The sequence below is a fragment of the Salmo salar genome, chromosome ssa10 (genome assembly GCF_905237065.1).
Source record: "Salmo salar chromosome ssa10, Ssal_v3.1, whole genome shotgun sequence".
Classification (NCBI taxonomy): Eukaryota; Metazoa; Chordata; class Actinopteri; order Salmoniformes; family Salmonidae; genus Salmo; species Salmo salar.
The window spans coordinates 113,626,133-113,839,521 of NC_059451.1; the positions used below are offsets into that span (position 1 = coordinate 113,626,133).

Genomic DNA, 213,389 nt, shown 5'->3' on the forward strand with positions numbered 1-213,389 from the left:
GGGTTTGAGTTGGTCAATTGAGAACATTAATTGAAATATAATTTATAAATATTTCAATCCATGAGCTTCCTGAATCGACAAAGTTCAAATTTAAGTCAGACCGGCAAGTCGAGTTGTGGCAGAGGGGGATAGAGGCTAAATGCACTGAGTATGAGTTAAACCCTGGACCACAAACTGAGACAGGAAGCAAGGAGTATATCAATAGAGATAGAATGTTGAAATGAAAAACACACGTTTGAGAAATAATCACACACACAAGCACAATCTAACTCGTTCTCTAGTTCATTTGTAGTCCAGTTACACACAGTGCTCACCCACTCATTCCAAACCTCTCTTTCTCTATCTCTCTCTCTCTTTCTCTGTCTCTAGCTGTCTCTCTCTACCTAGCTCTCTCTCTCTCTCCATAGCTCTCTCTTTCTCCCTAGCTCTCTCCCTAGCTCTCTCCATATCTCTCTCCCTACCTCTCTCTCTCCCTAGCTCTCTCTCTCTCCCCAGCTCTCTCTCTCTCCCTAGCTCTCTCTCTCCCTAGCTCTCTCTCCCTAGCTCTCTCCATATCTCTCTCCCTACCTCTCTCTCTCCCTAGCTCTCTCTCTCTCCCCAGCTCTCTCTCTCTCCCTAGCTCTCTCTCTCCCTAGCTCTCTCTCTCCCTAGCTCTCTCCATATCTCTCTCCCTACCTCTCTCTCTCCCTAGCTCTCTCTCTCTCCCCAGCTCTCTCTCTCTCCCTAGCTCTCTCTCTCTCCCCAGCTCTCTCTCTCTCCCTAGCTCTCTCTCTCCCTAGCTCTCTCTCTCCCTAGCTCTCTCCATATCTCTCTCCCTACCTCTCTCTCTCCCTAGCTCTCTCTCCCCAGCTCTCTCTCTCTCCCTAGCTCTCTCTCTCCCTAGCTCTCTCTCTCTCTCTCCCTAACTCTCCCTCTCTCTAGCTCTCACTCCCTAGCTCTCTCTCCCTAGCTCTCTATCTCTCTCCCTAGCTCTCTCTCCCTAGCTCTCTCTCTCTCCCTAGCTTTCTCTCTCTCCCTAGCTCTCTCTCTGCCTAGCTCTCTCTCTTTCTCTCCCTAGCTCTCTCTCTCCCTAGCTCTCTCCCTAGCTCTATCTCTCTACCCTTCTCACTCTCTCTACCCTTCTCTCTCTCTACCGCTCTACCCTTCTCACTCTCTCTCTTTCTCACACACATATAGACAACACACACACACACACACACACACACACACACACACACACACACACACACACACACACACACACACACAGCGCCCTGTCTGTTTCAGAGGGCAGATGATTGAGAGAGAGAGAGAGAGAGAGAGAGAGAGAGAGAGAGAGAGCTATTGTATGTCCTTGAGACACCTGACAGTGCATGGTCATCAGAGCAGGTGCTGAGGCTACATGGGGACAGGGAGTGAGGCAGGTAGGTAGGGAGGGAGGGAGGGAGGGAGGGAGGTAGGTAGGGAGGGAGGGAGGGAGGTAGATAGGGAGGGAGGGAGGGAGGGAGGGAGGTGGGTAGGGAGGGAGGGAGGGAGGTAGGGCAGCCTTGGGTCTTCCTACCAGGCTCCAACAGACTGATTTGTCTAGGTCTACCTCTCAATGATCGGGAGAGGTCACAGTGACTCAGCTTTCTTTAAAAGGTTAGATAGGGGATTAGAGGGTTCAGAACATGAACTATTTATCTATTTATTTTTTCTATTTGTCATTACCAAATGTGTTACGGGGAAGGTATACATTTCCCAAATTGACCTTCTCCTGTAACATACAGTATATATATGGAACACATGTAAGCCCTGTAACTGGAAGGGCAATAGTAAAGGGCTTACAGGTGTTCCATATATATACTTACTGTATGTTACAGGAGAAGGTCAATTTGGGAAATGTATACCTTCCCCGTAACACATTTGGTAATGACAAATAGAAAAAATAAATAGATAAATAGTTTCCCTGACAAAATGTTTCAATGGTCAAGATTAATCTATGGGATCACCTAATTGCTTATTTTGTTTTCCTTATTTGACGTTTTGCAGATGTGAATCCAACCAGAGGAGCAAGTTGTAAACTTAAAGATGAAATATTTCAACGTAATGACATTTGTTTGGTAAAAACAGTAGGATAAATACACATGTAGGTAGAGTCCATTCTCGTTTTTTAAGAGCTTTGTCCCAATGGACCAGTCAGTCACTGCCCCCTCAGAGGTTACGGAGTACGCAGTGTTACTTAAAAAGAACATTCTAATAGAAAATGGTAGCTTTTAAACAAAAAGTGCAACCTATAATTCAGTGGAAAGATCAAATTAGTGTCAGACAGCAATGCTACAATAGGCCTACAGTAGGCTATATCTGTATCACAAACGTAAATACAAATGTTAACGAGCTATAGCATATAGCCTATAATGCCTAGGCTACCTACTATCATGACTGTCATAGGCCTACAAAGCAATAATGGCATCATTGAAACAGCTTGCCCAAGTCAAATAGCCTTCCATAATTAACTATGTGTGGAACTTATTTAGGCAAACCATATAGACCAACACTCGGTGGCCAGTTTATTAGGTACATAGCCCCGTTCACTAAAATGGTTTGTTCCTACAGACCCAATGAGTCATGTGGCCGTGGCTTGCTATATAAAGCAAGAAGACTGGCATCGAGCCATTCAGTTACTGTTTGATTGAACATTAGAATGGGCAAAACGAGTGACCTAAGCAAATTTGAGCTTAGTATGATCGTCGGTGCTAGGCGTGCTGGTTCCAGTTTCTCAGAAATGGCCAGCCTCCTGGGCTTTTCACACAAGACAGTGTCTAGGGTTTACCAAGAATGGTACGACAAACAAGAAACATCCAGTCAGCTGCAGCCCTGTGAGAGTGAAAACAGCTTGTTGATGAGAGAGGTTGAAGGAGAATGGCAAGAATTGTGCAAGATAACAGGTGGGCCAAAAATAGGCAAATAATGGTGGAGTACAACAGTGGTGTGAAGGAACGGCATCTCAGAACGCACAACTCATCAGTCCATGTCACAGATGGGCTACTGCAGCAGACGACCACACCAGGTTCCACACCGATCAGCTAAAAACAAGAAGAAGTGGCTCCAGTGGGCACGCGATCACCAACACTGGACAATTGTGGAGTGGAAAAACATTGGCTGGTTCGACGTTGGGTCATGCTGATGGCAGAGTCAGGATTTGGCGTAAGCAGCATAAGTCCATGGCCCCATCCTACCTGGTGTCAACGGTACAGGCTGGTGGTGGTGTAATCGTGCGGGAATGTTTTCCTGCCACACGTTAGGTCCCTTGACACCAATTGAGCAACGTTTGAATGCCACAGCGTATCTGAACATTGACGTTGAGCAGGTGAATCCCATGGCTACTATTATTATTTGACCCTGCTGGTCATCTATGAACATTTGAACATCTCGGCCATGTACTGTTATAATCTCAACCTGGCACAGCCAGAAAAGAACTGGCCACCCCTCAGAGCCTGGTTCCTCTCTAGGTTTCTTCCTAGGTTCCTGCCTTTCTAGGGAGTTTTTCCTAGCCACCGTGCTTCTACATCTGCATTGCTTGCTGTTTGGGGTTTTAGGCTGGGTTTCTGTATAGCACTTTGTGACATCGGCTGATGTAAAAAGGGTTTTATAAATACATTTGATTGATTGATACAGGGGGATCCGACCCGTACTAGATGGGTGTACCTAATAAACTGGCCACTAAGTGTATTGTCGGCTATAACGGATGGAAATGATGTAACTAGTTACATGGTTGTATCTTCTGCAAGGCAAGCAGCACACGAGTTCAGATTGAATTTAGTGGTGGTGACTCGCAATGCCCTTCACCGTGTGTAGGCTACAATTATTGAATTAAAACAGCATGTAGGTCTTTGCCTATTCCACATACCTAATTACAAGTTGTAGGTACAATAGGACAATCACAAGTCAGTCCTAATAGATAGGCTACAATACAGACACATTCTACCCACACATACCCCCCTTCTAGTGAAGGAGCTAATAAGGGGTTAGTCGTAGTAGAACATACCAAGTGCAAATAGGGGGGGATCAGGAAAATGTTAAAACAATTATTTAGTTTATCCTGCGCATTCACGATAGTAATGAATATAATCATATCATCATACATAATCCGTAATACACAAAGAGATAAATTGAGCAAAAAGGAATGGGAATTTGGATCAAACAGTTATAAACAAAGCAACCACCCCTATTACCGCGCTGGATGTATTTCTAAATCCTAGAAGAGGCGAAGCACTTGTGTCCGTTTCATACAACACCACAGCAGCGATAAAGCATCATATACGCGTTAGCCTACAAGTGATGATGTCTGCCCCGTGCATGTGCTTCTGTCACAATTTCATTCCTTGATACGCATCATTCCGAAAAGGACCAACATCCCCATCTTACTGAAGACGACTAAAGGTACATTTAATTTAAAAGGAATCGATGTGTTGGTCTGAATAGGGTGGCAGTGCGCAGGATGATGCCAGGGAGTGTATGATGAAATACCCCACATGGATGGCACAGAGAGGAGAGATGGGTTGGGCGGGGAGTGAAGAATTCATTGATGTTCATTCCTAGAACAAATTGTCTCTTGAATACACAATAGATCACATGGCGCCAGGTATTGTCCATTGCTTTTTCGGCATTTATGCATTTAATCATGCTTTTTTTCTCTCACACACACACATATATAGCATATTTAATAGCTTAATTTAGCCTTTATAGTGGAAATGTGCCATACGGTGGCGTATTCAATATGAACATGGAACAATTTCTTATTCATAATACATGGAAATGCACATTCACATTAATACAGTAGTCAAATGTTATTATAAAGACAACATGAATACCGGTAGGTTATATCTTTCTGTGTGCTATAGCTACAGACTATTCCAGCTGCACCCTAAAAGGAATTTAACATTTTCAGAGTATTAGGCCTATCATTTACGTTTATTTGCTGATGAAATTACGCCCATGCTTTTAAAACGAGGCTAATCTGGAAGTGGCCAAAGGAAATCTATTAATCACTTAAACCGCTGGTCGGTGAAAGGCAATAGGCTGCTACAATCTGCACCATGGTAACATTGTATCATTGTGGTCTTATTTTACTCACAATGTGGATTTTAAAAACTATGGGCCGAATTGTAATCACATTACACCTATCATACTAATACATTTAGGGCTATATTCTGGGTCGTTTTCAATTTTTTTTCGTTTGTATGTTTTTTCTGCTCTCACGTTGAGCTGCGAGTACAACGAGTGTTTGGGTTCGTATGCAAATGACCTCGTGCTCTGCGCCAATGATTTCGGCGCGCGGATCCCTAATCTCAGCAGACAGCAGAACAGCTTCACATGTTCTGGTCATGCGTCAAACTAACCAATACACACTGGCATCCATAGATTTTGGTCACATTTGTCATATGATTTCCTTGTGACAAAAATATGATTTGAAAAAAAATATTTTAACAGAAATACAAAGAATACTATTAAATCATTATATCGTTTATCCTTAACAACTGCCCATGGCAAGTTTTCTAACAAGCGTACACACGAGGTTGGACACCATCCAGACTATACCATTTCTGACTGATGAAAGAGATTAGGGGTGATTATATTCAATTGAAGTGTGATCATAGAGCATACGGTATAAAAACGTGGCCTTTTTGTGGTTTCATTGAAATAGAGAACGGAAACTTTTTTTTTACACACAGACAGACACCCCCCTTACTTCCTCCCTCCCTTTCTCTTCTCTTCTCTTCTCTTCTCTTCTCTTCTCTTCTCTTCTCTTCTCTTCTCTTTCTACTCAGTAAATACAGAAACCATAATTCTTTCTATGTGCATCAGAGTGGTGATATCACCAATACTGACTCTCATTCTGCCTTTACTGGGATTATGGATATTATACCCTAGGATTTTGTTTGCTTTCCTTATGGCATTCGCTGATAACGAAGAAAAGTTCAATATTGTAGCCTAATTTTCATAAAATGGGTCCTGTGTTAACATCTAATAGTTATGACAACCCCACTCTGTTTGTCCTGAAATAATGAATATTGAATTTTGAATATGAATACAATACCCTAAATCATTTATTTTTCTTTCCTGCCCCAAGCTTTTGGTGATAATGAAGAAATAAACAACTCCTTCATCACACACCTCCAAGACAGACTCTTTATCTGACAGTCCATCTTTAAGCCCTCAGAACTACCAGAACTGAACTGCCTCCCGCTAGCAGCCCAAAAGACATTCTGCCCCACGCCCTGGTCTGCTTTATCAAATGCCCAAAAACAGCAAGGCCGTCAAGAGAGAACTTGACGACGATGTCACGGAGTCTGTCAGGGACCTGCTATCCAATGAGGACACGTGTGATGATTCCTTCAAGAAGAGCTCGCTGATCGTGGGTGGCGGCGGAGGTGATGGGGAAGGAAAGGACCTTAATGGAGACATGGATGTGGAGGATGGGGGCTCGGACGCAGAGGATGATGCAGCGAGACCAGCCTGGAACAGCAAGCTGCAATACATCCTAGCCCAGGTGGGCTTCTCTGTAGGCCTGGGCAATGTCTGGAGATTCCCCTACCTGTGTCAAAAGAACGGAGGGGGTGAGTGGCTGTTGTGCTTATTGGTTAAGGTATAGAAGTCGCATGCCATTATGGTTAGGATTTGGGAAGGTTAGCCTGCCCCATTGTGTGTGTGTGTGTGTGTGTGTGCGTGTGCGTGCGTATGTATGGATGTTAAGTGTGTGAACCTCCTGTTGTGTTGTGGTGCACGTCTGTCAAAACCAGACTGTGACCTTGGTGATCAGAGCTCTCAAGATCAACATCACAGTGGTCACGTGACTGTCTGAGTCTGTTTCCGTCTCTCCTCTTTCAATAACCTAGTAACAATCACCAAATAACACAATGATAACCATGCTGCAACACGCAACAATAACAGCACTCAATACCAGCAAACCCCCCTAAATAAGCCTTATTTTAACCACACAGCAACAACCAATGACAAATCAAATCTGAAGTTTATTGGTTGTGTATACAGATTTGCAGATGTTACACCAGGTGCAGCGAGATGCTTGTGTTTCTAGCTCCAACAGGGCAGTAATACCTAGCAATAAATACATAAATACACACATAACCCAGAAAAATTAAATAAAGAATCTAAAAATATCAGAACGAGCAAAAAAAGGTATTTTATTTGTCACATGCACCGAACACAACTGGTGAAGACTTTATCGCGAACCACTGGCTTACGAGCCCTTTCCAACGAGGCACAGTTTAAAATAGTAACACAAGGAGAGGAATAAAATAAAATACACAAGAATGGAGCTATATACAGGAAGTACCAGTACCAGATCACTGTGGACCTATATACAGGGAGTACCAGTACCAGATCAATGTGGAGCTATATACAGGGAGTACCAGTACCAGATCAATGTGGAGCTATGTACAGGGAGTACCAGTACCAGATCAATGTGCAGCTATATATCAAATCACATTTATTTATATAGCCCTTCTTACATCAGCTGATATATCAAAGTGCTGTACAGAAACCCAGCCTAAAACCCCAAACAGCAAGCAATGCAGGTGTAGAAGCACAGTGGCAAGGAAAAACTCCCTAGAAAGGCCAAAACCTAGGAAGAAACCTAGAGAGGAACCAGGCTATGAGGGGTGGCCAGTCCTCTTCTGGCTGTGCCGGGTAGAGATTATAACAGAACATGGCCAAGATGTTGAAATGTTTATAAATGACCAGCATGGTCAAATAAAAATAATCATAGTTGTCGAGGGTGCAACAAGTCAGCACCTCAGGAGTAAATGTCAGTTGGCTTTTCATAGCCGATCATTGAGAGTATCTCTACCGCTCCTGCTGTCTCTAGAGAGTTGAAAACAGCAGGTCTGGGACAGGTAGCACGTCCGGTGAACAGGTCAGAGTTCCATAGCCGCAGGCAGAACAGTTGAAACTGGAGCAGCAGCACGGCCAGGTGGACTGGGGACAGCAAGGAGTCATCATGCCAGGTAGTCCTGAGGCATGGTCCTAGGACTCAGGTCCTCCGAGAGAGAGAAAGAAAGAGAGAATTAGAGAGAGCATACTTAAGTTCACACAGGACACTGGATAAGACAGGAGAAATACTCCAGATATAACAGACTGACCCTAGCCCCCCAACACAAACTACTGCAGCATAAATACTGGAGGCTGAGACAGGAGGGGTCAGGAGACACTGTGGCCCCATCCGATGATACCCCCGGACAGGGCCAAACAGGCAGGATATAATCCCACCCACTTTTCCAAAGCACAGCCCCCACACCACTAGAGGGATATCTTCAACCACCAATTTACAATCCTGAGACAAGGCCGAGTATAGCCCACAAAGATCTCCGCCACGGCACAACTCAAGGGGGAGCGCCAACCCAGACAGGAAGACCATGTCAGCGACTCAACCCACTCAAGTGACGCACCCCTCCTAGGGACGGCATGGAAGGGCACCAGTAAGCCAGTGACTCAGCCCCTGTAATAGGGTTAGAGGCAGAGAATCCCAGTGGAGAGAGGGGAACCGGCCAGGCAGAGACAGCAAGAGCGGTTCGTTGCTCCAGAGCCTTTCCGTTCACCTTCACACTCCTGGGCCAAACTACACTCAATCATATGACCTACTGAAGAGATGAGTCTTCAGTAAAGACTTAAAGGTTGAGACAGAGTCTGCGTCTCTCACATGGGTAGGCAGACCATTCCATAAAAATGGAGCTCTATAGGAGAAAGCCCTGCCTCCAGCTGTTTGCTTAGAAATTCTAGGGACAATTAGGAGGCCTGTGTCTTGTGACCGTAGCGTACGTGTAGGTATGTACAGCAGGACCAAATCGGAAAGATAGGTAGGAGCAAGCCCATGTAATGCTTTGTAGGTTAGCAGTAAAACCTTGAAATCAGCCCTTGCCTTAACAGGAAGCCAGTGTAGGGAGGCTTGCACTGGAGAAATATGATCAAATATTTTGGTTCTAGTCAGGATTCTAGCAGCTGTATTTAGCACTAACTGAAGTTTATTTAGTGCTTTATCCGGGTAGCCGGAAAGTAGAGCATTCCAGTAGTCCTAGAACCTAGAAGTAACAAAAGCATGGATACATTTTTGTGCATCATTTTTGGACAGAAAGTTTCAGATTTTTGCAATGTTATGTAGATGGAAAAAAGCTGTCCTTGAAACAGTCTTTATATGTTCGTCAAAAGAGAGATCATGGTCCAGAGTAACGCCGAGGTCCTTCACAGTTTTATTTGAGACGACTGTACAACCATCAAGATTAATTGTCAGATTCAACAGAAGATCTCTTTGTTTCTTGGGACCTAGAACAAGCATCTCTGTTTTGTCCGAGTTTAAAAGTAGAAAGTTTGCAGCCATCCACTTCCTTATGTCTGAAACACAGGCTTCTAGCGAGGGCAATTTTGGGGCTTCACCAAGTTTCATTGAAATGTACAGCTGTGTGTCATCCGCATAGCAGTGAAAGTTAACATTATGTTTTCGAATGACATCCCCAAGAGGTAAAATATATAGTGAAAACAATAGTGGTCCTAAAACGTAACCTTGAGGAACACGGAAATTTACAGTTGATTTGTCAGAGGACAAACCATTCACAGAGACAAATTGATATCTTTCCGACAGATAAGATCTAAACCAGGCCAGAACTTGTCCGTGTATACCAATTTGGGTTTCCAATCTCTCCAAAAGAATGTGGTGATCAATGGTATCAAAAGCAGCACTAAGGTCTAGGAGCACGAGGACAGATGCAGAGCCTCGGTCTGACGCCATTAAAATGTAATTTACCACCTTCACAAGTGCAGTCTCAGTGCTATGATGGGGTCTAAAACCAGACTGAAGCATTTCGTATACATTGTTTGTCTTTAGGAAGGCAGTGAGTTGCTGCGCAACAGCTTTTTCAAAATTTTTACAGAGGAATGGAGGATTCGATATAGGCCGATTAGTTTTTAAATTTTCTTGGTCAAGGTTTGGCTTTTTCAAGAGAGGCTTTATTACTGCCACTTTTAGTGAGTTTGGTACACATCCGGTGGATAGAGAGCCGTTTATTATGTTCAACATAGGAGGGCCAAGTACAGGAAGCAGCTCTTTCAGTAGTTTAGCTGGAATAGGGTCCAGTATGCAGCTTGTAGGTTTAGAAGCCATGATTATTTTCATCATTGTGTCAAGAGATATAGTACTAAAACACTTGAGTGTCTCCCTTGATCCTAGGTCCTGACAAAGTTGTGCAGACTCAGGACAACTGAGCTTTGGAGGAATACGCAGATTTAAAGAGGAGTTCGTAATTTTCTTTCTAATGATCATGATCTTTTCCTCAAAGAAGTTTATGAATTTATTACTGCTGAAGTGAATGCCATCCTCTCTTGGGGAATGCTGCTTTTTAGTTAGCTTTGCGACAGTATCAAAAATAAATTTCGGATTGTTCTTATTTTCCCAAATTAAGTTGGAAAAATTCGATGATCGAGCAGCAGTGAGGGCTCTTCGATACTGCACGGTACTGTCTTTCCAAGCTAGTCGGAAGACTTCCAGTTTGGTGTGGCGCCATTTCCGTTCCAATTTTCTGGAAGCTTGCTTCAGAGCTCGGGTATTTTCTGTATACCTGGGAGCTAGTTTCTTACGACAAATGTTTTTAGTTTTTAGGGGTGCAACTGCATCTAGGGTATTGCGCAAGGTTAAATTGAGTTCCTCAGTTAGGTGGTTAACTGATTTTTGTCCTCTGACGTCCTTGCGTAGGCAGAGGGAGTCTGGAAGGGCATCAAGGAATCTTTGGGTTGTCTGAGATTTTATAGCATGACTTTTGATGCTCCTTGGTTGGGGTCTGAGGAGATTATTTGTTGCGATTGCAAACGTAATAAAATGGTGGTCCGATAGTCCATGGTTATGAGGAAAAACATTAAGATCCACAACATTTATTCCATGGGACAAAACTAGGTCCAGAGTATGACTGTGGCAGTGAGTAGGTCCAGAGACATGTTGGACAAAACCCACTGAGTCGATGATGGCTCCGAAAGGCTTTTGGAGTGGGTCTGTGGACTTTTCCATGTGAATATTAAAGTCATCAAAAATTAGAATATTATCTGCTATGACTACAAGATCCGATAGGAATTCAGGGAACTCAGTGAGGAACACTGCATATGGCCCAGGAGGCCTGTAAACAGTAGCTATAAAAAGTGATTGAGTAGGCTGCATAGATTTCATGACTAGAAGCTCAAAAGACGAAAACGTCATTTTCTTTTTGTAAATTGAAATTTGCTATCATAAATGTTAGCAACACCTCCGCCTTTGCGGGATGCACGGGGGATATGGTCACTAGTGTAACCAGGAGGTGAGGCCTCATTTAACACAGTAAATTCATCAGGCTTAAGCCATGTTTCAGTCAGGCCAATCACATCAAGATTATGATCAGTGATTAGTTCATTGACTATAACTGCCTTGGAAGTGAGGGATCTAACATTAAGTAGCCCTATTTTGAGATGTGAAATATCACAATCTCTTTCAGTAATGGCAGGAATGGAGGAGGTCTTTATTCCAGTTAGATTGCTAAGGCGAACACCGCCATGTTTAGTTTTGCCCAACCTAGGTCGAGGCACAGACATGGTCTCAATGGGGATAGCTGAGCTGACTACGCTGACTGTGCTAGTGGCAGACTCCACTAAGCTGGCAGGCTGTCTAACAGCCTGCTGCCTGGCCTGCACCCTATTTCATTGTGGAGCTAGGGGAGTTAGAGCCCTGTCTATGTTCGTAGATAAGATGAGAGCACCCCTCCAGCTAGGATGGAGTCCGTCACTCCTCAACAGGCCAGGCTTGGTCCTGTTTGTGGGTGAGTCCCAGAAAGAGGGCCAATTATCTACAAATTATATATTTTGGGAGGGGCAGAACACAGTTTTCAACCAGCGATTGAGTTGTGAGACTCTGCTGTAGAGCTCATCACTCCCCCTAACTGGGAGGGGGCCAGAGACAATTAATCGATGCCGACACATCTTTCTAGCTGATTTACAGGCTGAAGCTATGTTGCGCTTGGTGACCTCTGACTGTTTCATCCTAACATAGTTGGTGCCGACGTGGATAACAATATCTCTATACTCTCTACATTCACCAGTTTTAGCTTTAGCCAGCACCATTCTCAGGTTAGCCTTAACGTCGGTAGCCCTGCCCCCTGGTAAACAGTGTATGATCGCTGGATGATTCGTTTTAAGTCTAATACTGCGGGTAATGGAGTCACCAATGACTAGGGTTTTAAATTTGTCAGAGCTAATGGTGGGAGCCTTCAGCGTCTCAGACCCCACAACGGGAGGAGTAGAGACCAGAGAAAGCTTGGCCTCTGACTCTGACTCGCTGCTTAATGGGGAGAACCGGTTGAAAGTTTCTGTCGGCTGAATGAGTGACACCGGTTGAGCATTCCTACAGCGTTTCCCTCCAGAAGCCATGAGAAAGATGTCCGGCTGCGGGGACCGTGCGAGGGGATTTATACTAACGTTACTATCTGTACTTACTGGTGGCACAGACGCTGTTTCATCCTTTCCTACACTGAAATTACCCTTGCCTAACGATTGTGTCTGAAGCTGGGCTTGCAGCACAGCTACCCTTGCTGTAAGGCGATCGTTCTCCTGTATATTATAAGTACAACGACTGCAATGAGAAGGCATCATGTTAATGTTACTACTTAGCTTCGGCTGTTGGAACTCCTGATGAACCATGTCCAGATAAAACGTCCGGAGTAAAAAAGTTGAATGAAAAAAAAGTTGAGTGAGGGAAAAACTAAAAATATAAACAGTAATTAAAAAGTAAAAAATGTAAAGTTGTCAGGTAGCAAAATAAGGTTGGCAACAAAACGCACAGCAGCATGTAAACAAGTCTGCAAGTTGTGGGAGTACCAGTACCAGATCAATGTGGAGCTATATACAGGGAGTAACAGTACCAGATCAATGTGGAGCTATATACAGGGAGTACCAGATCAATGTGGAGCTATATACAGGGAGTACCAGTACCATATCAATGTGGAGCTATATACAGGGAGTAACAGTACCAGATCAATGTGGAGCTATATACAGGGAGTACCAGTACCAGATCAATGTGGAGCTATATACAGGGAGTACCAGTACCAGATCAATGTGGAGCTATATACAGGGAGTACCAGTACCAGATCAATGTGGAGCAATATACAGGGAGGACCAGTACCAGATCAATGTGGAGCTATATACAGGGAGTACAGTACCAGATCAATGTGGAGCTATATACAGGGAGTACCAGTACCAGATCAATGTGGAGCTATATACAGGGAGTAACAGTACCAGATCAATGTGGAGCTATATACAGGGAGGACCAGTACCAGATCAATGTGGAGCTATATACAGGGAGTACCAGTACCAGATCAATGTGGAGCTATATACAGGGAGTACCAGTACCAGATCAATGTGGAGCTATATACAGGGAGTACCAGATCAATGTGGAGCTATATACAGGGAGTACCAGTACCAGATCAATGTGGAGCTATATACAGGGAGTACCAGTACCAGATCAATGTGGAGCAATATACAGGGAGGACCAGTACCAGATCAATGTGGAGCTATATACAGGGAGTACCAGTACCAGATCAATGTGGAGCTATATACAGGGAGTACCAGTACCAGATCAATGTGGAGCTATATACAGGGAGTAACAGTACCAGATCAATGTGGAGCTATATACAGGGAGTAACAGTACCAGATCAATGTGGAGCTATATACAGGGAGTACCAGTACCAGATCAATGTGGAGCCATATACAGGGAGTACCAGTACCAGATCAATGTGGAGCTATATACAGGAGTACCAGTACCAGATCAATGTGGAGCTATATACAGGGAGTACCAGTACCAGATCAATGTGAATCTATATACAGGGAGTACCAGTACCAGATCAATGTGGAGCTATATACAGGGTCAGTACCAGATCAATGTGGAGCTATATACAGGGAGAGTACCAGATCAATGTGGAGCTATATACAGGGGTACAGTACCAGATCAATGTGAAGCTATATACAGGGAGAAGTACCAGATCAATGTGGAGCTATATACAGGGAGTACCAGTACCAGATCAATGTGGAGCTATATACAGGGTACAGTACCAGATCAATGTGGAGCTATATACAGGGAGTACCAGATCAATGTGGAGCTATATACAGGGAGTACCAGATCAATGTGGAGCTATATACAGGGAGTACCAGATCAATGTGGAGCTATATACAGGGCCAGTACCAGATCAATGTGGAGCTATATACAGGGAGTACCAGACACATCAATGTGGAGCTATATACAGGGAGTACCAGTACCAGATCAATGTGGAGCTATATACAGGGAGTACCAGTACCAGATCAATGTGGAGCTATATACAGGGAGTACCAGTACCAGATCAATGTGGAGCTATATACAGGGAGTACCAGTACCAGATCAATGTGGAGCTATATACAGGGAGTACCAGTACCAGATCAATGTGGAGCTATATACAGGGAGTACCAGTACCAGATCAATGTGGAGCTATATACAGGGAGTACCAGTACCAGATCAATGTGGAGCTATATACAGGGAGTACCAGTACCAGATCAATGTGGAGCTATATACAGGGCAGTACCAGATCAATGTGGAGCTATATACAGGGAGCCAGTACCAGATCAATGTGGAGCTATATACAGGGAGTAACAGTACCAGATCAATGTGGAGCTATATACAGGGAGTAACAGTACCACATCAATGTGGAGCTATATACAGGGAGTACCAGTACCAGATCAATGTGAAGCTATATACAGGGAGTACCAGTACCAGATCAATGTGAATCTATATACAGGGAGTACCAGTACCAGATCAATGTGGAGCTATATACAGGGAGTACCAGTACCAGATCAATGTGGAGCTATATACAGGGAGTACCAGTACCAGATCAATGTGAAGCTATATACAGGGAGTAACAGTACCAGATCAATGTGGAGCTATATACAGGGAGTACCAGTACCAGATCAATGTGGAGCTAAATACAGGGAGTACCAGTACCAGATCAATGTGGAGGATGTTCTGATTCCCTGAGAGTATCGTAACAGACACAGACAGATCCTATTTTACAGACCTGTGCTATTATGGGCTGTGTCTTAGTCATTCTCCCTGAAAGTGTCTGTTAAGGGTATACAGTTGAAGTCGGAAGTTTACATACACCTTAGCCAAATACAATTAAACTCAGTTTTTCACAATTCCTGACATTTAATCCTAGTAAAAATTCCCTGTTTTAGGTCTGTTAGGATCACCACTTTATTTTAAGAATGTGAAATGTCAGTGGGTCAGAAGTTTACATACACTCAATTAGTATTTGGTAGCATTGCCTTTAAATTGTTTAACTTGGGTCAAATGTTTCAGGTAGCCTTCCACAAGCTTCCCACAATAAGTTGGGTGAATTTTGGCCCATTCCTCCTGACAGAGCTGGTGTAACTGAGTCAGGTTTGTAGGCCTCCTTGCTCGCATATGCTTTTTCAGTTCTGCCCACAGATTTTCTACAGGATTGAGGTCAGGGCTTTGTGATGGCCACTCCAATACCTTGACTTTGTTGTCCTTAAGCCATTTTGCCACAACTTTGGAAGTGCACCAGTCCCTCCTGCAGCAAAGCACCCCCACAACATGATGCTGCCACCCCCATGTTTCACAGTTGGAATGGTGTTCTTCTGCTTGCAAGCCTCCCCCTTTTTCCTCCAAACATAACGATGGTCATTATGGCCAAACAGTTCTATTTTTGTTTCATCAGACCAGAGGACATTTCTCCAAAATGTATGATCTTTGTCCCCATTTGCAGTTGCAAACCGTAGTCTGGCTTTTTTATGGTTTTGGAGCAGTGGCTTCATCCTTGCTGAGCAGCCTTTCAGGTTATGTCGATATAGGACTCGTTTTACTGTGGATATAGATACTTTTGTACCTGTTTCCTCCAGCATCTTCACAAGGTCCTTTGCTGTTTTTCTGGGATTGATTTGCATTTTTCGCACCAAAGTACGTTCATCTCTAGGAGACAGAACACGTCTCCTTCCTGAGCGGTATGACGGCTGCGTGGTCCCATGGTGTTTATACTTGCGTACTATTGTTTGTACAGATGAACGTGGTACCTTCAGACATTTGGAAATTGCTCCCATGGATGAACCAGACTTGTGGAGGTCTACACATTTCTTTCTGAGGTCTTGGCTGATTTCTTTTGATTTTCCCACGATGTCAAACAAAGAGGCACTGAGTTTGAAAGTAGGCCTTGAAATACATCCACAGCTATACCTCCAATTGACTCAAATGATGTCAATTAGCCTATCAGAAGCTTCTAAAGCCGTGACATCATTTTCTGGAATTTTCCAAGCTGTTTAAAAGCACAGTCAACTTCATGTATGTAACCTTCCGACCCACTGGAATTGTGATGATGTGAAATAATCTGTCTGTAAACAATTGTTGGAAAAATTACTTGTGCAATGCACAAAGTAGATGTCCTAACCGACTTGCCAAAACTATAGTTTGTTTTAACAATACATTTGTGGAGTGGCTGAAAAACGAGTTTTAATGACTCCAACCTAAGTGTATGTAAACTTCCGATTTCAACTGTAAAGAATGTCATCATTATGATTCCAGTAGCCACAGATCAGTTTGGGTCATCTAAAACCTGAGTATCTTTCCAGATAAATTTGGGTCATCTAAGACCTGAGTATCTTTCCAGATCAGTTTGGGTAATCTGAGACCTGAGTATTTTTCCAGATCAATTTGGGTAATCTGAGACCTGAGTATCTTTCTAGATCAGTTTGGGTAATCTGAGACCTGAGTGTCTTTCCAAATCAGTTTGGGTAATCTGAGACCTGAGTATTTTTCCAGATTAGTTTGGGTAATCTGAGACCTGAGTATCTTTCCAGATCAGTTTGGGTAATCTGACACCTGATTATCTTTCCAGATCAAAATACTTATGTGGCACAACACACTATGATGAGGGAAGTGACTTGATGCCAGGACACACAGAGGCAAAACTGGTGTGGTGGGAAGTCACTACATGGTGTGTGTGTTTGTTTGTGTGTGTAGCTGCGTGTGTGTGTGCATGTTTGTTTGTGTGTGTGTGGCTGCGTGCACACGGAGTGTGTGTTCGCAACATGCTCGTGTGTGTATGTTTGTGTGTGACATAGTTCTGACCCTGTGTGTGTTGGTTCTTCTCCACAGGGGCGTACCTGGTTCCCTACCTCATTCTGCTGATTGTGATTGGCATCCCCCTGTTCTTCCTGGAGCTGTCAGTGGGGCAGCGGATCCGCAGGGGCAGCATCGGGGTGTGGAACTACATCAGCCCTCGTCTGGGGGGCATCGGTTTCGCCAGCTGTGTGGTGAGTGAAGTTAGGTTCACCGCTACTAAGACTGTGGGTGTAGCACATGGGCATGTGTGAAAATTACTCCTCAGCCTGTCCCCACTTGCACCAGGGAATAGCTAGTTTTTCACGTGGTGCCGACTGGTAAGGCGCTTTGGGAGGTTGTGTGCTAGCAAAGCAGAGGTCCTGGGTTCGAGTCGACTCAGGAGGAAGCGGTACTCGCTAAGCAAGCAGCGTGACGTCCTTTACATGGGCACCATGCACATTTCCTTAGAATAAAGGGGAAAGCACACACGTAAACAGGACTGTTTCTTTCTGCTTCACAAGCGAACACACACACTTTTTCCCTTACCCTTAGCATCCTTCTATGGTAATGAATTGAAAAATGACAAGACAAGTTTCCTTTTAAAGAATAACTGTCTTCTCCATGTCATCTCAGCCAGTATAAACTACTTCCATGAGTCATTGTGTTCCGGTCTCTGTTCCTTAATGGCCGCAACGCAGTGGAGATAATTTGATTAGCCAGGTTAGAGCAGAAGGAATTCTGGGTACTGAATAGGTCACGTGTCACCAACACCTTTCTGTGAACTAACTGGCAGCATGTGTCAACCATCATAACACTGCCAACCATGATAGCATTGCTAACCATGATAACACTGCCAACCATGATAACACCGTCAACCATGATAACACTGCCAACCATGATAACACCATCAACCATGATAACACCATCAACCATGATAACACCATCAACCATGATAACACCATCAACCATGATAACACCATCAACCATGATAACACCATCAACCATGATAACACCATCAACCATGATAACACCATCAACCATCATAACACTGCCAACCATGATAACACCATCAACCATGATAACACCATCAACCATGATAACACCATCAACCATGATAACACCATCAACCATGATAACACCGCCAACCATGATAACACCATCAACCATGATAACACTGCCAACCATGATAACACCATCAACCATGATAACACCATCAACCATGATAACACCATCAACCATGATAACACCATCAACCATGATAACACCATCAACCATGATAACACCATCAACCATGATAACACCATCAACCATGATAACACCATCAACCATGATAACACCATCAACCATGATAACACCATCAACCATGATAACACTGCCAACCATGATAGCATTGCCAACCATGATAACACTGCCAACCATGATAACACTGCCAACCATGATAACACTGCCAACCATGATAACACCATCAACCATCATAACACCATCAACCATGATAACACCATCAACCATGATAACACTGCCAACCATGATAACACTGCCAACCATGATAACACTGCCAACCATGATAACACTGCCAACCATGATAACACCATCAACCATGATAACACTGCCAACCATGATAACACTGCCAACCATGATAACATTGCTAACCATGATAACATTGCTAACCATGATAACACTGCCAACCATGATAACATTGCCAACCATGATAACACTGCCAACCATGATAACATTGCTAACCATGATAACATTGCTAACCATGATAACACTGCCAACCATGATAACATTGCTAACCATGATAACATTGCCAACCATGATAACATTGCTAACCATGATAACACTGCCAACCATGATAACACTGCCAACCATGATAACACTGCCAACCATGATAACACTGCCAACCATGATAACACTGCCAACCATGATAACATTGCTAACCATGATAACATTGCCAACCATGATAACACTGCCAACCATGATAACACTGCCAACCATGATAGCACGTGCTGTTTGAGGATGGTTTAAATGTAGTCGTTTGACAGGTGGTACCATGTTAAATTGATTTTGTTGAACTAGTGTGTCGCCTTCGCTTGTTAGGGTTGCTGGAAAACCCATTAAGTCAAATGCATTTATAATAAGCACCATATCGATAAGGTTTGATTGATTGATTTGAGTCAGTGATGTGCGTTCATAAGGTAGTGATGATTTAGATTGTGTGTTTTAAACACTAACCTGTTTCTGTCCTGCAGGTGTGTTTCTTTGTGGCCCTCTACTACAACGTGATTATAGGGTGGAGTCTCTTCTACTTCTCCCAGTCCTTCCAGCAGCCTCTGCCATGGCACGAGTGTCCCCTGGTCAAGAACAAAACCACTACGTGTAAAACACACACACCCTCATCACCCACCACATGCTCACACCATCACGATCCACGAGGCAATAACTACCCTAATGAGTGTCTCTTAATAACTAGCATACAAGTTCACATAAAGTGTGTAATAAAGCCATGGTGCTTATACCACCCAGTGACAGTGATACAGTAAGCCATTAGCCATACTGTACATTCACAGTAATCCATTATAAAGTGTGTTCTAATGAGTGAAGTGACCACAGAAACTCAACTCCAGGTGTTCTGCACCTGTTTCATCAGTAACATGTTGTCCCTCCTCCCTCCAGACATAGTGCCTGAGTGTGAGAAGAGCTCGGCCACCACCTACTACTGGTACCGCGAGGCTCTGAACATCTCGGACTCCATCTCTGAGAGCGGAGGGCTCAACTGGAGGATGACCATCTGTCTGCTGGCCGCCTGGTCCATGGTCTGCCTCGCCATGATCAAGGGAATCCAGTCCTCTGGGAAGGTGAGTGAGTGAGTGAGTGAGTGAAGATGGGAAATTGAGAGCAAGTGAAAGAAAAATAGCTTGCTAGATAGTTACTGTATACCAAGCAGTGGCGGCCGACCGATTAGCTTAATACCCAGGGAGGCAGGGGGTTGGGGAGATATGTAAAGTTATCTGTGCATTTGAACAACATCATAAATATACCTATTTCACTTTTGCATGTAAAAACAGAATCACCTCTGCTGCCAATCTTTTGATTACCAAAAATGATATTCTTTAGAACAAGCATCACGCAGAACAAGCATCACTCCTGAGTGCATTGATGACACAAGCACAGGAAAACACAACAAGCACAGGAAAACACAACAAGCACAGGAAAACACAACAAGCACAGGAAAACACAACAAGCACAGGAAAACACAACAAGCACAGGAAACAAGCACAGGAAAACACAACAAGTATAGGAAAAACAACAAGCACAGGAAAACACAACAAGCACAGGAAAACACAACAAGCACAGGAAAACACAACAAGCACAGGAAAACACAACAAGCACAGGAAAACACAACAAGCACAGGAAAACACAACAAGCACAGGAAAACACAACAAGCACAGGAAAACACAACAAGCACAGGAAACAAGCACAGGAAAACACAACAAGTATAGGAAAACACAACAAGCACAGGAAACAAGCACAGGAAAACACAACAAGTATAGGAAAACACAACAAGCACAGGAAAACACAACAAGCACAGGAAAACACAACAAGCACAGGAAAACACAACAAGCACAGGAAAACACAACAAGCACAGGAAACAAGCACAGGAAAACACAACAAGTATAGGAAAACACAACAAGCACAGGAAAACACAACAAGCACAGGAAAACACAACAAGCACAGGAAAACACAACAAGCACAGGAAAACACAACAAGCACAGGAAAACACAACAAGCACAGGAAAACACAACAAGCACAGGAAAACACAACAAGCACAGGAAAACACAACAAGCACAGGAAACAAGCACAGGAAAACACAACAAGTATAGGAAAACACAACAAGCACAGGAAAACACAACAAGCACAGGAAAACACAACAAGCACAGGAAAACACAACAAGCACAGGAAAACACAACAAGCACAGGAAAACACAACAAGCACAGGAAAACACAACAAGCACAGGAAAACACAACAAGCACAGGAAACAAGCACAGGAAAACACAACAAGTATAGGAAAACACAACAAGCACAGGAAACAAGCACAGGAAAACACAACAAGTATAGGAAAACACAACAAGCACAGGAAAACACAACAAGCACAGGAAAACACAACAAGCACAGGAAAACACAACAAGCACAGGAAACAAGCACAGGAAAACACAACAAGTATAGGAAAACACAACAAGCACAGGAAACAAGCACAGGAAAACACAACAAGCACAGGAAACAAGCACAGGAAAACACAACAAGCACAGGAAACAAGCACAGGAAAACACAACAAGCACAGGAAAACACAACAAGCACAGATGCAGCAAGTGAAAACAAATGATCTAGCTGGGATAGCTAACTAGCATAACGTCACAAGCGTCATGAGCTCGCCAGTAACTTTAGTTAGACTTGATTGGCATGCGAGCTAGCAAGCTAACTACCGGTATTGGGCACAGAGACATGTTTTTTTTTCACCTACCATGACCACGAGAAGGTTCTAACTAGTGTATCCCTCTGTCCTTCGAACTGATGATGGATGTGGATGTCTGGTTCAGGTCCCAGGCTCCCAATGACTGTCATGATTCTTTTTATTTACAAGTTAATTGCAATTTGCTCTTTAGCGCCCCGCTGTTCAGTACCAGATAGAGCAGACCCAGAAGACCTGGACCTTCATTTCAACACCTCAGGGAGGTCCATTTACTTTGTGCTGTGAAAATCATGTGCTGAAATCCTGCAATCTCATTGCTGCAGTCTCCCCTAATAGCAAGCAATGTAATAGCTGGCAAAGCAACCCAAGCGCTGGGCGGCAGGCTGAGCGCCCGGAGCTGTTGATGATCAGAGCAGTAGGTAACTGAACAGAAGTGCTGAGTGATAAACCAAAATGTCCATTATTTTGGGGTTTTTAAACAACTAATTGACCGACATCGGTTCAATTACTTGAATTCCATTTATTTATTTATTTTCTTCAGTGAGCTCCATGTGCAGTTTCTCTAGAGATACATCAGATCAACTCTGAACTGTGCAATGTAGTAGGGAGTTGTAGTTTCTCTAGAGATACATCAGATCAACCCTGAACTGTGCAATGTAGTAGGGAGTTGTAGTTTCTCTAGAGATACATCAGATCAACCCTGAACTGTGCAATGTAGTAGGGAGTTGTAGTTTCTCTAGAGATACATCAGATCAACCCTGAACTGTGCAATGTAGTAGGGAGTTGTAGTTTCTCTAGAGATACATCAGATCAACCCTGAACTGTGCAATGTAGTAGGGAGTTGTAGTTTCCAACAGCCCAATATTCTACATAGTTTTGCGTAGAAAGTGTGGCAATGACCATAATCCATTGCGCACCCACTTAAAGTTATCCGGTCTATGCAGAGCAGACACGGAGACTGAGAGAAGAGGGATGGCGCTATTGAGAGGGATAGAAAGCAGTTGCTTCGCGGGCCTGAAAATAAATGATGTAAGTGATTGATAGTTGGTATTCAGCAGTCATAAAAGTATACCTTATTTACTTTGAAGAACTACTAAAATAGTGATTTTATCAGACAGAATAGGCAGCAGCTTTATAGAGATGAGATGATGACTTGGAATGAAATAATAAAGTTATCAATAAAACATTTTATTAAAGTAAAATAATGTGAATAAATGATGGTTAATAAGTGATAAGCATCAATGGGCAGTCACTACCATCATTGGACCTTTATTCATTGTTTTATTCAGTGTCGTTACAGCATTCAACCCACATAATGCATAGTGCATTTAATGTCTAAAAATGTTTATCCAAACCAAAATCGGAAACCGTGATTCTTCTTTAATAATCAAACTTAAACCAAACCCTCAAAAAGCACTAATCACTCAGCACTACTGAACAGCTAGTATTGAACAAAACATTTTTGAAACAGTAAAATTTACACAAACCTAACCACACTTTTATGGACATTTTAAACATAATCCTTGAATTATATATATATAATATATATATATTATTTTTATCAAAGATAACTTGTTAGATAGTTACTGTATACCTGATAGAGACCTGGCCTAGTCATTTAGCCATTGAACTGTGAGCCATACTTCTTGCTGAAAGACACAGCCGTTTGGCCTCAGTAATGTCAGTTGTCATAATTACATGGTTAAGAAAATGGCTGTTTAGCAATTATCAACAACCATCTTGACAGAGCTTGAATAATTTTTTTAATAATCATGTCCAAATATTATACAATCCAGGTGTGCAAAGTAGAGGTCTGTGAGGGACTGATTTATTCATCCCACTCCCACCGGCAGCTTTTCATACACTCCCGCCCACACCCGCTGGCTTTCTGTCCGACTGCCACCCGCTGCCGCAAGAACTGGTCCCGAACCCAACCGCAGTCCTGAGAATGTTATTTTAGGCGAATGTGACGCAGCTCACTTGCCAGCCATACTCGCCGCAATTTTGCGCCCTATAGGCAATATCAAAATCCTCCAAAATAGGTTAAATTAACAGAGATTGTCATATAGCTTATTATATTAGGCTATCTGTATTACTGGGCTATATCATCCAATAGGCTAGACGTAGTTTGAAGAGAGATGAGTTGGAGAGACTTGTACTTTCTCTTGAGCTACGTTTTATAGTCTATCTTTTCGGAGTGGGACGATTTTCATGCGGAGACAAATATGGGGGATCAATATTTATTTGTAGGCAGTGTAGTAAGATATAGCCTCATCATATTTAGGAAGTACATTTCCTTGAAAAGATAACTGCCCGTGCTTCTTCGTCCATGCATAGGATATAGCCTACTCTATTTAATTGAGCCCACACACGCACCTGATCTCGCACATATTGCAACCGAACTTGAAGCAGCGAATGATGAGAGCGGACACTTGCACTTTCTCTTGAGCTACGTTTTGCATATAGGATATACACTACTGGTCAAAAGTTTTAGAACACCTACTCATTCAAGGGTTTTTCTTTATTTTTAATATGTTCTACATTGTAGAATAATAGTGAAGACATCAACACTATGAAATAACACATACGGAATCATGTAGTAACCAAAAAAAGTGTTAAACAAATCTAAATATATTTTATATTTGAGATTCAAATAGCCACCCTTTGCCTTGATGACAGCTTTGCACACTCTTGGCATTCTCTCAACCAGCTTCATGAGGTAGTCACCTGGAAGGCATTTCAATTAACAGGTGTCTTGTTAAAAGTTAATTTGTGGAAATTCTTTCCTTCTTAATGCGTTTGAGCCAATCAGTTGTGTTGTGACAAGGTAGGGGTGGTATACAGAAGATAGCCCTATTTGGTAAAAGACCAAGTCCATATTAAGGCAATAACAGGTCAAATAAGCAAAGAGAAACGACTGTCCATCAATACTTTAAGACATGAAGGTCAGTCAATCCGGAACATTTCAAGAACTTTGAAAGTTTCTTCAAGTGCAGTCGCAAAAACCATCAAGTGCTAAGATGAAACTGGCTCTCATGAGGACCGCCATTGGAAAGGAAGACCCAGAGTTACCTCTGCTGTAGAGGATAAGTTCATTAGAGTTACCAGCCTCAGAAATTGCACCGCACCCCACCGCAATGATCTCTGTTAGGTTCCAAAGGATTATTTAAATTATGTTTTATTATGTTACGGGTGCGTCAATAGACTCTTAAGGATTAGAGACTTACCCAGAAAGACTCACAGCTGTAATCGCTGCCAAAGGTGATTCTAACATGTACATTCAACCCCCTGTACTATTAGTGTTTTACTTTTCATTTATTTTTTACAAATGTTAGAATTTTTCTTCCACTTTAACAGAGTATTATGTGTAGATTGTTGACAAAAAAAGACAATTAAATCCATTTCAATCCCACTTTGTAATACAACAAAATATGGAAAAAGTCAAGTGGTGTGAATACTTCCTGAGGGCACTGTATCTTGAACATTGTCATTCCCTTTGGATTGCTACACAGTTTGGGGTGACTGCTGTTACCATACAAATATTGTTGGCTGATTTGACTATGATCTGTAGTCTTTTGGGTGAATGTAGTGTAGACCTATTTCATATCGCTCCAAGGAATGTTTACCGGCAGCAACCTACTAATGTACATATACTGTAAAATACCAATTTTACATCTGTTCTGAATGTATAAGATTACATATAAAATGGCTACCGTGCAGTGGTTGCTCCAGAACATTTGTATCCTTTGAAATCCAATCAAATTTTATTAGTCACATGCGCCGAATACAATAGGTGTAGACCTTACAGTGAAATGCTTACTTACGAGCCCTTAAAACCAACGATGCAGTTTAAAAAGATAAGAATAAGAAATAAAAGTAACAAGTAATTAAAGAGCAGCAGTAAAATAACAATAGCGAAACTAGATACAGGGGGGTACCGGTACAGAGTTAATGTGCAGGGGCACCGGTTAGTTGAGGTAATATGTACGTGTAGGTAGAGTTATTAAAGTGACTATTCATAGATGATAACAACAGAGAGTATCAGCAATGCAAATAGTCTGGGTAGCCATTTGATTAGATGTTCAGGAGTCTTATGGCTTGGGGGTAGAAGCTGTTTAAAAGCCTCTTGGACTTAGACTTGATGCTCCGGTACCGCTTGCCGTGCGGTAGCAGAGAGAACAGTCTATGACTAGGGTGGCTGGAGTCCTGACAGTTTTTAGGGCCTTCCTCTGACACCGCCTGGTATAGAGGTCCTGGATGGCAGGAAGCTTGGCCCCAGTGACGTACTGGGCCGTTTGCACTACCCTCTATAGTGCCTTGTGGTCGGAGGCAGTGATGCAACCAGTCAGGATGCTCTCGATGGTGCAGCTGTAGAACCTTTTGAGGATCTGAGTACCCATGCCAAATCTTTTCAGTCTCCTGAGGGCGAATAAGTTTTGTGCCCTCTTCAGCCAGTAGTTTTGAAAGCGGTGCTCACCAGCCAAAACAGGTCCTTGTTTTTTGTGTACTACGTCATCCAATTGTGTACTACCTCATCTATTTCGTATAATATGTTACATCCTGCAATTTATATATATTTTTACAATTCGTACAATATGTTATGAATTTGGTGTGCTTAAAGGAGAAGTAACTTTTTTTTTTAACTAAATCTAACATTTTAATGAAAATGTCATGTTATAGAATGGTCCGTACACCTTTTCTGTATATGAGTCGCGCAAAAGGGAATGTAACATTGCGGATAAAGTTTGGAATGACACAATTTAACGTGTAGAACATCTAAAGACCTGCATCACTATGCTGAGATATTTTCCGTTTCTAAAACAATGTATTTGGGTGTTTTTGGAGCCTTTGTTCATGTTTTTATGGGGCACTGATACTATACAACGAGGATGAGGAAGTGATTTGCTGTTTGGGGTAAGTTTCTTAAAAAAATGTGAAATCACAAAAAAGGTGTCTGGAGCCTTCTTTAACATGCCATTGACGTCAAAAATAGAGATTTGTTTGTAAAAAAGAAAATTGTCCTTTAAGATCCCATACTGCCTCTAACAATGAACAAGTGTGAGGCCCTCTTTGGACCCCACAACAGTCTCGATGGCCTTTTAAGTTGGAGAGAGAGTGGAAATGGCTATGAGCTTTCCTTTCCACTCCTAGTGAAGGGACCAGAGCAGGAGAACCTTTGAAGCTTTGCCACACAAAAGAATATTAATGTCCCTCTCGCCCCTCGTTTACAAAAGCCTATTCCTAGGAATATCCCCACTGGGATCTACATTTTCTTTTTACTTTCTGTGTGTGGGTATGAGGGTGCAAGAAAGACCGAGGGAGAGAGGGGAGCAGACCGGTTGCCATGGTTTTATGCGCTCTTTCGCATGATTGTTAGGAGTGTACTCACAAAAAAAGAAACTGAGGGAGAAAATACATTTCATTTTGCTGATTGTGTGGTGAAGAGGGAGTGTACTAAATGGCTGGGTATTAAATGGCTAAATCTATTTTTTGCTCGCATTGTTGACAAAATGATGTGGAGCTACAAAAGAACGCGTCAAAGTTAAATCACCGTTATGACAAGTTTGAGTTGCCGTAATGATAGATAGTGATGGGGGAAAAAATATCCGTTCAGTTGCATATCGCAAATATTAATTTGGATGATATTATATTGATACTTTCACTCCCAAGTATCGATTTGTAAAAACATGATTTATTTTTGCCAGGTAGCGTTAGCTAGCACGACTCGGCTGTACCTGCGCCAAAACTCCTGTATTTTTCATCCTATAGCTTGTTCTCCAGCTAGTTTTCACCACTTTAATTTCCATGACTGTTCAAAAAAGAAAAATGTAACCTTTATTTTGACAGGGAGTCAATGCTGAGAACAATGTCTCTTTTCCAGATGAGCCCTGTTGAGCAAAACAATACACATCTAAATAAAATACACACATTAACTACACATCCACATTAAAATACACATTATTAAACACAACAATACACAAAAAGCCAAACACAATCATGACAAACAAACACATTCTTCAGTAAAAAGGTCCCCTAACAACCGTCTGAAGTTCCCTACAGGCACCAATTCCTCCCATTTTACAGTGCATTGGAGATCAATCCACATGTAAGGTGCAAAAAAACTTAAGTCAGATCTAAGGGCTCAGAGGGCCCTCCAGAGTTAGCCATGCCTGAGATCAGGTCTGGTCTGGTCTGCAGGTTAGAAAATAAAGTAAGGTATGGTGGAAGTGTATGCAGTAGGGCTTTATAAACAAAAACAACTGCAATGCATCGATCTAGTAGACTTCAAAGAGGGTCAGCCTACTTTCTGATACAGAATGCAGTGATGTGTGCTGAACCTATCCCATGGCCCGAAGGGAAATGGAGCTTAAACCGTTACAGCATCAGGTGGTGTCATTTTAACACCTAGTCTAAGTTTAGGCATTCAGGTGGTGTGATTTTAACATCTAGTCTAAGCTTAGGTATTCAGGTGGTGTAATTTTAACATCTAGTCTAAGCTTAGGCATTCAGGTGGTGTGATTTTAACACCTAGTCTAAGTTTAGGCATTCGCAACTGTTTGACCAGCGCAGGATTAAGCTCTATCTGTCGCCCCAGTTGACCTGGTTTCCCCTTTAGAGGCCACCAGGCAGGCAGAGGCCCACCCCTGAACCCATCCCTGCTCATGACTGAACTCCAAACCATCTTAAATCTTAAACCACGCCTCAGAGCCTGTGGGGTGACTCAACCTACCCACCCCGCTCTTCAATTCACAATCCCCTAGTATCCTCCCAGATAATACAGTATATCACAAAGCAAGAAGGCCCCTCCCTCTGTCAGCTTAGTGGGACAGTGGTACAAAAGCTCTTGTGTGGGCCCCGGCCCAGAGGCCGGTCAGAATCCTTGGCCCTGAAAGCACCCACAGCAGTTCAGTAGAGTAGACCTCCCCTGGGATAGGACCTCCTATTGCATCACTCACTTCAATCACTTGCTTCTTCTTCTGTATTCTTTAACTAACTGTATAGTGGTTCGCAGGGCTGTATATTTCTCTGTAGGTTACTGCCACCCCCACAGGTCAGGAGGAGACAACAGAGGCAGCCTCAGAGATTTCTATTTATTATGGATCCCCATTAGCTGTTGCCAAGGCAGCAGCTACTCTTCCTGGGGTCCAGACACATTAAGACACATCACAGAATAAACTAAATAAAACATCATCACACCACTACATATCCACATCACAAAATGTACAATACCACCATACAACAATATTAAAATGTACAATACCACCATACACCAATATTGAAATGTACAGTACCACCATACAACAATATTAAAATGTACAATACCACCATACAACAATATTAAAATGTACAATAACTCCATAAAACAATATTAAAATGTACAATAACACCATACAACAATATTAAAATGTACAATAACACCATACAACAATATTAAAATGTACAATAACACCATACAACAATATTAAAATGTACAATAACACCATACAACAATATTAAAATGTACAATAACTCCATACAACAATATTAAAATGTACAATACCACCATACAACAACATTAAAATGTACAATAACACCATACAATATTAAAATGTACAATACCACCATACAACAATATTAAAATGTACAATACCACCATACAACAATATTAAAATGTACAATACCACCATACAACAATATTAAAATGTACAATAACACCATACAACAATATTAAAATGTACAATAACACCATACAACAATATTAAAATGTACAATAACACCATACAACAATATTAAAATGTACAATAACTCCATACAACAATATTAAAATGTACAATAACTCCATACAACAATATTAAAATGTACAGTACCACTATACAACAATATTAAAATGTACGTGTGTGTAGAGTGTGTGTGAGTATGCGTGTGTGTGTGTCTCTTCACAGTCCGCGTTGTTCCATAAGGTGTAGTTCTATAGTTAAAAATAATATATCTAATTTTACTGCTTGTATGAGTTACTTATTGTGGAATAGAGTTCCATGTAGTCATGGCTCTATGTAGTACTGTGCACCTCCCATAGTCTGTTCTGGACTTGGGGATTGTGAAGAGACCTCTGGTGGCATGTCTTGTGGGGTAAGCATGGTTGTCTGATCTGTGCACTAGTCACTTGAACAGACAGCTCAGTACATCCAACATGTAAATCCCTCTCACAAAGACAAGTAGTGATGCAGTAAAGCTCTCCTCTACTTTGAGCCAGGAGAGTTTGACATCCATGTCATTGATGTTAGCTCTCTGTGTACATTTAAGGGCCAGCCATGCCCAGAAGAGGCAGCCTCTGAGATCCCTTTAGATAAAGCCCAGAAGAGGCAGCCTCTGAGATCCCTTTAGATAAAGCCCAGAAGAGGCAGCCTCTGAGATCCCTTTAGATAAAGCCCAGAAGAGGCAGCCTCTGAGATCCCTTTAGATAAAGCCCAGAAGAGGCAGCCTCTGAGATCCCTTTAGATAAAGCCCAGAAGAGGCAGCCTCTGAGATCCCTTTAGATAAAGCCCAGAAGTCATCAGATCACAGTGACGCTCTCATTATCTTTATGTTTATATAGTTATTAACCCCAGAGAGACAGGGTCTGAGACAGATTTGTCAATAAGTAATGTCTCAAGTCAGCCATTCACGTTGTAATGTACGAGTTGCAAGAAGGTTATTCTTCTGTTGTGGTTCTCTTACAGGTGATGTACTTCAGCTCGTTGTTCCCTTACGTGGTGCTGATCTGTTTCCTGGTTCGGGCTCTGCTCCTGAAAGGCTCTGTGGACGGCATCCGACACATGTTTACCCCCAAGGTACAGTACCATAACCCCTAAGGTACAATAATGCTGCTTTATAGTTTCACCCAATGTAATGGTGCCTTGTTCACACCCAGGCACAGTCAATGCTACTGCATACAGCCAACATGCTGCACTACACCGCAGGCAAAGTCAGGACCCAGACTTCTTCAGAGAGTTAGCCAATGCACTTGTTTGATCCAATGCACTTTTACATTTCTTTTTTTAGCTCACCTTTATTTAACCAGGTAGGCCAGTTGAGAACAAGTTCTTATTTACAACTGCGACCTGGCCAAGATAAAGCAAAGCAGTGCGACAAAAACAACAGAGTTACACATGGAATAAACAAACATACAGTCAACAACACAATAGAAAAATCTATGTACACTTGTTTGATCCAATGCACTCGTTTGATCCAGTTGTGGATCAATGTTACATTGTTAACTTTACTGAAACAGGAAGGAAAATATATTGACTGAAAATGTGCCATAAATGTAAAAATAGATTTTTACCGGAGCTCAGCTGTTCAACAGCAGTGGCCCTGAACATTGTTCATTTTACTAAAGAGGAAGGCCATGTTAAATGAAAATGTGTCAGACATAGAATACGTATGTTATAGGTTGGCTACTCAGCCGCCGTGGACCAATGGCAACTCAGGCAAAAGGAATAATTTAATTTGGGCTATGCTGTGGTGGCAGACTTCTCACCATGGTAACAGGAGTCGCTCGGCGCTCCCTGCTTTATGTAACATCCACGACGGCGTGTTCCGTTCATTTCACAACAGTCTCATAAGTCTGCTGCTTCTCACACAGCTGACATCTTCCTACTTCAAAGGCCTTTGCTGCGTATCCTGTGTGCAAGGAAGGAGACATCAAAAGCAGGGTTCATTGTGTGCTGTATAGTGTGCGCCTTGTAACTGTGTTAAGCCTATTACCACACAAAAATGCTGTAGGATATTTGAGGGCAGTGGCATGATGGATATGCTCTCAGTATGTTGAGTCCTTGTTTAATCTTCCACAGTTTTGATAAATTTGACTCTCAACCATGATTCACATGTCCACTGCTCTGCTCCACTGGTCCAAACAATGGTTTGTCCATTACTAGGAGAGCACAGATTCCTACAATAAATAACGTAGTGTTGTCCTAAAGAGCCAAATGATGGTCAAATGAATCCACAGCAAGGAGAGATGAGTTGATCTTCCTTTTGTCAGCACCTCACCTAAAATGTCCATTCTTTATTTCCTTCCAGCTGGAGATCATGCTGGAGGCCAAGGTGTGGCGTGAGGCGGCCACACAGGTCTTCTTCGCCCTGGGCCTGGGCTTCGGAGGCGTCATAGCCTTCTCCAGCTACAACAAGCGGGACAACAACTGCCACTTTGACGCAGTGCTGGTCTCCTTCATCAACTTCTTCACCTCTGTGCTGGCCACCCTGGTGGTGTTCGCCGTGCTCGGCTTCAAGGCCAACATCATGAACGGCAAGTGTGTCGCGCTGTAAGTATGGATACGCAATTAAGCTGTCGTCAATTAATCAATTCAAATGTATTTATTATACTGAATATGTGAACACACTTTACAGAAAAGGGGGGAAGGGAAAACATTGTGCCTCAAAGGTAATCGGCCTTTTTGATGCTGACATGAAGTTTGGGAGGCTGGCTCCCCTCCCCCGGCGGCTCCCCCCTCGGCCGCTCCTCCCCGGCCGCTCCTCCTCGGCCGCTCCCTCCCCGGCCGCTCCCCTCCGCCAGCCCCTCCCGGCGGCTCCCCTCCACCGGGCGGCTCCCCTCCCCGGCGGCTCCCCTCCTCGGCCGCTCCCCTCCCCCGGCCGCTCCCCTCCGCCAGCCCCTCCCCGGCGGCTCCCCTCCCCGGCGCTCCCTCCGCCAGCCCCTCCCCGGCGGCTCCCCTCCCCGGCCGCTCCCCTCCCCGGCCGCTCCCCTCCGCCAGCCCCTCCCGGCGGCTCCCCTCCGCCGGCGGCTCCCCTCCCCGGCGGCTCCCCTCCCCGGCGGCCCCCTCCCCGGCGGCTCCCCTCCGCCAGCCCCTCCCGGCGGCTCCCCTCCCCGGCGGCTCCCCTCCGCCAGCCCCTCCCCGGCGGCTCCCCTCCCCGGCGGCTCCCCTCCCCGGCGGCTCCCCTCCGCCAGCCCCTCCCGGCGGCTCCCCTCCGCCAGCCCCTCCCCGGCGGCTCCCCTCCCCGGCGGCTCCCCTCCGCCAGCCCCTCCCGGCGGCTCCCCTCCCCGGCGGCTCCCCTCCGCCAGCCCCTCCCCGGCGGCTCCCCTCCCCCGGCGGCTCCCCTTTGGGTATGCAGACCCGCGAGCCACTGCGGCCTTATGATAATTTCTAATTTATTGTAACCCCCACCCCAATCAAAGTTACCCATTCCTGGTCTTTAAGATATTAGCAATAAGGCCTAGAATACATTAGCATAGTCTATGATAGAGTATCCATTTTGATCTGGTATTATTTCATTTTCTATCTCTCAGGAACACTCAGAAGATAGTGAGTTTGCTGGGGAAAGAGATCAGCCGTGATCTGATCCCCCACCACATCAACTTCAGCGCCACTGTGAGCGCTGAGGACTACCGACAGATGACTGAGTTCATCAGACGGGAGAAGGAAAAGGATTACCAGGATCTGGGCCTGGGCTCCTGCAGCATCGAGGAAGAGCTCAACAAGGTGAGGGGTCATTGTCTTTCGACAGCTACAGCACATCATTCTAATGTGTTGGTCAGTGCAGACGGCCGTCGCAACATCCGACGTAGGACATTGGGTACAACATCCGACGTAGGACATTGGGTACAACATCCGACGTAGGACATTGGGTACAACATCCGACGTAGGACATTGGGTACAACATCCGACGTAGGACATTGGGTACAACATCCGACGTAGGACATTGGGTACAACATCCGACGTAGGACATTGGGTACAACATCCAACGTAGGACATTGGGTACAACATCCGACGTAGGACATTGGGTACAACATCCGACGTAGGACATTGGGTACAACATCCGACGTAGGACATTGGGTACAACATCCGACGTAGGACATTGGGTACAACATCCAACGTAGGACATTGGGTACAACATCCGACGTAGGACATTGGGTACAACATCCAACGTAGGACATTGGGTACAACATCCGACGTAGGACATTGGGTAACGGGGCTCATAGAATGTATAACAGTGATATCATATCATTTTGTATCTTTTATGATCATAATCACTTAGGTAGCATTCTACTTGAAGAAAACACAAACAGTCATGAAAACTGGTGTCACACAGGTGTCATCACGACAACTGACTTTACACTGTCATGTCTCAAACCAGGAATAGCTACGCCTATTCAATGAACATTCTTTGTGTCATAACAGTGCTGTAAAGTGTTACTGAATGCAGTTTCCCACAGACTGTGTTAGACCTATCTCTAGATCTTGTCTACACACTTTGAGATTTCAAGGAAACCGCTTGGTTTAAGTTGCTTCCCCTTCCATTCAACACCGTTTGGTAGACTGCTACTTTAGTGTATTTCTGTTCCCTTGCTGTTACGTGTGTTCCAACTCAGTGTGAATAATTGATAAGGTATTGACTTAACAGGAAAGCACAGCGTCAGACAAAGAGGCCCTGTAGATCTACAACATGGCTCAAGTTAACAATCATGTGACTCCTTGGGGACAAAAGTCTTACTAGAAGTGGATGTTACTGACGTAAACCTCATCTTCATCTTCCTCCTCCTGCTCCCCATCCTCCTGCTCCTCGTCCTCCTCAGGCAGTGCAGGGTACAGGCCTGGCCTTCATTGCCTTTACAGAGGCCATGACCCACTTCCCTGCATCTCCCTTCTGGTCCGTCATGTTCTTCCTGATGCTGGTTAACCTGGGCCTGGGCAGCATGTTCGGAACCATCGAAGGCATCATCACACCCCTGGTGGACACCTTCAAAGTCCGCAAGGAGTTCCTCACAGGTCAGTCAGAGAGAGGGGATGAAGGAATAGATGGGTAATTATTTCTCATTTCAACTTTCTGTGATTCCTCTTATCTACTCGTCTCCTTCTCAATCTTATTTGAGAAGGTCCAAGGTCCCTCTCTGACCGTTTTCTTCAGAGGAGAAAAGATTCAAGGAATTTAGGAAAAACAAAACGGAAAGAGCCTATGTGTCAGTTTGTGGAGGTAGACCTTTCCCAAAATGTATCCTCAGCTGAACTCTTGATGTGTGTTTGCCATAGTAATGGGTCAATAGTATTACCCAGGTGTATGTGTTATGTCTCTTTGCTCTAATGCTTCTGGCTTAATAATGATGTCATAAAACTACCTCGAATGCAGAGCAGATGTCTGGTACCAAAGAGAATGTTTTAGAATTGATACACTTAGTGCAGCAACATGTTGACAAATATTGTGCATGAATTCTGTTAACGAGGATGGCATTTCTCCCCCTTGCACCGTTTCAATAACGTCCATGTTGTCCCCCTCCTGTAACAGTGGGTGTCTGTCTGCTGGCCTTCTTCATTGGCCTGCTGTTCGTCCAACGCTCTGGGAACTACTGGGTGGCCATGTTCGATGACTACTCTGCCACACTGCCTCTGCTCATAGTGGTCATCCTGGAGAATGTGGCTGTTGCTTGGGTCTATGGGACTGACAAGTATGTACAGTACATATCAAATCATATACAGAATGGCAGCAATCTGTGGTTTTCTCCACTTTAATTCAAAATCCAAAGCTGTCCATCCAAATACAATGGAAAAAACAGTATTTGACTCAGTATTCAGAATGAGTTGAACATGAAAAGTTATTGTGAAATAATACACCTAAACTGTACTTTTATCTCCTATCACCTGTTGAACATAATTGCCAAAGTCAACAAAGTCTAAACTGAGTAGCATTATGCTTTTTCACCTCCTGTGGTGGTATCCCGTCTCCGTCTCTCCTCCCCAGGTTCTTTGAGGATCTGAAGGACATGCTGGGCTTCACTCCGTTCCGGTTCTACTACTACATGTGGAAGTACGTGACCCCCCTGCTGCTCATCCTGCTGCTGGGCTCCAGTGTGATCCAGCTGGGAATGACCCCGCCCAGCTACAGCGCCTGGCTAGAGGACCTGGTGAGTTGCCTCTCCACTGTGGTCTCTCTTTGGTGCAACTGGATAAGGCAAAACACAGTAGTTCAGTTTAATGGACTATTGTTTCAGTCGATGGGATGTGCACGATTTCTTTCCATACATCTTCTTCTTGTCTCCTTTATCCACACTGATTTGTAATATACCTGGAGCAGTCACTCGATATGCGCTTTGCCATGTTATCTCCACCAATAGGAACACTCGATATGCGCTTTGCCATGTTATCTCCACCAATAGGAACACTCGATATGCGCTTTGCCATGTTATCTCCACCAATAGGAACACTCGCTATGCGCTTTGCCATGTTATCTCCACCAATAGGAACACTCGATATGCGCTTTGCCATGTTAGCGTCATAAATACTCCACTGTTGGATTATCAAGATCAGCACAGATGGAGGAGAGGACTACGGGCTGAAGCGCGACAGAAATGTAAAGGCAATTTCCGATTGAGCTGACATATGCAGGAGTTTACCATGAATGCAGTCTCCGCTAACGGAAACAGTGCCTTTACATTTCAATCACGCTGTAGGCTGAACTTAACACGATACGGATTGAATAGAGCCCTTAGACTTACTGTAAGACAAGAGGACTTCACACTATTATCACCAGCTCGACTTGCTGTCCGTGGTTTTAGTGTCAGTATCAGTGTCAATGTGTTTACCTGTCTGGTATCCTTGGTGACCGGTTGTAACATTCCGGTCGTAGTTGTACTCCGTCTAGTCAGAACCTTGATAAACCTTCCTCCCCTCCAGGCCAGTGAGAGGTCTATGAGCTACAATAGTAAACAGTAGTAGTAGTAGTAGTTGTAGTAGTAGTATACAGAACTAGTAACCTCTAACCTCCCTCTGTCTCCCCCTCCAGGCCAGTGAGAAATCCCTGAGCTACCCTCCGTGGGGCCTGGCGGTCTGCATCTCCCTGGTGGTAATGGCCATCGTGCCCGTGCCCGTGGTGTTCTTCCTCCGCTACTTCAACGTCATCGATGAGAACGCCGGCGTCGTCTCCACCATCTCATACAAGAAGGGCTGCATCATCCAGGAGATAGCCAGGCCCGAGGAGGAGGACGACGCCAGCCTCATCCATGCCAAGTCGCCCTCGCCCATGCCCGGCAACAGCATCTACCGCAAGCAGAACGGAGGGGTTTCCGATTCCGCCCCCAACGGCCGCTATGGTATTGGCTACTTGATGGCCGACATGCCGGACATGCCCGAGTCAGACTTATAGCGTGTTGTTTCTGGTACTCCGCCCTACTGGCTGGCCAACCAATCCCTCTTTTGCGTGCGTTTAGTCGTGGGAATCGTCATCTGCATATTTTTACTCTTATATTTTTACTGTATATTCTTTGTAGATATCGTAGCTGCTCCCCTTCATGTTGTCCTTTTCCCGTTTTGCTGTAAAAACGATTAAAAAGGTGTGCACAATGTATACTGTACATACTATCTCCTTTTGTCTTCCCCACCCAGTCCTTCCTTGGCTCAGTCCCAAATGGAACCGCTCAGCCCCGTCCTGAAGCTCTTAGTTGACAAGACAGTACAGTATTGGTGTAAGCAATAAGGTGGACACTCCACCAAGCCTGGTATAGTTGTTCAACAAGGGACTTAGGCTAGGGACAAGTGAAGATCACGTTTGGGGTTAATTCCATTTCAATTCAGTCAATTCAGGAAGTAAACTGTGAAATTAAAAATGTGCTCATAGAGGAAGCGCCGCAAATTTTTCAGTTTACTTCCTGAATCACCAAATTGAAATAGAATTGACCCCAACCCTGTGAGGGATAGGTTTGGGACTGGGCCTTTTGTCTGTCTCTGGAAGATGCTGTAGAATGGTTGTGTACATTGTGACCTCACCTCTGGCCCAGAGTTCTGAGATTAATAGCAGCGCAGCCTCTTTGGATGATATACGTGTTGGCAATGACGCAATACTGACCACATTTCTTTAGTTTAAGTACAATATAGTGCAAACAGCAAAAGGATGGCATGGAAACTGAACCCCCCCCAACCAAACCCCCCCAAAAAATGTGCCTAAATAACTTATGATATTTGTTTATAGAATACATGGTGGACGTTGTATATTTAAGGTATTCTGTAAATATAAATATTATAAATATTATAAATATATTTAGCCTATCTGAATAGTTTGGATATCAGAACACCTTGTTTTTTGGTAAGAAGTGCTTAAAATCCTTAAAAGCTGGTTCCCTTTTTTGTTTACTGATGTGCTGTCAATCTATGTAGAGGTTTGACCCCTCTTGATAAACTTGTAAATATTTTTTCCTCCATGAAATGGCTTCATAACGTGATGTATTTTCTTTCCCCTGTTGAGATTAAAGAGAAAACCTGGTCCGTACTGGGCACTAATGTCTGTTCTCACTGTTAGTCTGTCAGGGAAATGAAAACAAACAAACAAAAGACAGACTCATGGTGAAGGATACATCAATATGTGACCTATTTAACGGTGTTGCACTGCCCTCTAGCGTACACGACAAACATCTTTTCAGATGACAATCTAAGGACAGGGAGGCAGGCAATATATCAAATATTTACAAAATACAAACATTGTTTAAAAGTCAAACAGAATTTACTGAGATGCAACATCATACATTACAAGTACAACAGTCATGACATGACTTACAATCTCGCATCTTGACAAAAGACAAGGAATGGGGTCATTTGGTAAACAAACGCATGTATTGAATACATAATCAAATATGGCCCTTGAGAAGTAAGAATTTATTTCCTTTGGCTTTTTTTCCAGTTGTCTTCAGTTTCATTTTATAATGGTGATAACAGGTAAACAACACACATTTATAATGAAAACAACACAAATGAAGCATCCCTTTTAGAGTTTTTGCAGTCATACAAACAATTTCTAATAACATTTGGCAGGAGTGTTTCAATTCAAAATACTAAACTATGTCTAAGATTAAAATATTCTTTATTCAAAGGCATTTTATTTACTTTTAGGTATTGTAGTATACAGTCAACCCCTGGTAAGTGCTTGCAATAGTTTGGGATGATTATGAAAGTGTGCACTTAATTAGAGCATGCAGATCTCCAGACAGCATTTGAGTTTGGACTAGAGAAGTGAAACGTTAAAGTGCACTTAAACAATGTAACCTTGTCATGAATCAAGTGCACTCGTGTGGTCTCTTCATGGTCTTTGACACGGTCCGAAGTGGCCTGAGAAGTATGGCTGTCAGACAATGTCAGTTATTGAGATAGTTTTATCTCTGTGATTTCAGTGAGGTAACGTCTCCCCCTGTACTGGTACTGTATGTGTGTACTGGTACTGTATGTGTGCAGAAGACACACTACTCCACTGAATCTTCAGAGAAATCCCTTTTCCATGTGTATTCTGTGAACAATGAAAAGTAAATATAGCAGTAATTGGTAACTACTGAAATGTCTTTTTGCCATGGTTTTACTATTGACTTGATTATTGGTCTGGGTAATATACATGGGCAGTGTAGTACAGGTGTATGGTTTTACTATTGACTTGATTATTGGTCTGGGTAATATACATGGGCAGTGTAGTACAGGTGTATGGTTTTACTATTGACTTGATTATTGGTATGGGTAATATACATGGGCAGTGTAGTACAGGTGTATGGTTTTACTATTGACTTGATTATTGGTATGGGTAATATACATGGGCAGTGTAGTACAGGTGTATGGTTTTACTATTGACTTGATTATTGGTATGGGTAATATACATGGGCAGTGGAGTACAGGTGTATGGTTTTACTATTGACTTGATTATTGGTATGGGTAATATACATGGGCAGTGTAGTACAGGTGTATGGTTTTACTATTGACTTGATTATTGGTATGGGTAATATACATGGGCAGTGTAGTACAGGTGTATGGTTTTACTATTGACTTGATTATTGGTATGGGTAATATACATGGGCAGTGAAGTACAGGTGTATGGTTTTACTATTGACTTGATTATTGGGCAGTGTAGTACAGGTGTATGGTTTTACTATTGACTTGATTATTGGTATGGGTAATATACATGGGCAGTGAAGTACAGGTGTATGGTTTTACTATTGACTTGATTATTGGGCAGTGTAGTACAGGTGTATGGTTTTACTATTGACTTGATTATTGGTATGGGTAATATACATGGGCAGTGTAGTACAGGTACGTACCAAGCTGTGGGCTCAGTCAGTAACTCAGTCGTTTTGCTGCTCTCTCATCTTGGCTGTGATCTCCTCTCTCATCTCACAGTGTTTGTTGAGGTCCTTGACCTCCAGAGGCAGAGAACTGTTCCACACCATCAGTACAGACTCCTCGTCTGGGAACACACACACACACACACACACACACACACACACACACACACACACACACACACACACACACACACACACACACACACACACACATTGTACTCTCAATATCTCATTTAGGTTTTCTTTGTAGATTCTCTGTAGTTGTTAGGTCTTTGTCATTGTTTCTTACCATATTGATTCTTATCTTGGGACAGTCTTCTTCCCAAAACCAGGACCACATTCTTACGGTTTAGTGTTTCTATGATATGAAAATAATACACGAGTTTGTGAAACTTTCAACACTGTGCAAACAGGAAGCAGATTTATGTTCAAATACTATTTCAAATATCTCAATTACTTTCACATACATTCGAAGTAATTTTTATTTGAAACAAAGAGTAGTTGAACATTTTAATGTATTTAGAAATATACTCCCATGCACTTTACCCATGTATTTGAAATTCCTCTAAAATACAACTGCGTTGAATATTAGCTTTACAAATAACCATTAAAATACTCAAATAACAATACTTGTTTTGGGCTGTGTATTTGAACAGTGGCAGACTTACCATTAGGCAGAAAAGGCAATTGCCTCATGCCTCACATCATCAAGGGGCCTCATGAGCTTGGCATATAAAAAGAAATTATACTAGTAAACAAAAAATATATACTAGTAAAAAAAATAGTAAAAAAAAGATCTACCTACCTACCTACCTACCTACCTACCTACCTACCTACCTACCTACCTACCTACCTACCTACCTACCTACCTACCTACCTACCTACCTACCTACCTACCTACCTACCTACCTACCTACCTACCTACCTATATCCGCTTGAGGCCCCACCATGCTCTGCTCGAGGCCACCCAATGAGAAACATAAACAGCCATACAGATACAGTCGTTACCTATAAAAACAGAGGCCATGCTGCGTATGGACTGGCAGTGGGGGCTGATGACCTGCAGCAGCTGGAGGTTGGCCAGCTCTACCAGGAGGAGGTGGCCTCCCCGGGTGCCGATCCACAGGGTGGTGGTGGTTTGCTGCACCAGGAGGGACTTGATGTTCGCCCAGGTTGGAGTATCCGCTCCAAATTCAAACTCTGAATTAGCCTTTCTGGGTCGCCGGCTGGAGTTGTGTCTATGGGCCAAGAACATAGAGTGGGTTCAGGCAGTGGTTTCCAAACTGTGGGGCGTGTGAGGGGTGGGGGGGTGAAAACATTTGGGAACCACTGGTTTAAGGAAAAGTCTTTCTTTCTTTTTTTTACAGCAATTTACATAGGATTGTCCTCACGTGTGTGTGGTGTCAGAGCAGAGCTTTACCTGAGTAGTTGGGCACAGTCAATGCTGTCAATCATCCGTCCACTCTTCTTATTCCACACCTCCACACTCTGCCCTCCAGCCTTGCTGAGGTACACATGCTTCTCCACTACCATACGAGACACACACGGCTCACTGCTCACCGCATGATGCTGCCTGAGGAGAACACACACACAGAGCAACTCACTTCACACTTAGAAAACAAATCAACAGCCCTGCAGGCCGCCAAAATATAGGGTTACATCTCTGAAGGTGACACTCACTGGAAGAGGCTGTTGGGTTTAGTGTCAATGGTCTTACAGACGCCATAGTCGGCGGTGAAGGAAAGGATTCTGGTCCCACAGCCGGCCCACACCGTGGTCCTGTCCAGGGAGTGACCCGATTGGCCCAGACACATCACTGGGGTGTTGACGTTCCCGATGTGCAACGTCTTGACTGGCTGGCCATTCTCCACCTGGAGCGCAGAGTCCTCATAAACCGTCAGAATTCCATTTGCTGTCCCAACTAACAAGTAATTCTTTCTTTGACTGAAATTAAATCAACAACAAAGAAATCAGTGTCAGTACTTTACTTGGTAACATACTGTTAACATCACTGTAAATACACATTAAATATTGTATATTCTACCTTTACCAGCTTTTTGGAACTAGCATAGCATAGCAGTAGCATAGCCATAGCATAGCATAGGGTTCGATACCGTGACCAAAACAGACTCATTTGCGACCTTTTGACTTGGCAGTGCGATACACAAGGTTGGTCGCAAGGTTGCCAGTGAAAATGTTTTACCTGGTCATGCTTTTAAAAAAAATATTATATTTTATTATGATTTATTCAACAGTAATGTGCAATTGACCAAAATTAAAACAACTTTCAGAAGAGGCAACAACTGCACGGGAATTCCCCTGTCTGTGTGTGTCAGGGCTCGATATACAACTCCGGGCCAGTCAATTATCCCGTCAGTCGCCCTCTTGGGCCAGTGAAAAAAACATAGTAATAATGCTATCTTTAGTGTAGGCCACGTAACCGATCAAAAAAACATAGCATTATTACTATCTTTAGTGTAGGCCACGTAACCGATCAAAAAAACATAGTAATAATGCTATCTTTAGTGTAGGCCACGTAACCGATCAAAAAAACATAGTAATAATGCTATCTTTAGTGTAGGCCACGTAACCGATCAAAAAAATATAGTAATAATGCTATCTTTAGTGTAGGCCACGTAACCGATCAAAAAACATAGTAATAATGCTATCTTTAGTGTAGGCCACGTAACCGATCAAAAAAACATAGTAATAATGCTATCTTTAGTGTAGGCCACGTAACCGATCAAAAAAACATAGTAATAATGCTATCTTTAGTGTAGGCCACGTAACCGATCAAAAAAACATAGTAATAATGCTATCTTTAGTGTAGGCCACGTAGCCGATCAAAAAAACATAGTAATAATGCTATCTTTAGTGTAGGCCACGTAACCGATCAAAAAAACATAGTAATAATGCTATCTTTAGTGTAGGCCACGTAACCGATCAAAAAAACATAGTAATAATGCTATCTTTAGTGTAGGCCACGTAGCCGATCAAAAAAACATAGTAATAATGCTATCTTTAGTGTAGGCCACGTAGCCGATCAAAAAAACATAGTAATAATGCTATCTTTAGTGTAGGCCACGTAGCCGATCAAAAAAACATAGTAATAATGCTATCTTTAGTGTAGGCCACGTAGCCGATCAAAAAAACATAGTAATAATGCTATCTTTAGTGTAGGCCACGTAGCCGATCAAAAAACAGAAGGATTCCCGAAGCGGTTTGTTCGTTATGGCGATTATTTATCACACGTGCACTGTACACATACAGTATAGCCTATAATCTGTCGGGCAGAGAGCGCGTGCAGCTCTCAAACAACTGTTGTTGTGTGGAGTGAAGACCCACAGCGGTAAACAGGATGTTCCAAGTTATGGCATCTACCAGTAAATGCTAAGTCAAGAATGGGCAAATCAGGCAGCGGAGGCTGCTAAGGGGAGGACGTCTCATAATAATGGCTGGAAATGTATCAAACATATGGTTTCAATGTGGTTGATACCATTCCACCGACTACATTCCAGCCATTACTATGAGCCGTCCTCCCCTCAGCAGCCTCCACTGAAACCAGGTATTTAAAAAGGTCAAAGTCTTGACTGAATATTTGCGATGCACAATTCAGTCAACATGGAATAGCCTACCTTGAAAATCTGACATTTCCTTGTTGATCCTTGAAAAGTCACTGAAGTTATGGATGCCAATTTATAAATTCCACTGCTCCAATATAATAATTCTGTGATTTCAATTCTGATCAGTTTTTATGAGAGATGTAGGCTCTTTCGTTTGTTTCCCTCCGTTTCAATTGAAGGGTGTTGCGCTAGTCTGTTGCGATTGTTGCTCTTATTATGAGCAAGACTCCATACAAAATGTTCCATTACAAAGGGAACCTGGTTAATGGGTGCCTTCTCGTTTTAAAACAGGATACAGTAACCCCTCAATAACTCAACAGGATACAGTAACCCCACAATAACTCAACAGGATACAGTAACCCCTCAATAACTCAACAGGATACAGTAACCCCTCAATAACTCAACAGGATACAGTAACCCCTCAATAACTCAACAGGATACAGTAACCCCTCAATAACTCAACAGGATACAGTAACCCCTCAATAACTCAACATCTCAAATGGCGAGACTGACTAGCTATGGACAGACTTCATTAGCGTGTTTGTGTCGGGAGCAAAGCCCACATTATTTGGACATATTTATAACGTAAAAATAATGTGAATGTCAATGCCATTGGGTAGGCAGGCCTATTAAAATATGCACTATTGTTAGTGGTAATGCATACTTTTTTGCATAGATTTTGTGGGGAGTTTTTTTTCTATAGGCTATTACAACAATTAAATATAAAATGTAAGTCCTTGAAAATTATAATTGTTTGTCACTGGCAAACTTACCTGAATGCCGAGCCCTGCTCTGTGCGGTGTGCATAGGGTCTATATGTCTACCACTTTGTGTAGCTGTTAGCGATGCTAATGTTAGCCTAACTGTTTTCGGGTGGATGGAAAGGCATTTAAAAGGTAACTACAAAGTAGCCTATGCCTACCTGGCAGAATCATGATTATTTGCATCAATCCAGTGGCCATTTGTTTTCAAAACGCCATCACATGTGCATAGCAGCGGGAAGTAGGGGTGCTGAGAGTGCTGTGGCACCCCTGAAAAATCTCTAAATAAATAAATAATTCACAAAAGCAGTGCACTGGGCCTTTACTATTGGTGTTTTAACGGACCAATACAGCCATCTGTAGAAACATCTCTACAACTGGCTGACTTGGTGCACACCTGAAAGGGTAAAAAAGAATTTAAATCTACATTTCTCCGATTTTTCCCAGACCTTAAAATTGGTCGTCCCCGATGTGGTTTAAGCATTGTTATGGACTTAGAACATCCAATTTAGTTGTTTTTCTATAAAAAAAATGTGTGATCTTGAGAGCGAAAACCTGAAGAAATGTAAGGAAATCAGTCCATCTCCCCACTACCCTTTTTGTTTGTTGCCTTGGCATAATTGTAAAACAATCTGCCCTCTAGAGGATTTCTCAGAAAATAACACATAGCACTTTAAAATCTGCAATAAAAACATTTTGCACTCTATTTGAACAGTCTCTTTCCTTTGCTGTTACAGTAAATATATCCAAATCAATGTAAGAACACAAGGGCATGCTAATGTTAAAGATGGCTAGCCATTATTAGCCTGGTTCTGTATGGAATGCAGGCACATTATGGGACACAGGTCAGGTCATTATCAATTATATATATATATATATATATTGGTGTGACCAAATCATGTTAGTGCAAAACCCTGATATAGCCATAGCTTAGCATCTAGTCTGACACTCTCTTACCTGCGCTGAGGGTGTGTGTGGAAGAACAGTGATGTCACAGCGTCGGTGACACTCTGCAGGTTGTACCAGTTGGACAGGTTCTGAGTGCTGATGACGACCAGTGCCCCTGATTGTGTACCAGCCACCAGCCAATCACAGGCTTCGTCTGGGACTTGGACAGTCACCAGGCATAAGACAGGACTCGTGTCAATCACCTGCAGGGAGAAGAAAGACATTAGCATTGAGGAATATGGGAATTTTAAACACAGATTAGTCTGTGTTTGTGTATTGTGAGGACTATGTCAAAGAGACCTGTATTATGAGGACTAACAGTACCAGTCAAAAGTTTGGACACACCTACTCATTCAAGGGTTTTTCTTACATTTTAACTATTTTCTACATTGTAGAATAATAGTGAAGACATCAAAACTATGAAATAATACAAAAAAGTGTTAAATTAAATAAAATATATATATATATATTTTAGATTCTTCAAAGTAGCCACCCTTTGCCTTGATGTTTTGCACACCCTTAGCATTCTTTCAACCAGCTTCACCTGGAATGCTTTTCCAAGAGTCTTGAAGGAGTTCCCACATTTGCTGAGCACTTGTTGGCTGCTTTTTCTTCATTCTGTGGTCCAACTCATCCCAAACCATCTCAATCTCACTCCACCACTCTCCTTCTTGGTCAAATAGCCCTTACACAGCCTGGAGGTGTGTTGGGTCATTGTCTTGTTGAAAAACAAATGATAGTCCCACTAAGCGCAAACCAGATGGGACGGCGTATCGCTGTAGAATGCTGTTGCAGCCATGCTGGTTAAGTGTGCCATGAATTCTAAATAAATCACTGACAGTGTCACCAACAAAGCACCCCCACACATCACACCTCCTTCTCCATGCTTCACAGTGGGAACCACATATGCAGAAATCATCCGTTCACCTACTCTGCGTCTCACAAAAACACAGCGGTTGGAAGCAAAAATCTCAAATTTGGATTTATCAGACCAAAGGACAGATTTACACCGGTCTAATGTCCATTGCTTGCGTTTCTTGGCCCAAGAAAGTATTTCCTTCTTATTGGTGTCCTTTAGTAGTGGTTTCATTGTAGTAATTCTACCATGAAGGCCTGATTCACACAGTCTCCTCAGAACAGTTGATGTTGAGATGTGTCTGTTCCTTGAACTCTGTGAAGCATTTATTTGGGTTGCAATTTCTGAGGCTGTTCATTCTAATGAGTTTAGGGTCTTCCTTTACTGTGGCGGGGTCTTCCTTTACTGTGGCGGCCCTCATTAGAGCCAGTTTCATCATAGAGCTTGATGGTTTTTGCGACTGCACATGAAGGAACTTTCAATGTTCTTGAAATTTTCCATATTGACTGACCTTCATGTCTTAAATTATTGATGGACTGTCGTTCCTCTTTGCTTATTTGAGATGTTCTTGCCATAATATGGACTTGGTATTTTACCAAATAGGGCTATCTTCTGTATACCACCCCTACCTTGTCACAACACAACTCATTGGCTCAAATGCATTCTGAAGGAAAGAAATTCCACAAATGAAGTTAACAAGGCACACCTGTTAATTGAAATGCATTCCAGGTAACTACCTCATGAAACTGGTTGAGAGAATGCCAAGAGTGTCCAAAGCTGTCATCAAGGCAAAGGTTGGCTACTTTGAAGAATCTTAAATATGGTTACCTCATGATTCCATATTAAATTTCATTGTTTTGATGTCTTCACTATTATTCTACAATGTAGAAAATAGTAAAACATTTTGAAAAACCCTTGAATGAGTAATGTCAAAGAGACCTGTATTGTGAGGACCTATGCTATTGTTTTAATACCTGAGCTCTAATTATCTAGCTGCAGTAATACATTTATTGTTAGAGCTGGTATTGTGTTGTAAACAAGTACTTTGCAAATCCCTACAATGCGAGTGCCTGCGTTGAGAGATCCTCTATGAATACCTGTGTTGTGACCTTCTCAGTCTCCAGGTCGACAGACGCAACACAGCCCAGTCTCTGTGTGCTGCTGCCCCCTCCCACCCAGGCCCTTGGGTTAGAACTGGGGCCGTTGCTGGCGCTGCTGCAGCCCACCGTGAAACACTCAGCATTGGCAGCTCTGCTGACCACCAGCTCCCTCATCAGACACAGCATCTCCCCAGAGTTCAGCCTCTCAAACACCTACAGTACACACACAGGCAAATATAGTCACAGTTAGTCAAACACCTACAGTACACACACAGGCAAATATAGTCACAGTTAGTCAAACACCTACAGTACACACACAGGCAAATATAGTCACAGTTAGTCAAACACCTACAGTACACACACAGGCAAATATAGTCACAGTTAGTCAAACACCTACAGTACACACACAGGCAAATATAGTCACAGTTAGTCAAACACCTACAGTACACACACAGGCAAATATAGTCACAGTTAGTCAAACACCTACAGTACACACACAGGCAAATATAGTCACAGTTAGTCAAACACCTACAGTACACACACAGGCAAATATAGTCACAGTCAGTCAAACACCTACAGTACACACACAGGCAAATATAGTCACAGTTAGTCAAACACCTACAGTACACACACAGGCAAATATAGTCAGTTAGTCAAACACCTACAGTACACACACAGGCAAATATAGTCAGTTAGTCAAACACCTACAGTACACACACAGGCAAATATAGTCACAGTTAGTCAAACACCTACAGTACACACACAGGCAAATATAGTCAGTCAGTCAAACACCTACAGTACACACACAGGCAAATATAGTCACAGTTAGTCAAACACCTACAGTACACACACAGGCAAATATAGTCACAGTTAGTCAAACACCTACAGTACACACACAGGCAAATATAGTCACAGTTAGTCAAACACCTACAGTACACACACAGGCAAATATAGTCACAGTTAGTCAAACACCTACAGTACACACACAGGCAAATATAGTCACAGTTAGTCAAACACCTACAGTACACACACAGGCAAATATAGTCACAGTTAGTCAAACACCTACAGTACACACACAGGCAAATATAGTCACAGTTAGTCAAACACCTACAGTACACACACAGGCAAATATAGTCACAGTTAGTCAAACAACTACAGTACACACACAGGCAAATATAGTCACAGTTAGTCAAACACCTACAGTACACACACAGGCAAATATAGTCACAGTTAGTCAAACACCTACAGTACACACACAGGCAAATATAGTCAGTCAGTCAAACACCTACAGTACACACACAGGCAAATATAGTCACAGTTAGTCAAACACCTACAGTACACACACAGGCAAATATAGTCAGTCAGTCAAACACCTACAGTACACACACAGGCAAATATAGTCACAGTTAGTCAAACACCTACAGTACACACACAGGCAAATATAGTCACAGTTAGTCAAACACCTACAGTACACACACAGGCAAATATAGTCACAGTTAGTCAAACACCTACAGTACACACACAGGCAAATATAGTCACAGTTAGTCAAACACCTACACAAATGCAAGTAGTCAGTTTAGTCACACCTTCACATAGTCAGTTCAAAACGTACAGACAGTCAGTGAAACATCTACACTTCACACACACCCAGGTGGAGACAGGTAGTAGTAACAGTAGAACGGTTACCTGTGTGGAGGTGGGTCTGTCCTGGGGATTCTCCCTCATACAGTCCTTCATCAGGCCTTGGAAGCCTGGCCAGGGGGAGCAGCCGTGGTGCTTCACTGGGTCTGGCAGCTTGCGCTGCACAGCGATCTCGTCAAACTCGCTGGGGAACTTCATGCCATCTGAGATGCGCTCACCACAGGTCAGCAGGTCGTATAGCAGCAGGCCGAACGAGAACACATCCGCCTGCTGGTTGTAGATCACATTGCCCCGGGCGACCTCTGGCGCCCGGAAACCTGGGTGGGTGGAGAGAGAAATGGTGAGGGGAGAGGGAGGGAGAAAGAGAGAACAGAGACAGATAGTAAAATAGAGGAGGAGTCAGGGGGCTAGAGGAGAAGAGAGACAGATAGTAAAATAGAGGAGGAGTCAGGGGGCTAGAGGAGGACAGAGACAGATAGTAAAATAGAGGAGGAGTCAGGGGGCTAGAGGAGGACAGAGACAGATAGTAAAATAGAGGAGGAGTCAGGGGGCTAGAGGAGGACAGAGACAGATAGTAAAATAGAGGAGGAGGAGTCAGGGGGGCTAGAGGAGGACAGAGACAGATAGTAAAATAGAGGAGGAGTCAGGGGGGCTAGAGGAGGACAGAGACAGATAGTAAAATAGAGGAGGAGTCAGGGGGCTAGAGGAGGACAGAGACAGATAGTAAAATAGAGGAGGAGTCAGGGGGCTAGAGGAGGACAGAGACAGATAGTAAAATAGAGGAGGAGTCAGGGGGCTAGAGGAGGACAGAGACAGATAGTAAAATAGGAGGAGGAGTCAGGGGGCTAGAGGAGGACAGAGACAGATAGTAAAATAGAGGAGGAGTCAGGGGGCTAGAGGAGGACAGAGACAGATAGTAAAATAGAGGAGGAGTCAGGGGGCTAGAGGAGGACAGAGACAGATAGTAAAATAGAGGAGGAGTCAGGGGGCTAGAGGAGGACAGAGACAGATAGTAAAATAGAGGAGGAGTCAGGGGGCTAGAGGAGGACAGAGACAGATAGTAAAATAGAGGAGGAGTCAGGGGGCTAGAGGAGGACAGAGACAGATAGTAAAATAGAGGAGGAGTCAGGGGGGCTAGAGGAGGACAGAGACAGATAGTAAAATAGAGGAGGAGTCAGGGGGCTAGAGGAGGACAGAGACAGATAGTAAAATAGAGGAGGAGGAGTCAGGGGGCTAGAGGAGGACAGAGACAGATAGTAAAATAGAGGAGGAGTCAGGGGGCTAGAGGAGGACAGAGACAGATAGTAAAATAGAGGAGGAGTCAGGGGGGCTAGAGGAGGACAGAGACAGATAGTAAAATAGAGGAGGAGTCAGGGGGCTAGAGGAGGACAGAGACAGATAGTAAAATAGGAGGAGGAGTCAGGGGGCTAGAGGAGGACAGAGACAGATAGTAAAATAGAGGAGGAGTCAGGGGGCTAGAGGAGGACAGAGACAGATAGTAAAATAGAGGAGGAGTCAGGGGGCTAGAGGAGGACAGAGACAGATAGTAAAATAGAGGAGGAGTCAGGGGGGCTAGAGGAGGACAGAGACAGATAGTAAAATAGAGGAGGAGTCAGGGGGCTAGAGGAGGACAGAGACAGATAGTAAAATAGAGGAGGAGTCAGGGGGCTAGAGGAGGACAGAGACAGATAGTAAAATAGAGGAGGAGTCAGGGGGCTAGAGGAGGACAGAGACAGATAGTAAAATAGAGGAGGAGGAGTCAGGGGGGCTAGAGGAGGACAGAGACAGATAGTAAAATAGAGGAGGAGTCAGGGGGGCTAGAGGAGGACAGAGACAGATAGTAAAATAGAGGAGGAGTCAGGGGGCTAGAGGAGGACAGAGACAGATAGTAAAATAGAGGAGGAGTCAGGGGGCTAGAGGAGGACAGAGACAGATAGTAAAATAGAGGAGGAGTCAGGGGGCTAGAGGAGGACAGAGACAGATAGTAAAATAGAGGAGGAGTCAGGGGGCTAGAGGAGGACAGAGACAGATAGTAAAATAGAGGAGGAGTCAGGGGGCTAGAGGAGGACAGAGACAGATAGTAAAATAGAGGAGGAGTCAGGGGGGCTAGAGGAGGACAGAGACAGATAGTAAAATAGAGGAGGAGTCAGGGGGCTAGAGGAGGACAGAGACAGATAGTAAAATAGAGGAGGAGTCAGGGGGCTAGAGGAGGACAGAGACAGATAGTAAAATAGAGGAGGAGTCAGGGGGCTAGAGGAGGACAGAGACAGATAGTAAAATAGAGGAGGAGTCAGGGGGCTAGAGGAGGACAGAGACAGATAGTAAAATAGAGGAGGAGTCAGGGGGCTAGAGGAGGACAGAGACAGATAGTAAAATAGAGGAGGAGGAGTCAGGGGGCTAGAGGAGGACAGAGACAGATAGTAAAATAGAGGAGGAGTCAGGGGGCTAGAGGAGGACAGAGACAGATAGTAAAATAGAGGAGGAGTCAGGGGGCTAGAGGAGGACAGAGACAGATAGTAAAATAGAGGAGGAGTCAGGGGGCTAGAGGAGGACAGAGACAGATAGTAAAATAGAGGAGGAGTCAGGGGGCTAGAGGAGGACAGAGACAGATAGTAAAATAGAGGAGGAGTCAGGGGGCTAGAGGAGGACAGAGACAGATAGTAAAATAGAGGAGGAGGAGTCAGGGGGCTAGAGGAGGACAGAGACAGATAGTAAAATAGAGGAGGAGGAGTCAGGGGGGCTAGAGGAGGACAGAGACAGATAGTAAAATAGAGGAGGAGTCAGGGGGCTAGAGGAGGACAGAGACAGATAGTAAAATAGAGGAGGAGTCAGGGGGCTAGAGGAGGACAGAGACAGATAGTAAAATAGAGGAGGAGGAGTCAGGGGGGCTAGAGGAGGACAGAGACAGATAGTAAAATAGAGGAGGAGTCAGGGGGCTAGAGGAGGACAGAGACAGATAGTAAAATAGAGGAGGAGTCAGGGGGCTAGAGGAGGACAGAGACAGATAGTAAAATAGAGGAGGAGTCAGGGGGCTAGAGGAGGACAGAGACAGATAGTAAAATAGAGGAGGAGTCAGGGGGCTAGAGGAGGACAGAGACAGATAGTAAAATAGAGGAGGAGTCAGGGGGCTAGAGGAGGACAGAGACAGATAGTAAAATAGAGGAGGAGTCAGGGGGGCTAGAGGAGGACAGAGACAGATAGTAAAATAGAGGAGGAGTCAGGGGGCTAGAGGGGGAAAGAGACAGATAGTAAAATAGAGGAGGAGTCAGGGGGCTAGAGGAGGACAGAGACAGATAGTAAAATAGAGGAGGAGTCAGGGGGCTAGAGGGGGAAAGAGACAGATAGAAAGGGATGAAGGAAAGGAATTTGAAACATGCTGAGATTTTCCCTAAATGTCTACACTGAAGGGTTAGTTCCTACCTGGGGTGCCCTCAGAGCTCCTGACCCCCATGCTGCAGCAGCACTGAGCGATGCCGTAGTCTGTGATCTTAGCGATGGTCTCTGAGTCAGTTTTCAGGTTGAACAGCAGCACGTTGTGAGGCTTCAGGTCCCGGTAGATGATCATGGACGAGTGGAGATACCTGGCAATATGGAAGGGAGGTAAAGTGAGGAAACAGTGATGTACAATGTGTCTAAATTGAGAGTTCCTAATATAGATCATGAATTCAAATTGGTTTGTTTGGGTTTACTATAGACATACTTGTAAATAATTGAATATCATTGAACACTGTGTGTGCACGTTCTTGTGGGCATACACCTGTATGTAATGTGTGTATATACATGTATGCATGTGTCTACTGAGCGATTAACCTACCTGAGCCCGTCGGCCACCTGCAGAGCAATCCTGTGCTGGAGCTTGCGGTTGAGGCTGCTGTTCTCGTGTTCGAACAGAGAGTCCAGGGACCCTCTGGGGGCTAACTCCATCACCAGGAGATGAGGGGCCGCCCCGGCAGCCAGCAGCCCCACCAGGCTGGGGTGGTGGAGACGACCCAACACCACCAACTCCTGGAAAGAGACCAACTTACAGTACTGCTTGTCTACCCTGAAGACAGTTGCACGCACGCACACACACACACACACACACACACACACACACACACACACACACACACACCTGGCCTGACATCTCACATGAAATGGTTCCTCTGCTCTGTCGTTCGTTACATACTTCAGTCTGAGACCATCATTGAAGTGGTTTGTGGTGACGTCAAAATGAAGGTTGTTGTACTAAAAGTCATCAGTGATAGGATCATCTCTAACTGGAGCAAAGAGTCTGGATAGCCAGCAACTGCTTATCGGGTCCATTTCCAAGCAGTCAATTCAGGAAGTAACCTGAAATTCCTATTTCCCAAATTGACCCCAACCTCATAGCTGATGTACATTCTCCAAGACCATATTCGGAAAGTATTCAGACTCCTTGACTTTTTCCACATTTTGTTACGTTACAGCCTTATTCTAAAACATCTTAAATATTTTTTCCCCCTTATCTACACACAATACTCAGTATTCAGACCCTTGTTGAAGCATCTTTGGCAGCGATTACAGCCTCGAGTATTCTTGGGTATGACGCTACAAGCTTGGCACACCTGTATTTGGGGACTTTCTCCCATTCTTCTCTGCAGATCCTCTCAAGCTCTGTCAGGTTGGATGGGGGGCGTCGCCGAACAACTATTTTCAGATCTCTCCATAGATGTTCGATCGGGTTCAAGTCCAGGCTCTGGCTGGCCATCTCAAGGACATTCAGAGACTTGTCCCAAAGCCACTCCTTCGTTGTCTTGGCTGTGTGCTTAGGGTTGTTGTCCTGTTGGAAGGTGAACCTTCCCTACCCCAGTCTGAGGTCCTGAGTGCTCTGGAGCGTCCCCACAGCATGATGCTGCCACCATCATGTTTCACCATAGGGATGGTGCCAGGTTCCCTCCAGATATGACGCTTGGTATTCAGGCCAAAGAGTTCTATCTTGCTTTCATCAGACCAGAGAATCTTGTTTCTCATGGTCTGAGAGTCCTTTAGATGCCTTAAGGCAAACTCCAAGTGGGCTGTCATGTGCCTTTTACTGAGTAGTGGCTTCCATCTGGCCACTCTACCATAAAGGCCTGATTGGTGGAGTGCTGCAGAGGCGGTTGTCCTTCTGGAAGGTTCTCCCATCTCCACAAAGGAACTCTAAAGCTTTGTCAAAGTGACCATCGGGTTCCTGGTCACCTCCCTGAACAAGGCCGTTTTCCCCCAATTTCTCAGTTTGGCCGGGTGGCCAGCTCTAGGAAGATTCTTGGTGGTTCCAAACATCTTCCATTTAAGAATGATGGAGGCCACTGTGTTCTTCTTCAATGCTGCAGACATTTTTTGGTACCCTTCCCCCCCAGATCTGTGCCTTGACACAATCCTGTTTTGGAGGTATACGTAAGGACAATTCCTTCAACCTCATGGCTTGGTTTTTGCTATGAAATGCACTGTCAACTGTGGAACTTCTTATAGACAGGTGTGTGCCTTTCCAAACAAATCATGTCCAATCAATTGAATTTACCACGGGTGGACTGCGATCAAGTTGTAGAAACATCTCAAGGATGATCAATGGAAACAGGATGCAGCTGAGCTCAATTTCGAGTCTCATAGGAAAGGGTCATAGCCCCTGTTTTCGCTTTGTCATAATGGGGTATTGTGTTTAGATTGCTGAGGAATATGTTTTATTTAATTCATTTTAGAATAAGGCTGTAATGGAAAAAATGTGGAAAAAGTCAAGGGGTCTGAATACTTTCCAAAGCCTGTTTTTTTCCTCTATATCTCTCCGGGACCAGAAATGATCACTAAAACTTCCTGGGCCTGGAGCTATTCTCCAGCTATTCCTGCCCGACACTAAAACACCTGACGCAGATTATTAGATTACCTGTCGGAGTAGTCGGTGTATATAGAGATCAGAGGCATGCTTGTTGAAAATCTTCACTGCCACCTCTTCATTTTTGTAGATGCCTCGATAGACAGACCCAAAACCACCATCCCCTACAATCAGAAAATAAACAAATTTGTGTCATTGACACTGCAGCTGTTGAAAGAGACTACAGTCCAACTGATCTTTTTGAGCTTTTCAAGAGCTTTGTGATTTGCCTGTAAATGAAAAACACGATACAAATAAAATTATTATTGTAACTGACCCAGCAGGTTCTCCTTGGTAAGGTCCATCTCAAGCTCCTCGCTGTCAAGGATGATTCCAGCAGGCTGGTCACTGAGGATCAGGTCTGGAGCAATCTGAGAGATGGGCACTGTGCAGCGAGGGTCCTCCGGGTTTACCAAAAGGCAGTCTACAGGAGGGAGGGAGAATGGAAAGGAGAGAGATCAGGCATAAGTTAAAGGTCCAGTGGGATCAAAAACGTGATTTTCATGTGTTTTATATATATTACCTCACTATGACGTTGGTATAATACTGTGAAATTTAGAACATTTGAATAATGCCCTTTTAGGGCTCCCGAGTGGCGCAGCAGTCTAAGGCACTGCATCTCAGTGCTAGAGGTGTCACTACAGACCCTGGTTTGATTCCAGGCTGTATCACAATCGGCCGTGATTGGGAGTCCCATAGGGCGGCGCACAATTGGCCCAGCGTCTTCCAGGTTAGGGTTTGGCCGGGATAGGCCATCATTGTAAATAAGAATTTGTTCTTAATTAACTTGCCTAGTTAAATAAAGGTTAAATAAAAAAAATTGTGTAAGAACTGTTTGAAAAGACCGCCTGAAATTTCAGCCTGTTTTGGTGGGATGGAGTTTTGGCCTGCCTGGTGACATCACCCGACAGTAAATTAGTTAATAGACCAATAAGAAAGAGAGTTCCAAACCTCTCTGCCAATAACAGATAGTTTTCTGTTTTTCATCCCCACTCAGACCACTCTCAGACAGTCCTAGCAAAATTATTGCTTGTGAAATCGCTCTTTGCTAAGAAGCTATGTTTGTTAATTTTTTACCATTTTAATTGCAAAAAATCACAGTAAGGTAATTTGATATTGAGATAAAAACGGCTACATTAGACTTTTAAAAGGTATTGTTACATTAAAGTAGCTCTTTTCGTGTATCTCTCCCATGAATTTAAGAACATCCACAATTGCTTGTAGTGTTAGCAAATTGTTGTGATTTCTTTCAATTATGATATTCCAGAAACATGACTAACACAGGTATCGATTGTGTCAAATCCAAGCGTTAAAAGACATACCTTTATCTATGTGAGTGAAAAGGTCCTCCAGCAGTATCTTGCTCCACTCCTGTCCATCCTTGAAGCTGTACAGAGCCCATTTCTTCAGCAGGGTCTCTCCGTTGCCATGGATATCAGTGGTGAGGAGACCAGGGAACCACTCCTCCAAGAGAGAGTCAACATGGTCCACTACCTGACCCAGTAACACACGACCTGAGGAGTAACACAACCATCATCATCACCACCACCACCACGTCACCACGTCACCCAGTAACACACAGCCTCTGTACTGAGCTAAAGAGCTGCCGCTTTCAAGGAACAGGACGCCAATCCGGATGCTTATAAGAAATCCTGCTACGACCTCCGACAAGCCATCAAACAGGCAAAGCGTCAATGCAGCAGTAAGATTGAATCCTACTACACCGGCTCTGATGCTTGAAGGACGTGGCAGGGCTTACAAACTATCCCTCATTACAATGGGAAACCCAGCCGCGAGCTGCCCAGTGACGTGAGCCTACCAGATGAACTAAAAGGCCTTCTATGCTCGCTTCGATGCAAGCAACACTGAACCATGCATGAGAGCACCCGCTGTTCCAGACGACTGTGTGAGCTCACTCTCCATAGCCGACGTAAGACCTTTAAACAGGTTAACATTCACAAGGCTGGGGGACGGAATACCAGGACGTGTACTCAGAGCATGTGCTGACCAGGTGGCAGGTGTCTTCACTGACATTTTCAACCTATCCCTGAACCGATCTATAATACAAACTTGTTTCAAGCAGACCACCATAGTCTCTGTGCCCAAGAACGCCAAGGCAAGCTGCCTAAATGGCTATCGCCCCGTAGCACTCACATCTATAGCCATGGAATGCTTTGAAAGGCTGGTCATGGCTCACAACACCATCATCCCAGACACCCTGGACCCACTCCAATTCGCATACTACCCTAACAGATCCATAGATGACACAATCTCTATTGCACTCTACACTGTCCTCACCCACCTCGACAAAAGGAATATCTATGTAAGAATGCTGTTCATTTACTACAGCTCAGCACTCAACACCATAGTCCCCTCCAAGCTCTTCACCAAGCTCCCAGACCCTGGGACTGAACACCTCCCGCTGCAACTGAATCCTGGAATTCCTGACGGAACTCGTCCAGGGGGTGAGGGAAGGCAACAACACATCCGCCATGTTGACCATCAACACAGGGGTCCCTCAAAGGTGTGTGCTTAGTCCCCTCCTGTATTCCCTGTTCAACCACGACTGCGTGGCCGCTCACGACTTAAACACCATCATCAAGTTTGCTGAGGACACAACGACGATGAAGCAGCCTATAGGGAGAAGGTCAGAGACCTGGCAGTGTGTTGCCAGGACAACAACCTCTCCCTCAACATCAGCAAGACAAAAGAGCTGATCGTGGACTACATGAAACGGAGCGGTGGGACTGTAGTGTAGCGCGTCGAGAGCTTCAAGTTCCTCTGTGGCCACATCACTATGGAATTAACATGGTCCACACACACCCACAGTTGTCAAGAGGGCACGACAGCGCCTTTTCCCCCTCAGGAGGCTGAAAGGATTTGGAATGGGCCCTCAGATCCTCAAAAAGTTATACACTTGCTCAATTAATAGCATCTGGTCTGGCTGCATCACCACTTGATACAGCAACTGCAAGGCAACCGACCGCAAGGCACTACAGAGGGTAGTGACCTCTTTACCAGGCAGTGTCAGCGGAAGGCCCCCCAAAAATTCTAAGACTCCAGCCACCCAAGCCATACACTGTTCTCTCTGCTACCGCATGGCAAGCGGTACCAGTGCATCTTGAACCAACAGGACCCTGAACAGCTTCTACACCCAAGCCATCAGACTGCTAAACAAAACTGCTAAATAGCTAATCAAATGGGTACTCAGACTACCTGCATTGACCCTTGCACGGACTATGCACACACACTGGACTCTAACCACTAGAGGTCGACGGATTATGATTTTCCAACGCCGATACCGATTATTGGAGGACCAAAAAAAGCCGATGCCGATTATTCGGCCGATTTTTTTTACATTTATTTGTAATAATGACAATTACAACAATACTGAATGAACACTTATTTTAACTTAATATAATACATAAATACTATCAATTTAGCCTCAAATAAATACTGAAACATGTTCAATTTGGTTTAAATAATGCAAAAGCAAAGTGTTGGAGAAGAAAGTAAAAATGCAATATGTGCCATGTAAAAAAGCTAACGTTTATGTTCCTTGCTCAGAACATGAGAACATATGAAAGCTGGTGGTTCCTTTTAACATGAGTCTTCAATATTACCAGGTAAGAAGTTTTAGGTTGTGGTTATTATAGGAATTATAGGACTATTTCTCTCTATACGATTTGTATTTCATATACCTTTGACTATTGGATGTACTTATAGGCACTTTAGTATTGCCAGTGTAACAGTATAGCTTCCGTCCCTCTCCTCGCTCCTACCTGGGCTAAAACCAGGAACACATCGACAACAGCCACCCTCGAAGCAGCGTTACCCATGCAAAGCAAGGGGAACAACTACTCCAAGTCTCAGAGCGAGTGACGTTTGAAACGCTATTAGCGCGCACCCGGCTAACTAGCTAGCCATTTCACATTTGTTACACCAGCCTAATCTTGGGAGTTGATAGGCTTGAAGTCATAAACAGCGCAATGCTTGAAGAATTGCGATGGGCTGCTGGCAAAACGCACGAAAGTGCTGTTTGAATGAATGCTTACGAGCCTGCTGGTGCCTACCACCACTCAGTCAGACTGCTCTATCAAATATCAAATCATAGACTTAATTATAATATAATAAACACACAGAAATACGAGCCTTAGGTCATTAATATGGTCGAATCCGGAAACTAACATCTCGAAAACAAAACGTTTATTTTTTTCAGTGAAATACGGAACCGTTCCGTATTTTATCTAACGGGTGGCAGCCCTAAGTCTAAATATTCCTGTTACATTGCACAACCTTCAATGTCATAATTACGTACAATTCTGGCAAATTAGTTCGCAACGAGCCAGGCGGCCCAAACTGTTGCATAAACCCTGACTCTACGTGCAATGAACGTAAGAGAACTGATACAATTTCACCTGGTTAACCTGTTATGGCTAGGGGGCAGTATTTTCACGGCTGGATAAAAAACTTACCCGATTTAATCTGGTTACTACTCCTGCCCAGTAACTAGAATATGCATATAATTATTGGCTTTGGATAGAAAACACTCCAAAGTTTCTAAAACTGTTTGAATGGTGTCTGTGAGTATAACAGAACTCAAATGGCAGGTCAAAACCTGAGAGATTCCTTTACAGGAAGTGGCCTGTCTGACCATTTCTTGAACTTCTTTGCCATCTCTATCTTTTACAAAGGATCTCTGCTCTAACGTGACACTTCCTACGTCTTCCATGGGCGCTCAGAGCCCGGGAAAAACCTGAATGTCGTCATCCCAGCCCCAGGCTGAAACACATTATCGCCTTTCTCAAGTGGCCGATCAAGGGACTGTGGGCTTAGGTGCGTGCCCTGGCCGCCCCCGTCTTTGTGATTTTTCCTCTGTTTGCCAAAAAGGAGATTCCCGGTCGGAATATTATCGCTTTTTTACGAGATAAATTGCATAAAAATTGATTTTAAACAGCGGTTGACATGCTTCGAAGTACGGTAATGGAATATTTAGAAATTTTTTGTCACGAATTGCGCCATGCGCGCGACCCTGATTTACCATTTCGGATAGTGTCTGGGACGCACGAACAAAACGCCGCTATTCGGATATAACGATGGATTATTTTGGACCAAACCAACATTTGTTATTGAAGTAGCAGTCCTGGGAGTGCATTCTGACGAAGACAACAAAAGGTAATCAAACTTTTATAATAGTAAATCTGATTTTGGTGAAGGCTAAACTTGCCGGGTGTCTAAATAGCTAGCCCGTGATGGCTGGGCTATGTACTTAGAATATTGCAAAATGTGCTTTCACCAAAAGCTATTTTAAAATCGGACATATCGAGTGCATAGAGGAGTTCTGTATCTATAATTCTTAAAATAATTGTTATGCTTTTTGTGAACGTTTATCGTGAGTAATTTAGTAAATTGTTAGCAAATTCCCCGGAAGTTTGCGGGGGTATGCTAGTTCTGAACGTCACATGCTAATGTAAAAAGCTGTTTTTTATATAAATATGAACTTGATTGAACAAAACATGCATGTATTGTATAACATAATGTCCTAGGTGTGTCATCTGATGAAGATCATCAAAGGTTAGTGCTGCATTTAGCTGTCTTCTGGGTTTTTGTGACATTATATGCTAGCTTGAAAAATGGGTGTCTGATTATTTCTGGCTTGGTACTCTGCTGACATAATCTAATGTTTTGCTTTCGCTGTAAAGCCTTTTTGAAATCGGACAGTCTGGTTAGATAAAGGAGAGTCTTGTCTTTAAAATGCTGTGAAATAGTCATATGTTTGAAAAATTGAAGTTTTTGTATTTTTGAGGAATTTGTAATTCGCGCCACGCCTATCATTGGATATTGGAGCAGGTGTTCCGCTAGCGGAACGTCTAGATGTAAGAGGTTAATATTCCCTGCTAATCTGGATTTCTTTTAGCTAAATATGCAGGTTTAAAAATATATACTTCTGTGTATTGATTTTAAGAAAGGCATTGATGTTTATGGTTAGGTACAGTCGTGCAACGATTGTGATTTTTTCGCAAATGCGCTTTTGTTAAATCACCCCCCGTTTGGCGAAGTTGGCTGTCTTTGTTAGGAAGAAATAGTATTCACACAGTTCGCAACGAGCCAGGCGGCCCAAACTGCTGCATATACCCTGAATCTGTTGCAGAGGTGACACATTTTCCCTAGTTAAAAGAAATTCATGTTAGCAGGCAATATTAACTAAATATGCAGGTTTAAAAATATATACTTGTGTATTGATTTTAAGAAAGACATTGATGTTTATGGTTAGGTACACGTTGGAGCAACGACAGTCCTTTTTCGCGAATGCGCACCGCATCGATTATGTGGAACGCAGGACAGGCTAGATAAACTAGTAATATCATCAACCATGTGTAGTTAACTAGTGATTATGACTGATTGATTGTTTTTTATAAGATAAGTTTAATGCTAGCTAGCAACTTACCTTGGCTTCTTACTGTATTCGCGTAACAGGCAGGCTCCTCGTGGAGTGCAATGTAAAGCAGGTGGTTAGAGCGTTGGACTAGTTAACCGTAAGGTTGCAAGATTGAATCCCCAAGCTGACAAGGTAAAAATCTGTCGTTCTGCCCCTGAACAAGGCAGTTAACCCACCGTTCCTAGGCCGTCATTGAAAATAAGAATGTGTTCTTAACTGACTTGCCTTGTTAAAAAATATTATATATATAAAAAAGAAAAATCATAAAAACATTTTTTTTATTTACATTTTTATATTTTATATATACGGTTCTATATTTTTTTTAAATCGGCAAATCGGTGGCCAAAAATACCGATTACCAATTGTTATGAAAACTTGAAATCGGCCCTAATTAAATCGGCCATTCCGATTAATCGGTCGACCTCTACTAACCACACCCCAACACGCACGCACACCCACATAAACACACACCACATACGCTACTGCTACTTTCTATTATCTATCCAGTTGCCTAGTGACATCACTCCTACCTATATGTACATAGCTACATCAATTACCTCATACCCCTGCACATTGACTCAGTACTGGTACTCCCTGTATACAGCCATGCTATTTTTTACTCGTTATTGTTATTCACTGTGTACTTATTCCTGTGTCACTATTTCAATCTATTTTAACTCTGCATTGTTGGAAAAGGATCCATAAGTAAGCATTTCACTGTTAGTCTACACCTGTTGTTTACGGAGCATGAGACAAACACAATTTGATTTGATAAATGCAACTTCGTAAGATAAAATGTTCCATTCTTATCATATCGTAATCATATTATTTGATTTGACAACCATCATCATCATCATCACCACCTCCAACTGATGATCTATTTCACTCTTTATTGCAATATATTATATTATACACACTTTATCAAACCGGGGGTTCTTAATTGTTTTTCAGCTCACAACCCAAATGATTAAATAAATGTATTTTTATTTTCCTTAAACTATTGTTGACAGCTTTTACATTTCAGTATGGATACCTTATTCACTAGGCTGTGGGGTAGTTCCAGTACCTTTGCGTGAGCAGGGCACAGTGATCTTGACGAAGCTGGCAGGGTTGTCCTCTACGTTGGCAGCCTCAACCAGACAGTAGGCCTCAGGAGACCAGCTCAGGTAGATGCCTCTCCTCCAGTAGATACGGTTCGGACGCAGCTCTCTCTCTGGACCAACATAACAACAATGGGGCTACTCAGAGCCATATTCATATTAATGTCACCTGTTAAATCCACTTCAATCAGTGTAGATGAAGGGGAGGAGACATGGATTGTGTATGTGTGCCCTTCAGAGGGTGAATGGGAAAGACACAAGATGTAAGTGTTTGTCACACCCAACAGTTTCCTGTGTGTATCAAGAATGGTCCACCACCCGAAGGACATGCAGCAAACTTGACATAACTGTGGGAAGCATTGGAGTTAACATGGGCCAGCATCCCTGTGGAACGCTTTTGACAACTTGTAGAGTCCAAGCCCAGACGAATTGAGGCAAAAGGGGGTGCAACTCAATATTAGGAATGTGTACACTCAGTTGATACAGTACTGATAGAATCAGTTTCCAGTAGCTTAGCTACATGTTCTAAAAAATACTATCCAGGAGATTCTGGACGTGGCTAAATTTCCAGCTAATGAAGTTTGGATGAAATGACAACAACCTAAGTAATTATCCCTTTAACGTCAGCATTAGTACCTCTGCCACAGAGCATGTAGGAGGAGACCTCAAGTAGGCGGTTGATCTGTCTCGACCAGTAGCCCATGGGGAAGTAGGGCATCTCATAGAGACGAACAATGACCTCAGAATTTTCACAGTGGGGCATCTCAATTACTGGCCGGTGTTTGGAGAGACTGTGAGGGAAGGACAAGACAATCAGCATGGTTTAGACTTGGCAAAGAGGTTTTGAGCCAATATGGCCGACAGTTTCCATTCAGTAGATACAGAATTCAGGAAACTGGTAGGCCATTTTAGCTCAAACAATACTAAAATCAACCAAATGGTGTGCCTCTTACCTGCTCGGCACTAGGAGCTGGTCCTCTCCGAAGGGCAGGGCGATCTGGAACTTCTCCAGCAGTTTAAAGTACTGGGTCAGGTGGTGCTTGGGGAAACACTTACTCTCAAATAGGAACCGCTCCACCATAGAGCGCTGGACTACGCCTTTGGGATTCTCCCAGAACCCAGAGCTTTTCAGAGACAGTTTCTACACAGAGAAAGAGAGAGAGGAGGAAGTGATTGAATGAGGTCATTGTGTGTGTGTGTGTCACAGGCGACTGGTGGCACCTTAATTGGGGAGGACCTGCTCATTGTAATGGCTGGAACAGCATAAATGGAATCACACACATCAAACGTGGTTTCCATGTGGATGATACCGTTCCATTCACTTCATTCCAGCCATTATTGTGTTCCACCCTCCCCTCATCAGCCTCGTGCAGTGTGTGTGTGTGTGTGTGTGTGTGTGTGTGTGTGTGTGTGTGTGTGTGTGTGTGTGTGTGTGTGTGTGTGTGTGTGTCTACCTACCTGTGAGATGATGTTGCAAAGCCACTGTGGGTCAATAAAGTAGAGTTCTCTGAGTTGGAGGGCCGGGTCGTCAAAGTGCAGAAGGACTCCTATAAACAGACATTGCCATTTAAGTACATCAAACAAATAATACCTGGCTGTGCTATGAACAGAAGACATACATATTGTGGCAGATGGTGAGGGGAGTGGTTATTGAAGGGAGATATCCACCCTGCACAGCCAGAAGAGGACTGGCCACCCCTCATAGCCTGGTTCCTCTCTAGGTTTCTTCCTAGGTTTTTGGCCTTTCTAGGGAGTTTTTCCTAGGGAGTTTTTCCTAGCCACCGTGCTTCTTTCACATGCTTTGCTTGCTGTTTGGGGTTTTAGGCTGGGTTTCTGTACAGCACTTTGAGAATATCAGCTGATGTACGAAGGGCTATATAAAAATAAATTTGATTTGATTTGAAATTTGATATCTTGCAGTCCGCTGGCTCCATCCCCGACGAGATATTGACCGACCAGGGCACCCCATTCCTGTCACAAATCATGAAGGATCTACGCAAACTAACCCAGTTGTGTACCTCAATGTATCACCCACAGACTGCTAAAGAAGGTGATGGAGGTGGACAGAAAGAATTGGGACCAGCTGCTACCCTACATGATGTTCTCGATCCGAGAAGTGCCCCAAGCTTCAACAGGATTCTCTCCCTTGAACTCCTGTACAGGAGATGACCCCGAGGACTGCTGGACGTAGCTAAAGAAGCCTAGGAACAACAACCGTCGCAACACCGAACCATGGTGGAGCACGTGGAAGACATGAGAGACCAGATGGCAACCCTGTGGCCCCTGGTACGGGAACACATGCTGGAGGCCTAAGCGTGGGTGTACAACAGAGGGGTACAACGAAGGGACTTCAGGCCAGGAGACAAAGTGTTGGTGTTGGTCTCCACCTCAGAATGTACGTTTTTGGCCCAATGGAATGGGCCATACGAAGTCCTTGAGAAGGTGGGTGAAGTTATCTATAGGGTCAGACAGCCGGGGACATAGATTACCATGTGAATTTGCTAAAGAAATGGAATGCACGTGATGTACTCTACTCTATTTCCCCGAAGAAGGCTACCACAGAGACCAAGCCGGCAGAGGTCCCACTGGGGGAGCAGCTGAGCCAAGCACAGCAGCAGGAGCTGAGGGAGTTGGTCGGCCGGAACCAGGATGTGTTCTCCAGTGAACCAGGACACACCGAACTGGTACAGCACAGCATCATCACCGAACCTGGGAAAAAGGTGAAGTTGAGACCCTACTGCATACCGGATGCAAGAAGAGAGGCTGTCAGGACCGAGGTAAAAACGATGTTGAAAGATGATATAATCGAAGAGTCGAATAGTGAGTGGTGCAGCCACATAGTGTTGGTGCCGTCTGGTTTCGGTACCAACACCATGGGGCTGCACCACTCACTATTTACTTCTGTAATGATTTTAGAAAGGTAAATTAAATCTCAAAGTTTGACGCCTACCCCATGCCCCGAATTAATCGAACGGCTAGGGACCGCCCGATTTATCAGCACGCTCGACCTGACGAAAGGTTATTGGCAGGTGCTCTTAGCTCCCAAGGCATGGGAGAAAACTGCTTTCGCCACCCCTGACGGGCTGTTCCATTACAAGAAGCTGCCCTTTGGGCTACATAAGGCCCCTGCCACCTTCCAGAGGTTGATGGACCGGATTCCCCTGTCCCCATCATGAGTACGCGGTGGCCTACATCGATGATATTGTGATCCATGGGAGCAAGTGGGAGACACATCTAAACCAGGTGAGCGCGGTACTGCAGGCCTTACTACAGGCGGGGCTAACAGCGAAACCAAAGAAATGTCGGCTGGGCCTGCGGGAGGCTGAGTACCTGGGGTACACGATCGGGAGGGGATGTGTCAAACCCCAGGTGAAGAAAGTAGAGGTGATTCGGGACTGGCCCCGCCCCCTCACCAAGTAGCAGGTAAGCACGTTTGTGGGGTTGACTAGTTAATACTGGAGATTTATTCCCCACTTTGCCTCCCTAGCCAGCCCCCTAACAGATCTGACCAGGAGCCGTCTGCCAACCCAGGTGAAGTGGACCGAGGAGACGGAGAAAGCCTTCCAGGACCTAAAGGAAGTACTGTGTTCTGGACCCGTGCTGGTGACCCTGGACTTCTCCAAACCACTGGTTTGATAGACCGATGCGTCTGTCCTATCACAGCTACAAGAAGGTGAGGAACATCCAGTCATGTACATTAGCCGGAAGCTGTTGCCGCGGGAACAAAGAAGAGTTATGAAAGTTATGAAGAGTATGAGAAGAGAGAGAAATATCTGTGATTACCTATTGTGACCTGGACTGTCTGATTAACCCCACTGTGTCCTGAACCGGTTTGGCTGAGGGCCTGAGTTTTAGGATTACCCATGGAGATCGGAACGGACAACAAGAACGGATTGTGGACTGTGAAAAGGTTGGTGAATTCCCCCCTTTTCCCCAGTGTGCAAAACCCCCTAATACCATTTGCATTCTAGTTGCGCTCCTTGTGCGTGTTTGGTTATTGAACTTGGTGATGTGGAAACCCCACACCCTTGAACCTGCTTCAATATAAACTCAGCAAAAAAAGAAATGTCCTCTCACTGTTAACTGCGTTTATTTTCAGCAAACTTAACGTTGTAAATATTTGGATTTACATAAGATTCAACAACTGAGACATGAACTGAACAAGTTCCACAGACATGTGAATAACAGAAATTGAATAATGGGTCCCTGAACAAAGGGGGGGTCAAAATCAAAAGTAACAGTCAGTATCTGGTGTGGCCACCGCAGCATTAAGTACTGCAGTGCATTTCCTCCTCATGGACTGCACCAGATTTGCCAGTTCTTGCTGTGAGATGTTACCCCACTCTTCCACCAAGGCACCTGCAAGTTCCCGGACATTTCTGGGGGGAATGGCCCTAGCCCTCACCTTCTGATCCAACGGGTCCCAGACGTGCTCAATGAGATTGAGATCCGGGCTCTTCGCTGGCCATGGCAGAACACTGACATTCCTGTCTTGCAGGAAATCATGCACAGAACGAGTATTATGGCTGGTGGCATTGTCATGCTGGAGGGTCATGTCAGGATGAGTCTGCAGGAAGGGTACCACATGAGGGAGGAGGATGTCTTCCCTGTAACGCACAGCATTGATTGCCTGCACTGACAACAAGCTCAGTCCGATGATGCTGTGACACACCGGCTCACACCACGACGGACCCTCCACCTCCAAATCGATCCCGCTCCAGAGTACAGGCCTCGGTGTAACGCTCATTCCTTCGACGATAAATGCGAATCCGACCATCACCCCTGGTGAGACACAACCGCGCCTGGTCAGTGAAGAGCACTTTTTCCAGTCATGTCTGGTCCAGCGACAGTGGGTTTGTGCCCATAGGCGACGTTGTTTCCGGTGGTGTCTGGTGAGGACCTGCCTTACAACAGGCCTACAAGCCCTCAGTCCAGCCTCTCTCAGCCTATTGCGGACAGTCTGAGCACTGATGGAGGGATTGTGCGTTACTGGTGTAACTCGGGCAGTTGTTGTTGCCATCCTGTACCTGTCCAGCAGGTGTGATGTTCGGCTGTACTGATTCTGTGCAGGTGTTGTTACACGTGGTCTGCCATTGCGAGGACGATCAGCTGTCCGTCCTGTCTCCCTGTAGCGCTGTCTCAGGTGTCTCACAGTACAGACATTGCAATTTATTGCCGTGGCCACATCTGCAGTCCTCATGCCACCTTGCAGCATGCCTAAGGCACGTTCACGCAGATGAGCAGGGACCCTGGGTATCTTTCTTTTGGTGTTTTTCAGAGTCAGTAGAAAAGCATGGGAAACAGTGTTAAAACCCTTTACAAAGAAGATCTGTGAAGTTATTTGGATTTTTACAAATTATTTGAAAGACAGGGTCCTGAAAAAGGGATGTTTCTTTTTTTGCTGAGTTTATTTTCTACGTTCTCCTACGTTCTCCCACGTTGTGAGGACCATAGCACCAGCACAATGACGACCAGGGATTCCAACACATTAATGAAGAAACCAATTACACACACACACACACACACACACACACACACACACACACACACACACACACACACACACACACACACACACACACACACACCCCACTGACCGGCCTCGCTAAGGAAGTGAACAGCGTGGGGTAGTTCAGCCTCCTCCAGCTGTATCTGGCTCTCCTGGATGAGCTGTAGCAGGTATTGGTGTCTGAGCACGGGGAACTCCCCCGGCACCCTGGCCCTCTCCAGCAGCACCCTTCTCTCCAGCTCCAAATAGCTTTCTGGGACCAGCTGCCCCATCACCAGCTGCCCTTGGATCTGTGGAGAGCGGGAGTGAAAGGGGTGTGGAGGGTCACTAAAAGGTATAGTGGCTTTGCACACACAGTGCTGTGTATGGAACTTACTTTGACCAGTGAAATAAGTCAAAGGTACTAACAAAGCTGTCAAGGATTGGCCTTTTAGGCAAGCTAGAGCTTGGGATGATGGTATATGTGGAACATCAGTGGAAATTTTGGCTAGTCTAAATGACGTAAACATTAGGGCTAACAACACTAGCTACCTTGAAGCTGGCGACCTCCCTGGCGATGGCCTTGCGGAGTCTGCCGATGGCGTCCGAGTCCTCACACACCGCCACCATGTGGTAGTCCCGGATGGCAGGGAAGCCCTGGTGGTTGAGGAGCTCCTGGCGGATCTTATCCAGGCAAGCCTGCAGCTGGAAGTCCTCGCTCACGTCTGTGTGTGTCCCCACCAGGATGACTGGTGACAGGGGGGCCACCGCCTACACAGACAGATGGACAAACATGGTAAGATATAGCATTGTGGTGGAATAGTAAATGAAAGCATTCAAGATTACATTTTTGATTTATTAGGATCCCCATTTGCTGACGCCAATGGCGACAGCTAGTCTTACTGGGGTCCGACATATAACGAAAAAATACGTTACAGACAAAGTACTTAAATACAAGACAAAATATGTAAATACAATTTACATACGTTTAAAAACATTAACATATAGTGTGTGTGTGTGTGTGCATCTATCAGTTACACATACATGTCAGTACATACACACAAGATTCAAAAGGCACTCGCACATCTGAGCAATCTTGTTACAGGTGCATGGCAACAGTTGAAACAGGATGAATGAAAAAAGGAAACCGCACACTGTTCTTGATAGTATCACTGATATTTAATAAGCTTACGTATCGGCCTAACGGCCGTTAGGCCGATACGTAAGCTTATTAAATATCAGTGATACTATCAAGAACAGTGTGCGGTTTCCTTTTTTCAGTACATACACACAACAAATAGGTCACATGGGAGAGAGGTGTTGTGCAATGAGGTGTTGCATTGTGTCTTTTGAAACCAGGTTTGCTCTTCACTTGCGCTATATAAGATGGGTGTTCCATGCACCCATGGCGCTGTATAATACTGTACGTTTCCTTGAATTTGTTTTGGACCTGGGGACTGTGAAAAGACCCCTGGTGGCATGTCTGATGGGATAAGTCTGTGTGTCAGTGCGGTGTGTAACTTGACTATGCAAATTATTTGGAATTTCTAACACAATGTTTCTTATAAAAACATGAAGTGACGCAGTCAGTCTTTTCTGAACTCTTAGCCCGAGAGACTGGTATGCGTAGTATTAATACTATCCCTGTGATTACAAGACTTGCCGCTCTGTTCTGGGCCAGCTGTAGCTTAACTATGTCTTTCTTTGCACTACTTGACCATATGACTGGACAATAATCAAGATAACATAAAACTAAAGCCTGCAGGACGTGCTTTGTGGAGTGTGGTGTCAAGAAAGCAGAGCATCTCTTTATTTACGGACAGACCTCTCCCTATCTTCACAACCATTGAATCTATATGTTTTGACCATGACTGTTCAGAATCTAAAGGTAACACCCAAGTAATTTAGTCTCCTCAACGTGTTCAACAGCCACACCATTCATTAGGAGATTCAGCTGAGGTCTAGAACTTAGGGAATGATTTGTACCAAATACAATGCTCTTAGTTTTAGAGATGTTCAGGACCAGTTTATTACTGGCCACCCATTCCAAAACAGACTGCAACTTTTTGTTAAGGGTTTCAGTGACTTCATTAGCTGTGGTTGCTGATGCGTAAATTTTACATTTAAGTCATTTAGCAGACGCTCTTATCCAGAGCGACTTACAAATTGGTGCATTCACCTTATAATATCCAGTGGAACAACCACTTTACAATAGTGCATCTAAATCTTTTAAGGGGGGGTTAGAAGGATTACTTTATCCTATCCCAGGTATTCCTTAAAGAGGTGGGGTTTCAGGTGTCTCCGGAAGGTGGTGATTGACTCCGCTGTCCTGGCGTTGAATCATCAGCAAACATGGACACACATGCTTTGTTAAATGCCAGTGGCAGGTCATTGGTAAAAATAGAAAAGAGAGGAGGGCCTAGAGAGGTGTCTTGCGGTACACCACACTTGACATGTTTGACAGAGAAGCTCCCATTAAAGAAAACCCTCTGAGTGCTATTAGATAGAGAGCTCTGAATCCACAATATGGCAGAGGTTGAAAAGACATACGTTTTCTCAACAACAGGTTATGTATGTTTAATGGTATCAAAGGCTGCACTGAAATCTAACAGTACAGCTCCCAATATCTATTTATTATCAATTTCTTTCAACCAATCATCAGTAATTTGTGTCAGTGCATTACGTGAGTGCTTATCTCTATAAGCATTCTGAAAGTCTTGTTAATTTGTTTACAGAGTAGTAGCATTGTATTTGGTCAAACACCATTTTTTACAACAGTTTGCTAAGAGCTGGCAGCAAGCTGATAGGTCTGCTGTTAGAAACATTAAATGCTGCTTTACCACTCTTGAGTAGCAGAATGACTGACTTTCCTCTAGGCTCAGATTAACCTGTCTGGGCTAGGGGGCAGTATTTTCACGGCCGGATGAAAAACGTACCCAATTAAAACAGGTTACTACTCTGGCCCAGAAACGAGAATATGCATATTATAAGTAGATTTGGATAGAAACACTCTGAAGTTTCTAAAACTGTTTGAATGGTGTCTGTGAGTATAACAGAACTCATATGGCAGGCAAAAACCGGAGAAAAATTCAAGCAGGAAGTGAAAAGTCTGAGAATTGTAGTTCTTTTGATTCTCTATCGAAGCTCCAGTGTCTGTGGGGTGACGTTGCACTTCCTAAGGCTTCCATTGGCTGTCTAAAGCCTTCAGAAAGTGTTTTGAGCATTTTCCTGTCACTGGGCAGAGTATAGGAGCTCAGTTACTGAGTGGTCTGCCTGGCAACAAAGGGATTGGATATGCTCGGTCCCGCAAGCGCGCCCCTCCTTCTTTTTCTTCTTGAATGAATATGCTATTGTCCGGTTGGAATATTATCGCAATTTTACGTTAAAAATACCATAAAGATTGATTTTAAACAGCGTTTGACATGCTTCTAAGTACGGTAATGAAACATTTTGACTTTTCGTCTCTCGTTATGCCTTTGGATAAGTGATCTGTACGCATGAACAAAACTGAGGTATTTGGACATAAATATGGATTAGTTGGAACAAAAACAAAATTTCTTGTGGAAGTAGTAGTCCTGGGAGTGCATTCTGACGAAGATCACCGAAGGTAATACAATATTTCTAATACTAATTCTGAGTTTAGGTTGCCCCGAATTTGGCGGGTGTCTGAATAGCTCGCCGTGATGGCTGAGCTATGTACTCAGAATATTGAAAAATGTGCTTTCTCCGTAAAGCTATTTTAAAATCTGACACAGCGGTTGCATAAAGGAGTAGTCTATCTATAATTCTTAAAATAATTGTTATGTATTTTGTCAACGTTTATGATGAGTATTTTTGTAAATTGATGTGCACATTCACCAGACGTTTTGGTGGGAATACATTTTCTGAATATCATGCGCCAATGTAAAATGATGTTTTTGGATATAAATATGAACTTTATCGAACAAAACATACATGTATTGTGTAACATAATGTCCTAGGAGTGTCATCTGATGAAGATCGTCAAAGGTTAGTGCTTCATTTTGCTGTGTTTTGGGTTTTATTGACACATGTCCTTGCTTGGAAAATGGCTGTGTGATTATTTTTGTCAATGTACTCTCCTAACATAATCTAATGTTTTGCTTTCGCTGAAAAGCCTTTTGGAAATCGGACAATGTGGTTAGATTAACCTGTTATGGCTAGGGGGCAGTATTTTCACGGCCGGATAAAAAACGTACCCAATTTAATCAGATTATTACTCCTGCCCAGAAACTAGAATATGCATATAATTATTAGCTTTGGCTAGAAAACACTCCAAAGTTTCTAAAACTGTTTGAATGGTGTCTGTGAGTATAACAGAACTAATTTGGCAGGCCAAAACCTGAGAAGATTCTGTACAGGAAGTACCCTGTCTGACCATTTCTTGGCCTTCTTGATTATCTCTATCCAATACAGCGGATCTCTGCTGTTACGTGACACTTCCTACGGCTCCCATGGGCTCTCAGAAGGTGGCAAAAAGCTGAATGATATCGAGGCAGCCCCTGGCTGAAAAACATTAGCGCGTTTGGATAGTGGCCAGTCACAGTACTATGAGACTCAGGCTCGTGCACGAGGGGATCCCATGCTTTTATTTTCTCTCTCTTTTGTACGTAAACACGCTTTCCCGGTCGGAATATTATCGCTTTTTTACGAGAAAAATGGCATAAAAATTGATTTTAAACAGCGGTTGACATGCTTCGAAGTACGGTAATGGAATATTTAGAATTTTTTGGTCACGAAATGCGTCGTGCGCGTGACCCTTATTTACACTTCGGATAGTGTCTTGAACGCACGAACAAAACGCCGCTATTTGGATATAACTATGGATTATTTTGAACCAAACCAACATTTGTTATTGAAGTAGCAGTCCTGGGAGTGCATTCTGACGAAGAACACCAAAAGGTAATCAAACTTTTCTAATAGTAAATCGGAGTTTGGTCAGGGCTAAACTTGGTGGGTGTCTAAATAGCTAGCCATGATGGCTGGGCTATCTACTCAGAATATTGCAAAATGTGCTTTCACCGAAAAGCTATTTTAAAATTGGACACCTCGATTGCACAAAGGAGTTCTGTATCTATAATTCTTAAAATAATTGTTATGTTTTTTGTGAACGTTTATCGTGAGTAATTTAGTAAATTCACCGGAGGTTTGCGGGGGGTATGCTAGTTCTGAACGTCACATGCTAATGTAAAAAGCTGGTTTTTGATATAAATATGAACTTAATTGAACAAAACATGCATGTATTGTATAACATAATGTCCTAGGTGTGTCATAATGTCCTAGGTGTGTCATCTGATGAAGATCATCAAAGGTTAGTGCTGCATTTAGCTGTGGTTTTGTTTTTTGTGACATTATATGCTAGCTTGAATAATGGGTGTCTGATTATTTCTGGCTGGGTACTCTGCTGACATAATCTAATGTTTTGCTTTCGCTGTAAAGCCTTTTTGAAATCGGACTGTGTGGTTAGATAAAGGAGAGTCTTGTCTTTAAAATGCTGTAAAATAGTCAGATGTTTGAAAAATTGAAGTTTTTGTATTTTTGAGGAATTTGTAATTCGCGCCACGCCTATCATTGGATATTGGAGCAGGTGTTCCGCTAGCGGAACGTCTAGATGTAAGAGGTTAACGAGAAGTGTATCTTTAAAATGGTGTAAAATAGTCGTATGTTTGAGAAAGTTGAATTATGACATTTTGTTGTTTTAGAATTTTCCGCCCTGATATTTCACTGGCTGTGTCCCGCAGGTGGGACGCTGGCATTCCCACCTAGCCCATAGAAGTTAATGCAACCGCTGTGTCAGATTTTAAAATAGCTTTACGGCGAAAGCACATTTTTCAATATTCTGAGTACAGAGCTCAGCCATCAAAGCAAGCTATACAGTTACCCGCCAAGTTCTGGAGTCAACTAAACTCAAAATTAGTATTATAAATCTTCACTTACCTTTGCTGATCTTCGTCGGAATGCACTCCCAGGACTCCCACTTCCACAAGAAATGTTCTTTTTGTTCGAAAAACTCCATATTTATGTCCAAATACCTCCGTTTTGTTCGCTCGTTCAGATCACTAATCCAAAGGCATAACGCGCGAGCGCAAAACCAGAGACGAAAAGTCAAATAGTTCCATTACCGTTCGTAGAAACATGTCAAACGATGTTTACAATCAACCCTTAGGGTCTTTTTAACATACATCTTCGATAATATTCCAACCGGACAATAGCGTATTCATTACAGAGGAAAAAGAAGGAGCGGCGCGCCTGCGTGAGTGCGCAGTAAACAACTCGTTGGTCCCAGGCTTGAGTCAGCTCCTATTCTCTGCCCAGTAACAGTAGAAGCATAAAACAAGGTTCTAAAGACTGTTGACATCTAGTGGAAGCCTTAGGAAGTGCAAAATGACCCCACAGACACTGTAGTTTGAATAGGGATTAGATAGAAAAACTACAAGTCACATCCTGGTTGGATTTTTTCTCAGGTTTTTGCCTGCCATATGAGTTCTGTTATACTCACAGACATCATTCAAACAGTTGTAGAAACTTCAGAGTGTTTTCTGTCCAAATCTACTAATAATATGCATATCCTACCTTCTGGGCCCGAGTAGCAGGCAGTTTAATTTGGGCACGTTATTCATCTGAATTTCTGAATTCTGCCCCCTGCCACCAAGAAGTTAAGGAGAAGTGTATCTATAATTCTTTCAATAACTGTTGTAAATTTTATCAACGTTTATGATGAGTATTTTCGTAAATTGATGTGCTCATTCACCGGAGGTTTTGGAGGGAATACATTTTCTGAACATCACGCGCCAATGTAAAATGGGGTTTATGGATATAAATATGAACTTTATGGAACAAAACATACATGTATTTTGTAACATTGAGTCCTGGGAGTGTCATCTGATGAAGATCATCAAAGGTTAGTGATTAATTTTAGCTGTATTTCTGGTTTTTGTGACGCCTCTCCTTGCTTGGAAAATGGCTGTGTGGTTTCTCTTGTTTGGGCGCTGTCCTAACATAATCTAATGTTATGCTTTCGCCGTAAAGCCTTTTTGAAATTGGACACTGTGGTTGGATTAAGGAGAATCTTATCTTTAAAATGGTGTATAATACTTGTATGTTTGAGAAATTTGCATCCCACATGTTCCAGAGAGGTTTTAACAGGTGCATGTTTATCAATAATTGGAAGAAGAATTCATAAATTAATAAATGTGCAGCGTCAGCATGCTCCTTATTAATCACATCAGACCAACAAATATTTTTTAACATCATCCACATAAGAGAGTCGCAGAAAAATATTTTAAATGATCTCTTATACACTATTTTAGGACCAGCTTTTGGAACGTTGGCTTCCTGGATATAGCCACTATACTGTGATCACTGCATGGGTACGGATACAGCTTTAGAACACAGTTCTACAGTACTAGTAAAAATGTGATCAATACATGTGGATGATCTTGTTCCAGTGGTGTTTGTAAACACCCTGGTAGGTTGATTAATAACCTGAACCAGATTACAGGCACTGGTTACAGTGAGAAGCTTCCTCTTGAGCAGACAGCTTGATGAAAACCATTCAATATTTAGGTCCCCCAAAAAGTAGACCTCTCTGTTTACATCACATACACTATCAAGCATTTCACACATTATTTAGATACTGACAGTTAGCACTTGGTGGCCTATAGCAAGAAAAGGCTTTAGATGTGCCAGGTGAACCTGCAACCACAACACTTCAATAACACTTGACTTAAGATCTTCTCTAAGCATTACAGCGATATGGCTCTGAATATATACAGCAACCCCTCCACCATAAGCATTCCTGTCTCTTCTATAGATGTTACATCCTTGTACTGTATCTCAGAAAACGCTAATATATGAATACGATCTGATAGCAAGTTACTGATTTCAACCTTATTTCTAAGGCTACATATATTAATATGGGCTATTTTCAGCCCTTTCCTGGGTAGCTTATCTGAGATAGACATAATATGAAAAAGAGCAAACAACGCAAAAGATTTTAAAAATATACATTCAACAGTCCATTAATCAATTGGTGTGTTTGTGTGTGCCGCAGGGTTGAAGCTATGAACCCAAAGGCTTGGCTCTCTCATCCCTTCCAGGCTTTTGTGAGGGAGGGAGGGTGGACAATGAGCCTGTCATAGCGGATGTAAGCAGTGTCCCCATGTGCTCTTACAGCTTTCATGGCTGGGATAATTAATTTCCTCTTCTGGCACACAGCTTCAGGATAGTCCTCGTTGAGGAAGATATACATTCCTCTCAAGTTGTTGGCTCTTTGCAGAACAGCTATCAGGTCCTTGAACCTCAGGAACTTGACCACTATCGGTCTGGACCTGTCACCTGGGATGGTGGTGGGTGTTCTAGTCCTGTTGGCGCACTCCACCTCATTCTTCCAATGGTCCATCTTCAGTTTCTCTGAGATCATTTCCCTCACTTTGTCCTCAGACTCTGTCCAGGTCTCGTGGAGATTCTGCAATTCCGTCCACAACCATGTAGTTCCGCCTTGACTGTCCCTCTATATAGTCAGCTTTTTTTCATTATTATTATGCATTCACATACAGAACTGATGTCCTCTCTCAATGACTTACAGATTGCTGTCATCTTGCCGTTCTCCTGTCTAAACTCATCGAGCTGACCGTGGGAGAAATGCAAACTGTTCTTTAGGTCCTGGACCTCTTGTCAATTCTTTCATTAGTTTATTAGTCCACAGCGGTACCAGAGCGCCAAGTCTAGGTCCAAGAGGCTTCTAAACTGCTTATACCCCCAAGACATAAGACTCCTGAACATCTAATCAAATGGCTACCCAGACTATTTGCATTGCATCCCCCCAACAGACCAGCATTTCACTGTTGGTCTACACCTGTTGTATTCAGCACATCTGACAATTTGGTTTGATTTTGTATTTGCACAAAACACTTCAAGCTATTTTGTTGTTGTTGTAACAACTGCTTGTAGAACATTTTTTGTTCATTTAAAAGAGCCTTCATCTGTGATAGAGACACCACAGTCCTCAACAGTACTCCTACCGGCTTTGGTCTAGGTCACGCTGTTACTCCTAGTTCCAGACAGGGCAGGTCACAGAGAAGATTGAAAACAACAACATCAACAACAAGCAGCAGGGGTCTAGACAGCCACAAGCCCGGGACAATCCGCAGTCCCAGCCACAATTGCTAACCGCGTCGTGGGCTGCGTTCAAGCCCTCAAGAAAACCCTGCTAGCATGATAGGCCAAAACAGCTCCTCAGACGCGGTCAGCAGGATCACTGGACAGATAGTAGCGGTCCCAGAAACTGATGCCAACCACGTTGCAGGATCCAAACGTAAAAGGTAGCTAGCTAGTCACCAAACTTTTAAAATAGACTTTCAAAACTTTCAAAAACAACAAACTTTCCAAAACAACAAACCCAGCTATCACTCGTTCAACAGGAAGTGATGACATGAGACATTCATTATGAAATTGTATTCTTTAAAATACAGTGAACATTTGATTGAGCCTATCTGGAGTGACAGATGGGTGGGTTTGCTTTGCACTTTAGGGTTTATTCCACTGGTTTGATTGCTACAGGCAAGTTCAATCGAGAACACAGTATTTGCAAGGTAAAAAAAAAAGACTTCCAGTTGTGTGTATGAAAATGTATGCACTCGCAACAGTGACAAAAACCAACAAAATATTTACAAAGGTATGGGTGTGACTCACCTTGATGTTGAAGAGCCAGGGTTTGAGCGCGTCCACCTGGGCAGCCCCCTTACTGAGGTCGTACACCACCAGGTAGAGGGCCCGGGGGGTAAGGAAGTGGGGATGAGAACCACTGAACTCCTCCCCACCTGAACAAAGAGCAGAGAGAGGGTCAAGACCACCAGAACAAAACCTTCAAGACTCAATGACTTGAAGTCCAAGATCCAGACCTTTAAACCCAAACTTACAGTGCATTCAGAAAGTATTCAGACCCCTTGACTTTTTACACATTGCTACGTTACAACCTTATTCTAAAATAAAAATCTACACACAATACCCAATAATGACAAAGCAAAAATAGGTTTTTAGAATTGTTGAACTAAATAAAAAAACTGAAATCAACATTAACTTACAGTGAGGGAAAAAAGTATTTGATCCACTGCTGATTTTGTACGTTTGCCCACTGACAAAGAAATGATCAGTCTATAATTTTAATGGTAGGTTTATTTGAACAGTGAGAGTGTCATGACTTCTGTCGAAGTCGATGCCCCTCCTTGTTCGAGTGGTGCTCAGCGGTCGACGTCACCGGTCTTCTAGCCATCAGTGATCCATTTTTCATTATCCATTGGTTTTGTCTTGTTTTCACACACACCTGGTTCCATGAATTACCTGTTATGTATTTAACCCTCTGTTTCCCCTCATGTCCTTGTCCGAGATTGTTTGTATGTTATATTGTGTCGTGTATTTTGTAGTAGGGAGCTACGGGTATTGTTGCCCATGCTATTTATTTTATGTACATTTTGGTTTTGGAGTTTGTTGTTTGTTTATTATTTTATTAAAACAACTCCAGTAATACCAAGTTGGTTTCTCCTGCGCCTGACTTCCCTGCCACCTACACACACGAACGACGATGACAGAGAGGCAGAATAACAACAACAAAATCCTGAAAAACGCATGTCAAAAATGTTATCAATTGATTTGCATTTTAATGAGGGAAATAAGTATTTGACCCCTCTGCAAAACATGACTTAGTACTTGGTGGCAAAACCCTTGTTGGCAATCACAGAGGTCAGACGTTTCTTGTAGTTGGCCACCAGGTTTGCACACATCTCAGGAGGGATTTTGTCCCACTCCTCTTTGCAGATCTTCTCCAAGTCATTAAGGTTTCGAGGCTGACGTTTGGCAACTCGAACCTTCAGCTCCCTCCACAGATTTTCTATGGGTTTAAGGTCTGGAGACTGGCTAGGCCACTCCAAGACCTTAATGTGCTTCTTCTTGAGCCACTCCTTTGTTGCCTTGGCCGTGTGTTTTGGGTCATTGTCATGCTGGAATACCCATCCACGACCCATTTTCAATGCCCTGGCTGAGGGAAGGAGGTTCTCACCCAAGATTTGACGGTACGTGGCCCGTCCATTGTCCCTTTGATGCGGTGAAGATGTCCTGTCCCCTTAGCAGAAAAACACCGCCAAAGCATAATGCTTCCACCTCCATGTTTGACGGTGGGGATGGTGTTCTTGGGGTCATAGGCAGCATTCCTCCTCCTCCAAACACGGCGAGTTGAGTTGATGCCAAAGAGCTCCATTTTGGTCTCATCTGACCACAACACTTTCACCCAGTTGTCCTCTGAATCATTCAGATGTTCATTGGCAAACTTCAGACGGGCATGTATATGTGCTTTCTTGAGCAGGGGGCACTTGCGGGCGCTGCAGGATTTCAGTCCTTCACGGCGTAGTGTGTTACCAATTGTTTTCTTGGTGACTATGGTCCCAGCTGCCTTGAGATCATTGACAAGATCCTCCCGTGTAGTTCTGGGCTGATTCCTCACCGTTCTCATGATCATTGCAACTCCACGAGGTGAGATCTTGCATGGAGCCCCAGGCCGAGGGAGATTGACAGTTCTTTTGTGTTTCTTCCATTTGCGAATAATCGCACCAACTGTTGTCACCTTCTCACCAAGCTGCTTGGCGATGGTCTTGTAGCCCATTCCAGCCTTGTGTAGGTCTACAATCTTGTCCCTGACATCCTTGGAGAGCTCTTTGGTCTCGGCCATGGTGGAGAGTTTGGAATCTGATTGATTGATTGCTTCTGTGGACAGGTGTCTTTTATACAGGTAACAAACTGAGATTAGGAGCACTCCCTTTAACCTGTTGGGGGTAGGGGGCAGTATTGACACGGCCGGATAAAAAACGTACCCGATTTAATCTGGTTACTACTCCTGCCCAGTAACTAGAATATGCATATAATTATTGGCTTTGGATAGAAAACACCCTAAAGTTTCTAAAACTGTTTGAATGGTGTCTGTGAGTATAACAGAACTCATATGGCAGGCAAAAACCTGAGAAGATTCTGTACAGGAAGTGGCCTGTCTGACAAGTTGTTGTTCATCTTGGCTCTTTTTATTGAAGACTGAGGATCTTTGCTGTAACGTGACACTTCCTATGGCTCTCAGAGCCCGGGAAAAAGCTGAATGATATCGAGGCAGCCCCAGGCTGAAACACATTTACGCTTTTGGCAAGTGGCCGATCAGAGGACAATGGGCTTAGGCGCGTGCTCGAGTCGACCACGTGCTTTATTTTCTTTCGTCTGTTTACCTAAATGCAGATTCCCGGTCGGAATATTATCGCTTTTTTACGAGAAAAATGGCATAAAAATTGATTTTAAACAGCGGTTGACATGCTTCGAAGTACGGTAATGGAATATTTAGCATTTTTTTGTCACGAAATGCGCCATGCTCGTCACCCTTCTTTACCCTTTCGGATAGTGTCTTGAACGCACAAACAAAACGCCACTGTTTGGATATAACTATGGATTATTTGGGACCAAACCAACATTTGTTATTGAAGTAGAAGTCCTGGGAGTGCATTCTGATGAAGAACACCAAAGGTAATAACATTTTTCTTATAGTAAATCTGACTTTGGTGAGTGCTAAACTTGCTGGGTGTCTAAATAGCTAGCCCTGTGATGCCGGGCTATCTACTGAGAATATTGCAAAATGTGCTTTCACCGAAAAGCTATTTTAAAATCGGACATATCGAGTGCATAGAGGAGTTCTGTATCTATAATTTTTTTAATAATTGTTATGCTTTTTGTGAACGTTTATCGTGAGTAATTTTTGTAAATTTTTTGTAAATTCACCGGATGTTTGCGGGGGGTATGCTAGTTCTGAACGTCACATGCTAATGTAAAATGCTGGTTTTTGATATAAATATGAACTTGATTGAACAAAACATGCATGTATTGTATAACATAATGTCCTAGGTGTGTCATCTGATGAAGATCATCAAAGGTTAGTGCTGCATTTAGCTGTCTTCTGGGTTTTTGTGACATTATATGCTAGCTTGAAAAATGGGTGTCTGATTATTTCTGGCTGGGTACTCTGCTGACATAATCTAATGTTTTGCTTTCGTTGTAAAGCCTTCTTGAAATCGGACAGTGTGGTTAGATTAACAAGAGTCTTGTCTTTAAAATGGTGTAAAATAGTCATATGTTTGAGAAATTGAAGTAATAGCATTTCTAAGGTATTTGAATAACGCGCCACAGGATTCCACTGGCTGTTACGTAGGTGGGACGATTTCGTCCCGCCGGCCCTAGAGAAGTTAAGAGTGTGCTCCTAATCTCAGCTCGTTACATGTATAAAAGACACCTGGGAGCCAGGAATCTTTCTGATTGAGAGGGGGTCAAATACTTATTTCCCTCATTAAAATGCAAATCAATTTATAACATTTTTGACATGTGTTTTTCAGGATTATTTTGTTGTTATTCTGTCTCTCACTGTTCAAATAAACCTACCATTCAAATTATAGACTGATCATTTCTTTGTCAGTGGGCAAACGTACAAAATCAGCAGGGGATCAAATACTTTTTTCCCTCACTGTAAGTATTCAGATCCATTACTCAGTACTTTGTTGAAGCACCTTAGGCAGCGATTACAGCCTTTGAGTCTTTTTGTTTTACATTTGACATTTTAGTCATTTTTAGCAGACGCTCTTATCCAGAGTGACTTACAGTAGTGAACACATACATTTCATACATTTTGTTTTTGTACTGGCCCCCCGTAGGAATCGAACCCACAGCCCTGGCGTTGCACACACCATGCTCTACCAACTGAGCCACAGGGAAGACTGGGTACAAGCTTGGCACACCTGTATTTTGGGATTTTAACTCATTCTTCTCTGCAGATCCTCGCAAGCTCTGTCAGGTTGGATTGGGCGCGTCGCTGCACAGCTATTTTCAGGTCTCTCCAGAGATGTTCGATCAGGTTCAAGTCCGGGCTCTGGCTGGCCCACTCAAGGACATTCAAAGACTTGTAATGAAGCTACTCCTGCGTTGTCCTGGCTGTGTGCTTAGGGTCATTGTCCTGTTGGAAGGTGAACCTTTGCACCAGTCCGAGGCCCTGAGCGCTCTGGAGCAGGTTTTCATCAAGGATCTCTCTGTACTTTGTTCCGTTCATTTTTTTCCCTCAATCCTGACTAGTCTCCTAGTCCCTGCCGCTGAAAATCATCCCCACATCGTGATGCTGCCACCACAATGATTCACCATAGGGATGGTGCCAGGTTTCCTCCAGATGTGACGCTTGGCATTCAGGCCAAAGTGTTCAATCTTGGTTTCATCAGACCAGATAATCTTGTTTCTCATGGTCTGAGAGTCCTTTAAGTGTCTTTTGGCAAACTCTAAGCTGGATGTAATGTGCCTTTAACTGAAGAGTTTCTTTTGTCTGGCAACTCTACCATAAAGGCCTGATTGGTGGAGTAGTGCAGAGATGGTTGTTCTTCTGGAAGGCTCTCCCATCTCCACAGAGGAACTCCGGAGCTCTGATAGTGATCATCGGGTTCTCGGTCACATACCTAAGGCCCTTATCCCTCAAATGCACAGTTTGGCAGGGCAGCCAGCTCTAGGAAGAGTCTCGGTGGTTCCAAACATCTTCCATTTAACAATAATGGAGGCCACTGTGTTCTTGGGGAACTTCATGCTGCAGACATTTTTTGGTACCCTTCCCCAGATCTGTGCCTTGACACAATCCTGTCTCAGAGCTCTATGGACAATTCCTTCGACCTCACGGCTTGGTAAATTCAATTGATTGGACATGATTTGGAAAGGCACACACCTGTCTATATAAGGTCCCACAGTTGACAGTGCATGTCAGAGCAAAAACCAAGCCATGAGGTTGAAAGAATTGTCCGTAGAGCTCCGAGACAGGATTGTGGGAGACTAGTCCGGATCGAGGCAAAGACGAACAGAGCAAAGTACAGAGAGATCCTTGATGAAAACCTGCTCCAGAGCGCTCAGGACCTCAGACTGGGGCGAAGGTTCACCTTCCAACAGGACAATGACCCTAAGCACACAGTCAAGATAACACAGGAGTGGCTTCGCGATAAGTCTCTGAATGTCCTTAAGTGGCTCAGCCAGAGCCCTGACTTGAACCCGATCGAACATCTCTAGAGAGACCTAAAAATAGCTGTGCATCGACGCTGCCCATCCAACCTGACAGAGCTTGAGAGGATCTGCAGAAAAGAATGGGAGAAACTTCCCAAATACAAGCTTGTAGCATCATACCCAAGACGACTTGAGGCTGTAATCGCTGCTAAAGGTGCTTCAAAGTACTGAGTAAAGGGTCTGAATACTTATGTAAATGTGATATTTCAGTATTTCATTTGTAATAAATTAGCAAACATTTCTAAAAACCTGTTTTTGCTTTGTCTTTATGGGTATTGTGTTTATTGATGAGAAGGAAATAAAAAACATTTAATCCATTTCAGAATAAGGCTGTAACCCAACAAAATTTGGAAAAAGTAAAGTAATCTGAATACTTTACGAAGGCACTGCCTTCATAAAGTATTCATACCATTTCACATTTTTTCCACATTTTATTGTGTTACAGCCTGAATTTAAAAAATATTAAATTGAGATTGTGTCACTGGCCTACACCACCAATACCCCAAAGTGGAATAACATTTTTTGAATTTTTTACAAATTAATTAAAAATGAAAAGCTAAAATATCTTGAGTCAAGTATTCAACCCCTTTTATGGCAAGCCTAAATAAGTTCAGTAGTAAAAATGTGCTTAACACATAAGATGTTGCATGAACACACACTGTGTTCAATAATAGTGTTTAACATGGTTTTTGAATGACTACCTCATCTCTGTACCCCACACATACAATTATCTGTAAGGACCCTCAGTTGATAAGTAATTTTCAAACACAGATTCAACCAAAGACGACACCTATTGGTAGATGGGTGAAAAAGCAAACATTGAATATCCCTTTGAGCATTGTGAAGTTATTAATTACACTTTGGATGATATATCAATACACCCAGTCACTACAAAGATGCAGGTGCCCTTCCTAACTCAGTTGCTGAAGAGGAAGGAAAAGCGCTCAGGGATTGTATGAGGCCAATGGTGACGTTAGAACAGTTAGAGTTTAATCGTTGTGATAGAACTGAGTATGGATCTGAGTATAGATCAACAACATTGTAGTTACTCCACAATACTAACCTAAATGTCAAGTGAAAAGGACAGAATAAAAAATATTCCAAAACAGTGTATTGTTGCAAACAAGTATAAAGTATAAAGTAATACTGCAAGAAATGTGGCAAAGAAATGTACTTTATGTCCTGAAGTCAGAGCATTATATTTGGGGCAAATCCAAAACATCACTGACTACAACTCTTCATATTTTGAAGCATGGTGGAGGCTGCATCATGTTATGGGTATGCTTGTCATTTTTAGGATGCAAAGAAATGTAATACAGCTAAGCACAGGCAAAATCCTAGAGGAAAACCTTGTTCAGTCTGCTTTCCAAAAGACACTGGGAGAAAAATTCACCTTTCAGCAGGACAATAACCTAAAACACAAGGCCAAATATACACTGGAGTTGCTTAACAAGACGACATTGAATGTTCCTGAGTGGCCAAGTTACAGTTTTGACTTAAATCTGCTTGTGAATCTATGGCAAGACTTAAATGGTTGTCTAGCAATGATCAACAACCAACTTGACAGAGCTTGAAGAATTTAAAAAATAATAATGTGTAAATATTATACAATCCAGTTGTTCACAGCTCTTAGAGACTTACCCAGAAAGACTCACAGCTGTAACTCCTGACAAAGGTGATTCTAACATGTATTGGCTCAGGGGTGTGAATACTTAAGTAAATGAGATATTTCTGTATTTAATTTTCAATAAAATGTGCAAAAAAGTAAAAAAAACTTTTCACTGTCATTATGGTGTATTGTGTGTAGATAGGTGAGAAATAATTGATTTAATCTATTTTGATTTTAGGTTGTAACAACAAAATTTGGAATAAGTCAAGGGGTATGAATACTTTGAAGGCATTGTATTGTGATTCGTTATTGCGATTTAATGTTCCAAACAGTATGTCTGCTGCAGAGAGACCAGAGAGTATGAGAAAATGAGTTTCAGTCATGTAAAATTCACGGAGGCGCTCCGCACTGCTAAAGCTAACTCTCTCTCATCTGCTCTCATCCTTCTAGACCTATCGGCTGCCTTTGATATTGTGAACCATCAGATCCTCCTCTCCACCCTCTCCGAGTTGGGCATCTCCGGTGCGGCCCACGCTTGGATTGCGTCCTACCTGACAGGTCGCTCCTACCAGGTGGCGTGGCGAGAATCTGTCTCCGCACCACGTGCTCTCACCACTGGTGTCCCCCAGGGCTCTGTTCTAGGCCCTCTCCTATTCTCGCTATACACCAAGTCACTTGGCTCTGTCATATCCTCACATGGTCTCTCCTATCATTGCTATGCAGACGACACACAATTAATCTTCTCCTTTCCCCCTTCTGATAACCAGGTGGCGAATCGCATCTCTGCATGTCTGGCAGACATATCAGTGTGGATGACGGATCACCACCTCAAGCTGAACCTCGGCAAGACGGAGCTGCTCTTCCTCCCGGGGAAGGACTGCCCGTTCCATGATCTCGCCATCACGGTTGACAACTCCATTGTGTCCTCCTCCCAGAGTGCTAAGAACCTTGGCGTGACCCTGGACAACAGCCTGTCGTTCTCCACTAACATCAAGGTGGTGACCCGATCCTGTAGGTTCATGCTCTACAACATTCGCAGAGTATGACCCTGCCTCACACAGGAAGCGGCGCAGGTCCTAATCCAGGCACTTGTCATCTCCCGTCTGGATTACTGCAACTCGCTGTTGGCTGGGCTCCCTGCCTGTGCCATTAAACCCCTACAACTCATCCAGAACGCCGCAGCCCGTCTGGTGTTCAACCTTCCCAAGTTCTCTCACGTCACCCCGCTCCTCTGCTCTCTCCACTGGCTTCCAGTTGAAGCTCGCATCCGCTACAAGACCATGGTGCTTGCCTACGGAGCTGTGAGGGGAACGGCACCTCTGTACCTTCAGGCTTTGAGCAGTCCTTACACCCAAAGAAGGGCACTGCATTCATCCACCTCTGGCCTGCTCGCCTCCCTACCTCTGCGGAAGCACAGTTCCCGCTCAGCCCAGTCAAAACTGTTCGCTGCTCTGGCACCCCAATGGTGGAACAAGCTCCCTCACGACGCCAGTACAGCGGAGTCAATCACCACCTTCCGGAGACACCTGAAACCCCACCTCTTTAAGGAATACCTGGGATAGGATAAAGTAATCCTTCTAACCCCCCCCCCCCCTTAAAAGATTTAGATGCACTATTGTAAAGTGGTTGCTCCACTGGATATCATAAGGTGAATGCACCAATTTGTAAGTCGCTCTGGATAAGAGCGTCTGCTAAATTATGTAAATGTAATGTATGTAAATGTAAATAAAAGTGCTGAAAACATGGCTCACTATTTAAAAAGAAGACGGAAAACAAGATATAGGATGAAAAATACCAGAGATTGCGCCGTTTTAGTCGACTAGGGCTAGCTAATGCTACCAGACAAAAGCGATACTTAGAGTCAAGTTTCACGTCTGTAGCCATGAAATGCTTTGAAAGGCTGGTCATAGCTCCCATCAACAGCATTATCCCAGAAACCCTAGACCCACTCCAATTTGCATATCGCACCAACAGATTCACAGATGATGCAATCTCTATCGCACTCCTCACTGCCCTTTCCCACCTGGACAAAAGGAACACCTATGTGAGAATGCTATTAATTGACTACAGCTCAGCGTTCAACACCATAGTACCCTCAAAGCTCATCACTAAGCTAAGGACCCTGGGACTAAACACCTCCCTCTGCAACTGGATCCTGGACTTCCTGATGGGCCGCACCCAGGTGGTAAGGGTAGGCAACAACACATCCGCCACACTGATCCTCAACATGGGGGCCCCTCAGGGGTGCGTGCTCAGTCCCCTCCTGTACTCCCTGTTCACTCATGACTGCATGGCCAGGCACAACTCCAACACCATCATTAAGTTTGCTGATGACAACGATGAGACAGCCTATAGGGAGGTCAGAGACCTGACCATGTGGTGCAAGGACAACAACATCTCCCTCAACGTGATCAAGACAAAGGAGATGATTGTGGACTACAGGAAAAAGAGGACCGAGCACGCCTCCATTGTCATCGACGGAGCTGTAGTGGAGCAGGTTGAGAGCTTCATGTTCCTTGGCATCCACATCAACAACAAACTAACATGGTCCAAGCACACCAAGACAGTCGTGAAGAGGGCACGACAAAACCTATTCCCCTCAGGAGACTGAAAAGATTTGGCATGGGTCCTCAGATCCTCAAAATATTTTACAGCTGCACCATCGAGAGCATCCTGATGGGTTGCATCACTGCCTGGTACGGCAACTGCTCGGCCTCCGACCGCAAGGCACTACAGAGGGTAGTGCGTACGGCCCAGTACATCACCAGGGCCAAGCTCCCTGCCATCCAGGACCTCTATACCAGGCAGTGTCAGAGGAAGGCCCTAAAAATCGTCAAAGACTCCAGCCCAGCCACCCTAGTTATAGACTGTTCTCTCTGCCACTTTAAACAACCCTACCTGCATGTGCATAATTATCTCAAGTACCTCGACACCGGTGCCCCCGTACATTGACACAGTACCGGTACCCCCTGTATATCGCCCCGCTATTGTTATTCACTGCTGCTCTTTAATTATTAGTTTTTCTTATCTCTTACTTAATTGTAATTTTTTCAGTATTTTCTTAAAACTGCTTCGTTGGTTAAGGGCTTTTAAGTAAGCATTTCACTGTAAGGTGAAATGTTGTATTCAGCGCATGTGACAAATACAATTTGATTTGATGTATCAATATAATATCGTCCAAAATAATATTGTGATATGCAACTCAAAAAAAAAATCCCACATCACTAGTAAGTATCCAGACCAGATGTCACAGTTGACAGTTGACGGTTGACCCACCTGAGAAGTCCCAGACGTTTAGCACCATGTTCTTCTTATCCCGGTCGCGGATGGTCCAATCTCTGACGTCAATCCCAACGGTGGGCCGCTCCATCTGCCACTGAGAACGCTTGAGCTTCATCAGCTGTCGGATCAGAGCAGTCTTACCACTGTCGGCGTTCCCAACCACAATCAGCTTCATCCGGTAGTACGGAACGGCTTTCTTCAGACGCTGCTGGAGGAACCTGAGTTACAGGATACAGGAGAGAGTGATTTATTTGGGAGAGTTTTGTGAATGGGATTAGGCTTTTGTTAGAAAGGGGAAACCTGGAGCAAATTCAAACTTATCACAAGCCACCACCTGTTCATTCAGAATTCTCTCTGACAGATAGCAATGCTTTTTGGGTTAATTGTCAATACATGTTTTTTTTTTTTTAATATCACCAACATGTATCCTGCCCAAAGAGGATCCAGCATGCTTGACCATGTATACACAAACATCTGTGATGCGTGCAAAGCCATCGCCCCCCAATACTGTAGGATTGTTTTAAGAATGTTGATTGGAATATGTTGAAAGATTCATCCAAACAGGACTCAACATCAACATTGAGGAATGCAGTGCATTCAGAAAGTATTCAGACCCCTTGACTTTTTGTTACATTATAGCCTTATTCTAAAATTGATTACATTGTTTTTTCCCTCACCAATCTACATACAATACCATATACTGCTCAAAAAAATAAAGGGAACACTTAAACAACACATCCTAGATCTGAATGAAATAAATCATCTTATTAAATACTTTTTTCTTTACATAGTTGAATGTGCTGACAACAAAATCACACAAAAATAATCAATGGAAATCCAATTTATCAACCCATGGAGGTCTGGATTTGGAGTCACACTCAAAATTAAAGTAGAAAACCACACTACAGGCTGATCCAACTTTGATGTAATGTCCTTAAAACAAGTCAAAATGAGGCTCAGTAGTGTGTGTGGCCTCCACGTGCCTGTATGACCTCCCTACAATGCCTGGGCATGCTCCTGATGAGGTGGCGGATGGTCTCCTGAGGGATCTCCTCCCAGACCTGGACTAAAGCATCCGCCAACTCCTAGACAGTCTGTGGTGCAACGTGGCGTTGCTGGATGGAGTGAGACATGATGTCCCAGATGTGCTCAATTGGATTCAGGTCTGGGGAACGGGCGGGCCAGTCCATAGCATCAATGCCTTCCTCTTGCAGGAACTGCTGACACACTCCAGCCACATGAGGTCTAGCATTGCCTTGCATTAGGAGGAACCCAGGGCCAACCGCACCAGCATATGGTCTCACAAGGGGTCTGAGGATCTCATCTCGGTACCTAATGGCAGTCAGGCTACCTCTGGCGAGCACATGGAGGGCTGTGCGGCCCCCCAAAGAAATGCCACCCCACACCATGACTGACCCACCGCCAAACTAGTCATGCTGGAGGATGTTGCATGCAGCAGAACGTTCTCCACGGCGTCTCCAGACTCTGTCACGTCTGTCACATGTGCTCAGTGTGAACCTGCTTTCATCTGTGAAGAGCACAGGGCACCAGTGGCGAATTTGCCAATCTTGGTGTTCTCTGGTAAATGCCAAACGTCCTGCACGGTGTTGGGCTGTAAGCACAACCCCCACCTGTGGACGTCGGGCCCTCATACCATCCTCATGGAGTCTGTTTCTGACCGTTTGAGCAGACACATGCACATTTGTGGCCTGCTGGAGGTCATTTTGCAGGGCTCTGGCAGTGCTTCTCCTGCTCCTCCTTGCACAAAGGCGGAGGTAGCGGTCCTGCTGCTGGGTTATTGCACTCCTACGGCCTCCTCCACGTCTCCTGATGTACTGGCCTGTCTCCTGGTAGCGCCTCCATGCTCTGGACACTACGCTGACAGACACAGCAAACCTTCTTGCCACAGCTCGCATTGATGTGCCATCCTGGATGAGCTGCACTACCTAAGCCACTTGTGTGGGTTGTAGACTCCGTCTCATGCTACCACTAGAGTGAAAGCACCGCCAGCAATCAAAAGTGACCAAAACATCAGCCAGGAAGCATAGGAACTGAGAAGTTGTCTGTGGTCCCCACCTGCAGAACCACTCCTTTAATGGGGGTGTCTAGCTAATTACCTATAATTTCCACTTGTTGTCTATTCCATTTGCACAACAGCATGTGACATTTATTGTCAATCAGTGTTGCTTCCTAAGTGGACACTTTGATTTCACAGAAGTGTGATTGACTTGGAGTTACATTGTGTTGTTTAAGTGTTCCCTTTATTTTTTTGAGCAGTGTATAATGACAAAGCAAAAACTGCCTTCTACAAAAAATGCATAATAGAAAACTGAAATATCACATTTACATAAGTATTCAGACCCTTTACTCAGTAATTTGTTGAAGCACCTTTGGCATCGACTACAGCCTTGTCTTCTTGGGTATGACGCTACAGTTGAAGTCGGAAGTTTACATACACTTAGGTTGGAGTCATTAAAACTCATTTTTCAACCACTCATACTTTTGGCAAGTTGGTAAAGACAGCTACTTTGCGCATGACACAAGTAATTTCTCCAACAATTGTTTACAGACAGAAAATTTCATTTGTCACTGTATCACAATTCCAGCGGGTCAGAAGTGTACATACACTAAGTTGACTGTGCCTTTAAACAGCTTGAAAAATGCCAGAAAATGATGTCATGGCTTTAGAAGCTTCTGACAGGGTAATTGACATCATTTGAGTCAATTGGAGGTGTACCTGTGGATGTATTTCAAGGCCTACCTTCAAACTCAGTGCCTCTTTGCTTGACATAATGGGAAAATCAAAAGAAATCAGCCAAGACTTCAGAAAAGAATTCTAGACCTCCACAAATCTGGTTCATCCTTGGGAGCAATTTCCAAACTCCTGAAGGTACCACGTTCATCTGTACAAACAATAGTACGCAAGTATAAACACCAAGGGACCACGCAGCCGTCATACCGCTCAGAAAGGAGACGCATTCTGTCTCCTAGAGATGAACGTACTTTGGTGCGAAAAGTGCAAATCAATCACAGAACAACAGCAAAGGACCTTGTGAAGATGCTGGAGGAAACAGGTACAAAAGTATCTATATCCACAGTAAAACGAGTCCTATATCGACATAACCTGAAAGGCCGCTCAGCAAGGAAGAAGCCACTGCTCCAAAACCGCCATAAAAAAGCCAGACTACGGTTTGCAATTGCACAGGGGGACAAAGATCGTACTTTTTGGAGAAATGTCCTCTGGTCTGATGAAACAAAAATAGAACTGTTTGGCCATAATGACCATCGTTATGTTTGGAGGAAAAAGGAGGAGGCTTCCAAGCCGAAGAACACCATGCCAACCGTGAAGCACGGGGGTGGCAGCATCATGTTGTGGGGGTGCTTTGCTGCAGGAGGGCCTGGTGTACTTCACAAAATAGATGGTATCATGAGGCAGGAAAAATATGTGGATATATTGAAGCAACATCTCAAGACATCAGTCAGGAAGTTAAAGTATGGTCGCAAATGGGTTTTCCAAATGGACAATGACCCCAAGCATACTTCCAGAGTTGTGGCAAAAAGGCTTAAGGACAACAAAGTCAAGGTATTGGAGTGGCCATCACAAAGCCCTGACCTCAATCCCATAGAAAATGTGTGGGCAGGACTGAAAATGCATGTGCGAGCAAGGAGGTCTACAAACCTGACTCAGTTACACCAGCTCTGTCAGGAGGAATGGGCCAAAATTCACCAAACTTATTGTGGGAAGCTTGTGAAAGGCTACCTGAAATGTTTGACCCAAGTTAAACAATTGAAAGGCAATGCTACCAAATACTAACTTCTGACCCACTGGGAACGTGATGAAAGAAATAAAAGCTGAAATAAATCACTCTCTCTACTATTATTCTGACATTTCACATTCTTAAAATAAAGTGGTGATCCTAACTGACCTAAAACAAGGAATATTTACTAGGATTAAATGTCAAGAATTGTGAAAAACTGAGTTTAAATGTATTTGGCTAAGGTGTATGTAAACTTCCGACTTCAACTGTACAAGTTGGCACACCAGTATTCGGAGAGTTTCTCCCATTCTTCTCTGCAGATCCTCTCACGCTCTGTCAGGTTAGATTGGGAGCGTCGCTGCACATCTATTTTCAGATCTCTCCAGAAATGTTTGCTCGGTTTCAAGTCCAGTCTCTGGTTGGGCCACTCAAGGACATTCAGAGACTTGTCCCCAAGCCACTCCTGTGTTGTCTTGGTTGTGTGCTTAGGATTGTTGTATTGTTGGAAGGTGAACCTTTGCCCCAGTCTGAGGTCCTGAGGGCTCTGGAGCAAGTTTTCATGAAGGATCTCTATGTACTTTGCTTTGTACATTTTTCCCTCGATCCGGACTAGTCTCCCAGTCCCTGCAGCTGAAAAACAATCCGGACATACCCCAACCAAAACCCTGGATGAACGAAGATATCCATACAATGCTGAGAGCTGGTACTGTAGCATTCAATGTCATCAGGTACAAGCTCCGCGAATCCATTGGGGACGCAAAAAGACAATACAGACTCAAACATGTATTGATGTTTGACAACTCAGACTCGCCTCGCATGTTGCAAAGACTATAGACGATCACAGACTACAAAGGCAAATCCAGCTGTGCGGTACCCACCGAAGCCTCTCTCCCAGATGAGGTTAACACATTCTATGCTCGCTTTGAGGCAGACAATACGGAGCCATCCAGGAAGACTCTCACTGCTCCAGACGACCAGGTGCTTTCGCTCTCCGACGCTGACGTGCAGAAAACTCTCAAAAGAGTGAATACTCACAAAGCCGCCAGCCCAGGTGGCATCCCTGGCCGTGTCCTCAGAGTGTGTGGTGACCAGCTGGCGGGCTTGTTCGCTGTCACTTCAACCTTTCCCTGTCTCAGGCTGTAGTCCACACCTGCTTTAAGGAGACCACCATCGTCCCAATGCCCAAAAACAAGGTGACATGCCCAAATGACTACCGGCCCATTGCGCTCACCTCGGGCCAACATGAAGTGCTTTGAGAGGCTGGTCATGGCTCACATCAAGGCCAGCATGCTGGACCCACTCCAATTTGCCTACCCAACAGATTTACAGAAGATGCCATTTCCATCGCTATTCACACAGCCGTAACACATCTGGACAAGAAGAACACCTATGTGAGAATGGTTGCTGGATCGAATCCCCGAGCACACAAGGTAAAAAAAAGAATGTTGTTCTGCCCCTGAACAATGCAGTTAACCCACTGTTCCCTGGTAGGCTGTCATTGTAAATAACAATTTGTTCTTAACTGACTTGCCTAGTGAAATAAAAAAAATAAAAAAATGGACTACAGTTTCGCATTCAACACTATTGTTCCCACCAAGCTCCCACCAAGCTTGACACTGCAACTGGATCCTGGACTTCCTGACAAGTAGACCACAGGCTGTGAGGATTGGCAACAACACTGACTCTTAACACAGTGTCCCCCAGGGGTCTGTCCTCAGTCCTCTATTGTTCTCCGTCTTCACCCACGATTGCATGGCTTTGCACGACACCATGATTGTAGGCCTGATAACCAACAATGATGAGTCAGCCTATAGGGAGGAGGTAAGTGAACTGGCATTGTGGTATAATGACAACAACCTCTTCCTCAACGTCTTGTTGATTTCTTGAAGCAGTGGAGGGAACATGCCCCGATCCACATCAACGGGATTGCAGTATAGAGTAAGCAGTTTTAAGTTCCTCGGCGTCCACATCACCTAGGATGTGTCATGGACCAACACCACCACTATTGTCAAGAGGACGCAACAACACCTCTACCAGCTGAGGCTGCGGAAGAGAGAACGGCTCATAATAATGGCCGGAACGGAGCAAATAGAATGGCATCAAACACCTGGAAACCATGTGCACCATCGAGAGCATCCTGCCGGTTTACCACGGCCTGCTATGGGAATTGCTCCATCCACGACCACAAGGCCCTCCAGGGGGTGGTGAAGACGGCCCAGTACATCACTGGGACCGTGCTCCCACCCATTCAGGTCATCTACCTAGAACAGTGCCTGAGGAAGGCACACAGCATCATCAAGGACCCCACACAGCCCAGTCACAAGCTGTTCTGTCCCTTACCGTCGTTCAGACGGTATCGGAGCATGAGGTCTGATACTAACAGGCTATCTACAAGACATCAGACTGCTGAACACATGAACTGTCCTGACCACCTGCTCTGATTCTCCATAACTTAGCACACACACATCACAACTGCTGCTACCATTATACTGCTCAGTTTATACACTGCCTCCCATCCCCCCTTCCCCAAAACACAAGTAAATATTGGACTATAAATGGTTCTTTCCTGAATTATACTTATGCTAAAATATTTATTCTTTTGAGCCATTTACTTCATGTTCGTATTCTGATATTTTCTTATTTCTTATTGTTGTTTCATTGTCGAGAAGGAACCTGAAGTAAGCATTTCTTTGCAGACATTCACCTGACTATGTCTTTGGTCTTGTTGCCAATGTGCTTGAGATCCAGGCTGAGGCGCAAGCCATCCAGTGGCAAGTCCCACAGCCTGCTCAGCTTGCCCATCTCGTCAGGGAAGGAGCGCAGGCCGCCATTACGGCTCAAGTCGAGAGAGGTCAGCTCCTCCAGCAGGCCGATCTGAGGAGGGACCTGAAACAGACAGGGGTGAAAAGGTCAATAATACTACTGATAGGAAATGTACTTTTATATTTTAAAATATATTTTATGTAACCTTTTTATTCTCCTTGAGATAACATATATTTTACAAGAGAGACCTGTTCTAGAGAGAACATCCAGTTTATCATGGAGGTGTGAGAAGCATTGAGTACTGTATTGTCCCTGTTCACCATATACGACCGTTTCAATGGTAGTTAGTTAGAGTGCCTGGTGCTAACAAATGCCACATACTTATTGTGACACGTGTGATCACTGTCAGTCACTTTGGCGTCTGCTAAATGACCATGTTAATGACATATTAATAAGATGAATAAATAAATGCTGACCTCTGTGAGCTTATTGTCACTCAGGTGTAGTTTCTCCAGTCTGGCCCACTTGTAAACTTCAGGTCCACTCAGGTCCAGCACTCCGATGCGGTTCTGACCGAACATGAGCTCCCGCAGGTTGACCGATGCCCAGGCGCACGGCCCCGGTAAAACTGTGATGTCATTGGTCCTCATATCCACGGACCGTAAACTGAAAGCAAAGAAAAAGCAAGGATGAGTCATTTTGAATCTCAAGCCAGATACATTTTTGCACACTAATAAGCAGTTTTACTCAATTAATAGTTAACTAATAAACGCCTTCTACAACAATGTAGTTGCCTTCACTAAAACATCAAACTTACTTTGGAAGATCCAGAACGGCTTGAGGAATGGTAGTGAAACTGTTCTGTGATAACTTCAGAGTTGTTATCTTTGAGGGAAGATGTGACAGCGAACCTATGACAGCAGAAACACAAAACACAATGTCATACAATGAATATGTTCTTATGTCGCTACATACACAAATTAACTGTTTATCTAGAATTAACAACATTTATTAATTTGTCTGGCAATACTTTTTCTAGAAATCGGTTTGACTTGAATGACTTTCACAGATATGCCTAATAATAGTGCCAAATAATAATCCATTGTAAGACAGCATTGGAGAACTAGTACAGGCCCCATATTCTGTCAGCATTAAAAAGTATTAAGTAAGTAACTGTGTTAGCATGTACTTACTGAGTTGGTTGGTACAAGCACTGAAGTTCTCTAGTTTGGGGCAGCCAGACAGGAAGTCACGTGAGATGCTCTCCACACTGTTCTTACTGATGTCTAGGAGCTTCATCTCCGGAAGACACAGAGGAGACCACAGCTCACTCATTCTGTTCCTACAGGAGAGGAAAACGTGTAGAGACAAAGTTATATTTATGATATTTTATGTCACATACTTGGGTTCAAATCAGAGTAGTTTTCTTTCAAATATTTTTACGGATTTAATTGAACCTGTCTAGTGCCAGATGGGTAAAATGTACGTTTGACAAAAATTAAACACCAATTCCTGCTTTGTAATTATTTATAATATAATTTTGTGCCTATTACACAGCTAAAGTAAAACATTCAGCAGTGATCCAAAGAACTCCATTTCCCATCATACCCCTCGAGGGACAGCTCCTCCAGTCGCTCCATGGCCCGGCCCAGCTGGTGGGGGAAGGTGGTGATGTGGTTGTAGGACAGGTTGAGTTGCCGTAGCGACGGGCAGGTGACGGCGGGGTCAAGGGTCAGAAGTGGGCCGACACAGTTACGTGACACGTTGAGCATGCTCAGTGAGGGCAGGGCCAGAAGCTCTGCCGGCAACGACTGCAACTGGTTGCCTTGGAGATCCAGACGTGTCAGACTCTTCAAGCTCTAAGAAGTATAATTATTATTTTGAAGTATTAAATAAATCATGGCAACTATAAATTATATAAAATTATGAATATTTTTTTTAGATACTGACAAGATTCTGTAGATTAAACGAACATTGAATTCACCACCATTTTTACATTTTGCATCATTTATTCAACATTGAAGCATTCTGAACAGACCCCACACCTCACACAGCCCAGAGGGGAACTCCGATAGGCTGTTCTGGCTCAAGTCTAGTCGATACAGGTGCTCCAGCTGCTGTCGGATAGAACCCTCGTCCAACAAACATGACACAGAGTCCAGCTCATTTCCTGATAGGTCCAGCAGGCGGATCCACTCTCTGTCCCCACCCAGAGGGGAGGAGTTATACCCAGAGCTCAAGACTGGGGAGTGAATACCTGCAGTAGAAACAATAGAAATAATGGATTACCATTGATATGATACCACTGATATTTTGAACAAGGGCAAGTAAAACTAATGTACTGTAAGTACCTTTCTGGTTAGGCGTTGTCCTGCCATACCTCCTCTGAAGTGGCTCGTTGAGCTCAACCTCACCCTGGACTCCCTGTGGATGGATACAGGACTGTTTGATTGGTTAGTAAATGAATTGGTTATTTTGGTAAATTGATTGGCACATATCTTAATTTAATTCATTCAATCATTTATTGAAAGAGAGCGAGAGAGCAAGAAAGATAGAGGGGGACAGTTGAGTTTTTTCTCTGAAATAGAGTAAGTTAAAAAATAAACAATATTTATATTGGTCGTAAAGAAGATAGCCCACCTCGGAGCTAAAGTGCCTGCGACGGCCGTTCTTCCTCTTCTGTGACCCTGCCTTCCACTCCTCTGACAAATCATTGGTGGACATGGGGGACAGTGCCAACGAAAGCGAATCACTTCCTATGAAAATATGGAGACATCCAGTAAGCAAGACATTCCCAAAATAAGGCAACTGTGGCCAATAATTAACAGTCACCAAATTAGCTATTATAAACTCAGCAAAAAAAGAAATGTCCCTTTTTCAGGACCCTGTCTTTCAAAGATAATTCGTAAAAATCCAAATAACTTCACAGATCTTCGTTGTAAAGGGTTTAAACACTGTCCCATTCAACAGTTAATGAACATGCACCTGTGGAACGGTCGTTAAGACACTAACAGCTTACAGACAGCAGGCAATTAAGGTCACAGTTATGAAAACTTAGGACACTAAAGAGGCCTTTCTACTGATTCTGAAAAACACACAAAAAAAGATGCCCAGGGTCCCTGCTCATCTGCGTGAACGTGCCTTAGGCATGCTGGAAGGAGGCATGAGGACTGCAGATGTGGCCAGGGTAATAAATTGCAATGTGAGACACCTAACACAGCGCTACAGGGAGACAGGACGGACAGCTGATCGTCCTCGCAATGGCAGACCACGTGTAACAACACCTGCACAGGATCGGTACATCCAAACATCACACCTGCGGGACAGGTACAGGATGGCAACAACAACTGCCCGAGTTACACCAGGAACGCACAATCCCTCCATCAGTGCTCAGACTGTCCGCAATAGGCTGAGAGAGGCTGGACTGAGGGCTTGTAGGCCTGTTGTAAGGCAGGTCCTCACCAGACAACGTCGCCTATGGGCACAAACCCACCGTCGCTGGACCAGACAGGACTGGCAAAAAGTGCTCTTCACTGACAAGTCGCGGTTTTGTTTCACCAGGGGTGATGGCCGGATTTGCGTTTATCGTCAAAGGAATGAGCGTTACACCGAAGCCTGTACTCTTGAGCGGGATCGATTTGGAGGTGGAGGGTCCGTCATGGTCTGGGGCGGTGTGTCACATCATCATTGGATTGAGCTTGTTGTCACTGCAGACAATCTCAACGCTGTGCGTTACAGGGAAGACATCCTCCTCCCTCATGTGGTACCCTTCCTGCAGGCTCATCCTGACATGACCCTCCAGCATGACAATGCCACAAGCTATACTGCTCATTCTGTGCGTGATTTCCTGCAAGACAGGAATGTCAGTGTTCTGCCATGGCCAGCGAAGAGCCCGGATTTCAATTCCATTGAGCACGTCTGGGACTTGTTGGATCAGAAGGTGAGGGCTAGGGCCATTCCACCAAGAAATGTCCAGGAACTTGCAGGTGCCTTGGTGGAAGAGTGGGTTAACATCTCACAGCAAGAACTGGCAAATCTGGTGCAAATGAGAAGGAGATGCACTGCAGTACTTAATGCAGCTGGTGGCCACACCAGATACTGACTGTTACTTTTGATTTTGACCCCCCCTTTGTTCAGGGACACATTATTCCATTTCTGTTAGTCACATGTTTGTGGAACTTGTTCAGTTTATGTCTCAGTTGTTGAATCTTGTTATGTTCATACACATATTTACACATGTTAAGTTTGCTGAAAATAAATGCACTTGACAGTGAGAGGAAGTTTCTTTTTTGCTGAGTTTATTAGATACCAAATAACCTTGTTTAACTTGTGGCTATTTCTTACCAAGTGATTCCATTGTGATTATCAAGACTGAGTAAACAGTTTGAAATAAACATGATTTGAAAGTTGACAAGGAGCGCTGTTCTGTGTGTCTCATGGTCCTCACCGTCACTCTCCATATCGTCGTTGAAGACCAGACTGTCCTCTAAAGACAGGAAGCTGGAGTCATCACTCTCGTCTGACATGTACCCAGAGGTAAGGCAGGGGTCAGCTCGAGAGCTGGGGGTCGAGGGGGTAGGGATCGTCTTACCCCTCTGGAAGGATAAAACGTACCGAGCTAAACATGCACCCTTACCTGAAAATATAACACAGAGAACACACATCCTTTATCCCAGGTTTTTGACCCAAATACATATGAACCCGTACTGTACATAACAACAACAAAAAAATTATATTCATTCTAGATTGGAAATGTGTAAGCAATATGATAGTTACAGCTTTCCTTCAAATAAGATATAGAGATCTACAGGAGAATCTAAGAAGGAGGGTCTATAACTGGAAATCAGCATCAGTGACTAGACTCACTTGTGCTGGAGCGTAGACTGTTGGCGCGACCTCGTTCAGACAGCAGGGGGATGAGCCAGGCAGCATCCACCCGACCCAGCCTGAACCCCCCCAGACAGAGGGCATTGTTGTTCAGGTCCAGCCCCAGACGCCCCAGTAGCTGGATGACCGCAGGGCCGTCCCCACGACGCACGCTGGCCCCCAGGGCACCACGCAGGTGCTGCTCATGGACCCCACGGCTGAGAAGCAGCACCACAAGCTCCAGAGGCCCGCCCTGCTCACACACCTGGGAGGGGATGCAGTGGGGAAGTGGTTGAGCGGGGAGGAGGGGGGTCGAAGGGCAACGCCTAGGAACTGAGTTCCCAAAGTGAAACTAATTGTGAAAATGTTTTGGGCCTGAAAGACCCAGAGGATAAGTTCATGATTTCATGTGTTATTTCATAGTTTTGATGTCTTCACTATTATTCTACAATGTAGAAAATAGTAAAAATAAAGAAAAACCTTTGAATGAGTAGGTGTGTCCAAACTCTTGACTGGTACTGTACATACAGTTGAAGTTGGAGGTTTACATACACTTAGGTTGGAGTCATTAAAACTCATTTTTTAACCACTCCGCAAATTTCTTATTAACAAACTATAGTTTTGGCAAGTCAGCTAGGACATCTACTTTGTGCATGACACAAGTAATTTTTCCAACAATGTTTCCAACAATCTGGGTTGGCGCCCCCCCTTGAGTTGTGCCGTGGCGGAGATCTTTGTGGGCTATACTCGGCCTTGTCTCAGGATGGTAAGTTGGTGGTTGAAGATATCCCTCTAGTGGTGTGGGGGCTGTGCTTTGGAAAAGTGGGTGTAGTTATATCCTGCCTATTTGGCCCTGTCCGGGGGTATCATCGGACGGGGCCACAGTGTCTCCCGACCCCTCCTGTCTCAGCCTCCAGTATTTATGCTGCAGTAGTTTATGTGTCGGGGGGCTAGGGTCAGTCTGTTATATCTGGAGTATTTCTCTTGTCTTATCCTGTGTCCTGTGTGAATTTAAGTATGCTTTCTAATTCTCTTTCTCCCTTTTTCTTTCTCAGAGGACCTGAGCCCGAGGACCATGCCTCAGGACTACCTGGCCTGATGACTCCTTGCTGTCCCCAGTCCACCTGGCCGGGCTGCTGCTCCAGTTTCAACTGTTCTGCCTGCGGCTATGGAACCCTGACCTGTTTACCGGACGTGCTACCTGTCCCAGACCTGCTGTTTTCAACTCTCTAGAGACAGCAGGAGCGGTAGAGATACTCTGAATGATCGGCTATGAAAAGCCAACTGACATTTACTCCTGAGGTGCTGACCTGTTGCACCCTCGACAACCACTGTGATTATTATTATTTGACCCTGCTGGTCATCTATGAACATTTGAACATCTTGGCCATGTTCTGTTATAATCTCCACCCGGCACAGCCAGAAGAGGACTGGCCACCCCTCATAGCCTGGTTCCTCTCTAGGTTTCTTCCTAGGTTCTGGCCTTTCTAGGGAGTTTTTCCTAGCCACTGTGCTTCTACACCTGCATTGCTTGCTGTTTGGGGTTTTAGGCTGGGTTTCTGTACAGCACTTTGTGACATCAGCTGATGTAAGAAGGGCTTTATAAATACATTTGATTGATTGGAATTGTTTATAGACAGATTATTTCACTTATGATTCACTGTATCACAATTCCAGTGGGTCAGAAGGTTACATACACTAAGTTGACTGTGCCTTTAAACAGCTTGGAACATTTTTGTGGAAGGCTACCCAAAATGTTTGACCCAAGTTAAACAATTTAAAGGCAATGCTACCAAATACTAATTGAGTGTATGTAAACTTCTGACCCACTGGGAATGTGAGCTGAAATAAATCATTCTCTCTACTATTTTTCTGACATTTCACATTCTTAAAATAAAGTGGTGATCCTAACTGACCTAAGACAGGGAATGTTTACTAGGATTAAATGTCAGGAATTGTGAAAAACTGAGTTGAAATGTATTTGGCTAAGGTGCATGTAAACTTCCAACTTCAACTGTACATACACACATACAGCTGTACATACACACATACAACTGTACATACACAGATCATATTTCATCAGATCCCCATAGAGATCATTGCTGACCTGGTATATGAGCGACTCGGTCTTGGTCTTCTTGTTGATGTCGGCTCCGAGCTGGATGAGACACTCAGCCATGAGCACATCCCCGTCCTTACAGGCCTTCTCCAGCATACTGTACCTCAGCTCTGCATCGCCACACATCTTGGACAGGGCCAGGCATGCAGCCTTACGCAGCTGGGAGAGCTAGAGGAAGAGAGAGAGACAAAGATGAGAGAGAGACAGAGAGAGGTGGGGAGATAATGGGGGGAGAAGGGGAAGTTATGAGATGGGTAAGGAAGGAAGAAGACCAAGGATTACAGAGTATGAAAACAGACACACAGAAACACACACGCTTACCGGGTAGCTGCACCGGTCGGGTGGTTCTTCTTTGAGCTGGAGGAAGATCTGTCTGTCAAAGCCTTCCCTCTGCAGCTCCCCTGCTGCCCCTGAGCAGGCGTCCAGCATTCGAAGGGCCACCTGGAACCCCTATTTAGTAAAAACAAATGTTTGTCATTAATTGAAATAACTGGTAATCTTCTAGACTAATATGGCTTTGAGGACCATAGAGGATTACTCACCTTTAACAGCATCTCTGTGTCCTCTCTGTACTGCAGAAGACTGGTAACGAGAACAGACGCCAGGACGGGAACTATCATTCTGGACAGCTTCTTCTTAGACACAAGGCAGTAGAGGAGGTTTAGGCCCCAGTAGTGTATTTCTATTGAAGACGCAGGAAGGGAGTCAGTGTATTTCTATTGAAGAGGCAGGAAGGGAGTCAGTGTATTTCTATTGAAGAGGCAGGAAGGGAGTCAGTGTATTTCTATTGAAGAGGCAGGAAGGGAGTCAGTGTATTTCTATTGAAGAGGCGGGAAGGGAGTCAGTGTATTTCTATTGAAGAGGCAGGAAGGGAGTCAGTGTATTTCTATTGAAGAGGCAGGAAGGGAGTCAGTGTAGTTCTATTGAAGAGGTGGGAAGGGAGTCAGTGTAGTTCTATTGAAGAGGCAGGAAGGGAGTCAGTGTATTTCTATTGAAGAGGCAGGAAGGGAGTCAGTGTATTTCTATTGAAGAGGCAGGAAGGGAGTCAGTGTATTTCTATTGAAGAGACAGGAAGGAAGTCAGTGTATTTCTATTGAAGAGGCGGGAAGGGAGTCAGTGTATTTCTATTGAAGAGGCGGGAAGGGAGTCAGTGTATTTCTATTGAAGAGGCGGGAAGGGAGTCAGTGTATTTCTATTGAAGAGACAGGAAGGGAGTCAGTGTATTTCTATTGAAGAGGCAGGAAGGGAGTCAGTGTATTTCTATTGAAGAGGCAGGAAGGGAGTCAGTGTATTTCTATTGAAGAGGCGGGAAGGGAGTCAGTGTAGTTCTATTGAAGAGGCGGGAAGGGAGTCAGTGTATTTCTATTGAAGAGGCAGGAATGGAGTCAGTGTAATTCTATTGAAGAGGCAGGAAGGGAGTCAGTGTATTTCTATTGAAGAGACAGGAAGGGAGTCAGTGTATTTCTATTGAAGAGACAGGAAGGAAGTCAGTGTATTTCTATTGAAGAGACAGGAAGGAAGTCAGTGTATTTCTATTGAAGAGGCGGGAAGGGAGTCAGTGTATTTCTATTGAAGAGGCGGGAAGGGAGTCAGTGTATTTCTATTGAAGAGGCAGGAAGGGAGTCAGTGTATTTCTATTGAAGAGGCAGGAAGGGAGTCAGTGTATTTCTATTGAAGAGGCAGGAAGGGAGTCAGTGTAGTTATATTGAAGAGGCGGGAAGGGAGTCAGTGTAGTTATATTGAAGAGGCGGGAAGGGAGTCAGTGTATTTCTATTGAAGAGGCAGGAAGGGAGTCAGTGTATTTCTATTGAAGAGGCAGGAAGGGAGTCAGTGTAGTTATATTGAAGAGGCGGGAAGGGAGTCAGGGACAGAGCCTTTATGTCTCTGCTTTACTTGTCTTTATTCACATTACTTGACAGGGACAATCCACATTGATCGCCATTTCTGTAAACGTGCCAGATTTAGCAAGCAGTACTCTCTCACCTCGTTCCCTAGGGAACATCTGTAGTGTGTGCAGCACAGTGTCTATCGCCCCCTGTTGACAGAGCAGGTCTACAGCACCAGAGCAGTCAGCCAGGGCAGACAGAACACGCAGGCCACACTCCTGGATGGCTGCACTGCTAATAAACTACCTCACAAACAACAAAAAGGTATATATTTTAAGGTGAGTCTATTACTAACAAGGATAACTGTGAATTCTAGGGACCAGGGATTGTATTCCTAAATTGTCTCAGATTAGGAGTGCTGATCTAGTAACAGTTTTAGGATGTGCCTTTTAGATCACAACAGATAAGATTACAGGGACAGGGTGGACCTGATCCTTGATCAATACTCCTACGGAGATGCTTTGTGACCACGGGCCCTGATTTGATGGGGTGATATGATGGGGTGATTTGATGGGTTGATATGATTACCCTGTTGAGCGTCTCTAGGTAGACTGTGTGGGCCCCCTCCACCACACTCTGGTTCTTCTGCACCCTCAGAGACACGTCCACTGTGTCTGGATCAGCCACAGACACACCGTGATCAGACACCCGCAAACTTCTATCTGCTCAAACACACAAAAGATGACCGAAAATACATTCAGATTTCATTAGCTAAATACAGCTGACTAAGACAAAAGGACTCTCTAGCAGTCTTGCTTTGGGCACTATGGCTGGAGCTTGATACACGTATGTACACGTATGCACACTCGAAAATGCTTCAACCCTTGTGAACACGTACACATACCTAAATACTTTTAAAAACACATGTAAATACTTGAACACTTGTACACCATAAGTGTTGACTGTCTATGTGCGTCTCCTACCAGGACAGAGGAAGGCCAGGCTGGCCCTCAGAGCTTCCAGCTGGACCTCAGGTATGAAGTTATGGGCCTTCATGGCCCTAAGAATCTGACCCATGGCCATGTTCAGTTCATCCAGACTGGCCGTCCTACAGAGAGAGGCAAGGGACATCAGTGGTACCCTAGACCAGTGGTTCCCAAACTGTGGGGACCACTGGTCCCCCCCCAATAAAAACAATAATACTTTTTAAGGAAGTCAGTCAGGCTTACTCTTGAAAGTTGTAATAGTAGAAAGCACAAGGTGCAATTTCGAAATTGGGCAGTGCATCATCAGTTCCTCTTTTTTATGTTAGTCATTACATACCTTCAAACTAGAGCAGTGATTGTCAGCCCGGAGTACTGATAACGCAAACTAACAAGTTTGGAACATTCTGTTAACCTGTATTTATATTGAATATTTTCATTGCGATAAAATCTGTTTTGTAAGACAGCCCTGTTCCACAAGAGAAACCTGATCTGCAAGTAGGAACCTCTTCAGAAGTTGACTGATGTAATTAGACTAAGCCCGCAACTGGAATGCATAAATGTCAGTTGAAATCATGTCAGTTGAAATGATTCCAACCTTCCCTTGAAGAGCAGGTGGAGCAGTTTACATCCACCCGCGGAGACCTCTGGAGAGGACAGATGTCTCTTCATCATCTCCACCACGTTCACATGGAGGCCGTTGGACAACAACAGAGACTGCATTTTACCTGCAAATACACACACACACACACACACACACACACACACACACACACACACACACACACACACACACACACACACACACACACACACACACACACACACACAGACACACACAAGCTGTTAAATCTTCTGCAGTAATAAGCAGAGGCTGAAGCCTGACCTGACTGGACGTCACCTCAGACAGTTGATGGGTAGTAACAGGAGCTAGGAGTCTGACTCACTATTGTAGGTGATGAGCGTTCCCATGGCGCTGGCAGCAGCCTGGAACACCCCAGGGGAGGAGGAGTGGAGCAGCATGGCAGCCATGATCTGTCTGTGGACTGTTGTCCTGGGGAGCACACCATCACTGTCAATCACAATACCAGCAAGATTGTAAACGCTAAAGTGAATGGTCAATGACAATACCATGAGGAAAGCTCATGCTAACGGACTACCTTCCGTCTTGCTCTTCTGTGGAATGGTGCCATGACTCGCTGCCATACAATAGCAGGCTGTGTATGGCCCAACATGCAGCTTCCTAGGGGGAGATGGTTAGAAACAGAAAGAGAGAGATGAGGACAAACAGAAAGAGGGAAGAGTAGTAGGACAGTGACTAAAATGTCAATATAAGACTAGCTAATAGATGTGTGATATAAAGTGCTGAGGACTTACCTGCACTGTGGAATCGGCAGCATGGACCTCCAGAGCTCTGCAGCAGGCCTGCATCCAGCACAACCCCACATCATCCACCACCTCCTCCTTCCCTCTGTTCTCCTCCGCCTCTCCCTCCTCCATCCCTTCATTCACCACAGCTTTGCTCTGCACTATGGTTTGAGCTGAGTGGATGAGAAACAGGAAACAACAGTGGTGAGCCAGGTGTAAAGAAAGATATGTGTGTGTGTTTCAAGTTTCATTAGCCGTATCTACGCGTGGTATACACCGTCCAACGAAATGCTTACAACAGTAAGAGGTAATAAAATATAAGAATATGGTCTCCCGAGTGGAGCAGCGGTCTAAGACACTGCAGTGCTTGAGCCATCACTACAGCTCCGGGTTCGATCCCGGGCTGAGGCCCAGCGTTGTCCGCGTTAGGGGAGGGTTTGGCCGGCCGGGATGTCCTTTTCCCATGGCGCTGTAGCGACTCCTGTGGCGGGCCGGGCGCAATGCACCCTGACACGGTCGCCAGTTGGAAGGTGTTTCCTCTGATACATTGGTGCGGCTGGCTTCCAGGTTAAGCGAGCAGTGTGTCAAGAAGCAGCTTGGCAGGGTTGTGTTTCTGGGGTCGCCCGGTTCTCGACCTTCGCCTCTCCCGAGTCCGTACGGGAGTTGCAGAGATGGGACAAGACTGTAACTACCAATTGGATACCACGAAATTGGGGAGAAAAAGTAAAATAAAAAAATAAGAAGAATATGAACGTAAATGGTTCAGTAGAATATATCCAATATTTTAAGTATAATACAAGGCACAATTTATAGTCCAATATTTACTTGTGCTTTGAGGAAGGGGGGGGGGGCTAGTGTAGAAACTGAGCAGTATAGTAAGAGTCTGGTAGCAACAGTTGTGATGTGTGTGTAGCATGAATGTTTGTGTGTGTGTGTGTGTGTGTGTGTGTGTGTGTGTGTGTGTGTGTGTGTGTGTGTGTGTGTGTGCTAAGTTATGGAGAATCAGAGCAGGTGGTCAGGCCAGTTCATGTGTTCAGCAGTCTGATGTCTTGTAGATAGCCTGTTAGTATCAGACCTCATGCTCCGATACCGTCTGAACGACGGTAAGGGACAGAACAGCTTGTGACTGGGCTGTGTGGGGTCCTTGATGATGCTGTGTGCCTTCCTCAGGCACCGTTCTAGGTAGATGACCTGAATGGGTGGGAGCACGGTCCCAGTGATGTACTGGGCCGTCTTCACCACCCCCTGGAGGGCCTTGTGGTCGTGGATGGAGCAATTCCCATACCAGGCCGTGGTAAACCGGCAGGATGCTCTCGATGGTGCAGCGGTAGTATTTGGAGAGGATCCGGGACGGCATGCTGAATTTCTTCCGGTGCTTTAGGAAATAGATGTTGCTACTTCTTGACAACTTAGAACTTGTGACTCTTTTTACTGCTGTCCCGTTGATGTGGATAGGGGCATATTCGCCCATATGCTTCCTGAAGTCAACAATCAACTCCTTTGTTTTGCTGACATTGAGGGACAGTTTGTTGTCATGACACCACAATGCCAGTTCACTTACCTCCTCCCTTTAGGCTGACTTGTTGTCACTGTAGGCCTAAAACCGTGGTGTAGTCAACAAACTGTGTGTGTGTGTGTGTGTGTGTGTGTGTGTGTGTGTGTGTGTGTGTGTGTGTGTGTGTGTGTGTGTGTGTGTGTGTGTGTGTGTGAACTCACTGAGGGCAGCCAGACAGGAGAGCGCAGCAGCTTGTAGAGTGGCGTTCTCAGGGTAAGTCAAACAGGCTCTTACAGTGACCCTATGCACCCCATTCAGCACCAGAATACTACAATATCTTTCTGAAAGAGAAAAATTTAACTATTAGTGAGGGGTGTGTTTGTGGTGTCCGGGGGGTTTCCCCAGCCTCATCGCTCAACTTTACAGCATGTTGCAGGGCTGTCGTGTGGCTGAAAAACAAATAAAGTATTTTGGCTTTAAATCCTACTGCTCATGACCTCTGACCCTGGAACTGACCTGATGTAAACTTCCTGAACAGACAGCAGCCGACCTCCTGCAGTGCCTCGACCTCTGGGAACGACTCCATGGCTCCAGCCACCACACTGTAACACCTCTCTCCCCCTGACATCAGGATCTCCACATTACTGGCTACGATTGATTGAATGATAGATAGGGTATCAATGAAGTATTAATCTAAGGGAAACTCAATGTCAGCAGCAAATGAAACAGACAAGTAGGGTTGCCGAATTCTGGTAACTTTCTCAAAAGTCCCAGATTTTCCAGAAATCCAGGTTGGAGCCTGGAGGATTCCCGGATTGCTTACTTATTACCTCCTGATTCCATCTTCCAACTAGGATTTCTGGCAAACCTGGGAATTTTGAGAAAGTTGCCAGAATTGTGCAACCCTACAGAAAAGAAAACACAAAAAAGAATACAATCTGAAAAAGAAGTGGCATGATACACGAGGTACACAGACGTCAGAGAACACCAACAACAACGTGGTGATTTCTCATACCACACAGAAAACAGCCTTGACATTGGATCAACTCAAATGAAGATAATCATTGTGAGGAGTGAGACAAGCCCATAACTATATATGTACTGAGAAAATCTACCAATCTCTGAGAAAAGGCTCAAATCTAACTAATTGTTTTCAGTGGGCCTAGCAGCCAGAATAGAAATGACAAATAATTGATTTGGCCCCTCAACATACTGTCCTAGAAAGGAATGTGAGAAAAATATGAGAGGAAAGAGAAAAAGCAGCAGAGAGGGGTGGGGGGGGGTAAACAGACAAGTTTTGTATTCTTCTTCATTGGGGACTTACCAGGACCTGCTAGAGGAAGGAGCACCTTCATGGCCTGCAGAAACAGGTCTTCACTGTCGTGAAAACGCTGGAGAGCACCTAGAACCACACTGTGGTCCTGGTTCTCCAGAAACTCTACCAGGTCGTCATCAGACACTGCCAACACAGAGATGCACACAACATCAGTCAGAGTATGAAGGAATATGCCTGAAAAATCCCAGGACACATTAAAAAATCCCCAAAGTACTTCTTTGCAGATTTTGATAGCAAGGCAAAATCCCCAATTTGCAGTGCAGCCTAGGTATCTCCACTGGCGACGAGGTATCTCCACTGGCGACGAGGTATCTCCACTGGCGACGAGGTATCTCCACTGGCGACTAGGTATCTACACTGGTGACTAGGTATCTACACTGAGTGAACAATACATTAAGAACACCTGCTCTTTCCATGACATAGACTGACCAGGTGAATCCAGGTGAAAACTATGATCTTGATGTCACTTGTTAAATCCACTTTAATTAATGTAGATGAAGAGGAGAAGACAGGTTAAACAAGGATTTTTAAGCCTCAAAACAATTGAGACATGGATTGTGTGTGTGTGCACTTCAGAGGGTGAATGGGCAAGACAAAATATTGAAGTAACTTTGAATGGGGTATGGTAGTAGGTACCAGGCACACCGGTTTGTGTCAAGAACTACAACGCTTCTGGGTTTTCACAATCAACAGTTTCCTGTGTCTATCAAGAATGGTCCACCACCCAAAGGACATCCAGCCAACTTGACACAAATGCGGGAAGCATTGCAGTCAACATGGTCCAGCATCCCTGTGGAACGCTTTCGACACCTTGTAGAGTCCATGCCCTGACGAATTGAGGCTGTTCTGGGGCAAAAGAGGGGGTGCAACTAAATTTTGGGAAGGTGTTCCTAATGTTTTGTAGACTCAGTGTATAGCTCACCTCTGTCCAGCAGCAGCTGGAGACCACGGCAGCCCTGAATCTGAACCTCCTCACTGGAGGGGAAAGTCTTCATCCCCTCAACGATCAAACTAAACACATCCTCTTCCTCATCCCGAATCAACAACACGATGACATCTAGACACAGAGAAAAAAACTTCTGGTGACACTTGAATTGAATCTGACCCCGCAGTGCTAATGTTTTATCACTTGTTATAAGCGATGTATGAGCCTTATTAATGTCTCGTCAAAAGGCTTCTATAATGTTGTGTATCAAAATATAGACTTATTTACACAGGATCGTAGTCTTTTCGATGCTGGTTAAGGACACTTTGACCTTTCGCCCATAGAGGAACTGAAAGTACCTAGGTTTACTTCCTACCTTCTACAGTGGGGAAAAAAGTATTTGATCCCCTGCTGATTTTGTACATTTGTCCACTTACAAAGAAATGATCAGGCTATAATTTCAATGGTTGGTTTACTTGAACAGTGAGAGACAGAATAACAAACAAAAAAATCCAGAAAAAACGCATGTCAAAAATGTTATTATTTTAATGAGGGAAATAAGTATTTGACCCCTCTGCAAAACATGACTTGGTGGCAAAACCCTTGTTGGCAATCACAGAGGTCAGACGTTTCTTGTAGTTGGCCACCAGGTTTGCACACATCTCAGGAGGGATTTTGTCCCACTCCTCTTTGCAGATCTTCTCCAAGTCATTAAGGTTTCGAGGCTGACGTTTGGCAACTCGAACCTTCAGCTCCCTCCACAGATTTTCTATGGGATTAAGGTCTGGAGACTGGCTAGGCCACTCCAGGACCTTAATGTGCTTCTTCTTGAGCCACTCCTTTGTTGCCTTGGCCGTGTGTTTTGGGTCATTGTCATGCTGGAATACCCATCCACGACCCATTTTCAATGCCCTGGCTGAGGGAAGGATGTTCTCACCCAAGATTTGACGGTACATGGCCCCGTCCATCGTCCCTTTGATGCGGTGAAGTTGTCCTGTCTCCTTAGCAGAAAAACACCCCCAAAGCATAATATTTCCACCTCCATGTTTGACGGTGGAGATGGTGTTCTTGGGGTCATAGGCAGCATTCCTCCTCCTCCAAACACGGCGAGTTGAGTTGATGCCAAAGAGCTCCATTTTGGTCTCATCTGACCACAACACTTTCACCCAGATGTCCTCTGAATCATTCAGATGTTCATTGGCAAACTTCAGACGGGCATGTGTATGTGCTTTCTTGAGCAGGAGGACCTTGCGGGCGCTGCAGGATTTCAGTCCTTCACGGCGTAGTGTGTTACCAATTGTTTTCTTGGTGACTATGGTCCCAGCTGCCTTGAGATCATTGACAAGATCCTCCTGTGTAGTTCTGGGCTGATTCCTCACTGTTCTCATGATCATTGCAACCCCACGAGGTGAAATCTTGCATGGAGCCCCAGGCCGAGGGATATTGACAGTTCTTTTGTGTTTCTTCCATTTGCGAATAATCGCACCAAATGTTGTCACCTTCTCACCAAGCTGCTTGGCGATGGTCTTGTAGCCCATTCCAGCCTTGTGTAGGTCTACAATCTTGTCCCTGACATCCTTGGAGAGCTCCTTGGTCTTGGCCATGGTGGAGAGTTTGGAATCTGATTGATTGATTGCTTCTGTGGACAGGTGTCTTTTATACAGGTAACAAGCTGCGGTTAGGAGCACTCCCTTTAAGAGTGTGCTCCTAATCTCAGCTCGTTACCTGTATAAAAGACACCTGGGAGCCAGAAATCTTTCTGATTGAGTGGGGGTCAGATACTTATTTCCCTCATTAAAATGCAAATCAATTTATAACATTTTTGGCATGCGTTTTTCTGGATATTTTTGTTGTTATTCTGTCTCTCACTGTTCAAATAAACCTACCATTAAAATTTTAGACTGATCCTTTCATTATCAGTGGGAAAACATACAAAATCAGCAGGGGATCAAATACTTTTTTCCCCCACTGTAAATACCTCCCCCCCAAGGACAGTCCTGGAAACCATGTGCTGTGTGTGCACATTTCTGTCTTGCTTAACCTTCACTTAATACTGATACTGTACTGTGCCTTTGACTAAAGAGAGGGTTGGAGTGGTGGGGAGGGGAGGGGGGACCACGTGACCTAATTAAATTTGCTGCATTCTAAGGGCTCCTTGGCAACCATGAGTATGATGTCATATCTATTACATGATCTGTCAATAACTGAAAGGAATTGACTGAGAGCGGAAATCGACAGACAGAGCGACTTTGAGATGAGATACGCCGAGTTAGACAATATGATGAATTGTGTATCTTGATGACAGATAAATAGAGAGGACACTATTGGCCTGAGGGCTGGTAGTGGAGTACAGGTACAAGACATGGACAATTTAAACATTGTCTGATAGTATAATATACCACTTGTTTTTGCAGTTTGTGCCTGTAATGGGGGGGCTGCCATTCCTATCTCTTGATCACGATCGGAACGTCCCCTCCTTACAGACACAAAGTGCAAAAACAAGTGATACACTGTCATGTTTGTCTGTTTACTGTACTCCACTACAAGCAACAAGTGATATGACTTGGTATGATATGGCGGTCATGTGTATATGCCATGTTTACAGGCCTTGAATTCCTTAACAATAACGCCTTAAAGAGATTCTCCGGTACTTTTGTATACTTTTCAGCCAGCAGTTCTGAAAGTAGTCTCTGAAAATGTAGTACTGTCACATATTGTCTATGCAGATATTGTATGATGGTACGCTCTTGTCGCAGTGTCTGTAGTTTTGCTGTAGGGCTGCGTTTACACAGATACACTACATGGTCAAAAGTAGGTGGACAACCCCTTCAAATTAGTAGATTTGGCTAATTCAGCCACACCCGTTGCTGACAGATGTATAAAATCGAGCACACAGCCATGCAATCTCCATAGTCAAACATTGGCAATTGAATGCCTCGTACTTTAACTTAGTATACTGCAAAGAGCTCCTGTATGTACATGCCGACGGCTCATTCTGAGGTTAACCTGGCACTGCATGCTGGTATCTTAATGTCTTTTTTGTTAGGAATCATTTGTGTGTACTAGACTGATCTAGTGACTTTTTAACAACTACCATAACATATTTCTAGTTGAGTGACTCTGCTCCCAGAAGTCTATGGCCCATTGTTATCTTGAGTCATGGGAGGTGGGTGAAACTGTTGTAGAATGACCTCCAGATAGGAGAAAGATATATTACATATTTATATAATAGCATATAAAAAGAGCTGACTAAGACCCAGTGGTCAAATAAATAATTGCTGCATTAAACCTGCAAGAGGTAGTTCTTCTCCTGTCCTTTTCAAAATATGCTTTATTGTACCTGATCTGAGGAGCAGAGCCAGTGCCCTGAGCCCAACCATCATCACTCTGCAGTCTCCACTGTGCTGGGACAACACCTTAAGGATCTGCCTGGAAATCATACACAGGGTAAAACATAGTGGGGTGAGCACATATAAAATCACACACGTGCACACAAACACACAAATAGTATGCACGTGCACACACAATTTTCTATTCAGTTTTTGCACCAACAGCAGCGAACAGTGTCTTAACAATAGGTTTCTTTTGCATTGGTGCCCTTTCGATTCCCTGTGTGGCTTTGGACTTCCTTCCTTGTGGTTCCTGTACAGACAGAATGGAACAACAAAACAAGGACAACTCCTCCTACCCACAAATACCCTCAATATCCTGAGTTAGCTGGATGAACACATACTGCAAGGACATACAGAGCATTCGGAAAGTATTCCGACCCCTTGACTTTTTCCACATTTTGTTACATTACAGCCTTATTCTAAAATTGATTAAATAATTGTTTTCCCCTCATCAATCTACACACAATACCCCATAGCGACAATGCAAAAACTAAACAATTTTTTTTTTTACATTTTTGCAAATGTATTAAAGACAAAAACGGAAATATCACATTTACATAAGTATTCAGACCCTTTACTCAGTACTTTGTTGAAGCACCCTTGGCAGCGATTACAGCCTTGAGTTTTCTTGGGTATGAAGCTACAAACTTGGCACACCTGTATTTGAGAAGCTCCTCCCATTCTTCTCTGCAGATCCACTCAAGCTCTATCAGGTTGGAATGGGTGAGCGTTGCTGCACAGCTATTTTCAGTTCTCTCCAGAGATGTTCAATCAGATTCAAGTCCGGACTCTAGCTGGGCCGCTCAAGGACATTCAAAGACTTTTCCCAAAGCCACTCCTGTGTTGTCTTGGCTGAGTGCTTAGGGTCATTGTCCTGTTGGAAGGTGAACATTTCCCCCAGTCTGAGGTCCTGAGCGCTCTGGAGCAGGATCTCTCTGTACTTTGCACCGTTCATCTTTCCCTCGATTCTGACTAGTCTCCCCGTCCCTGCCGCTGAAAAACATCCCCACAGCATGATGCTGCCACCACTATGCTTCACAGTAGCGATGATGCCAGGTTTCCTCCAGACGTGACGCTTGGCATTCAGGCCAGTTCAATCTTGGTTTCATCAAACCAGAGAATCTTGTTTCTCATGGTCTGAGAGTCTTTAGGTGCCTTTTGGCAAACTCCAAGCAGGTTGTCATGTGCCTTTTACTGAGTAGTGGCTTCCATCTGGCCACTCTACCATAAAGGCCTGATTGGTGGAATGCTGCAGAGATGGTTGTCCTTCTGGAAGGTTCTCCCATCTCCACAGAGGAACTCTGTCAGAGTGACCATCGGGTTCTTGGTCACCTTCCTGACCAACGCCCTTCTCCCCCGATCGTTCAGTTTGGCCGGGCGGCCAGCACTAGGAAGAGTCTTGGTGGTTCAAAACTTCTTCCATTTAAGAATGATGGAGACATTTTTTGGTACCCTTCCCCAGATCTTTGCCTCAACACAATCCTGTCTCAGAGCTGTACAGACAATTCCTTCGACCTCAGGGCTTGGTCTTTGCTCTGATATTCACTGTCAACTGTGGGAGCTTATATAGACAGGTGTGTGCCTTTCTAAATTATGTCATTGAATTTACCACAGGTGGACTCCAATCAAGTTGTAGACACATCTCAAGGATGATCAATGGAAACAGGATGCACCTGAGCTCAATTTTGAATCTCATAAGGTATGTCTGTTTTTAATTTTTAATACATTTGCTAAAATTTCTAAAAAACAGTTTTTATCTTTGTCATTATGGGGTATTGTGTGTAGATTGACGGGGAAAATGTTTTATTTAATCAATTTTAGGATAAGGCTGTAACGTAACAAAATTTGTAAAAAGTCAATGGGTCTGAATACTTTCCGAAAGCACTGTAAGGGGGTCTTCCACTACTTACTGATGCACTCCAAGTACCTCCCAGTCTTTCCCTGCTCCCAGGGGACTGACCAGTGAGTCCAAGGTGGAAGGACATATCTCCATCAGCCGACACAGCAACGACCATCCCACCTGCAGGAAAAATAGATATTTTACAAATAAACTGTATACTGTAGAAATAAAATGACTGGTTACACTTTACAAGACAGTTTACATATTCCTGTAAGTCTAGTCAAGTACAGTTTAAGTACAGCATAACAACAAGTCGTTAGAATATCACACACTAGAGCTCGAATGTAAAGTCTGACCCTGATAGATGCGGTCATGTGACCCAAGCAGGTGTTTAGTCACACTCCTATCCAGGCCTTCTGTTTGATTAGTACTACAGTACAACTGTATTATATGTGTAAAGACAATAGCGCACAGCTGGCTGATGATCAGTGAGTTGTGATAATGGGTTACCTGTTGCACCCCTCTGCTGTTGCTGTAAGTCGACAACACCACCATAAGAGGCCCATGGACATCTTTATCCTCAAATAGCTCTGCTGCTGACAGGAAAGATTAGAGAGGAGAGGAGAGACAGGGGAGAGAGCAGACAGAGGAGAGACAGAGGAGAGGGGGGACAGAGGAGAGGAGAGACGGGGAGAGGAGAGAAAAGAGAGATAGGGGAGAGATAAGACAGACAGGGGAGAGATAAGACAGACAGGGGAGAGATAAGACAGACAGGGGAGAGATAAGACAGACAGGGGAGAGGAGAGAGAGTGGAGGAGAGACAGAGGAGAGGAGGAAAGGGACAGGAGAGACAGAAGAGAGGGACAGGAGAGACAGAGGAGAGGGACAGGAGAGACAGAGAGGAGAGACAGAGGAGAGGGAGAGGGGAGGGCGAGGAGAGAGCAGAAGAGGTAATGACATGTTCTTTCAGTTCAATAATGAGCTAAAACTGACATGCTCATTTATATTTTTAACTGGGTGTAACTTCAACAATTGCCTGGCTTAGATAGATGAGAATAACAGAAGTCTGAATTTGACACTTTGAACATATAAACATCTGTTCTACAGTAAGTACACTGCACAGAGAGATTAAACACAAATGCACAATCAGTAGGAAACTATAAATTGGTATACATGATGGAAAATAGTATTAAATATTCTAGTAAATAACTATAATGTATGGTTTATTACCACAGTCATCTGTGTGCGCCAGGAAAAGAAGGTCTTGGATGATCTGAACCAGGGTACTCAACTGCTTCCCCTCCTGTAGGTTTTTCAATCTCACTAATAGTTTTTTCAATCTTTCTTCCAGTTCCTCCTTATTAACCATGGTATTTGATATGTTGTTCGATAAATGAAGACTTTAAATGCATGTATCTATTGTTACAATCCTCCAAAAGCAACAACGTTGCACTGATACTGTCACTTGCAGCCATTGAAGACACACTAACAATGTAACTGAACGCATAGCATAATACGGCAGCTGACCCACATTTAGAAGTTGTCGTACTAGTACTTCTCAAATTCCATTCGACAAGATCCTCTTTTTTAATGTAGGCTGTGGAGGTTGTTTCGATTTAGGAATTCAATGACGTCCCCCATGTAGGATACAGCCAGGTATGACTCCTTCCCTCTCTCGCCAATCGTCAGATGAATCATGTGACTTCAGTAAAAGTACCCGTTTGGTAGCATAGCCTAGAGCAGACAGCAGCGGAGTCAGCTGTTTGGCCACAGTCCAGAAAACTTGCTCCAAAGATTATCATCCGTAAAGGTAATATTTTCTAATAAACTGGTCGTTGTGTTATTCTGAAAGCGCAGCTGTAGTCTACTTTCTTCTGGGAAAAACTCCAAAAGGCGTGTGATGAGTTTCAAACTTTCAACTGAGCATTTACAGTTCTTTGCATATTCACTGATAGATAAGCGACTAGGATAGGACTGGAAGCGGAGCTAGGCCAGTCTGTGCGGTCGTCACTAGTTACCACAGTCACAAAGTCGGCTATTTCTACAGTTTATCGTCTTACAATTTGATATTAAACCTAACCACACTACTAACGTTATGCCTAACATTAAATGAAGACCAAAAAGCAACGACAACAATTCCAGCATTTTTACGTTATAGACAATTTTGTCTTTGTGGCTGTGGTAACTGGTGGAAATCACTGTCTGGGCGTTCCAATTGTTCTATGAATCAATGCGTAATGTGCCGTTCAACGAATCACTTTACGGCACACGACCAGACACAAGGGTCGTAACTAGTTCCTCGTTCTCGTTACTAGTTACCACAGCCATAAAGTCATAAACACCGCCTATTTCTACAATGTATATTCGTAAAAGACCAAAAATCGAATGTTTTGTTGTCATGGATTTTAACGATTTAGCCCATTTTGACTTTGTGAGAATTTGCTCTAATAAAGATTCTGTTCTCGCGCTTTGTCAAAGGGCTTATCTGTCCAGAGGTGCGCACACATAGATATCCCTGCACACTATTATTGATCAGTGAGACGTCATTGGGGTAGATGGATTGTCATGTATATAAAAAGCAGTCTGCTTTAAGTTCTGTAACAGAGGTGCTGCTGTGGGTCTATTGGACATCATGCTGCTGGCTGTGCCGCTTAGGCATATGTTTAGCTGTTTAACTAGGCCTATCTTGAAAAGTTGATTCAGCTAATACTTGTTTGTGAGTTAATATCCATTTGGGGATTTGTACATATAGTTTTATTTTGTATATTCGTCATCCGATCAGTATAATAGACATCCTGCACTATGTCTCCCATCCGTTCACCTCCCTTACCCGTAAGGGTCCGCAATTCTATATTTCATGTTTTGGGGAAATAAGAAAACAGTAGTCTACAGACCTATTTCTTATTTCCCTATATAAGATTTTGTGGTTGGGGAAAATGCTCAAGTTGTTACGCCTACATAGCAATACATTCCGGGTTAGAAATGGGGAATAAGGATTGGAATATTATAACGCTGTTATAAACATGTTTGACTTTTCATATGCGTAATCAGAGCTGATTTTATTCCAGCGTCATACATACCATTCACTCAGTGACCAACCAAAACGGACTGCTGTAGGCTATCCCCTCCCCTACATTTCACGCGTAAATGACGTGAGTGAATGGTAATCGAAACGGAGTTACCTGTATAGCCTACTCAGGTATCTATTTTTCTCTGCCCTGGTTGAACGTTTGTGAAGTTGTTTCTCTTTATGTCCCTCAACAGAAACGACAATGAATACAAGCTGCGTAGTATGAGCAACCCTATAGGCGTCATGAGGAAGAAAGTGACGGACGACAGAGAGCGGCGGAGTCTCATCAGAGCGCCGTCTGAATCGAGCACCAACAACCCTGGCGTCACCGTCACCTCTGCCGCCGGTGAACCGGAGCTGGCAACCGACCAGGATGTCACACCGGTATTCGTGTACGTCTTGGCGTTTTTTTCTGCCCTGGGTGGCTTCCTTTTTGGCTATGACACCGGGGTGGTCTCTGGGGCTATGCTTCTCCTGAAAAAAGAAATGCATTTGACCGCTCTATGGCAGGAGTTGTTGGTCTCCAGTACCGTGGGTGCAGCGGCGCTCTCTGCCCTGGCTGGCGGGACTCTGAATGGGCTCTTCGGGCGCAGGATCTGCATACTAATGGCCAGCTTCATTTTTACTGCTGGAGGAGTTGTGTTAGGTGCTGCTCCAAACAAGGAGGTTCTTCTTGTCGGAAGGATTACAATTGGTTTGGGAATAGGTAAGGTTTGTTTATTTAGTTCAAACATTTACTGGACAAGTAGCCTAACAATAACCAAATTGAGAGCCATGACTGACTGACCAGTTTTACATGTATGTGGTTATTTTCCCAAGCCAGGCATATAGGATTTGTTTGGAAGACTTTACAAACACCAGGTAGTGCAGATACATTTTAGGTAAACTCATCCAAAAAGTGAGATGAATTGTGAATAATTTCCTAGAACCTTGCCACAAACACAGACTAAAAACACATATAAAGACCCCCCCCCCATTTAGGGATTGCCTCCATGACGGTTCCTGTTTACCTTGCGGAGGTCTCCCCACCACACCTGAGGGGTCAGCTGGTCACCATTTACACCCTCTTCATCACAGCCGGACAGTTTATTGCCAGTGTTGTGGACGGGGCCTTTACTTACCTGCACCACAATGGCTGGAGGTAAGTCTTATCAGAGATAGGCCCTATTCTATTCTACATTGCCATGGATACTCAGTAGCTGGTAATACTAGAATGGGACACTTCAGTTACAATAGCCTACAGTTCTCGGTTCAGTTATATTTTTGGTTTAGTTAGCTGTGGAAGCTGCTTTGAGGTGTCTCTGCTACATGCCTGAAGAAAAAAACACTGCATAATCATTTGTTTTGCATCCAAATTATATAGCAACCACAATATGGACATAAAAATCCACTACCATCTATCTACAGTGGATGGAATAGAAACAGGCCATAATGTAATTTCTTAAGCACGGCAACTACCCCGCTTTCAGCCCAAGGAGCGATGAGTATTTTAACACCCCAGTCACTCCTGGGACTTCAGCTTCCGTTTCGACACTTCTCCTTCCATGTCTGGAAGAACGGAAGATGGTTCTAATATCAAAATTCTAATTTTATTCGTCACATGCACATATTTAGCAGATGTTATTGCGGGTGTAGCGAAATGCTTGTGTTCATAGCTCCAACAGTGCAGTAATATCTAAAACAATTCACAACAATACACATAAGTCTAAAAGTAAAATAATGGAATTAAGAAATATATAAATATTAGGACGAGCAATGTTGGAGTGGCATAAACTAAAATACAGTAGGTTAGAATACAGTATATACATATTAAATGAGTATGTAAAACATTATTAAAGTGACTAGTGTTCCATTGTTAAAGTGGCCAGTGAGTCCATGTCTATGTATATAGGGTAGCAGCCTCTAAGGTGCAGGGTTGAGTAACCTGGTGGTAGCCGGCTAGTGATGGCTATTTAACAGTCTGATGGCCTTGAGATAGAAGCTGTTTTTCAGTCTCTCGCTCCCAGCTTTGATGCACCTGTACTGACCTCGCCTTCTGGATGATAGTGGGGTGAACAGGTCGTGGCTTGGGTGATTGATGTCCTTGATGATCTTTTTGGCCTTCCTGTGATATCGGGTGCTGTAGGTGTCTTGGAGGGCAGGCAATGTGCCCCAGTGATGCATTGGGCAGACCGTACCACCCTCTGGAGAGCCCTGCGGTTGCGGGTGGTGCAGTTGCCGTACCAGGCGGTGATACAGCCCGACAGGATGCTCTCAATTGTGCATCTGTAAAAGTTTCTGAGGGTCTTAGGGGCCAAGCTGAATTTCTTCAGCCTCCTGAGGTTGAAGAGGTGCTGCTGCGCCTTCTTCACCACACTGTCTGTGTGGGTGGACCATTTCAGATTGTCAGTGATGTGTACGCCGAGGAACTTGAAGCTTTTCACCTTCTCCACTGCGATCCCGTCGATGTGGATAGGGGCGTGCTCCCTCTGCTGTTTCCTGAAGTCCACGATCAGCTCCTTTGTTCTGTTGACATTGAGGGAGAGGTTATTTTCCTGGCACCACTCCACCAGGGCCCACACCTTCTCCCTGTAGGCTGTCTAGTCATTGTTGGTAATCAGGCCTACTACTATTGTGTCATCTGCAAACTTGATGATTGAGTTGGAGGCATGCGTGGCCACAGAAGGGGGCTGAGTACGCACCCTTGTGTAGCCCCTATGTTGAGGATCAGTGAAGCGGAGGTGTTGTTTCCTACCTTCACCACCTGGGGGCGGCCCGTCAGAAAGTCCAGGACCCAGTTGCACAGGGCGGGGTTCAGACCCAGAGCCCCAAGCTTAATGATGAGCTTGGAGGGTACTATGCTGTTGAAGGCTAAGCTATAGTCAATGAACAGCATTCTTACGTAGGTATTCTTATCCCATCTGGTATGTCCAGATGGGATATGGCAGTGTGCAGTGCGATGGCATTGTCTGTGGATCTATTGGGGCGGTAAGAAAATTGAAGAGGGTCTAGGGTGTCAGGTAAGATAGAGCTGATATGATCCTTAACTAGCCTCTCAAAGCACTTCATGATGACAGAAGTGAGTGCTACGGGGCAATAGTCATTTAGTTCAGTTACCTTTGCTATCTTGGGTACAGGAACAATGGTGGACATGTTGAAGCAAGTGGGGACAGTAGACTGGGATAGGGAGAGGTTGATTATGTCCGTAAAGACTCCAACCAGCTGGTCTGCGCATGCTCTGAGGACGTGGCTAGCAATGCTGTCTGATATCACCAGATTGGTGTATGAACATGATGCAACTTTCATGGTGTTTTCTCACCTTTACGGGAGACTCTGTAATGGATACATCAGCTCTTAGTATTTTGAGTGTGATGATGGAAATATACATTGTTGAAAAAAAACAAACAAAAGTCCAGCCAAAATAAACACCAAGATGTTCAAACAAAACCAGCAGGTAAAAAATACCTGCAGTCAACTTGTGCAATACGTTAGGAGATAAAGCAGTTTGCGTTCTTCATTTCACCTGTCACATTATTTTTCATTATGAAGCTTATTGGTAGTCCCCAGTCACATGTTGTTTGTTTACAAGCACACAACGATGAGAGACAGGAACCTGAAATAAAATGTTATTCCTCATATTCTTCGTAAGCAACAGGTATAGACTAACAGTGAAATGCTTACATACAGGCCCTTCTCAACAATGCAGAGAGAAAGTAATAATAGATACATAAGTAATAATAGATACATAATGAGTAACAATAACTTGGCTATGTGCAAGTTTAGGCTGTTTCATCATGGTTTTGGTTGAACATCATGGTGTGTATTTTGGCTGGGTTTTCTTTTTTCCATTTCTCAAATGTGCCATATTTAGAAACTGGAGGAAACATTTGGCAGTGGGTAGAGAGAAGAGGCAGTGGGTAGAGAGAAGAGGCAGTGGGTAGAGAGAAGAGGCAGTGGGTAGAGAGAAGAGGCAGTGGGTAGAGAGAAGAGGCAGTGGGTAGAGAGAAGAGGCAGTGGGTAGAGAGAAGAGGCAGTGGGTAGAGAGAAGAGGCAGTGGGTAGAGAGAAGAGGCAGTGGGTAGAGAGAAGAGGCAGTGGGTAGAGAGAAGAGGCAGTGGGTAGAGAGAAGAGGCAGTGGGTAGAGAGAAGAAGAAAATTGGTGTGGATTTTAAATGTGTGAGAAACAACTTGCCCTCATCCAGAATTCCTGTTATGTGTTTGACTGTCCTTGTCAACTAAACTATTTTTGAATGTGAATCAGTCTGGGATAAAATACTGGTGTAAGTTTAGGTGTTAGGCTATGATTGGAGCCTGTTCTTGTGTGAAATGAAAATGTTCATTTCCAAAAGCAAACCATCAGGAACTTAAAACAGCTCTGTGGAACTGAATTTGATAATCACCCCACCCCCCCTCCGTGTGTGTGTCTCTCTCACTCCCTATCTGTCACTCTGTTTGTCTCTCTGTAGGTACATGTTGGGTCTGTCCATTGTCCCTGCGGTGCTCCAGTTCTTTGGGTTCCTATTCCTTCCAGAGAGTCCCCGCTGGCTCCTTCAGAAGGGCCTTACCCAGCAGGCCAGGCAGGTGCTCAGCAGGATCCGCGGCGGTCAGAACATTGAAAAGGAGTACAACAGAATGAGGTCCAACATCGAGGATGAGGAGAAGGATGCAGGAGGTGACACATAGAAGTGCACACATACGTTTACGCATGAATTTCGGACACAGACACACACACACATTTGCCATGGCACTTCCAGATGATCTGAAACTGAGACCATGACCACCCACCAGTCAAATGTTTGGACACATCTACTCATTCAAGGGTTTTTCTTTATTTTTACTATTTTCTACATTGTAGAATAATAGTGAAGACATCCAAACTATGAAATAACACATATGAAATCATGTAGTAACCACAAAAGTGTTAAACAAATCAAAATATATTTTCTTTTTGAGATTCTTCCAAGTAATCAACCACTACCTTGATGACAGCTTTGCACACTCTTGGCATTCTCTCAACCAGCTTCATCTGGAATGCTTTTCCAACAGTCTTGAAGGAGTTCCCACATATGCTGAGCACTTGTTGGCTGCTTTTCCTTCACTCTTCGGTCCAACTCATCCCAAACCATCTCAATTGGGTTGAGGTCGGGTGATTGTGGAGGCCAGGTCATCTGATGCAGCACTCCATCACTCTCCTTCTTGGTCAGTTGCCCCTGACATAGCCTGGAGGTGTGTTTTAGGTCATTTTCCTGTTGAAAAACAAATGATAGTCCCACTAAGAGCAAACCAGATGGGTTGGCACATCGCTTCAGAGTGCTGTGGTAGCCATGCTGGTTAAGTGTGCCTTGAATTCAAAATAAATCACAGACAGTTTCACAAGCAAAGCACCATCACACCTCCTCCTCCATGCTTCACGGTGGGAACCAAACAATCGGAGATCCTCCAGTCACCTACTCTGTGTCTCAAAAAGACACGGCGGTTGGAACCAAATTTAGACATATCAGACCAAAGGACAGATTTCCACTGTTCTAATGTCCATTGCTCGTGTTTCTTGGCCCAAGTAAGTCTATTCTTCTTATTGGTGTCCTTTAGTAATGTTTTTTTGTTGCAGCAAATCGACCATGAAGGCCTGATTCATGCAGTCTCCTTTGAACATTTGATGTTGAGATGTGTCTGTTACTTGAACTCCGAAGCATTTATTTGGGCTGCAATCTGATGTGCAGTTAATTGCCATTTTCTGAGTCTGGTAACTCTAATGAACTTATCCTCTGCAGCAGAGGTAACTCTCGGTCTTCCTTTCCTGTGGCGGTCCTCATGAGATCGAGTTTCATCATAGTGCTTGATGGTTTTTGCGACTGGACTTGAAGAAACTTTCAAAGTACTTGAAATTTTCCGTATTGACTGACCTTTGTGTTTTAAAGTAATGATGGACTGTCATTTTTCTTTACTTATTTGAGCTGTTCTCGCCATAATATGGACTTGGTCTTTTACCAAATAGGGCTATCTTCTGTATACCACCCCTACCTTGTCACAACACAACTGATTGGCTCAAACGAAGAAAATAAATTCCACAAATTAACTTTTAGCAAGGCACGCCTGTTAATTGAAATGGGTTCCAGGTGACTACCTCATGAATCTGGTTGAGAGAATGCCAAGAGTGCAAAGCTGTCATCAAGGCAAAGGGTGGCTACTTTAAAGAGTCTCAAATATAAAATATATTTAGATTTATTTAACACTTCTTTAGTTAATACTCCATAAGTGTTATTTAATAGTTTGATGTCTTCACTATTATTCTACAAGGTAGAAAATAGTAAAAAATAAAGAAAAACCTTATAATGAGTAGGTGTGTCCAAACTTTTGACTGGTACTGTGTATATATATATTTTGTTCATTTGATTCTTGAAGCATTTCATATCAGTTTTCTGCACATAACTTAGGCTGTATTTACACAGGCAGCCCAATTCTGGTTATTTTTCCACTAATTGGTCTTTTGACCAATCACATCAGGTCAAAAGACCAATTAGTGGATAAAGATCAGAATTTAGCTGCCTGTGTAAATGCAGCCATAGAACACACAGATTTGTCAAATAGGTCTCACCAATTGGGCCTTTCTCCAATTTAGCAGGTTCATTAATAATATAATGCATTCTGTTGGAAACAAAAACATTTGGTGCTATAGACCCTAAAATGTATAATGCATGCAACTGTTTTTAAATGTTCATAAAAGTGTTACCAAATTTCCCTCTGTCCACCAGGTGGCCTAGTACTGTGGCGTATGCTGACTCGCCCTCCCACCCGCAGAGCCCTGACCATAGGCTGCGGCCTGCAGATGTTCCAACAGCTCTCTGGGATCAACACTGTCATGTAGGTGTTTTCCTTCATCAGAAATCATTGTGTTTATCTATGGCCGCATCTCATTAGTCTAAAGTGGTCTCATCGTCCAGTCTACCCGCCAGTCAATCTCTTCCCTACTGTCTGCTTCACAGGAGGTTGGTGACACCTTAATTGGGGAGGATGGGCTAGTGGTAATGGCTGAAGTAGAATGGTATCAAACACATGGTCTCCAGGTGTTTGATGCCATTCCATTTGCTCCGTTCCGGCCATTATTATGAGCCGTCCTCCCCTCAGCAGCCTCCTGTGGTCTGCTTATCCTCCGTGTTCATGCCTTCTCCTTCTGTTGTCCCTAACAGGTACTACAGCGCCACCATCCTACAGATGGCGGGAGTGAGGGACGACAAGCAAGCCATCTGGTTGGCTTCCGCCACCGCCGCCACCAACTTCCTGTTCACCCTGGTGGGGGTGTGGCTTGTGGAAAGAGTCGGACGCAGGAAGCTTACGCTGGGGAGCTTAATAGGTGTGTGTATGTGTGTGTGGATATTCACATTTTATCCCAAGAGGCAGTTAGATATGGTTCTTAATAAGCTTGGGCTCCCGAGTGGCGCAGTGATCTAAGGCACTGCATCTCAGTGCTAGAGGCATCACTACAGACCCTGGTTCAATTCTAGGCTGTATCACAACTGGCTGTGATTGGGAGTCCCATAGGGCGGTGCACAATTGGCCCAGCGTCGTCCGGGTTAGGGTTTGGCCGGCGTAGGCTGTCATTGTAAATAAGAATTTGTTCTTATCTGACTTGCCGAGTTAAATAAATACAAATTTAAATATCCAGATTGTCATACCTTGATTTTGCAAGAAGCTAACCACTTAGCTAGCTAGATAACTAGCTATTAAGTTAGCAAACCAAACGCACAACTGCAGAGCATTTTGCATATTTTAAACAGTTAACTTAACAGGTATAAGATATCTAGCTGGCAAACATTTAGTTGTGAACTCCATACTGTAACTACATCACCTGGCTCATGCTGCAGTGACTGACTTACAAAAATTCCTAGTTATATGTATATATCTACGTCAATTACCTCATAACCTGCGCATCGAGTTATCATTACTCATTGTGTATCTATTATTATTTTTATTACGTGTTTTACTTTTCTATTATTTCTTTCTCTCTGCATTGTTGGGAAGGGCCTGTAAGTAAGCATTTCACTGTTAGTCCACACCTGTTGTTCACGAAACGTGACAAATAAAATTGAATCGTTGTGTGTTTGTAAATGTGAGTGGGGACTACCGGTGAGCTTCATAATGACAGGTGTAATGAAGAATGCAGTCTGCTTTATCTCCTAACGTATTGCACAAGTTGACTGCAGGTATTTACTTAAAAAGTAGCTACAAATATTCAAATGTATTTAAAAAAAATTAAAAGAAATAGTTTCAACTGTATTGACGGTATTGAAAACCATCCAATGGCAATTTCCAAATAACCCGGCGTACGGTATACCACCTAGTTTTTAACTTAAAGTGTAGAGATGTGCTTTGCATTAAGTCAGAAGACTTATTAATTTCTCTGTCTTCTAGGTACTGCTTTGAGTCTGACGGTCTTGGCTATAGGGTTCTTGTTATCAGCCCAGCACTCCCCTGCAGTCACTCTCCACCCCACTGACACCTCTCTCAACTCCACCTCCTGCACACTATATGGGTGAGACTGGGTATGACTTGTATTACCTAATACTGTATAAGGATTGAGATTTTTTTTCCTGTCCCCACCACAATAGAGTGAAGGGTGTCACACTGTTAACTGTCCCCAGGTCCTGTGAGCCCTGCATGTTGGATCCTGACTGTGGGTTCTGTTACCGTGAGAACGGTTCCACTGTATACGACTCTTCCTGCATACCTGTCAAGCAAACATCGGCCGATGAAGCTGCCTGGGGCAGGTTAGGGATTTGTGTGTGTGTGTGACTCTGTTACTTCTTGCCTGTCTGTCAGTCAGTCTGTCTCTGAAGCCGGAAATGGCTTTATTTCTGCTGTATCTAAGTTCTGTTTAGCCACATTATCTGATGTGTTTTGGCTATGTACAGGTGTTCCAATCTGAGCCAGGTCAGTGATGGGTCTCTCTGGGCCTATAACTACTGCCCCACTTCCTACTCCTGGATAGTGCTGCTTGGGCTCATCCTCTACCTGGCTTTCTTTGCTCCAGGTGAGAACAACACCCTTTCTCCCTCCCTCCCTCCCTGACACACACACACACAAACACAAACAAAGGTCAAAAAGTTGTATATTTTCCCGCCTGGAGAGTTTCATTCCAGTTTGAAGTGTTCTTCATAATACAGTATATATTGCTTACAGTTTTTAAAATATATATCTCATGGTCTATAACTCTTTTCTGTCTGTGTCCTCATCTCTATCCGTGCCTGTCTGTGTGTCTGGGCTGTAGGTATGGGGCCCATGCCGTGGACAGTGAACAGTGAGATCTACCCTCTGTGGGCCAGGAGCACTGGGAACGCATGTTCAGCCGGAGTCAACTGGATCTGTAACGTCCTGGTGTCACTCACCTTCCTCCACGTCGCTGAGTACCTCACCTACTATGGTGCTGCTCATCTACATAGATACTGTCTAATTGTGATGGGTGTTGAAAAGCCATAACTGAGAACCTACTGCCTGCCTGACTGATAAACTGACTGATGATTTGAATGATTGCCTGACTGAACTGGATTATGGGTTGTAAATGCAGTTCACTACATAAAATGTTTCAACCTCTTCTCTTCTCCTTCAAGCTAACTGGTGTCTCCATCTCCCTCTTCCTCCCTCCAGGTGCGTTCTTCCTCTACTCAGGCCTGACTGTGCTGGGGCTGCTGTTTGTGCTGGGCTGTCTGCCAGAGACCCAGGGCCGCAGGCTGGAAGAGATGGAGGCCCTGTTCTCCGGAAACCTCTGCTCCTGCAGTGCGTCTGACTGGGATGGGGACGGATCCAGAAACATCCTGTACAACAGGGTAAAAGGGAGCGACATCCTCTCAGACAATGATGCCTCGGACATGGAGTAGACGTGGCGCGTCAAGGAATCTCTCTCTCTCACACCTTCATGTCCTTTGGTTGGTGGACTTACAGGCAGCGGTGTTAAACTCACTTGTTGACTGGGCCTTTAGCATATAGCAGCTCTCCTAACTGGCTGGTGGACGAGACTTCAACTCTCCTGACTGGCTGGTGGACGAGACTTCAACTCTCCTAACTGGCTGGTGGACGAGACTTCAACTCTCCTAACTGGCTGGTGGACGAGACTTCAACTCTCCTGACTGGCTGATGGACGAAACTTCAACTCTCCTAACTGGCTGATGGACAAAACTTCAACATAGCATTTGATTTACTGTAGCTGTGGATGTCTATGGTGGAGTTGAAATACTTCATTTCGTGTATTAGTAACTAAAATTGATGTTTTGTAATTTTCTAGCCCCATAGAGAGTTCAGCCAAGTGCACTATGGAGTTAAAGCGTAGCATATATATATCAGTGAGTATATCAAAGCAGTAAACACCACTGGAATATAATATTACTATTATAATAGTATAGTAGTGTATTCATTTCCAATGCTTATAAAGTCCCACAAATGTGTAGTAATATTGCATTTGTTTCTGTCCTTGGATTTTGTTATTTCTTTAGCTCCAGTAGTAGTAAAGTGGTACTATCTGGAGATGTGTGGCTTCTCAGTCAGGACCAATGTTTTAAAAAAATGTATTGGCACACTAGCCTTAATTTGTTTGAATATTTTGATGACATTACTATATTTGTTAATCCTTTGCTACAGATTGCACATTGATAAACCTAATGAAATTAACCTTTCCTTTCAGAAGTTTCGGTATTCTTTTTTTGCCTTGCATTCAAATCAATCAAAAGCGCACATGATCAAATGCAGTCCTGTGGTGTTCCACGTGCTTGTCTTGGTGGATTATTATGTCTGCTTGTCTTGGTGGATTATTATGTCTGCTTGTCTTGGTGGATTATTATTTCTTGGTGGATTATTTTGTCTTGGTGGATTATTATGTCTGCTTGTCTTGGTGGATTATTATGTCTGCTTGTCTTGGTGGATTATTATGTTTTGGTGGATTATTTTGTTTTGGTGGATTATTATGTCTGCTTGTCTTGGTGGATTATTATGTATTGGTGGATTATTATGTCTACTTGTCTTGGTGGATTATTATGTCTGCTTGTCTTGGTGGATTATTATGTCTGCTTGGCTTGGTGGATTATTATGTCTGCTTGTCTTGGTGGATTATTTTGTTTTGGTGGATTATTATGTCTGCTTGTTTTGGTGGATTATTATGTCTGCTTGTCTTGGTGGAGTATTATGTCTGCTTGTTTTGGTGGATTATTATGTCTGCTTGTCTTGGTGGATTATTTTGTTTTGGTGGATTATTATGTCTGCTTGTCTTGGTGGATTATTATGTATTGGTGGATTATTATGTCTACTTGTCTTGGTGGATTATTATGTCTGCTTGTCTTGGTGGATTATTATGTCTGCTTGGCTTGGTGGATTATTATGTCTGCTTGTCTTGGTGGATTATTTTGTTTTGGTGGATTATTATGTCTGCTTGTTTTGGTGGATTATTATGTCTGCTTGTCTTGGTGGAGTATTATGTCTGCTTGTTTTGGTGGATTATTATGTCTGCTTGTCTTGGTGGATTATTTTGTTTTGGTGGAATATTATGTCTGCTTGTCTTGGTGGATTATTATGTATTGGTGGATTATTATGTCTACTTGTCTTGGTGGATTATTATGTCTGCTTGTCTTGGTGGAGTATTATGTCTGCTTGTCTTGGTGGATTATTATGTCTGCTTGTCTTGGTGGATTATTATGTCTGCTTGTCTTGGTGGATTATTATGTCTGCTTGTCTTGGTGGAGTATTATGTCTGCTTGTCTTGGTGGATTATTATGTCTGCTTGTCTTGGTGGATTATTATGTCTGCTTGTCTTGGTGGAGTATTATGTCTGCTTGTCTTGGTGGATTATTATGTCTGCTTGTCTTGGTGGATTATTATGTCTGCTTGTCTTGGTGGATTATTATGTCTGCTTGTTTTGGTGGTTTCATACCTACTGTACTTATACAAATTAAAGCCTACATGCATTTTTTGTAGGTTGGCATGGCAAGTGTTTCCCAGTCAAATTGAATAGTTACTGTTGACTATTTTATAAGTACGCTACTGACTCAGCGGGACCATGTTTTTGAGAAAGTGAAATATTCTGTAGTTAATGCACTTTCATTTAAAGGGAGATACTTGTTTTAACTAGGCAAATCAGTTAAGAACAAATTCTTATTTAAAATGACAGCTTAGGAACAGTGGGTTAACTGCCTTGTTCAGGGGCAGAACGACAGATTTTTACCTTGTCAGCTCAGGAATGTGATCTAGCAACCTTTAGGTTACTGGTCCAACGCTCTAACCACTAGGCTACCTGCTTTGTGAATAAAGCAAATTAGAAGCATTGCTGTATATAATTCATTTACGTTGTGAAATTGTTGATCGATACTGTTTGTCGGTAAAAACAAAAACGGTGTCACTATAGAGGTGTCACTATAATATCTGGTTCGAATCCAGGCTGTATCACATCCGGCTGTGATTGGAGTCCCATAGGGCGTGCGCAATTGGCCGGAGTAGGCCGTCATTGTAAATAAGAATTAGTTCTTAACTGACTTGCCTAGTTAAATAAAAGGTTCATTTAAAAAATAATATATATATATACTGCTCAAAAAAATAAAGGGAACACTTAAACAACACAATGTAACTCCAAGTCAATCACACTTCTGTGAAATCAAACTGTCCACTTAGGAAGCAACACTGATTGACAATACATTTCACATGCTGTTGTGCAAATGGAATAGACAACAGGTGGAAATTATAGGCAATTAGCAAGACACCCCCAATAAAGGAGTGGTTCTGCAGGTGGGGACCACAGACCACTTCTCAGTTCCTATGCTTCCTGGCTGATGTTTTGGTCACTTTTGAATGCTGGCGGTGCTTTCACTCTAGTGGTAGCATGAGACGGAGTCTACAACCCACACAAGTGGCTCAGGTAGTGCAGCTCATCCAGGATGGCACATCAATGCGAGCTGTGGCAAGAAGGTTTGCTGTGTCTGTCAGCGTAGTGTCCAGAGCATGGAGGCGCTACCAGGAGACAGGCCAGTACATCAGGAGACGTGGAGGAGGCCGTAGGAAGGCAACAACCCAGCAGCAGGACCGCTACCTCCACCTTTGTGCAAGGAGGAGCAGGAGGAGCACTGCCAGAGCCCTGCAAAATGACCTCCAGCAGGCCGCAAATGTGCATGTGTCTGCTCAAACGGTCAGAAACAGACTCCATGAGGGTGGTATGAGGGCCCGGCGTCCACAGGTGGGGGTTGTGCTTACAGCCCAACACCGTGCAGGACGTTTGGCATTTGCCAGAGAACACCAAGATTGGCAAATTCGCCACTGGCGCCCTGTGCTCTTCACAGATGAAAGCAGGTTCACGCTGAGCACGTGACAGAGTCTGGAGACGCCGTGGAGAACGTTCTGCTGCCTGCAACATCCTCCAGCATGACCGGTTTGGCGGTGGGTCAGTCGTGGGGTGGCATTTCTTTGGGGGGCCGCACAGCCCTCCATGTGCTCGCCAGAGGTAGCCTGACTGCCATTAGGTACCGAGATGAGATCCTCAGACCCCTTGTGAGACCATATGCTGGTGCGGTTGGCCCTGGGTTCCTCCTAATGCATGACAATGCTAGACCTCATGTGGCTGGAGTATGTCAGCAGTTCCTGCAAGAGGAAGGCATTGATGCTATGGACTGGCCCGCCCGTTCCCCAGACCTGAATCCAATTGAGCACATCTGGGACATCATGTCTCGCTCCATCCAGCAACGCCACGTTGCACCACAGACTGTCCAGGAGTTGGCGGATGCTTTAGTCCAGGTCTGGGAGGAGATCCCTCAGGAGACCATCCGCCACCTCATCAGGAGCATGACCAGGCGTTGTAGGGAGGTCACACAGGCACGTGGAGGCCACACACACACTACTGAGCCTCATTTTGACTTGTTTTAAGGACATTACATCAAAGTTGGATCAGCCTGTAGTGTGGTTTTCCACTTTAATTTTGAGTGTGACTCCAAATCCAGACCTCCATGGGTTGATAAATTGGATTTCCATTGATTATTTTTGTGTGACTTTGTTGTCAGCACATTCAACTATGTAAAGAAAAAAGTATTTAATAAGATTATTTCATTCAGATCTAGGATGTGTTATTTTAGTGTTACCTTTATTTTTTGGAGCAGTATATATATATATATATATTGTTGTGAGAGGACTGTAACCAGACACTACTGCTTCTGGCCTGGGGTCTGGAGGAAAGGGGGTGAGGTTCATAGGGTGTGGAGATTAACATTTACATTTACGTCATTTAGCAGACGCTCTTATCCAGAGCGACTTACAAATTGGTGCATTCACCGTATGATATCCAGTGGAACAACCACTTTACAATAGTACATCTATATCTTTTTTTTGGGGGGGGGGGGAGGAGGGGGTTAGAAGGATTACTATATCCTATCCTAGGTATTCCTTAAAGAGGTGGGGTTTCAGGTGTCTCCGGAAGGTGGTGATTGACTCCGCTGTCCTGGCGTCATGAGGGAGCTTGTTCCACCATTGGGGTGCCAGGGCAGCGAACAGTTTTGACTGGGCTGAGCGGGAACTGTGCTTCCGCAGAGGTAGGGGGGCCAGCAGGCCAGAGGTGGATGAACGCAGTGCCCTTGTTTGGATGTAGGGCCTAATCAGAGCCTGAAGGTACGGAGGTGCCGTTCCCCTCACAGCTCCGTAGGCAAGCACCATGGTCTTGTAGCAGATGCGAGCTTCAACTGGAAGCCAGTGGAGTGTGCGGAGGAGCGGGGTGACGTGAGAGAACTTGGGAAGGTTGAACACCAGACGGGCTGCGGCGTTCTGGATGAGTTGTAGGGGTTTAATGGCACAGGCAGGGAGCCCCACCAACAGGGAGTTGCAGTAATCCAGACGGGAGATGACAAGTGCCTGGATTAGGACCTGCGCCGCTTCCTGTGTAAGGCAGGGTCGTACTCTGCGAATGTTGTATAGCATGAACCTACAGGATCGGGTCACCGCCTTGATGTTAGCGGAGAACGACAGGGTGTTGTCCAGGGTCACGCCGAGGCTCAGCTCAGTCTTGCCAAGGTTCAGCTTGAGGTGGTGATCCGTCATCCACACTGATATGTCTGCCAGACATGCAGAGATGCGATTCGCCACCTGGTTATCAGAAGGGGGAAAAGAGAAGATTAATTGTGTGTCGTCTGCGTAGCAATGATAGGAGAAACCATGTGAGGATATGACAGAGCCAAGTGACTTGGTGTATAGCGAGAATAGGAGAGGGCCTAGAACTGAGCCCTGGGGGACACCAGTGGTGAGAGCACGTGGTGCGGAGACGGATTCTCGCCACGCCACCTGGTAGGAGCGACCTGTTAGGTAGGACGCAATCCAAGAGTGAGCCGCGCCGGAGATACCCAACTCGGAGAGGGTGGAGAGGAGGATCTGATGGTTCACAGTATCAAAGGCAGCAGATAGGTCTAGAAGGATGAGAGCAGAGGAAAGAGAGTTAGCTTTAGCAGTGCGGAGAGCCTCCGTGACACAGAGAAGAGCAGTCTCAGTTGAATGACCAGCCTTGAAACCTGACTGATTTGGATCGAGAAGGTCATTCTGAGAGAGATAGCAGGAGAGCTGGCCAAGGACGGCACGTTCAAGAGTTTTGGAGAGAAAAGAAAGAAGGGATACTGGTCTGTAGTTGTTGACATCGGAGGGATCGAGTATAGGTTTTTTGAGAAGGGGTGCAACTCTCGGTCTCTTGAAGACGGAAGGGACGTAGCCAGCGGTCAAGGATGAGTTGATGAGCGAGGTGAGGTAAGGGAGAAGGTCTCCGGAAATGGTCTGGAGAAGAGAGGAGGGGATAGGGTCAAGCGGGCAGGTTGTTGGGCGGCCAGCCGTCACAAGACGCAAGATTTCATCTGGAGAGAGAGGGGAGAAAGAGGTCAAAGCATAGGGTAGGGCAATGTGAGCAGGACCAGCGGTGTCGTTTGACTTAACAAACGAGGATCGGATGTCGTCGACCTTCTTTTCAAAATGGTTGACGAAGTCATACGCAGAGAGGGAGGGGGGGGGAGGATTCAGGAGGGAGGAGAAGGTGGCAAAGAGCTTCCTAGGGTTAGAGGCAGATGCTTGAAAGTTAGAGTGGTAGAAAGTGGCTTTAGCAGCAGAAACAGAGGAGGAAAATGTAGAGAGGAGGGAGTGAAAAGATGCCAGGTCCGCAGGGAGGCTAGTTTTCCTCCATTTCCGCTCGGCTGCCCGGAGCACTGTTCTGTGAGCTCGCAATGAGTTGTCAAGCCACGGAGCAGGAGGGGAGGACCGAGCCGGTCGGGAGGATAGGGGACATAGAGAGTCAAAGGATGCAGAAAGGGAGGAGAGGAGGGTTGAGGAGGCAGAATCAGGAGATTGGTTGGAGAAGGATTGAGCAGAGGGAAGAGATGATAGGATGGAAGAGGAGAGAGTAGCAGGAGAGAGAGAGCAAAGGTTGCGATGGCGCAATACCATCCGAGTAGGGGCAGAGTGAGAAGTGTTGGAGGAGAGCGCGAGAGAAAAGGATACAAGGTAGTGATCGGAGACTTGGAGGGGAGTTGCAGTGAGATTAGTAGAAGAACAGCATCTAGTGAAGATGAGGTCAAGCGTATTGCCTGCCTTGTGAGTAGGGGGGGACGGTGAGAGGGTGAGGTCAAAAGAGGAGAGGAGTGGAAAGAAGGAGGCAGAGAGAAATGAGTCAAAGGTAGACATAGGGAGGTTAAAGTCACCCAGAACTGTGAGGGGTGAGCCATCCTTAGGAAAGGAACTTATCAAGGCGTCAAGCTCATTGATGAACTCTCCAAGAGAACCTGGTGTCACTACAGACCCTGGTTCGATCCTGGGCTGTATCACAACTGGCCGTGATTGGGAGTCCCATATGGCGGCGCACAATTGGCCCAGAGTCGTCTGGGTTTGGCCTGGGTAGGCCGTCATTGTAAATAAGAATTTGTTCTTAACTGACTTGCCTAATTAAATCAAGGTTAAATAAATTAAAAAAATGAGCATTAGATGATTCACAAGTCATATAGCAAAAGTAGCCTACTAAAAAAGGTTATTAAACGGGTATTTACATCTGGTAGTAATACAAGATGATTGCATGGGGGCGCTGTTTAACCTGAGTGACATTGTTACAGCAAAAGGTGATATATCATAGTAGTAATTCAGAGTGTATGACACTGAAAAGTCATGGTCACATTGAATCCTCAGCTACAACAAGAAAGCCACAAGCATCTCATAGGCTAAAGGAAAATGAAAGGGCACTGATTTGATGACAACAAAGAGTTCCGTATAGATGGAGCCTACCAACTGCTGTGTGTCTAAACTGCTGTGTGTCTAAACTGCTGTGTCTAAACTGTGTGTCTAAACTGCTGTGTGTCTAAACTGCTGTGTGTCTAAACTGCGTGTGTCTAAACTGCTGTGTGTCTAAACTGCTGTGTGTCTAAACTGCGTGTGTCTAAACTGCTGTGTCTAAACTGTGTGTCTAAACTGCTGTGTGTCTAAACTGCGTGTGTCTAAACTGCTGTGTGTCTAAACTGCTGTGTGTCTAAACTGCTGTGTGTGTAAGTGTGTTGGGGAAAAAACGATTTATTTTCAAACCAAATGGTTTACTCTATGATGTAGTAAGTAGTAGGCTAGTAGTCTTATTCGTTGTTCATGATCTTTCAGTTAGATTTTGATGATCTGACTGATAACAAGCAGTATCATGGTCCTCATTGAAAGCATACTATTATTTGGTCAGGATGGTTTTCAAAGGGAACACATGGCATGACGTCACTCACCAGATTTCTTCTAAAAGTCTACATTGGAACTGACCTCCATGCGCATTGTGATGTCAACACTCAACCTGACAGACAGCGCGGACAACAAGGCGTGGTTTGGTGACGCATTGCGGCTCGGTGGATCGGTGTGTCCCTCTCCCAACCAAAGAGCAAGGAGCGAAAGCGACTGGACCACGCAACAGCCTCGCCGCTCCAAACAGAATGTCGTCAAGGAATGTATTCTAGCTGGAAATGCAAAGGAGCACCGACCAGTCGCAGTATCTTATTTAAAATCTCTAGACCCATAATAATCTGAAATATGGCTGAAGTGAAGTCGAGGTGAGTTGCGCTGTTGCTCAGACAACTTGCTGTTGGGTGGTGCGCACTCTCCGCCTCTCGCCAGCCAGCCTCTCTCCAGCCAGCCTGTCGGATGAAAAGAAAACGGATAGAGCCCGTTCTTTTTGTTCTTCTATCAATCGATAGTCATTGGACTGTGGAATCATGTCGATGGGACAGGACGAAAACTCAGTCCGGGTGGCTTTGAGGTAAGTCTTCAAGCCGTACATTTAATTGCTTTACTTTGCATAACTGTCGGCACAATTACATATTTGGGAGGAAGCCTACCTGTCACCACCAGCCCAGCAGAATGCATGACCCCATAGAGGAGATGTAGGAGATTCATTTAGGCCTTGCATCATCTGTTGACACAGTTTCCACTCTAGGCGCTTTAGGATTTCATAGTAGGCTAACATCAAAAACTGGATCAGAAACTCTGTGGAAACCTTGGGATACATTTGTAGCCAACAGTTACATATTTTTCTGTAAAATGTGTTGCCGTATGATGGTCTTTGAGGACGCACAATATGAATTTAGGAATTTGCAGTTGATAGTTTACATAAACCACCATATAGGGCTAGGCTATTGTGTCGCTTGTCACAGAAGTGCTAAATAAATGTGTTAGCCTACATTGTCTCCATGCATGACGCAGCATTATCACACGCCCAAAGAAAAACACTGAAATGTGCACATATGGCAGGTGTCTTCGCATGCCATTTGTCTCTCCCACCGGCCTAGGAATGGAGGGTACAGTATCATGCTTGTTTTGTAACGATTGAACGGTTGGAAAGACAGATCTGGCCTTTATAGCTCCTTGGCGGTGTGCCGGAGTCTGGGGCATCCTTTCAAAGAAGTCAGTTGAGCCACAGTTGATCGATGAAAGGAGCGCTTTACTGACAGGCTTCAAGGAAGACAGCCAACCGTTTGATGCGCAAAAAGCACTAACCGTTTCTGGTTAATTGATTCTTTGTTTACAGTTAAGAATACATTTCAATGGCCTTCTTTAGCTCAGAAGCCTACAGAAGGAGTGAACAGTAGCCAAATAACACATTATTTTGTTCATACTTAAGGCTATAAAATGTGTTAATCATAGGACACTAAAATATTTAGTTAATTCCTTAGACAGGTTTATGTATTTTCCACATGAAGACAGTTGAATGAATGTCATCCACACTCTGTTATTTGCAGAATAAGGAACAGACATGCTGAGGTCAGGTGGCACACTGACAGATGTCTCTAATGGCACAATGGGACAGTTGGCAGTTGGCACACATGCAGCACTAGCCTGCCTTTCACTTTGTGTGTAGGTCTGTCTCTCTCTGTCTCCATCTCTCCCTCTCCGTCAGTCTCTCACACACAGACACACAGACACCCAGTAGACCGTCTAACTAATTCAGTGTGAATATTGTGATGTTCTCTGTTAGATTAGTGTTGTATTATAATGTATTACACAAGCTGCTGCCTGGTTTTTCAGCTCTATGGTACTTCACGTCCACGGTCCCCATAGTAACAATCCTTCTGGAATAACTGAGACTCTTGACCCAGTCTCCAATCTCTGAGTTCTCATTGTATGCGTGCGTGCTTGTGAGAGAGAGAGTGACCATATTCCTGGCCCAGTCTCCTATTATTGTTTATATCTGTATTTTCAGATATTTTTTTTGATTGAACAGATAATGGAAGAGGGATTGAATGGAAAGATAGGAGGGAAGGTTGTCAAAGGGCAGAGGGACGGAGTTGGACCCATTCCAATACGGCCATGCAATGATGTGTGCTTCGGAGTGGTGGCACTAAACGCTAGGCCACGTAAGCTACATCAGTCTCCTATTTTGCAAGACTTTGCCCTCCCATGGTGCCGGCCAGAGGGTCCATAGCTAATACTGAAAAGTAGTCTTCTCATTAGCAAATGGCCCATACTGAGGGGGTCGTGTTGGCCTAAAAACATGTGCTCTCATTGTCTCCAGTCCAAACTAGTCTAACTTTCTAGTTGGCTTCCCCAAGGCTGCTGACATGCAGCTAACATACTCCCCTTGACCTGAGGTCAACACCTGTGTTCCCAATCCAGTGGCAAGCCTATACATTGTATAACCCAACCTTTACTTACTGTGTGTGTGTGTGTGTGCATAGAGGGGAGAGTGATACAGGACACATTTCTGACTGTATTCTCAGTGGTTTGTACAGTGAAGGCTGTATTAGTACAATACTGTACAGAACAGCACTCCCTGACAGGTATTAATGGTTGTGATGAGAGGAGGAGTTGAGGTAAAGAGATGCTTGTTGAACCAGCCAGATAAGGTTATTATTTCAATGCAAACTACTTAAACTACACATAATGGGAGAGGCCCTTCAGTCAAGTCAAGGTGGTAAGAGATGTTTGTCTACAGTACTGACTTTGTGTGTGTGTGTGTGTGTGTGTGTGTGTGTGTGTGTGTGTGTGTGTGTGTGTGTGTGTGTGTGTGTGTGTGTGTGTGTGTGTGTGTGTGTGTGTGTGTGTGTGTGTGTGTGTGTGTGTGCGCGTGCGCTTGTTTCACTCACAGGGTTTGCTTGAGGTGCTTAAAGTACTTGAATTTGGCACTCTGAAATTGAAGTACTGGAGTACCTTGAAAATCAGACATTTTCTCAAGTTGGTACTTGAAAAGTACTTGAATTCAAATGAGAGGAGAACAGACAATTCTCAAATATGTTAATATGAAAAATATTAGGAAAATTTACTGTTCTTGCAAATTAATTTCCAGGCAGACTACCAAGTTGTATTTCTTCATGTGTTTGGCGCTGTGGTTGCCAGGCGAGCTCACTCATTCCACCCACACTGCCTCTGAGCCAGGCAGGTACAGAACTGACTGATTAGGCACCGCCAAACGTCACATTGATAGCTAAAATGCCGGGCAAATGTAGATACAATCCTGCCTGGCAGGATATTGATGTTTGTGAATGTGTTTTGCCAGACCCAAACAGGGATGTAGTGGAGGGTAAACGCTGTTTACGCACCTTTTTAATTTAGTTAATTATCATTTGCACACTTATTATTGCATTCCCAACGTTGATCAATGCTCAGAAGTCTTCTTGATCTGAGTTCTAATAGCGTCTACCTCTGCCAATGAGTGGAATCATGAATGATTCATGTATGCTCCTTATGTTCGCCTGCTCCCTCATATTTACCTTATTAGCAGCAATTTAATTCACCACCACGACATAGGCCGAAAGGTGAAACAAACGACCTCAGCCCAGACCTATAGTGGCAATGTCAGAGAGACTAAGGCTGACAGTGCAATTTTCTTTTTTTTTTTTTTTATCCCTCGACTCCTGCCATTTCAACAGACATCATCCAAACAAAAACCCCTGACTCTCGGAGAAGGAGTGTACAACTGGTAAATAGTTGCTGATATTTCAGTTAGATGTCTAGCTAGCTAGATAGGTAGCTCGAGCTCTGGCTGTTAACCAGGTAGCCAGCCATAACTAGCTAGCTGGCTAGAAGGAGGAAGTTAGAAGCTAATGTTGAACGGAGCCTGATCTCAGCAAGAGCAGTTGACTGAAATTAAGCTAGCTATAATCAAAAGACCATGGTGCTTGCCTACGGAGCTGTGAGGGGAACGGCACCCCCGTACCTTCAGGCTCTGATCAGGCCCTACACCCAAACAAGGGCACTCCGTTCATCCACCTCTGGCCTGCTCGCCTCCCTACCTCTGAGGAAGCACAGTTCCCGCTCAGCCCAGTCAAAACTGTTCGCTGCTCTGGCACCCCAATGGTGGAACAAGCTCCCTCACGACGCCAGGACAGCGAAGTCAATCACCACCTTCCGGAGACACCTGAAACCCCACCTCTTCAAGGAATACCTGGGATAGGATAAAGTAATCCTTCTAACCCCCCCCCTTAAAAGATTTAGATGCACTTTTGTAAAGTGGTTGTTCCACTGGATATTATAAGGTGAATGCACCAATTTGTAAGTCGCTCTGGATAAGAGCGTCTGCTAAATGACTTAAATGTAAAAGATGGGCTACTAGAAGTTCTCATAACAAAATAGCTTTTCTTTACAGAGAATAGTGAGACCGACAGGCAGAGAGATTAGTAGGACAGTGGTTCCCAAACTTGGGCATGGGGACCCATATGGGGTCCCCTGCAATTTAAATGGGGTCCCTGTTACGAACCGGCTCTGAGTTCGCAACAAAAGGGAGACAACGTGGAGACAAGGAGTATCAAAATATATATTTATTAAATAAAGTAAACTAAGTAATTAACAATGGTGTGTGTAATCAGTAGTGTAAGTGAGTGTTTGCATGCATAAATGTAATAATGCAGAGTGTTGAAGGGTGCCAAAGCAAACAACCAAAATACCACAACCAAAAACAAGGTGTCTGCGTGGAGAGAGTCTCCCCAATGACTGTGGAAGAGGTGCCTTTATCCTGGGACACACCCGGGCCCAGGTGTTTCCCATGTAGCTGACGACCCTCCCAACTCCGCCCACCGGCATCCTAATAAGGAACAAGAGCAAAGAGAGAAAATACGGCAGACAGAGTGGGAGGGTCGTCACAGCTGACAACAAAATCACACACAAATAATCAATGGAAATCCAATTTATCAACCCATGGAGGTCTGGATTTGGAGTCACACTCAAAATTTAAAGTGGAAAACCACATTACAGGCTGATCCAACTTTGATGTAATGTCCTTAAAACAAGTCAAAATGAGGCTCAGTAGTGTGTGTGTGGCCTCCACGTGCCTGTATGACCTCCCTACAACGCCTGGGCATGCTCCTGATGAGGTGGCGGATGGTCTCCTGAGGGATCTCCTCCCAGACCTGGACTAAAGCATCCGCCAACTCCTGGACAGTCTGTGGTGCAACGTGGCGTTGCTGGATGGAGCGAGACATGATGTCCCAGATGTGCTCAATTGGATTCAGGTCTGGGGAACGGGCGGGCCAGTCCATAGCATCAATGCCTTCCTCTTGCAGGAACTGCTGACACACTCCAGCCACATGAGGTCTAGCATTGTCTTGCAGGAGGAACCCAGGGCCAACAGCACCAGCATATGGTCTCACAAGGGGTCTGAGGATCTCATCTCGGTACCTAATGGCAGTCAGGCTACCTCTAGCAAGCACATGGAGGGCTGTGCGGCCCCCCCAAAGAAATGCCACCCCACACCATGACTGACCCACCGCCAAACCGGTCATGCTGGAGGATGTTGCAGGCAGCAGAACGTTCTCCACGGCGTCTCCAGACTCTGTCACGTCCGTCACGTGCTCAGTGTGAACCTGCTTTCATCTGTGAAGAGCACAGGGCGCCAGTGGCAAATTTGCCAAACGTCCTGCACGGTGTTGGGCTGTAAGCACAACCCCCACCTGTGGACGTCGGGCCCTCATACCACCCTCATGGAGTCTGTTTCTGTCCGTTTGAGCAGACACATGCACATTTGTGGCCTGCTGGAGGTCATTTTGCAGGGCTCTGGCAGTGCTCCTCCTGCTCCTCCTTGCACAAAGGCAGTAGTAGCGGTCCTGCTGCTGGGTTGTTGCCCTCCTATGGCCTCCTCCACGTCTCCTGATGTACTGACAGACACAGCAAACCTTCTTGCCACAGCTCGCATTGATGTGCCATCCTGGATGAGCTGCACTACCTGAGCCACTTGTGTGGGTTGTAGACTCCATCTCATGCTACCACTAGAGTGAAAGCACTGCCAGCATTCAAAAGTGACCAAAACATCAGCCAGGAAGCATAGGAACTGAGAAGTGGTCTGTGGTCCCCACCTGCAGAACCACTCCTTTATTGGGGGTGTCTTGCTAATTGCCTATAATTTCCACCTGTTGTCTATTCCATTTGCACAACAGCATGTGACATTTATTGTCAATCAGTGTTGCTTCCTAAGTGGACAGTTTGATTTCACAGAAGTGTGATTGACTTGGAGTTACATTGTGTTGTTTAAGTGTTCCCTTTATTTTTTTGAGCAGTGTATATACGCAACATGCAACAATTTCTAAGATCTTGTGGCGAAAAGGAGCTATTACAAATTGATGGTCCTTAAAAATGAGTTTTAGTGCTGGAAAAAGTACTTGAAAGTCCTTGAATTTGACTTGCCACTGTCTGTACGAACCCTGCACTCATCTGTAGGACTGGTTTTGACTACCAGAATAACTGGCTTTCTATTGTTAGTCCTTATAATCATGTAATTACAACTATAGGTGGAGGAACATGACTTGTGCTAATATCCACATCAAGACAGTAATGTTCTGTGAGATCTGGTACACAAACTCTCTTAAGGGACAATGTTTAGCCTTACCAAGACCAGCAGAACAGTAATATGTTACCATTTTGGCTATACAGGCCAGAAGGTAAGGACAACTCACTTCTCTCCAGCATGTGTATTTGCCCCGAGCAGGCCGTGGTGGGGGAAGAAGAGTAGGAGGAGAGATTGAGGAACATTCAGATCTGTGTTTGTCACCCATGGCAGCGTTGGCCAAACACAAAGGGCCCTAAGCCTCCCAGACTCTCTGCTTTGTCCTGGTCCACTGAGCCAAGCTACGGTGTCACACTCAGCCCGCCACTGGCCCGGCCCACAGACTGGCCGTGTGTGTGCATGCGTGTTAATATGTGAGGGGGTATATCATGAAACCCCCGCCTTTAAGAAAACCTCTAGGATGTATTCTGCTTCATTCCTCTGGTACTGAGACATCCTTGTGTTAGCAGCATGCAACATAGCAGTGTGCTTTGATTGTGGTGCCTATAATATTGGCTAGTTAAGTCCTGTCATTTCAATATGTAATGAATCCTAATTATAGTCCCCGCAGTAGTTCAAATTTCCTTTTCAAAGTGAATCTCTGTAAAGGCTTGCCTCTTTAGCATAGCCTATGTGGGTAACCTTCTTTCAGAACTGTAGGCGATTCCTTTCCGAGGCAGGCAGCACTAAGCATAGCCTACACTTAAACTGAACTTGCCCAGAAATAGACCACTGCATTGCTGGAAGACCTCGGTTATCTATAACATGACGTCTGAGGGGTCAGAGCATTCTGCCAGTCCCAGACACATTCACATAATGGGAAACCACTGCGACTGCTTTTTGGCACAGAATGGAGACCCCTCCAACTCTTGTTGATTTTTGCACTTAGAAAACAAGCAAAACAAATTTAAGGTAGTTATACAGTACATTGGTTGGCATGGGTACACCACACCCATGCAAATGTTGCTCACTTTCTCCCTATTTTTCCTTCATCTTTCTTTGTCTTTTTCACGTCCTCTCTCTTGTATCATGATCTTTTTCTCTCTCGTCCCTCACTCCCCTTTCAAGTAAAGTGACCATAAGTAGCTCCGCGTATGTAGCACAAATAATATATTACTCGCTATTAGCCTCTCTACTTGTAGCAAGGTAGCAACATATGTTGTCAGACTGGCAGCCTAACCGGTGATAAACATAAATAGGTTTCTGTCTGTAAATAGCGCTCTATGCTTGTTTTAGCAAGCTGTCTGTCACACTGTCACCTCTTTAGTTACAGTATGCATATCTCTTTTTCCTTAGTCATCAACAATAGCCTAGTTCAGGGATGAGCGACTTTGATGGGGATAAGGGCTACAAGAACTCAGAACTCATCATGAGGGGCCGCAGTGGCTACCTACACATGTAGTCCTAGCCAGTCCTACCCATATCCATACCCACACATGTTGTCATAGCCAGTCCTACCCATATCCATACCCACACATGTAGTCATAGCCAGTCCTACCCATATCCATACCCACACATGTAGTCCTAGCCAGTCCTACCCATATCCATACCTACACATGTAGTCCTAGCCAGTCCTACCCATATCCATACCCACACATGTTGTCATAGCCAGTCCTACCCATATCCATACCCACACATGTAGTCCTAGCCAGTCCTACCCATATCCATACCCACACATGTAGTCCTAGCCAGTCCTACCCATATCCATACCCACACATGTTGTCATAGCCAGTCCTACCCATATCCATACCCACACATGTAGTCCTAGCCAGTCCTACCCATATCCACACATGTTGTCCTAGCCAGTCCTACCCATATCCATACCCACACATGTAGTCCTAGCCAGTCCTACCCATATCCATACCCACACATGTAGTCCTAGCCAGTCCTACCCATATCCATACCCACACATGTAGTCCTAGCCAATCCTACCCATATCCATACCCACACATGTAGTCCTAGCCAGTCCTATCCATACCCACACATGTAGTCCTAGCCAGTCCTACCCATATCCATACCCACACATGTAGTCCTAGCCAGTCCTACCCATACATGTAGTCCTAGCCAGTCCTACCCATATCCATACCCACACATGTTGTCATAGCCAGTCCTACCCATATCCATACCCACACATGTTGTCCTAGCCAGTCCTACCCATATCCATACCCACACATGTAGTCCTAGCCAGTCCTATCCATACCCACACATGTAGTCCTAGCCAGTCCTACCCATATCCATACCCACACATGTAGTCATAGCCAGTCCTACCCATATCCATACCCACACATGTAGTCCTAGCCAGTCCTACCCATATCCATACCCACACATGTAGTCCTAGCCAGTCCTACCCATATCCATACCCACACATGTAGTCCTAGCCAGTCCTACCCATATCCATACCCACACATGTAGTCCTAGCCAGTCCTACCCATATCCATACCCACACATGTAGTCCTAGCCAGTCCTACCCATATCCATACCCACACATGTAGTCCTAGCCAGTCCTACCCATATCCATACCCACACATGTAGTCCTAGCCAGTCCTACCCATATCCATACCCACACATGTAGTCCTAGCCAGACCTACCCATATCCATACCCACACATGTAGTCCTAGCCAGTCCTACCCATATCCATACCCACACATGTAGTCCTAGCCAGTCCTACCCATATCCATACCCACACATGTAGTCCTAGCCAGTCCTACCCATATCCATACCCACACATGTAGTCCTAGCCAGTCCTACCCATATCCATACCCACACATGTAGTCCTAGCCAGTCCTACCCATATCCATACCCACACATGTAGTCCTAGCCAGTCCTACCCATATCCATACCCACACATGTAGTCCTAGCCAGTCCTACCCATATCCAACTTAAAGGTTTTAGAGTTCATTTCTAAACATTTTGCCATGGGCCGTAGAGAAAAAAAGAACAATTTTACAGCTTATGTCTTGCAACTCTACACATTTTGCCAAAGGGTGGAGAGAGATTTTGCTGCGTTTTGATGTCCTGGAGGGCCTTGGGGTAGAGGGAGGCAGGGGCGTTTTGATGTCCTGGAGGGCCTTGGGGTGGAGGGGAGGCAGGGGCGTTTTGATGTCCTGGAGGGCCTTGGGGTAGAGGGAGGCAGGGGCGTTTTGATGTCCTGGAGGGCCTTGGGGTGGAGGGAGGCAGGGGCGTTTTGATGTCCTGGAGGGCCTTGGGGTGGGGAGGGAGGGAGGCAGGGGCGTTTTGATGTCCTGGAGGGCCTTGGGGTGGAGGGAGGGATGGAGGCAGGGGCGTTTTGATGTCCTGGAGGGCCTTGGGGTGGAGGGAGGGATGGAGGCAGGGGCGTTTTGATGTCCTGGAGGGCCTTGGGGTGGAGGGAGGGGCGTTTTGATGTCCTGGAGGGCCTTGGGGTGGAGGGAGGGGTGTTTTGATGTCCTGGAGGGCCTTGGGGTGGAGGGAGGGGCGTTTTGATGTCCTGGAGGGCCTTGGGGTGGAGGCAGGGGCGTTTTGATGTCCTGGAGGGCCTTGGGGTGGAGGGAGGGAGGGAGGCAGGGGCGTTTTGATGTCCTGGAGGGCCTTGGGGTGGAGGGAGGGGCGTTTTGATGTCCTGGAGGGCCTTGGGGTGGAGGGAGGGAGGCAGGGGCGTTTTTCGAAGGAAAAGCAGCGCTATTCCCTGAAAGCATTGGGCTTTGTTGTTCCTTCGTCTCGCCATGTAATGTTAATCATTGTGTGAGTTGCAGCTGATTGACATCCCTGAGTTTGTTTTCTATTATTAAACTGTTATTATGTTGTTGCACAATGTCTGTTTTTTTTTATATCTTTGTTATTGATAATGACAACCTGGTGATCATGTCTTGTTGTCATGTCATGAGAAACTTTGCTTGTTGTTCCAGGATCCACCACTGTCATGTGCTGTAAGTTGCTTATGCTGCCATAACTCTGTGATTAGTTAAGGCTAGTGACAACTTCTGCAGGTTTTACCACCAGTGTTAGGGGGAGGGGGATCTTTCTCCCTCTGGTTTCCCCTCGTGTGTGTTTGTGTGTGTGTGTGTGTGTGTGTGCTTGTATTTTCCAGTTGTTGACAGCTAGAAAACAACTCCTCTACTGTGACTGCTCCCTCTCCAGCCAGAGTGCAGCACCAGGCCAGACAGGCATCTCTCTGAGGCACGCTGAACACTGCTTCCTGTAGGTCAGAGGTCACACAACAGTCCACCCTGGCCTGTGATTATTAGGGGTGTCCATCGGCGGGGAGGGTTAGGGGGAGTTAATCTCATCTGTTGTCAACAAGGGGAAAAGAGAGGGAGAAATACCGTTGAAGTTGTCCATAGTCACCAAGGATATCTTATCCTCCCTGAATCCTGATCTTTAAGTGAGAGCTCACTTGAAGCCACAATGCTGAGTTTGTTTTTCAGTCTAACTTTATTGTAACGTTGTAGTCCAGGACTCACACTGTCTGGTTCCGATGTGGCTTAATTGGTAGAGCAGGGCACTTGCAATGCCAGGGTTGTGGGTTCGATTTCCACTGGAGGACCAGTATGAACAAATATGAAAATGTATGCACTCACTACTGTAAGTCGCTCTAGATAAGAGCGTCTGCAAAATAACTCAAATGTAAAAATGTTGTAGTCCAGGACTCACACTGTCTGGAATTAATGGGGGGAGATGGTACCGTTTCATTTCATAACTTGGAGGGAAACCAGTTAACTGACCTGAGGTCATTATCCAACCCTGCCTTGCGTACTAATCCACAGACAGACTGGAAGTGCCCATCAGCGCTGGTCTGGGTTCAGTTAGTTTGCTCTGCTCTGTAATTAAGGGGTGAATCCTAACTTCCACTTAAGTCAAATTTTTGCTTTTTAAGTGGAAGTTAGGATTCACCCCTAAGCAAGCCTAAAGGGTGAGGATTGGCCATCTGATCCTGAACCTGTAGTTAAAGGGAGGTTCCATCTGGGATGCGTGCTTCACTGCACTAAAGCTCCATGCGTGGGTTCCGTATTTCCTTGGCAACCTTTTTTTCCATGGCAACAGGATAAACACCATCCTCTCAGGGAGCTCTGGAGTGATATATTCTGGAGAAAGTTGTGGTTTGGAGACATTTTAATATCAGAGAACATATCTCTTGCCATTTCTGATAAATGTTCTTCACTGCTAGTGTAAATTGCAATGTCAGTTATTGTTTGTCTCTCTGATTTGACTAGTGGCACGTTCTGTATCGAAACAACAGGGAGCTTTCTGTCCTCCTCTCTGCGTTCTTCCTCTCCTTTCCTCTCCTTGTTATGTCATGGGGGGATACGGCCTATACGTTGTGTCATAGTGGGTAGAGGTCGACCGATTAATCGGAATGGCCGATTAATTAGGGCCGATTTCAAGTTTTCATAACAATCGGAAATCGGTATTTTTGGATGCCGAATTATTTATTTATTAATTTTTAAATTTTTTTAACCTTTATTTAACTAGGAAAGTTAGTTAAGAACACATTCTTATTTTCAATGATGGCCTAGGAATGGTGGGTTAACTGCCTTGTTCAGGGGCAGAACGACAGATTTTTACCTTGTCAGCTCGGGGATTCAATCTTGCAACCTTACGGTTAACTAGTCCAACGCTCTAACCACCTGCTTTACATTGCACTCCACGAGGAGCCTGCCTGTTACGCGAATGCAGTAAGAAGCCAAGGTAAGTTGCTAGCTAGCATTAAACTTATCTTATAAAAAACAATCAATCATAATCACTAGTTAACTACACATGGTTGATGATATTACTAGTTTATCTAGCCTGTCCTGCATTGCATATAATCGCTTAGGTACACGTTGCTCCAACCATAAACATCAATGCCTTTCTTAAAATCAATACACAAGTATATATTTTTAAACCTGCATATTTAGTTAATATTGCCTGCTAACATGAATTTCTTTTAACTAGGGGAAATGTGTCACCTCTTGCAACATTCAGGGTATATGCAGCAGTTTGGGCCGCCTGGCTCGTTGCGAACTGTGTGAATACTATTTCTTCCTAACAAAGACAGCCAACTTCACCAAACGGGGTGTGATTTAACAAAAGCGCATTTGCGAAAAAATCACAATCGTTGCACGACTGTACCTAACCATAAACATCAATGCCTTTCTTAAAATCAATACACAGAAGTATATATTTTTAAACCTGCATATTTAGCTAAAAGAAATCCAGGTTAGCAGGCAATATTAACCAGGTGAAATTGTGTCACTTCTCTTCCGTTCATTGCACGCAGAGTCAGGCTATATGCAACAGTTTGGGCCGCTTGGCTCGTTGCGAACTAATTTGCCAGAATTGTATGTAATTATGACATAACATTGAAGGTTGTGCAATGTAACAGGAATATTTAGACTTAGGGATGCCACCCGTTAGATAAAATACGGAACAGTTCCGTATTTCACTGAAAAAATAAACATTTTGTTTTCGAGATGATAGTTTCCAGATTCGACCATATTAATGACCTAAGGCTCGTATTTCTGTGTGTTAATATTATAATTAAGTCTATGATTTGATAGAGCAGTCTGACTGAGCGGTGGTAGGCAGCAGCAGGCTCGTAAGCGTTAATTCAAACAGCACTTTTGTGCGTTTGCCAGCAGCCCTTCGCAATGCATTGCGCTGTTTATGACTTCAAGCCTATCAACTCCCAGGATTAGGCTGGTGTAACCGATGTGAAATGGCTAGCTAGTTAGCCGGGTGCGCGCTAATAGCGTTTGAAACGTCACTCGTTTGAGACTTGGAGTAGTTTTCCCCCTTGCTCTACATGGGTAACGCTGCTTCGAGGGTGGCTGTTGTCGATGTGTTCCTGGTTTTAGCCCAGGTAGGAGCGAGGAGAGGGACGGAACCTTTACTGTTACACTGGCAATACTAAAGTGCCTATAAGAACATCCAATAGTCAAAGGTATATGAAATACAAATCGTATAGAGAGAAATGGTCCTATAATTCCTATAATAACTACAACCTAAAACTTTTTACCTGGGAATATTGAAGACTCATGTTAAAAGGAACCACCAGCTTTCATTTGTTCTCATGTTCTGAGCAAGGAACTTAAACCTTAGCTTTCTTACATGGCACATATTGCACTTTTACTTTCTTCTCAAACACTTTGTTTTTGCATTATTTAAACCTAATTGAACGTTTCATTATTTATTTGAGGCTAAATAGATTTTATTGATGTATTATATTAAGTTAAAATAAGTGTTCATTAAGTATTGTTGTAATTGTCATTATTACAAATAAATAAATAAATAAATCGGCCGATTAATCGGTATCGGCTTTTTTTTGGTCCTCCAATAATCCGTATCGGCGTTGAAAAATCATAATCGGTCGACCTCTAATAGGGGGGATACGGCCTATACATTGTTGGTACGTCATCGGGGGGCTACGGCCTGTACGTTGTTGTGTCATAGCGGGGATAAGGCCTGTGGGTTGTTGTGTCATAGGGGCGATACGGCTTGTACATTGTTGTTGTGTCATAGCGGGGATAAGGCCTGTGGGTTGTTCTGTCATAGCGGGGATAAGGCCTGTGGGTTGTTGTGTCATAGGGGGGATACGGCCTGTACGTTGTTGTTATGCCATAGCGGGGATAAGGCCTGTGGGTTGTTGTTATGTCATAGCGGGGATAAGGCCTGTAGGTTGTTGTTATGTCATAGCGGGGATAAGGCCTGTGGGTTGTTGTTATGTCATAGCGGGGATAAGGCCTGTGGGTTGTTGTGTCATAGGGGGGATAAGGCCTGTGGGTTGTTGTGTCATAGGGGGGATAAGGCCTGTGCGTTGTTTGTCATAGCGGGGATAAGGCCTGTGGGTTGTTGTCATAGCGGGGATAAGGCCTGTGGGTTGTTGTGTCATAGCGGGGATAAGGCCTGTACGTTGTTGTTGTGTCATAGGGGGGATAAGGCCTGTGGGTTGTTGTGTCATAGCGGGGATAAGGCCTGTGGGTTGTTGTGTCATAGCGGGGATAAGGCCTGTGGGTTGTTGTGTCATAGCGGGGATAAGGCCTGTGGGTTGTTGTGTTATAGGGGGGGATACGGCCTGTGGGGGGTTGTTGTGTCATAGGGGGGATACGGCCTACACATTGTTGTTATGTCATAGGGGGGGATAAGGCCTGTGGGTTGTTGTGTCATAGGGGGGATATGGCCTGTGGGTTATTGTTATGCCATAGCGGGGATAAGGCCTGTGGGTTGTTGTGTCATAGGGGGGATAAGGCCTGTGGGTATTGTTGTGCGCCATAGCGGGGATAAGGCCTGTGGGTTGTTGTGTCATAGCGGGGATAAGGCCTGTGGGTTGTTGTGTCATAGCGGGGATAAGGCCTGTGGGTTGTTGTGTTGCCATAGGGGGGATACGGCCTGTGGGTTGTTGTTATGTCTTAGGGGGGATAAGGCCTGTGGGTGGTTGTTATGTCATAGCGGGGATAAGGCCTGTGGGTGGTTGTTATGTTATAGCGGGGATAAGGCCTGTGGGTTGTTGTGTCATAGGGGGATACGGCCTGTGGGTTATTGTTATGTCATAGCGGGGATAAGGCCTGTGGGTTATTGTTATGTCATAGCGGGGATAAGGCCTGTGGGTTGTTGTGTCGTAGCGGGGATAAGGCCTGTGGGTTGTTGTTGTGTCGTAGCGGGGATAAGGCCTGTGGGTTGTTGTTGTGTCGTAGCGGGGATAAGGCCTGTGGGTTGTTGTTGTGTCGTAGCGGGGATAAGGCCTGTGGGTTGTTGTTGTGTCATAGCGGGGATAAGGCCTGTGGGTTGTTGTGTCGTAGCGGGGATAAGGCCTGTGGGTTGTTGTGTCATAGCGGGGATAAGGCCTGTGGGTTGTTGTGTCATAGCGGGGATAAGGCCTGTGGGTTGTTGTGTCATAGCGGGGATAAGGCCTGTGGGTTGTTGTTATGACATAGCGGGGATAGGGCCTGTGGGTTATTGTTATGTCATAGCGGGGATAAGGCCTGTACGTTGTTGTGTCATAGCGGGGATAAGGCCTGTGGGTTGTTGTTGTGTCATAGCGGGGATAAGGCCTGTGGGTTGTTGTTGTGCCATAGCGGGGATAAGGCCTGTGCGTTGTTGTGTCATAGCGGGGATAAGGCCTGTGGGTTGTTGTGTCATAGGGGGATAAGGCCTGTGGGTTGTTGTGTCATAGGGGGGATAAGGCCTGTGGGTTGTTGTGTCATAGGGGGATAAGGCCTGTGGGTTGTTGTTATGTCATAGCGGGGATAAGGCCTGTGGGTTGTTGTGTCATAGGGGGGATAAGGCCTGTGGGTTGTTGTGTCATAGCGGGGATAAGGCCTGTGGGTTGTTGTTATGTCATAGCGGGGATAAGGCCTGTGGGTTGTTGTTATGTCATAGCGGGGATAAGGCCTGTGGGTTGTTGTGTCATAGGGGGATAAGGCCTGTGGGTTGTTGTGTCATAGCGGGGATAAGGCCTGTGGGTTGTTGTGTCATAGCGGGGATAAGGCCTGTGGGTTGTTGTGTCATAGCGGGGATAAGGCCTGTGGGTTGTTGTGATAGCGGGGATATGGTCTATATTATAATTCTTCCCTTTTGTATGTATATCATAGGCAGGCCATTAGGACCTTTCACAACTGAAATCTACCACAAACAAAGCAAACAGACAGACTTGGATCTGCACCACTATTTTGTCCCCTTGTTGTTGTTTCCAGATTTTCCTCATCAAGACATACTAACTCAAGTATACTCATAATGAAGTAGATTAGAGACATGCTAAAGATGCCTCTAAAGGCTAAGTGACGCCAAACAATGGACCTTCGTCAATGTAGTGCACTATATAGGGAATAGGGTGTCATTTGAGTCCCGTCACTTAGACTGGTTTAGTGGCATCATGATATCCTGCTGGGATGGGATTATTCTATTAATGTCCACTCCCATTACCAGTCACCATGGCAACCACTTCCCTTCTTTGAAGTCGCCCACCGCAACACAAAGAACAGTACAGTAGGCCTACACTGCAGACTGTGAGACAGCAGACACTGTCCTTCACAAACACAAATGAAGTATGTGTGGTGGTGGTGGGAGGGGGGTGGTGGGGGGTGGTGGTGGGAGGGGTGGTGGTGGTGGTAGTGCTGGGAGGGGTGGTGGTGGGGGGCAGACAGCAGGTTGGGGCGTGTTCAGTACTTCAACCAGACTTGTAAACGTTTTGGGTTGAGAAAATGACCTCACATTGGCTGCAAAGCTAAATGTTAAATAGCTGGTTTCTGAGCAGGTTTAAATAGCTGATGAGCTTAATCGCTCTGATTTAAAAAAACACTTGCCTTGAGGGGGTCCGGGGAGAATTTCCCCACTGTTTTTTAAAGAAAGAATGTAACTAAAAAGCTATCGTGAATATAATCTCTCACTGAGGGGTAGTGATGGGGAGGAAAAAAACTAATTACTAATCGCAATATTATTTTGGACGATATTTTATATATACTTTGACTCCAGGTATTTTTGCTAGGTACCGTTAGCTGACCATAGTCGGCTGTACCTACGCCAATACTCAGGTATTTTTCATCCTATAGCTTTGTTCTCATCTTCTTTTTAAATAGTGAGCCAACATGTTTTCAGCACTTATTTCCATGACTGATCAAACTCATTTTATAATGCTCTCTCTCATGTATCTGCAGCAGACATATAGTGAGCAATATGTTTGGAACATCAAATCGCAAAGGAATTGCAATACACAGAATTTTGAGAATCACAATACATATTGTGATACAATTTTCTGGACCCGTTTTGGCTCGTTAGCGTTACTTTCGAAACTACTGGCTGAAATTAGACAAAACCTTTTAATAGAGGCTCAATCACTTTAATTCACTGGTTTTAAAATACAATTTTTATGCCTTTTTTTAATAAATGTTTTATTTTATTTGACTAGGCACGTCAGTTAAGAACAAATTCTTATTTAAAATAAAGGCCCAAACCCGGACGACACTGGGGCAATTGTGCACCGCCCTATGGGACTCCCAATCACGGCCGGATGTGATATAGCCTGGACTTGAACCAGGGACTGTAGTGATGCCTCTTGTGCTGAGAAGCAGTGCATTATACCGCTGCGCCACTCGGGAGCATGTACAGTATTAAAGTATATCCATTTTTAATTCTGTGTTAAAACCTTGAAGAATTCATAAAAAATACGAAAAGACATTGGCATAGGTGTTCAAAAATCTACTTTTCTCTATCTTGCCCCCCAACCCAAACTGAGAAGGCTCACTATACATGGGAGGGGATAGGGGGATCACTACATATTTGGGAGAGACCATGTGCCCTGGGGAGAGAGGGGTGGAGAACAAAGTTTTGAAACAGTACGATTACATAGCAAATTAGTATGTTACACTGCCTGAAACAAAGACATCCCTTGTGGTAATGGAATAGGATTAGCTCTCTAGAATGTGCAGGAAATCTTCAATTGGTAGAAAGGGGTTGTCTGAGACTGGCATGTCAGCAAATGGATTTCATTCTGGGCTTGACACCTGTGTGCTTAATACATTATGACAGCCTTAAATGACAAGGGAACGAATTTGAAGATAGAAAGTTTGATAACGTGTTGGCTGCTTTTTCTCTCTTCTACAACCAAAACAAAAGAGGATTAAACCTAAAAGCTTCTTATTTTAAATTGTTTCAATTTGTGTATTTGTGTATTACATCATGTCACGCAAACAGATTTTGAGTGAATTTAAAGCCAGGCCTATGTGACGCTTGGTATTGTTTTATACAGTTACACTATCATAATATTATTTTTGAACGATATATAGATATTTGTCTCCAAGAATCGATTTGTAAATAAAATAAGTATTTTCTACTGTTGGTAGCGTTAGCTAGCTCTAGTCGGCTGTACTGTACCTGTGCTAAAACTCCAGTATTGTTTCATCTAATAGCTTGTTCTTCATCATTTTAAAGTGAGCCAACATGTTTTCAGCACTTTTATTTCCATGACTGATCAGAACTCGTGCGCTCTCGTCTCTCTGCAGCAGACATACACTGAGTGTACAAAACATTAAGAACACCTGCTCTTTCCATGACAGACTGACCAGGTGAATCCAGGTGAAAACTATGATCCCTTATTGATGTCACTTGATAAATCCACTTCAATCAGTGTAGATGAAGGGGAGAAGACAGGTTAAAGAAGGAGTTTTAAGCCTTGAGACAACTGAGACATGGATTATGTATGTGTGCCATTCAGAGGGTGAATGGACAAGACAAAAGATTGAAGTGCCTTAGAACGGGGCATGGGCAGTAGATGCTAGGCACACCGGTTTGTGTCAAGCTGCTGGGTTTTTCACGGTCAACAGTTTCCCGTGTGTGTCAAGAATGGTGGTGGGGGGCACATAAGTATTGTGATATCTTATTGTGAGGACCCTGAGAATTCTCAGCCCTAACTGTTGCCCCGCTCACTGTCTTCTCTGCCATGTTGTCAAATATGGATGATTCTACAGAATGCTAATACTTCTTTAAAATAGAGCTTGCTCTCTTCATGTTTTATTTCACAGTAGAACCAGCTCCTAGAATCATAACCATTTCATTTATCTGGCCTACTGGTTGATGTTCTGCTGACCTTGTTTACCCCACAGTCTATTTCATACAGGCTTATAAAACAGGAGTGTTTGGCATTGGTCTCCCACCCCTGCCTTGTACCATGTCATAACCCTGTGGTACTGTTATCTAGCGGACATCCCATGACCTTCAGGCAGGGCTTATCTCTTCTCCCATCCCTACGTCTCTCCATCCCTCCCTCTGTCCAGCAGGCTGTGTAATCCTGTAGCAGGTTTGGTCGTTGGTGGTAATGGTGGGATCCAGTGTCACACAGACACAGTGAGTGCACTGTGCACCGACCACAACATTGTTCTCTGTGCCCGCAAGGGACAATACAGTCCTTATATTCACGCAGGAAGGCAGGCCCACTGCCAGGTGCCTTTCTTAGCCGTTAGTTTGACCGTAACAGTGGAGTCCTTTTACCAGAGGAGTTGTGTACACTAAGAATACACGTCTCCCATTTGTGTAAAATGGATGGCAGAAGATACAATATATTGTAAACACTGTTTTAGACCTGGTTGGGAATGCAGTGGTATAGTACAGGCAGCACATGTAAACACAGAGCTGTATGTATTTACCTTCTATATCGTTAGCTCTCTTTTTCTGCCAATCAGCACAGTCTGTCTTTTTCTCTGGATTCCACATCAGGTTTAATAATCCTGGGCCAGTTGGCCAGCTATCAGGAGGGCATTATAGGCATTCAGCATTGGGGCTTAGTGCATCTCTAGCTCACACTCACACACACTCAGTCTCACACACGGACATACACACACACAAATGCATACAGTGCCATCAGTAAGTATTCATACATATTTGACTTATTCCACATTTTGTTGTTACAGCCTGAATTCAAAATTGATAAAATTGATTTACACAAAATACCTCATAATGACTAAGTGAAAACATGTTTTTAGACATTTTTGCCAATGTATTGAAAAGCATCTAATTTACATAAGTATTCACACCCCTTTGCTATGTCACTCCAAATTAAGCTCCGGAGCATCCAATTCCCCTAATCATCCTTGAGATGTCACTACAACTTGATTGGAGTCCACCTGTGGCAAAGTTGATTGTTTGAACATGATTTAGAAAGAAACACACCTGCCTAAATAAGGTCCATTTGTTGACAGTGCATGTCAGAGCAGAAACTATACCATGAAGTCCAAGGAACTGTCCTTAGATCTCAGAGATATAATTGTGATGAGGCATATATCTGGGGAAGGGTATAAAACCATTTCTAGGGTGTTGAAAGTTTCCAAGAGCACATTGGGAAATTGAAAAAATATGGAACTACCCGTGCCGTCCGACCAAACTGAGCAACCGGGCAAGAAGGACCTTTGGTCAGGGGAGGTGACCAATGATCACTTTGACAGAACTACAGAGTTCCTTGGCTGAGATGGGAGAACCTACCAGAAGGACACCAGTCTCTACAGCACTTCACCAATCTGAGCTTTATGGGAGAGTGCCCAGATGGAAGCCACGCCTGAGAAAAAGGCACATGACAGCAAGACTGGAGTTTGCAAAAAGGCACGCGAAAGACTGAGAGCATAAGGCAAACGATTCTGTTGTCAGATGAGGCAAAAATGTTACTCTTTGGCCTGAATGCAAAGCGCTATGTCTGGAGAAAACGAGGCACAGCTCATCACCTGTTTAACACGGGGCGGCAGGTAGCCTAGTGGTTAGAGCATTGGACTAGTAACCGAAAGGTTGCAGGATTGAATCCCCGAGCTGACAAGGTAAGTCTGTCATTCTGCCCCTGAACAAGGCAGTTAACCCACTGTTTCTAGGCTGTCATTGAAAATAAGAATTGGTTCTTCACTGACTTACCTGGTTAAACAAAGATTAAAAAAACACCATCCCTACTGTGAAGCATGGTGGTGGCAGCATCATGCTATGGGGGATGTTTTTCAGCAGCAGAGACTGGTAAGGATAGAGGAAACAATGAATGGAGCCAAATAAAGGCACATTTTTGATGAGAACCTGCTTCAGAGTGCAAACGACCTTAGACTGGGGCAAAGATTTACGTTCCAGCAGGACAAGGACCCCAAGCATACAGCCAAAGCAACATTGAAATGGCTTCAGAACAAGAATGTGAATGTCCTTGAGTAGCCCAGACTTGAATCCCATTGATAATCTACGCACTCCATCTAACTTAACAGAGCATGAGAATATCTGCAAGGAAGAACGGGAGAAAATCTCCAAATCCAGATATGTAAAGCTGATACAGACGTACCCAAGACGACTCAAAGCTGATACAGACATACCCAAGACGACTCAAAGCTGATACAGACATACCCAAGACGACTCAAAGCTGAAATCATCGCCAAAGGCGCTTCTACAAAGTATTGAGTCCGGGGTGTGAATACTTATGTAAATGAGATTTTTGTATTTCATTTTCAATAAATGTGCAAAATGTTCTAAAAACAACATGTTTTCACTTTGTCATTGCGTGTAGATGTGTGAGGATTTGTTTTATTTAATCCATTTTGAATTCAGGCTGTAACAACGAACTCTGGAATAAGTCAAGGGATATGAAAACTTTCTGAAGGAACTGTATTAAGCCAGCAGGCTTGTTTTATGAGTCAGAGTATTGGGTCATAGATTCAGGGTAGCGTTACGATGTGACGTATGAGCTAATGCTTTAGGTCAGGGATGGTTAAACTGCCGGCCCACGGACCAATTTTTTTTTTTGTGGGGGGGAACTCAGTCGGGGTCTAAATTTAGAATACACAAGGTGCAATTTCCAAATTTTTGGTTGTGCATCAGCAGTCACTCAATTAGCCCATGTCAGCTAAACATTTTTATATTGGTAAGTTAGTCTAGCGGACAGCTATCTAAACTTGTAGTAAGCATGGTCGAATTACCAAACGGGGTGGGGCCCATTGATCATCAGTTATCATATTTAAAACTGCAAACATTTGCCACCATCCTATGAAAAATGTGTAGAAATGCAGCAAACTTGCTTTAAAAAAAGGCAACATTTTCTCTACACCCCATGGCAAAATGTTGAGAATTGCAGGAAATGAACTAAAGAACGTAATTTTTCAAAATCTTTGCTGTCCCGATGAGGGCCCCTAAAATGTTTTGCTCGCAAGGTGGGGGAGGGGGGGGATGTGGGTACAGAGACCCACTGTAGCCCCTCAGGATGCGTTACGATGTTTATGGCCCCCACCCCAATCAAAGCTGCCCAAACCCTGCTTTAGGCCTACCGGTTACTGTATACTTCCTGTTGCTAGACTTTTCATAGCCTTGTAAGTGAAGGTAATATGACATTGTTAACTCCTTGTTTGAAGTGTACATTTTAATAGTACAACAAGTTAAATCAAGAGTGGTGCATGTTGCTGTACGTATTGAACACTTACTAAAAACAGCATTACTTTTACATACAGTGCATTCGGAAAGTATTCAGACCCCTTGACTTTTTCCACATTTTGTTATGTTACAGCCTTATTCTAAATTGTTTGTTTCACTCAACAATGTACACAATACCACATAATAATAAAAAACAGGAATATCACATTTACATAAGAATGCCAAGAATGTGCAAAGCTGTCAAGGCAAATGGTGGCTAGATTGGAGAATCTCAAATATATTTTGATCTGTTTAACACTTTTTTGGTTACTACATGATTCCATACGTGTTATTTCATAGTTTTGATGTCTTCACTATTATTCTACAATGTAGAAAATAGTAAAAATAAAAACCCTTGAATGAGTAAGTGAGTCCAAACTTTTGACGGGTATTGTATATAAATTAGCAAACATTTCTAAAAACCTGTTTTTGCTTTGTCATTATAGGGTGTTGTGTGTAGATTGATGAGAAAAAAAATTATTGAATCCAGATTAGAATAAGGCTGTAATGTAACAATGTGGAAAAAGTTAAGGGGTCTGAATACTTTCCAAATGTACTGTAGGTTTTAGGCCAATTACAGTATGTTTGTCTCTTGTTGACTGAATGACATTGTTTCTCTCCATCTACCCCTTCCCCTCTATCTCCACCAGGATTCGTCCTCAACTGGCCCGGGAGAAGATCGAGGGATGTCACATCTGTACGTTTGTGACCCCAGGGGAGCCCCAGGTGATGCTGGGTAAAGACAAGGCCTTTACTTACGACTATGTGTTCGACATGGACTCCTGTCAGGACAGCGTCTACGCTAGCTGCACTGAGAAGCTGATCGAGGGCTGCTTCGAAGGATACAACGCCACCATTTTTGCCTATGGCCAGGCAAGTCTCTACACAGCCCTGTCTCGACTGACACCTGGGGCTCCGGGGTCACAAAGTGTTGATATTTGGGTTGAAGGACACAACTCTTGTGTATAGCCCAGGGTTTTTCTTGGTCAGGTCAAATAACCTGGGAAAACTCTGGGCCCTGTCTGCAGTAGGCTAAAGCAGTTGTACCATATTCCACTAGTTTGCACTGTGCCTGACATTGTAAGGCTGGTATTTTTGTAATATAAAACTTCTGTTTGATCACGAGTCAAAGACTGAACTGGTATGATAATCCTGTGTGAGGTCCTGAAAACTCATTGACCCCCTCCAATATTTATATATATATATAATATATAAAATTGTTGAATGCTTTTTAGCTCTTGGAGGTGCTTATATAGTTTTTATAAAAGGTTTCTGAGAGTATTGGAGGTGCTTATATAGTTTTTATAAAAGGTTTCTGAGAGTATTGGAGGTGCTTATATAGTTTTTATAAAAGGTTTCTGAGAGTATTGGAGGTGCTTATATAGTTTTTATAAAAGGTTTCTGAGAGTATTGGAGGTGCTTATATAGTTTTTATAAAAGGTTTCTGAGAGTATTGGAGGTGCTTATATAGTTTTTATAAAAGGTTTCTGAGAGTATTGGAGGTGCTTATATAGTTTTTATAAAAGGTTTCTGAGAGTATTGGAGGTGCTTATATAGTTTTTATAAAAGGTTTCTGAGAGTATTGGAGGTGCTTATATAGTTTTTATAAAAGGTTTCTGAGAGTATTGGAGGTGCTTATATCGTTTTTATAAAAGGTTTCTGAGAGTATTGGAGGTGCTTATGTCATTGCAAGCCCTCACAAAGCTCTCTGAATCTATAGTAGCACCACTAAAGCATGCACTCTACCCCTCTTTTCCTATTCAACAGTTCTTACTCCTCAAGCAGTTTGGTGGCTGAGCCTCTCTCTTGCTCTCTCTCATAGGGGCTTCCTAGAACTAAAGTCTGTTTGATGGGAGGGGATTTCAAAAGTGGTGGGTCTTAAGTGATGCAGTTAAGTAGGCCTACACAACTCTTAAGATATTCACTCCTCTTCCCCCCATCTGTTCCACACCGCTGCTGCAGTGACTGGTGACCTACTTCTTGTCTGTCTCTCTACCATACTGTACAGTAGCTACAGTGGTTGGCCCTGGCTCTCGGTAGCCTGGTTCGGCCCGGCTCAGCTCAGTTTTACCCTGTGTTTTTACTCAGACTAGAGGACATTTGGTAGGATATGTGTCTGTCTAGTCTGTGCTGGACTAATTCATCTTTAACATGGTTCCAACAGTTTGACCCAGTCAGCAGAATCCTGGGGTTCTTCCCACTTGGTTACAAGCACAGCAGATTTAAATGAAACTTCAATTAATTAAAGTTGAATAAATTAATCTTGTTATCTCTCTCCTTGCTCATCCCCTCCCCCTCTCCCCATCCTCCTCTTTCCATTCCTGCTCCACTCTCATCCTCCCCTCTTTCTCTCCCCCTCTCTCTTGTCTTCCCCCCATCTTATCATCCTCCCCTCTTTCTTTCCCCCCTCTCTCGTCTGCCACCCCATCTTATCCTCCTTTTTTCTTCTCCTTTTCCGTCCATCTTCCTCTTCCTCCTCCTATAGACTGGGTCAGGTAAGACCTACACCATGGGTACAGGGTTTGATGTTAACATCGGGGAAGAGGAGCTGGGCATCATACCCCGGGCGGTCAGCCACCTCTTCAGGGGCATTGAGGAGCGCCAGCAGGCCGCTAAAGAGCAGGGACGACCCGTGCCTGAGTTCAAGATCAACGCCCAGTTCCTGGAGGTATGGACTATGGAGACACAGAGGCAGGGAATATAGGTAACATTCTGCTTGTAAATATGTTATAGAGTGAGAAAGGGACATAATCACACTCAGACACAGAGGATTACTTCAAATAATAGATAAACCGTAGGCTGGCGCTACGTAAGCCTGACATGGCTGTTTGTGTATAATTTTAGGTAATCCTCTGTGTCTGAGAGTGTAGTTATGTCCCTATCTCTTAAAACCTCACTCTATAACATATTTACAAGTAGAATGGGGTTCTTGGATTACGTAGCGCCAGCGCCAGTCTGTGTTGACACGTCACAATCTAACTAGCTCCCATCTCTAGTCTCCTACATAAGTTTCTCAGACTGCTGACCGTGGACAGCTGTCAGCGGGTGGGAGCAGGTTTGTTAGGGTCACGGTTTGGGGTGGCAAGGGTTAACACGGGATGACTGCACAGTTGTGTTTGCTTGTCATACTGACAGAAGCCTCATGGGGACAGACTGAGTCTACTCCTTTTTATGGCAGAGTAGTATACTGTATCTGAAATAGACAGAGTTAGTAGAAAGGATATGGCTGGAAAATCAACAGGATTTTGCAGAATCTACCCAATATTGTAAGCAATGATCACTCCAGCCGCCTCAGAACAGTGAATGGGAATGTCCATTCTACCAATACTAATTCTATGTCTGAGTTGCCACAGAGAAAACAAACGGATGGATTATCAGCACAAACAAATAGCTTTCACTGTTTAAATGCACACATTAAAGGGACACTTCGTAATTTTCACCCTTTATCTACTTCCCCAGAGTCAGATGAACTTTGGATAACATTTTTATCTCTCTGCGTGCAGTTTGAAGGAAGTTGCTATTTAGCGCTAGCACAATTGCTAACTAGGGTTAGCGCAATGACTGGAAGTCTATGGATATCTGCTAGCATGCTATTGGCGGCCATTTAAAATGTCTACATATTTTGGCATAACAGTATTAGCATTTAGCGGCTTTAAAAGTTATACTCTACCGTAATCTATGGAAAACCAGATGGGGGACGTATTGTTTGCATCTTAGGTTTATCCCACATAGCCTCTTATAACCACCAGAGATGGGAATGACTATAGAAATGGGTAACACTTCATTTGGGTACTCTATCAGTAGCATGTGGACTGGCAACAGGAAGTTCAACAAATCAACCAAAATAAATGTTACTTGTTCACCCCCTTCCATAAAACTAGACCCTGGCAGAGCCAATCAGGTAATTCTTGCTGCCTCCCGAGTGGCGCAGCGGTCTAAGGCACTGCATCACATTGCTTGAGGTGTCACTACAGACCCGGGTTAGATCCCAGGCTGTGTCACAGCTGGCCGTGATCGGGAGACCCATTTGTCCCAGCGTCGTCCGGCTGTCTGTCTCTCTCTATAACATAATCAGATGTGATCTTGCATAGTTGTGATATCAGAACTCTGGCATAGGATACAAACATACTGTTAGAAGGTGTGATATTTCACAGTGCTGAATTCAGCACGATAACAAATAAGACTGTAATATTGTGTTTCTGTATGTCCTGGTTAAGCTTTACAATGAGGAGGTGCTGGATCTGTTTGACTCAACACGGGACCTGGAAGCTCGGACGCAGAAATCCCACATAAAAATCCACGAGGACGCTAATGGAGGAATCTACACAGTAGGGGTGACCACACGGACGGTAGCCTCCGAGGCAGAGGTGTGTGCGTTGGGATGTATAGTCTGGGGGTCCAGAAGAAATGTGTATGGCTGTGTACATACAATGTAGGACTGTAAAAACAGGAATAACACTGTAAATGATCTTTTATGCGGTGACATGTCCAATCTCCCCTCTGTCTCCTCACCCAGATGATGCAGTGTCTGAAGCTGGGTGCTCTGTGTCGAACCACCGCCAGCACCCAGATGAACGTCCAGAGCTCCCGCTCTCATGCCATCTTCACCATTCACCTGTGCCAAGTCAGAGTCTGTGCATCCGACAATGTACGTACAAGAGCAGCTTATTCATTAGCCTGAGGGCCCGTCCCTTTGGTGCTATCTTTCCAACTCCTATCTTATTCCGTATCTACTCTTTTGTTGCTAAGAGGCGACTCTTGTCACGTGTTACGACACTGTTACGACATGCTAAGACAGTGACTGGAGTTACTCCTAACCTTGACATTTTACAGAAATCATATAGCCACTCAGCCACTCCTAGAAAGTAGAGGTCGGCTGATTTCAAGTTTTCATAACAATCGGTAATCAGCCTTTTTGGACGCCGATTACATTGTAATCCATGAGGAAACTGCGTGGCAGGCTGACCACCTGTTACGTGAGTGCAATGTCAAAAGGACCTTGTGGCTGCAATGAGCCAAGGTAAGTTGCAAGCTAGCATTAAACTTATAAAAAACAATCAATCTTCACATATCACTAGTTAACTACACATGGTTGATGATATTACTAGGTTAACTAGCTTGTCCTGCGTTGCATATAATCAATGCGGTGCCTGTTAATTTATCATCGAATCACAGCCAACTTTGCCAAACTGGTGATGATTTAACAAAAGCGCATTTGCAAAAAAGCACATTTGTTGCACAAATTGACCTAACATAAACATTGACATAAACATCAATGCCTTTCTTAAAATCAATACACAGAAGTATATATTTTTAAACCTGCATATTTAGTTAAAAGAAATGCATGTTAGCAGGCAATATTAACTAGGGAAATTGTGTCACTTCTCTTGTGTTCAGTGCAAGCAGAGTCAGGTTATATGCAACAGTTTGGGCCGCCTGGCTCGTTGCGAACTGTGTTCCTTCCTAACAAAGACCGTAATTAATTTGCCAGAATTGAACATAATTAAGACATAACATTTGAAGGTTGTGCAATGTAACAGCAATATTTAGACTTAGGGTTGCCACCCGTTTGACAAAATATGTTATGGTTCCGTATTTCACTGAAAGTATAAACGTTTTGTTTTCAAAATGATAGTTTCTGGATTTGACCATATTAATGACCAAAGGCTCGTATTTCTGTGTGTTTATTATAATTAAGTCTATGATTTGATAGCGCAGTCTGACTAAGCGGTGGTAGGCAGCAGCAGGCTCGTAAACATTCATTTAAACAACACTTTACTGCGTTTGACAGCAGCTCTTAGCAATGCTTGATGTTTGACTTCAAGCCTATCAACTCCCGAGATTAGGCTGGCAGTACTAAAGTGCCTATAAGAACATCCAATAGTCAGAGGTATATGAACTACAAATGGTATAGAGAGAAATAGTCGACGCGTCATAATTCCTATAATAACTACAACCTAAAACTTCTTAACTGGGAATATTGAAGAACTGGGAATATTGAACCACCAGCTTTCATAAGTTCTCATGTTCTGAGTAAGGAACTTAAACGTTTTTTTTTTTTTACATGGCACATATTGCACTTTTACTTTCTTCTCCAACTCTGTGTTTTTGCATTATTTAAACCAAATTGAACATGTTTCATTATTTATTTATGTATTATATTAAGTTAAAATAAAAGGGTTAATTGTTCATTTAGTATTGTTGTAATTGTCATCATTACAAATATATACATTATTTTATTTTTTTAATAAAAAAATAAATAAAAATAAATAAATAAATAAATCGGCCGATTTAATCGGTATCGGCTTTTTTCGTCCTCCAATAATCGGTATTGCCGTTGAAAAATCATAATCGGTCGACCTCTAACAGAAAGTGCTCTTATTACTAACATTCTATGTTTATGGTACTGACATACCGTAAATTCCCGACTATAAGCCGCAACTTTTTTCCCAGGCTTTGAACCTCGCGGCTTAAACAATGACGCGGCTAATATATGGATTTTTCCCACTTTCATTTTTTTTTTCTCCAAAAGAACACATTCTGTGACGTGCTCAGTTTTGGCGGCATGAAGCTTTCATTAGACCAATGAAATTGCCGAACGGGTTAAGGTCAAACAACTTTTTTGTTTACTGTTTAGATTAAATCGAGCGCTCTCAAACTTCCCATCATTCTGATTACGGTAGTCATTTTGTCACCCTCATCATGGCAAAGACACGGAGAAATGCATATGATGCAGCTTTCAAGTTGAAGGCGATTTGATCTGGCTGTTGGAAAAGGAAATAGAGCTGCTGCACGGGAGCTTGGTCTTAATGAGCCGATAAGACGTTGGAAACAGCAGCGTGAGGAATTGACTCTGCAAAAAGACAACTAAAGCTTACTGCTAATTTTTTATTTTTTGTTACAAGCCGTGTTTCGTTAAAGCCTGTGTAAAGTTCATTTGTTTCAATGTACCGGTAGGCACCTGCGGCTTAGACATGTGCGGCTTATTTATGTTCAAAATTAAAATTAATTCAGTGGGTGTGCTTAATAGTCTGGAAATTACGGTACTGTTTATGGTACTGGCATTCTAAGTTATATTACACTAATGACATGGACAGTGCTTTTGACTTGTGGTACTGAAACAAAGGCATCCATCTTGGTGCTAATTTAGCCAACGCTCTTATCCAGAGCGACTTGCATAACTGTAATTGCTTAAGTGCCTTGCTCAAGGGCACATTGACCGATTCTTCACCTAGTCGTCTCTGCGATTCGAACCAGCAAACTTTCAGTTACTGGCCCAATGCACTTAACCTCTAGGCTACCTGCCGCCTGTTATTTCTACCTCACAGAAAGACAACGAGACAGACCACAACGAGACGGACAACAGGATTGCTAACGGCAACTCCGAGATGGAAGAGTACGAGACACTGACGGCCAAGTTTCACTTTGTGGACCTGGCCGGTTCTGAAAGGCTGAAGAGAACCGGTGCTACAGGAGACCGAGCTAAGGAGGGAATCTCCATCAACTGTGGACTGGTGAGAGTTTGGCTGTGTCTCAAATGGACCTTATTCCCTATAGTAGTATACAGCTTTTGACCCACCCTTTTCCCTAACACACTATGGGGATCTGGTCAAAATACAATATGTCAAGTCCTCCTCTTGTTCACCATCCAAAGGACACAGGGACAACTCAATTTTCCGACTTAATCTTTTTTATTTTTAGTTTGCCTTCAGTTGATTGGTCTGTCCAGTAAATTAGGTTGTAAACCTTTAAAGACAGAACAAAAAGTTACCATCTTAATTAAACATTTTAATGAACTTAAATTAGTTTAAACATTTAAATAACATTCTAAATAACAAAGATGAATTAACCATTTAAGCCTTTTACCATTGGCGTCTTTGGACTGAACCTGTGAGTGAACTTGGAGTTTTCCCTCTGAAGTTTGTTCTTCTGAATGACTGACGCCCTCCATGCCTTCACAGGTGCTCCAAATAAGTGAAAATGATTGATCAGGTGACAAGCAGCCGGTTTGCTGCTGCTGGTGCACTCTGGGAAGTGTAGTTCTTTGACTCACTCCTGATATTCAGCTCAACACCTCCCACTTGAGCTCCTGGTTTTTTCCAAATCCAGAGAGGTCACAAGCCCTTCACACCTCTGTTTGTTCTTCAATGGGTAGTAGAATGACAAGGCGTCTGACATCTCTATGAACAATTGTGCCTGGGATTTTGGTTTGAAGCGTCTTCGTTCTTTCACCGTTTGCTCTTGTGGGCCCTTTTGCTGTTTGACTTTGATGTGAACAGGATAGCTGGGAAAAGTCTTAACAAGCACATCTCTAACAATGCCTTTGCTGTCAGCATTGACACCGACCACTCTAGCCAGCTTGTACTGTCCTCTTAGCGCGTTTTGGTCAGCCAACCAGACCACATCTCCAACAGAAACATTTCGCTTTTTGGTGTGCCATTTGTTCCTTATGAACAGATTAGGTCCAGCCAATTGGCTCCACTTCTTCCAGAAATGGCTTACCTCTGCTTGAATATGTTTAAGTCTTTTGTAAGGGTAGCCAACAAACTGGAAATCTCCAGGGTCTCCCTTTGGATTGTTACGTCCTAAAAGCAGAGAATTCGGGGTGATGTACTCTACAGTCTTCTCTGCTTTGAGTTCTTGCATCGATGGGTCTCTCATTAGCAAGGTTGGCTGCCATGAAGAGAAAAGTTTGGAATTCTCCCCAGGTAAAACCACCATCTCCACCAAGGTTGCTCAACGCCCGCTTCACTACTTTGACAGCTGCCTCTGCGGCACCATTCCTATGGGGAGAGTCTGCAGGGTGGATCTTCCATGACCATTCTGTACCATGCTTGGCAGTTTGTCTTCAAGTTCAGACTTAATTTGTTGGTTAAAGAATTTTTGAAGTGCGGATTTGGCTCCCACAAAGTTTGTGCCAGGTCTGACCAGAGTTTCCTGGGGTGTCCTCTCAGTGAAGTGAACCTTTGATAGGCTAGCAGGAATCCTTCAGATGACATGTCACTCACCACTTCAGTGTGTATGGCTCGGGAAGCCATGCAGCAGAAGACTATTCCCCATACTTTGAGTCTAGTTCTCTTCTTGACCTCATCTTTCACTTCATAAGGGCCGAACAGGTCCATGGCGGTGAATTCAAAAGGTGCAGCTGGGCCTGTTCGCTCTAGAGGCATGTCAGCCATGATTTGTTGACACTGTTTTGCCTTGTTTTTCCTGCAGACCACACAGCTGTCAACCATTTTCTTGGCAAGTCTACGGCCTTTTATTACACAGGCTTTCTTCCTCATCCGGAGAAGGGTTCCCGCCAATCCCTCGTGGTTTGCTTTGTGGGATTCTTGTGCCAGCAGTGTAGACACCCATGCTTCAAAGGGTAAAACTGGCACTGCTGTCTTATCTTCGTTGAATGTCTGAATTCTGCCTCCACAAACTAGCAGCCCAGACTTCACATCTTTGTACACTGTCAGTCTGCTTAGAGTTGTGTCTGAAAAATCTGTACCTTCTTGAGCTGCGAGAAAAAGGTATTTGAGTGCATCTTCATATTCTTTGACAGTCTGCACAGCTTGCTTGGGTGATCTTACCTCCCTCTTTGCCTGTTTAGGGGCCCGGCCCTTCCTCTTCAGCCACTGCTTGGCTGCTAAACAAACCCAGGCAACGACTCTCACCAGTTTGGACAGGCTACTGAATCTTCTTACTTCCACAATATCTTTAACCCAACCAGTGGGCTTCCTTCTAAGAAGAGTTGGGTTCACCACAGGTATTCCCTCTTGAGTTTCACTCTTTGGACTTTCCTGAGTGCCTTGTAGGTCTTCTTTCTGCTGACTACTTCTCGCTTCAGCTCTTGTCAATGCACCTGAGAATGCCTTCCTCTGGAGCTTGTTTACACTCTCCCTGGCATGAGCTGCAACCTCTCCAGCTGATTTTATAAGCCACTCCTCCACTGGCCACTTTAGGAACTCTGGTCCCTCTTGCCATGTGGAATTCTCCTTCAAATCTTCAGGAGCACCCCCTCTTGTTATGATGTCAGCTATGTTTAGATCCCCACGGATCCACCACCAGTCTTGCACTTGTCCAGCCTTCTGGATATCACCCACTCTGTTTGCAAAGAAGGTTTTGTACCCATAACTGACTCTTTGAATGGCTCCCAAGACCGTTTGACTGTCAAGTAGATGGAACCATCTCTCGATCTTCATTCGAGCATGCTTTTCCACATACTTCCTGATCCTGGCTGCGAAGACAGCGCCACAGATCTCAGCTTTTACAGCGTCTCCCTTCTGATCCAGGGGTGTCAGCTTGGCTTTTGATTCAACAAATCGAACTTTAGTGCCTTGACTTGTCTACCATCTTAAGTACATCACAGCTCCATAGGTTTTATCACTTCCATCAGAGAATGTGATGCCCCACGGTTTCCCTTCCCAGCCAGCTGGTGTGAGGCTCCTGTGGAATTTCACCTCTCCAAGCTGCACATATTCTTCAAAAAGCTGGATGGCTTCTTCCCTGAGGCTTTCTGAGAGAGGTTTGTACCATGTTTCTTGGGTTAGTCCCGTCCCGTCCCCCCCCTCTTGGAATGCTTTTCGAACAAGAATTGCTCCCTTCTGTTTGGCAGGTGTAACTAAGCCAATTGGGTCGTACAGTCCAGCCACTTGGCTTAAGAGGGCCCTCCTAGTCAGTGGGTTAGGTGTCTCAGTTCTCACCTCCTCCTTGAGAAGATTCTTCCCAACTCTCATCTTCTTTTTCCTTTTTGAAAAGTTAACTAAGGTTAACATGTAGAGCTTGTCTTCATCCATTCGGTAGCCGATACCCAAGGCTTTGTTGTTTTCGTCCCTCATTTGATTTGGAAGAATTAAGGTTTTACTTTGTGCCTTTGATAGACCCTCCACCTCCATTCCTTACCTCCCACTTTGCCCTGACCGGACCCATGGTTTGAGGAAGAACCCTCCAGCTTTCAAGATCTCTTCTACATTTGCTGTGATTTTGTCAAGTTTATCCAGGTCATTTTGGGAGGTTAAGAGGTCATCCACATAACTGTCCTCTTCAATGACTCTGCGCTCATCCTCCAAGTGAAGAAAGTTGGGCAGGTGTGCTGTTTCCCTCATAGCCAACTGAGCAATGCAACCAGCAGGTCTGTCCCCAATGTTGACTCTGATTATTGCATATTCACTTATCTCTTCAACTGGGCTGTCCCTCCAGATGAACCTGTGAAGATGCATCTCACGCTCCTCCAGCCATACAGAGTTGTACATATTTTTGATGTCTCCTAGAGATGTATACGTCCCCTCTCTGAACCTCAGCAAGACAGCTCTTATAGGGTTGAGAACGTCTGGTCCCTTCAGAAGAAGCTCATTCATACTCACGCCTTTGTATTTCTGGCAACTATTCCATACAATACGAACCGGTGTTGTTACCGAATGAGGGTTTGGTGCCACCAGGTGGCTTACGTACCACACTGGTCCATTCCACTCGTCCATGATTTTGTTGGTGAGTTTTATGGCTGCGCCTCGCTCGACCATTTCATGGATTTGGGTAGTATATGCGACTTTCCAGTCTGGCTCTCTGCTTAGTTGTTTTTCCATCCTTAAGAAACAAGCCTGGACTGCACTTTTGTTATTCGGGAGAGAGGCTGGATCTACCGTCCAAGGATACTTTGCATCCCAATGTGGAGCCGGTGTGTGAGCATCCCCCTTCTCGTAGGTGAGGCCTCCTTTAATGATCTCCAGTTCCCTCTCCTCTGCCAGGGTCATTTCTTTTCCTCCCGGTGGACAGTTTCCACATCGGCATCCTCCACATCTTGGCTCACATGCAGCTCCGATGCTGTCCCAGTGCCACCACTCAAGGAACTCACGGTTACTGGCAGCTGTAAATTTGGTCAGAGTCGCATCCTCCTGCTGTAGCTGGGCTGTGTCAGTTGTTGGACTTGTGATTTCTGTCCTCATGGAGCGAGCAAAGTGTGTTTTGGACTCATAGTGCAACCTCCACTTCTTCAAATAAGTCGGGATGTGCTCCACCCACTGTTTTCCCCAATGGACCCTCCCACAAGACGAGGTCTCCCATGATTTTTATCCTCTGGGGAGCGAGTCTTCCCTCTCGGTGGCTAATGAGAAGTTCGACCTCTTCTGGCCTTTCCAATTCTGTAAGTTTGACTGCTGGGAAGAATTTTTTTCAACTTCTCAGGTTCAATTACTTGATGCACTCTGGCGATTTCATCCAAGCCGTAGCAGACCATTTCATGAGCTCTCTCTGTCCCTTTAGGTGTCTTGACTCTGACTTAGAGGAGATACCTTAGTTTGTTCACTTTCATGGTCATACCACCAACCCCATGAACAACTAAAGTTATCTTCTCATGTCTTAACCTCAGTCTTTCAGCAGCCTTATGGGTAATGTAGTTTGTCTGAAGCAAGGTCAATTAAAGTCCCAATCTTCTGCCCTGCGTTCGCCTTGACTTGCATCAACATCATGATGACAGGAAGTTCAGTGAGCCCATTTCTCTGCAGTAGCTCAGACTGGCCTGAAGCATCGAGTGTCACTGCGGTTTTGTTGGTGTTGGTGAAAGCCTTTCTGCTTCGATCTGCCATTTCCTGGGAAAGTTCAGACAAGATCTTCTCTTGTTCCTCCGTTAGCTTGCTTTCACCTTTGCCATCTCTTCCTCTTTTGACTTCTCCTTTTGGGCAGAGGAAAAAATGGTGGTCTGGGGCACCACCTTCCCTTTTACAGTCTTTGTTTCTGCATAGGAAAGTGTCTCTGCAGTATCCATCTTCATCATGGCATCCGAGACATTTTCTGCATGCTCCCAGCTTTCTTAATACAGTTTTCTTTTCAGGTAGCTTAAGTCTTTTGAACTTTCTACAGAAGAAGATCTTGTTGTTGTGCCCACTATCACCACATACACCACATACCTCATCAAGCTCTTCTTTCCTTGTGGTTTTTGTTGAGGCAATCTTTGTCATACTTCTTGTCCAAACGATCCGATTTTTCCACCTTCTCAGTTCTGAGCTGTTCGAGTCTCTCCAGTATTCCTTCTTGACTTTTCAGGAACTTCAAGAGCATGACAAAGTGGTTGTCTGATGTGACATCGTTTCTGGGTTTAACCATGAACATAACCCAGTCTCTTTTAATGAAATCAGGCAACTTGCTTTCAATGGATCTAATTACCAGTGGGTTATTTATGGCTCCAGAGTTTCCTAACTCTGTGAGATCTGCTAGAGCCTTCTCCACTGACTGTATGAGATCAATGACCTTTCTTGGTTGGTTCCTTTTCACATGTGGCATCTTCTCCAGCTCTTCCAGGATTTCCACTATGATGGTTGACTTGTTGCCATACCTGTTCTCCAGGACTCTGAACATGTCATCGGCAGTGGTGTAGGTTGAAAGTCTGAGGTCTTTTGAGATTTTGTCATCCACACTCTCCAGGAGTTGAATTTTCTTAACTTCAGTTGATCCGGATGGCTCTCCCTGCTTTTGCAGGCTTTCCCAGTCTTTCCTCCATCTGTGATATTCTCTCCTGCTTCCATTGAAGATAGGTAGAGAGATTGCCTTGATTCTCACTATTAGTGTGGATGTTGCCGGTTGGGGTAGTAGTTTCACTCCTGTGCCGCGCTCATTGGTCGTCCGTGCAGTGGCAAATTCAGGTCTCCTTAACTCAAGCCTGTAGTAGAATGCTCTTACGTCCTTGACTCTTCTATCTAATTCGTCCTTTAATTCTACAGGGATCCATCGCTCCCATGATGACATTGCTGAGATGGCCTCTTTTATCCTCTTGTCCAAGAGAGCGAGGTGCACTTCATAGCCCTCTAAATTGGCACTTTCCACTGGTACATAAGCCGCTTTATCATTGGCTTTTTCTGCTTCCAGGATTGCCACAAGAAGTTCACTCCTTCCATACCTCGACCACAGGTTTGTTTGAACAATGTCTCTTATTTCCGCCAACTTTGTTTCACATTCATTTACAGATCTATCAATGTCAGCCTCTTGCTGTTCATTAAGACCTGGTTCCTCATCCTCAGTCATGTCAGCCTCCAGTCCAATCCTGTAGTCATCGTTGGCATCGAGCATCTTTCTGAAACAATCTGAAAGCTTAGCGAATTCCTCCTTTAACTCCACTTGAAGCATGCTGCTTGCTCCTCTTGAAATGAAGTTGGCTTGTCTGGTGAAGCTGCTTTTTGCAGTGGTCCTCTCCTTTTTGAGCTGCTGGACCGACTTCCCCAGGACATCTTCAGCCATCTTGACTTCCTCTGCGTCAACAGTTTATTTCTGGATCTGAAGCCGTTTATCCTCAGGGCCAGGCCGCTCCGCGTGGTTTACAACTGTCAAGTCCTCCTCTTGTTCACCATCCAAAGGACACAGGGACAACTCAATTTTCCGACTTAATCTTTTTTCTTTTTAGTTTGCCTTCAGTTGATTGGTCTGTCCAGTAAATTAGGTTGTAAACCTTTAAAGACAGAACAAAAAGTTACCATCTTAATTAAACATTTTAATGAACTTAAATTAGTTTAAACATTTAAATAACATTCTAAATAACAAAGATGAATTAACCATTTAAGCCTTTTACCATTGGCGTCTTTGGACTGAACCTGTGAGTGAACTTGGAGTTTTCCCTCTGAAGTTTGTTCTTCTGAATGACTGACGCCCTCCATGCCTTCACAGGTGCTCCAAATCAGTGAAAATGATTGATCAGGTGACAAGCAGCTGGTTTGCTGCTGCTGGTGCACTCTGGGAAGGGTAGTTCTTTGACTCACTCCTGATATTCAGCTCAACAATATAGGAATATTATATCAAGTCAGATGAGTCCTTTTAAAAATAGGCATCATTTTATTTCTACCTTGCAAATACTGTGTGAAGTCGTGACAGCCCAGTATGAACACAAGTAGACTCCTCGAATGAGAATCTTTCTGAAAATACCTTTCAATGTCTGTTTTTCTGAGTAGTGTTTTTTGGTCATCTCCTCCAAACTGCAGCTTGCTCTGGGGAATGTAATTAGTGCTTTGGGAGACAGGAGCAAGCGATCCACGCACGTGCCCTACAGAGACTCCAAACTCACCCGGCTCCTACAGGACTCTCTAGGTGGAAACAGGTCTGTTTGCCATTGGTCTGGCCTTTCTCCCTCTCTCTATAAGGATTGTTGTCATAGTAATCTGGTATGATGTGCATGTCAAACTAAATGCATTTTGTCAATCGATACAAATTGTACATATTAAGAGTCAGCTTTGAGGTGTCAGTCTGTTTTCTTGTTCAGCCCACTTGTCGTTGGCTTGCCAAGGCAAAGCTGTTATGTTGTTGAATGCATAAAGTGAGGAACCCATGTTAATTTGAATTCTCCCATTACCTTCAGCCAAACGATGATGATAGCCTGCATCAGTCCATCTGACCGGGACTTCATGGAGACCCTGAACGCGTTGAAGTACGCTAACAGAGCCAGGAACATTAAGAACAAAGTGATGGTGAACCAGGACAAGGCCTCCCAGCAGATCTCTGCTCTCAGGACAGAAATCGCCAGGCTACAGATGGAACTGATTGAGTACAGGACCGTAAGAGAGAGGGAGGGAGGGATGGAGAGGGAGGGATGGAGAGGGAGGGAGGGATGGAGAGGGAGGGATGGAGAGGGAGGGAGGGATGGAGAGGGAGGGAGGGAGAGCGAGATGGGGAGGGAGGGAGAGCGAGATGGGGGGGGGGGGGCGAGATGGGGGGGAGCGAGATGGGGAGGGAGAGATGGAGGGAGGGAGAGCGAGATCGGGGGGAGGGAGGGAGAGCGAGATCGGGGGAGGGAGGGAGAGCGAGATCGGGGGGAGGGAGGGAGAGCGAGATCGGGGAGGGAGGGAGAGCGAGATGGGGAGGGGGAGGGAGAGATGGGGAGAGATCGAGATGGGGAGGGGGAGAGAGAGAGCGGGAGGGGAGAGAGATGGGGGGGAGGGAGGGAGAGAGAGATGGGGGAGGGAGGGAGGGAGGGAGAGAGAGAGAGAGATGGGGGGAGGGAGGGAGGGAGAGAGAGATGGGGGGAGGGAGAGAGAGAGAGAGATGGGGAGGGGAGAGAGAGAGAGAGAGATGGGGGGAGAGAGAGAGAGAGATGGGGGAGGGAGAGAGAGAGAGAGATGGGGAGGGAGGGAGAGGGGAGAGAGAGAGATGGGGGGGAGGGAGAGAGATGGGGAGGGAGAGAGAGAGAGGGGAGGGAGGGAGAGAGAGAGAGGGGAGGGAGGGAGAGAGAGAGATGGGGAGGGAGGGAGAGAGAGAGAGAGGGAGGGAGAGAGAGAGAGAGAGAGAGGAGAGAGAGAGAGAGAGAGAGAGAGAGGGAGAGAGAGAGAGAGAGAGAGGGAGAGAGAGAGAGAGAGAGAGAGAGAGAGAGAGAGAGAGAGAGGAGAGAGAGAGAGAGAGGAGGGAGAGAGAGAGAGAGAGAGAGAGAGAGAGAGAGAGAGAGAGAGAGAGAGAGAGAGAGAGAGAGAGAGAGAGAGAGAGAGAGAGAGAGAGAGAGAGAGAGAGAGAGAGAGAGAGAGAGAGAGAGAGAGAGAGAGAGGGATACTACATGACCAAAAGTACGTGTTGGGTTGGGCATAGTTAAGAGTTGAAGAAAGGGTCATATATTGTGACAAGGAGGGAGAGGGGGGGGGGTATGGATAGAGAGGAGTGAGAAAGTAAATTAGATGAGAAAAACTGGATAAAAAAGAAAACGGGAAGTATATGAAAAAGAGGTATGACCGTCCGAAAATAATTTCCCCTTAGTGAATTATATCTAAACCCATTTTCCTCTGGTAGGGTAAGCGTATGGTGGGAGAGGATGGTATGGAGAGCATCAATGACATGGTCCATGAAAACACCATGCTGCAGACTGAGAACAGTAACCTGAGGATCAGGGTCAAGGCCATGCAGGAGACCATTGACGCCCAGAGGGCCAGACTCACACAGTACCTCAGTGACCAGGCCAACCAGGTCCTCGCCAGGGCAGGTGAGTGGGGTGTGTTCATGTCTCCTGTGAGATATGAGGGAATGTGAGGTGTGGGTTTTCGTATGTGTCAATATGTCTGTGCCAATCCCCTCATGTCTTAAACAGTTCATAAGTGTGTGTGTGTAAGTGTGTTTTCGTGTTTTGTTTATTCAGGTGAGGGCAGTGAAGAGATTGGGAACATGATCCAGAGCTATATCAAAGAGATAGAGGACCTCAGGTAAGTAAATGTCTCCCCTATATTAAGATTAATACCTATCATTTGTCATTTCAATTTGTTCAGTTTGTCAATAAGCTTTACTGTTATCCCCCCCCTCCTCTCCCCCTCCTCCCCCTAGGGCCAAACTCCTGGAAAGTGAGTCTATGAATGAGAACTTGCGTAAGAACCTGTCCCGTGCCTCCTCACGCCAGTCCTTCTACCCCGGAACCTTCTCCCCTGCCCTCCTGGCCCCCGAGAAGGAGGCCTCCGACATCATCGAGATGGCCAAGAAAGATCTGGAGAAACTCAAGAAGAAGGAAAGGAAGAAGAAGAAGAGGTAAAAAGAGATGGTGGTTATGGAACCAAATTATTGTTTTCTTGTTTTGAAAAAAACAAACTCCACTACACTGGCAATTATTGTACAGTATATCCTCAATGTGTTGCCATGGTGAGTAACAGTTTGTGATCCCCATGTTTCTCCCTATGACTTCTCTTCCTTCCAATTCTCTGTACTCCCTGATTTCTTTCCTTCCTTCCTTTGTTCCTTCCTTGTCACCTGTCCCCTGTGACCTTCGACCCTTACCTTTCCCTGAAGGCTCCAGCAGCTGCTGGAAGAGAGAGAGAGGGAGGAGCTGGTAGAGGAGGAGGATGGCAGGTTTGTCACAGGTTCCTCCTTCCCTTTACCACTCCCATTTGCCACTCCCATCCCTCGCTTCTTCTAAACCGCCATTTTGTTTTGTTTAGCAGGCAGTTGACACACCAGAAGGAAAACTTCAGTTCTTTCTGTGCTCACTTGTTTGTTCACCCCGACTTGCTGATATGATGTTGGTTCTGTTTTCATGCACCACCAATGGCCTTATCTCTAGCTTTTTTAACACCCTTTATTTTGAAAAATACTAAAAAAACAGATTCCTTTACAGATAATTACTGTACATACTTTTTTTGTGCTGCTGCATATTCTTTCATGCTATTATGCTTTCGGTTGTCTTTTTTCCCCTCTAGAAAATAAATACTATTGAACCTTTGGTCTGCTCAGTTCAATGTTGTCTCACCCTGTCTCTTTGTTCTCCCGACTAGTGTCGTCAAGGAAGAAGTCCCCGACAATGACCAAGGAATGGAAAAAGAGCTGACTGAGCGGTCCAATGACGAGCCTGAGATGGTATATTTCACAACCTATTAGTCCAATGATATCTCAGGATTAAGAGAAGTGCTTTTGCCCACCCCATTTTGCTGACACTGGATCATTTTCTATTCTATTTTTGTTTGTGACCTCAGGAGGGGAGTGACCATGAGGAAGGGGAGGAGGAAGAGGAGGAGGAGGAAGAGGAGGAGATGGATGTGGAGGAGAGCTCTGATGATTCAGACTCTGAGTCAGATGAGAAAGGTAAAATAGCCGAATTGTAGAAATAGCATGTATAGAAGGGGCATGGCTCTCCATGTTTGAGTCAGTGAGTAGGGTTACATGCACACAGTAATGCGATTATTGTGGACAGTCAGATTAATATATTAGTTTGTTTAAAACGTGTACATGCTTTGCAAGAACAATTTCCCTAATAGACCTGTTTCCGTGAACACATCTGAAATCACCAATCAAAATAAACGTTCTACCACGGACATATAACATTGGTATGTAAACTGTTTCTAAGATGTATACTTTAAGTTTTTCGGAACTCACTTTACTTGAGCGTAAGAGGGAGGCTGGTGCTACCCGGGGCTATCACATACACAGATCAAATACTCTGCTGGAACGCCGATTTTAGCTTTTTACATGTATTAATAGTTTGAAATGTTGCTCAGAAAACCAGGTGTTTTAATCGGTGTATACTTTGATTATGACCTTACACTGACTTAAGATAAACAGAGTAAGGTGTTTACATGACTAATGCCATACTCAGCCTACTGCCATAATCAGTTTAATATCAATTTATTAGTGTGCATGTAAAAAAATTGGAGTGCTATCTATTTTAGAGACTCCCTGTAGCATCAAGTAACTAACATTCTTGCAAAATGAGACATTGTTTTTTGATAGAGAAATTTGTTTCATTAACTTACCTGTAGCTCAGTTGGTAGAGCATGGTGTGTGCAACGCCAGGGTTGTGGGTTCGATTCCCACGGGGGGCCAGCACAAAAAAAAAGAAATGTATGCATTCACTACTGTAAGTCGCTCTGGATAAGAGCGTCTGCTAAATGACTAAAATGTAAATGTAATGGTTGGATAAAGGCAATATGTTTTATTTTAAAGGGTGTGTAACAGCTACTGTAAAGTATATGCCACCATGTTTACTATATTTCAGCCAGAGAACTTCCAGGCGAACCTGGCCAACATCACTGTGTTGAGATCTACTAAATATGTCTGTGTCTGTGAAACCCATGTGATTGTACTTCACCCACCAGAGAACTTCCAGGCGGACCTGGCCAACATTACGTGTGAGATCGCCATCAAGCAGAAGCTGATAGACGAACTGGAGAACAGCCAGCGCCGTCTGCATACGCTCAAGCAGCAGTATGAACAGAAACTGATGATGCTGCAGAGCAAGATCAGAGACACACAGCTTGAGAGAGACCGGGTGCTGCACAACATGGGTAAGCGTTATCACGGTAGGAAGTGAAAGGTGTGACTGCTGCAGAGCTATGGGGTACGGCTAAGGCCGTCACTGGCTACAGTTGACACTGTGAAGAGTTTTGATTTTGCTGAACCAGTGACACGAAAGATATTGAACAGATGATTCCATCTGTTGATTTTAAAGCGGGGGGGGGGGGGGGCAGGGCAACCTTCCACTGGAGAGCTGGATTTTACTTTACCCCCTACTCTAACACACCTGATTCAGCTTATCACTTGAGGTCCTGGGGCTCAATTATCAACCATGCGTGCATTTCTTACATTTTTTTGCCATTCTAGGATTTGTATGCGAAAGTTGGATAAATCCCAATTATTTGTGGCGCACGCAAATCCTAGAATCTCCACGTATGCCAGAATTTAATAAGAAACATATACGCAACATACAGAGCATTCGGAAAGTATTCAGACCCCTTCACTTTTTCCACATTTTGTTACATTACAGCCTTATTCTATAATGGATTAAAAAATATATATAATCCTCATTAATCTACACACAATACCCCAGAATGACAAAGCAAAAAAAATTTACATAAGTATTCAGAGCATTTGCTATGACACTCGAAATTGAGCTCAGGTGCTTCCTGTTTCCATTGATCATCCTTGAGGTGTTTCTACAACTTGATTGGAGTCCACCTGTGGTAAATTCAATTGATTGGACATGATTTGGAAAGGCACACACCTGTCTACATAAGGTCCCACAGTTGACAGTTGTCATGATGTTGGCCTGTGGGTAAGGTTTATGACCCCCCCCCCCATAAATACCTTTCTCCCTTCCCCTCTCTCTCTGACCCTACTGAAGGACTTTTGAATAGCCTTTGTTAAATATAGAGAGTCTGGGAACATCAAACAAGTGGGGGGAAAGGAACTATATTTCGGTAATAGAACCAGTTGGAAATATACCAGGTACTTAATGAGTATGGATGTCAGTTCGGTTGTCATCTGAGACATTATGACTGATGACAGGACGACATAAACTGTACCTGTGAAAGTCTACACATTCTAGTTATCAGATTCACATGGAATTGTTGTGCAATTTAAATGTTTGATATTGAAACTGTTTGTTAGAAGATTAAATGTAATTTTAGCTTCCAATTGAGAGAAATGGGTTTTCATAAGGAAAGAGCCCTGACCAATCAGTGGCCTGCCCCTGTGAAGAGACAGGGGTTATAAACGATGAAACACACCCTTCTCCCCTCGCCACTATATAAGCCAGTGACGAAATGTAACCAGCCTGTTCCGGGTACGTGAGGTCTGCAGCCTCTGCGGTAAAAGGACACACATGTCAAGTACAGAACTAAGCCAACCTCAGCATGAGCTTTGGTTGCGAATGGTATGAACTTTGAACTCTTATTCACTACAGAAGTGATACTTCCTAGCCGTTGAGTTAGCAGCGGCCTCTGTAAACGTTGGCTAGGAAAGGACGGACGACGGAACCAGTCTAACACACAACGACGATACTACAACGTATCCAATTTACCACCTGAGACATTCTTCCGAGGACAGGAAGGTCTCTTTTGGCCAACACGGCCAGCATCTACGACCAACCTACCGAAGCGCAGCTCAGAGTAAATATTTATTGCATTTTCCTTTTCCAAATGGGTGGTAATTTAGAATGCATACGATAATGTATTTACGATAGCATAGCTGCTTTCTGTGTTCCTCAGTCTTCCCGCTCTTCCATTCAAGCCCAACCCCCTTTCTTTGTGTAACAAGCCGCCATGCCGGTTTAGCCCACTAGGGCACAATCTCCTATCATTTCCTTGTAACCATATCTGTTTGTTATGCATTTCTGTGAATTACTTAGATTAGTAAATAAATGATTTTAAGACAATTGATGTATGGATGACTCATAGTGAAGGCTGGGTTCGTGCAGATAAGCAACAATTTACGACGTTTGGAATGAGACTGGCGAGGTAAATAACACATCATTAATCAGAGGACTCAGAGATCAGATATTATAATATCTGAAAGTTATATTAGGAAAATTATAACTTTGTAATCTGAATATTTTCCTTGGTGCCCCGACCTTCTAGTTAATTACAGTTACACGATTAATCAGTTTAATTGCGTAATAATAATTACATAGAGTTATTTGATAAACATGTCTTCCGTTTTAATGATGCCAAAGACACGACACAGTGCATGTCAGAGCAAAAACCAAGCCATGAGGTTGAAGGAATTGTCCGTAAAGCTCCAAGACAGGATTGTCGAGGCACAGATCTGGGGAAGGGTAACAAAAAATGTCTGCATCATTGAAGGTCCCCAAGAACACAGTGGCCTCCATCATTCTTAAATGGAAGAAGTTTGGAACCACCAAGACTCTTCCTAGAGCTGGCTGCCCGGCCAAACTGAACGATCGGGGGAGAAGGGCCTCGGTCAGGGAGGTGACCAAGAACCCGATGGTCACTCTGACAGAGCTCCAGAGTTCCTCTGTGGAGATGGGAGAACCTTCCAGAAGGACAACCATCTCTGCAGCACTCCACCAATCAGACCTTTATGGTAGGGTTGCCAGATGGAAGCCACTCCTCAGTAAAAGGCACATGACAGCCCACTTGGAGTTTGCCAAAAGGCACCTAAAGGACTCTCAGACCATGAGAAACAAGGTTCTCTGGCCTGATGAAACCAAGATAGAACTCTTTGGCCTGAATGTCAAGCGTCACGTCTGGAGGAAACCTGGCACCATCTCTACGGTGAAGCATGGTGGTGGCAGCATCATGTTGTGTGGATGTCTTTCAACGGCAGGGACTCGGAGACTAGTCAGGATTGAGGGAAAGATGAACGGAGCAAAGTACAGAGAGATCCTTGAATAAAACCTGCTCCAGAGCGCTCAGGTCCTCAGACTGGGGCGAAGGTTCCCCTTCCAACAGGACAACCACCCTAAGCACACAGCCAAGACAATGCATGAGTGGCTTCGGGACAAGTCTCAATGTCCTTGAGTGGCCCAGCCAGTCCCTGGACTTGAACCTGATTGAACATCTCTGGCGAGGCCTGAAAATAGCTGTGCAGCAACGCTCTCCATCCAACCTGACAGTGCTTGAGAGGGTCTGCAGAGAAGAATAGGAGAAACTCCTCAAGTACAGGTGTTCCAATCTTGTAGCATCATACCCAGGAATACTCAATGATGTAATTGCTACCAAAGGTGATTCAACAAAGTACTGAGTGAAGGGTCTGAATACTTATGTAAATGTGATATTTCCGTATGGGAAAAAATAAATACAAAAATGTCTAAACCTGTTTTTGCTTTGTCATTATGGGGTATTGTATATAGATTTATGAGGGGGAAAATGATTTTAATCCATTTTTAAAATAAGGCTGTAACGTACCAAAATGTGGAAAAAGGAAAGGGGTCTGAATATTTTCCCAAATGCGCTGTGTTTTCATTGATAAATCAGAGGCATATTATATTTGTGCGGTAGTGACCAGTCCCGCCTGGATAACACCACTCCATTCACCTTTTACGGTAAAGAAAACACCCTCATTTGCTCTATGATTTGGAGATGTTGAAACTGGGCCATGATAGTGCCTAAAAGAAAGCGCAACGTCAAATTTGATCCCAGCTGTGTAGAGGTGTGGGCAGAATGTTAGTGACTTCTCCAAACTTAACATCCGTGCCACCTAGCAAGTGACAAACACTGGTTGCGTATTCGACAAGATTGATTGTCCTTTTGAATAATTAAAAAATACATGTTAGAACCCTCAATTCTATGCAAAATACAACTTGTTGTTCATTATATTGTTCATCAATACATGATCGTGTTTCTATCTCCTGCCTTGGTATAGGCTCTGAAATGAAATGGGCTATGATGTCATGCACCTAATCCTATAACACAGCAAATATAGCCGTAATGTCTCATACGGTCAAGGCTACCGGTCTATTTACTTTCCTGTATGCTTGGCTATTGAATGGGAGGGGATTTTGATAAATGGTAGACGACTATTTGTTGTGTAGCGGGAATCATTAAACCAGTTATGTCAGAAAAAGAGAGACGTCCTGTGATGTGCGTGGAGATACACATACTTATCTGCCAGGTTCAAAATGTATAACTGCCAACATTTGCAGGAAAACTGGCGCAGGCAAGGTTTAGAGTATATTTGCAAGCACCTTGGGTAAATAAGACCCCTGGTGAGCAGCTGGCTAATAGAATCATGTGTGAAGGGTTACAGCAGGGCAGGAGCATTCCTTGGGTCTAAAAATTACCCTTTTGTCTTTGGTGCCTCCCCTTAGGCTCAGTGGAGACGTGCAGCGACGATAAGGCTAAGAAGATCAAGCAGGAGTACGAGAAGAAGCTGAGCATCATGAACAAGGAACTACAGAAGCTACAGTCAGCCCAGAAGGAACACGCACGCCTGCTCAAGAACCAATCCAAGTACGAGACACAGCTGAAGAAGCTCCAACTGGACGTCACAGAGATGAAGAAGACAAAGGTAGCAAGAAGACTTACTTGAACCACGAACAATACGGCACTGTTAACCACTGTGAGGTGTTAATGTTTGTTGGTACTGATATTGATGGGAGGAATCGGCCGGAATGAAGTCGAACAAACTGCCCAGAACAGGTTCCGCTGCTGAGTTCCATCGCTCCACTAGGAATGTTAAGTAATTCAAGACTGATATTGATGTAAATGTGAATGCGCTGTATTGTGCAGGTTCGTCTGATGAAGCAGATGAAGGAGCAGCAGGAGAAGAACAGGATGACAGAGTCCAGGAGGAACAGAGAGATCGCCACCCTCAAGAAGGACCAGCGCAAACAGGAGGTGAACCATAGGATCCGTAGCTTAGTTTGTCAGCCTTGGAGCTAAACGGGCCTTTTCATCATGCTGACCCAAACTGTTTTCTTATAGCTCGTTATCCAGTGACTATAAAGTTGTAGCAGTTTCACCATTTTAAGCGTTCCAACTTTAAGCACCTGTTAATGCAACTTACTGCTACTTCCGTAACTGAATGCCATGTTAATGCAATTTACTGCCATTACTGAATGCCATGCTAATGCAACTTACTGCTACTGGTGTTACTGAATCCCATGCTAATGCAACTTACTGCTACTGGCGTTATTGAATGCCATGCTAATGCTACTGGTTTTACTGAATCCCATGCTAATGCAACTTACTGCTACTGGTGTTACTGAATGCCATGCTAATGCTACTGGTGTTACTGAATCCCATGCTAATGCAACTTACTGCTACTGGTGTTACTGAATGCCATGCTAATGCTACTGGTGTTACTGAATCCCATGCTAATGCAACTTACTGCTACTGGCGTTACTGAATGCCATGCTAATGTTACTGGTGTTACTGAATCCCATGCTAATGCAACTTACTGCTACTGGTGTTACTGAATGCCATGCTAATGCTACTGGTGTTACTGAATGCCATGCTAATGCAACTTACTGCTACTGGCGTTACTGAATGTCATTTAAATGTGTGTTTCACAGCACCAGCTGAAGCTACTAGAAGCCCAGAAGAGACAACAGGAGCTCATTTTGCGCAGGAAGACTGAGGAGGTGAGCAACACGTAGTAGTAAAAGGATGTGGTATACAGCAGTGCTATAAACTATACAGTTACACAATACTACAGAGCAGTTACACACATCCTGCAACAAATCACTAACTCTCAACTTGAAATGATCTAGTTGGATCTAAGTTCAAGGAATTTTGAAGTTTATTCTAGGACCAGAAGCTAAAGCTTTTTTCCCCCAAATTCTGTTGTCACCTTTGGTACCTGGAATAGGATATTCGCCTGGGAACGGGGGTTGTAGGAACCATTGGTCAGGGTCAGAGAGTAGAATGTCAATGACAGCTTTGGTTCATAAGAGTTCAACACATCCTGAAAATCGCTGAAACAAGAAACATGGCAGTTGTGTAAATAAAATCTAAAGCTCATACTATTCTATTAAGTTGAGCAAACTTCAGCATCAGGCGGTGGTGATTCTGGTGTTGGATGAATGTCGACTTACGGGTGTGTGTCTCTGAGTCAGGTGTCTGCTCTGAGGAGACAGGCCAGGCCAGTGTCTGGTAAGGTGACCAGCAGGAAGGTGACTCTCCCAGAGCCCCTCCAGGACTCCTCCCACCGACCCCCCTCAGGACGCCTGCAGTCCTCTGGCTCCACCACCAACGGAACCAGGTGGGGACTGGACAACAGGTCACTGCGGTGCCGTTTTGTGTGTGTTTGAGTTTCTGTATTACACTGCATGGTGTGTATGTAGAGCAATCAGTATGGCTTTTACAGCTTCTAGCAAGAGAACATGAGACTTGCATGCACCTACAGTGTACATGCCTCAAAAGTGGTGTGTGTGTGTGTGTGTGTGTGTGTGTGTGTGTGTGTGTGTGTGTGTGTGTGTCAGGTCCTACTACAGGCGGTCAACAGGCATATATTCCACCAGAGTGGCCAGGGTGAAGTGGCAGTCTCTGGAGCGTCGTATCTCTGATGTCATCATGCAGAGGATGACCATATCCAACATGGAGTCTGAAATGAACCGCCTGCTCAAGGTAAACATGAACTGGTGGTAAACATGAACTGCTGGTAAACATGAACTGCTGGTGAATATTGTTTACATATGGTATGATACTATGTTACGCTAAATTAGCAGTGTTAGCATTAACATTAATATTGAAAACGTTGGCAAACTCGCTCCTCTCCTCCCCCCTCCAACATTCCCCCCTCCTCCACTCTCCCCCCCTCCATCGTTCCTCCCTTCTCCACTCTCCCCCCCCTCCATCGTTGCTCCCTCCACCACAGCAACGTGAGGAGCTGACCAAGCGGAGGGAGAAGGTGACCAGAAAGAGGGACAGGCTGGCGGGGGAGGGGCCTGAGGCTGAAAAGGCGGTGCTTCCCCTCAACGAGGAAGTGGACGCTGTGGTTGCCAACATCGACTACATCAACGACAGCATCGCTGACTGCCAGGCCAACATTATGCAGATGGAGGAAGCCAAGGTGACACAGGCGCACAGACACAGGCGCACAGACACAGGCGCACAGGACACAGGCGCACAGACACAGGCGCACAGACACAGGCGCACAGACAGACAGGCGCACAGACAGACAGGCGCACCGTAATCATTAGCAGTAAGTGTCTCTAAACATTGAGGAGTGGAGCAGAGGAAGAAGCGACAGGAGAGTTTTGAGATCCACCCATGGCCAATCAGAGCTCTCAAGCAGCACAGATCTGGCAAACCGGAGACCTATTCCATGATTTTGGGTAACATGTACCCTAAAAGCAGGAAGGTGATTCGGCTGATATTAGGCAGTTTGTATAGACTGTGTGACCATAATATCTGCATTTACAGGAGGAGGTTGACACGGTGGATGTTTCCGCGGTCATCAGCTCCTGTACCCTAACAGAAGCCCGCTTCCTGCTGGACCACTTCATGTCTATGGCCATCAACAGAGTAAATAACTTACTGCCGTTTACCTGTCCCTCCCTAGTTCCTACCCCCGTCTCTCACACCATTGGTTTCTCCTAGAATTGACTTAGTTTAACCCCAGGTTCCATATGTACCAATTAAAGTCTGTTTCTACGATTGTTAAGTGTGTTTAGTTCTGTGTGTGTATATGCACAAGCACCCTCCTCATTGTGTATTCATCTTTTTTGTGTGTACTGTGAAGTATTACACACAAGCATAGCTCTGATTGCTGACTTTTAGTGACCCGTCTTATAGCTGACCGTTGACCTTTTGACCTCTAACCAATCCCAGGGTCTGCAGGCGGCTCAGAGGGAGTCCCAGGTGAAGGTGATGGAGGGCAGGCTGAAGCAGACTGAGATCACCAGCGCCACTCAGAACCAGCTGCTGTTCCACATGCTGAAGGAGAAGGCTGAGTTTAACCCCGAACTGGACGCCCTGCTGGGGAACGCTCTACAAGGTAACAGCACTAGCCACAACCTGCCAGCCACACACTGCAAGACGTATACAGATGTAGGATCAACAGGAAATTTAAAGCTTGTAGTGTATTCAAGATTTAAAAAGGCTTCTAAAGTTTGTAGTTTCCACTTTAAGATGTCAGACTTGATTTGCCCTAATGAAACATTAATAATTTGGGGATTATTTTCCTGCTGTTGCGAACTGGCTCAAATTACGGTCCTACATCCTGTAGTTCAGTCCTACATCCTGTAGTTCAGTCCTACATCCTGTAGTTCAGTCCTACATCCTGTAGTTCAGTCCAAGGCCTACTCAGCCCTTGCCACTGGCAGTCCGTGAGGTCAAGCCCACAGCGCTAACAGGTCTGGCTCACCCCATAATTATATAGGATTGAAGAAATAATTCAGCCAAAGTATCTAAGCAAAGGCATTGAAATGTACCTGCGTGTTTGTGTTCACCTTGTCAGCACACTGATTTGTTGGGATGGCCTCCAGAACCAGGGCTGGGTGGCTATGGTCTACTGCCTGATGATTTGGGCCTGTTTGAGTTGATGTTGCTCGTTGCCTCCTCCTGAATAGATGCTGCTTTTAAAAGTCGCCCCAATAAATTGTTGCAATCACACAAATGTCAGTCGGACTAAGCAAGCCTCTATGGTGCTGTCGTTTTTGTGTTCCATTATTTAGCAAGTTTGAAAGCCCATCTGTTTTTGACCTTTTTGTTTCATGGTTTGTATGGTTATAGAGAGATGTTTTTTGTTACGGAGTTGACATTTTGTTATGGTTCCATTGAACCAGTATCTGTTGAGGAGGATGCCCTGACTGTTGAACAGTAGACTGAGCACTCATATGCTGTCCTTTTCTTTTTGATTATGGGGGATGAATGAATGATGTGTTTTTGATTTATGGGGGATGAATGAATAATGTGTTTTTGATTTATGGGGGATGAATGAATGATGTGTTTTTGATTTATGGGGGATGAATGAATGATGTGTTTTTGATTTATGGGGGATGAATGAATGATGTGTTTTTGATTTATGGGGGATGAATGAATGATGTGTTTTTGATTTATGGGGATGAATGAATGATGTGTTTTTGATTTATGGGGGATGAATGAATGATGTGTTTTTGATTTATGGGGGATGAATGAATAATGTGTTTTTGATTTATGGGGGATGAATGAATAATGTGTTTTTGATTTATGGGGGATGAATGAATAATGTGTTTTTGATTTATGGGGGATGAATGAATAATGTGTTTTTGATTTATGGGGGATGAATGAATAATGTGTTTTTGATTTATGGGGGATGAATGAATAATGTGTTTTTGATTTATGGGGGATGAATGAATGTGTTTTTGATTATGGGGGATGAATGAAATGTGTTTTTGATTTATGGGGGATGAATGAATGTGTTTTTGATTTATGGGGGATGAATGAATGTGTTTTTGATTATGGGGGAATGAATGAAGAATGTGTTTTTGATTTGTGTGTTGCCTTTTTTCTGTTCCCCTGCCCATGGTGCCTTAATGTATACAGAGCTAGGTAACATGCCAGTGGGTAAGTAACAGACACCAGACTCTCTCTCTCTCTCTATATATATATATATATATATGTTTATATGAATGCATGGGTCCCCCTCCTGGAAACTAACTCAGCAACATAACATGAGCAGGTGCATGAGGTGCAATGTCTTCAGGCCTCCCTCCATCTGTCAGCTGACCCTCCTTCTCTTCCTCCCAACGTGAAAGAACCCCTCTCCCAGTGTGTTACAGCCACCATGCCTAATAGTGTAGCACCTGCTAATATAAGTACTGTACCTGTATCTTCAGAGGACCCCGCCCTTCACAGGTAGAACCAGGAAGTTTGTCTCAGTTTGACCCTGTAGGCAAACCATACTGACAGTCGGACTAATGATTCCAACCTTGTTGACCTCTCATTTCGGTTTCCCTGTCCCTTCATAGCCCCTCACACCTGACCTCTCTTTACCCTTTCAACCCCTGAGCCCTGGCAATGCTTCCATCTCAGTGACTGGACAAGGACCAGTTCTTTTCAGGTCTTTTCAAGCAACTTGTATAAAACGGCATGGCGCTGCGCTGACATCATCTGCTTCTTCTCCTTGTCCATTATCATCACATGTACCTTGTTCAATAATCTAAACCACATATTGTTAACATCTGTTTGTAGCCAACACAGTACTAGCATAACCTTTGGTTCAATAAAAGGTTTGACCCTTGTTTCATGTTTGGTTGGACAATGGGCAGGTATTTGGACTGCTAGACAGAACTTCAAAAGTAAACCAACTTAAGTTTGTTGTGATTTAGTCATAACACACAAAGAATAATCATTTTCTATGGATGTTGTTTGGTTCTGACATACAGTACAACTGATGTTTTTGGTCCTTTCATTTCACAGAGAACGGGGATGACAGCAGCAGTGACGAATCTGCCCAGAGTCCTGCAACAGAGGGACAGTCAGTATCACTCAAATTACCCAAAAAATTAATTAGTTTACATTTGACTTATAGTTTTATGGTAACTCATGTATTCCACTTCCTCGTTCCAGCTCCCTGGCATCAGATCTAATGAAACTCTGTGGAGAGACCAAAACAAGGAGCAAGGTACCATTATCAGCCTGTTAGTGTGTGTTTTACTGTCCTCGTGGGGATGTGTGTATGGTCTTGTTTAACTATCCTCGTGGGGACGTGTGTGTGTGTGTGGTCTTGTTTTACTATCCTCGTAGGCAGGGATGGACTGGGAATGAAAAATGACCCTGGACTTTTTGACTCAGACCGGCCCAGCGATACACCACAACCCACGTCACACTTTATGTCAACAAGATTACTGAACAATATTTCTAACAATAACTTTAGTAAAATAGAACAAGGGGAATGTGTTGCTCTTAGGAGGAGGCTGGCTAGAAGGAGCACATATTGGCATAATGGCACTGGCAGCAAGGTGGCAAGAATCTCTGGAACCATCTGACCAGTAAAATAAATAATACAGGAAGAAATGTGTTGGTGAAAAGACTGGAGTAGGCAAGTCATAGAATAAAATAAAAATAAACATATTTCCTACCTCCTTAAATGATCAATTTCTGCAGCAGCTCACTTCTCTCAGCAATGCCATCTATAACCAGGTCACTGTCCAGGGCCATTAAAACATCTCGCTCAGTAGCTAGGAGCACAAAAGCCTCCAGGTGCTGTTGATAGAGTGCTCCTGAGCCTACTCTTAATGAATTTCAGAGTAGAGAAGCCCCGCTCACAAGCTACCTGGGTTACTGACAGGATAAGTAGGAACTTGTAAGCAAGGCCCAGGATGTGGTATGCGTCGGTCAATAGGTTGTACTGACTAAGAATACGGTAGCAACACACTGGACAGCCCTTGCTAGATAAACAGCTATTGTTCACCATCTCCACCTCGTCTTCATTTCCTTCAGATCCATGATCCTCCATAGTCCTCGTTATGTATTCTTCAAATCCCGATTGTTTTAACCTGGTCCGCTGTTCTGCCAGACTCATGAGCTCGCTCTGCAAACTGGCCACCGTTGCTCTGCTGTCAAATTTGATCAAACATTTACTTATTTCTTGGAGGGCTCTGTGGAAGGCCACTGGCACTGGATGTTAGCTGACTAAAGTGTTTAGGGTCCAGAAGAGCCATGTCGGCATATAAAGTGCCATTACTCAGAAATAGCCGATGGATGCTATCTATAACTGTATCCAGTATTTGATTATGGACACCAATCCTGTATGCACTCTCTGCCCCGGTAAAAGTCTTGTTTTGTGCCATCTCTCCAGACATAGTTTTCTTCTTTCGAGCCCTTTTCATTGGCAGAGTGGTCTCGAACTCCAGCTCTGTTTCCTCATCCCGTTCCTGCAACTTCCTGTTGGCCCACTGAACAAATGTGTCTGCAGCTACCTTCACTTTTTCAAGATCTCTTGCCAGTCCTTTCAGCTGCTCCTCTGTAGACACAATCATACGATGTGCAGACAGAATGTCCATTCCACTTGTTTGAAGATATTTTGAGACTGGTGAGGTGACCTGAAATATTCTGAGGAATATCTGAGCTGTAAGTATTGTTTCATACTTCAGCAACCCCTCAATGTATCCTTGTGCCTTGACCCGTGCAGTAGTGTTGATGGTTTTCTGATCTTATATGGTTGAAAGAGTGAGAAGGACATCAACATACAGACCGTCATCTGGATTTCCAAAAGCTCCAGAGACCTTCTTTAAGGCACCGTCTTTAGTCCACCAGCGTGTCTCTCCAATTGGAGCAAGACGTCTGTGTCTTGGGTCCTTGCTCTCCTTCTCCCAAATGTTCATCCTCTGGTAGGATTCATGGAAGAACACAGCTATGTTGTTAATGAGTGACCCACTTGCCAAGACACTCTCTGTTGTGTCTGCCAAAACAAGGTTAAAAATGTGTGCATAGCACCACACATGCACTTGATTGGTGGACTTTGCAGAGAGCAGGGCAGAGAAGCCTTCATATTGGCCTTGCTGGAGGCTCCATCAGTGGAATTGCCAATGCACTTGCTGATGTCAAGCTTCATGTTTTCCAATACTTCACTCAGTACCTGGACAAAGTATTGTCCAGTGGATGCCTCTCATGGATGATGTTCGTCACATATCTGACTATGACAGAGCATTGATCTTGTGTTGTAATGTCCTGCGTAGTGTCAGTCTGGACTGAAAACATAGCAGCTTCCTGGATTTCACTTGCTATGGTGGCCTGCATTGTGTGTTGGATGGTGGTAATGATGTTATCGATGGTAGTCTTTGATAATAGAGTGATTAGAGAGCCTCTGGCCCCTCTTGACCCAGACTCATGCAGTTTTCTGCTTTTCTCTACGCAGGCAGTGAGATACTCTTTCATACACAGGTCGTACTTTCCCAGCAGAATGATCATCTCTAAAAAGTTTCCATGGTCAATGCTGCTGTCATCTAGCGTATAAGCGGCTTCAGACTGCATGCCTCTGTAGCTCAGACCCCTCTTGTTTCTGACTTTAACAACATCTATAATGCGCTCTAGCACTTGCCTTCTTCTGCGTACTTGCTCTCTATGAGCAGACATCTGACTGCCGATGAACAGGCCCTCAATGTTACCTTTGGAGGACCTTAGAAAGTAGGCCTCAGCATAACCTCTATGCATAATGCTCTTCTCATGCTCTTCCACTCTGATGCGTAGGCTTCCGGTCTGCTATTCTCTGTTGGCTTTGCAAATGCCATACAAATTAATCAGAATAAAGCATGGTTCTCTTCACTGTATGACAGCCACTTCCTGTTGGTCCCATCTTTACAAAAGAAAACCTTCTGCACCACAGACTTTTCACACTTTTGTTGGAGGTGGAAACTAAAAAACATATCTAGGTCCCCTGACTTCAGCCTCCTAAAATAATACAAAATTGGTGTGGCAGTGGTATCCTGTCCACTGCAGATGCACTATCCTCTACCTGGATGAGAAATTACTATAAATGTGTATATTAGTATAATATTATAACATTAAATAAAAAGTAAAATGTTAATGTAAAAAAAGAAAGTCCTCTCACTGTCAACTGTGTTTATTTTCAGCAAACTTAACATGTGTAAATATATGTATGAACATAACAAGATTCATCAACTGAGACATAAACTGAACAAGTTCCACAGACATGTGACCAACAGAAATTGAATAATGTGTCCCTGAGATCCAGGCTCTTCGCTGGCCATGGCAGAACACTGACATTCCTGTCTTGCAGGAAATCACGCACAGGACGAGCAGTATGGCTGGTGGCATTGTCATGCTGGAGGGTCATGTCAGGATGAGCCTGCAGGAAGGGTACCACATGAGGGAGGAGGATGTCTTCCCTGTAACGCACAGCATTGAGATTGCCTGCAATGACAACAAGCTCAGTCTGATGATGCTGTGACACACCGGCTCAGACCATGACGGACCCTCCACCTCCAAATCGATCCCGCTCCAGAGTACAGGCCTCGGTGTAACGCTCATTCCTTTGACGATAAACGCAAATCCGACCATCATGTCTCACCATCATGGTGAGACACAACCGCGACTTGTCAGTGAAGAGCACTTTTTGCCAGTCCTGTCTGGTCCAGCAACGGTGGGTTTGTGCCCATAGGCGACGTTGTTGCCGGTGATGTCTGGTGAGGACCTGCCTTACAACAGGCCTACAAGCCCTTAGTCCAGCCTCCCTCAGCCTATTGCGGACAGTCTGAGCACTGATGGAGGGATTGTGCATTCGTGGTATAACTCGGACAGTTGTTGTTGCCATCCTGTACCTGTCCCGCAGGTGTGATGTTCGGATGTACCGATCCTGTGCAGGTGTTGTTACACGTGGTCTGCCACTGCGAGGACGATCAGCTGTCCGTCCTGTCTCCCTGTAGCGCTGTCTTAGGCATCTCACAGTACAGACATTGCAATTTATTACCCTGGCCACATCTGCAGTCCTCATGCCTCCTTGCAGCATGCCTAAGGCACGTTTACGCAGATGAGCAGGGACCCTGGGCATCTTTCCTTTGTTTTTCAGAGTAGGTAGAAAGGCCTCTTTAGTGTCCTAAGTTTTCATAACTGTGACCTTAATTGCCTACCGTCTGTAAGTTGTTAGTGTCTTAAAGACCGTTCCACAGGTGCATGTTCATTAATTGTTTATGGTTCATTGAACAAGCATGGGAAACAGTGTTAAAACCCTTTACAAAGAAGATCTGTGAAGTTATTTGGATTTTTACGCATTATCTTTAAAAGACAGGGTCCTGAAAAAGGGACGTTTCTTTTTTTGCTGAGTTTAGTATTTTAGTATTATATTAATTATATAATGTTAGTATTTTCATATAATAGTATATTATATACCACTAGTATAATATTTATTCCAATTGGACAATACAGCAGTTTTAAGAAATACACAACCAGCATTTATAATTTATGTAGACTTTGTTCCGTCAATAAATTCTTGTGCAAGAAAAATGGTCTACATTGGTGGCTAGTCTCTAGTACCTAACTTACTATCCGTGTGTGTGTCTTGTTTTACTATCCCCGTGTGTGTGTGTGTGTGTGTGTGTGTGTGTGTGTGTGTGTGTGTGTGTGTGAGGTCTTGTTTTACTGTCCTCGTGGGGACGTGTGTGTGACGTCTTGTTTTACTGTCCTCGTGGGGACGTGTGTGTGTGAGGTCTTGTTTTATTGTCCTCGTGGGGACGTGTGTGTGAGGTCTTGTTTTACTGTCCTCGTGGGGACGTGTGTGTGTGTGTGTGAGGTCTTGTTTTACTGTCCTCGTGGGGACGTGTGTGAGGTCTTGTTTTACTGTCCTCGTGGGGACGTGTGTGTGAGGTCTTGTTTTACTGTCCTCGTGGGGACGTGTGTGTGAGGTCTTGTTTTACTGTCCTCGTGGGGACGTGTGTGTGAGGTCTTGTTTTATTGTCCTCGTGGGGACGTGTGTGTGTGTGTGTGTGAGGTCTTGTTTTACTGTCCTCGTGGGGACGTGTGTGTGTGTGAGGTCTTGTTTTACTGTCCTCGTGGGGACGTGTGTGTGTGTGAGGTCTTGTTTTACTGTCCTCGTGGGGACGTGTGTGTGTGTGTGTGTGTGAGGTCTTGTTTTACTGTCCTCGTGGGGACGTGTGTGTGTGTGAGGTCTTGTTTTATTGTCCTCGTGGGGACGTGTGTGTGTGAGGTCTTGTTTTACTGTCCTCGTGGGGACGTGTGTGAGGTCTTGTTTTACTGTCCTCGTGGGGACGTGTGTGTGTGTGTGAGGTCTTGTTTTACTGTCCTCGTGGGGACGTGTGTGTGTGTGTGTGAGGTCTTGTTTTACTGTCCTCGTGGGGACGTGTGTGTGTGTGTGAGGTCTTGTTTTACTGTCCTCGTGGGGACGTGTGTGTGAGGTCTTGTTTTACTGTCCTCGTGGGGACGTGTGTGTGAGGTCTTGTTTTATTGTCCTCGTGGGGACGTGTGTGTGTGTGTGTGTGAGGTCTTGTTTTACTGTCCTCGTGGGGACGTGTGTGTGTGTGTGAGGTCTTGTTTTACTGTCCTCGTGGGGACGTGTGTGTGTGTGTGTGAGGTCTTGTTTTATTGTCCTCGTGGGGACGTGTGTGTGTGTGTGTGTGTGTGTGAGGTCTTGTTTTACTGTCCTCGTGGGGACGTGTGTGTGTGTGTGTGTGTGTGTGTGTGTGAGGTCTTGTTTTACTGTCCTCGTGGGGACGTGTGTGTGTGTGAGGTCTTGTTTTATTGTCCTCGTGGGGACGTGTGTGTGTGAGGTCTTGTTTTACTGTCCTCGTGGGGACGGTGTGTGTGTGTGTGAGGTCTTGTTTTATTGTCCTCGTGGGGACGTGTGTGTGTGTGAGGTCTTGTTTTACTGTCCTCGTGGGGACGTGTGTGAGGTCTTGTTTTACTGTCCTCGTGGGGACGTGTGTGTGAGGTCTTGTTTTACTGTCCTCGTGGGGACGTGTGTGTGTGTGAGGTCTTGTTTTACTGTCCTCGTGGGGACGGTGTGTGTGAGGTCTTGTTTTACTGTCCTCGTGGGGACGTGTGTGTGTGTGTGAGGTCTTGTTTTATTGTCCTCGTGGGGACGTGTGTGTGTGTGAGGTCTTGTTTTACTGTCCTCGTGGGGACGTGTGTGTGTGTGTGTGTGTGAGGTCTTGTTTTACTGTCCTCGTGGGGACGTGTGTGTGTGTGTGAGGTCTTGTTTTACTGTCCTCGTGGGGACGTGTGTGTGTGTGTGAGGTCTTGTTTTATTGTCCTCGTGGGGACGGTGTGTGTGTGTGTGTGTGTGTGTGTGTGAGGTCTTGTTTTTGTCCTGTGGGGACGTGTGTGTGTGTGTGTGTGTGTGTGTGTGTGTGTGAGGTCTTGTTTTACTGTCCTCGTGGGGACGTGTGTGTGTGTGAGGTCTTGTTTTATTGTCCTCGTGGGGACGTGTGTGTGTGAGGTCTTGTTTTACTGTCCTCGTGGGGACGTGTGTGTGTGTGTGAGGTCTTGTTTTGTTGTCCTCGTGGGGACGTGTGTGTGTGTGAGGTCTTGTTTTACTGTCCTCGTGGGGACGTGTGTGTGTGTGTGAGGTCTTGTTTTACTGTCCTCGTGGGGACGTGTGTGTGTGTGTGTGAGGTCTTGTTTTACTGTCCTCGTGGGGACGTGTGTGTGTGTGTGTGAGGTCTTGTTTTACTGTCCTCGTGGGGACGGTGTGTGTGTGTGTGTGTGAGGTCTTGTTTTACTGTCCTCGTGGGGACGTGTGTGTGTGTGTGTGAGGTTGTTTTCTGTGTGTGGGGATGTGTGTGTGTGTGTGTGAGGTCTTGTTTTACTGTCCTCGTGGGGACGTGTGTGTGTGTGTGTGAGGTCTTGTTTTACTGTCCTCGTGGGGACGTGTGTGTGTGTGTGTGAGGTCTTGTTTTACTGTCCTCGTGAGGACGTGTGTGTGTGTGTGAGGTCTTGTTTTACTGTCCTCGTGGGGAGGTGTGTGTGTGTGTGTGTGTGAGGTCTTGTTTTATTGTCCTCGTGGGGACGTGTGTGTGTGTGTGTGAGGTCTTGTTTTACTGTCCTCGTGGGGACGTGTGTGTGTGTGTGAGGTCTTGTTTTACTGTCGTCGTGGGGACGTGTGTGGTCTTGTTTTGGCGTGTGTTGTTTTCTTGAATGTAAATTTGTTTCCCCCCTCGCAGGCTCGTAGAAGAACCACCACTCAGATGGAGTTGCTCTACGCCAATAGTGACGCCGCCCCTGACATGCCTAGCGGAGATTTCTCCTCCTCCTGTCTCCCATTGGCTGAAACACCAGAAGAGGGCAGAGATCCTGAGACCCCCATTGGCTCATCAGTCAGGGACAGAGACTTTATGGCTCATTCTCCTGGCTTGGCCTCTAAGATGGGCAGCATGTAAGTCTGGGCCAGCGCATGCTGACTGCAAACCAGCTGCTTCCTGCATGTTGATAGAACTGCTGCTTAATCTGTTTTCATTTTGTTCTTTAAACCTGCCCTATTGGATTGTAAGTCTCCTTCCTAGGCCAGTAGAAACCAAAACGTATCCCTTTAGAAATAACACTAATACTACAGACAGACAGACATGCATGCACACATGAGGCTTGTACAGTATGATCATGCAGGTCTTATGTTCTCTCGCTAGATGTTATGCTCCAACTGCAATAGCCCGATGTTAACTTTCCACAATAATAACAGCTTCATCTTTCAACATTTAAAGCAAAGAGTTAATAATGCTAGCCAGTAGTGCACAGTAGCTTTCTATGGCTTGAGCAGGAATACTTTTTCTCTGAGTTGCTGGAGTGTTGGCTGAGAACCAATTCAAGCGGGACTTGAATTAGTAAGATATGGACCTGGGGGACTGATTTGAGTGTGATAGAGTATAGCCCTAATGCTACACCAAAGTGTCCTGATGAACCACGAGCTTGGTGAAGGAGGACGTCTTTATTGGGACTGAATGTCAGGTAACAGTGTGCTATGTGTGTACTGCATGCTCACCGCCTCCATATTGTTTTATTTCCTATTTTGTTTACATCCTTGTTGTCCTTTCTGTTCCTTATGTTTTATGTCGTTGCTAATAACAACCAAACGAAATGTTAGTTCCGGCTCCAGAGCTGCCGCCTCCTCGGGGGCGGAAAAGAGAGTTCCGGAGCCCTCGCCGCTCTCTCGCAGGAAGACCTATGACAGGGCACAAGCGAGAACCAATTCTAGCGGGACTAAGGTCAAGGAGATCAAACAGTAAGAGACTAGCGACGCTCTGGTGGCCGGAGGCCAAAAGCACATCTTTTCCCAACAGACCATGATATCCACCTTTCCCTTTTCTTAATTTCCTATCTCAGGGAGCATGTGGTGTTATCTTAATCAACAAGTATCTGCCTGGTGTGATTTTCAACTTACCCTGCCAAGTTCTGCACTGAATGTCAAGTAATGAGCTTACTCTTGGGAAGTATAGCTAATATGTTCTTATATCCCTCTTGAATGAGATTAAATGATTAACTTCTGTTTCTTAAAGGGATTCTTTAGTATTCCATTTTAATTCCGTGTTCAACTTGGCCCTCTCAACCTCTTCAAACCCTCTAATGCAAATTTGGCAAATACGATATATAAATCCTATATATTGTCATTGCAGCGCTAACCAGATGTTCCTCTCAAACACTTTGAATTGGATGTAATCTAAAAAGCTAAAGGTCGGGGTGAGGGGAACCATGCTGAAAGCTGTTTCCATTTTGATTCAAACCCTGAGTGAACAAACGGTCTTTCCCAATCAGTTCTCAGGACCACAGGTGATGAGCGTGCACAACTCAATGTTCTTCGACCAAACGTGAAAAGACTTGTGCTGAGTCTCAGAAATGAGCGCAGAGCATCCTGTGTTTTAAAAGCATTCTAAAAGGAAGTGAACAGGAAGGGTTCCAGAGAAGACATAAGGGGATAGTTTCCAACAATGAAAGATGTTTATTTATTTTAGCCTGTACTGTGGTACACTACTGGTCAAACGTTTTAGAACACCTACTCATTCAAGGGTTTTTCTTTATTTTTTACTATTTTCTACATTGTAGAATAATAGTGAAGACATCAAAACAATGAAATAACACATGGAATCATGTAGTAACAAAAAAGTGTTAAACCAATCAAAATATATATTTGAGATTCTTCAAATAGCCACCTATTGCCTTGATGACAGCTTTACACACTCTTGGCATTTTCTCAACCAGTTTCACCTGGAATGCTTTTCCAACAGTCATGAAGGAGTTCCCACAAATGCTTGTTGGCTGCTTTTCCTTAGGTCTGTGGGCTGACTCACCCCAAACATACTCAATTTGGTTATCTGATGCAGCACTCCATCACTCTCCTTCTTGGTAAAATAGCCCTTACACAGTCTGGAGATGTGTTGGGTCATTGTCCTGTTGAAAAAACAAATGATAGTCCCACTAAGCACAAACCAGATGGGATGGTGTACCACTGCAAAATGCTGTGGTAGCCATGCTGGTTAAGTGTGCCTTGAATTCCAAATAAATCATACAGTGTCACCAGCAAAGCACCCCCACACCATAACACCACCTCCTCCATGCTTCACGGTGGGAAATACACATGCAGAGATCATCCGTTCACCCACACCACGTCTCACAAAGACACGGTGGTTGGAGCCAAAAATCTCCAACTCCAGAACCAAAGCACAAATTTCCACCAGTCTAATGTCCATTGCTCGTGTTTCTTGGCCCAAGCAAGTCTCTTCTTCTTATTGGTGTCCTTTAGTAGTGGTTTCTTTGCAGCAATTCGACCATGAAGGCCTGATTTGCACAGTCTCCTCTGAACAGTCAATATTACATTTACATTTTAGTCATTTAGCAGACGCTCTTATCCAGAGCGACTTACAGTAGTGAACATTTCATTTCATAATTTTTTTTTTTTTTCTGTGCTGGCCCCCCGTGGGAATCGAACCCACAACCCTTGCGTTGCAAACACCATGCTCTACCAACTGAGCTACAGGGAAGGCCAATATTGAGATATGTCTGTTACTGTGAAGCATTTCTTTCGGCTGCAATTTCTGAGGCTGGTAACTCTATTGAACTTCTGCAGCAGAGGCAACTTTGGGTCTTCCATTCCTGTGGCGGTCCTCATGAGAGCCAGTTTCATCATAGCACTTGATGGTTTTTGCGACTGCACTTGAAGAAACTTTCAATGTTCTTGAAATGTTACGTATTGACTGACCTTCATGTCTTAAAGTAATGATGGACTGCCGTTTCTCTTTGCTTATTTGAGCTGTTCATGCCATAATATGCACTTGGTCTTTTACCAAATAGGGCTATCTTCTGTATACTTTGTCACATCACAACTGATTTGCTCAAACACATTAAGAAGGAAAGAAATTCCACAAATTACCTTTTAAGAAGGCACACCTGTTAATTGAAATGCATTCCAGGTGACTACCTCATGAAGCTGGTTGAGAGAATGCCAAGAGTGTGCAAAGCTGTCATCAAGGCAAAGGGTGGCTATTTGAAGAATCTCAAATCTAAAATATATATTTTAACACTTTTTTGGTTACAACATGATTTCATATGTGTTATTTCATCGTTTTGATGTCTTCACTATTATTCTACAATGAAGAAAATAGTTTTTATTTTTTTATTTTTTACTTTGGAGCGATTGTGTGTGTGTGTGTGTGTGTGTGTGTGTTCATGAATGCGCATTTCCACTGGGGTGCGTGCGTGCGTGCGTGTGTGAGAGATCTTGTCCACTGTACACACTCAGTTCAAAGGCAACTGACTTGTCCTCTGCTTATGTATGTAAACTGAGCCTCAGCCTCCCTGTCCATTGTACCAGCTGTGAGACGAGGAACTCGGACGCCAGCACCCCGTCTCCCCCATCCTCCCCCTCCACCCGCCCTCGTAGCCAAGACAACGTATTTGTACGTCTGACAGGGTGTCTGGAGAGAGCAGACAGACCACAGGATAAGTAAGAGGAAGAAATACAGTGCTGTGAAAAAGTATTTTCCCCTGTCCTGATTTCTTATTTTTTTTGCACATTTGTCACTCTTAAATGTTTCAGGTCATCAAACAAATTTTTATATTACACAAAGATAACCCAAGTTAACACAAAATGCAGTTTAAGTGATAGCTTTTTTCCCTTAATAAATAAAATTATCCAAACCTTCATGGCCCTATGTGACAAAGTAATTGCCCTCACTTGTTAAATCATGAATTTACTGTGGTTAATCGCATTTTTTGGAAAGCTGACTTCAATTTCACTAGCCACACCCAGGCCTGATTACTGCCAGACCTGATGAATCAAGAAATCAATTAAATAAAACCCGTCTGACCAAGTGAAGTAGGCCAAAAGATCTCAAAAAGCAAGACATCATGCCGCAATCCAAAGAAATTCAGGAACAGATGAGAAACAAAGTAATTGACATCTATCAGTCTGGAAAGGGTTACAAAGTCATTTCTAAAGCTTTGGGACTCCAGCAAACCACGGTGAGAGCCATCATCCACAAATGGAGAAAATTTGGAACAGTGGTGAACCTTCCCAGGAGTGACTGGCCTACCAAAATTACCCCAAGAGCGCAACGACGACTCATCCAAGAGGTCACAAAAGAACCCACAACAACATCTAAAGAACTGCAGGCTTCACTTGCCTCAGTTAAGGTCAGTGTTCATGACTCCACCATAAAAAAGAGACTGGGCAAAAACGGCATCCATGGCAGAGTTCCAAGGCGAAAACCACTGCTGACCCAAAATAACATAAAGGCTCGTCTCACTTCTGGTAAAAAAACATCTTGATGATCCCCAAGACTTTTGGGAAAATATTCTGTGGACTGACGAGACAAAAGTTGAACTTTTTGGAAGGTGTGCGGCCCGTTACATCTGGCTTAAAAGTAACACAGCATTTCAGAAAAAGAACATCATACCAACAGTAAAATATGGTGGTGGTAGTGTGATGGTCTGGGGCTGCTTCAGGACCTGGACGACTTGCTGTGATTAATGGAACCATGGATTTTCTCTACCAAAAAATCCTGAAGGAGAATGTCCGGCCATCAGTTCGTGATCTCAGGCTGAAGCGCACTTGGGTTCTGCAGCAGGACAATGTTTCAAAACACACCAGCAAGTCCACCGCTGAATGGCTTTAAAAAATCAAGGTTTTGGAGTGGCCTAGTCAAAGTCCGGACTTGAATCCGATTGAGATGCTGTGGCATGACCTTAAAAAGGCGGTTCACGCTCGAAAACCCTCCAATGTGGCTGAATTAAAACAATTCTGCAAAGAAGAGTGGGCCAAAATTCCTCCACTGCGATGTGAAAGACTCATTGCCAGTTATCGCAAACGCTTGATTGCAGTTGTTGCTGCTGAGGGTGGCACAACCAGTTATTGGGTTTAGTGGGCAATTACTTTATCACATAGGACATTTACATTATATTTGACATTTTAGTCATTTAGCAGACGCTCTTATCCAGAGCGACTTACTGTAGTGAATGCATACATTTCATTTCATCCATTTGTTTTCTTTTTTTTCTGTACTGGCCCCCCGTGGGAATCGAACCCACAACCCTGGCGTTGCACACACCATGCTGGCGTTGCAAACACCATGCTCTACCAACTGAGCCACAGGGAAGGCTATAGGACCATGAAGGTTCGGATAGATTTTTTTCCCTTAATAAATAAAATCATCACTTAACTGCATTTTGTGTTTACTTGGGTTATCTTTGTGTAATATTTAAATTTGTTTGATATGAAACATTTAAGTGTGACAAATGTGCAAAAAAATAAGAAATCAGGAAGGGGGCAAATACTGTTTCACAGCACTGTAACTTCTAAGTAATAAGCATACATTTATAGTTAAGTTATACGCATTGTATAAGTAATAACTAAAAGTAATGGTTCAAGAAGTTAGTTATAGTCTATACAACTAATGTTATGAGCAAGGAGGCCTTGGCAGTCAAATGACCAATCACATCTATTGTTTCCACGTATGCTGCATACATTAGGTAGGCTATAATATTGGGATTGGTGAGCTCTCTCTCTCAACTGCACATTAGGAGCTACATCTAAACCACTCATGACACCTCTCCTCTAGCAAGATTTAGAATTTAGAAAAACGTTATTGTCCACAGAATTCCCCTGTCCTGTTCTAGACCACCTGCCATTTCCCACACCCACAAGGGATAATTGAAAATTTCAATCAAATCAAAGTTTATTTGTCGCATACACAGATTAGCAGATGTTAAAGCAGGTGCAAGATAATGCTATGTGGTGTGTGTATGGACAATATATAAGTAGGAAAAATACTGTATGTTCAACAGTAGTTATATAGGATGAGCTATGTACAGCAGTAGTTATATGGGATGAGCAATGTCCAGAATACTGTATGTACAGCAGTAGTTATATGGGATGAGCTATGTCCAGAATACAGTATGTACAGCAGTAGTTATATAGGATGGGCTATGTCCAGAATACTGTATGTACAGCAGTAGTTATATAGGATGGGCTATGTCCAGAATACTGTATGTACAGCAGTAGTTATATAGGATGGGCTATGTCCAGAATACTGTATGTACAGCAGTAGTTATATGGGATGAGCTATGTCCAGAATACAGTATGTACAGCAGTAGTTATATGGGATGAGCTATGTCCAGAATACAGTATGTACAGCAGTAGTTATATGGGATGAGCTATGTCCAGAATACAGTATGTACAGCAGTAGTTATATGGGATGAGCTATGTACAGCAGTAGTTATATAGGATGAGCTATGTCCAGAATACTGTATGTACAGCAGTAGTTATATAGGATGGGCTATGTCCAGAATACAGTATGTACAGCAGTAGTTATATAGGATGAGCTATGTCCAGAATACAGTATGTACAGCAGTAGTTATATGGGATGAGCTATGTCCAGAATACAGTATGTACAGCAGTAGTTATATGGGATGAGCTATGTACAGCAGTAGTTATATAGGATGAGCTATGTCCAGAATACAGTATGTACAGCAGTAGTTCTATGGGATGAGCTATGTCCAGAATATAGTATGTACAGCAGTAGTTATATGGGATGAGCTATGTCCAGAATACTGTATGTACAGCAGTAGTTATATAGGATGGGCTATGTCCAGAATACAGTATGTACAGCAGTAGTTATATAGGATGAGCTATGTCCAGAATACAGTATGTACAGCAGTAGTTATATAGGATGAGCTATGTCCAGAATACAGTATGTACAGCAGTAGTTATATGGGATGAGCTATGTCCAGAATACAGTATGTACAGCAGTAGTTATATAGGATGAGCTATGTCCAGAATACAGTATGTACAGCAGTAGTTATATGGGATGAGCTATGTCCAGAATACTGTATGTACAGCAGTAGTTATATAGGATGAGCTATGTCCAGAATACAGTATGTACAGCAGTAGTTATATGGGATGAGCTATGTCCAGAATACAGTATGTACAGCAGTAGTTATATGGGATGAGCTATGTCCAGAATACAGTATGTACAGCAGTAGTTATATGGGATGAGCTATGTACAGCAGTAGTTATATAGGATGAGCTATGTCCAGAATACTGTATGTACAGCAGTAGTTATATAGGATGGGCTATGTCCAGAATACAGTATGTACAGCAGTAGTTATATAGGATGAGCTATGTCCAGAATACTGTATGTACAGCAGTAGTTATATAGGATGGGCTATGTCCAGAATACAGTATGTACAGCAGTAGTTATATGGGATGAGCTATGTACAGCAGTAGTTATATAGGATGAGCTATGTCCAGAATACAGTATGTACAGCAGTAGTTCTATGGGATGAGCTATGTCCAGAATACTGTATGTACAGCAGTAGTTATATAGGATGAGCTATGTCCAGAATACAGTATGTACAGCAGTAGTTATATAGGATGGGCTATGTCCAGAATACAGTATGTACAGCAGTAGTTATATAGGATGAGCTATGTCCAGAATACAGTATGTACAGCAGTAGTTATATAGGATGAGCTATGTCCAGAATGCAGTATGTACAGCAGTAGTTATATGGGATGAGCTATGTACAGCAGTAGTTGTATAGGATGAGCTATGTCCAGAATATAGTATGTACAGCAGTAGTTATATGGGATGAGCTATGTCCAGAATACAGTATGTACAGCAGTAGTTTTATGGGATGAGCTATGTCCAGAATACAATATGTACAGCAGTAGTTATATAGGATGGGCTATGTACAGCAGTAGTTATATAGGATGGGCTATGTACAGCAGTAGTTATATAGGATGAGCTATGTCCAGAATACAGTATGTACAGCAGTAGTTATATGGGAAGAGCTATGTCCAGAATACAGTATGTACAGCAGTAGTTATATAGGATGAGCTATGTACAGCAGTAGTTATATAGGATGGGCTATGTACAGCAGTAGTTGTATAGGATGAGCTATGTCCAGAATATAGTATGTACAGCAGTAGTTATATGGGATGAGCTATGTCCAGAATACAGTATGTACAGCAGTAGTTATATGGGATGAGATATGTCCAGAATACAGTATGTACAGCAGTAGTTTTATGGGATGAGCTATGTCCAGAATACAATATGTACAGCAGTAGTTATATAGGATGGGCTATGTACAGCAGTAGTTATATAGGATGGGCTATGTACAGCAGTAGTTATATAGGATGAGCTATGTCCAGAATACAGTATGTACAGCAGTAGTTCTATGGGAAGAGCTATGTCCAGAATACAGTATGTACAGCAGTAGTTATATGGGATGAGCTATGTACAGCAGTAGTTATATAGGATGGGCTATGTACAGCAGTAGTTATATAGGATGAGCTATGTCCAGAATACAGTATGTACAGCAGTAGTTCTATGGGAAGAGCTATGTCCAGAATACAGTATGTACAGCAGTAGTTATATGGGATGAGCTATGTACAGCAGTAGTTATATAGAATGAGCTATGTCCAGAATACAGTATGTACAGCAGTAGTTCTATGGGATGAGCTATGTCCAGAATATAGTATGTACAGCAGTAGTTATATGGGATGAGCTATGTCCAGAATACTGTATGTACAGCAGTAGTTATATAGGATGGGCTATGTCCAGAATACAGTATGTACAGCAGTAGTTATATAGGATGAGCTATGTCCAGAATACAGTATGTACAGCAGTAGTTATATGGGATGAGCTATGTACAGCAGTAGTTATATAGGATGAGCTATGTCCAGAATACAGTATGTACAGCAGTAGTTCTATGGGATGAGCTATGTCCAGAATATAGTATGTACAGCAGTAGTTCTATGGGATGAGCTATGTCCAGAATATAGTATGTACAGCAGTAGTTATATGGGATGAGCTATGTCCAGAATACTGTATGTACAGCAGTAGTTATATAGGATGGGCTATGTCCAGAATACAGTATGTACAGCAGTAGTTATATAGGATGAGCTATGTCCAGAATACTGTATGTACAGCAGTAGTTATATAGGATGAGCTATGTCCAGAATACAGTATGTACAGCAGTAGTTATATGGGATGAGCTATGTACAGCAGTAGTTATATAGGATGAGCTATGTCCAGAATACAGTATGTACAGCAGTAGTTCTATGGGATGAGCTATGTCCAGAATATAGTATGTACAGCAGTAGTTATATGGGATGAGCTATGTCCAGAATACTGTATGTACAGCAGTAGTTATATAGGATGGGCTATGTCCAGAATACAGTATGTACAGCAGTAGTTATATAGGATGAGCTATGTCCAGAATACAGTATGTACAGCAGTAGTTATATGGGATGAGCTATGTCCAGAATACAGTATGTACAGCAGTAGTTATATAGGATGGGCTATGTACAGCAGTAGTTATATAGGATGAGCTATGTCCAGAATACAGTATGTACAGCAGTAGTTATATAGGATGGGCTATGTCCAGAATACAGTATGTACAGCAGTAGTTATATAGGATGAGCTATGTCCAGAATACTGTATGTACAGCAGTAGTTATATAGGATGGGCTATGTCCAGAATACAGTATGTACAGCAGTAGTTATATGGGATGAGCTATGTACAGCAGTAGTTATATAGGATGAGCTATGTCCAGAATACAGTATGTACAGCAGTAGTTCTATGGGATGAGCTATGTCCAGAATATAGTATGTACAGCAGTAGTTATATGGGATGAGCTATGTCCAGAATACTGTATGTACAGCAGTAGTTATATAGGATGGGCTATGTCCAGAATACAGTATGTACAGCAGTAGTTATATAGGATGAGCTATGTCCAGAATACAGTATGTACAGCAGTAGTTATATGGGATGAGCTATGTACAGCAGTAGTTATATAGGATGAGCTATGTCCAGAATATAGTATGTACAGCAGTAGTTATATGGGATGAGCTATGTCCAGAATACAGTATGTACAGCAGTAGTTATATGGGATGAGCTATGTCCAGAATACAGTATGTACAGCAGTAGTTTTATGGGATGAGCTATGTCCAGAATACAATATGTACAGCAGTAGTTATATAGGATGGGCTATGTACAGCAGTAGTTATATAGGATGGGCTATGTACAGCAGTAGTTATATAGGATGAGCTATGTCCAGAATACAGTATGTACAGCAGTAGTTCTATGGGAAGAGCTATGTCCAGAATACAGTATGTACATATAAAGTGAGTAATCGATTAGCTTAATTTCTCAGAGATCAAATTACATTTCAACAAAATGATGTTGCAGGATGTGGATGGAGGTGTGCTCACTCTGCTGTTTCCTGTAGTCCAAGATCAGCTCCTTTGTTTTGTTGACGTTGAGGGAGAGGTTATTTTCCTGGCACCACTCAGCCAGGGCTCTCAACTCCTCCCTGTAGGCTGTGTCGTCATTGTTGGTAATCAGGCCTACCGCTGTTGTGTCATCAACAAACTTGATGATTGAGTTGGATGAACAGGGTGTACAGGAGGGGGCTGAGCACCGTCCCCTGTGGGGTCCTCGTGTTGAGGATCAGCGTGGCTGAGGTGTTGTTGCCTACCTTCACCACCTGGGGTCGGCTCGTCAGGAAGTCCAGGACCCAGTTGCGCAGAGAGGGGTTCAGACGCAGGGCCCTGAGCTTAGTGATGATCTTGGAGGGCACTATTGTGTTGAAGGCTGAGCTGTAGCATAGATTCCGATTGGTCAGACCAGCTTTGAACAGTCCTTACCATGGGTGCTTCCTGTTTAAGTTTCTGGAAGAGCAGAATGGAGGCGTGTTCTGATTTGCCGAAAGGGGGTTGGGGGAGGGCCTTATAGCCGTCCCGGAAGGGAGAGTAACAATGATCAAGTGTCTTCTATCCACGTGTAGCACAGGACATGTTGGTAGAATTTCAGAAGCATTTTCCTTCTGTTCACATAGGTGGAGACCTCATCCACGCTATGACATTTACTTACACAGTCACACGATGCGCATTATCTGGTGTGTCCCTACCTGCACAACGACTTGTTTTTACCCAACAACTTTTATTCAAGAACAAGAATTAAAGTTTCAAGTGAAAGTACTGTCATTGTAGAAGGATTGTGTTTATATGAAGAAAAAAATGTTACTTTCAGCTCTATTGAAAATCTCTGCCAGTTACACCACCAATATCTACTTGTCTTCCCCGTGTCTTAGCCAGTGTGTTGATGTACTTTGTATGGTTCCGTTCAGCTCTTGTTAGCCTGACCATTCTTGTCACTTTGGGTACTTCGTTTTTCACTTTGATTTGCAGCATGTTGCTAACTGGCATGTAAATGTGTGCCTGCAGTGGTAGGTGGAAACCGGTTACCATTTTCTCTGACCCTGCTATTGACATCTCAATACCTGTGTGTGTGGTTTCTTCCTCCCTAGAGGGGTAATCAACCCAGTGCCCTCTTCAAAGGGCAGTCGGTCAGCAACACTACAGTGTGTCCACGTGGCTGAGGGTCACACTAAAGCGGTGTTGTGTGTTGACTCTACTGATGACCTCCTCTTCACCGGCTCCAAAGGTCAGACTCTGTCCACTTCTCTTCCTCACTCACCTTCATCAGCGGATCACTATAATTGATCACAGATCAATAATGTCTCATGAATAATGTCTCATGTCTTGTTGTTATCCTTCCAGACCGTACATGTAAGGTGTGGAACCTGGTGACGGGTCAGGAGATCATGTCCCTGGCGGGTCACCACAACAATGTGGTGTCAGTCCGCTACAGCTCCAGCCTGGTCTTCACCGTCTCCACCTCCTACATCAAGGTCTGGGACATCCGAGACTCAGCAAAGTGCATCCGCACCCTCACGTGAGTGTCATGAAACAGAAACCGTGTCAACACCGTCAAGTCAACGCCGTAAGAGGCTCAACACCATAACCATTTCTGGGGGGACAGGCTACACAATATGACATCTGTAGCACCAGTATATGATTAACTTGACTCAATTATAACACCAGTGCAAGTGCTACACCTGTTATTAATAAATACAGACAATCTGGGATTCATTACTTGAAGATCTACCTGCATCTACCTGGATTTGTAGGTCATTTGCCGGATAGAATGAAGTGTTTAACAGAATCATCATATTCTACAGGTCTTCTGGTCAGGTGACTCCTGGCGATGCCTGTGCGTCCAGCACCAACCGGACTGTCACCATCCCGGCAGGAGAGAACCAGATCAACCAGATTGCCCTCAACCCCAGCGGCTCTGTCCTGTACGCCGCTGCCGGCAACTCTGTCAGAGTCTGGGATGTAGGAAGGTACGCTATGGCACAGCATGGCAGTCATTTTGTCAGAGCGAAGTCCAGAAAAGGGCTCTGTCTTCAGAACAATTCTCTCTTTCTCACTACTATAATGTGCAGATCTATGATAGATCTAGAAGATACTGCTTGTATTGAATGTCGATTCCCTTGCTGATCTGTTGTAGAGCTTGTACCTGTTCTCTCAGTGAGTGTTGTCATTCCAAGTTGTCTTTCTTGCAGTAACGCAATGCATCTCAGAAGATTTGCTATCATATTAAATGCCAATATTCTCTCTCTTTCTCTTGGTCAGATTTGTATCTACAGGGAAGCTGACTGGTCACCTGAGTCCAGTCATGTGTCTGACTGTGGACCAGAGCGGGAATGGTCAGGATCTGGTCATCAGCGGCTCCAAGGACCATTACATCAAGGTGTGTGACACTGGGTTATGGTGTGTGACGCTGGGTTATGGTGTGTGAGGCTGGGTTACGGTGTGTGTGAGGCTGGGTTACGGTGTGTGTGAGGCTGGGTTACGGTGTGTGTGAGGCTGGGTTACGGTGTGTGTGAGGCTGGGTTACGGTGTGTGTGAGGCTGGGTTACGGTGTGTGTGAGACTGGGTTACGGTGTGTGTGAGGCTGGGTTACGGTGTGTGTGAGGCTGGGTTACGGTGTGTGTGAGGCTGGGTTACGGTGTGTGTGAGGCTGGGTTACGGTGTGTGTGAGGCTGGGTTACGGTGTGTGTGAGGCTGGGTTACGGTGTGTGTGAGGCTGGGTTACGGTGTGTGTGAGGCTGGGTTACGGTGTGTGTGAGGCTGGGTTACGGTGTGTGTGAGACTGGGTTACGGTGTGTGTGAGGCTGGGTTCTATATTCATTGTAGAAAAGAAGTTAACACGCATACGATATTACATCTCTGAATTATTTATTGTGTTAATGTTTCAGAGACCTTTTTCTGCATGTTTCATGTTTGCATATGGATCACGTTGGATTTTGTATTTTTTTTCTATGCATTATGAATTAGCCTAGCTGATTCTCTGCTGTGACTTGAGTAGTGTTGTTTATGGGCTGTCTGTTTCAGGTGTTTGACTAGGCTGTCTGTTTCAGGTGTTTGACTAGGCTGTCTGTTTCAGGTGTTTGACTAGTGTTGTTTATGGGCTGTCTGTTTCAGGTGTTTGACTAGTGTTGTTAATGGGCTGTCTGTTTCAGGTGTTTGACTAGGCTGTCTGTTTCAGGTGTTTGACTAGTGTTGTTTATGGGCTGTCTGTTTCAGGTGTTTGACTAGTGATGTTAATGGGCTGTCTGTTTCAGGTGTTTGACTAGTGATGTTAATGGGCTGTCTGTTTCAGGTGTTTGACTAGTGATGTTAATGGGCTGTCTGTTTCATGTGTTTGACTAGTGTTGTTAATGGGCTGTCTGTTTCAGGTGTTTGACTAGTGCTGTTAATGGGCTGTCTGTTTCAGGTGTTTGACTAGTGATGTTAATGGGCTGTCTGTTTCATGTGTTTGACTAGTGATGTTAATGGGCTGTCTGTTTCAGGTGTTTGACTAGTGATGTTAATGGGCTGTCTGTTTCATGTGTTTGACTAGTGATGTTAATGGGCTGTCTGTTTCAGGTGTTTGACTAGTGATGTTAATGGGCTGTCTGTTTCAGGTGTTTGACTAGTGCTGTTTATGGGCTGTCTGTTTCAGGTGTTTGACTAGTGATGTTAATGGGCTGTCTGTTTCAGGTGTTTGACTAGTGATGTTTATGGGCTGTCTGTTTCAGGTGTTTGACTAGTGTTGTTACTGGGCTGTCTGTTTCAGGTGTTTGACTAGTGTTGTTAATGGGCTGTCTGTTTCAGGTGTTTGACTAGTGATGTTTATGGGCTGTCTGTTTCAGGTGTTTGACTAGTGATGTTTATGGGCTGTCTGTTTCAGGTGTTTGACTAGTGATGTTACTGGATGTCTGTTTCAGATGTTTGACGTGGCAGAGGGGGCCCTGGGTGCTATTGGCCCCACACACAACTTTGAGCCTCCCCACTACGATGGAATCGAGTCCCTGGTGGTGCAGGGGGACGTCCTCTTCAGTGGCTCCAGGGACAACGGCATTAAGAAGTGGGACCTAGCCCGCAAAGACCTACTGCAGGTAAGAGATACAGATTGATGTTTATTGTCATGAATCTTGCCCTGGAGCCAGAACTGAGAGATTTCTTCTAGATGGGCCAGCTGCAAAGTCAGAATTGGCAATGTAGTAAAAATGTATGCAAACTAAAATTAGTTTTCTTCCTTTAGGGTTATGTTTAAAATGAGAGATTATGACTTTGTGGCTTTGCCAGTCAGTGACCTCCAGGGAAAGATTCATGACAATAAATGCTAATCTGTGTAACAGAGGGAGAAGTGTCACTGACTATTTTGGTGAATCATGCTTTTGGGGAGGTGGTGCTTGAACTGGGGGGCAGGTATTTTAAATGGAAAGTTCTTTGATAAACACTGCTACCTGAAAGCTAGTTGAATGGGAAACGGAGTCTGTATGTACTAAGTTGTCTGTATGTCTAACAGCTAGTGCCCAATGCCCACCGTGACTGGGTGTGTGCCCTGGGTGTGGTGCCTGGCTCTCCGGCCCTGCTTAGTGGCTGTAGAGGAGGGGTGCTCAAGCTTTGGCACACAGACACACTGGGGGCCCTGGGGGAACTCAAGGGCCACGAGAGCCCCATCAACGGCATCTCCACCAACAGCAGCCACCTCTTCACAGCATCTGAGTGAGTCACAGAACCACAAGCACGCACGCACACACACACACAAGCACCTGGATGCAGCCATTGCAGTGACACTGTTTTTCTGCTCTGTAATTCGATAGTGATCGAACAGTGAAGATCTGGCGTGCGCGGGGCGGACTCGACAGTACCTTAGAGACATCGGTGGACACCACTGACGAGGTGGCCAATAACTGAACATGGCCGTGACCTCCCGCCGTGACCCTTAACCTTGGACGCTGCTGATTAGCACTTTTACCTCTGACCTTTCACCTTGGAAACCATGGAAACCCCCCAGCCCCCACATACTGTAACCATGACAACTGTGCAAGCCCGCAGGAATGGAATCTTATCTCAGCAAAAGTAGCTGTAGTCTTTCTCCAGAGTGAGAGAGATGTATCCTTAGGGAAATATATCTAATCTAACCTCCCTAGCAGTAGCACTGACTTGTGCAGAATAAATGCTCTGTTTGCTTGGTAGACATCTTTCCCTCTCAGCTCATATTAAGTATTTAGTAAGCCCACAACGGTCATATTTAGATACATGCATGCATACATACATACATACATACATACATACATACATACATACATACATACATACATACATACATACATACATACATACATACATACATACATACATACATACATACATACATACATACATACATATAGAGGCAGATCTTGGTCTTTCTGGGCTGGGGGAGTTAATTAAGGAGAGTGGTGCGGAGAGGAGGTAAAGAGGATGGGTGGGCCACTGGGCTCTGTAGCTGGCCACTGGGCTCTGTAGCTGGCCTACAAGACCTGGACCAGGTTCTCCAGTGGCACAGCAAAGGAACAGAAGCACTGTAAGCAGAACCACTGTCCCTCCTTATCTGATATCAATGTGGCTTTATGTCAACTGACAAATCACCGCACCCCCTTAAATCACCGCTTGGTTTAAATGTTATTTTGCTTCGAATTCAGCTCCCACTTATTGTAGCTGACCAAATTGTGAAACTTGTCTTGTACTTTACCTGTCAACTGGATACACTAAGTAACAATACTCTTGTAACCACTTGGAAAACGCCTTCAGTCAGTCACCTTTTGTCTGCTATCTTAGTCTTTACACGTAATCCTTACTGACTCTATGTGCAAATACAATGTCTCTTTGAGGACACACTGACTGTCTTCGCTCACTCGTCCACTGCTCATAATTTATATCTATGTAGTAATGTGCGATTCTCCTCTTAATGCTGTTACCACACCCTCCCTCTAAAAGTTGTGAACTAACCTAACGCCTGTGCTGCTAAGTTGTTTGCTCACCTTTGACCCATAGAGGTCTTCTGTTCTGGACCCCAGGTGAGGTCCACCTGGTAACCGTAGTTACGTACTGTATATAATAATATAAAGTGTGAGGAGGAGAGGAGCCGTTTACCTGTGCCTGTACTGTAAGCCTCTCTTATCCTGGAAGTCCCCAGTGTATGGTGGTTGTATACTGCGTGCCAGTTTTACTGCACATTACAACTGCCATATTTGTGATTGGTGTGAGCCAGGGCTGAGGTCAATACCATCTCAATTCCAGTCAATTCAGAAAGTAAAACACATTAGAGATGGAATTTTTGTGCACTTCCTAAATTGACTAGATTTGAAATGGAATTGACCCCAACTATGGTGTAAGCTGAACTAACTGTCAAATGATGAATTGTATCTGCTGTCTGCTGGGACTATTGAATGTTAAAGGACTAGTAGCAGCAGCCAGCAACACATGATGTATATGTTAACACTATTGTATGATGAAATCAACTGAAGCCTAGCGTTGTTGATCACCAAAACTCGCTCCACAAGGGAAAGTGAGGACCATCATTCGGAGACGGTGTTCTAACAGCACTCTTAATGCTTTTGAACAGAGCCTGTGTCAGCCTGTTATGTTTCTATGTCTGAGTCTGAAATGGCACCCTCTTGCCTATATAGTGCACTACTTTTGTCCATAGCACTATGGACCCTGGTCAAAAGCTAGTGCACTATATAGGGAATAGGGTGCCATTTCTGATGCAGCCCTGATTCTCTTGTTCTGTTGAAAACTGTATGTATTGAAACCAATCCTGGGTTCCCCTCTTTAACTGTAGATGGCCCTCCCCAAAATGGCTGACTCTGTACTGTAGCAGTTCTGATGTCAGATGCCTGGTGAAATAAATGTCATCCTTCAAAAACCACCGTATGTGTGGACATCTGGGTCTGTTTATTTTGAGGGAGGGTGAGGAGTGAGGGGAGAGCGCTGATGAAGAACTGCACCGGAATTGGAGCTGTATTACTCACTGATCTACGAACCTGATTGGATAAGTGAAAGTAAGGTTTTCACCTCATTGCATTCACCTACATTAAGATGCTTACTGGAAGGGAGCAGGGTTTCAAAATAGCATTTTATTTTTAAAATACTAACCAGATTTATCCTCTAGATGGCAGTAGTGTAACTTGTAATTAATCAACAAGCAAGACACAGAATGGCTAGCTGTACATTGTAATGACCTCATTGCTTACAATACCATTTTGGAGCACAAACATCCAAGTGAAAACTGTTATTTACTTGTAACTCATCCGGAAAACCAGAACCAAATCTCAGACTATTTTCAAAATGACTATTGTCATAAAATAATCTGTACTGAACTAGATCAATGATTGCTGCACGTAAGGGCTAGTTTTTCAGAGACAGATAAGGCTTGTCCTGAACTCAATGAAAAAACGGCCCTAAATGTTTAAGGCATGTTTAACTGATTTGTGATTGTATGAAATTCAATTTCAGGGTGTAGGTGAATATTTTAGAACTACAGAGTGAAGCAAATAGATAATACATGAAACTGTACTGTAAATTATTTAACAGCTGTGGTTTTGCTCATGATGATTTTATCGCATAGAATATTGTTTAATTTTCAGAATAGAACACATTGGTAGCCTACGTGTGTGTTGTCAATTGAACTTCTGGTAAAACAAAAATAAGTTATTAAATTAGTTATAGACTTAGGAAATAATACATGTTAGAACCAATAGTTACAAGACAGTGTATAATGTTCTCAATTGAATGATCTGTATAGTGACTATATTTTTTTGGGTTAAACGATAGCGTTCTTACCCTACAGTATTTCCAGAGCATGTTGAGTGAAGTGCAGAATGCCCTTCAGAACCATGGGCAGAGGCGGTAGGCGAGCGCCCTAATTCAGCACCGCAGAACAGCGGGTAGCGACTAGCTGCAGCCCCATCCCTTGTGGTGGGAATGACCTTGGCCTAAAACACAAACTCCAGATTATGGCTTTAAAGTAATATACCCATTGAACGTGTTTTAAGTAATGGCAGATTGGATCAAGTAATTCTGTCTCGGGATATAATAGATCTAGACCCTGCACCCTAGGCTTCAGCAACTGCGCCTGAAGATGAGACGTTTTGGCAATTAATCAGCTATTGGGTACACTGATTAAAACGCTAATTTAAGACTAAACTATAATCTCATTTGACGCAGGTGTTCCTGTTTCAGCTCACTGGGCTGCTGCGCCTGGTAGAGAAATCAGTCACTTGTTAATTGAGCGATTTGCTCAGGTGGTCTCTTCTCACCTGGCTTTGGTGCGCCTGTCTTCATCACTTTCATCGCTGTCAAGG

The 213,389-nt window shown here is 44.2% G+C and overlaps 4 protein-coding genes across 14 annotated transcripts; 3 read left to right on the forward strand and 1 right to left on the reverse strand.

The window, feature by feature from the left end:
* Nucleotides 1-4,227: 4,227 nt before the first annotated feature.
* Nucleotides 4,228-37,834, forward strand: slc6a15 (solute carrier family 6 member 15). The gene is made up of 12 exons (XM_014125712.2): nucleotides 4,228-4,401; nucleotides 6,092-6,578; nucleotides 17,180-17,337; nucleotides 19,375-19,501; nucleotides 19,799-19,980; nucleotides 30,293-30,403; nucleotides 31,635-31,876; nucleotides 32,857-33,049; nucleotides 34,144-34,336; nucleotides 34,851-35,010; nucleotides 35,304-35,466; nucleotides 36,345-37,834. Exons 2-12 carry the CDS (start codon nucleotides 6,257-6,259, stop codon nucleotides 36,702-36,704), a joined length of 2,211 nt encoding a protein of 736 aa, XP_013981187.1. The 5' UTR covers nucleotides 4,228-4,401; nucleotides 6,092-6,256; the 3' UTR covers nucleotides 36,705-37,834.
* A 198-nt stretch (nucleotides 37,835-38,032) lies between these two features.
* lrrk2 (leucine-rich repeat kinase 2) lies at nucleotides 38,033-115,684 on the reverse strand. 3 transcript variants are annotated; one of them, XM_014125703.2, is made up of 50 exons: nucleotides 115,392-115,684; nucleotides 114,672-114,754; nucleotides 114,232-114,341; nucleotides 112,270-112,358; nucleotides 108,927-109,061; nucleotides 107,993-108,127; nucleotides 107,185-107,316; nucleotides 106,890-107,009; nucleotides 105,183-105,346; nucleotides 104,966-105,048; nucleotides 104,753-104,859; nucleotides 104,404-104,533; nucleotides 103,806-103,930; nucleotides 103,411-103,544; nucleotides 102,980-103,124; nucleotides 101,539-101,678; nucleotides 101,318-101,446; nucleotides 100,985-101,164; nucleotides 98,878-99,142; nucleotides 98,459-98,647; nucleotides 96,652-96,767; nucleotides 96,363-96,453; nucleotides 96,057-96,268; nucleotides 95,620-95,870; nucleotides 95,205-95,353; nucleotides 94,829-94,922; nucleotides 94,488-94,677; nucleotides 93,953-94,134; nucleotides 87,485-87,708; nucleotides 77,188-77,315; nucleotides 68,029-68,247; nucleotides 67,586-67,787; nucleotides 63,447-63,535; nucleotides 62,942-63,129; nucleotides 62,625-62,779; nucleotides 61,955-62,101; nucleotides 55,772-55,963; nucleotides 54,727-54,873; nucleotides 54,462-54,574; nucleotides 52,395-52,585; nucleotides 52,001-52,161; nucleotides 48,626-48,897; nucleotides 46,937-47,152; nucleotides 44,993-45,186; nucleotides 41,332-41,595; nucleotides 41,072-41,224; nucleotides 40,660-40,889; nucleotides 39,941-40,009; nucleotides 39,628-39,773; nucleotides 38,033-38,831 (listed from the first exon to the last, which is right to left on the reverse strand). In XM_014125703.2, the coding sequence occupies exons 1-49, from the start codon at nucleotides 115,528-115,530 to the stop codon at nucleotides 39,652-39,654; spliced, it is 7,695 nt and encodes a 2,564-aa protein (XP_013981178.2). In that variant the 5' UTR covers nucleotides 115,531-115,684; the 3' UTR covers nucleotides 38,033-38,831; nucleotides 39,628-39,651. The 3 variants fall into 3 exon arrangements, with proteins under 3 accessions (XP_013981178.2, XP_013981179.2, XP_013981177.2); XM_014125704.2 differs by having other exon boundaries at nucleotides 96,363-96,435; nucleotides 114,672-114,757; XM_014125702.2 differs by having other exon boundaries at nucleotides 114,672-114,757.
* A 78-nt stretch (nucleotides 115,685-115,762) lies between these two features.
* Nucleotides 115,763-127,880, forward strand: LOC106561597 (proton myo-inositol cotransporter). 3 transcript variants are annotated; one of them, XM_014125714.2, is made up of 12 exons: nucleotides 115,871-115,971; nucleotides 117,230-117,313; nucleotides 117,426-117,937; nucleotides 118,213-118,372; nucleotides 121,676-121,881; nucleotides 123,962-124,070; nucleotides 124,397-124,560; nucleotides 125,619-125,739; nucleotides 125,849-125,974; nucleotides 126,119-126,237; nucleotides 126,475-126,627; nucleotides 126,852-127,880. In XM_014125714.2, exons 2-12 carry the CDS (start codon nucleotides 117,309-117,311, stop codon nucleotides 127,079-127,081), a joined length of 1,905 nt encoding a protein of 634 aa, XP_013981189.1. In that variant the 5' UTR covers nucleotides 115,871-115,971; nucleotides 117,230-117,308; the 3' UTR covers nucleotides 127,082-127,880. The 3 variants fall into 3 exon arrangements, with proteins under 3 accessions (XP_013981190.1, XP_013981189.1, XP_013981188.1); XM_014125715.2 differs by lacking the exon at nucleotides 117,230-117,313 and having other exon boundaries at nucleotides 115,763-115,971; XM_014125713.2 differs by lacking the exons at nucleotides 115,871-115,971; nucleotides 117,230-117,313 and having other exon boundaries at nucleotides 117,331-117,937.
* Nucleotides 127,881-134,979: 7,099 nt separating this feature from the next.
* Nucleotides 134,980-211,954, forward strand: kif21a (kinesin family member 21A). 7 transcript variants are annotated; one of them, XM_045688451.1, is made up of 36 exons: nucleotides 134,980-135,465; nucleotides 157,971-158,193; nucleotides 159,806-159,988; nucleotides 161,538-161,687; nucleotides 161,837-161,968; nucleotides 164,649-164,834; nucleotides 172,266-172,381; nucleotides 172,640-172,835; nucleotides 174,055-174,244; nucleotides 174,398-174,461; nucleotides 174,580-174,777; nucleotides 175,036-175,095; nucleotides 175,518-175,599; nucleotides 175,716-175,824; nucleotides 176,835-177,023; nucleotides 181,286-181,485; nucleotides 181,707-181,814; nucleotides 182,492-182,560; nucleotides 183,035-183,180; nucleotides 183,401-183,545; nucleotides 183,796-183,990; nucleotides 184,344-184,445; nucleotides 184,752-184,917; nucleotides 186,447-186,467; nucleotides 187,323-187,380; nucleotides 187,473-187,527; nucleotides 194,540-194,751; nucleotides 195,454-195,591; nucleotides 198,175-198,306; nucleotides 206,172-206,308; nucleotides 206,425-206,599; nucleotides 206,886-207,050; nucleotides 207,343-207,460; nucleotides 208,980-209,150; nucleotides 209,564-209,763; nucleotides 209,862-211,954. In XM_045688451.1, the coding sequence occupies exons 1-36, from the start codon at nucleotides 135,422-135,424 to the stop codon at nucleotides 209,953-209,955; spliced, it is 4,929 nt and encodes a 1,642-aa protein (XP_045544407.1). In that variant the 5' UTR covers nucleotides 134,980-135,421; the 3' UTR covers nucleotides 209,956-211,954. The 7 variants fall into 7 exon arrangements, with proteins under 7 accessions (XP_045544407.1, XP_013981180.2, XP_045544408.1 ...); XM_014125705.2 differs by lacking the exon at nucleotides 198,175-198,306; XM_045688452.1 differs by lacking the exon at nucleotides 186,447-186,467.
* The last annotated feature ends 1,435 nt before the right edge of the window (nucleotides 211,955-213,389 follow it).

Excerpts from the sequence above, each read along its gene's own strand:
- LOC106561597 (XM_014125713.2), top strand. The coding sequence starts at position 117,412 with ATGTCCCTCAACAGAAACGACAATGAATACAAGCTGCGTAGTATGAGC. Across the intron at positions 117,938-118,212 it reads TACAATTGGTTTGGGAATAG|GGATTGCCTCCATGACGGTT; the intron begins GTAAGGTTTGTT and ends CCCCCCATTTAG. Across the intron at positions 126,238-126,474 it reads CCTGGCTTTCTTTGCTCCAG|GTATGGGGCCCATGCCGTGG; the intron begins GTGAGAACAACA and ends TCTGGGCTGTAG.
- slc6a15 (XM_014125712.2), top strand. The coding sequence starts at position 6,257 with ATGCCCAAAAACAGCAAGGCCGTCAAGAGAGAACTTGACGACGATGTC. Across the intron at positions 6,579-17,179 it reads GTGTCAAAAGAACGGAGGGG|GGGCGTACCTGGTTCCCTAC; the intron begins GTGAGTGGCTGT and ends TCTTCTCCACAG. Across the intron at positions 35,467-36,344 it reads GCGCCTGGCTAGAGGACCTG|GCCAGTGAGAAATCCCTGAG; the intron begins GTGAGTTGCCTC and ends CTCCCCCTCCAG.
- kif21a (XM_045688451.1), top strand. The coding sequence starts at position 135,422 with ATGTCGATGGGACAGGACGAAAACTCAGTCCGGGTGGCTTTGAG. Across the intron at positions 172,836-174,054 it reads AACTGATTGAGTACAGGACC|GGTAAGCGTATGGTGGGAGA; the intron begins GTAAGAGAGAGG and ends TTCCTCTGGTAG. Across the intron at positions 182,561-183,034 it reads TGCGCAGGAAGACTGAGGAG|GTGTCTGCTCTGAGGAGACA; the intron begins GTGAGCAACACG and ends TCTCTGAGTCAG.
- lrrk2 (XM_014125702.2), bottom strand. The coding sequence starts at position 115,530 with ATGGTTAATAAGGAGGAACTGGAAGAAAGATTGAAAAAACTATTAGTG. Across the intron at positions 63,130-63,446 it reads TTTGCAACATCATCTCACAG|AAACTGTCTCTGAAAAGCTC; the intron begins GTAGGTAGACAC and ends TTCTCTGTGTAG. Across the intron at positions 40,890-41,071 it reads GACTGTGCCCAACTACTCAG|ACACAACTCCAGCCGGCGAC; the intron begins GTAAAGCTCTGC and ends CTTGGCCCATAG.